General features: G+C 42.5%; 19 protein-coding genes across 21 annotated transcripts; 12 read left to right on the forward strand and 7 right to left on the reverse strand.

The window, feature by feature from the left end:
- Positions 1 to 26,453: 26,453 nt before the first annotated feature.
- On the forward strand, positions 26,454 to 59,455 carry LOC132257601 (uncharacterized). Its single transcript, XM_059754576.1, has 7 exons — positions 26,454 to 27,169; positions 38,779 to 39,236; positions 54,578 to 54,669; positions 54,739 to 54,849; positions 57,798 to 58,094; positions 58,362 to 58,513; positions 58,576 to 59,455. The coding sequence occupies exons 2-7, from the start codon at positions 39,146 to 39,148 to the stop codon at positions 58,799 to 58,801; spliced, it is 969 nt and encodes a 322-aa protein (XP_059610559.1). The 5' UTR covers positions 26,454 to 27,169; positions 38,779 to 39,145; the 3' UTR covers positions 58,802 to 59,455.
- Positions 50,947 to 52,316, forward strand: LOC132257626 (uncharacterized). Its single transcript, XM_059754614.1, has 2 exons — positions 50,947 to 51,228; positions 51,807 to 52,316. Exons 1-2 carry the CDS (start codon positions 51,208 to 51,210, stop codon positions 52,197 to 52,199), a joined length of 414 nt encoding a protein of 137 aa, XP_059610597.1. The 5' UTR covers positions 50,947 to 51,207; the 3' UTR covers positions 52,200 to 52,316.
- An 11,219-nt stretch (positions 59,456 to 70,674) lies between the features above and the next one.
- LOC132257356 (uncharacterized) lies at positions 70,675 to 71,907 on the forward strand. Its single transcript, XM_059754217.1, has 3 exons — positions 70,675 to 70,892; positions 70,967 to 71,256; positions 71,324 to 71,907. The coding sequence occupies exons 1-3, from the start codon at positions 70,704 to 70,706 to the stop codon at positions 71,817 to 71,819; spliced, it is 975 nt and encodes a 324-aa protein (XP_059610200.1). The 5' UTR covers positions 70,675 to 70,703; the 3' UTR covers positions 71,820 to 71,907.
- A 17,110-nt stretch (positions 71,908 to 89,017) lies between these two features.
- Positions 89,018 to 103,019, forward strand: LOC132258025 (cytoplasmic dynein 2 heavy chain 1). Its single transcript, XM_059755118.1, has 6 exons — positions 89,018 to 89,051; positions 89,113 to 94,220; positions 94,279 to 94,416; positions 94,469 to 100,873; positions 100,935 to 101,045; positions 102,351 to 103,019. Exons 1-6 carry the CDS (start codon positions 89,018 to 89,020, stop codon positions 103,017 to 103,019), a joined length of 12,465 nt encoding a protein of 4,154 aa, XP_059611101.1.
- On the reverse strand, positions 101,726 to 111,582 carry LOC132257304 (discs overgrown protein kinase). Of its 2 annotated transcripts, none has more exons than XM_059754160.1 (7): positions 111,258 to 111,582; positions 110,992 to 111,098; positions 110,762 to 110,872; positions 106,332 to 106,440; positions 105,575 to 106,164; positions 104,234 to 104,655; positions 101,726 to 104,165 (listed from the first exon to the last, which is right to left on the reverse strand). In XM_059754160.1, exons 2-6 carry the CDS (start codon positions 111,065 to 111,067, stop codon positions 104,462 to 104,464), a joined length of 1,080 nt encoding a protein of 359 aa, XP_059610143.1. In that variant the 5' UTR covers positions 111,068 to 111,098; positions 111,258 to 111,582; the 3' UTR covers positions 101,726 to 104,165; positions 104,234 to 104,461. The 2 variants fall into 2 exon arrangements, with proteins under 2 accessions (XP_059610143.1, XP_059610142.1); XM_059754159.1 differs by having other exon boundaries at positions 110,992 to 111,101; positions 111,258 to 111,581.
- A 269-nt stretch (positions 111,583 to 111,851) lies between these two features.
- LOC132257317 (polyribonucleotide nucleotidyltransferase 1, mitochondrial) lies at positions 111,852 to 114,285 on the reverse strand. Its single transcript, XM_059754174.1, has 2 exons — positions 114,113 to 114,285; positions 111,852 to 114,047 (listed from the first exon to the last, which is right to left on the reverse strand). The coding sequence occupies exons 1-2, from the start codon at positions 114,271 to 114,273 to the stop codon at positions 111,890 to 111,892; spliced, it is 2,319 nt and encodes a 772-aa protein (XP_059610157.1). The 5' UTR covers positions 114,274 to 114,285; the 3' UTR covers positions 111,852 to 111,889.
- Positions 114,286 to 114,586: 301 nt separating this feature from the next.
- Positions 114,587 to 124,368, forward strand: LOC132257884 (eIF-2-alpha kinase GCN2). Its single transcript, XM_059754929.1, has 7 exons — positions 114,587 to 114,751; positions 114,812 to 114,975; positions 115,060 to 117,205; positions 117,487 to 117,903; positions 117,963 to 118,080; positions 118,149 to 119,664; positions 123,969 to 124,368. Exons 1-7 carry the CDS (start codon positions 114,695 to 114,697, stop codon positions 124,099 to 124,101), a joined length of 4,551 nt encoding a protein of 1,516 aa, XP_059610912.1. The 5' UTR covers positions 114,587 to 114,694; the 3' UTR covers positions 124,102 to 124,368.
- Positions 121,406 to 123,680, reverse strand: LOC132257885 (uncharacterized). The gene is made up of 2 exons (XM_059754930.1): positions 123,473 to 123,680; positions 121,406 to 123,387 (listed from the first exon to the last, which is right to left on the reverse strand). The coding sequence occupies exons 1-2, from the start codon at positions 123,532 to 123,534 to the stop codon at positions 122,115 to 122,117; spliced, it is 1,335 nt and encodes a 444-aa protein (XP_059610913.1). The 5' UTR covers positions 123,535 to 123,680; the 3' UTR covers positions 121,406 to 122,114.
- Positions 124,369 to 125,226: 858 nt separating the features above from the next.
- Positions 125,227 to 153,005, forward strand: LOC132258053 (neuropeptide SIFamide receptor). Its single transcript, XM_059755154.1, has 6 exons — positions 125,227 to 125,499; positions 139,022 to 139,121; positions 151,335 to 151,704; positions 151,781 to 152,046; positions 152,105 to 152,769; positions 152,813 to 153,005. Exons 1-6 carry the CDS (start codon positions 125,301 to 125,303, stop codon positions 152,998 to 153,000), a joined length of 1,788 nt encoding a protein of 595 aa, XP_059611137.1. The 5' UTR covers positions 125,227 to 125,300; the 3' UTR covers positions 153,001 to 153,005.
- LOC132258054 (neuropeptide-like 3) lies at positions 146,307 to 147,010 on the forward strand. The gene is made up of 3 exons (XM_059755156.1): positions 146,307 to 146,382; positions 146,445 to 146,575; positions 146,631 to 147,010. Exons 1-3 carry the CDS (start codon positions 146,371 to 146,373, stop codon positions 146,833 to 146,835), a joined length of 348 nt encoding a protein of 115 aa, XP_059611139.1. The 5' UTR covers positions 146,307 to 146,370; the 3' UTR covers positions 146,836 to 147,010.
- Positions 153,006 to 158,219: 5,214 nt separating the features above from the next.
- On the forward strand, positions 158,220 to 165,455 carry LOC132257437 (serine/threonine-protein kinase ATR-like). The gene is made up of 4 exons (XM_059754326.1): positions 158,220 to 160,231; positions 160,290 to 160,382; positions 160,448 to 165,253; positions 165,313 to 165,455. The coding sequence occupies exons 1-4, from the start codon at positions 158,252 to 158,254 to the stop codon at positions 165,439 to 165,441; spliced, it is 7,008 nt and encodes a 2,335-aa protein (XP_059610309.1). The 5' UTR covers positions 158,220 to 158,251; the 3' UTR covers positions 165,442 to 165,455.
- LOC132257438 (pyruvate dehydrogenase E1 component subunit beta, mitochondrial) lies at positions 165,450 to 168,092 on the reverse strand. The gene is made up of 4 exons (XM_059754328.1): positions 167,859 to 168,092; positions 167,582 to 167,788; positions 166,889 to 167,459; positions 165,450 to 166,412 (listed from the first exon to the last, which is right to left on the reverse strand). The coding sequence occupies exons 2-4, from the start codon at positions 167,759 to 167,761 to the stop codon at positions 166,099 to 166,101; spliced, it is 1,065 nt and encodes a 354-aa protein (XP_059610311.1). The 5' UTR covers positions 167,762 to 167,788; positions 167,859 to 168,092; the 3' UTR covers positions 165,450 to 166,098.
- A 238-nt stretch (positions 168,093 to 168,330) lies between these two features.
- Positions 168,331 to 170,160, forward strand: LOC132257417 (centrobin). Its single transcript, XM_059754303.1, has 2 exons — positions 168,331 to 168,672; positions 168,735 to 170,160. The coding sequence occupies exons 1-2, from the start codon at positions 168,514 to 168,516 to the stop codon at positions 170,148 to 170,150; spliced, it is 1,575 nt and encodes a 524-aa protein (XP_059610286.1). The 5' UTR covers positions 168,331 to 168,513; the 3' UTR covers positions 170,151 to 170,160.
- Positions 170,161 to 170,182: 22 nt separating this feature from the next.
- On the reverse strand, positions 170,183 to 171,420 carry LOC132257420 (AP-2 complex subunit sigma). The gene is made up of 3 exons (XM_059754307.1): positions 171,299 to 171,420; positions 171,081 to 171,230; positions 170,183 to 170,981 (listed from the first exon to the last, which is right to left on the reverse strand). Exons 1-3 carry the CDS (start codon positions 171,299 to 171,301, stop codon positions 170,706 to 170,708), a joined length of 429 nt encoding a protein of 142 aa, XP_059610290.1. The 5' UTR covers positions 171,302 to 171,420; the 3' UTR covers positions 170,183 to 170,705.
- A 36-nt stretch (positions 171,421 to 171,456) lies between these two features.
- LOC132257416 (DNA polymerase alpha subunit B) lies at positions 171,457 to 178,728 on the forward strand. 2 transcript variants are annotated; one of them, XM_059754302.1, is made up of 6 exons: positions 171,457 to 171,625; positions 171,690 to 171,976; positions 177,080 to 177,144; positions 177,207 to 178,052; positions 178,112 to 178,315; positions 178,374 to 178,728. In XM_059754302.1, the coding sequence occupies exons 1-6, from the start codon at positions 171,550 to 171,552 to the stop codon at positions 178,696 to 178,698; spliced, it is 1,803 nt and encodes a 600-aa protein (XP_059610285.1). In that variant the 5' UTR covers positions 171,457 to 171,549; the 3' UTR covers positions 178,699 to 178,728. The 2 variants fall into 2 exon arrangements, with proteins under 2 accessions (XP_059610285.1, XP_059610284.1); XM_059754301.1 differs by having other exon boundaries at positions 171,459 to 171,976.
- Positions 178,729 to 178,750: 22 nt separating this feature from the next.
- Positions 178,751 to 179,519, reverse strand: LOC132257419 (uncharacterized). Its single transcript, XM_059754306.1, has 2 exons — positions 179,132 to 179,519; positions 178,751 to 179,071 (listed from the first exon to the last, which is right to left on the reverse strand). The coding sequence occupies exons 1-2, from the start codon at positions 179,273 to 179,275 to the stop codon at positions 178,751 to 178,753; spliced, it is 465 nt and encodes a 154-aa protein (XP_059610289.1). The 5' UTR covers positions 179,276 to 179,519.
- Positions 179,520 to 179,720: 201 nt separating this feature from the next.
- On the forward strand, positions 179,721 to 181,210 carry LOC132257418 (retinol dehydrogenase 12-like). Its single transcript, XM_059754304.1, has 4 exons — positions 179,721 to 179,742; positions 179,960 to 180,065; positions 180,129 to 180,247; positions 180,302 to 181,210. Exons 2-4 carry the CDS (start codon positions 180,010 to 180,012, stop codon positions 181,099 to 181,101), a joined length of 975 nt encoding a protein of 324 aa, XP_059610287.1. The 5' UTR covers positions 179,721 to 179,742; positions 179,960 to 180,009; the 3' UTR covers positions 181,102 to 181,210.
- Positions 181,211 to 181,463: 253 nt separating this feature from the next.
- LOC132258026 (uncharacterized) lies at positions 181,464 to 181,940 on the forward strand. Its single transcript, XM_059755120.1, has one exon. It carries the CDS (start codon positions 181,464 to 181,466, stop codon positions 181,938 to 181,940), a length of 477 nt encoding a protein of 158 aa, XP_059611103.1.
- A 7,262-nt stretch (positions 181,941 to 189,202) lies between these two features.
- On the reverse strand, positions 189,203 to 189,854 carry LOC132257739 (uncharacterized). Its single transcript, XM_059754768.1, has one exon. The coding sequence runs from the start codon at positions 189,807 to 189,809 to the stop codon at positions 189,300 to 189,302; it is 510 nt and encodes a 169-aa protein (XP_059610751.1). The 5' UTR covers positions 189,810 to 189,854; the 3' UTR covers positions 189,203 to 189,299.
- Positions 189,855 to 207,609: the final 17,755 nt, after the last annotated feature.

Raw genomic sequence — 207,609 nt, forward strand, 5'->3', positions numbered from 1 at the left:
TCTCATTACATGCAAGCTCCGTGTACGAAAAAAATGCCAATTGGAATTCGGGCGGCGGGTTGGGCGATCAGAGGGGGTGGCATGGCATCAACACGGAGAGAAAGTCAATTATTTACTTCATTCCGATGAGTCTGAGACGAGAGTCGTGAAATTAATGGTGTCTCCTTACGTAATTGACGACGAGATTGGATTTCAGGCTACAAAAGATTAAATCAACTGATCAATGTCTCTTTGCTCCGCGTTCAATCACCATCCGCCCGCAAAAAATCGATGGACTTGGCTAAAATTTCATTAAACATAATTCCAGTGATACTGTGTACTTCCCTTCGAGTGCGTGTTCATCAATCAAGGGCCGCGGGGCTCTTGGGGTGAATTAAAATGGAATTTTGCACTGAATCACAGCCCATTCCTACCTGATAAGCCCGCTTGCAAGGGAAAATCATCTCTTGAGTCCCAAATGGGGTTCATTTCATTGATTTTGCCCATCAAATTTGTGCGATTGTGTTTAGATGCTAAACTGCCACAAAAGGTACTCAAGAAGACAAGTATACTTTGAGTGCAATTGTCATCAATGCAGAATCTTGTCCTCAGCAATTTTAACTGTCCCTTTGAGGATTTCATGTCCTTCCTCTTGCAAATTGAGATGTTACAAGTGTTTCATGTTGGCACTATATAATGCCCACAATATTCATTTACACACATGTGAATAGTCATAAAAGGCGAAATACAGGGAGAGTGTGATATAATCTTGATAAATTATGTGGCAAGAGCGGGTCTATGCGGTGCTCATTGGGTCGGAAGGACGAGGAATGCCCTGGACAACATATGTTTCAACGCAAATGCAATAAAGAACAAATATACTGGACACATTAATCGCCGCAATTCTGATTTGATTAGATTTCTGGAGACGAGCACACCCTTTCTTCAGTCAGTCCTTTGAGGGTACAATTGATAGTTTCACCCCATTAAATGGCTGACCTAAGCAGAAATCACAATTTCACATTCTCCACACGGGATGCCATTCTTGAGGCGCTCTCTCGGCAACAATGAGCAGTGAAATTAACTTGTCTACATCCTAATTAATTCCCTCACATCAACCTCACTCCCATTGATTCCCTCTAAATTCTTCTGCCCACCCATATTTTCGGTTCCACTAGCAAGGCCTCGACTTCCAGTCATGAAGTCATCAGAGAAAATTGGGTTCTTCAGTGTGGCGTTTGTGGGAAAAATATGATACAAAACAGTATCCTAAATTCTGGACGTCCAGCACCAACCCTATTATGTATCAATTTAGTGTGGAAAACAGGAAAGCAAAGTGTAATAAATTTATGAATTCGCTTACAACATGTGTCACAAAAATATTTCATTCGTTCAACCATACCTAAATATCTCATAAACAAAACGATCCGCTTTGACACAAATGCGAAAAGTTTCGAGTTGCGGCGGGAGGATTCTTGAGTTTCTCCTGTTGTTGAGTGGACTTGAAGCGTGAGTTGGCACTTTCTCGCAAGGGGAAGGCCAGTAAACTCAACTCCCAAGGGTTCTTCTGCATTTTCTTCGATCATTAGGTGAGATTTCTCTACAATGGCAGGGCTATTTTAGCCCCTTAATGAGAACTACACCTATAGCACAATATGTGGAATTTCATTGCATTTAATCTAGGTGCGTAATGAGCTACGACACTGGAGAAATGTACTTGCTAGCCCCTTAAGAATTTCCTTCCGTCGCGTCGAGAGACACACCACCACTGCCAAAGAGTGTGAGGATGGCCAATGGGAAAAAATTCCAACCGATGAAATGAATGACGAGATAAATTTTGGCATTATTTCATGGGATATTTTCCCCAGTCGCCGCGGAATGGGAAATACCATGAGAGTCATTGTGCATAAAATCTCGTCTCATCCCTGCGCGACAGAGTCTCGGCAGCGTCAAGACGCTGAAAATCGTATCATTGATGGGTGGGGCGTTTAGAAATGCAAATTTTACCACTTTAAAGTTTCAAAACGAACTCTTGTGGCGCGCCGGCTTTATTGAAAATGTTCCTCAGAATTTAAATTTCCCATCCGAAAGTCATGGTGAAAAGTTGCCTCATTTTGTGGGTCGTCAGCAGAGATGAGATGCTGAGCGGTGGACAGAGTATTTGTGGATTGCGTCAAGTCATTTGTGACAACACACTTGCTTCTGACTTCCTCACAAACATCCCCGTGCAGGTGATGGCCTTCCAACTGAATTGCAATTCCATTGCAATTTCACCACTTTGATCTCATCAATGCAAGTGGTGGAAATTTCTCAATTAAGAATGCATTAGAAAATACTTTTCTCACACTCCTCGTTCATTTATATTTTAAACTTTCAACCAGGATAATTTCATGCCAGAGCATAAAGCTGCGCTCAAAGCCAGAGCGCGCCTTTGAGCGCAAAAGCGACTCTCAGCTGGACAAGTGGCAGTGGAAAAAAGTCGTTATCCTTGGAAAAATATACATATTCAGAGATGAGCCAGAAAATTAAAATTCTTCTCTAATTTTGCCACCATCTCGAACCAGTTCCACTTTATCACCGCATCTCTAAATTTCGGTATGATTCTCCATAAGCAAAACACCCTCTCAATATCTCTCTGGAGACATCATCATTATGTTGTTTGTGACTTCGTGTGTGAATGTGCTCGGCAGGGCGTGCAACTCCTTCGGTAAAATGGCGACAGATTTCACGGATAGACGAGGGACTCTCTTCTCCACATAAAATGACTTACTCTTCGTTTTTTGCCTCTCTGTCCTCCGTCTTTTTCAGACTTTGATGCTTCTTCGCCCGATATTTACACTCATAAAAATAAATCTCGCGCAGGATGGGAAAAGTTTTTTCCTTGAGCCATGAGCACTCCAAATGGTGAATTTATGCTACGGTCTGAATGCAGAAGCATCTGTTACATCATGGTGATATTTTCATGCGGATTCGACTGATTCTTCAATAGGGAGAAATCAATAAATTGGTTAGATAGTGCTGATGAGATCTCTGTCTGAGAATCTATAGAATAAGAACGAAAATAGTGTATTTACCATCAAAGCAAAAAAAAAAATACACACTTTCTTTTGGCAACTTTTGCATCCTGTCGTCAAGTATTTTGATATTTGATATTTAATTCGGCAGTAGGACAAGTTGTCCTCTCGGATACAGGTTAATTATAAAAAAGAACAAAGAGGTTCAAGCGCAATCCAATATGCGAGGAGCTGTGACGGTACTTTGGAGTATCAGCTCCCTCTTCCACTCACGCGGCAACTTATTCCAAAGTACAATTCCCTCAACGAAGAGGGAATTGTGGAGAATGCGACTCCTCGATCTCGGCACACTGAGAGAGGAAGACCTGACAGACGATCCGGCAGCCAAGAGCTCCACAAGGTATCCAGGCCGGCCCATAAAAAGTAGCCGCGAAATGAAATCGACGGCTCTACCTTCAATAAAGCTCAAGACTGGCGTGCCCAGTATCGTGCTCTCATAAGGAGATACATGATCATATCTCCGCAAATCATGGACATATCTCAGACAGGAATTAAATGCCTTTTTCAAGCGAAGTATGTAAATTCTCCATCCCTGAGTGCATTTCCAATGGAAACCTTTGCATTCTGAGGATTGCACACCACACAAGTCTCTACTGTGAAGTGTTTTTGCATACGATTCTAATGCTCTCTCGTGAATAATTCACCCGTAAATCGCATGAGCAAACTTTCGCTGCACAGATCAACTTTTCCGCAGCAAATGATGTTCAATGAATTATTGAAAGTCATCATAGTCAGAACACTTGACACAGGATTGTGAGATATAATCTCGAATGCCATGGTGAGTGTGTTTTCACTTGATTTCCCATCACGGGAAGTCTAATTATTGAATTTGCTGTGGAATTTTGACAGAAAAGGTGATAAGGAGATACACATAAGGTATATCGCTTTATGGATGAAGATTGAAAAGTGAGGAGAAATAAAACCAATCATCCGTTGAAGCTTTCGCTGAGGAGTGTAAGAAGATTATCGTGTTCTCTTCATCCAAATCGAATTTCTTTGTATGGCGCAAAGGAAGATCAACATTTCACTGATACGGATAACGCAGAATACTCCACTCGCAATGTATCCGACCATGTTCGAGGGATTCATGAGTGAAAAAGTACGCTCCACAGCGTCTCGAGAGCTCGGATGAAGGAGAGTGTGGGTGTTTGTAATGCTCCCAGTCTGCAATCCCTTCTCATGGGTATGTATTTCAATTACTCCCCATTAATACTCGGCTTTGGGGTGAGGAAACACTTGTGAGCACTAAAGAATACCCAGTTTGTTCCATCGTACTGGGTGCAATTATCAAAATTTCCATCTGGGCAATCAATCAATAATCCATTTGGCCTCAATTCCCGAGTGGATTCTCCTGTTGCAGGTGATTGAGACATTCACCGAGCTCTGGATCTCGTTCTCACATGACTGAGGTGAGGCGTGATATTTCAGAAATCGCCCTCAATGGCCATCCAAGTGCTTGATTAATGACTTTTGTTGGAAGACCACTTGCAAACTACACTCTCTTCTAGACACTAGATTGTGATCAATATCTCGAAATGTGCTAACACCATAACAAAGGTAACTTGGCAGACTTTAAGCTGACGAGAGCTTTTCAGCAATGACTGAATTGAAAATGTTGATGTCTAAAAAAGCACACTTCGATTGGCAGTGAACGGACATTTTTGCTGCATAATGTTTGCAAAATGTTCTCACTTTAATGAACATGTTAAAAATGCAGGCCAAGAATGTATATTTTACAATTTGTTGCTTACATCAGCATTTGCGCTAACTACAAATATTTTCAGCAGATATAAAATAATGGGAATTATAACGTTTCCGAGCGTTTTGTGACTAATACTTTTCTCTCTTAAAAATCATCGATATTCTTAATGCTGATATATTCAACAATTTTTCGATCCATAGAAATAATCCTGCATAATGCTTTCTGTGGATATTTTCCAATTCACAATTTACCCAGACTGAGAAGGAAAAGAAGAGAGAGAGAGTTTGACGATGGATTTTTTGCGCTATTCATCGAACAATGAACAACATGTCAGTGAATTTGTCAATAATTTCCCCAATGCTGGCATTCATCCCGTACTTTGTGTGTGCACGCCATTAGTAGAAATATGGCACAATAAATATCTTTAGAGCTTCCGCTGAGCTCAAGGCAGCAATTGTTGAGGTCTTGCCGCAGAAAATTCATGGCATTTAATTTTTCCACCCTGTCACTTGATTCCTGACATTTCCATTTCCGCCCGCTCACACTCTGTCGCGCCCCAATGAGCAAATCAATTCCTGATGGCCATTAATAATTTACTTAATTCCCCTATTTACATAACAATGGTTTCTGCCTCCTGTGAAAGTGGGCTCTTGAAAAAATAAATAAATAAATTCAAATTAATACCGTGATTCATTGAATGGGCTGTAATTGGCGGAGGAAAAGCCTCTTTAGGGCGCCATCATCGTGGATCAATATTTCAATTTAAATATTTATTAAATTTGCCAAATTGCTATCGCTGGCGCGGCCACTCGTATATCTTGTAACCAGAAATTAAAAACAATGCCCAAATCCATGGTGGGGTTGTGGAGAGGGGGGCAGAGCCGGAAAGTTGTGTGCTTCTCGTAACTTTTATATTAAATTTAAAATGCAATTTCAGCTTTTGTGGCAACGGCGAACACAGAGGGTAAAAACTACAAGCTAGAAAGTTTGCCATCTCCACGTGAAGCGCCGTCGACGTTCACATAAAAGCTAGGCTGATGAGAGAGGAAGGAAGGGGAATCTTAGCTCCTCAGATGTCCACTGCGATAAAAGAGAGCGTCATGGTAGGTGTTAGCAAGATAGTTACTTAGAAAAACTTTCGCAGAGCTTTAAAGCTGCGGCATGGGGAAACTTTAAGGCTTCTTCCACTCGGCTTGACTCTGATTCCTCATTTCTTCCTGATTTTCTTCTCTGCCCGCCCATCTTAGCCCGACCGCCAGCAGAAAAGTTGCAATTATAAGCCCCAGAAGTCACTTTCTTATTTAATTTAGTCAGTAGCATGGAACAAGAGAATTTTCACTTGAGGTCTTTTCATTGTTGTAAGCGGTAACTTCTTTTCATTTGAGCAGTCTTTTTTATATCCCTAACTCGCTATGACGGTGAAACGATGGAAAGATGGGCCAGAGGTGAAATTAAAAATAAAGAACAAATGAGGAAGCGGAATATTTATGGGACTTTTAACTTTCTGATTTGATATACTCAGAAGTCAAAGGGAGAGAAAGAGAGAGAATTTTGCGGGAGTACCGCACATTTGAAATGAGCAATTTATGCATTTTTACTCCTTGGGCGATTAATTTCTGTGTGTCCGTGTTAGCAACACTTGAGTCAACACGGAATTTAAAGAGCGCCTTAGTTTTCAATTTAGTGCAAGAACTCAGGAGAGAGATAAAACTCGCAGCGAGGAAAGTGTTGAAATCCCATTGAGTATCGCTTCACAGCGTGCATCCTTGGCGCAAGGAGGAAGAGGACTGACAGCGGAAGGATGCAACCGGAAGTTGAAATGGGCTCGAATCCAATATAGGAGAAGTGTGTGCGCCTCTGCAGTCGAGGTTCCATCCATGCGAGACACCATAAAGGAAGATTAAGTTATACTTAAATCTCATCCAAATTGAAATTTATTGCAAGGCGAACGTGTTTGGAATATTGCGTTTGTTTGCAAACGATTCGCCTCCACGTGTCCCCAAACAGTGCGCGAGTGGGCGCCCAACATCAACCATATATTTACCTTCTCTCGCCATCCAAATGTATTACCATATAAGTTTTATTCTAACATAAATAAATTTGTGTCCTACATCGTGTTTAGCTCAGTGACATTGTTATTCAATTTCCTCGGTGTCTCGGGCGTGTTTTTTTCTCTGCTCCTCTCACCATGAATTTCAGTAAATCTATCAAATCCACCCCGAGACAGACGTCTTCTGTCCACTCACGCCTGAATTGATTACAACTGACCGGCGCTGGCAAAAAAGGTGAGTATGCGGAGTAGGCGAGAAACGGGGAAGCGTGTAATGAAGGCAATACGGATGACGATTCTCACATGTCCCCCGGAAAAGGGCGAATCCCTTTCTCGAAATCCTCAAGTTTATGTAAATCACATCCTTCGGAGTGGAGAAATCCAACCCCAGAAAGAAATGTAAATAACTTCCAAGAGATTAAACAAGTAAGTGGCGCAAGAGGAGCTCAAAACTCTCTCCCAAAGTCATGTCACCCTCAAAAAATCATAGAGAATCACTGAATTGTCAGGGCGTTGAGGAAAAATGTTTAAAACAATATCTCCCATCTTACTTGGCGCAAAAAAATCCCTCCAAAGTCCTCAAATCTCCATTTCTCTCCTTAGTATTTCATCTGCTTCCGCTTCTTTGTCTCTCCTTTTGGGCATGCGGCAAACTTTAGTCCATTCGCCGAGTCGAAAGAAATGTATGAGCCATCAAAGGTCTTGCTGAGGAAATAAATTATGCAAATTTTGATTTAATACTCTTTTTCTGGTCTCTGGCCGCGAGAAGATACATTAATTGCGCGCCGCGAGAAAAAAAGACTACAAAAGTGTCCTTCTGATTCTATTTGGAGAAACGATGATGGCCACCCGAAATAGCCTGAGATTGTCCTGAGCAATTGAAAATAAGATAAATTAGAAATTCATGAACCCTTTTCCTCATTTGAATTTTAATACTCACCTCCTCGATGGAGGGAGAAAAGAATTGCCGATGAAGAAATTCGGCACCGCTTTTCGCCCCCGTGAATCAGCCTCAAACCCGAGACTTTCGCACGGAAAAAGAATCGATCGATTTATCTCAAACGTCCAGACATTTTTCCTTCGGAAAATTGGTGTGGTGAAAAAATATTTAGGAAATATCCCAGAAGAGTTGATATTGCGAATTTTCATAGACTTCACCATGTCTAACATTCTGATTAAACTGATTAAACTGATGAGATTGAGAGGGTAAAGCTGAAAAATTACAGGAAACTCCAGAAAGTTCCAAGATATTATTTTATTTCACAGATAAACCTTATCTCCTGCCTCACAAGCACTCCAACTCTGTTCTCAGCCCAATCTTTCGATGGTTCTTGGGTGGAAAAATGGAAATTGTACCATTGTGCCTATTGAGGGATGTTTTATATCAGCATTAATATAATTTATAGAAACGATCCTGAATTAATTTCTTCTCAAATGATGTGCACTCAAGCGCTTTTCTCCTGCAGTAATAATAAATCTATCTCGTGGGCCACCTCTTGTGTGTGTATTCTGGGAAAAAGCCCTGATAAATTCTTCCTCTTCATGGAAAAAAAGGTGTGTGTAATACATTGAACGAGCTGAAATATGTACTACCTGAGTGTTCTCGACTTGTTTTGTGATTTAAGTGGTTTCTCCTCATGGAGACACTGGCGAAGCTCTTAGCTTTCGTCCATCGTGAGCTTTTGGCGCCAGAGAGGAAGCACATTTCGTTGCGAAGGATGACCCAGTGTTATCTTGTCAATTGACTCAAAATTGAATATTCTCCAATGATTTTATTCACTCGACAAAAATAGCCATTGAGTCCGGCAAATGGTCAAAAGTTTTCCCTCCTAAATGGCAGCAATTCAGTGAAATGTTGTGCAAAACAGTATTGGGCACTTTGGCATGAGGTTGAGCGGAAAAAGTGTGTGTATAAATGCTCAAAGAAACTGTGCAAACAGTCTCACACTTGAATTATTAGCAGAAGGGAGAATGGTGAAAAAGTTCTCAATTGTTTCAAAGAGCTGAAGAGTGAGAGAGAGAGGGGGAAAAATACAATTTTCAGTGGTTGAAGTGCTCCACTATTGCTTGGGCACTTTTACCTTTTCTCCGCACTTGCTTCAGTGTGCTAAAGTGGGCGGAAAAAATATCAACAACCACCCTCGTCTTTTTCCGGACACCGGATGAAACACTCCCATTTAATCCCTCATGCAAATTGAATCAATTCTATTAAGTCACTTTTCCCATGTTCTTCCACTGGAACATGTGGGGAGTTGCCATTCCCAGCACAGCGCTCGGAAAACTCTTTCTCCCTCTAAATAGTCCAAATAGTTTTGTACGCTGTAAAGTTCCATCGCCACACGGCAAAAGTGTGTTGCGGAGAATTCAAACTATGGGTGTGCCGAGCATGAAAAGTTCCTTATTGGTCACGTGCATGGCATTGTCGAAAAATTTTTCACCAATATTCCCCACTTTGAACTCTTCTGGAAATTAAAATGATTCGCGTATGGATTTCAATATTCAGTTCTCATGCAACTTTCACGATGAATAAATTTCGACCCACACATTGGAAATTGATTGCATTTGCAAATTGACAAACTCACAAAATTCATTTCGCACACCCCTTCAAAATTCGATGATATATTATCCTTTTGCTCGGGAATAAATTTGCCAAATGAGATTGCTAATATGACTGCCCGCGTGCCTCGTGAAAATGCAATTATACGCCGAATTGGCACAATTCACCGGCAAGAGCTTTGGCGCAATTTTGCATTTACCGTGCCACAATATTGACCAATTTCTGGGGCATTCTGTGAGATCATTTCCGATGCACGGTGATTGGCCGGAAAAATCCACACACTCAGAGTCTCGTGACTTTCCATCCCGTGGCTTTATTGTTTTATTTCACCTCCATCCGCAAAAAGCACGCGAAAGCTCCCTCTGGTGGCATAAGTAATAGGATTTCAGTGTTTTGAATACGGAATAAGTTCCATCTAAGCTTTTTCCTCTCGCTGTTCTCGCCCGTGGTATGTCACACCATAAAAGGATTTTGGAATGCAGCGCGACGCTGGGTCACAGTAGGATTAGGCGTGCCTCCTTCGCCCGTCCATCCTGAGTGCCTGCAGCCCATTTGAATAATTGCACGAGACGGGAAAGCTTTCTTGTGCCACCACGGGTGCAATCAGTTGATGGATTACAAGCCATGCTACAGAAGCTAAGATGGATTTGTTTTCACCAGTGATTTTCACAAAATCGCTCCTGACATTCATTACCAGTAGAAACTCTTGATGGCAACTATGTGAGCCCACAAAACGACGTTTTTGAGAAGGTTATTCTGCCAGTGAAATCCACTTCATTGCCCTGAGGCTGTTTATATGCAGTGAAGGCAATATATCATGAACACTGATGAGGTTGTTCAGCTTCCTCTCTGCCTATGCTATAGTAATGCGCAGGAAAATCCGAAGAAATATCACTCTTTGCAACGATATACACTTTCCGAATTCAAAAAATAATATTTACATCTTGTAAAATTCAAAATGCCATAAACGATGCTTAACGCCTGATTGAACGACTGCGATGGGAATATTTGAATGGATTTCTGAAAAAGCTGAATATCTGCCTGGAAGCTCCCCAAATTGCACTTCCGTCGAAGAATGCCCTCAAAGGCAACTCGGAAGAGCACGAAGGTTTACATCAAAGCGGACAGAAATGCTTATTAGAGGGACATTGGTTGTGCATTTCACTTTGATGATCCGAGAGAGCTTTCAATCTCTCGCAGGGAATTGCATTTTTCCCTGCAGGCAAGTGGCTCACAAGTGGGTGCAATGCGTGCCTCTGCAACTCTGGACATGTTGATGGTCCTCGTGAAATCGGCGATAGAGACGGCCACTGTGCTGTCAGATGATTACTGTCCACTAGACATGTGAGACGTGCTTGCAATTTTCACACTGACAGATTTATCTCGTGAGACTCACTAAACTGGGATTTACTAGCGCTGAGTTTGTACGAGAAATCTAGCTGGATACTTCTGTGTTCAGCATGTAATTAATTCTTTTCCTGATACCGTGAATTTTCTTCATTCGGCGTCAGGGTGGAGAACCCACCATAATTCATCCCATTGTGACTGTCCCAGAGAGCGGGAACTTTTCGGAGTGCATTTCGTGGAACTTTGCGACATTCTTGAGCTTCTTTCCACCCTCCGATTTTTTTTGCCGCCTCTTTGCTACATGGTAACAAATGATTTACTTATCTCTATTTACTTCAATTACGTGTTGGAATTCTTTTTCCACCCTCCGTGTGTCTGCGAGCAACTGAATGAAATAAATCGCTTGTGGGTTGCTGCACATGGAAAAAGCTGAGCCATTCACACTCATTTTTCATGGTATACTGAAGTTTTTGCCCACCGCAACTTCATGTACCCAATAAATTCACGATGCGCCCCTCAAAACACCCTCCACTTGAGGCCTCGTATTTGCATTTAGCACTTTTGGCAGTAAATCCACCGAGGAGTCTCAATATTCTCCCCTTGCCAGTAGGTGATTTCTCAGGTCATTATTCGCCGCAGCGCAGCAGGAATATTTTGTGATATACTCCCGAAAAGCTCATGATAAATTTCAGTGAATCCATGTGAAATATTTCACGACACTAATCCAGAGATTACGAGGAAAAAAAGCCCCCGAGAGCACTTGAAATTGTGCGAACTTTTCATATTAATACTTTTGCACTTTAATCCACTTGAGCGGGGAGACAGTGGGCGTGAAAGCTACAATATTTCACGAAAAATTCCTGTGAGAACTGAGACATTCTCAAAAATTATCATTTATAGTATTGAAATTTATCAAAATTCTGTATTTTATTACACTAAACAGGCAATGAATCAGAAAATTTCATAATAAACCGAATTTGCATGTGAGCATCACAAAATTTATATTGAAAAATTGAAGGAAAACTTTCAGTGAATTGTTTTCGACTAGATGTGCTCGACCTACAAAAATTGCACAGTGGTAAATGAAAATTCTTGTGAGTTTGCAATTAAACTTTCACGAGAGCTTTTGGCGAGTTGTGATTTTAAGTGCGGTCCAAACTCACCCCACCTGAGCTATTCTCATCTGCTGAGTTGATTGCCCACAAGAGTGTGGGGCGATGCGGGAAGAAACGTGAAATGGAAGTTCGATAACAAAGTCCATTAGTCACTGTGTGAGCAACTATGACATGCAGAACACAGTGCATCGCCTAGGAACATGGCGAAACATGAGGGCGGCAAACAAAGCTCCCTTCACCATAAACGAATCAACTTTATTAACTAATATTGAAACTCGCAATACCTCAATAAATTTCAATTTTGTGTACAAAGTTTGCGGGCACAATCGCTCTTTGGTTGCCGCACGACGCCTCTAATATGTTCGCCTGCAGCACTGCACTGAGACAGACACACACCGGTGTTGTTCTGCCCATTTGTTACTGCGGCCACCCACTGGGTGGCTCCGGCACTGCATTCAGCAACTTTTGTTAATTATTTTAAGTGACTTTTCTCCATTATGCACTCGATAGTGGTGCTGTATCGCATCCTTTTCGCATCCCGCCCGCCACTTGGCCTCCCTTTCAACGGCAAATCCAACAACGTGAGGATTGAAAAAGATGTCTCTCGGGTGGGAGGCAGACAACTTGTGTTTGTATGCATATTGTGGAGGAAGCACTATGTTGAACTTTTGCCACATCCAGTGGGAAGATGTTGACAGAGTTGAGAAGGAGGATTACAGAAGATTTCACCACGATTTTACATGAAGCTCCACTCACAGGACACTGCTTTTCGATTTGGCAAGGGTGTGACCCACACAAGAAGGATCTTAGGAGGAAATTGACCAGAAAGAATTACATCTACTGCAATGGGCGGAACACGCCTCTCTCAAATTGAATTAGACATTCAGACCTAAAACCCCAAATAGACGATCTTTGAACTATACGAAGTGTCCACTCTATAGTAGATTGTTTGGAACAATTCCGTATTGTGCGCATTATCAATAAATGTTGCCAAATGATAATAATGAGCATTCTGTGCATTTGCCGTATGTACTCTGCATGAAAATGGCTGATGCACGCGGGTTTTTGGAATGATTTTCCACGATGATTGCACATTCTGGGGCACCAGCATTTGTGCTAATTTATTCGCAAAGCGCGGCCTGAGATACATAGATACCGGCCCTTAGATAGTTGGGCACGAAAGTGGTGAGAAGGGCGTAAATATAGAAATGAGAAACATCCGCAATTATAAATATAACACTTTAGAGCAAAAGTTGTTGAATTATCACACTGGCACAGCGGGAGTTTATTGCCACTGTTTGGCGCTTTTTTGCCCGAGACGTGCAAGCTTTCCCCTACACAAGCGGAAAAGCTCCAGCAGCAACAGTGCATGACACTCTCCAGCAATCATGCCAAGCGAATTATTGTTCCATTCGCCATTGAGAATGTGAAAGTGGGAAAAAGTGCAGACACCATTTTTCGAGATTCGGACCAAATATTCCTTCCTTGTCGGCAATTTTTCCCGATTTTTTTGGCACTTTTACTGTCCTCACACAGTTGATGCAATAGTTTTGCCAGAACTTCCTTGGCCTTAGTTCTCTGCTATGATATTTCCAAAAAGAACGTGAAATCATCTGGCTCGACTGCATCCATACAATTCGATCGATTTCCGCCCACTTCAGATAATTCTCGCGGAAAAATTCACGTCTGAAATTCGATGGAATACTTTTCTCCCAAGTGTTCACTAAAATTTCTTCTAGACGCGCGAGAGTAGTTGAAATTCGCATTTCCACAAGAGTTTGGAAGGTGTGAGTACTTCTATTGAATGATGTGGTGAAATCTGCGAGTACTCTGCGGGAGTCATGAGTTTCTTGCATAATATTTATAGTATCAGTAAAGTTGTGATGGGTTTGTATGTGAAGCAATTACCAGCGAAAGAGCGATAGATTGACTATGCAAATATGTAGAGGCGGAAATTACGCGTCGTATTTCAATTATTGTATGTCATTGCTTTTCAACCCCTTCATAATTTATTCCACGTGATTACATCAATTATGTGACGCGTTCCACAAGAACTGCGCGTCTGAAGAGCTTTCATAGGTAAGAGGAGCTCAGTCGTGCAATCGATTAATTCATTGGTAAAATTGCAAATGAGATTTCTTCAGGGGTGACGGGAAATTGCACGTGATCGATCGGGTTTTGGTGGGTGGAAAAACAGGAAATTATACCTAGACTGAGGCGCATTTTCGGCGTGAAATCAGCGCAAACAATTTCATATTTATAAAACTTTTGACAGGACTCAGTGAGGTGCCCTAATATTTCAATCACCTCCACACCATTATTCCCTGAAAAGCTCCACGGAGAGTCTTTTTTCTATACCTCATCGCTAAAGACTCCGCCTCGGGCTTCCTTGCTGAGGGATCACCCTCACCATTGCCTTTTGTTTCTCCATCAACACGGAAACTGAAACTCATTAGTGCGGTGAAAATAATTTCCCGCCAAAACGGGAGGGTGAGGGGTGTGCTGAGAAAAATTTTTATCTCTTAATTGACATTCAACTTTCATTTGCATTTAGATCAAATAATTACTCGCGCGCAAACCGTCATCAGCACTTCCGTCTCGACTGTCGCTGGCTCACAGATGTGTCTATACAGTCTGTATTATTTATAATACTCTAATGAATATTAAGGGTTGAAAAAGACTGGCAGATCTCTTATCGCATCGACGGTAGTTTCATCTCTGCCATGAGATATACAAGGCATGGCAATTTTATAAATTGCCAACTTTCATCTTGTCTTATCTCTCTAAATTGATACAGCACAGTTCTTTTTGGTCTTTTGCCATTCATGCCCACTTTTAATTTCTCTTCGGCCAAAAGCTGGGGCTCCTAAAAAATTTATTCAACTAATTTCCTGACAAGCATATAAGATTAACAATTCCAGATTAATAAGACTTTTTTACAGCCACACGCGCAATTTCAGAAAAATTCACTCTGAGTCTTATAAATTGAATTTTGGCTCCGCAGAAACTCGTACAAATGAAAGGACATGATAAGCAAACGCCAAAGCTAGTTACTTATGATCATATGTGATCATGTATTCTGTATAATTCCGCGAGTGTCCTGCAGACCGTTTTAGGTAGATGCCGTCAAGAAAAAGCGTACGTGAGCCGGGCTTCGCCCAGCTCAATTTTTTCACACTCCAGAACACAAATAGCATTCGGAGCGCAAAAATCCCTAATGTGACATCTTAATTAATCCCGAATCTCCCCTTCATGGGCGACAGTGGAGATATTAGGAAGTTTCCGGGTGGCAGAAGTGCATGCACGAATCCAACATGGAGCTTAGCATTATTAAAAGCATATATATCGCTGAAAGTGGGTGTGAGTGCAAAAGTTGAAAGTTCAGAATGAGCAAATAAATTTGAAAAGTTGCAACAACTAAATAAAACCCGAAAAGCACGTCTTCAACATTTTAAGAAATTTATATGTTGAAATGAATTTATGAAAATGTTGTTTTTGAACTTTTCTCCGACAGGTTTCCACTTTTTTCGCGCTCCTTCTCATCCCTTTCACGCGCGGCTTTTCAGAACTTTTCCTCGGGAAGCTCGATAGTGTGTCCCACAGTGCAGCAGAGAATTGAATGCAAGATAAAGGTATGGAGAACTCTTGATGCATTTCAGTAGATATTCCTTGGCAACTTCTACCCCTATTGGAAACTGAAGTCCCCCAATGTATTGTTTGGTGATTGGGAATGAGGGCTTGTTGTAGTATTATGATTTTCTAGCTTGGCGCCCGAATTGAGCTGCCGAGAGCACTCGATGCAGTATCAGATCCGATTAATATTCAATATGGACGCATGAATACAAATCATTAATTATCCTCAAAGTAGTGCTCATTATTATTAAATATTATTGGCCGGTTTGAGAGGCGAGATGTTGTCTATTTTATGCACTCGAGTGGGTTAATGCGTTGCTAAAATTCCAGGAAGGCAATATCCACCCATTTTACGCCATGCCTAATATAGAATCAATAATTCGTGCCGCCAATACCGAAAGCTCTGCCACACAGGGAATGTTTGATTGTTTGCCACCACTGTTGCCCATTCACTCGGAGAAGAGGCATCCGTTTGTGATTTACGAGGTGCTAATATTGGCGAAAATTGAATGAAACCTGTGCGGAATTTCTGATTATTCCCCTACAAGTCCATTCAATCGTTTCGCTGTTGTCTGCCCAACACGTCAGTGCAGTTGTTCCACCACTCAAATTATCCCAGCAAGCTTTCTTATTTCAAATGATGATTTACTATAAAATACAGAGAAAAATTGTTGGATTAGCAAGTTGATTGGCATTGCAATGCCACGCATCACACTGAGATGGCAATGCAAATTAATGTTGAATTAAAGTTAGAGGCACAAAAAGCTCCTGTGGCGAAAGCTCAGTGTGTTGAAGGGAAGCTGCAAACTGTATTTGAATTGAAATGTAATTGGAAAGTGCCATCAAGTCCGATTGGTCTGCGCCATAAGCTGCTTTCACCACAGGTGGTGCCTTTCTTCGGCAAACTCTCTCTCTCTCTCTCCCTCTCTCGTTCTCCTGTCGACTTGATAGTCCATTTGCACAAACACCCCCATGCAGATTCACCTTCGATCCGGGTACAAGGTAGTCCAGACAGGATTTGGGAGTGTGAGAAAGAAAATCCCAACCATTCAGACAATGTGGAGTCGCGCGGAGACGTGAAATATCTCTTTCGGAACTGTCGCCTTTGTGCATCCACCACGTTTTTCCACCCACAGGAGGAAACCATTGGCACAAACATAAACATAGCTGAGGGTGGGTCATATCAAGGGGCGGAAGAATGCACTTTATTGGTAGAAAAAATTTCAAATAATACCACTAATAAACATTCCAGGGCGAATAGTCGATTTCACGGCAGATAGTTGTTAATTTAAACTCAGAAAAAGTCATTTTGAGACTTGATGAAGATCTCTGTTCCGTATTAAATATCAAAGTGAAGAACTTTCTCAAGAAAAATATGTAATAAGATCATTTAAAGTGATCAGTTTCTTGTGCTTTTGACCCCTTGATAGAGGACAAAAGTATAAATCCGAGTTAAACTTTTGTCCAAATTGAAAAATAGAAGAGTATATCTCTTACACATCTACCAAGTAATTTATCCAATCCTCGCCCTCCACTCTAGCACAAACATATAAATATATCGAAACCGTGTACAGAATTTATATCACTTCCCATTTATTCATTTTATTTGCTCTTGAATACTAAATAGTATTAACAGTGCCGGGTGGAAGTGAAAAGGGAGAAAAATAAAATTAGTCTTAATTTTATTCATTCGCCAGATATACTGGGTGGCGCACGGGATAGTTTGGGGCTCTCTGGCAGCCACCCTTCTCGCCTTGGCTATATATTGTCTTCATGGCAGCGAATACAGCAGACGCACACCACGTCAGTGGCCTTAAGTCCATTTGAATGACAGACAAGGCTTCTGCCGTAATAAATTGTTGCGAAAGCGTCATTTTATATATATTTCATCTCGGATGAAACACACCCCATCGTAAATTGGAATTAATATCATTTATAGATGGAATAATTTAATTCAACTTGCGTGACGATGATTGATGAAATATTCAATGTGATTATTTTGATTGTCCCCGTGGCCAATTATCAACTTCCCCGAAGAGTACAAGACGCTTCTTTGCGCAATTTTATTCAATATTTCACAACTGCCAGAAGAAATTCTCGCAAGGGAACCTTGAGAAAGACAACTTCTCAGAATTAATTAACAGTCTCAATAATTGTAGAGTTCGATGAGAGAAATACTTTTGAGTGAATTTACCATGGTGAAAAGCTCACATTTCTCAACTTTCTCAAAATGTGACCTGGATTTGAAAAAGTAAAATTAGAAGGATACCGAAGCACCTTCACTTCAAATTACTTCGTGCGGGAATATCAATCAGAAGTTCCTCAGGCGCCCAAGAAAACAAACCAGAGATGCTCTGGAGGAAATTAATTTTCCAGCAGGAGATTCAAGTGGTTTCTCCTTACCTTTGGTAGAAATATGGTGTGAATTTATAGTGCAAATGAGGTGGAAAGATACACATTTCTCTCCCATCTTAATATTAAAACACCCCGCTCGTACACAACTCAATATCAATTTCATTGAGCAAATTCAATCAATTCGGAATGAAATTGATTCCGTGTCCTTGTGAAAGTGTGTACTCAAGAGTGGTCACACGCTTTCGGGCTATATTTTCGAACGGCTGCTTGAAGGAATGAATGGAGAGGGTGGGAACCAAATATCTGGTCACTTCCCATCGCCCAATATTTGCACAATCTTCCTCTGGCACACTCAACTCGCTCCTGCCATTCAGCTACTAATATACATAGCTATCGCCACCCCTAAACTTCATATCAATTTTCATGAGATGTGTTTCCTTGGCCATCTGAATCACAACACTTGACCATCGCAATTGCAGAGAAGATCATGTTCACCGAGCAGCAAAAGCTCATGATTCCACTGAGAGCTTTTTCACAATCCAAACCACCCCAGATTAACTTCCACACACGACACATGTTTCAATGGGAATGGAGTTGTTTCACGTTCGGAATTGAAGAGAATTCTCCCTTGTCACTCAATTGCGTGTATCGATTTCATTATACTGCCACACAGTTGAGTAATAAAATCAATCTCCATCTCCCTTTCGCCACCCCTTCCTCCACCAGAGCCGCCCACTCCTGAAAAAGCCATTGAGCAACTAATCACCCCATTTACTCACCAGGTTCCCTCACTCATCCACACGATTCCGCCCCTCGGGGATTGATGGGGCACAGAGATGATGAGAGCAGAGAGGAAAGATTCAAGATTGAGTTCACTTCTTCAAGACTCTTTTCCCTCTCTCTCTCTCCCTCTCGAAAGTGCCCTCCATGCAGAGGCAGACTCCGTATCACGCACGTATTAAATTATATATTGGTTGCCCCCAAAAAATCAGCCAGATATTCAGACTGACTAAACTTCTGCCCTCCGTTTGTGGACTGTCAGGTTCAGCGGACGAGTGTCGTCATCGAAGATCTCATGTGAAGTGGGGTCTGGGTGAAGTGGATCACCCCAAGAGGGGGTGGAGGGACGAATTTTACACCCAAGTGGCATCCCTTCAGCCAGACAATGTGTGCTCCTTCGTTTAATCTTGGCACAAACTCAATTATGTTGGTGATTATGGCCCAGAAAAGGATTGACTTAATCAAATTTGGGTGCTTTCATCAACTTCCCATTCACTCTCTGTCTTCACAGCATTAAACATGGTCCGCCCCAATAACATATGGATCCCCAGTCCCCACGGCGCTTCGCAATTGCGTGTGTTTTTGCACCCCAACAGAGTTCTTGGATGATATTCTGCCCTCTCTGCCAGATTATTATATTGTATAATAATATAATTGGACTCGAGGGGCTCCGGAGTCACTGAAGCATATTTTGATCCACTATTAATTGGCCCATTACATTGTGACTGAATATGCAAATTTGCCTCCCCATCATTCGCAGTGTTTAGGAAATTGTTTGATTTAGCCAAACCACAACTATTTATGCTGAACAATCTAAATATATATATACAATTCACTGGAATTTATTTAACCTTTTACCAATCACTAAATTGATCAATTCCATTCGCATAATTTTGCGGAGAATTAAACTGCTCAATCTGCCTATTGCGCTTTTTCATTCATAACCCAATTCTCATTAAATAGCAAAGCACGCTAGGACAACACAGATAATACGAAAATTCACAGTGTGAAATATATCAAATAAGCCATGAAAACTCAATATGGCAATTAATCATGACTGAGTTTGGTATTTATAGGGAAAATCAGATTTCTTTTTCGTGGAAAATGACGTGAAAAATTAATTTATTTCATTTGTAATTAGATTACTTTACGTGTTGGAAAAAGAAAATGAAGAAAAGTTAAGAAACTTACTAAGTGCCTATTAAAATTCACGGAATATAAAGCATGTCAATTAAACAATCACTTTACTGTATGTAATTCATGTGAAGCTGATTATTTGACTGAACTGAATTTCTAAGGCAACATGAATAACAATAAAATCGACATTATTGACGAGTTTGCATACATTTTGACTATCGATTTTAATTGTAACTGCGAAAATAAAAATTCGGAACAAAAATTCTCTGAGATTCTTTCCATGAAAACTTCCTTATTGTGAGATTGTATAACCTTTATAAAGAAAAGACTCTGTTTTCTCTGATAAAGACACAATTACCTCCATATTCTCAAACACTTTGTGATGATTTCTACACACCTGCAATTGAGAAGGAATTAGTCAATCCGGAACGAATTTCTCGGAAATGTGTTGCGTGGTCGTCTTTGCTAAATTCACTTCCAAGAACCATGGCCGCGACACTTGATCGTCATCATCATCATCATGGCCCGTGAGCCGAAGTAGAAGGCGACGGCTCAATTTCACACTTATCTTTGCCTTCGGAACATCGATTTTCCAGCACGACCACGGAAGATTGTTATACTTTAAAAGAACATTTATTATTTATTATGCAAGCGACACCAAAGTGAATATAAAGGCGATAAAACATTGAAGTTTACTATCAGTTCAGTGAAGACGCCATGGAGGAATACATTGAGTGCTATCCGGAATTTCTCAGTTTTGACGCTGGAATCAGACGAGGCCTTAAAATACTGACGTTGTCTCTATTTAAAAGAGAATCACTTAATGGGATGGGAAAAGTCATTATTCCCATATTTGGTGTCTATACATTTGTTTGCACTGTGAGTGCAGCCACAAATTCTGACGCAACTCTTGTGAAGATAGTCGTGATTCTAATGTTCAGTACAGGAATAATTCATATTGGGATGAAGTCATTGTGCACGCTTTTCAATACTGAAGAACTATGTGAATTGTTGAATTGGTTTGGACAACTTCATAGAGTGCAAAAGATTGACATCGTCTCGAATTCAGCCAGAAATCATCTCAAGAAAGGCCTTCTCATCACAAAGATCCTGAAACCGTATTTAATTTAGTGTCATAAGATCTTGTTCGTACTTACTATGCTATCTTTCATTACAGGCTCATTATTCCGATGTACTTCGGAACAGTCTATCCGAGCATGGTTTATTTCATGGCTATTAATGAACCGCTTCACGCAATTCCTGGAATTTCTGGAAATTCTACAGAATTCGTCATCCTGCTGAATACTAACCAGGCAATTACAATCACAATAGTTATGCTCGAATTAACATTCATTGACTACGTCTTGATATCCTTCGGATTTTACTTTGTGCAATCCATGAGCATCTTGAGAGACATGATAAAATGCCTGGACGATTCTCAGTTTCTCAAGAATCATCCTTACTTTATAAGATCGGTTTACGAATTCCACTGCGAAATTGTTCAGAAATTCGGTATATTTACTCGAGTTTACTATTTTGGCTTCACTGGTCAGTTTGGATGCGATGTTATTCTGATATTGTTCAACTTTTTCCTAATCGGAGAAATTGGCGACGCGAAGCAATTTATTTTCTATCCTCTCTGCGGCATCGCTTTCTTTCATCTCGGCACTCTTTGCATATTTGGAGAGTTCATTTTTGCGAAGACCGAAAAGTTTGCTGACGATATGTATTTGACAAAGTGGTACGAAATGAAAGCTAAGGATCAGAAGCTTCTTCTGCTTATGATGTACGCAACAAATAAGCCTTTCGGATTGAGGGCGGCTGACATGTATGATCTCAACATTGTCATGCTGTTTCAGGTGATCAAAATGTCGTTTTCTTACTGTGCAATTCTTTATACGCTTACTTAAATTCATAGTTCATTTCACAATGGCTTTTATTACTCAATTCTTGCACAATTTAAACGAGTATATACTATACATAGAATTAAAGTCGAAAAATATTTAGTTCTAACATTGAAACTGATGTTGTTCAGTGATATAACGAATTAAATTTGTTTGTGAAATCTTCATGGAATTTTCCTTAAGCAATTCGCCCCCTGTTTGCGTCTCTATTGTCGTGCTTGTTGACATGGAACACGCCATAAATTTTACAAAGTGTAGATATTTCAATTGAAAATGCAAATTGCATCATATTTTCAATTTTTCCTCTTCTGCAATTCCTCTCACTCTCCTGACCGCTGCTTTCGCCATTCTGGCCGGACTGCATATGAAAAGGGACTTTTTGGGAGTCTCCGACAGAGGATGTAAATGAAATTCGGCATTGAATTTTTCCATCTTCCGGCCAACCCTTTGGCGGGCGCGCCAACGCGAGTGTGAGTCGCGGTGGTGCAATTGCTCAGTCGGTGGCCAAAGTGTCTGGTGGTGGAATTGAATGGGTGTGAATGGGTCTGGGTGGGATGAAACTGAACCTTCATATGCACAAATGTGAAGCAAATAAATATTTTTAGTCACATAAATTGTCGAGAGGAAAATCTCTCAGTGAAATTCAACTCCTTCCTCGGGGCGGTGCGGAGCCTCCCCGGAGCACCGCACATAAGACGACAGCGGGGCCACACATCCAGAGCACACAGACTGGGTGAGTAAATGGGGAGAAGTATTTTGAAAATAAACGACACCATTTGTGTCATGAACGGAAAATTTATAAACTGGGAATTCAATTTTCTTGTGTTGATGGCAAAGAATTTTCAATACATGACGAAATCGCGCGCGCCATGGGGGGAAATTTGTCGGGAAAAATGTTTTCCTGCTAGGTCGTTAGTTATTTTATTGTGTGTGCATTTCTCAGCACTGCCGATGATGGTGTGAAAACCACCCCCAAAAGCCGCCCATTGCGTAAAATATTCTCACTTCGCGCATTATCAAATTCACATTTCGCCAGCAGAAATTATTTGCGTGGAATTCCTATGAGAGATATTTCGGCAGGATATCCCCATGATAATCACTCGTGAGGAGAGGCTTATTTATCGCGGGAAGTGAAGAGGCAAATATTGGAGAAATATGAAGTATTAGGGATAATTTATTGCTGCCCCTCTAAATCATCCGCATGGCGGAGGATGGAAAAATTGGCCAAACTCCTTCGAGAATTCTCGCTAGAGTATCGACAGGAAAACACCAATTATGGGCGCTCTGACGAGAGAAACGCCCAAAATTCCACCCGAAGAATTCACTTGCGTGGCATTAATTGATGAGGAAATGCAATATTCCTCAAAGCGTCAAAAAGATGGACTCTGAAAAACAGCTCACACCATCGCATGTCCCCATTTTTCGTACCGCTTTCATGACAAAACACCAAAATCTCAGCACTAATGAAGCCTGGGTGACTTTTGAGACAATTGGCTTAATTGAATAAAAATCAATCAGGTGCGGTGTGTTTATCGGGAAGTCATCACCGTGTGATTGCAATTAATCAAGCGCTGGACGAAAGCTCTTCCGAGTGGCTAAACTTTTTCTCGGCTTTTGGCAAGACATCGCTTCATTTGTCATTTCCACTTTAATTGATTTCCCGTCTCGAGGGGTCGCTAAGTGGGCAATTTTCCTTGCCATTGGCTAATTTTTTCATATGCAACAACTATTGTTGCATATTAGAATCAACTCTATTGTAATTTATCTGTCTTTTTTTCTTTACTTTATAGTATATCATGTCTCTTAGCGTATTTATCCGCCTCTTATTAGAACTTTTAAGTGAAATCAACTTGTTTTTTAGTTTCTCCTCTCGGAGAGTTACTTGAAATCTTGAGCTAAAGATTCACATATACAATTCAATGTGTGCAGAGACAGTTATATAGATGTCTCAACGCGAAATTGCAACTAATTAGAAACCAAGATGTTTGTCAATTTGAAAGCTATACAACAGAATTTGCTTAAGCTCATTTCTCTTCACTGCTCTATTGTTTACAACATTCTGATCCGAAATACCATGGGGAAGACAGTTTATAATATCACCCCACCCAAATATTGTCATGTGTCTTCCCAGTTTTGGAAAGTTTAGAGTTGTACATCAGAGAGAATTTATGGGAAAGCGCCGTGTTTTGTTGCAACTTTGCCAACATGATGGAAGATCGCTTAGGAATTAAATATCACAGGATAAACGCCAAGTGTCAATGTATTAAAAAAGTACTCACCAACTCCAGAACGATGAAATTTCATCTAAAAGACGGCTCATGGTGTATATACGATGGTGGTGAAACCTTAAAGTTGTGCATAGTTTCGCTCAAATATTCCATTCCATTAATGCACATTTGCGTTAGAATCCACTGTAATTAATAGAATTTAAATTAAACTTAGAAACACAGCATTTGAATGATGTTTTGTGTTTGAATGGCAAATCAAAGCCAAGAGAGGGGAGAAATAGTGAAGGATTTCTTGATGCCAGAGGGTGGTTTGGCATTCCATGTGAGCTCTGTCCATTATTGTACACCAGAATCATTCCACCTTATGTCTTATATACAGATACACATATATACATACGCAGAACATGTAATGAATTTGTTATTTCTGCTACGAAATCCCATCTGTTATGTGTAAACCCTTCAGATCATGCATTAATAGATTTTTAATCATTCATATAATCAGGAATATAGTTAATCCTATACAATGTGAACACTGTAGGTTTTCCGAAATGTTAGAGAGCGCAATGACATTGTAGAGCTTTAAACTCACGTATAAATGAAATTGAAATTGCTAAGCCGAAAATTGAGTTGGTCGATCAAACCAGTTTGATGAAATCGTATTAATTTGATGGTTCACATTGATATTGAGAGAACAATATCCGAATCAAATCACAACTTTCGATGAAAAAGCCATAATACAGTTTCTCAAATGCCAAACGTAAAATGAAATGCATGTTTGAAAGTTATTAAAGTATTTAAAAAAAAATCCTTGAATTTTGTTTCAAAGAATTCTGATGAAAAGCCACAGATTCTCAAGTGAATTCTGTGAATTCTCATACAATCCCAAACCACACACTCTGTATCCATGTGTATATATATCTGTGAAAACACTTTAATATTGAAATTTGTTTACTCATCGATCCCCTTTGCACTGAGACAGACGTTTTCCCTGACCACGTTCCATCCCAACTCTCACAGAGTGTTTAATGTTGTGCCCAGAGAAATATCCTTTTCTGACCACATTTCGCTTCGTGCCTGGCAAAAACCACCCTCATTTCCTCCTCTTCCGATACCGCAACGCCCAAAGTCAAAGAGAAGTCAATTCGGAGAACGCAATGCGTCCTCGGAAAATGATGAATGGTGCGTGAGGAGGAAAAAAAACCAATAAAGTCCACAAGGAAAGCGCACATTGCAGTGATGGATTTTTTGCCGAGGCCACTTCCTCGTGCGCCTGGTGACGTGTGGACGAGGTCCTCGATGGGGAATCAACTCTTGGCCGGGTGTTTTGGCTGGCCAAGAGCTGGCCAGAGTGTTGTTTCCTCCCCACACCCTCGCCAGCGGATTTATTTGGCCGGCAGAGCGCCGTACAGAGACTGGCGCACATCTAGCCACAATTGTTGTTTTGCAAATGTTTGCTGATTCTTCTGCTAATTCAATATTATTGGCCTGGCTCTCTCTCTCTCTCGCTCACTCTGTGGCACCCTTCCTCCCTCAAGGGAAATGCCATTACCCTGGGCGAATGTTTGGGAACGAGAGTGCGCCCTCCGCAGTGGCGCAGTTTTTCTGGGCCATAAACTTTTATAGTGCTTTATGTGATAGTTATAGATGGAGTTTGTTAAACACATTTCATAATGTGATAAAATTGGATACAGACTTTCAATCTCATGCCATTCTCCCTCACGGTCGTTCCCTTGGCAATTTCCTAAATTTTACTGCTTGCTGCACAATTGTATGTGATTCCCAGAAATTAGCATACACAAAAAAAAGTTGATGAGTCTGATGTTCAGGCAGAAAATCTTCTCAATTTTTCCCCGGATATTCTCTAGGCACGCCGAAATAACAATAAGAAATCATACTGGTGAAGAATTAATTCAACGACGCATGACAATTTATTGGAATGGCCATCGAGCCGAAAAGCCTGGACGAGATTCCTTTACACTTTTTCACTGCTGGCTGACGCCAAGTTTAATGTCTCAATTTTCACGGTTCAACTGGCCACAATGGAATGTGCCCGAGGGTGCGGAAGGACCATTAGAGCTTCAGTCACATGCAAAATGTCGTGCAACCGCACACGCGGGTGAGATTCGATCGAAATTGCCAAATAAAACGTGAAATGGCCTGTAAATTGGCAGATGATAATCGTAAATGGGCGAATTTTGGAGCAATAAGAGCCACAATTTACACACCATCTGCTATGAATTTTTATCCAGTGCGAGGGTGGATTTTTGTCAATTTTGGCCGTTGGACGATTGATGGCGGCTCGAGATGAGAAATCCCGTGGTCGCCAGATGCAGGAGATTTGCATGAGTTGCGGTTTGTTCCTGATCCGCGCCGAGAACGCTGGAATGTGGCTCTTCTGCCGCCCCTCCACTCACGTCTGCGCCCGAGGGCTTTCCCAGCCGGGAAAGTGGGTGTGCATGAGGGGAAAGGCCTGAAGACAGACCCTCCACGTGCCGAGGGAAATCCGCGAGAGAGCCGCCGAGAGGGGAAACACATCTCAAGCGGGTACTTTTGGTACATCTCAGTGTGAATCCACTCTGGACTTTTAGTACTAAAGCGGACGCGTAAGAGGATTGCTCATTGAGGAGCACACTTTGCTCTCGGGAGTCGCCATACGTCAATAAATCCGGAAACTGATTGAGTAATTTGTGTTGCAGACTCCAGAAATTAGTCTGCATCACATTTGCCACTCATTTTTGCTGAAAAGAGGAAGAGGGAGAGAGAGAAAAAGTTGTAGTATAAAACGTGATGTTTTGTGCAGAGACTGGAGATTGTGTGACACGGAAACACGAGCGAGTTTACAAATTCCATTTGCGAGTTTGTGTTCATTGAAAGAGCCATGGATAATTTTCAATAAACTGAAAATTCAATTAACAACTCTGTAATCAAGTCCCCCAAATTAATTTAATTGCATACACTTTTTATGCACAACACGCTCAACTGTCCATCTCACACCCGAAAGCAAGCCTATTTGGTAAATGAATGAGTGTATACAAAAAAAATAGTGTGGATTGCGTGAAACGCGGAAAATATATCACAATTTTGCGCCAGAGTGTGGCTCATGTTCTTTGAAGAGTGTCCCTCGGGTGGAATTCATTATAGTGCAAAAGAGTGACCGAAAATTGCCATCAGTGAAAATTGTATTGGTTTGTGCAATACAGATCAATTAATTTGTATTCACGTGGTAAACATTGGGCGGAACAAGTGCACCCAATTAGGTCTACAATTTTATTATTTGGAGAGCCTGCGAGACGCGGAAATATCCAGAGGTAAGCTATATACATACACCGTGTAGATAAGAATTCTGTGACTGCAAGAAAGTCGCTCCGTCATGACAAAAAGTTGCACAAATGTCTTGCATTAACTTTCCTCATCCAATGAGTGTGTAATGGGACAGACAGGGAGAAAGAACTTGGGATTAGCGAGTGTTCTTTTGACAAAAGCACAGCGCCATAGAGACACACGAGCGTGAGTTAATTGGATAAATTAACATCGTTTACAGAAATCATCAGAGTAAGTAAATGGGAAAAGTTGGAGAGGAAACTTTTCGACCGAATGACAATTAAATTAAAACTAATTAAATGCACCAATTTGAATGGAGAGTTGCGCACTTCCTTTTGCATCTTCCGCCACAATTTCCATTTCTTTGCTCACATCTTGTATCTTCGCTCTCGCGAGAGAAAGACAAAAAGGGGTTACAATTCCTCCTCCGCATTCTCACTCACTTCGGGAGAATGGAAAATACGATAATCTATCCCCATTCACAGCAACAATTCTATCATTGTCATCCAAATAAGAGGATATATAGGTGATTATGTACATATTTCCATTTGAAGAGGATTTCCCGTCAAGTGGCATTCTTCCAATGGGATCTATGCGCAAGAGAGTGTATTTTTATTCAACAAAATTTGATTTACTGCCGCTCCATTCCACAAAAATCTCTCGAAAATCTTCCCCCTACACACATACACATTGTCATCCACCCTTCAGACTTTGAGGAAAAGTGAGAGAAATGCCGTACATTGGCATTTCATTCCAACCATAAGCTTCTCGCGTTGTCTCAAAATACGCTCCAGTGAGCACCGGGAAAATAACATATTATATACACTTTGCCGTGCACTCAAACACATTTTGCCAACTGAGTTGCAATTGGGAAAAGTGTGTCGAAATTAAAGTTGCATTTTCTTACAATCTGCTTCACTCTCAATACGCTAAAGTGCACCTTATATTCAGCATAATACTCAATTACTTGAAAAAATACTTGAATAGAAATAATCCTGTCTGAATTGGATGATTGTTGCAGTGCGAGTAATTCAAGATGATGCATAATGTATTCTTCATTATACAAATTGAAGATGTTCAAAGCTGTTGAATTATTTCACTTGCTCAAAGAAAACTGAGAATACTGAAAATATTTGCACTTCTCATGCAATTTCACAGATTCTCATGCAAGTTTCAATTAGAAATACAACAGCTGAAGGACGAATATGCACTTTGTACATCCTTTATTATGCGATTGTGCTAGTTGTGTTGGATGATCTGGAAGATTTTCTTTGGTACAGAGAAAAACTTCGTAACCATTTCATTGAAATTGTGTGTAATATTATACTTTCCGCTCTCTTTTTCTCTTCTGGGAAATCTCACGACGTATTTTCAAGTTTTTGTGTCTTTCTACAAAATGGAAAAATGTCAAAGAACAAAATGTAATTACCGTCGATTGCTTATATGTAACTAGCAAATATTATTTTGGTCTGATAAACTTTATTCAGTCCTAGCATATTTTCAAATATTATCTGTTTCTTAAGAGAAAGTTATATACTGTGCATATTCATTTATTTTATTAGTTCAATAAATCAATGCAATTTACTTTATTTTCCCACTTATTATGCTCACGAAACAATTTCCAATATGTGGATTTAATTAAAACATTCCAACATAACGAGTATTTCGCCAATTGGCTAAAATGTGTCATGATTATTCGTGAATAATGAACTTGATTATCTCCACAGACAACTTCAATGGAAATAAACATAAAAAACTTTTTCATTATGTAAATGTCCACATATTTTATCGTCAGTGTGTCTTTAAAAAAAATTATGTAGAATTCTATATTGATTTTCAGTTAAATTTCTGCAGAAGCAAAACAGTGATAAAATTTTCCTCGATGTAAGCTATTACCATAAAACAAGACTCACTCCTTCCACATCTTCACAGCGTCCCTGACCTTTGTTGAATCGATCTCGCTGACTGTTGTTCTTGGCTTTTCCTTTGAGCGAATCTTTTGGAAAACTTTGCAGATTTTACAGTAAATTCAATTGACCACAAACTTCAGCCTCTCGGTCCTGTCCAAATACCACTCACGCTGAGTGGAGAATTGTACCACAGTGCCGCTTATAAATATTGCAACACTCCGTGTGCTCGAAATTATTTCGATTCATGCGAAGGAGGTTGTTTATTAAATTTCTGGGGAGTTGGCGCTTTTGGAATTAAATGAAATTCTGTGCGTTGAAGGCCTGGGAAGCTCAGAGCTTTCACCACCACGATTTGGATGAACAGAGTGTGACCAAGTTCGCCAACAATTTTCAGCCACAGTGTCGTTTCAGGCCACGAAAATTTATTCACACACCCCACAAAGAACCACTGATTTTCATGTTGGTGTGCTCAAGGGAAATTCATATTACGCCACATCCTGACATTTGATGCATCTTTCTGCGCGATTTTCGATTGTGACTATTGGATATTTGGCATTCCGCTGACACGCGAGCGGGCTTCTGCGGTTCAGAGGTGCGCGTACTCACTGTGCAGAATTTAACTTTGAGCTTTCACGGTAACTTGCACGTGTGGCAAACAGTACAGGACGCAATAAATTCAGTACACGCAGTTTCCGCAGATGGCATCAACTCAATTCGCCAATTAATTTTCACCCGGTCACACACGATCACCCTTAATTTTGCACCCAGCAAAATGCCCGCAGTGCCCAGTTGAATTCCTCATCGCATTTCCACAAGAGGGGCGAGTTTATATTAATTCGCGCCCTCGTGCAGCCCGTAAATCTGCCACCCAATGTCCAATTTTATTTGCTCCCCAATCCCCAAAATGATGTTTGTGTTTGTCCACGGTTGTCAATACAGCGCCGCGGCCTGAACTGAATTTTTGACCACCCTCGACGTGATTCGGGTCGTTGGATGTTTTATTTATCAAAAACACGCCCGCGAATTATATTGCAATTTGCCTCCGGCGCAATTTTGAGAGAGTGAAAACTTTTCTGCAAAACAAGAGTGGATGAGAAAGTGGCCGAAATTGCCTTTATGTCCTGGTTTTTGTGGCACTATCTGATTCATTCTTGTATTTCTTGGTCCAAATTGCCATGCGAATAGCGTGATTGCAGCAAAACAAGGTGAGTTTTATCCCTCAGCGTGATATCACATTATGAGCAACATTTTTGTTGTGTCAAATACTTGTACAGCCATAAATGCAACAAATCCATTGACCCACATAAAGCTTGCGGCTGTGAGAAGTCTAATAAGCTTTCGGTGCGTGTTTGCTTTTAATTAATACGACCACGCGGTGTACATGGTCGCAATTATCATTACATAAAACGCATAATTATCGCAATGAATGCAATTTGTCGAAAATACTCTGTTGACTATATTCAACTTGCACCCCACAATTTTTAGCCCATTGCCACATTATTTAATCCCCACTCAGGCGCGCTGTTGCATTTATAATCATATGGCAAATTCACTCCTTCACTTCACCATAATTAATTCACTAATACACAAGTCAGACGGACAAAAAACCCCATTCGCTTGACCAGTAAATTTAATACAGTTTGAAAGCATTGTCTACAAATCGCTGAGCTTATTTATTTGACATTATGCAAAACGCCATGGGGATTGAAATTCCACTCAGTTACATTGGTTTCCATTTTGACACAACACAATTTCATCCATGGGCAAAACTATGATGACAATTCGATGCTGTTCAATCTGAAATGCACTTGATGAGGATTAAATTCGTGATGCTGCTTGCCATGAATGGACACCAACAGGTCAAAGTTCGGCATTGGAGAGTGATTTTTGGGCTGCGCTGTTGTGGGACGTATTAGTTAAATGGGAGTGTTATCAGACTGTGACACACGCTAAAACCCACAGGGCAACTTTCTAATCATCTCCCATTCGGGATTGAATTTTCAGCTCATCCCAGAGGCAATGCGGTTATTGACTTTTCGGGAAAAGTTTGCAGAAATTCAACATAAATTCCCGACTAGAAAAAGTGCTTATTTCGTTATGCATGCAAATATCTACACTGACTAGAATCCCAAATGACTCTCCGCAGGGCGTTTTGCATTTCCAAATGCCACGCTTTTCCACGATAAGTTAAAACTTTGATTGCAGATACCAACATAGTTTGGTTACTGACTAATTAACTAACGAAATTTAAGCCGTTAAATTCTGTTACGCTAAATCATTGCCTAACGATTTCCAAAAAAAAATACTTGTAAGTCTTCGCTGAAGCGTCTCCATCTCATTATTTCTCAAAAACGTGCTCTCTGTTATCAAAACACCTCAATCCGGAGCTTTTGTCAGATATATCCTTCAATTCGAGGAGAAGCCGAGTGTTCTAAGGCCCCAAATTACATTTGTGAGTTGTTTTTGTGTGAATATTTTGATGACTGACAAAGTCTTGATTAAACCACCGAAGAGAAATGGGAAATGATGAGAAAAACAAGTCGAGTTGAGGTGAAAAAATTGGCCCCAAAGTCTCTCTCTCTCTGCGCGTGGAGGAGGAAGTTGCACAACAAATATAAGAATAATCTTCTTTTTCTCCACTGTGCTTTGTTTGAAATTTTCTAATCGACTTATTTTTGTTTGCTGCCATGCGAAGCTCGAAAATGTGCGACAGTCTCGAAGGTGAATAAAAATTTCAGGTCTCTGGTGTGGGTGAAAGGTGCCCAAGAGCGCGCTGGCAATAAATAGGACACGAAGGAGAGAAAAAGGAAGAGAATCGCTAAGTTGAGTAAACGGAATATTAAGACAATCCCATGAGCTTTTCATACCCAATCATATTTCAAATGCGTCCTCTCGCTGTGCTTATTGCTCTCAGTGAAATACGATTAGACCTGCCGGATGGCGGAGGATGAAAGGCAAATAGAAAAAATATTTTAACATCTCAAATACGGAGAGCTTAACTCCCATGAGTGGTTTACTTGTGGATCTCCCGCTCAATGCTCTCGGCGGTGGATTTTCCCAGCGAAAAGATACGAGAGTGAGGAAGGAATTCTTTGGAAGGCCCCGAAAGAATTGATATGGAGAAGAGATTCCCATAAATTTGCAACCCTGTGGAATCGACTTCGCCCATGATTGGTCTCCAGGATCAGAGTGAACTCTCTCTCTCTCTCGATGTCCTGGGAGAATTCCTTGGAGCGATTAATGGTTTCACATATTATGCCGTGCCACCCAAAAATGTCTCAGAGTGGATCAATTTTTTCCTACTCCGCCAGCGCATCTTGTAGTCCGAGGCGAATGAAATGAAAAGAAAAGCCATAGTGAGGAAATGTGTTGAGATGAACTGACATATGATGAAGGCATGTGAATATTGTAATATGATGAAAAGTCATAAATTTTCACCGCCTCAAATATCGAACATTTCGCCCAGACAGCGTGTGTGTTCGTGTCTGGGGCGGAAGAAAGGGCATTTTCCTTCACGTCTCAGGGCCAAAATTCACGCATCATCCTTCTCTATAATCGCTTCTTCAATAAATTTAATATCGCCTGTCGGATGTTCACAAACGCATCGTTTATATTTATTGCGATTTCGGATTCCCCCTCGTGCCAAACACCACTTTACGAAACAGAGTATCATCAAGAGAGTGAATTTTTTAGCATATGGAATAAATTCATATTATCGGAATTACCCACATTGAATCCTTGCGTCAATGCCTTGAGTAAATCTCTTGAAGAAATCATTTGTTTATTCACAGTACTTTTCCAATAAAGGGTGCATAAATTCGCGCCCTCGCGGTGGATTTTTGGTGCTACGAAAATTGAAATATCGCGAAAGAAAATATTGGTGGTTTTGATCTAGAAAAAAAAACAAAATTGAGTAAATAGAATCTTGTGATAAGAAACAATGATTTAATGGAGCTGAGAATTGACGGAATGACAGCTGTTATGTCAGAGAATTAAAATTTTAATTTGTATTTTAATAAGAACAATAAATTTGATGAGAAACTAAGCTCTTACAGCTAAAACAAAGATAAACTCACATCTCAAATAAATCATCAACGAGTAAAGGTATGAAAATTGAGAAGATATCAAAAATAAATCCTGCTGAGCTTGAAGTATTTCAATTTTTCATAAATTCAGACTGTCTCGAGATTTCAGTGGAAATCCTTGCTTTATCTAGAGTGGGTCACGCGACATTTCTCACATTCTCTCACTCTCTTAAACTTATCAATTTTCAGGCTGTGAAAGTCACTATAAAATATGTCTTTTTGACTCCTTTCGGAAATTCCCACGAGTGCAAAATACACAAAAGATGGTGTTTCTCGACACACGAAGTTGCATTTTATGAAGTGTCTGAGACTTGCATGTTGCCGAGAAGAGATTTCACCTTATATCTCAATGGAAGGCGGGAAAGAGCACAAAATACTCAGCAAATCCGGATATTTTTCACCATCTCTGCCGCACATGAAGAAGTTCTCAAGTCACCGATGTCTCCTCATATATCATAAATAAATTTGCTGTGAGAATACAGCGGGAAATCTTTAGGGGTGGCGACTTGAGTGTGTGTGTGTGGGTGTGTGTTGGGAAAAAATGGGAGAAATCCTTCAATTTCATCGACAAGAAAATATGTGAAAGATTACCAGTCTTCTCCACCTCTTTTGTCAATGGAATAAAACTGTCAAAAAGTGAAAGATTGACAACGCGTGCTTTTCCCACAAATTTCTCCCTAGGGAGTCAGATTGGGGATGGCCTGAAAAATTCCTCTGCAAACACGACACATTTTAAAACTATGGAAAAACATATATCAGGGTGGAAAATCAATAGAATTCATCACTCTCTGTGAGATGATGGAGGAGGAAAGCCAGCGAAGGAACTGTGTTCAGGCACTTTTTGCCAGCCACATTGCAAAGAGCACAAGAATCTCCACCCTCCAGTGGTAAATTCTTTTTGCGAGAAAATGAATGAATTTGTGTTTCTTTCACCCTCCTTTTGGATGGTCCTCAAAGCATTTTTCTTTCACGAGCCACACGAGGTGGTTTTTTGTTTCAAATAGAAACAAGTCACGATAAACGTGAAGAAGATGAAGACTCAGAGTGTGTGTGAGAAGAGGACAGCGGAGGAATTGAAGATAGATAAGACATCCCGTTGCACATTCTTCATAATTAAGTGCCACTTAGCTTTCTCTTTAGCCACAGCGTACAGCCAGCAAATCTCATTTCAGGTTGATACAAAATTATTCCTCGAATCTGGCGCTGGGTTTTGCCGGGTCGTGGACCGTCAAAAGCTGTAATTCACAGTGAAAGCGCTCCCACAGACGAGATAAGCATTTTGGGGGGTGATATACAGCGAATCTCCCTTATAAATAATACTTCTCGCTCGCGAAACAAAGAAAACGGGTGGGATTCCAGTGTGAGATACGGGAAAAGGGTGGTCGGAGCTTTCACTGTGGGGTCAGTGGGCCATGTTTATGGGCGAGGAGACCACGATTTGTCGCCTCTTGTCTCACCCGACCATCTGCCCTCGGCTCTGCCACCCATAAAAAGCCCATAAGCAGCTCATTGAAGTGCCATTCACATTCCTCGAGGGTTTTATCAATTGCATGCATTTTGTATGCCCGTCAAATACGCAGCCGAAATTCATTTTTGGCAAATGAGAAGCATGGGATTAGTTTCATATGCGCTGTCAAATAAATATTCAAATTGATTTAGAGGGCTTATAATTCGATACGGGTTCATTCTATAGTGTTTTAATATAATCATTTCGCTGGAGCGCGTACTGTTGCATAAATCAATATTTGGGATTATAGGCAGCATTTGGATAGATTAAAAGCTCACACAAACACAAGCGCGATATTTGATTACCATTTTAGAGCACTGCACTCCCAAAAATAAAACTAATTTGACTGTCATTTGACTGCTCTACACACCTGAGAAATGTCACGGATGAGCACAATTGCGACATTCAGCGGAATATCGCACAAAGTTATCTAATTAAGCAGTAGTGGAAGCTGTCGAAAATTAATTTGTGTTGGAACTTTTCAATTTTCCCCCAACTTTGTGCATCATTAAAGTTGATGAATGCACTTCAAACCCACCCACAACGTATCAAAGTTGAGGATCATCGAGCATATCGATCTCATTGGGTGTGATAATGAACTTGGAGAGGGTGTATCGCTAGATTTATGGGGGAATTTTGGATTAGGCGCGCGTGGGGTGAGTCTGCAGGATGACGCGGAGTGTGAATGAGCGACAATGTCACAACGATGCAAAATGCCATGACGGCACACTCGAGATTTAATCACAAATTCCAGGGAGAAATTTTAATGGGAAACTGTGAAGTTCCACGCACGCCAGCATAAGTGATAAGAAACATTGTCTGATGATACGACTGAAGAAGGAGATGGTTAGTCAACCGCCAAAATTTGCTGGAAAAATCTAGAAGGTCGTCGAACCCATTGAATGGAGATTGGCGGGATTGGAGTTAGTTGTGGATGCAAAATCTCAATTTGATTGCTCAAACTGAATTTGTTTTCAATTTACCTAAATTTCCTCATCCATTCCTAGACCTTTTCTTGGCTCCAAGAGGGCTCTTGGCACAGTTTTCCAGCGCATTTTCTCCGGACAAGTGCATCAATTTCGCAGAGATGGGCAGATATTGTGGAACAAGAAGCTGCTGGAAAGGATGAGCTGAGCAGACAAAAGCCCGAGGGCGTGCGGCGGGTGGTGAATTGATGGGATGTGGAGTATGTCGCTCTAATTGGCGCATTATGTAACTGACCGTGCACTTAGTCAATTGTCGGAGTCATTTAAATATTGTTCGACACTGATAACAAGCACCCATTAGCCACATATTGTGTGCCCAGTTTCACAAATTAAAGTGCACACTCCAGCCAGTGATACAAACCGTGCAATTGAGCATGTCAAGTGCGGCCTCTGAACGTAATGCGAATACAAGGTATTGCATAAATACATCAACTCATGGGATTTATGCATAAGCTAATATCCTAAAATACTGAATTAATTTACAACCCAACCTGTTCGTATTATTAATTATCGATACTGTTATCATCTCGGCTTGAATACGACAAATGGCATTATACGATAGGTTATAGGATGAATAGTTTATTGTCCTGCTAATGCAAACACTGTTACCAACAATGGTGTCGGTAGTGGGATCACTGAATCTTGATTTCTTTCTTTCTGCAAGATAAAATATCTTAGAATCATAAGATTGGCCAAATTTACGGCGTAAATGTGCTCACGGGGGAAGTTTAGAGAGATTTTCACTGGAAATCTCGGCATTTGTTCAAGAAATTCAAAGGAAACCCCATTTCTGGCACCATTGTCATTCATGAGAATCCATAATTCCCATGTGAAGCTGCAAAGGCGAGACCCTCCATTGAATACCTGCCAATCAGGGACCCATTTGGAGCATTTCATTATCCGGCATTCACACGCGATGGGATTCAATTTTCCGCCCCATTCTCACATCCGGACAAAAGTTGACCACCCCTCGAGTTCACATGTAAATCCTGTGCGTGGATGGAGGATTTTTCGCTCGCACAGCGTTCAAGTGAGTCCTTGCTAAATTATTTAGAATCAATCAGCATCTTTTGCATATTTTACAGCTTTCCTGCGTGATAAGCTTTCAATTTTCCTGGAAAGCCCAGAGAGAAAAAGTTGCGCGTGGGAAAAGCGGAGAGCTTCGGTGTGTATGGAGGGTAAAAATCTCCTTTACTAAAATTCAATTGGTCTGCCAAATAAAACTTATTGTTGAATGCGAAGAGAGAAGTGTAGAGTCAGAACCGTGAAACTTTTCCCCTGAAATAAGCTCAAATATCGAGGGTATTTCTTCTGATCCCACTTCCGCAGTGTTTTACCTTTTCCAAATCCCATGCGAATGGTGCGAAAAAAAGCTGGTAAAGTTTTCAAAGAGAACAAAACTAATTACAGAAAGAACACTCAGACATAATGAAAAGCTCAAAAGCTCTAAAAATCATTAGCATTTATGAAAACAACAATACACAATACATATGTATGTACACACTAAACCACATTCAATTTTGCCATGAATCATTGTGTTCAATTGAATCTCTTCCCAATGGAAAATTCCATTCAAATTAATTTACAAAAAAAATCATCGAACAATAGAGAGTGGAAAAATTTCCAAATATTGATAACGCAGGGCAGGTTTTTACCATTCTCCGAAAGCAGGTATTCGTCTCGTGGAAATAAATATAACGAGGTTTCCAATTCAATTAAGCTTTCTACCTTTCACTGGCATTTTCCCACTCACTCCAGTGATTTGCAAAGCATGAATTTTCAATGAACAACCACACGAGGTTGTATAATCGAAAAGCACTCAAAAGCTTCAACAACCATTGAACCTATAAAAGTCAGACAGGATTTGTTTCAATGAGAAATAAATACATGAAAAAATGTATACAACAAACTTCTGTGCAGAAGAGAAAGTTACGTTTTTTGACCTGCGAAATTTTGTCAATGAATAAATAAAATATTGCCATACACAAATATGGGAAATTTAATTACGCGCTCGTCAAGAGCTCTACATGGAGTTTTCACTGCACATTTGAATCATAGCTATGTTCTGATTTTTCTTTTCCGCATACAGTTTTGGATCCCAACATAAACACTCAAGAAATTCATTCCGCATATTTTTTCGGTGGATGTTTCTGCAAAAATATCCTGATAAAGACAATTTCTGTGTTATTCTTTCAGGGCAATATTTTTATATGCACACACCGTGAAGAATCTCATAATGTGCATCTTTTTCCCATGTTTTCCCATCCACTTCACTCATGCGAGCACATCTTTTTTTGGCCTGGCTGCTGTAAAAAAAAATCCACCCCCGCATTTTATGTGTTCTCTCAAAACATGTATATGGTTCACATTTCCGCGAAGGATTGCGGCTTCGAGGGAAAAAATGTTGCCTTTTCCTGGAGAAGAGGACTTCACCCTCTCAGCTTGGAGCGAGTCACACGTGACTCGACTTGCAGATTAAAACGTGAAAAATGCGTGCTTCAGTGATTTTGGCCAAGCTTACACTTTTAATAATTCATTTAAAAGTCCTCTCGTGCGGAAAAGAGAAAAGACAGCAACACCAAATTACATTACCCGAGACGCCTTCTCAACATTTCACTCTTCGACAGTTTACAGAAGAGTTTTCCTGGGGCCTAATTAATCAAATTTCGCAACACACCGCACGACAGAAGAAATAAGACTCATAATATATGTACATGGCCATGAGAACGAAGGGTTGTCTTTCTATTTAACCAGAGAAATTACCTCTTAGACATTTTAGGCATCAGACAAGCATCTGAGCAAATACTCATGTTGTGTAAATTGCAAGCATTTGAAATTTGTCCAGAATACAGTGGATAAATTACAAAAGCTCCGCATGGTAACTGAAATATATGGGCAGAAAAATCTGGCACAGAAACCTGTGTCCATGGATAAATTCTGTCAAGTGTAAACCTTGTCCCGAGAGTGGCCAAAGAGTGCAGAAGAAGCTGTGCGTCTAAATAAGAAAATTACATTGAACATTTTCCAATGGTGCACTCATTGGATTACCCCTAACAAATCGCACACAATTTGCAGCAATTTCGCTCACAGCATTTACTTCTCTTGCAGGCGCCATCTCGGCAAACATCCCAGATTGACCCTGAGGCAGACCTATGGAGTTGGGGTGAATCGTGAAAATGTCTGTGATTTGCTGGTGATTTTGAGTGAGTGCGAAATATATATCGAGAGTGGACACTTGATGACTGCCGAGAAATGTGTCTTGATTTCGTGCTGAGGATCAGGCACAGAGTTGAGCTCACGGTCATAATCCGGGTTATTTATGGGTCACACTAGAGTTGGACAATTGTGTCGATACAAAAGTGTGTGAGGCGCCTAATAAATTATACCCCAACAGAGCTCGGCAATTGAGAGAGACACAATCAGAGCGGTGCATTTCGGCAGACGACAATTCAGCGACACAATTGCCAAATTTATCATGATGGAGTGGATAATCTCAGCGAGACTGTGGCCCAAGACGTTCTTCTGGTTCGCCACACTCTTGCTCCTTCTCCGGGACATTAGCAGAGGTAATACATTGTGAATGGCTTGCCATGAAATTCTGATTTATGTCCACACCCACCCTGCGGGATGGGGACAGTAGCCGAGGCACTATTTCATTTATTAAATTGTTGTCAGAGTCGCGCAGAGAGGCTTCCTGGCATTTTGTGAAATAATTAATTGCATTTTATCCAAATGATTTCGCATCGTCCGCGCGCACGAAATTTACAAATTGTGCAAAATTCATTCCAAATTGAACTCAATTAATCACAATTTGTGTAATTATAGAATTTATTTTCTACAAAATTTTGACACACAATGCCATAGGAACAATTTAGAGGAGTGAATATGGCGGAAAAACACCCACATTGTGGCGTAATGGATTTTCGAGAGATTGTGTGGAGTTGAAAAACAAGTGGAGGTGAAATAAAATATATTGCCACGTAATCAATGGGTGTTCAATTGAATTTCATTATTGACAGACGAGAAATTAAAATATATGTATGTGTGGATACATTGAGTAACAATTATAGCTCCACACACTCTGTTTCAATTTTCTCCTGATGTGAGAAATGTTTGGCAAACAAGAAAAGGATCAGATGTTTTGTATGCCAATTTCTCTATTTCTCCCGTCTTTCATCTGAACGCCATTTGAGGAGTAAAACCAAAAATGTCAATTTTATTCAAAGCTACAAAGGACAATAATTTGATTTAAAACAGAATAGATTTGAATTGAAATTCGTATAATGAAATTGTGCATTCAAAGTTTCCCAAATATAGTTGGGATTCCTTAGATAGAACTCAATTTCCAGGAAAATTTAAATTTCATATATCCTTCGTTATTTCTCATATCACTCTTGACTGCATTCATCAGTGAAGTTTAGAAAGCTCATCGCAATCCCTCGGAAATGTTGAAACAAATATTGTGAAAATGCATTCAGAAGTCCCTCGTGAGAAGAGATGCCCAGCAAAAAATACGTTTCACAAGTCGTTATAATATTTGTTTTCATATTTTCAACATATGGCTTTTAAAGAGGTGCAACGCAACATTAAAGTCCACGAGTTGAAGGGCTTCCCAGAAACAAACACGCCAGAGCTTTTTTCCAGAGCGTGTGTTCAGTTAAAAAACACACCGAGGCAAAGGAATGAAAAGTTGAAAAGTATTTTCAGTATTATTTTCCCGCTCATGTTGTGTAGCAAAGATGAATGACAGAGATGCAGAGTGAGAGGAGAGTTGTACATTTCAATCTAGTCTTCTTCGCACTGAACCATATCGAGAAATCTTTTTCATCCCCTCTTTGTTTGTTGTATACATTTTTTACTGCAGCATACTTGGTCTTTTGCTCTTCTTCCACTCACACTTGCATATTTTAGCCATTTACCCTTTCTTCCCCGGAAAAAAATGGAAACTTACGCAACCCCAAAATCACTCTTACACACCAGTAAAGCAAAAGCACAACCAGGAAAAATTTCACATTACCATTCTTCACTCTCGGGTGCGGAAAAATTACACATTACACTCCAAGTGACACCAAGTTAGTGGACTCTCGGAGTTTCATTATTTGCCCTTTCAGCAAAAGTCACCACAGTAAATCACCGCGCTTGCATTAAAGCTCAACCGCGCCTGTTTGCTGCAATAAAAGTAACAATCCTTTGTCACACCTCGTTTTCCCCAAAGGCCAGCAACAAATAATGTTCACGCTGGAGTACATTTTATAATCCATATAATTAAATTTTTCCACACAGAATTCCCTCTGTCTCTTCATCTCAACACCCATCAGGAAAAAAAGCGACTGAAGCCGAAAAAAAGGACGGGAAAAAGAGTCTTTTGCCCAGGCCCAAAAAATGGCACAATAACACAAAGTGACACAACAGTTTCCCATTAAAATTTCTGACAGTGAAAATATTGCGACAAATGATATATGCGTAGTGTTGAATATGGAAAAAGAGGCACATCTAATAAATTTTCGTTACAGCTCTTTTTTGACAATGTTGCGTCAGAAGATATAAATTCAATACACACGACCCGTTTTTGCCTGGCCTGTCGCCCTGGCGATTAAGTCACCTTCCCCTCGCGCGGCAGCTTTTAAAGCTCCCCGGGTCTGTTAAAGCTTCCACCACTTCTTGTCGTCCAATTCCAATATTTCAGGTGGAATTTCACCGTTTCCTTCGTTCTGACTTTCAAGGGAATTTAATGATTTTCCGTGCTTCTTCATTTCACTTTTCGTCTTTGGCATCTTCAGCGAGAAGAGAAAGGAATCTTAAGGGACGAATTACAATACTTCAGTGTCAGAGAGTTTCTTTTGCCAACGCTTTATATAAAATTGGCCTCTCTCCGTCAATTGTATGGATTTCACAGAGTTCCAGCAGATTCGTACTGCATTTTTCAAGCATTCACCCAAAAATAGCAACATACATCCAAGAGTTTCCCAATTTCTCAGCCCATAGCAATGAAATTTGCTATAGGCGCGCTGAAAACTTGCTGGCAAACTTATTAAGGCCGCACAGCAAGTCCTTGTTCTCCGCCCAAGACAGTGTGTATAGGAGTTGTGGGAGCAATTTACAAATACGGATTACAAATTCAATAATGTTTGTTCCCGCGGAAAGCGTCAGCAGGAAAGGAGAGCTGAAGAATGGTTGGAACTTTTTCAAGAGCCTCTGTGTTTTCGGAGGTTTCGGCTGCTGAAGGGAGCGCAGAAATTCAAGCGGATGGATGTTGTTGGTTCATGTAATGAAATTATGAGAAAAGTTTCTCGTCAATTTGATGGTTTAATTTTTAATAAACACATCATCGTGGGTGGGCAAGAAAAGAACCCCAGCAGCTATTTGGACCATCGCGGGGAAGAAAAAAGTGACGAGAAAGTTTATAAATCATGGAGATTGCTGATTTTTGGGCTGAACTTCATAACACCCCTTCCTTTCCCGAACTCAATACCCGAGCACGTTCACCCAGTTTCCAAGGGTAGCCCAGTTGAGAGGCAGGGATTGAGATGGAGAGTGTGAGTTTGAAATATGAAATTCTGTGGTTAATATTTCCCTCTCCTGTAAATAATGCAATTGTAATACAATGGAAAATTCCATAAATTTTCCCATCTTCCCGAGTGGCTGAAAGTAAGACACTGTGATTAAATTAGAATATTCAAACCGCACTTCTTGCATGTCAAGATGCATGAAGACAATGCGCAAACTATGAATATCTTGTGGCCATACCAGGACATTTGCAGTTCAAGTATTCCTTGGGAATGCGAGGCATGCAATGAGCTTTCACACATTAGAAAAGCAGAATCTAAAGTATAGAATAGTGAGTTTCAATTACATTGTGAAAATTATGAGTCTTTGGAACACCTCAAAATACTCTGAGATGAATTTTTAAGCAGCCAAAGTGACCGCAAAAAACCTCTTTCCACTATTTCAAAGCCCATAAATTTCCCACCATACAACATTCGAGCGTTCGAACTGGATATTTGAGATCATCGATTCGGAGTGGAAAAAAGTTCAGGAGAATCGCATTAAAATTTATATGCAACATATTTCAAGATGAGCGAAATGCAGGGTAATTTTAAAGTATGAATCAAAGTACTTAAGAGGATGTGGTGAATTTTATGGTGAGTCTGCCGGAAATTACTTTTTGCTGACTTACAACATCGGAGATTTACATTTTCAATTCCTGATTCTGCACTCTGGCTGATAGTGCAGTTCTACACCTATGAACAGTTTGGGAGATATATGGCAATATTAAAGCTAATTTTATACTTCTTCATTCAGGGTTCGTACTGAAACGAAGGATTATTTAAGCGCAGAGAGCATTCTCTCTTTTCCTACTCGGAAAAACCGTGTGAAATCTCATGATGATTTATTTAAAAAGTTGTTATGTACACGCGATCCTCAGAGAGCTTTTTTTCTGCAATAAGGCACGAAACGACTGATTTTCAGTTGATTTTATCGGCACTTTCGTGAGAGGATGAACTTGGCAGCAGCCATAAAATCTCTACAAATTCTCACCTTCGGCAATCTTATTTGCCCCATGCAAATTTCAAATCAGTTTAACTGAATACACATTCCCAAAACCCCAAGAAATACCCTTCACTTCTGTATGGGCGCATCAAGTTCTTCACCGCAAAAAATACGACACTCATTATGGCACCTTTTCCTCGGGAGGACCAAAGCCATATAAGCGATTTCACCGGTGAAATGTCTGCCGAGAGGCTTTGAATGTCGCACACACTTTCATAAATATGTCAAAAAGATCCTCTCGTGGGGGCGGAAAGCTCACATTGTTCCACACACACGCACACGCAAACATTTTCCAACAATGAGTGAAAAACTCAATTTGGTTTAACAAGCACCCCGAGGTTTTATAGGCCGGCGAGAGTATTTGTTCAGCGATAGAGCGGCTCTTTAGTGAAATTTCAAATTGTGGTGAATTCCGAGGTCCTTTCATCAACCCACAAACACCCAAAAAGATTGCCTTTTTCGCAAAGAAAATTGCCTCAAGATCTACATGATTGCGGAAATGTTCTACATTTGAAGACTGGCAACAAATGCTGAAATATTCAAAATCTAATTATTGCTGCACAGTATTTGGGAAAAGAATGCAAATGTTTGCTTTAAAAACGTATAATTCCCGAATTCATCAGCATTTTGAGAAGCAATTTATTGGGGAGTCAGAGGAGAAATCAATTTGGGTGATTGTTGAGTAAATAGAATCTCAAATATACGGATGTGAAAATCAAACCGTTTGACTTGAAGCAATAAATTGAGGAAATATGAATGCTCACAGCATCCAATTCCATCTCAAAATTTATTATTTAATAGAGTGAATTTGAGAAAATCATAAATTCACGGATATATTTGCGTACGAGCCCTTCTCGCATTGCGGAAAATGTTCTCTCCATGTTCACCTTCAGTGAAAAGGTGATTTTTATGACGACAAAATACAGGGCGAATTTGGGACTTTCCCTCTATTTTGATTTTTATGACTATAGAGGATTTTTCCACCCCTCCATTTGCCTTTCAACCCTGGTATCATTGGAAATTGTGGGTGAGACGAGATAAGGGTGAATAGTGAGTGAGAAATGATTCAATACACATTCGATTATATATTGAGGAAATTCGGCTTAAATTGCGAGACTTCTCACCTCAAATTTCACGTGAAATTTTCAAATTTTATTTCATCAATTTCATTAAATAATTCTATTTGGAATGTGACTAACTGTGGCTAAGACTGCAGCTTTATTTTGTGATTCTTTAGCTTAATTTCCATGCAAAAATACTTCTAAAAATTTTAATTATGTTGTGATACACACTTCCCACATTAAATACCACCTGAATTTTAATGACAACTTTACTTGTCTTCAGACGGTGTGGGAAAAGTTGGAACTGTCTCTGTTTGTTTGTGCTTTGCATTGAGTCAATGCACTTTCACTGTGTCCCCAATGTTGACCACAAAACACTTTCCTCACTTGGGTGGTCTGCACTTGACTTGGCCAGCATATTCAAATGCTGCGGCAATATTTGGCATGAGGCGATGGAAAGTGTTAATGCTCGAGCTTTTCCAGCACAAAGTTGTCATCGGGAGTGTTTGTGTTTTGTGTGAACTTTTCCCACTGAAAACTTTCTCAGGCGATGACGCATTAAGCTCTCCTATTAAATTATCCCTCGCCCCATTGTGTGGCGTCCGGGTGGTGTATTAATATTCAAGTGGGTGGAAAACACTTCCTCATTGAGAGCTCCAACCACCACTTCCGGGTAGCAATACTGTGATATTGGGGATCTGGAGTGACGCTTGGGAATTCTCCAACACGTTCAAATGCGACTTTAATATTCAGTCGAATGAGAGAGAAGTCAATTCTCTTCCACAAAATTCCCAACTCTACTTTAATTCCCCATCTCAGCGCATTGGCCGCCTCCTGATTAGTCATCCCCCATGGCGGTGATAGTGCGAAGAGTGAATTTATGGTTGATGGTGATGAAGCCAGACAACGTATAAAATCTGCATGCAATCGCAGGAAAATGCTTTCCCACGCGTCCCATCTGCACTTCATGGCACTTTCCGTCCTCAGGTCCGCGGCATCAGCAGCATTCGTGCCACGAGACGCCCGCCTGCATCTGATGACTGTCTTGTGAACCTCCTGATGATGATGAAGATAAACGGCTGCACACGTCAGGCGTCCGCATGTGCAATATTATTATTCGGTGTGGAAAAGCCAGAAGCCACACTCTACTCGGGTGTGAACATATCTCTTTCGGATGGCGCTCAGATTCAAAATTACCCAACATTAGGGTCAGGGATTGCCCTATAAATATTCAACAGGGCTTTGCCACATTCTACGCTCCAACCAATGCACTTCCTAATACCATTTACTGCACAACTTCTCCATCTCGGCATCAAGAAACTGTTCATTTAGCAATTCAGCGTATTTAGCCGTACAAATAATAGCGCGAGGCAATTAATACCAAATCAATCAGTATAAATCAGCTTTTAGAGAGGAATTGTTGGAGATCCTCTTAAGATATTAACTGAATGCATTTAAACGAGGATTATATTGCCTGGATTTCCTACCCAATACTGAGAAATAAGCTCCAGATTTTACTAAATACTATATGAACGGCTAGTGATAATTAGAGATTGTGTGTCAAGCTTCACCGAACTCAGGAATTATTTCAAGCAAAAAAGCTCTCTAACTTCACAATCATTCCATGCTCACGGAGAATTCGTACAATTTTATTGCCTCCACTCCCTTTTCGGCATGAAATTCGCACACAATCATTTCCCTCATCAAAGCCACGAAAGCTCTGCCTGAATGATGGGCGAAATTTTATGTGCCAACTTTCGCTCCTGGAAAAGCAATGGTACAATGGCAAAAAGAGCAAATTGTAGATTATTCGATTAATTCTATTTAGTTTACACAATGCCATTACCATTTAACACTATTTGGTTGGCAAAATTTCTCCGTCTGGAGTCATGTTTTCGCAGTGTATTTGCATGGGGCGAGAAAATGGCAGTAAAATTCACGAGCACCCCTATCGCGATGATATAAATTCAGCTCGTAAAATTATATAATAAATTATCCATGTATCTAGCGAGATGGTTTTAAACTAATCCGTCTCAGATTACATTCCACTCATGTCATCCACCAGCGCACACGAGGAAATTCTCCCAAATTCATTTTCCGCACACAATTTCCACGGGAGAAGCCAGAGCTTTGGGAAGAAACTTTTTGGAGGACGATGCGCATAATGCCTGCGAGCTTTGACTTTGTCTCAAAGTACACACAGAACACGTGTATCACTTTCATTTGTACATGATTTAATTGCATGCCTGAGAAACTTCACACCGAAATTATTCCCTGCGCCGCAGAAAATTGCCATGGAGGAGTATTTTTGTCGGCACGGGAAAAGGACACAAAAAAAGCTCTGTCAAAGTTTTAGCCCACAATGAGCGGAAGGTGCTGCCCAAAAATAGGAAAATCATTAATCTCTTGAGAAATTTTCAGCACTTCGGCTGCACAATGGAGACTTATTGGGTGTGATCGCTTGGTTAAAGTTTTGACAGCACGTCAGTCACTCTGCTCGCTTCTTTCGCCCGCCCTCAGTGACTTTAATCACTCCGGAGAGCCACGGTCGCTGTGGTGAAAAATTGAGATGATGTCCTGCAGATAAATTCCCCAGGAGATGTCCGATGGATTTATTGAATTGGCCCAGCGAGGGGCGCCCAGGAAGAGGCGAGGAAGATGAACATGGGAGAGCAACAATGTGCGCCGAAAGCAATTAACCAGTATTACACTAATTACCGACCACATAGAGAGGATTTTCCGTCATGCCTTGCCTCTGGCCCTCATCCGCGCTGTCATGAGGAGGATAAATACCAGTGAAAATGTGAAATAATACGGCTCCAATTTCCATGCCCCAAATCCACCCCGATAGACATTACAAGAAAGCTGGCGATGGAAAAAGAAAGTCTAAGAGGGAAAAAGTTAGAGCACGGAAAGGAAAGGAAAACTGACGGGAAATTTCATGAAAACGCGTGAGATAAATTGAATTCAATTTACATTTTAGCATCAAAAAGTTGATCCGCGAGCTTCACTGGAAATTATTAAGTTAATTATTTTGAAATTAACTCTTCATCTCATCAGAATAGAGATTCTCAGAGATTCTTCAATATACGAAAGCTGAATTTAATATGTGCCAAAATACGAAGAAAAGGCAGAATTGCTATTGATTTACTTTAGAACTAACGAGCACAAACCTTACCAATCCACTCGTATTTATGCCTTTTATATCGAACTTCGAGACATCGAACCGTGCAAAAGCTTCTCACAATGTCACTTGCAGTGAGAAATTCTATGATAAATCTTTCTCTGGGCTTCTCAGAGAAAGTGGAGGACAAAAGGCACGAGTCCTGGCCATTGGAGTGTTCGAGAGTGGCCGCAAAAAAAACTCTCAAAGTGTCCTGAGATGGATTTTTCTTGGCAAAATCAATGGGGTTTGGTGTGAAAGGGGGCGTAAAAAGCTCATGAGCATCTGCATGAATATTTGATGAAGGAGCTAAATGCTTTTTATACCCAATGATTGCGTGTTTTTATGTCCAACATGGGCAGTGTTGGCCTTTTTTCCATGCCTCCCAGCGAATATTTCAACGAGAGTGGAATGCTGAATGGTGCGCGATAGCATTGGAAGAGGCGAAATTTACTGCTGTGCTCGGGTCAGGGAGTTAATTACACCTAAATTAAATATTAGCCACAGTGGAGATGCTCCCGGAAGACAGTGCCAATGGGTGTTCCATGAGATGCCAAGAGGCCGGGGAGATCCTGATCGATAATGTGCTTTTTCGGGAACCGACAAAACATCATCATCTCAGGCTGTGAATGCTCAAAAAGACATGCCACCTCGTAACTTCGAGGTCGGAATTGATGCTAAAAGCTTCTCACTGATGCGTAATTCTATACTCGAGATAATTACGACAAGATATACATTAAATAGCGGATATTCCAGCGGACCATGTAAAGTCCAGCACGGAATTCCGAGCAGTTTTTGGGGCGAAAAGATATTTTATGGAGTGTGTCTTTGTCATGTGCCAAATTGATTTTCTCACCTACCGAAGAATGCATTGAAATTAATTTGTATTCCATCCCCATTAATTTTTCGCATGCACTCCAGTGGGTGAACACGGTAAATCGCCACTGAGTATACACATGGCATTTATCCTCATCTGATAATGTGTTCGCATATAAAATTTATTAATTGATCTGGCGCTATAAATTTCATGTATGCAAATCCTGATGCAAATTGAATTTATATTGATTATCTGTCGTCCAAATGGGCGGAGGGCGCGCAGATTATTAATGAAAACTCTATTTGATATTCAGAACAATTTTTCCCACGTACAGTCGCTATGATTTACAACTCATTTCGAAGTCTTTTTTTTTGTTCCTGTTCAAAATGCTCAACAGAGTTGCAAAGTAGTGATGGAAATCCAGATAAAACTGTGCAAAAAACATATCCTCGATGACGGCGATTCCATTTAGAGACAGTCTCTCGTCATAATTAACGTGCGCAAGAACAAACGGAGTGCTTCCTATTGAGATAAGGCAGTTAATAACAGCACATGAAAAATGAATCAGTTTCTTCGTGAAAATTAATTAATTATAAAACAAGAGGGAATTAAGTGCCTCTCACACGGGTGGGGAGCAAATTTATTCTGACGTTTGTACATTCTCGAGTGTGTGTTAGAAGAAGAGTGTGTATTTTGGCCCATGGCGCTCTTCTTCTTTTTACACCCAACATCTCTCGCCCCTCAGCATCGTGCGCCATACAATTCAGTGAACCGTTGACCCGTGCAAAATCCATTAATAATTGCCTCATTGTCCAGGCGAACAAAGTGCCCGTGACACATTCTTGAGAACATAAATCCTCCGCACATGAAATTCAACGAAACAAACAATCCCACTTCTTGGAGGATCCTCGAGTCACATGTGAGGGCGAAATGGTTATGCGATTATAATTCTAGGGTGGAGAGATACTTCGGCATACACTATATACCTTCCCCGAGCCACTGGCTTGCGTAATTACTTTCCATTCTGCCTCTGTGGCTTTGCACATGTCTCGCAGTTTCTAAGACACCGCCCCGCCTCGCCCCGTTCCCGTCCTGAGGGCTCTAATGAAAATTTCCTTTGACACATGAAAGAAAAGATTCGTCTTGTTTTGTGCACACGCATACACGCACGCTGATTCACTCTTTTTCTCTACCTTTGACGCAAATCTTACCATTAATATGGATGTGACATCATTAAATCTATTTGTTTCATTTCGTGCCTCGTGGGAAGTGGCTTTGATGGGAAATGAAACGGATATTATTACAATATTGATTGAAAATATAATTACTAAAAATGTCTTTGATGAGCAGTTTTAATCAGAATTTACTCACATTTTAAATTTATATATTGCATTTCTGCATATACTTGATATCTTTATGGCCAGTGGACAAAGTTACAGACTGTAAATTTCTGACGAATTCGCTGTTTGCTTGAATGATATCCACTGGCTGAGAGTTCCACGCTGAAAATCCGTGAACGAAGAAGTCACCGTGAAATCTCAAAACACTCCCAAGGCAAATATACTATCTTAAGAGCCCAGCCAGTGTGGCATAGAACAAATAGAGTTTGCAGAGAATCGACTCGCCGCCACTTGAGGCCACTTCGCAATTATGTAGATTGCGAGAGAATGGATTACCAAACTGAAGCAATGTGCGCGAGGTTCTTTGCAAAGCACGCCTTGGCGGAGGAGTAAAAAATTAATTGTTCATTTTTGCTAAAAGTTAATCTTGTTTCTTCTGCTTGGCCTCACTTCATTGCTCATCTGCAGAGCCTCTCAATGCGGCGCAGACTGTAAAAATTGATAGCCGCCGTGATTTCGGTGTGTGAACGCCAGCAATCAATCCCTCCTCTGGAATGGCGCGAGAAGACGAGACGATCGTAAAAAGCCCGCGTTTTTCGATGTGAGAGTGTCATGTCGCGGCATCTCCCAATAAATCAGGCGAGAATATGTGCATCGACGCGATGTCATGTGGAGGGAATGTCTCTTGTGCATTTCGAGGATCTGCGCGGGTGAGATAAACTCGAGATTGTGCGATGATGTCAACATTATTTATTCATATTTGCGAGTCTGCCGAACATCAGATATTCCCCTCACCATGTGATACCGCGCGATTATATTATTTATTCATCACAATCGATACTTGTCGACAAATCTCAACGCGAGAGACACGAAGGGTGTGTGACTCACACCAAGCGTGATCGAGTGGCTCATCTTCGCAGAAGCTCAGGTGTTTTGCATGACGTCCCGGGTCAAGAGATGCAAGGTCGGTGTCGATGTTTTGCTCACCGGCGCGCTTGCACGCTCATTAAACACATCATCGATGAGTTCACAACTCAACACGTCTTCAACACTGTCCGCAAAGGGGCAGAAGCAGTCACAATCGTCCATGCTGGATGACAAATCTGCGGTTAATCTAGTGTTAAAACAGCAGTGTTGTTCGTCAGGCGGCTAAAACTTTAATAGTTCCTCGCATATTTCATGAAACATTGAAACCTCCAGTCGGAAAGCTCGTGAGACTGTACGCGTGATTTTTTGCCGGACTCGCGCTCTGTTCCGAGCCGCTGTGTTTACGAGCAATTCACCGAGGTGAGGATGACGGTAAAAAGTGCTGAGAATTTTTCATTGTGCGCCAATGGAAAGGGAGGGAGAGTCAGTGTCTACAGAGATGATGCTGATGGCGAAAAAAGCCGCCAATTGATTAAATTGATTCGTACTCAGCGAAAAGTGAGCAGTCTTGTCGTGAGTGCAGAGCTTGGTGGACCTCCAATTAATTGCCGTGAGGAGGAGAGTAAATAAGTGAATGTCACCAGTGAGTTTGTCCAAGATATCGTTTGCAGTGGTCTGACTTGAGAGGTGTTTCGCCCTCGTGGAATATTTATCACTTTGTGGTGCTCCCAAAGCAAAATGCAGACTCTCGGAAAAGTGGTAAAAAGCTGGAACTCGCAACTTCCCATGTGCACTAAAAATAATTTATGGAAATTGAATTTTTCACTGCATACATTTCACAAGAATGCACATCCAGAGTTGGAGAAACACTAGAAGTGACCGTGAAAGCTTCTCAAAAACTTGTGAAATGCCATTTCGCAAATATTTGAGTATGAGATAATAATGCAGGAGATTTTCAAAGAAATTCCCAATCGTGCGACTGATTGCAAAGCAAATTAGTTGAGTAAATTGTTTGTTTACGAAATACTCGGCTAATTTAGGCAGAGGTTAATAAATTTGTGGTAATCACACAAATTTTGCGGAATAAAAAACACCAAATTATATGCAAAACACTGACCTTAGCGCAGTTTAGAGTTGTGTTAAGTGAATAATTCTTGATAAAGTGCCTAAAAAGTCTTGATTGTTCACAATCATGAGCCTTGAATTGAGATTATAGAGTAGATATTTAACCTTCCCGTGTTTTTGTCCCTCAGTTGAGAAGCTTTCATCGCAAACATCAAGCTATCTCTAATCTCTGTTCTAACGTCTCGTCAACTCCGCAACTCCCATGTTCACAGATAGTGCCTCTCGTGCTCTTTGTCTTCATCCGGGAAAACATTGCCGCCCCCACGCCAGGAGTGGAATCGGACTCTCCACTGCAGGTAATCACCATCCTGTCTCCTGAGTCAGCCAGAGATGTCACGCACAGGACTGACCGCAAATTCCGGGAAGAGGATCTTCCGCCGGAGAAGGACTCTTCGGAGATCGTTGTGATTCAACCTCTGGCGTCTGGATATCATCCCCAAGATCGTCACCTCCGGATGCTGGGTGTCTCGCCGCGCGTTCCCGTGCACTTCGCTCCCGGTGCTTATCCCATTTTCTACACCCTCGCGCGGGCCAATGGCGCCTTCACCGGCAGGAACATCCGCGCCCTGCCAAAGGACGAGATCGACAACTACCTCCACTCGTAGTGGACCCACCCACCATTTATTTATTTCACCGACTTCCTGGCCAGAGAGTTGTGGCAACGTGGAGAGCAACTCAAAGTGAAACCAATGAAGCAATAAACGAGAATTTCGATTAGATAATCCACTATATTCCTTTCAATCTTCATCTTTCACTGATGTTTCCACTTTGGTGGCTGTGTGACGCCCTCCCTGCCATCAATTGCGCTATACTACCCTCACTAGTTGATTATATATTCAGCATCAACTGTATTGTCCCATTTCCCTCGATTCCATTTATCTCAATTCGCCCTCATCCCCGTGATATAACCGCGCATTCAGCGCTCTTATTCTAACAAGGAAATTCTGTGAAAGAATCGAAATATTTCCCCACAGTTTATACCTCATTCAATGTGACTTTTTCAAATGTGTTCCAATCGCCACAAAAAAATTCATACGGATTTTTGACATTTTCTGTTGCGTATTTGTTAAGAAACACGTGTGAGAATTTCTATTAACTAGAAAATGCATTGAATGCACATAGTTTTTCCCTATCATACGCGCATTCGATTCAATTGATTGAATACAAACAATCAGCAGATGTAATAATATCCACAATATGATATATAATACTTAATAAATTGAATATGTTAATTATAATCAGGTTTTATTGCTTGCCTACGGGAAAATATGAAAATATAAAATTCCAGGAATTTGCGTTCGGTGAATTTTCCAATTGAATGAAATATTTGAAATTTCACTCAAAATTTCAGCACTTCTTCAAAGCCTCGATAGAAACTAATGCTCTACGGAGATGAAACGAAAATATGTATAAGTATTCCAATGTCACAATGCAAGTTGTCTGGGACTGGTTGAGCGAACGGAAGAACGACGATGGATGTATTTTCATTTTGGGGTATTGTTAAAGTTTTTTTATGGCAAGAAATGCTGATTCTTTGTCGGTGAATGTCACTCAAAGCTCTCCACCTACCATTGAGGAAATACCAAGAAAGACTTGTAAGTAGGAGAGATAGGAGAGAACGCCCCATTATACAATTTCACTTTATGAAACAGTCTGTTGTCTCGTCACTGGTGGATGGAGCATAAAAATAAAATGATTTATTTTATTAATGGGCATCAGAGAAAAACTCCCCCATTATTTTTCCTCATCGCTCTGTCGAGAGTGGCAGAGTCTTTTCGAAGAGTGCGCAGAGATTCCTCTGCTGTGAGTCATGGAATATTGAGGAATTCTTTGATTCATCTTTGGTTGATTTAATTGGGAGATACATGCCCATATAACGAAACGAAGAGTATTTGCGCACATCAGCAAAATGCGTGGAGATGAAAGTGGATCCATGGCATATTCAATGGCACAGTGAATTATTTATTCATGGAAATCATTCTGGGAAAAGTATAAAGTTTCCCGGAAAGGATATCACATATCCTTCAGCGTGTGCTGTCGCCTCCTGCACAATTTATTATTCATTCGATCCACGACGAATTGGGAGAGTTTGTCTTTGTGGAGAAAGAGTTGAGAGAAATGCGATATTCTCCAGAGGCATCAGCTTAATTGAAAAATCCCCGAGAGAGTGTTTTCACGTTCTTGCTCGCCCGGGGAAGAAACATCGCGCGGTGCCGGAAAATGGTTAATATTCATATCCAGTGACCCCGAATGTCTGTGTTTTAGTGGCTTGATATTTGATTTTCACTATCGATTTCACTTAAACATGACATAAATCAACTCCTTTTCCTCCACACAAATTCACCAGCGATTTCGTTTTTGCTCTCTGGATGAACGAGTGGTTGGAGGAGGAAAACAAGAATTTCATCCGCATGAACTTTTTCATGCCACGATACCCATCCATTTTATTTTCCGATGGGCTTCACGCCGAAGCCCCCCCCCCCCCCAAAAACCCCACCGAAAGCCCCGCACTGTATCGACTATTAGTGCGAGAAAGTGTGTGGCAAAGTTTCCTCACCCACTGTAAACTTTATCGATATATTTTCTTCATGGACTCTGCCTTGAATTGCGAAGGGCATCCTCAGGACGGGGCGAACAAGCATTGCAATTTGCTCAGGAGCACAACATAAAATATGTGAGGGGCGGCGGTGAGAAATGGGGCACCAGGCGCCCTCATGCCCAGTGACAAATTCCACCTCATTGAGATGTGAAATGTGTGAAAGTGTATTACTCATTTGGAGGATAAATTGCCGTGTGATTGCCAAGGAGTGGATTTCTTTTCTCCCGCACCGCAATGATTTACGGCATGACGAGGAAATTTCATGGGCCTTCCGCGCGTCCACTTGGGGTGGATTTCGCACTATTCGTCATGTTTCGAATTAACTCAAAAGGACGAACTTTACATCCCTTCCCACAATAACATTGAATTTCTCCTTCATTGCAGCTGTCTGCCTCAAGAACGTGAAGATCACCGTTCCCGAAGCCGTTGCAGTGGGTGACACCGTGACCTTGTCGTGCCACTACGACCTCGAGGCCGTGAGTAGAGTCGCGTGAAAGCACGCCAGATGCCGGAAAGTTCCTTAATCCAATAAACTGTCTCCGCAGGATGCACTCTACTTAATTCGATGGTATCTTGACTCCGAGGAGTTCTACCGCTACGTCCCGAAAGAAGAGCCCCCGGCGCGTGTCTTCGAGATTTCCGGCATCTCCGTGAATGTGAGTAGGGTGAAATGAGTAGAACATGAGCATAAATTCACGCACAAGCTGTGGAGAATGTTCACACACTCTCTCTCGAGAGGGTGGAATATTCATGGGGTGCGCGCTGTATGGAAACATGGGCCATCCAGAGGCTCAAGAGCGGCTCTTGCACACCGAGAGATGATTAAATGGATTCTGGCGTGGTGAAAAGAAATATTTGCAATTTAGAAACAAAACAGTATATACATGTGAATCTCCTCAGTCAAATTACTCACTCGAGATGCTCGTAAAAATGCACGCAAACTCGAGATTACGAGCCGAAGAATTTTTCACGGAACTTTCCATCACACTTTCAGCGCTATAATTCGCCATGGCGCTGAGTTCAAAACGCGCCCCGGCGGCTGCCATGTCTGAAAATCCGTAGCTGGGGACACGCAGCGGATAAATCCACCCTATGCCATGATGAGGTTCTCATTTATGAGCTTTTTGGGGGATTTTAGCGCTGAATTTTCCCAAGTCTCTCGTGGCGTGAGGAGAGAATTTTACGCAAGGCGTCTGCCATGCTCGTGCGTTTTATATTTTCATAAATTTGGACAAAAGAGCCAGAATCGAGAGATGAGACGCGCAAATAAAAGTGTTTATGGTGAAGACTCTCCACCAGAATGAATGCAGTGTCTATAATTCCGTTCATTCGATTAAATCTTTGCCAGTTTTTTTCACATAGCCGCAAAGACACATTTCTGGTGTGAGATCTCTGCATTCACAGCGAAATCCGGACACTCTTCATGCGTCTCTCTCCACAATTTTCATACCCATAAAAATGCAAATGAGCGTCAAACAGAATTTTCCATTCTCACACTTTCCCGCCCAAAAAACGCCGGGCTTTTGGGGCGAAGGGAGTGACTGATGCAATTCTGGACACTGAGCTTTTGCCGCTTGGCTGCATCTTTTGGCACACAAACACTTGAGAACTCATCCGCGGAAAGCAATTTATTACCCAAAGAGAGTCATTGGGACATAATTTTGAGACATCTTCTTTCCCACTGCAGTTTCAAATGAATTTTTACATCAATCCTCGAGAATGATGAACTGCTCCATGTTGAAATGCATGGCGCAGAGAATTTATTGAGACTGATAAAATAGTCACAAAAGAAGAGTGTTGCCAGTCTAGTTTAAGTCTTTCTAAAGTTGCATTGTGACTTAACGACGCATTAATCAAAAAGTCCAATTTCATCTGCTCACTATTCGATTTCGATTATCTTTTATGCAAATGAAAGATTTTGTTATCTTCACAAAATCCTCTGCACATTCAAAGTTTGTCCGATGAATGAAAAAGTATTTAGCGTTTTCCAAATTCATGCACTATGGCTTTTCATAGACAGTGACAAAGTGTCGCTCTGCAGTAACACAGTTTCTGTATTCGGTCTGCAATCGTACTTATCACCACATGAGATTGCAGAGAATGGGGGAATTACAAAATGCAGAAATTAATAAATGCTGTTGCATTCTAAATGACCAGAGAGAGCTCTTCCGCCGAGGGGTCACACAACTCCATTAAAGGCCGTGGCGGGAGTGCGGCAGACACTCAACTTTGAGTGGATGATGTTGAAAAAGTTTTAGCAGCTTTGCATTCTGTGTGCAATGGTGTGGTCGCAATGTTGGTCACTGTGCTGAGGAGTGGAAATACAGAAAGCTCTCTGCACATGCAATTCATTTCAATGAATATTCATATTTACAGCTTTTCTAGGGTGAGATGGGAAAAATTGCAGAGTAAATGCGAGGAAATTCACCTATGCACTACATTAAATTAAATTTACAGTCATCCTAGGTCATTTTTTCCTCCTGCCCAATAACACACAATCAATGTTGCCATTTTGTGCATCAGCTTTTAGTTTTAACTACTCTGAACAGTGTGGAAGAGTGAGAGAAAGAGAGATGAAAGCCAAAATTGTGTTTATGCCATAGAATTCAAGTAGATAAAGAGAAGGGTAAAATTCAATTCAATGCCGGGTCAAAAGTCAAAGTGTGAATATGCATTTACACTTCCACAGTATAATGATTTTTTTCCCCAACAGAGAGAACTCGAGTTCCACATTTTCCACGATCTTATGCAAAAGTCACATTATATTCAATTGCAAAAGCTCTTAAGGGAATTGCGCGCGCTCTTGTAAAACCTTGAGCATTCCTCCACAATTCGTCCCATTAATCACATCTCTCAAGCCCCTTCTTTGTCACTCTTTCTCTCCCTTTAGCCAAAACACCCCACGAGGAATGCTAATGTCTCAATTGCACCAGTTTTTCACCCCTTGCAGCTAAAATCCCCCACTGTGACGGAATGAAAAAGCGCTCTCGCCTGTGCGTCATACGTATTCAAAATTAAAATAATAATTTTTATTGTGACAATTCCTCCAGAGGAATTGTTCCAAACACGAACGACAGCAGAATGTTTCCTAAGCGAAAAACTCCATTTTAATTATGCAAATTAGGCACCAAAAATTACTCCAGAATTTATCGCCATCCATTTGGGGAGCAGCATTTTTTTGGGTCTCCCCAGCATCTTTAAGTTTGCGAAATTAATGTTGAGATATTGAGATGGAATTCGAGCGACAAATTGGAAGGAAGCAATTGCCTTTTTCCACACCCTCGCATTTCTGCTGAAAGGATAGATTGTGGAGGGTTTTGCAAGTGTTTCCAGGCGTCACTGATTAATTACCAAACTTCCCACTCGAATGACATTTAAAAGTGGAAAGCTCCGGATGTCATTGAGCTTTTCACATTGCACTGAAGGATCAGCACATTGACTCAGACGCTGCAAAATTTGTCTTATTAATTGATTGTGTGGAGAGAATTCAAGGAGCTTTGCCAATCAATAGATAGAAGCTCTTTGAAGTTGACTCATATTACTTAACCGCCACTCTTCCGGCCACAAAACTCACATGAGCCACTCATTCTCACTTCGTCCGCAGATTAACAAGTCCAATGCCAATCTCGTGACACTGAGGAGCGTGACGAGGAACCAGACGGGCACGTACCAGTGCGAAGTGTCGGCAGATGCGCCCTCCTTTCACACCGAAACTGCCCAGGCCACGATGCTGGTGGCCGTGTTGCCGGAAGCCCAGCCCTCGATGACGGTGAATGGATTGCGTGTGCTCAACAACAAGATCCTGGTGCGGATGGATGAGAGCCTGAAGATGATTTGCACGTCCAGTCCATCATATCCGCCTGTCAATTTCACATGGAGCATCAATGGCATTCCCCATTCGGTGAGACAACATTCTTTTCATCTGTACACAATTCTTCCCAATGATTGACTTCTGTCGACAATCATTGGCGGTTGTGAGAGAGAAATTCCGCAACAGAGTTGCAACAGCAGATTGAAGATTACAGTTTTGCAGACTGTTGCAAGTTTATGCCGGTCTTTGCTAGACTGTTTTGTGGATTTTTGCCACTTTGAGCACTCTTTCCCTCCTCTGCAATTCGCCCGAATCTTATCTGCTAAGCCACTAATATCTCAACTCTGACCTTTTCAGTCCACTCACACGGGCTTCCACAGCGTCAACGGTGGTCAATCGTGGGAGACACGCGAAGCCTGGTCAGAACTAGTCATTCACATCAACTACAACCTCGTGTCGCCCTACACTAGACGCCTAATCGTGCGCTGCGAAACCAACATCTACACACTGTGAGGATTATTTACCGCCCCCCAAGTTTCCACTCATGCAAATTTTCCACCCCCTTTTGCAGATATCGCGGTGCAGCTGTCGTGGAGCTGGACTTGATGGAGGATAATCCGTGGTCTTTCGGCGAGAAAGTTAGTCCCACGATGGATCAACGGAGCGGAAGTGGCAAGGGCGGTGATCCGGACAACTCGGCACTCACCGGAAGTGCCATCCTCCTAGGTGGCTGTTACAAGTGTTTTATATTCAGGACAGTTGTTTGTTTTCTGGTGGTTGTGTTAATGTTTTCATAAATCTTCACCCCCCAAAAAACCCACCAAGTCCTTCTCATCCACATCCTGCAGCATTTTGGCGGAAATTTCATTTTTCACCATACACATATACAGAATGGAAGCTCTCCCAGATGAGTCTTCTCGTATATGGCTGAGTGAAAAAAATACCAGGGAATAATTTATTTTACATTTTAGAAATAGAGGGCAGAAAGAGAAAATTTTACAGGGCGCACCCACAAAATGTCGCATTCACGATATATTATTGAGAAAAGATGTGAAAGAGTGTTTAAAGTGTGCGACTCACTTTACATCCCAGATCTGTAGGGAAACACAGAGTGCTGAAGTTGAGAAAAAAAGCTCTCAGAGATAGGAAAATTCGTTATGCAAAACCTAATGAGATTGTAAAACAATTAAGCCGCTTTAAGAGAGGTTATTTAGTGAGGAAAAGATATTCAATGATAACACAGAGAAGAAAATGTACAGTAGTGACACACATAAGAGGCATAAAACAATTAACAAAACTCCGATATTGACATTCCCCATGTAAATAGGACAGTATACATAAAGTATAAGCAAATGATAAAAGACTTAAGTGTGTATGTATAGGCGAAGGGTGGATGGATATTATGAAGAAATGTAGAGGAAAATCGTGACACAATAAATTTTGAAAAATTACACGCAAATTTTGGACCTTGTGCCGGGAAAATTGTATTGGTCTCACAACCATAGGAAAAAGGCATGCGCTGGTCCCGCGCGCTTCTCATCAGCATCTCATCATAAAAGCTCATCCAGCGCATAAACGCATTGCCTGTCTATAATGATGTATATGAGTGAGATGAAAATGTGTGCATCTCATTTACGAGAGTGCTTCATTTGATGATTCACTGCGCCTCTCCCTTGTGTACACTTTTCCTAATGGGGCCAGGATTATGTATTTTTCAGCGTCTTTTGCCGCCAAGATGACACACGAGAAGCCCTTAGTTGCGCACCTGCAGCGCCAAAGAGGCACATTATTGCGAGTTAACAAAGTGAAAATGCTCATTACGCTTTTCAAGCCAGCATGAAAATTCATACGGGCTTTTTTTCAACATCCACACCCCTTGTTAAGCTTCTTCCCTAGCACAAATATTATTTGAGCTTTTTCTCTTCCCTACATCGTGATTTGGACTTTTTTCCACACGTGCCTCGTCTCATCAATTGAATGTCTTTCACGAGAGCATGACTGGATGTGTTTCTTGCTGTTCATGTCGCATCTGACAATGAGAGCTAAAAATACACACCTTTGAGAAATTGGTGACATTCTTACCGTTTAGAGCTGAAGAATTTTGCGAATTTGTTGCCGACAGAATGTGTAATAATAAGTGTGGCAAAACATGTATGTTGTGTGGCATATTGAAAAAAAATCATATTTGCAGTATTTTCAAGTGAAAAGATAAATTCAAGTCTTATCTACACTCTAAATTGCATAAATGAAATGCTCCTTTAAATCTGAGATCAACAATTAACATACCGAGTGAGAATCTCAGCAATGAATTTCCCAAAAGAGCTTTTCACAGCGCCACGAATTATTCATGGCGAAACAGTTGCGAGCTGAAATTGTCTTGTGAGTCACAAAAGTCAATGGGAAAGTTGGCATGAGGATGTGCAATTGTCAATAGAGACGGCAAAGAAGTGGGTGAATCAAACCGTTTGAAAAGTGAGCTTCCGTTTGGAGTCTTTTTAGAAAATCACTTCCTCTCAGCTTTTGCTGCACAGCTCTCTTCGCCACCCATACATTCATAACGAACCCAGCGAGACGGGGCGAAAGTTCAAAAATGCTGCCAATTGCTCGTCTTTTGTTTACTTGCCACCGTTGTTGCGGTGATTGCGCAATAATTTGAACGTCAGAGCGGAACCGGAAGTGACAGTGAGGCAGAAGGAAGAGCAAACAACTCGTTCAACATCCTTTCGGATCAACAATTCTTCTGGCGCAATGGGAAACAGGAACTCTTTGTATCATCTTCCATGATGGGTCATCTCACTCCTCACGATTGGGTGGAATATATCTCTCGCCGACAGGAGGAATGCCCCAAGAATGGCTGCGCGGTGAGTGGCGATCGTGTAATGAGGCAATGAATTAATATTTATGGGGAAAGGAACTGGCGAAAGGAATAATCAATGGATGAGAAAGAATTATGGTGGAAAATTGCGCTGGTTTTTGTTACAAATCCTTAACTACACACTTTCGCAGCTCTACGTTAGAGATTACGCTGAAAACCTTCCATGTTGAATGCGTTGACTCCACCTGGAGTATTTGTATTGGCATAAAATAGGAAGAGATATTCGGTGTACATTCGCAAATTCCCTGGCATTTCCGCCCTGTCAATGATATTTCACGTGAGTGTGCGTGGTGAAATTCTGCAGACTTGCAATTCAGCTGGGGATTTTCCTCCGGCCAGGATGCACAGAAACATCCGATGCGGCAGTGGACAAAAAAGCCAGAGGAAATAATCAATTGATGGCAAAAAATATGCCCCTCTTTCGCCATGCCAAACGAGATGGTGGCCATTCATTGAGATTTATGGAATCAAAGGAAAGGCGAGAGCCGAAGGGATGCAATTTTCGGACACGCCGGCTGATGATGCGCTCGACAATTCTCTCGCGTACAATGTGTAAGCGGATTGTGTCTTCCGCTGCAGGCAAATAACCTGAAAAACGGACGCACACGGCGAAAAAGCTTCTCCAGAAGTGTATCGCAGGCTGACGGATTTTACACGGGAAGGGAAAGAGAAAACCGAGAAAACAGTGGACGAGCGATGCAAGGGAATTTGCTGTGTGTGCATCCATTCAAATGGCATCGAGGAGAATCGAATTCATTGATGTGATTTGATGAGAAAGACGGATGGAAAAAGCCCCCGCATTGCCAAAGATACACAAAAGCAATTTCGGCACTCGAGACATGATGCAGACAATTCTGTGGTAAAGGACAAATTAAATTCCCTATTGAATTTCAGATGAAAGAACATTTTTCAGCAGGTAAAATCAATTATATTGCGAGACAATGCGCGCCATTCCTCCCCGTGAAAATGCTCTTGCAAGCATATTTTTGTGGATTTTATGAGAAAAGCAAAAGAAGCTTTCAAAGCTCCAAAGAATAACAAGCCCTCATGGGAGGTGGGACACTCGAAAAGACGGTCAGGATACGATTTTTTAAAATGTTTTTTAATGGTGTCACGGGACTTTTATTGCCTCTGTGGTTACACAAATAAAATCTTCGGCAAAGTGGTTTTCACATTTTTACGGTCAATATAAGGATGATCGTTCACTTTGCTCTATCATTCACTCCAAAGGGATATTCAGCGGGGAAAATCGCATGCCTTGGCGCACTCTTTCTATGCCAAATCAACCAATCTAAGACTTCGTCTGTATATAAACTTACTACCCTCTTTTGATCTCAGAGAAATTTGAGAGTCCCAGCGCGTGAATTTCATCCGAATTGTTTGAAAACACCGCACACTCGAGGAGGGAAATAAAAGAGGAAAATCAATACGTGACGGCAACATCTGTCATCATACAGTAAGTTAGTCACCCAATTTCACCCTCTGAATAAATTCTCTGGGAAAGATTTTGGGTGTAAAACACACACAGACTTTTCCTTCTCATGGTCGAATTTAATTCACTTTTCCGTGGACTTTTGTCGTTTTCCCCACGGGCCAAACATAAAAAGGGGCACCGAAAGATGTGAAATGGGAGAGAGAAACCTCATATTTCGCTGAAGGATGTCAGTTTGATATGTGGCCACACTTGTGCGATTGCCCAGAATTCAATTTCTTCCATTTCAGAAACAGAAAAAACTCCTCGAAAGCAAATTCCAGGTGAATCTGCAGCGACTGACATTCACTCCTTACTCAACATGTGCAAAATGTGTCACCAACTTGAGAGAAAATGGGTGTAAATTTATGCGATTGTTTTACAGAAAAGTGCCAAGCACTTTTCACACACCATGACAATTCTTTCTTCCGCTTGTCACTTCAAGTCGTGCAATCTTTATTATAAATAAGATTTTTCACAAACACTTCCGCGTATTAAATCATCAACATTTGCACGGTAGAGGCGGTAAAAATATTTAGAAATCAATGGATTATTGTTTATCAACACGTATTCAAAGTTTGCCATCAGGAACCAAACATTTCTGCTTCCATCCAGATAAATATCCATGCCAAATTGAAGATCACTAAACAGAGTGGGAACATTATCTTCTATTAAATGCGTGTTTGTATTCCAGCACGAGATCTTGTTGGTCAGCAAATGGGTGAAGATGAGAACCTCAGTATCAGCGTCATAAACCATATTGATCTCACTATCTGGCCCTAAGTATCCAATGTAAGCAAAATTTGGTTGTGTCTGATTTCTCAAAACCTCTGTCGATGTCTTGAAGAGCCCAAGACTCGATCCAGGAGCATAAAACACATCCCTGAAAATGCCATTAGTATTTTCCCCAAGTGTGATACCCAGAATGCCCAAATTGAAAGGATCTGCAGTTGAAATATCATTATATAGGTAAGTTTTTCCTGCGTTAGGCTTAAATGTATCGTGCTCGAAGTAATAAAATTTTCTTTTCACATTATCAAAAACGATAAGCCTATTATCCCTACTGTTCACGATGTATACATTGAACTGATTACAGCTTCCTACAGCATCTATCACACAATCGTAGAGTCCGGTAGCGTCGTTAACAATATTGTCCGGAATTGTGACTTTAAGCACCGGAGGTCTGTCTAAATCTTCATAATCACAACCTCTAATATCAAAGGCCCAAAGAACAGGGCGTCGGATAACGACATTTCCTTCTGGATACTCCAATAAACCCGTATCAATTGTAAAAAGCCGAGAGCACTTGGTAAATAAGTGACTGGTGTACATCGAAACGAAGTGGTAACTCTTCCTGGACTCTCCTTTCCTTCCACTGTGATCACTTTTCCCTCTATAAACAGGTGGATAAAGGTTGTTCTCGTAATCGTCTTCTTGGAGATCATCAACGCCGAACCAGCCCTGAATAGAAAATATTAAATCACAAAACGAACATCAAGTGCGAATATTTCTAATAGATTACCGGAAGGAAGTTGTCTTTGTAAGACGGAAATGCTTTGAGATAGGGAGAATATTGAAAACGATTGTCCTTTCGATTCACGAATGCAATTGTAGCTGGAACCCCAGGTGCTCTTCTTGGAATGGCGAAGAACAGACACCCACTTGGATCATGATGGGAAACAGCTGTTACAACAATACTGCTTCCATTGTAGTACTTATACCCTCCGATATTCGTATTTCCTACAGAATATTTATTACAATAATTTAGAAATATTATTGAGTGTGCGCAAATCACACTTTGTGACCTTTTGTCAATTACAGATCTGGAAATATCGACAAGACGAGAATTCTGAATACAGCACTTACGCAAGGGACGTGGCATTAGAGTAGGCGGAGCATCATAAACTAGTTATTCAACAGAGTTAAAGGAAAAATGTTCTTTCATTGCAGAACTTTATGGTGAAAACACAGCATTTGTAATTTGTAATTTGTCCACGATCATCTCTTTCTTCCCCACGCGTATCGTGTATTTTCCTTCCTACTCGCACAGTGGCTGTCTCGACATGTCAGAGTCAGACGCTGACAGAGTAGGAAGGAAAATACACGAAACGCGAGGGGAAGAAAGAGATGATCGTGGACAAATTACAAATTACAAATGCTGTGTTTTCACCATTACTATTCGATTTGAATTTGTATGATTTGCATCAAAAAGCCACAAAGTCATGAGTTGTAATTTTTCGATAAACTCACCATTGTATGGAAGGTTTTCAAATTTAAAAGAGGTCCAAGCATAAATTTGCTCCACTCCTTCAGTGACTCTAAAGTGCAGAAGTAGTGTTATTAAAAGAAATGAAATCATGCTTAATTCACTGACTGAATTGAAAGACAACCACTTGCAGCTCTGCTTGTTCTCAGACTGAGACACGAGCTCGTGCTGATTTTGGCATGAGGAGATTCTGAGACAGAAAATGGGTTTATTGACCACATCAGAGCGTGTCTTATCAGAATATTTTAGGCAAATACAACCAGTTCTGCTGACCCCAAGTTAATAATCGTTAATCAAGTAATGTGACACTAAGTTAGAACATCACTTAACTGTCTAACTAACGTCAATAATAGAGAAGACAATTCTCAGCTAATTAATGCCGTATTCAAATGAGAAATGAGCAGCACCACCTCCAAGTCTCAATAAATAACACACGAACATGCTCGGGACCTATAAATTTGCTGTGTGGGTGGAGAGCATCTGCATGAATTTCTGCACAGCACCAGAAGATGACACTAATGATTGCAATTTGTATGTGATGAGATTGTAATCGTAGAGTCCATTAGCATAGGAGTAATTTGCTAATTAAGACAAATCATAAAAGCTCCGGCAATATGCCAATTGAGTGTGACATGGCGCGGGGCTCGCGCTTTATCACGATGAAATGTGTGCTGTTTTTATGACTTGAAAATGCACACCACACACCCCAAACTGGATGCCTCTTGAATTCGGCGGCCAAGACGCGGGGAAAAGCCATCCATTTCATTTTATGAGATAATAAACTTAAGCAGAGAGCATACATGAGAGTAAATAGACGGTTGTGCTGAAGAACTGTCGGAAATTGTGTTGAAAGTCTGGGAAAAACGCGTCACTGCTCACAACAATGTTTCAGCGCGCCTTATCTCGTTGGAAAAATGCCACTCTGTCTGTGTAACTTTCTAATGGAATTCTGCATGGATCAACTGTCTTAACAAAGAATATGACTCGGCACTGCAAAAAGTCCCGCCAAAAAATTATAGTTCATAAGGATAAAGAGGGAGAGTGCGGCGCGCATTATAATTAATTAAGCAATATTCTGTCCCATTGGTGGTTAAACTTTTTTTCTCCCTTACCCTTATCAAGATGCTAATTTCCCTTTGAATATTAATTTTTGCTAATTCCACATTTCTTCTTGCGCATCCTTCCATCGAAAGCGCGCGGGGAAGGTTGAATGTGCACGCAGAAAAAAGTTTCGCGAGAATGGAATAATTTGGCCGAAGAATACAACTGGAGATAATATTAGCGAATCCTAATTAAATTTTGGGCTTTGCTAATTTGTTAATGATTCGCTTGAGAGAAAAGTTTTTAAGAGTGTGGGCAGACATTGAGATTCATTAGGGCGGATAGGCTGTTCCACGCGGATGAATCATCGCCCGAGAGTGCGGTTTTTTGTCCCAAGGAAACTCTCTCCCCAATAAATATGACATGCGAAGTGGCTGGGCAGATTCCCGAGTGTTCTGGGAGTTGGTTTTTTGCACTCACATTCGCACATAATCCCCTCAAGAAAAAACAGTTGGCAAATATTTGCAGCGCATATATAAGAACATGTTGTGGTGGCCCGTCCCGAATTTTTCGATAAAATAAATTGTATTCGGCGTGCGGGGGTGGATAATTCGCCACGAGAAGGCTCCGAGCAGTGCGAGCAAATTTTTATCGACATGCCCAAAGTCACTCTGACATATATTTTATGCTGTCACGTGGAGTGGGTGGACGAGGAAGGAAAAACAGCACACACACACACTTTTCAAATATCCTCGATATTCACTGAATAAACAAGAAAATCATATCACACGAAATTCCGGCGTGTCTCACTTTTCCCAACTCACCGCCCATCCCGTGCTTCTCACCCTCCTTCTCGCCCTCACTGAAATTCGAGTGCCCCAGGAGAGATCCTTCGTGGCACCATTGACAACTGTCTTGAGTGGAAATCAATGGTAAAAATTGATATTTGAGCAGTTCATGCCAACGCACAGCCCGCAAAAATACCGACAAAGAGAGATTCACACCCCAGATCACTTTACAGCAGAGCTTTAGTGGTGAGCTTTGAGCTTTGAATTTCCCGGGTGCATAGTATTATATGTATAATACAGGGAGATTGCAGAGGATCAATTATGTTGTTAAAGTTGAATGCATTTCTCGGCACCGTGCAAAAGGAGCACGATGATGTTGGAGGAAAAAGCGAGCGCAATTCCGGGGTTTAGCGCCAAGCGTGCATGCATCGAAGGGGTGATTCGAGGGGGTGATTGGCGGTGCGACATGTCTGAGCCCCAAAGCTTCGTTTGCATTAAAATTCGATTCAGGTCATTTAGCATAAAGTGCCCGTGGCGAACAGTTGCAATTCTTAAATTTCGCCTGGCAAGTGTCCAAGCAGAAATTACTCACACTCAAAACTAGGCCCGCACTCATGTGAGACTTTTCACAATGCCACCCCTTTCTTGGTAACGTACAGCGACTTCTCTGCTCTGCTCAATTACAATGCGAAAAAAGAAGTCTGAATTGAGTCGTGAGTACACTCCTCCTCCACGCTCCACCTTAGGGACGAAGGAAATTTATTTTCAGGAGGAGTTACATCAAGAAACGTGCACAAGAGTGATGAAAAATTGTTACAGAAATGATTTTTAGTGACTTGAGATCCCTCCACGAATATAATCAACGGTGTCAAAGAGTTATCAGGGTGTAGAGGTGCACAAATCATAAGAAATAGATCATAAAGTACATTGTTTGCACCAACAATATTTGTAGGTATTGTAACCTAGATGTTATGTGAAGGGTGATTGCGTCACATGTTTACCCCTTAAAAATACTCATTGAGGACATTTTGAAGTTCAAAATTTAAGGGTGCAAATATAGCTTCTTTCCTAAGTTCACTTCTTTTTTAAAAAAAAGTTCACTCCTTTTTTGAAAAGCTCACTGCTATTTTAAAAAGTTCATACCTGTATTAGAAAGTTCACTTCTGATTAAAAAATTTCACTCCTGTTTTTGAAAAGTTCACTTCTGATTGAGGAAGTTGCTGAATGGCGACGGAGTCAGACGATCGTGCCCGAGTATAATTCAGCTCAAGTGAAGTCGATGAATTGCGCAAATTTTAAGAAATAAGAGAGGCTCTCTTATGGCTTCTTAAGTGGCGCGAACACATTGTCAAAAGTCGACGTTTCGTAATTCACAGCGCAGCACTTCTTCTTCATATAATCATTTCGGACATTAGTAACAGCACATAGTACAAAAAACCAAGTTTCAGCGTCGAAATGCTCAACTTCGCGTCAAATCACTCGATGTCTAACAAGGTTACAACCGTCATTAGATTCATAAAAATGGTTCTATTTCATTTGATCAACGACAATTTTGAGAATATTGAGCCCACAATATTTCAATCAACTGTGCGTCAATGGTTATTTATTCGTTCCCTGCTGCAGAGATGCCGAAACGAGAGAGATACAAATGCAGCGCCTTCTGACACCTCATCCGAGTTAGACATCCAGTCTTCATCGCTAACACACGTACTAGAGCTGAGCGAAAAGATCAGATAATATGAGAAATTTTTACTCAGAATACCAGATAAAAAAAGAGCAGACTGTCTATTCTGTGGAAATTTTCTTGATAAAACATCACCGGTTGAAATGAAAATGAATGAAGTCAAAATGGAAAGTCTGGGCAGGATAAGTGAAAGCCCCGTGAAGCTTTTAACATAAACGAAATGAGAAATTCTCTTCATTGCATCGCCAAAGCCAGTCGACGGTCTGGAAACGGGGTGAGACGGAGAAATGAGTGTGGGAGAGAAAAGTATTGAGGAAAGCCAACTCACACTGCAACCTTGTAAGTCTCTGGTCCACGCCAAATGCGCGTTGCATGGGAGAGTCAGAAACCAACAAACCACACGAATCTCGCTCCCTTTCCGTTAATTCACCGGTCATTTACTTCCGCCTATGGCTCACTCCCGCCCTGAAATGTGTGTTCATGTGGTCCGATCCGAAGCCACAGAGCCGCCACTTGAGCGATTCTCTGTGGCCTCGTCCCTCACCTCGAATTCACTCTTCCGTCGTGCCAACAGAACACCTGCAAGCAAGCACGCAAGATACCAGATGGGCTGGCCAGGAGGCGGTGTCTCAACAAGAGCCGACAGATGTATAAATTCACGCTACTAAGAACATATTTAATTCAGCAATTATTTTATCTAAATCAATATACGATCCAAGACTATCGAGGAACATTTCCATGATAATGAATATTCACTATGCGGCGCGAGAGCTTTTAGAAAGCACACAAGAGCGATGCACACCACAGAGACTGAGGCACCAAATAATTAAAAACGAACTCCAATTAACGGAATGTTATTCGAAAATACCATTAAAACTCCATTTTCCGCTTCTTGTCGGAGCATCGCAGCCCGACCAATTCGCACGCCGCACGTTCACGGACAAGGGAGCTTTAAGCAAATATAAGCTCTGGGTGTTCATTTGTACGGGATGGTCGTGTTCTTTTGCCCACCATTCACCCACCCTCACGGCACCAGGGACGGCTATATAGTATGTACATTTGATGGTAAAAGGGACAAATTCGCAGACATGCTCTCGCTGTGTCTCGTGCTGGATCCCCATGACGACTTTCGATTGAAAATGGTACTATTGTTTGCATTTAAATGTCCAGTAATTGCTTCGGGGCATTTCATTCTAATTGAAATTGTTTTTTGCTTACATTGCTATGTAACACACATCCTGCCAGCTACACATTCACAGATATATAGAGTCACAAATAAGGATTTCCATCATTCAATCGTTCACATTCTCCGCACAAAGGCTTCGATGCGCCAAAGAACTTTGCCCCGCAATTGACTGTTCCCCTCATATGCTGCAGCAAAAAGGCCACGAGCAACTTTTCCTTCACAATACCGCCATCAGAAAACTCACCATACACTAAACACATACATCATATATCGCGTTAAGAAAAGTCAGAAGAGAAGGAATTTTCATCTCTTCAGGGGCACAAGAAAACCCACCATAAAACAACACCATCTCTAAAGTCAATTAAATGATGTTAAATAATTCCCGACAAGCGGCACTCTAACACCCATTTGAATGTCCAGGAAGCGCTAAAGCATTTAGCATCCGCCCTGAATCAATTGGAGGAGTCACACCTCGGAAAGGACGAGTGAAACTTCCCATAAAATACGCAGTCATTGAAAACAATTAATTTAATAGCTTTGACTAACTACGGCACTCTCCTGAGCCATTAATTTATTTCCAACGCTCTCTCTCTCTCTTTCTCTTTCACAATGAGATTCCCTTGCCGCACAACCTGACTTTTTCGGGGCCACATCAAGGGGTTCAAACATCACCTCGCCGCCCCTCGATAATTGAAATTTTACTCCAAGATAATGGCTTTTAGTCAAATTGCTCGCAATTAAAAACATTCACCCCTGGATGAAAATTAAATAGAGAAGCAGGTGTGAAAGTTCCTTCACGCCAAATCGTTCACTTCAATTGATGCTGAATGAAATACGCATAAAAAAAGGTGGGAACATTATTCTTTCAGTTACGAAGATTGAAGGATAAAGCATATTTTCTAGGAAATGTGTCATCAAGAAGTTTCAAGTACATTCACACGCCAATAAATAATAGCACTGCTGTTCCTCATAATGCATCTTATTGATTAATTGATCTGTTTACAAGACTGCTCTGTGTTAGCACATTTTATTACCCCAATTAGAGAAAGTAATAAATTCCCACTGTATCAATAAGTACAGCATTGTATAATTCTAATGCCTCGCAAATAGAAAACGAGATTGTTTGAAGAAAATCCCCTTTCTTCCCTCGTTAAGCTGCCTTACAGCCCGGAAATTTCTCCGAAACACTCTTGCCATAAATCACACAGGAGAATTATGAATGGACTACATTGATCTTATCAGTGCAATTATGCACTATCACCACGTGTTAGATGCAGTCAGATTATATTTGATGTCTGCATTTCCTCTCAGATAAGATTAGAACTTTACAAGTCTGTCACTAGGTATAAAAGAGGCTGATGCAGTTTAGAGAGTCAGTTTCAGCTGAAATGTCGCCGAAAACAGCCATTCTCCTGTTGACCGCCTTCGTCTTGGCAACTCTTGTTGTCAGTGAAGAACATGAAGAAGTTGTTCCCGGAGTTCCCGTCCTGAGAAGATTCGCAAGGGCTAATCCACCTGCGTCTGGCACCTGTGGAAATACTTTCGGACCAAAATGCGGAGATTGCCGCACATTATTGGTAAGCGATTTCCGTGACACTTCACCGACTTGTGCACACTCACCAGATAAATAACACTAACATCTCTCATTCAGAGCTGTCTCGGATCTGATCCACCAGCCAATAAGGAGAATTGTGCCGAGAAGAATCCCAAGACTCCTTATTGTGTTGGCAGTGTGTGCTCAGCAACACCGGACAAGAATGATCAAACTTGCCAGGAGCCTGCAGCTAAATTCAGATGCACTGCAGAGGGATACTTTCCCAATCCCAACTCGTGCTCGAGCTACTTCATCTGTCCAGATAAAGGAGCCACTGCCGTGGCCTATATTTGTCCCCCAAATTTCATTTATAAATCCAAACTACGAGGATGTGGAGTGAAAAGCAAGTAAGTGTAAAGATATGTTAGTCGATATCTTAAACGTAATTGCTAAACAACTTTTTCGCATAATTAGCGCCATGGATTGCGTTACTGTCGACTGCTCGAAGACTCCTAATCAATTTGGCGTGTACAAATCCGACCCCGCTTATTACTATTTCTGCCTATCCAATAAAAATGAGAAGGAAACTGTATTAATGAGATGCACGGATGAAGTCAACGGTCAGTACGATGAGAAAGTGGGCAAATGCACTTTCCAATGCACCAAGGAGGGCAACTTTGTGGATGTCACAGATTGCACCAGTTACTATACTTGCTACAAAGTCGGTGGTGTCTTCCAAGTGGCTAAAGTCAAGTGTCCTGCTGGCTACGCTTTCGATGCGGGCAAACAAATGTGCGTGAAGAAGAGTTGCACTCCTCTAGTCACCACTCAAGCACCTGCAACTACAACTGTGCCTGCATCAACAACTGTGCCGGCCTCATCAACCGCCCCTACAGGCCCGCCTACAAATACGCCAACATCTTCGCCTACGCCTCCAAGTTCTTCAACCACTTCAACGGATACAGATTGAAAGTTCTTTTGGAACGAAAAACGCTTGGAAAATTGACTTGGCAATAATGTAAAATATCTAATAAATACGCATTTAAAAAAGCAGCAAAGTGTTGCGAATGTCATTAAGAAGATGTATGGGGAAAATCAGAGCCGTAGAATGAAAATCTTCCAAGACCTCATTTTTATGTAGGACGAACTTGCGCTGGGAATTTTAAGTATTTCCTCAAAAGTTTCCATCGACAAGTTTCACCCTATCCGTCCGTCCCATTTTTCGCTTATAATTGCAATATAAATGCAAAAAGTTCTCGCCAAAGTGTGCGGTTTTCCATGCAAACAATGTTCATGGAAAAGCTTGTCGAGTTCATGTTCACTGGAACATCCCGTATTTTCCATATCTCAACAATTCCTCTCAAAGTTTCTCTGCAACTAGAACTGAAAAGCTTCACTGTTACGATATTGAAGAGTGAACATCCATTGCCAATTATTTATTAACATGCACAATGAAGTGCAGGAATATTTTTCTATAACTTCACAACATTGATTAAAGTGTAAAACTATATGCAAAAATATGCGACATTTCACAACAATATCATCAAAGTTTCCAATTAGAATTTCACATATGTTGTCGAATAATTGGGAAAGTCCTTTCCTCCTTTTTTGTGGCTCAGCTTGCAGCAAGACAGCATAAAAAGTCTTGTTAGCAAACTAATTGGACTCCAGTGAAGTGCATTCAAAAATCCTTCTCTGTATTCACTCGACATGAGCTGCTAAAGTGCCAAGAACGGGTATGAGAATTTATCTCAGCCACTGTTTATATCTGTCACGGTGGGTGAGATAGAGGCGGCGCAATTAAATGCAATATCGCAGCGAAAGATATCCTCCTGTCACATATGCACCCTGCCCGAATGGTGTCTCATAAGTTGCTAGAGAACGACTTGAATTATTATTATTGTACGTGTAATACACGGTGTGCGGCTTACGTAAGCCTTTCGGGATCAAAGGAGCCCCCTAGCATGGACGGAGGAGGAGCTCTTCGCTTGTTCCCGGAGACAATGGCGGACTCAATGGGGTGGGATGACATAAATTGGCGCGCTTTTGCCCCTAAGAGGTGCACTGTGTGTGTGCCACCATTCACGTACTTCTGCATCTATTCATTTCTGCACTTTTTTCCACCTGTAATTTCGCTACGGGACATCCTTGTGGATGCAATTGTGCAAAAATTGAAATATAAGGCACCTTTGGTGATGATCTCACGGGGTTTAGGTGGAATTTACAATCAGGAGAACCTGTACAAGCGGTAATTTGAATTAAATTCTGGTCAATAACAGGAATTCAATTCAACAACTCTTCAGATTCTTAGTTGTGCTTCACAACTCAATCCGTTTCCTCTCTTTAAATAGAAGCTAAGAGGCAAATTTGGGATGAGAGAAAATTACAAATGCAATCAATAGTTGAGAGTTGTCCCGGAGGTTTACCATCAATATCCATTTTCCGCAAGTCTGGCCAAAGAAATGGCAAAGAGACTCAATTTTCATAGTGCGACCAAATCCAAATAAGCAAGAGAATCGCACAAAGGCTCCTATTCACTGGATGAGCTTACTGAATTTTCCGCTATGTTGAGTCCTTCGACACCATTTCTTACAGTTTCCACCCTCGAAGGTATTCCGCCAACCCCATGCGAGTCCCCAGTGTTATCGTCATCAGAAACATCATCTTCATTTGCAGAGACTTCTGCGTCTCTCACCTCAGGGCACGTGCTGTGAAACTTTTCGGTGAAACATGTGCAAATTGTCGAGCAAGTTTGGAGAAATTTTCGCACTGCTTTTTGCAAAAACCCCAGTGGCATTCAGAGTTCAAAGTATCGCACACAAAGGGGCGAAAATCATAATATTAGTGCATGCGAGTCTTGAAATTAGCACAAGAAAGAGCATAATCGGATGAAGGAGTTTAAAAACTTCATAGCAACATTGAGGTTATGTTGTTCTACAACTGTTTCGCCACATTTGTGAAATTAATAAAACTTCACATGGCAATTTTAAATTGCGAAATAAATACTTAAAAGTTTTTCTAGACGAGAGAAAAGTCGGGGGAGGTTTTTAGAATTTGAGAGCAAATAAATTTCAACAATCTCCCGTAAAATTCAACTCAACACCTTCAAAGGACTAGAAGACATGGGTGAAAATTGGGAAACTCTCGCAGAGCCATATCGCCTTCGCTACTGGAGGTGAAACTCATTTATCCAAAAGTCTCTATTTATTTGAAATGTGTGTGCTATACTGTCGACGAAAGGAAAGATTAGGCAGCACTTAAAGGTCGATAAATTCTCGTGCCGAAATCCAAACTATGTGTCTGGCGGTGTGGGCGGAAAGTTTCCCCGTTCGGAGGGTGAAAGACAAAAGGGCTGAGAATTGGATGGAACTACTCCAATTAAAATTAAACCGGTTTCAACCCCCAACGTAAATGTTTCACTGAGTGGGTGGGAATCGTGAAAGATGAGTTCACTCAATGAATACACATCTGGGCCGGGGAGAATGAGTGGCAGAGTGAAGAGTTTGCAATTGAAATTGAAAGATGATGTGCTTGATTGGTTGGGTGGTGGATGGCTCATTGTTGAACTTTCGCTCAAGTGGGATACATCTCGGCGGAATAGACGGGGAAGGCAAATATTCTGTGCTTCTGGGTGAATGTGTATGATAACAGATTTGCCCCAATTAAACCATACTGCATCTCCCAGTTTCTTCGAAAACTTTTCATAGAAGAATGAAGGAAAAAAAACGCAAAGAACACAGGATGAATTCCGCATTGGGGTGAAAAATGTATCGATTTAACTATATATTCCGATATTTATTTCCTCTTCTTTCCAAACTTGGGATGATTGAACTTCCCTGCTTGTATACTATTTCATCCCAGTCTCTTTCCACACACACACACATACACACACACACACACAAGCCCACATACTGAATGGAGTCATAAAAACAAATTAAAATCCAATATTTTTCACAGAAACTTTTATTAGTAAACTTACGGAGCAATTCACCATCAGAACAGCGCGCATTACCAATACAGTATTCTTCACCATCACGAAATCCGGAAAGAAGAAGCGGAAGTTTCTTCCCAACACTTCCCAATCATCAATTTTTGCATCTTTCCTCCGAGATAACTGAGAGAAACAATGAAAATTTTATATTTATCTCCGCCACAAGTGTTTATTTATTCCAAAAACCCACCAGACGTTAATGAGTTGTGAAGTTCTCAGCACGATATTTATCCAACCACCCACTCAATAACGGAAAGATTCACGTGATCAACGTACTTTCCCATTCAGCATTGTACGCTTTTTCATTAGAGTCCATAAACTTTCTCACTATTCGCATTGTGAAGGTGATAAATTGCATTCATCCTCCAGTGTTTCGTGCATTTATTGCCATTTACGACACTTTGGATTTTGGGGTGAAATTTCACAATTGACGAGATGAATGATAATGCTGCATGTTTGCATTTTCTCCTATTGTTATAGCGAATGTAACAACCAAATAGAGTCGTGGAATATGATAATTTTTCGATAGTTATTCCAAAAACGTGTTATCCAAGTCATAAATAAACCATGTCCTTAACTAAACCATCACGTCTCTTAAAACGATGCCTTAAAATTCATAATAAGTACATATATAGCGAAACTTGCACAGTTTTCCTCTTTCGCTGAAATTGTGAATTTTATTCCGTCATCCAGCTAGACAAATTCCGTGTGGAGAGTCAATAAAATCAGTCGAGGGACTGCTGGCATTGGGATTTTGGGGAGTGTTAAGCTGCACAAGTGTCGAGCGTGGTTTGAGTAAGTTTGAGATTCACCACAATACTCGGCACAATTTTATCTCTTTGCCGTAAAAATGATCAATTTGCGCGATAATTTCCCGCCCACACTTCGAGTGAGGGTGAAATTCACACATTAAAATGCCAGAACAAACAACCGAGTTTACCATTTAAGCAAGTGGCGAAGAGCCAGAGTGCAAATGTTCGCTTGTAGTTTTGTCCCCTGTGTGTGCTTCGCCATGGGAGCAATATTGGCTTAATTTATTTTTTATTGTGAAAGTTATATCAATGTTTTATAACTACGCCGTTTCCATAAAATTGATAAGGTACAATAAAGAGTGACTCTTTTATGGTAAAGCTGTCTGTGGGTCCGGTTGTTTCGTGTGCACAAACATGACTCCAATAAGTCACTTTCTCATACTTGCCCACGGACGACTGCAAAAATATTCAATGGAAAAAGAACACATTCAATCAAACTTTATTGGTTTTGTCACATTTTATGGGGAAATCGTGTGGCGTCAACCCCTAAAAGCGCCAAAGCTGCATCCCAACCGCCTCTGCCTCGGGCGATAGCCGAGAAAATTACGCTGAAAATGTGACTTGCGTAATTACGCGAGACAATACGAGGGACGAAGGGAGGAATGAATGGAAATAGAGCACCAAAGTAGAACTTATTAGTCATAATTCGCTTCATAAATCGTTTAGTGAAACCATAAACCATGCCGGAAAAAGGACCGCTGGAAGCTTACATAGTGAAGGAAGAAAGCTCAGCGAGATAAAAAAGGACACGATAGAGCATTGCGAAGTTCTTTGAGAGGCATAGAGCAAAAAGAGAAGCCAGAGAATGAGATCAACTTCCTGAAAATACGATTTTGGATGCCACTTTTCATGTGATTCTTACATGACACAGGCTCACGGCTCGGCAGGAGATTTTGCCGGAATATTTCATACATGAACGCGCCCCGAGCGTCGTCGACTTCCAGAAATCCACTGCCCCACGCCACCCGGAAAATGAAAAACACACATAGAGAGAATGAAAATGCACTATACAGCACTTCGCCCATCTCCCAAAAATCCCGACCGTGGCGTCTGATTTGGTGTTGCTCCTTTTTTGTCGCACGACTCTATGCTACACATATAGTGATTGGATTGGAAGCTTTCCAGGGCCACCAGCGAAACAAGCCCCAGCGAAAATATTTTTCAACCACTTCCCGCGAAATGCAAGACTGCGGTAATCCAGCTTACGGCTTAGCGCCATGAGCAGAAGGGTGCGCTTGACGATTTGAGACGGTGAAAAATTAATTTAAACCTTATTTATTGGCGGCATGCATGGAAATTCACTAATAGACCCCTTTTTGACCCAAATTATTCCTTCGGGCACCCCGAACGTCCCTGAGAGACGATGAAAAATTTTATTTATCTCGCGTAATCTGCCCAGAGTTGATGAAACGGTTCAGATACATACTTTATAGATGATATATAAAGATAATCAAGCACAGCAATGTGAAATTTCACAGCCATCCTCGATAGTTATTTATATTCATTGCTAAGAATAAAGAAGGAAAGTTCAGAAACTTTGATCAAGGACATATTTAGTGTTTATTAAAATTTAACTAAATATAAATTTATTATTCATCACGTTATCGGAATAAGCATAAAATCAATAAAGCACGGAATTTCTCCGCAGTTCAGTTAAGCAGACATGGAGGAACACATTGATTTTTATCCTGAGTATCTCAGCTTTGAAATTGGAATCAGGCGAGGCCTTAAAGTAATGACATTGTCTCTATTTAAGAAGAATTCTTTTAACGGGATGGGAAAAGTAATTCTACCCATAATTGGTGTCTATACAGTGGCTTGTGTTGTAAATTCAATTCAAAATTCGGATCTAACTCTCATGGTCATGAGTATGATGTCCAGTTTGGCGATTGCTCACATCGTGGTGAAGACAGTGTGCACATTGTTTAATAGTGAAGAATTGGAGAAACTCCTAATTTGGTTTGGACAACTTCATCAAGTACAAGACATTGACGTCGTTTTGGAATCAGTCAAAAAGCATCTCAAGAAAGGTCTTGTCATCACGAAGATTATGAAACCGTATGTGATTTCCTATTATAAGAATCGTGATAATTTTATTGAAAAATCAATACTTCTTTTGTACAGACTCATTTCATCGATGTACTTCGGAGCGATTATTCCAAGTATAATGTACTTCATGCTTATTAATCAACCACTTCTTGTAGTTCCCGGAATTTCTGCCAAGTCTTCAGAATTCATTCTTTTACTTAACATAAATCAGACAGTAACACTCACAATAATCATGTTCGAAGTTGTCTTCATAGATTACATCATAGCTTCTTTTGGGTGCTACTTTGTGCAGTCCATGAACATTTTGAGAGACATGATAAAATGCCTTGATGATTCTCAGTTTCTTGAGAATCATCCTCACTTTATAAGATCGGTTTACAAATTCCACTGCAAAATTGTCAAAAAATTTAGAATATTCACACGAGCTTATGATTATGGATTCACTGCTCAATTCGGGTGTGATGTTGGCCTAATTTTACTTATATTTTTTATCATTGGGAAGACTAAACACTTTCTTTTTTACCCTCTCTTTGTTATTACTTTCTTTCAATTGGCAATACTTTGCATATTCGGTGAGTTTATCTTCGCAAAGACAGAAGAATTCGCCGTTGATTTGTACTTGACAAAGTGGTACGAAATGAAAGCTGTGGATCAGAAGCTTCTTCTGCTTATGATGTACGCAACAAATAAGCCTTTCGGATTGAGGGCGGCTGATATGTATGATCTCAACATTGTGATGCTGTTTCAGGTGATCAAAATGTCGTTTTCCTACTGTACAATTCTTTATTCGCTCGCTTAAAATTGATGTTATAGTAGAAATAAATAATAATTTCTGTTTCAACACTTTACTATGATTATATATTTTGTCGTTTTTGTATCAATAAAACTTGCTATTAAATTCCGTACTTTTCATTAAATTGTCATGGGATCGTTTTCAAGAACTCCACCTCGAAATTAATAAGTTTGTTCTGGAAAGGTGTCATCTTCGATCTATGAGCCTGTCAACTCTGAGGCGAGGGTAAATTGCAATGAATACAATATAGAGTCCCTTATTAAATTTTCAGCAAGCTCCGTGCCAAGGGACTGGATGATAGATATACGACGCTCGAGAGTCGCGGAAATCCTCCCGAAACTCATTTTTGCTCATGGTGCATGGAATTTGCATTTCTTATGTGTCTCATGAGCGACACCATGAAAGGATTTTTATCTCATCTTTCTCCCTCAGTCCACAACCGCCTCTCGCCAGCAGCACCATCAAGATTGATTGCCGACGAATGTGATATCTCTACCACTTTGCCTTGGCAAGAGCGCGGAATTATCCTGCGCTGTGCCTTTTGTGCGCGCCTCCCAAATGAATGCCAATATAATCGAAGAAATGTCCCAGTTGAGAAGAGAAATGCCCCCGCGCCCGATTGTTTTGCCGCTCGAGAGACTTCTTTCTCGGCAAAATCATGCCGGAGGCCATCAAATTACTTGAGCAAATATAGAGAAAAGTCTTTTATACAAATTCCACCCGTATTTGCTGTTGGCTGCCTCTTTTTTTTCGTAGCTTCGCACCGCTTTCCCACCCGTGATTCACGCTGTGGATGCTCTCAATTTGATGCCACCTTATCAAGTCCCACCGGTGATCCTCCGGAGGCGAACACCGCAATAATTCCTTTGTCTCCCGCGCTCGATATATGAAAATTGCACTGACGCTTCATGACAGAATCGCGCCTAGGAAATCACTTCCCGCATTGCAAGAGCACTCGAGAGGCGTGATGTGTGATACCTGCTGCACGTAATTCATGAAAATTTGCAGTGTGAAAAATACCATTGAGACGTGATTGAACGATTCACTGATTTTTGGAGTTTCCCGCACTGCCATGAATCATGCAGAAGACTTCTGATCAAGCTGAGAAATGAATTTGCTCAAACGCTGTGCAGGTGAAATGAGGAAAAGGATTTGTTAGGCTTTTTTCTCACATTTCTCCTCACAGACATGATAGATATTCACTTTGCTTCAAACAGAAATTCCTTGATACGTGAGATGTAGCATCAACACTGAATCTACACAAATGTCGAAATAATTTGCACGTGAAACACTCCAGCCTTATTAGAAAGACAAACTTTCAATTTTCAGTAGGTGAAGTGTTGAAATAACGTGAATTTAGTCTGAAATTTCACCCTCCTAAAAACACCCAGGCACTCGCGATGCGGATTAGAGACATTTGAGAGGCTCAGCGTGCTTATCACGTTAAATATGTGATATTAATATACAATATATGGCGTATTTATCTTTGATTATGTTGATGAAATTCGCAATTAAGCTCATCAAATACGTGAGCCCCGGTGTCTAGTACTTTGTGTGTTGACAAACAATTAAGTGTGTGAGTTTTGTGTTAAGGAATATTGTTTAGTTTTGAATTTTCCTTCGCTCAGACACTCTAATTGCTAAATCTTATCATGCCCCGTGTGCTGTCTATACACTTCAAAAGAGTTGTTGCAAACTTTCTCTGACACACGAAATTTTATGAATGGAGACGAATTTAATTGCAAAATTCAATCCAATATAATGTGCAAAGAGAAAAGGTGAAATTGTGATTTTTTCCCCTTTGGCAAACATGTAAACAGATAAGTTTGTCTACCCACAATCGACAACCACCATCTGGGAATTTCTGTCAACGCTCAGATGAAGAAGGGCGGTTGATTGTGGGTGGAAAGAAAAAAATACCGACAGAGAGAGGAAGAGAGAGAGAGAGTGGGAAAGAGTGAGACTGAAGGTTTATCTATTTGAATAGGATACACTCCAGGAAAAGAGGAGGAATCTCTGGCAAAATTACCCGTATCAATCCCCATAAAGCCACCCTTTTTTCGAGCCCCAGATAAGCCGCCTTTATTGCGTTTGATTGACCGATTTTCAATCTCACTCACTCATACCCTTTCTTTCTCAGCCCACGCGCAATTGACTGACTTTATCGCCAGAATAAATGAAAATAAATCACTCAATAAAATAATATACTTCATCACCCATTTTCTCAGAACATCTCAAATTTGCTCACTTCGACGGCAATCGCATAGCATCGCGAGTGTTTTCCCGTCAAAGTCACCTTCAAATCTAAATTGACATTAATGATAAATCCAAAATCTCGACAAACTAATCCACTCAGGAGCAACTTGGCTCTGGAGGCGCCTTATCAGCAGCAATCAATCGATCACGGAAGAGTGATTTCGACTCCCCCCACCATTGCATTATGCTAAAAATCCAAATAAATAATTTCAAGGTACATTGGCCAACACTGATGAGCGAAATCGCGCGCGATTCTCGAGAGTGTGGAGGAATAAAAAATGCCTAGTGATGGATTATTTCTTAACAATATGCTCCAATTCCTCCGTCGATCGTCAAGATGAAGAATTGGGGGAATTGATTATCCCTTGTGAAAATATTGGCTGGAAAAATTTCCTCGGAAAACATGGCAATTAGAAACAATATTGAGAGTGTATACTTTGTGAGTGTGGAACATCTGGGAGAATGGAAAACGCGTCTTATGTGAAGGCCTTGCGATTTCTTTTCTGCTCCGATGAGCCCACACCATGAATTTTCACGTGGGGGTGGAATTTTCCCTTGTGTACTGAAATTGCGGAACAATCAAGAAGCCCAATTAAATAACGAGGCTATGATAAGTAATGCAAATTTATTCTTCAACCCTCCCTCGAGAAAACAATCCGCCGTCTATTTTCGATGAGGGGCGGACAAATAAGCTCTAGTGTGAGCATAGAAGCTCCATACTTCATGTTAATGCCTTAGAAAATAAACTACCATCTTTTCTTGCATAGAAATAATAGATAACATCTCAAAATATCCCTTTGAAAGTTTGTACAAATTAGTGATTAAAACTTTTGTCAACAACAGCAATTCAAAGTGTTAAACTTTCATTCCACAATGTGCCATTTCCGCGATGAAACCTTAGTTTACAACCCTTTTTGATTTCAAATTCGCATCTCATTCTTTGATCAATCCGAAGACACACTTTTTAAGGGATGCTCTCGAGACTGTGACCCCACACTCTTCCCCACCCTTTTGGCTCATGTTACCGAAATACAGAGCTCGTGAATGCGACACCCACCGAGCGCTTTTCCATTTTCAATTATTAATTTATCCCTCGTTTGTCACGTATCGCCGTGTCATCGAGCTCGCGCGGCTGCCGTGCAAAATCTTCCACCCTCAACTTGTGCTATTTACATTCGTGAAATGAGATACACTCACATATGCCATGAGAAGTCATCCAATTTAGTGGTTCTCCGCACCACTCTCAATTTATATTTACACCGAAAGCCTTTCCAGATGGATCGATTTTTCACGATCGCCCCCCTCAATTTCAGGGAGTCGCTATAAATTTTTAGGCGAATCTCTGTGCATCTCAGATTCGTGACCTTCTGCGCCATGTAATTCAACCTCCCGCACCCGAAAACACCCCCCATATCAAATATCCGCCCAACCATTAGGACTCCACTCTGGATTGCCACCGCGATGCTACCTGCTCTATAACATATACGTCGCTAAATGCTCAAAGTGGGTGGTGAGCTTTTATTGTGGCACACAGAAAAAGCTCTCGTTCACTTAAATGTGTTTTTGAATTTTTTACTCCCCACCCCACAAACCAATAACCGTGCTTCGCAGCCGAGAGTGAACTTTTCCACCTTGGCACACAATTCCTCACACCGCGCGCACACTTTCACATTATGGTGAACGAACTGAAGAAAAATCACTGCTTAAATGTGAATAAAATTCATTAATTTCAAGTTGAATTTCCTCTGCACGCACCCAAAATGGTTTCGCTTCTGTGGCTCAAATTGTCGTGATCGTGAGTGTTTACCGTCAAAATGAGGTAATTCTATTGATGGCAAGAGGTGCCAATGGTAATATAATTTGAGTGAGGCAACAATACTCGCTGTCACGCTGCAGCAGCACTGCCAGTTATCAACCCCTCGCTCACTCGTGAGATAATACCAATGGATGGATATCCCTGTCGAAGGTGAAACATTCAAAGAATCTCAGCAATTGAATGATCGCTCCTTCTCCGCAAAAGCACCCCTCTGGAAATATATGAGGAGCACGCTAGTTTCATTTACCTCAGCCCATCGCCATAAAGAAATCCTTTGCGGTGGATTTGGCAAAGGCGCGCCCATCCCACATCCGCCCATTGTGGCATCCTTTCGCGGTTTTCGCCACAGATACCATGCATATATTTGTATAAATTGATTATACGATTTTTTCAGCTCACTCCTTGTGGTTCACAGGCATTGAGACACCATCATTATAGTATATGTGGCGTGCCGGAGCGCCGTAACGTGGCCCCTTAAATGTCGTTCTCGTATAACATTACACACCATCTCCGTCGTGTACATTTACCAAATCCCATCCAGCCCACTCTGAAATCCACCCCGGGACGGCGACCCGGGCGGGGGTTTTCGGGGACGAATAGCATTGCTGAATTTAAATAAGTCGTTAAAATTTTCCCGCTTCTTTGACTTCAACCGTAGCACGACGATAAAATTGAATTCCACGCCGTGTACTTCTTTTTTTTGCGCTCCTCTCAACTCGTGGGCTCTCTTTTTGAAATATAGAGAGACACTGACTGCCAGGGTGTATTTTTCTTTACACAACACCGCCGATGTTTTATAGGTGAAATGAAAGGTACGGCGATTATGTTGAAAATGCCATAGACCACAATTTACAATGTCGAGAGTTCGCACACACACAGTGTGAGAGGGTGGATAAAATATAGACAGACAGAGAAAAAAGAGACTTTGCTCAGGGGGTGAAAAATGAGCGAAAACACATCATGAAATAATGGAGATTGCTTCACGAGAGGCAATAATTGCTGCTATTTTGGCGAATATGCACAGGTATTTCGCTTTTATTATGGACTTGAAGAATTTTTCAGCACTGTAATTAATCCTAAATGTGAGTAAAAATGCAGTAAAATGCCAACACCATGAAATGTTCCTATAGAGTTGAGTTGAATGTCCTCTTTTATGTGCGGAAAAAGCTTAAAAACTTGAGATATAACAAAATAATAGCCCTTTATTCTTGTACCTAAATTCTGATAAAGAGTTTCAAGTTTCATTATATTAAAGATTTATCAATATTTAATTCAATTCCTTAATTATCCTTCTAGAAAATTGAGGAAATTGGATTATTGTGAACTGTGCCACCAAATTATTGACCATTGCAGAGAATGTCCAGAAAAAAACACTATCATTTATCTCAGCGAATCAAGCGAGAAACCCACGAAAAAGCTATTTGCACTCCCCTAACGCCACAGAATCCCATGAGGTTGCTGGGGACGCCAAAAAAGACCCCTGAAAGGGATAATTAAAAACGAAGATGAAAGTCGACTACCATTTCTTTGTTATCTAACACCGAAAGAGTCAAATTCTCACAGCCAACATTCAATCGTGCTCCGGCGAGCAGTTAATTCTCACAGGTGAATGCAGATAGATTATTTTATGTGGATATTCGTCCGATTTTCTCCCTCAATGTTCCACCCATTCGGGGCTGTTTCCCACCCACTAACGGCCATTGAGAATTGGAGGAGAGATACGACTACATTTGCAAGTTGGAGCTTTATCGCACTTTTCCAATAGTAAAATTTTATCTCTTTGTCAATTTTCCCACCTCTTCCGCGCGACCCAGCATTGAAAATCCCTTCAATGGGGGCTTTTCATTCTGCCTCTGCTCAGACAATTTAATCCACTTTTGGCTGAACACAGGCAAAAACAACAGTTAAACTGAATTACTTGTGTTCCACCTTTGACAGTGGCAGCAAAATTTCACGTCAAAGACTTGTCAATTTCCAAAAATTCAAATTACAACGTCATCACGTCGGTGCATGTCGAACTTCTCATCTTACCAAAGTAAAATTATGCTTTCTTCTCCGCACTGTTAATTGAGTTGCTTTGCCGGGGTTTCCATTATTAAGTGAAATAATTAAATTTCTTGCAACGCTGGCAATTTCATTTTGCACAATTATAACCGTTTGTGGGAGGTTTCTCTCCCATCATTAGAGACTCTTCCTGTGCTTTGATGTGGTTTCCCTTTCTTTGTCATCGCCGCACAATTTTAAAAGGCTTGCAAGAGAAGAAATTGCAAAATAATAAAAGTCACTGAGCGAATGAGATTTCCATCAACAGGTCTTTCGCTTCTCTAATTCAGGTCACTCTATATAGTTTCCCCGTGTAATTTTCCCACCGTCGACTGTGCGACATAGAAAAAAAGGTCAATTTGCAGCAACAGAAAGCAAAAAAGATGCGCAGTATGAGAGATAAATTGTTGAAATTCATTTCACTTTTCAGGTTCAGAGACAAATAATCAAAATATTGCGAGGGAAGCGAACAGCGAGAGTAAAAATGGTCGGTCAGCAAGATAAATGGAAATACTCGACAATGTCGAACAATGACCACCGAATGACATTCATGGCATTCAATTTGTTATTTCATAATATCTCGAATATCCAGCAAAAACTGCAGCATCTCGAATGTCATCCTCGAAATCATCACCAATTTTCCACCTTCACAGCTTCAATAACTATTATATTTTATGTCTGAAAGTGGAAACTTTTTGGCTCTCCCATAAAATAACTATATATGCTTTACGACCATCTGCAAATGATGTTCGCCGTTACCTGATATGCTTTAATATGAATTTCCTCAATTGAAAGCTCAAAATGTCCATATTTGTAAAATATTGCACTAATTTACGTTTTCGCTAATAAAAGCACTGCGTAAATTGAACTGCGACTGATTTTCATACAAAAATAAATAAATTTCAATAAATCATTCAATGTTTCACATAAATAATATTCTGCCGAGGTAGTAATTAAAATATTAATAAAGTTTGCACACAAGAGAGTAAATGGATGATATTTTCAAATTATCATTGCATTTTTTACTAACATTAATTACATATGAAATGCAATTGATTTTCATACATTGAAAAGAAAGAAACATTTTCAAATGATACATTTTATATTATTTTCTTCACACAATTTTCAAAAATATGCTGCTCAAAACATTAAAAAATGCAATTCATAACATAATAATTGCCTTCACCAAAATTGGTATTCAGTTTCACATCATTTCATTATGAGCATTAAAAAACTCGCCGCAAAAATTTTGGCATCACCAAAATTATTATACTTAATTGAATTTTTAGCAATAAAAATGTGGTCAATTATCACATTAATAAGCAATATTCCATATTGAGCTATCAAATATAATTGAATATGTATCAGAAGCCAATAAAATTACCTGCATAATCATCAAAATTGAAAGTGTACTTCGATGAAACCACAAAGCGAGTCGTTTATTTAAGCTCTTATATAAAAATTGCACATAGAATAACGACTCCACGTGATTCAAAGATAGCCAAATGCCCACCAAAAAATTCGATATGCAAGAGAAACGACCGAGAAAAGTCACGGAGGACTTTTCCAATGTCACACGGGGTTTATTTAATGGAAATCTGATTAGAGTCCATCGAGGAGCGAACGCCACAAGTGCTATTGAGAGTGCAGCTTCCAAATCTGCCTCCTCGACCAACCATTGGACGCTTGAATTGTTGTGCAGGCGCATAAAGGTGAGAAAACAGCCACCAATATGCACTCCGATATAATGACTTTACTGCCAAATCGAACATTTTTCGCTCCATTCAATTCACATTCTCACCCTAAATCCGGCCTTTCTCCCGTTTTCAACCATGGAATATCGGACAATCAAGTATGGAATGACCAAAATTCATGGCACACAGAGAGATGTGAATAGAGAAAGTGATGTAAATTAGTAATACTAATTTCCTATGACAACTACATTGAGGAATCATAGCCCGAGACTTCCTTAAAGTTAAGACTTAGAAGAAGAAAATAACTCACCACAGCGTTGTCTTGCTGAATTCCCAACAACTCAGCCCAACTCGATGGCGCTGTGAATTGTAGCAATGCTACAAAACCTGTTTCACCTTCCCTTATCTTCAATGGCCACATTTGGTCACTGGAAGTTGTCTCTCTATTGCCTCACACCGATCGTTTCTCGAGCTTACGGTCAAAATGCAGGGTGGCGCAACCAAAATGGGTGGATCCGGGATGCCGCAGTGAATAAATTTCGCTAACCATCCAGATGCATCTAGAAAGGAAGCGAGACACTCGGTGAAAGAGGTCAATTTGTGATTATTTCTTCATCAAATGACATCGCTTACAATAATGGATTAAGAAACACATAACTAATCACATGCATATGCCAACGCTACACCCTATATCATATTGAACATTTCCCTGCAGCTTCTGTTGCTCCAACTTTGAGGTAAATACCAATGATTTTCCAATTGGTGCACCGCATGGCAAACCTGGGGAGTTTTCAGGTGAGCCAACAGGAGATTGTCCAGAGATACAAGGCTACAATTCTATCGTTAGCACGGATGCAAAGTACACAATCAGGCAAATGGCATCTCCGCCTGAGGAAGCAAAGGTGAGCCAACTGCCGAAAATATGACGATGCAGTGGGAAATCGATTTTGGATAGAAAAACAACGATGCGGAAGACTAGCAAAATCAATTGATACCATTTTATTGGTGTTTGTGTTTGCGATTTTGAGATGTTCTCATCGTTCGAGTATGAATCAAATATTGCCTTTGATTTTCAACGCTTCTCCCTCTCTTTTTCCTCCTCCGCAACTTATCACAATCCCCTTTTCATCTAATTGGATTGAGAGACTCTTGCCATTTTCCATGTTGATCTTTCTCAGCTCTCAACTTTCCGACTCGTTGGTGGAAAATGTTGCTCCAACATTCACTTTGGTAGCATCTGCAGAGTATTTTTATGTCCCTTTCCCACTATTTAACGGTGCACTTTTCATCATGGGTTCGGAAACTGCATAGAATCACCCGGCGACTCCATCGACATGCGCAAAACCCGTCAAATGTTTGCCATGCCACAAATATTCTACGTGTAAAAAAGTATTTTGCGACTGAAAAGAGAAATCGCGCATAAATCAGGAAATTGAGAGCGGATTGTAAATCTGTCGCATTGGGCGGTAAACAAAGGTGGCAATTTCTTTAAAAGAACATCATGTTGCTTTTGGAAAAGGAATGGCACTTCGATAGATTTATCATGGCAAGTGAAATTGCAACATTTCGTTAACCAGCCTCAAGAAGATGCAAAAAATTACGGAAACATTGTCTTTACTTAATTTTGACATTTATTTCTAAATGATTTTTGAGATATTTGAATTAATTTCATAAACAATAATTAAGACACCAATGAAATAAAAATTGCACATTAAACTTACTTATTAATTATAATTTGCATTATTAGACAATTTAAAAAAAATCATTTTTATCTAATTACACTGACATTTGAGTATATTGGTTAAAAAAAATCCAAGTTATCAGTGCTGCGCGGCTCATAATTTGTGTCCATAATGTTTAGTGCACATTCAAGCGCAAAATTGAAATCTTTCCTTCCTCACATTTCTTCGCAAAATAACAAGAGAAACGGCCGAGAGGATGTTGAATTAAATTTACATGATGTACAATTTCTTCCTGACTGTTTTGCAGTGCTTTTCCGGCGGAAGTTGCGAAAGAGCCAGCGGGAAATCGACATTTTCCCCTTTTGCACCAGCAATAAATTTGTCCAAATCTATTTAAGGAAAATATTGACTGTGCAAGGATGGAAATTGCCGAGACACTGTGACGTGTAGCAACTCCCACGGAAATGTATTGTAAATCACCGGCATTCCTACAGAATCTCCGCATGAAGACTGCCAGCAAGAGTGGGTGGAAAAAGCCACGAGAGTAATTTCTTCTAATGTGATTTCACAGACGTAAAGTAAAAAAAACCCACTCACTTCATCGTTAATTTCCACGAATTTTCCTTGGCGCATTCGATTGTGGTGCAAATGAAAAATTCGATCCAATTCCTTGGGAATCCCACATGGAAAAGATAGATGAATTGCATTGTCACCAGTTGGCAATAAAGTTAGCGGGAGTTTGAGAGCAAACAAATTGCGAAGATATTGAATTCCTTGAGGGCTATTGTACTCTCTTTTGCAATCTTTGCTGGTAAGAAAATGAAGACAAATTTATTATAATAATAGCAGAGGAGCAACACGCTTGTTATTGTACAAAATTGATTTTTTCGAGAGGGAGAAAAAAACTATGGGAAATTAGACAGCTGAGCGAACAGCTGGAGGGATGCATTCCGTCCTGCGAACCGTGACCATGGAAACTCTGAGTGACACAACAAACAAACCCTTTTGTGGAGTGAATAAAACGCCGTAAAGATGGAGAGAATCCGTTTCATCCTTAGCACTTCAGGTAAATCTTTCTATCTATCCACAAAAAGACACTTCTCAGATGCTCATCTCTTGCTCCACAGCTGACTTCTTCAGCGCTTCTCAAGCCACCGATGAGTCTACTGTAAGAGCCTTCTTTGAGAGCGAGGAAATCACTCTGCTTGCTGCCACTGCTCATGAGAAGAAGATTATATTTCATCATAGGATTCCTCAGGATTGTGACAATTGCCTTCTCTACTACAAAATCCCAAAGCTGAGCAAGAGTGTCCAAGAAGACTCCGGAAGCGCCTCAATTGGTCTTCTATCGCTTGAGGGCGGAATGGTGAAGTCAATGTACAATTCTGTGGCCAGGATCTTCTCCCCAAATGTGTCTCAACGATCAATTTACACTCCTGAAGTGGCCAACATCCTTGACACTCTTCAAATTACTCTTGGCTCATCTCTGGGTTTCCCTGAGTCTGGGATTATATCTCTCCATGATGAAGTTAACTATTGGCAGCAGAAATCTACTCAATCCTCAACGAAATCCGACAGAGACAAAGCCAAATCCTTCGCCAATCTTCTCGAGAAGCTCGACAGCGAGATCAGAAGGGAAGATATACGCATTCTGAGCAATCTTGAGGAGTTCCTAGACAATGCGCATACCACACTCGACGAAGTGTGGCGCCTTCCAGGACACTTTCCACAAAACCGCATGGCAGACGTGATGGATGTGATTTGTCTCAATATCCTGGAGATCTGCATTGATAATCTCACAGGAGAAGATGTGTGGAGTTTGGACAATATTCACGTGAGCACTGCTTTTGCCCACATCGGAGAACTTGCTGGTAATTGGATCCAGATCTGTGACTCCCTGACGAGGCTCTTCTGGCCAAATTACGCCCAACATCCTTGGCTGGGAGAGTCACACGTCCCCCGTCAAGCAAAGGCCTTCACTGCCCGCCTTGAGGAGGTGAAGAACATCAAGAATCTCTACCGACAGATCGTGACTCTCTTCACTGACAACACACACTTGATAGACTCTGTTAATAGGATGTTCCAACCATTTAGGAATCTCAATATTCTGGATATTCAACCCCTCGGAGAGAAGCGCTGGCGTTCAGCCTTGATGCACTTTGAGAAGATTCTCGAGCCAATTGATGAAAAGATCGCCAACGTGCTGAAAGGAAAGCTTCATCGTCATCTGGACAATCCACGCCAAGTGGTTCATATCTTCTCAAAGTTCGACATCATCTCGACGCGCCCGATGGTATTGGAACTGCTCACGGCGGAAAGAGAGCACTTCTTGCAATCCCTCCAATTCCTCATCAAGGACCTGCAAGTGGCTCTGGCGCAGAGTGGAGATTCTGTGCATGAGAACAGCCACATCTCGCCGATTTGCTGGGAATGTCGCTGGCTTCGAGTGGTTGAGCACCAAATAGATGAGATAAGCAAAATTTCCCATGTTGTCGCGAATCAGGAAAATCATGCGAATGTCTTCAAGCAATTGACCGATTTAAGAGCAGAAACCCAGAATCTTTTGAAAGTGAACTTCGATTCCTGGTGCGAACAATCCCTGGCGGCTGTGAAGAGTGGCGAATTGACGATCAGAGACGACAGATCAGTTGTGGAATTCGAAAAGACAGGCCGACAGCTCATGAGAGTCACATTCAATGCAAAACTGATTTCTTTCTGTTACGATGTCAAGGAGTTTGAAAGGCAGGGATATAAAATTCCTCTAGAACTCAGAGATTCCGCATCACATGCTGTTAAGTTCATCTCATATGCTAGACTCTTGCAGCAAGTAGCGACTTTCCACAATACGATAGGCGATAGAATGATTCCTTGCCAGCGACCGATAATGCTGAAGAACGCCGTCGAGTTATCCAATCTCGTTCGCAGTGAATCCGTGGCGTGGAACGACGAGGAATCCGTCAAAAGATACATTGGAGTCCTGCAAGGAGCTGTGCAAAAGCTATCTAAAGACAACGCAATCCTAGCAGGATATCATGAACAGGCCAAGAGAATCATCGTGAAGCTCATGTCGACGGATTTGCAGCGACAGGCGCAAATCTGGAAGGATGAAATGCGTCACTTGAGAGATCTGGTTGCTCAGATTGAGAGTCAAGGTTACACAAATCTCGACGCATTCAAACTTCACCTCGATCATCAGCTGTACAAAGTCCTGGAGTATCAGTACGTCTCTGGTGTGCTCAATCTCAACAATAAACTGCCTGACATTTACGTGGACATCGTATTCAGACAGCAACAACTACAATTCCGACCGCCTCTGGAGGAAATCCGGGCGAAGTACTTCCTTCAACTGAGGAGATTCATCGAGCGTCCGCTGAACTTCCGTGGCCTCTCAGAGCGCAGCGGCGATCTCTTCAAAGTCATGGTGGAACGCAACAGACACTACTTCGGCTCGGTCTATCACAAGGCTGAAGATCTGTTCAGGAATCTGAAGCGCCACAAGGATTCCTGGTTCTCCTGGGTCGCGCTTGGCTGTGTGGATCTCGAAGAGCTCTGCAAGATCCACCTCTCCACATGGCAGGATTGGGACAGGAACTTCCGCTCTTGCAAGCACTTCAGTCAGCAAGTGGCGAAGATCCAGAACTCTGAGGAGAGAATTGACTGCATTGTCATCAATCTCTCACCACTGAGATCGGACATTGAGTTCATCAGCCGAAGATACTGGGAAGCATTGACTAACAGCTTGAGATCATCCATTCTGGAGGACATCTCGGTTCTTGAGGATTTCCTTCACACCTCTTTGCAAGTCCTACAGAATATTCCTCTGGATGAGAACGGAATCTCTGAAGCTGGCGCGAAGTATGAAAAAATCACCAGTGAACTGCCCAAAATGACGGAATTGATTAAATCCGTGCAGGGAAAGGACACTTGCTTGGCAGGATGGTGCAAAGAGCGAGTCACATCGTTGGCAAATCTCCTTGTCGGCTGGGATCAGTTGCAACCCTTGATAGACAATCATCACACAGTGCTGCAGAGGCAGATCGACATCATGAAGGATCATCTCACGGGACAGATTGAGAATCTCACCGAGGAAGCTGAGAAATTCCTCATCCGTTGGGAAGCCACTCTCGCCGAAATGGAGGCGAACGAGAAAGCGGATCTGAGCATTTTCCGGGAGCGCCAGCAACAATGGGAGGCTTTGAAGGAGAAGAAGGAACACCTTCAGGCCAACTGTGAGAAATTTAATGTCCCCCTTCCAGAGAAAGTCGAGGAATCCTTTAAGAAAGTCCAAAATGATGTCACGGAGTTGGGAAAACAGTGGGAGCACTTTGAGAGATTCATGAAAGAGTTTGATGAGATTGGCGCTGAAGAGTGGACAGTGTACAGACGAAGACCTTACATCCTCACAGACTTCCTCGGCAAGTGGAAGAACGATCAGTCGATTCCCGTCACATCGGCCACCACGAGGATTCACCAGATGATAGAAATGTGCCAGAATCTCGTGCCGGTGCTGCAGAATCTTCAATCCGACGCCCTGACTGAGAAACATTGGGCCAGAATCTTTCATCTGCTGGGAAAATCACCTAAACCGACACATGATATCCTCCTGAAGGACATTCTCAGCTCTGGCGAGACACTCTCACAGCAAACGCCTGAGATTCAGGGTATTGTTCGGCAGGCGTCGTCTGAACAGATTGTGCGCCAAGCCCTCACCGAGCTGGAACAATGGGGAGTCACTGCATCCTTGAAATTGACTTCCCACAAGGATTCCAAAGGAGAAGGCGTGTCCCTGATCCGAGATTTCCAAGAGATCCTCAACAAAATCGGTGATAATCAGTGTCTTTTGCAGTCCGCCAAGAACTCTGCCGCCTTTGAGGCATTCTCTGACCAAGCTGAGATTTGGGAGAGTCGTCTGGCCACACTCGATCGTATCCTGAGCAGCTTGAGTCAAATCCAGAGGAAATGGATCTACCTCGAGCCCATCTTTAGCGGCGGTACTCTGAGAAGTGAAGAAGTGATCTTCTTGAGAATAGACAAGGATTTCCGCTACATCATGCGTGAAATTGTTCAGGATCCTCGAGCTCTCAGCGTCGTGAAGATCTCCAACATAGCAAATGTAATTGAGTCCCTGGAGAATCAGCTGTCTCGCTGCCAAAACACCTTGACAGCCTACATCACCAGCAAGAGAAATGCATTTCCGAGATTTTATTTCCTCGGCGACGATGATCTTCTGGAAATCCTCGGCCAGGCATCTAAGGAAATTATTCTGCAGAAGCACATCAAGAAATTATTTCCAGGAGTTCATCACTTGGGCATCAGTCCAAAGGACGGAGAGCTCTTCATCGACGGCATCCATAGTGCAGAAGAAGATGCAGTTTCGCTCAGGAATGTCATTCACATCAGCGGTCCAGTTGAAGATTGGCTCAATCAGCTGGTGATGGAAATCAAATTCACACTCCGAGAATTGGTAAGAAGATGCGTGGAAATCAAGGACTTCTCTGAAGAACACATCGCTGGATTTCCCATACAAGTTCTCACTCTGGCCAGAGCCATCAACTTCACTCGCGCCACGGAGAAAGCTATCACATCCATGAGCATTGGAAATCTTCTCAAGTCCACAAGAGCAGACATTGAACGATTTACTCTGTTGGCCGGCAAGACGCAATCATCTCTAACTCAACTCAAGATTCGCTCGCTGCTTGTTGATCTCGTTCATCACGCCACAATCCTCGAAGATCTGCAACGAAACAACGTCACGAACATCCAAGATTGGATGTGGCTGCAACAACTCAAGTTCTACATCGACCGCAATTCAGCAACAGTGACATCGAGGATGGTTTACACGGAGTTTGAATATTCTTACGAGTTCCTGGGAAATCCCAGTAAACTCGTTAACACCTCTCTGACCCACAGATGCTATTTAACGCTCACGCAGTCAATGCATCTGGGGTTGGGTGGGAATCCCTTCGGGCCAGCGGGAACAGGCAAGACAGAGTGCGTGAAGGCACTGGGAGCGATGCTAGGAAGACTAGTTCTTGTCTTCAACTGCAATGAAAATGTCGATAGTGCTGCTATTGGCTTAATTCTATCAGGACTGGCCAGATGTGGAGCTTTCGGATGCTTTGACGAATTCAATCGTCTGCAGGAAGCCACTCTATCAGCCATTTCAATGCAGATTCAACCTCTCCAGCAAGCACTAAAAGAGAAACGCGACACAGTCACGATTCTTGACGAACCCGTGAGTTAATTTTCTAAACCTCTTATTAGAAGCCAAGTTATCAACACTTACTTTGCAGATCCCTTTGAATCCACATTGTGGAATCTTCGTAACACTGAATCCAGCTGGAGAAGAATATGGTGGTCGTCAGAAGCTTCCGGCTAATATTCAGAGTCTCTTCAGGCCAATTGTGATGCAGGAACCAAAACCGAAAGAAGTAAGTTTAAAGGCATACCTTGGATTCTGTTCATGCTGCTCATTTCTTGCAGATCGCACGAGTTCTACTCTTCGTCGAAGGCTTCGAGAATGCGGATGAGATCGGAGAACGCATGGTGGAACTCTTCACGTTGGCGAGGAAAATCCTATCTCCTCAGCGTCACTACGATTGGGGCTTGAGAGAACTGAAGACAGTGCTAACAGCTTGTGGAAAATCCCTAAGAGAAAGGAGATCAACAAGTCTTTCAGTCCAGGAAGAAATGGAGATTGCTGTGCATGCAGTTAGATCGAATACCATGTCAAAACTCACCTTGGCAGACTGCAAACTCTTCGATGCTCTCATAGAGGACGTGTTTCCAAATATCGGAGTGACAGATTTTAGAGAAAAAGACCTACAAAATGCTCTTCAAGAGAGCTTCAAGAGTGTTGGATTGATAGCAAATGAGAGACAAGTGGAAAAGTGCATGGAATTGCAAGAGCAGTTGTCCAAGAGAATGGGAGTTGTTGTGGTTGGACCACCGGCTTCGGGGAAAACGACTCTGATCACAATCCTGAAGCAAGCTCTGATGAGTCTGGGTCGAGTGATTAGAACCTACACGATTGCTCCCAAAAGTATGAGCAGAAAACTCCTTCTAGGTCACCTGGATCCCGACACAAGACAGTGGAATGACGGAGTTCTCACCACAACAGCTGTGGCTGTAAACTCTGAGGACTCTTCCATCCAATCTTGGATCATTTGCGATGGCGATGTTGATCCTGAGTGGATTGAAGCGCTCAATTCAGTGCTGGATGACAACAAACTCCTTACTTTGCCGTCTGGATGGCGAATTCAGTTCGGGAACAATGTGAACTTTATCTTTGAGACCCATGATCTCAGTCACGCATCTCCAGCAACAATATCGCGCATGGGCATAATCAATCTGAGTGCCAGAGATCTTCCTGGTGATTTACTCCTGCAAGCCTGGCTTCTTAAGCAGACAAACGAAGAGATCTTGAAGCGTTTTCTGGATCAATACCTCCGGAGAGGAATAACATGGATTGATAAGAATGTCTCTAGACCTGTTGCAACTGCATCCAACAACATGATTCTCTGTGCTCTTCAGGCTGTTACAGACACAGCGAGCAAGGATGAGTTCTGCGTTCAATTGGTGCAAGGCTTGGGAGCGTCTTTAACAGTTGAAGCCAGAAGAAAGTTTTCTCAGCAGATCTTCGAATGGGCAGACATTTATCTGGCCAACAGATCGGACGCCGAGCTTGTAAGTTACAATAACTTTCGCGACACTATTGAAGTTCATGAACTTGAAGGCACCGCAGGATCTACAAGTCTTATTAAGACTCCAATCGCTAAGGCGAACATAGATGTCCTGCGGCACTTCTTGAAGGGAGATTCCAGGGCTCCTTTCCTGGTCGTAGGTCCAGCAGGATGCGGCAAAACTCTTCTGCTGGAAACCACAGTTGCTGAATTTGCGGGTTATCAACTCGTCACGATCAATTGCAGTGCTCAACTGACCGTGAGTTATGTTCTTTACGTTCTCAAGCAACATTTTCTCGTGATCTCTGGCATTCGTGGGCGGGAATATAAGCCCAAATTCAACAGAATAGTCGTCTACCTTCGCAATATTCACTTGTGCCCAGTGGATGAGTGGGGAACATCTGAAGTGGTTGAGCTGCTTCTGCAATTGATTCAACGAAGTGGTTTCTATGCTGACACTTTGGAATGGATAAGCGTGACTGGACTGCAAGTTTGTGGATCATTCTCCAGCACTTTCAAGTCTTCACTCTCGCCAAGATTCTTATCAGTCACGCGTTTCCTCGTGATGGATTATCCTAGCGAAAAGGACATGAATGTTATTGTGGAGAATCAATTTTCACCCATCTTTTCGCGCTTCAAAACATCCAAGGTTCGGATGGAGAAGATCGCTGAAGCCATCATTGCAATATACCAAGAAATTAAGACCTCCTTCACAATTGATCAGCGAAGTCACTACGTTTTCACGCCAAAGATGATCACGAGATTGCTTTCAAACTTATCATGCTATCCTGCTGAGAATCTCCCAGAAGCGCTTCACCATGAAGCTTGTCGAATGCTTAGAGATCGACTGACTTCTGATGAAGAAATCGTTCAATTCGATGAGATTTTTTCCTCTGCAACCAGACAATTTTATTCCCCGCCCAGCAAGAGCGTTTTCTTCGTTCCATCTTCGGTCAAAACCACCCAACTTCAGAGTGCCCTTGCTGAGGAATTTCTTGATAGAGTCCAGAGATCAATTGGAATCTGCAACTCCGAACACATTGCGATCGATTCTCCAATCACAGATCAACTCTTGACAACAGTTGCAGCGATTTGTCGCGTGATTTGTCGTCCGGAAACTCACATGGTGATCGCGGGGTTATCAGGATCAGGACGAAGAGAGTGTTTGTACATTGCTGGAGTTCTTCTTCAAACGAAAATCCACACTTTGCAGGCCAGTTCGAATTACTCCATTGGAGACTTCTTTAGTGATCTCAAGATTGCCATGCAATCCGCTGCTCTGGAGGATCAGAACACAGTTCTTCTCATCGATCACACCTGGATAGAGTTCCTGCCGACGATCCTGGAGCCAATTGAGGCACTCTTGGAGGGGAGTGAAGTGCCAGACATCTTTGGTGATGATCTTGAAACCATAGCAAATCCGCTCAGGAGCGCAGCTCAACTAGAAGGATATCAGGAATCCTTGGCTTCATATTTTCTGAAACGTGTTGGTCAGAATCTCCATTTGATCATCAGTCTTGAGAGTTCATCTCCCAACATAGATGAACTGTTCACGAAGTATCCTTCGCTGTACAGAAATGCTGAGATCTTTTTCCTTCATCCACTCTCTTCAGAGGATCTCGAGAAGTATTCGAAGAATTATCCAGAATCTGTGGAGAACTTTAAGGAATTCCCAGTTCCTAAGTACTTCTCGGAAGTGCTTACAACAAGTGGAAAGTGGAATCAATCTCCACAGAGGATGAAACAATTGATCATTGGATACAAGAAGATCTCATTCTCATGGTCAAAGAGAATCTCATCCCGGATGGAGAACTTGAAGGCCGGTGTAGAGAAGCTCTCGTCAGCTTATAGCGTTGTGGCATCTCTGAAGAATGAAGCGACACAGCAAGAAGAGGCAGTTACTGAGAAAAGACGCCTCGCGGCTGAATCTTTAGAAATGATCTCCGCAACAATGCGATCAGCTACCGATCAGAGAACAGATTTGCTGGAGTTGAAGCAAAAAACTGAGGAAAGTAGTCGCGCTTTGGTGGAGAGAAAGAAGGCGATTGAACTGGAACTTAAAGAAGTCGAACCGTTGCTTAAAGAAGCGATCGCAGCTGTTGGACAGATCAAAACTGAAGCTCTGTCTGAGATTCGTTCCTTAAGAGCGCCTCCAGAGACTATAAGGGACATTCTCGAGGGCGTTCTTAGATTGATGGGAATCAGAGACACTTCTTGGAACAGCATGAAAACATTCCTGGCCAAAAGAGGCGTCAAAGAAGACATAAGATCTCTCGATCCTGCGAGAATCGCTCCAGAAAATTATCAAGCGGTCGAGAAACTTCTTATCGCGAAGGCGGAATCTTTCGAAATAAAGAATGCCAAGAGAGCATCAGCAGCTGCAGCTCCTCTGGCCTCTTGGGTCATCGCTAATGTCCAGTATGCCAAAGTGGTGCAGAGTGTCAAGCCTCTAGAGAGAGAGCAGAATGAACTGAAGCGAAATCTCGACGAGGCAGAGACACAGATGAAATCCCTCATGTCAGGACTCGATGATGTGGATTCCAGAGTGAAGGAGCTCTCCAATCAACTCAATATGTACACCCAGGAAGCTGCAGTGCTGGAGATCAAGCTCAATGATGTCCGGAGCACTCTGGCATCGGCGGAGACTCTGGTGGACAAGTTGAGTTCTGAGTATCGCAGTTGGAGTGAGCAAATGCAAGAGTTGCAGGAAGAATTGGACTCTCTATCGATAAAGGCCTTCTTGGTCAGTCTCTCCATCAATTTTTTGAGTCATTTATATCTGGAAGAGCGCTCTCAGGTGCTTAGCACAGTCATACAAACTACAGAATTGCCTCCATTCGATCTTACGCAGAATCTAGTGACTGAACAGGAGAAAATCATGTGGGAAAGTATGGGACTCACTCCAGACGCTCAATCCCTCCAGAATGCTGGTCTCCTGACCAAGATTCTCTCCCTTCCTCTTCGGGATTCTCCAATTCCTCTCCTCTTGGATCCTTCAGGAAATAGCTTGCAGTGGTTTATTGCCTTCCTCCGCACCCACGAAAAGTCCTTCGAAGTCTCATCGCAGAGCGCCGAGAGATTTGCATACACTCTCGAACTTGCCATTCGGTTCGGGAAGATTCTCATTGTCCGGGATGTGGAGATCTTCCTTCCATCTCTCCTCTCAGTCATCATCTCGAAAATCCACGTGCGCTTCAATAAGAAACTCCTTCAGGTTGGCAACAAATTGATCGACTTGCACGACGATTTCCACTTGATTCTCACTACAAGTCTGGATAAATTCCATCTCAGTGCAGATATTGAAGCTCTGGTCAGTCCAATTCCCTTCACCACAACCATCAGTGGACTAACGGACCAACTGATGAGCAAGAGTATCCTTTTGAAGAGGCCAGATCTCGAGGAGAAGCGCATAAAACTCTTACAAAGCGAAGGAAGCATGCTGAAGGAGAGAGAAAAGCTTCAAGAGCGTCTTTTGCAGGAACTTTCCACAGCCCAAGGAGATATTCTGAAGAATGAGAAACTTATCTCTAGTCTGAACGCTGTGAAGGAGAGCAGTGAGTCGATTGATGCATCTTTGAGGGAATCCACAGCCGTCCGGAAGAAACTTATGGAGGATTACAGCAAATATCAGAGCCTCTGTGCGAAATCTGCACACTTTTTCATGGGAATCGCCGGCATTTATCCACTCTCCGTCAATCTCTTCTCAGATCTCTTCACTGAAACTCTCGGCAAGGAGGCTGAGTATGATGAGGAGAGGATCTTCTCCCAACTCATTCATCGAGTGTACATGAATCTCTCCAGAAGTGTATCCAAGCAGAATTATCTCGAGTTAGCGCTTCACATTTGCAAGAACGCCTATCCGGACAAAGTGCCTGAGAAGGAGTGGGAGTTGTTCATAACCAACTTCATCTCCACTGAAGACTCTTCTGGATACCACTTTCCCGAGTGGCTCAAGCGGGAACTCATCCCGAAGTTGACCACTCTGAGATCGTCTCACGTGAAGCTCTATGAAGTGCTGCAACTTGAGAATCGCGATCTCTGGAGTAATTTCATGGGAGGAGGAAAAGCCGAGCTTCCGGTCAGAGTCAGTGACTTTCAGAGGATTCTCATCACCCAGATTTTGAGGCCAGATCTCATGATGCAGGCTATTCGAGAGTCCGTGACCCGAATTCTGGGCTTCAACACAATGTCAGTCGTTCAGCCTTCGATTGGCCAACTCGCTCAGGAAGCGAAGAGTGATAAACCCATCCTGATAATCAGCTCTACAGGCACTGATCCGTCCAAGGATCTCCGTGGCTTTGTCACTGAGAAGATGCAACCTGAAAAGTTCGTGGAAATCTCCGTGGGAAAAGGTCAGGAGCAGCACAGCATTCTGGCTCTTAGACGAGCTGCAGAATCTGGCACTTGGATCTGCCTCAAGAACATCCATCTCCTGCCCAAGTGGATAAAGACCCTGGAGACAGAACTCGCCTCTCTGTCACCCCACAAAGACTTCAGATTGTGGCTGATCTGTGAATCAACTCAAGACTTCTCGGAAGCTTTCGTGTCCAAATGCCTAAAGCTGCTCTTTGAACTCCCGAATGGAGTGAAATTTAAAGTGCAGCGCCTTCTGAAGCAGTGGGAGACTCTCATGACATCCAAGCGAGACCCCAGACTCGTCAAGCTCTTCTTTACGCTACTCCTGTTGAATGCGGTGCTTCAGGAGCGCCGAAATTACATTCCTCAGGGCTTCACGAAGTGGTATGACTTCAGTGAGTCAGATTTGAGGGCCGGAATTGACTGTGTCAAGTGGATGGAGACTACTTTTGCCGTAAAGATGGAATGGCCAATTCTCCACGGACTCCTGGACTGCATTGCGTTTGGCGGACGCATCGACAACGTCCAGGATCATCAGGTTCTTCTGTATCACCTGCGAGACTTCTTCGGCGATGCACTCTTAACTAGTCGCTGGATTCCACCCAATTTCACAAAGCCCGCTCCTCAGAGCACCAGCATTCAGGACTACTACAACTTCATCCATGGGCTCACTGACGCTGACGATCCTGAACTCTTTGGCCTCGCCGCAACCACCAACGTTTCGCGGGATCTCCTCTACTGTCGCAATCTGCTGAAGCACCTCCGAAGCACTTACTACAAAATAGACGATCAGGAGAACCTAGAGAAGCGAATACGACCAATCCTGGCCACTTGGAAGAAGCTCGTGTCGGTGAGAATCGCCAATTTTTTCTCCTGAAAAGAAAATATTTATTAGTATTTTGGCTTTTCAGGGATCAACTCTCATGGAAACATGCCAGAACATCCCAGAAGATGATCACAATTCAGATCCTTGGATCACGTTTATCCTCTCTGAAATACGTCTCGCCGGTAATCTATTCTCTGTAAGTAATTATTGAAGCATTTCCTACACTGTTCCATCTCCTCATTTAGCAATTTATCAATTGAATTTCTCTTTTTCCAACTATCAAGCATCAAGATAATTGAGAAATATGAGAGTAAAAGTCACTTTCATTCTTAATAAAAATGTTTCAATTTATTATACTATTATCATTATCGGTCTTGAAACATATTTTCATCATCTTTTTTGTTGTAATTATTTTAAGAAATAGTAAAAGTAAAAAAAAAAAACATGAAATAGCATTGGTTAAATGCTCTAACTCAGCATAACTCCGCCATTGACAATCTTAAAGATCCACCATCGCGAAAGACATAATCATAAGTGTAAAAAGGGTCAACATAATTAGAAAATTAATTAAAAATTGTGTTTCAAGTTTGAAGTCGTGCACAAAGTCGCGTCCATTTTTAGTTACTTGTTGTTTTTTCCTTCATTTTTTGTTTATATCCTTATCAATTGTCACCTTATTTAATTTAATATATACACAGTTATGACAAATATATATTATGTTTATGTAGTTTTATATATTCATTTATTAGGTATAGACTAAATTGTGTTTTAACCAAGAATTTTTCACTTGTATCAGTTTTTTGTTTCCTCTCACACTTCATATCGCGTTCTCACAAATATCATGCCATCAATAGCACTGTTCTTCGTTTCCTCTAATTTTTCATCTCGTAAAATAAAATCATTAACCATAGTTTTTTTTCTTTCATCTCTCTATCCTGTTGTATTTGCACAGTAAACACATCGCAACTTTTCTCAAAGTTTTTCCCAATCATAAATCATCATAAGATCCTAATTTAAATCCGAAACGTATGTTCTAGGACAAATTATATTCTTAAACGTAAATCGACAATTGCAATTTCTGGTCAAATTGCATGAACAATTTAGAATATAGGCTTTCCTGATAGACGAAATCCAAAGGGATCTCCTCACAAATTCCCCCTATTACCCTATCCGTGGTAGTCTAACCAAAAAGAATTACTAAACCTCAACGTTTCTACCAGTCAGCGTCTCCTTCTTCACAGTAAATCAATGATTTGTGTGTCACACTTGAGAATTAGGAGTTTCTTTTCCATTATAATAACGTTTACACGCGATGTTCGAGTGGGAATTTCGACACTGTACGGAGAATTGGGGTAATCTTTTCGAATGTCGTTGTCTAGCCCGAAGAGTTGATCACTAGAATGGCGAATGGATCTCCTCAGAGTCAATATTCCCACCCAATCGCTGGTCTGAGAGGGAAAATCGAGCGAATGTGAACTCTAACTTTGTGTTCCTTTGACAGACGATTCACGGAATGCTGACAAATCTGCATAACTCCATCAGAGAGTCGGGCACCGAAATGTCTCCGTCCGAGAGAGCAGCTCTGCAGATCCTCTGCGAGAATCAAGTGCCGCTGCAGTGGCGCAAGCTTTGGTTAGGACCTCGTCTGGCCACTGAGTACATGAAAGCCGTGTCCGTGCGTGCTCACGAGGCCGAGAGGCGCATGCAAGCACGCGGCGCCGCATCCGGTTGGCCAGAAGCGATTGACTTCGCGACGGTGTTCAGCTTGGAGAGCTTCCTGGCCAGTTTGAAGCTCGCCACAGCACGCAAGCGCTCCACGTCCACGTGTCACCTCACCTTCCACGCGACCTTCGATGTAGGCGAGACTCTGGAGGAGCCCAGCGTCTCCGTGGCACCCCTGCTAATCGATGGCGCCGCCCTGCGAGGTGGCCGCCTGGCGTTCGCGTCTAGACGCACCGACGACACTCGCACGCCACACTTTCGCATCACGTACACGAGCGAGGCGGCAACAGGTGGTGCTTCAGCCGGAATCCCCATTCCACTGTACGCCAACTCCAACCGGGAGCGCGCTCTCGGCAGGATTGCAGTCGCCACGGCGGACGCAGAAGCTCCCGACGCGCTGGCCACATACGCTGGCGTCGCACTCGTGGTGCCAGACGCTCCCCTCTAAAGCACATTCGCACCGATTTTCCCCCCAATTTCGCCAGAGGTTCACACAAAACTCAGGCTCTTCTGCGAAACGTCAATTCACAGTGCTCCACCTCTCGATGGGCGTGGCTTGTGAGTAGGCGGAGCCTTGCAAATTGCCCTCCCACTGCAAAAGTGCCTAAATTCATCCCCACGCGCTCATTGTTTCCACTATATTACGCCTATATATCAAATATGAGTAAAGTATGAAATATTACAAGACTTTCATTTACCACTTTTTTCTCTTCTCCATAATATAGTTACAATGTCACTATGAAACAACATGAAATTCAGTGGATTATTCAATAAATTCTTGATTATTTCCAGTTGTATTTTGTTATCCCGTTTTACAAACTCTTTGTCACAAATATGCATCAATGTTACAAGAAATGGAAAAACAAGAAATATATAAGTTTTGACGACAAAAACAAGAGTTTCATGTCAGTGTACAATATTATTATACATCCTCTTGCTTTCTGCTCCATCACTATTATATCCATAATTTACTTCTTTTACACGCTAAAATGCAGCTTTTTATATTCGTTTTTAATCATGAATCTTCTGTATTTGTTTTCAAAAAGACAGCTATTTCTAAAAATGTTATGATTTGCCTCTTCATCATGTTTTTGTTTCAGTTAAATTGATTTATAGTAATTTCATCTTTAGAAAGACGCGTGGCTGGATTATTGGATGTTTTATTACCTCTTCTCATTTCACACATTTACCAAAGATTTCTTTTTACCTAATTCTCGTATTTTTCTCCATTATTAAATTCCATTTTACATTTATCAATTAATCACTTCCTAAATAATTTCATTATAGGTTTAATTTTTAATTTTAACGTGATTTATCAAATATACACTTAAAAATGTTTCACTTTATGATATTTTTAATCCCTTACCATTCATTTTAAAGTATTTAGAGGGTTTTTCTCTTCTTCTCCTTCATTCTCCCGAGAGCTTAGCAGTTTGCTTCGCACTTTAGCGATTATCTTTTGTTAATGAATAATTTATTTCTTTTGAAAATAACACTCGCACGTTGCTGTCCTTCCTAATTCACCAAATTCTCTCTTCAATTACAGTTAATTATAAGGTATTTTTAAGTCTTAGGGCCGAGGGACTAAACGGACCTGCAAAAGGCAAAAAACAAATTATGAGATTTTGACGAAAAAAAAACACTATTCACATCAAAACTCACCCTCATACTAAAAAATCTTTGCCCAGCTCTCATGTTGTCGCTCACATCATCATTTATCAGAATATTGATTTAATAATAGTAGTTAATATGGATAATAATTGTTATTCCATATCTTCTCTCTCATCCTCCTTAAATGTGTAATTTTTCCTTATCATCCCTCGCGTTTAGTAATTATGCATCCTCTCTGATTTTTCCCTCAGTGCCTTCCTTTTGTATTCCTTACGAAAACTATTTCACATTCCGCATGTCATTCACGACACTCTGCCCACGAATACGTATCGACGATCTCCGTTCGGGCGTGTCATATGGTCGCGAGGAATTTGTCGGCTCCTCCATTGTGTTGGTGGTCATTTGGGTGCGTTTCGCTCCGCCGCCGCCGCCCTCGATCTCCTCATTGGGCCCGGCCGTGCTGCGTGAGCCGCCTTTGCAAGTAAACTCAGCATTAGACAAGGATCAAGGCTCACTTAAGAGCTCTCACCACCACAGAGAAAGACGCACAGCAACACCAAATGATTCATTTGAGCGTCCAAAGTGCAACAGATACAAGCAATGACAGAAATAATGAACTAATGATTGTGCTAAATTCAATATAAAGTCTAAATTAAAATAAGGAACAATAAGCAATCAATATCAAAGGCTCTATATAATTGCAACTTGGAATGTAGAATAGGTGTAACAGTTGCAAATTAATGATTTTGGTCTAAAAATACGACAATAGAAATATAAATTAAAACAATCACACAGAATACTTTGCGTCAGTAAATCAACAGTAGGAAGAATTTACAATGTTTAGGAAAGTGATTGAATTATTTGAAAGCTCTTTAACGCGCTCACGATAACTATTATTTTAGTTTTTTGATAGATCTTGATTATGCAGTGAACGAAAATATATTTTTGGGGAACATTTCTTTGTCTTGATGTGAAATGAAGTGAATAAATAGAAAATGTCACGCATATTTTACATAATTTACTATTTTCTATCGTGCCAATTCCCAAATCTAAAGTCATAATAGTCAGTCACTTAAATAGCATATTGTTCGACACTAATTTTGGAATAGAATCTCATCTTCTGGTATATTGTGCGATAGGCAGGACACACAGCGTTTTGTTCCACTTCTTTCACGCCTCTTAAGCATTACATTTTGCAACTAAACAAACGCTTGTCTACACAAATAAAACGTGCAGATATGAAGCAGACACCTGTGCTAGAGACGCACAGTGGCTTTATCAAAACAATCAATATTTAAGGTGAATGTAGAAATGAATGCATCCATTTCACACATCGCCAAATCACACACAGCAAAAAACAAAAACAAGAAATTAATTATCATTTCAACTCACCAAACTTCAGCATGTTCCAATCGAAGACGTAATCATAGGTGAATCCTTGCCTATGGAATAGTGTCCTAAAGAGTTTCCGCAGATAGCAATAGTCGGGCCTCTGTTCAAAGTGCAATTGTCGGCAGTATGTGAGATAGGTGGGAAATTCAGCAGGGAATCCCTTGCACAATTCCTCAATTGGCGTCGAGAGCTTCTTCTCCGAAATCCTCTCGTACTTCTGTCGCTTGTTGGCCGCCTTCAGTCCCTGCCACGGCAATGTACCCAAGTTGAAGTACATGAGAACATATCCCAGCGACTCCAGATCATCGCGCCTCGACTGCTCGATGCCCAAATGCGTATTTATCGACGCATAGCGGGCAGTTCCAGTCAAATTCTTGTTCTCTCTGTACGGTATATGTCGCTGTGTACGTGTGTCACGGTACTTCTTTGCCAAGCCAAAATCGATGATATACACTAAGTTACCCTTCTTGCCCAGGCCCATGAGGAAGTTGTCCGGCTTGATGTCACGATGAATGAAGTCCCTCGAGTGGATGTAATCAATGCGCGATATCATTTGATCAGCGAGCAACAGAACCGTCTTCAGAGTGAATCTGTGGAGCAAAATGAAAATATTTTGTCACACTTATAAATCAAATTAGTCAGCCAAGAAGAGCGCTCTCTTATCAATACTCCTCTATCGATAAGATTGTCTATCATTTTGTTGTATTGCAATTGTCACAAAAACAAACAAACAAACAAACACAAGTTTTTCTCTCACCTCCGCGAGCAGAAATTGAAGAGATCCTCAAGCGATGGTCCCAAAAGTTCCATCACCATCACGTTGTAATCGCCCTCGGAGCCACACCATTTAATCCGCGGTATGCCAACTGCAAGAGGCAAAAGGAAAACAAGAGTGAGACACACATTTCTGAGATGCATAAATATACACACAACATTTTATGGATTATGCAACACAGTCTCGGATTAACAATGCTATATAATTTTCAATTTATACACTTGTGTCTATGTTGAGGTTTTTGTATCGTTCTTTTTTTCGTTTCGCCGCTCTTGTCTATTTTTCGCCTTCTTCTCCACCTTCTCTCTGTCTCTCTCTTTATGAATTTTCAACCATACACAAAAGAGGAAAATCTCGCGCTAGATCACATATTTTTTGCAATGAAAAAAAAAAAAGTTTTGAAAACAAAGCCTTTCATGTTGTGTACATAAGTGAAAAGATGGCAGAAAAATATGTGCATTTCCCCAGAGCATCGACGATGCAAATTAAATCAAGAACTCCTCTTCTTGACCAGCGTGTAAAAAACACACGGATGTAAGTTTGCCTGTCCAATTGATTTAATTACATGCCATTTACAATCAAATAAAGCATCGATACTCGCGCGAGATCCAATAAATATCGACTTAATAATGCAAAACATTGAGACTTGTATCTCTCCATGCCTGATTTACATGAATGAACACACAGTGATAGCAAGAAACGATTGATGTATGCGTTCATATGTAATTGCAAAGCAAGAATTTTCATTGTACACGGTAAATTGTGTCGTGATACTCTGAGAACACTCCAAAATACATTTTTTATCATGTTGTTGAACTAATTTTAGCAAATTCCGTGATGTAAAAATAAAGTCTCTCACTTTTTTTTTCTTTTGTGGTGACACACAAAAGTTACGTAGATACAATAATAGACATTTTATTCGTTGTCTTTAATTAATATCTCTAAATGCTTTGTTTACGTCTCGTCGAAACAAAAAGCAGAGAAAATGTTAAACAACAAGTAGCTGGAAACGAAAGCACTTGCCAAGAAGTTATATGAATTCATCAAAAGAATAAGTAAAATAAAATGTATACAATATCAGCAAGAAACTTTAACCCTTTAACGACGACTGTCAAATAGTTTGGCAGACATAAGAAGCTTCCGGAATTGTAATTCTACTTTTAGAGTTCAAGGAAAAACACTTGACCACGTTTTATTGTTATTCTAAGAATAATTCACACTTCAGAAGATATCAAAAATTCCTCAGAAGCGGAAAGTCCAAAAACCACGAATTCTTATACATAAAAATTTAATTAATCAAGAAAGTAGAGTAATCATAAATTCTTGACGAGCATGAATGTCTTTTAAGCACTTATTCAGCCTCCTCGTTTGAATTTCTTGTAGGATTGCTTTAGTGTCGAAAGCTTGATCGAAACAAATTCTCAAATGCAGTAATTAGTAACTATTGAAAAATCTATACTTTAGTCAATATTTCAATTGTTTTATGTACTTTCACATTCAAATTGTAGTATTTTCATTTTTTTGCAAAAGTTAAATATGATTTAACACTTTTTGTGACCGAGAAAGAATTATTAAATACTTAATATCGCAAGTCTTTATCACAGTGAAATCTTTATGTTTTCTTAATTGCCCTTCAAAAGAGCCCCACTGTGCCCTAACTGTGAAAATCAATCACTTCTTCGCCTCTTGCAATGGAATGTGCTCTGTTTATCTGTGACATCTCGCAGCCTAATGATTTTCTTTGACAAAACCTAGGCAACACTCGCATTGTTTACAATTTGCCAACAAACCCGACAAGGATTTGTCCATGGGAGAAGACAGCATTTGGCCCCCGTTTTCCACCTCTTTCATTGACTCGTTCTTGCACGAGGTGACACGCAATCAAATTGAAGAGAGCCCCGAAAAGAGGTAAGAAAAAAGAGCCAGCAAAACAGGCGCGAGAGCGAGAAAAAAGACTATCTCTCTGGTGATGAAGAAGTAAGGTCTTCTCGTGAAGGAAGAACACGGCGCCAGAGCAACAATTTTTTCCCATTGCCTCACTCTTCGCTGATCCACAAATACGCAAAACACTCAAATTCAAATGAGTAAGAGACACATTTCTATGCAAATTCCTCGCAGTTATTCTGCCAATCAACCATCCTAGCACAGCACAGTTCAATTCCATTCATGAATGATCCTCGCGCGAGCAGTGAAAAGAGGAAAAAAAAGGGTTGAAGAAGCATTCCAAGTGTACTGCTAACAGGTTGAACTTAATCTCTTTCTCTCTCTCCTTCTCGCTTTTATTGTCATTCACAAGAGCCTCATTCTTTTATCGCCTTCCATCAATGACACCTCTTTCGGCCACTCTCTTGTTACTCTGTGTGCCTTTCCGGATTGAGACAATCGACAGAGAGAGAGGCAGAGGTCATCCGGCAGTTCTGCAGCCTTCAGATCCACCCTCAGCAGCGCATTCACGATGCCCTCATCACACCCACAGAACATACAACCTGACCATCTCTGCACTCACAATGGAAATTGCAAGCTGAGTGTGGAAAATGAAGGTAAAAACTATGACGACTATTGCGCCCACACCCTTTCCCAGCCACACTTTTGCATCACACAAACTCCAGAGCGTGAGCGAGACAGAGAGCAGTGTCTCTCACTCTCCAGGTGCATTCACGTAATCGCGCCATACACAAGAGTGTGTATATTTTGTGTGACAACAGCCCAAAGGCAGTGTGCAGGAAAAGCGACGGAAAAGCGAACAGACGGAACACAAAAGGAAAATCAAGTGACACTCCAGGGAATAATGAAAAAATATAACTCACGCTGCTTGAGCGCAAAAACCCTAGCAAAATACCAACAAATTGGGTCATCTCTCCTCACATTTGATTAATGATTGTGATAAGAGTTGAGAGAAAAAGTGGCAAAATTTTCACTCGATAATCCACAAACCGCACAAAAATATGTTTTTTTTTTCTTCTTTCTTCTTCTTTATCAATCGGAAAAACGCGCAACTCAAGATGAGATACGGGGAAAAAAGAGAGAAGAGAGAAATGATGTGAAAACAAATAATATTAAAGAGCAGCGCAGAATTTTTAATTAAGAAAAAAGCTTCTAAAACTCTCCCTCACTTGAACTTAATTATAAACTTGGCAACTCCTTGCCATACTTCGCTCCCAATTGTCAGATAATTTCAGGAGGAATATAATGTATTACGGCTTTTGCAAAGAGTTTTTCAACAAAAGACTTCTTAGGTTTTCCTCTTCTCCACTCGAGAGATATTCAAGTGCTAATAAATATGTAAACAGGGATAGAGGAGTAAAAGTGAGAAAATCCTCATAGTTTCAACAAGTAAACATTAAGTGATTGAGAAATATTGGTCAAAGCTTTTGCTAACCCACTTATCAAATCTTCATATGTGAATAGCAAACTTAAAATATGTCTTGAAAGCCATAGAATGTTCTAAAAGTGATAATTGCCTCAATTTTAAAATTACTTTGAAAAATAGAGCTTTTCCAGCAATCTTACATTAGTTTCCTCGCAAATATCTTATGGTGTGTCTATACTATATAATTTACGATAGCTAAAGCCAATTGCCAAGTATCAATAATGAATAAGGCACAAAATGAACTTCACAATATTACGATACAATAATAAATGCTTCTGTCTCTAAAAAGTATCAGCTCTAAAAGAGAAATTGACCTTTGACTAGTAAAAAGTGTTGATTCCTACTGATTTGTTCACTCTTTTCCTTCAGACTTATTCGAAGCATGCTAAAAGATCAACGATTTGGCAAAAATGTGCAAGTTCTAAAAAATTGAACAAAGATTCATTACAAATACAATTTTACAGTTTTTATTTTTGTCTTTCTATGAATATTATGCAATAAAATGCTATTTACCGCCTCTCAAAGTCATATGCAACCGTAAGCATTCAAAATGTCACTTTACTCAACTGAACCAAATAAACTTATTGTTATCAGAAATCAGTTATACGCTCTTAGTCCGTTTGTCCCATTTCGAGTTCTAATAAGAAAATTGAAAGAGTAAAATGTCACCATTCTGTACCAATTGCAATCAGTGTGCTGATAAATTTCTTTTGTGGGCCACAATGTCACTCACTTTCTAGATAAACACTTTGCTGATTGCATTCATAACTGAAGCCCCTCTTTCAGAGTCTACAATTAGGCACTGAAAGTGGCCTAATCACTGTAAAACAGGTATTTGGTCTCGAAATTCTCATTTGACCTCTTATCGCCATCAGAGGATCAGCAGTTTTGCGCTGGACGCTTTGCGATGCTCCTCAATCTGGGAGCATCGCCAGAGGTCACCTGATGAGGGTGGCTTCCGCGTGTCTCGTGTCAGACACGTGCTAGAAATCACTCTGGCCATAAGCACAAAGGAGTGTACGATCTGGGAAAGCTGTCTTACCTCCGCCTTGCATGATTCTGTAGAATTTGCTCTCTATGTGCAGTTGCGGGTGCTTCGTGCGGATGCATTCTAGCTTGATGGCCACTTCCTCGCCCGTTGAGATCGTCGTGCCTGCAAAGGGATGCCAAGAGTGGCACTTTAGCGAGCGTTTCCCGGACAAGGGCATGAGACTTCGCGGAGGAAAACACAAAGAGAACAGGCCAAAGAGGATAAAAACACCTAAATCTCACCTAAATAGATGTCCCCAAAGGATCCCGAGCCGATCTTCCGTCCCAGGCGATACTTGTTGCCCACTCTGAGCTCCATTTCCGCGAGAAACTGCGATGCTGGACAAGTCCTTCTGGCAACCACGATGAGGAAGAAACACCCAAAAAATACGGAAATTAACCACTTCAGCACCACTTTACGCACAAAATCCTGCCTCTACCACAACACCCCGACAATGGGGCGCTGGAAAAGGCCCAGAAAGTGGCCGTGGACTGTGAAAAAGGCTCACCTCTTTTGTTGTGTGGATTTTCCAAGATGTCAGGTTGGTTTTTTGGTTTGGGCAGTCGAACAATGCCTCTCAAACAATCTGCTCAGCGCACAGCCCCGAGAAAATGCACAAATTCCGCTCAAGCATGGGCATATATCGCATGGCCAACTATCATAACGTGATTAACATACTCCACTTGGTTGTTTTATGCACTTTTCCGCTATTTCAGATGTCTTCTACTGTGCAAAAATCCAGCCAAAAGTCCACTTGTCAATTTCACAATTGCTCATCCACCATTTTCGAGAAACACACACGCACGCACACACGCGCAACGCCTGTCAGCCAGTCGGTGAGGAATCGATTAATTCATCGCGCACCTCCGCAGCGCCAACAGCAAGCAAGAGAGGAAGCTCAACCAGGAAATGTTTTTCACTTTTCATCCAGAAAATCTGTAAAATCAAACACTTTCCCACATTTCATTACAGGAAATAGACTAATCCAAACTGTTGGCAAATGAATCTCAAGCAATTCAATGTGAAATTTCAATTTTGATCGCGATTGATCTCTTCGCCGCTACAGCGCTGCTCTGCACGCGCCAAAACCACTAAATTGAGGTTAAACATGCTTCCTGCCTTTATTCTCTGCTTTTCACACTATACATCCGACTGCTCACTCCTGTCCAGATTCCTCACAGTCGTACTGGGTCCTTGGAGCACCTTTCGTGACAACCTCATGTATCCCGACACGGGATCTCGCCCGAAGTACTTCACTTGAATCTCCTGGCCAACTTCCAAGCCCAAAACTGATGGATGAGCAATCTTTCGCTGGTCCAGCTGTGAGTTGTGAAGCAGTGCAGGTGGCATTGAGGGATACAGAGTCACCATCACCCCAATATCCTTAACATCCACAATTTTGGCAGTGTAAATTCCGCCAAACTCCAAATCTGGCACTTTATCCGCTTTCAGAAATTCTTCAATAACTTCCCGAGCCTCATCCATCGCTGCCAGTGAAGGTGCGAATAGGGTGAAACTTGTCTCTGTCTCTGCCGAGAGTTGGGCTCCAGTTTGCAAGTAAATCTTCCGGATGTTCACGCCTCCAGGGCCGATAAGTTTGCTTCTCTGATGAGGCTCAATAGTGATCTTGTCGCTTACAGGCCAGCTGTCCTTCTTCACACGTCTCGCCTCAGAAAGTGTCAGCTTCATGATGTCCAGGATCTTCCCTTTGGCATCTGTCGCTTTCTGCAGCGCCTCCATCATGACTTTCAGTGGCAATCCAGGAATCTTAAGATCCACCTGAACTGCAGTTACGCCTTTTCTCGTTCCCGCCACTTTCATATCCATGTCTCCCATATAATCCTCGATGCCCAGCAGATCTGTCAGCAGTCTGTAGTCCTCCAGGTGCTTCGTGTCATCCTGCTGATATTTCGTGACCAGGCCAATAGCCACTCCTGCCGCTGGAGCACTCACCGGAACACCGGCATCCATCAGAGCCAGAGATCCTCCGCACACGCTCGCCATCGAACTGGATCCGTTACTCTCCAACACTTCGGACGTGAGACGAACCGTGAACGGGAAGTCACTGGGCAACGTTGGCAACAGACCTTTCTCCGCCAGTGCTCCATGGCCCATTTCTCTGCGCCCAATCGGCCCTAAGCGTCCAATCTCGCCAGTGGCGTAAGGCGGGAATTCATAGTGCAGGAAGAAGTTCTTCGCCTTAGAGCCGGAATCCAGAGCTGCAAGCGTATCCAGTTTCATCGCACTCTCCTGTGAATCCAGAGCCACTGTGCAGAATACCTGCGTCTGGCCGCGCTGAAAGAGCGCAGATCCGTGAAGAGGCTTATGAAGATCAATCTTGCAACTGATGTTCCTCAAATCATCCAATCCTCGTCCATCGCAACGTAGATTCCTCTCAAAAATCAGCTCCCTGAACACTTCGCGACAGTACTTTGAAAACGTACCCTCAATCTGATGGACATCAGCGTCCGGAAAGTCACTCCTGACGCTCTCCAAGACATTCTCTCGCAGCACATTCACTGCTGTGTCCCTACTAATCTTGTCATGCGTCTCATCCCTGAAGATCTCCCTCAATTTGATCTCACACGCTAGCCGGATGGCCTGAACAATATCATCAGACACTTCTGGAGGCGAGTCCAGCGTTCGCTTCGGTCTTCCGTGAGTCTTTTGAAGCTTTTCAATGCAGTTTATCACGTGCTGCGCTTCCCTCGTGCCCTGCTTAATTGCCTTCTGGATGTCATTGAGTAGGACGATGTCTCCCTTTCCCTCCAACATAACCACGAGGTTCTGTTTAGTTGCTGACACCACCAAATCCAGGGAAGATGCCTGCAATTCCCGCCTTGTGGGATTCACAATGATCTCATTGTCGCACAATCCCATCCGCACGGCCGCCACTGGGCCGTTCCACGGGATATCACTCACACTGAGCGCCGCTGAAGCGGCATTCACCGCACACACGTCCGGAAGATTGACATGATCGACTGCTAGGAGATTGCAGACAATTTGCGTTTCATAGCGAAAGTTTGGCGAAAATAATGGCCTGACCGAGCGATCTATCAGCCTGGCAGAAAGGATCTCCTTCTCCGATGGTCCCATCTCGCGTCTCAGGAAGTTCGTGGGAATGCGTCCGGCAGCGGCTGACTTCTGCCTGTAGTCCACAATGAGAGGCACAAAGCCTCCACTCGAGGGCTTCTGCTTCGCCACCGCAGTCACCATCACAGCTGTGTCCCCCATCTCAGCCAGAACGCTACCATTGGCGAACCTGGCATACTTCCCTGTGGTCAGGCTCAGCGTTCGACTGCAAAACAATAATAATAACAGGAAATTGCCTAGCCGGCACAACATAACCCGACTTCCACTCACTTGTTGGAGAAAACCGCCTCGACAGTCACTTCCTCGGCTTTTGTGTTGAAGCACCGCCGCGAGTGCTTGCATTTTCGCACTTTTCTGTGAAACAAGTTGCCAATGAGGCAGGATTTCCAGGGATTCACGGAGGAGCGGGTGCGCTGCCCGAGTTTCAGCATCGTGACACTTCGCCGTACTTCGCCGCCATTCCTATTGCGAATTCATACAGGATGGAATTGAAGCAAGAAATGTCCATTGAATTCTCCTTCTTTCACTCTAAATTTAAATAAAATCAGCTTCTAGACTTCTTCACTCTTTATACATACATTTAGATATTGCACGAATAATGAATAACATTTTAATCCTGCTTCTCTATGCTTTCTTATTTTATGCGAATTTGCGAATTCAAGTGTGAATCTGTTCCCAATGTGGGATTATCTGACGCCAGTCTAATAGAAAATCCAATAAGATTCTCAGTCGGGTTGTTACCGTGTTGCTGGTGGTTTGGAGTGGAAAATGTAGAGCCGGAGAGGCACATTTTCCGGCCTTTTGCGCACTTTTCTCTCTATTTTTCCCTCCAGCAGTGTGTTTTGGAATGCCATGGCATCGAAGCAGAGCAATCGCGACAGACAAGACAGTGAATTCGAGGTGATTCAGGTGAGAAAGTCTCATGCAATCCTCCAGGAGGTTTTCTCACTCTTCCGGAACTTGTTTCAGTCGATCTTCGGCCAGGACGTTGAGGATTTGCGCGAGAAGGGACAAGGATGGAAGCCGCTGGACTTGAAGCTGACACTCACGCCCCTGATGGGATCCTCAGGAGCCACAGAAGCTCACGTCCGGACAACCCTTCACATCATATGCACAGCCAAGTACCCCAAAATGTGAGCCTGTGTGGGCGCAAATCGATCCCACTAATGGTGTTTTCGTGTTCTCGATAAGCTAAGATAATCTCTGTGTCTCGACAGATCGCCCAAATTGGCTCTAGAAGATAGCAAAGGCCTCTCGGATGTGCTCATTGAGGATCTGCTGAAGAGCCTGCAGAAGCAGGCAGTGGAGCTGAAGGGCGAGGTGATGGTGTTCGAGCTGGCCGAGACAGTGCGTGCCTTTCTGCACCAGCACAACAAACCGCCTCCGGGAAGCTTTTACGACGAAATGCTGATGCAGAAGCTGAAGCGCGACCAAGAGCGGCTTAATTGCCAGCGCATGAAGGAGGATCAGGAGCAGCAGGCGCTGAAGGATGAGGTGAATAAGCGCAAAGAGATGCTGAAGCACGAGTCGCGCATGCGGAAGGACACCAGGAGGAGTATTAGTGAGTCCAGCCCGACTCACCATGGAACGCCCACCTCGTCGGACGTGTCGGAGTCCTCTTGGCCACACTTCCGCAGCTACATGTATCCCAACGAGTGCACTGACCACCGCAAGTCAGAGATCATCTACTTCCGGGGCGCCGGAAGGCAGATACAGAAGGGCTGTTGTCTGGGACACTCGCAGAAGGGCTGCGTCGCGTACTCCGGCATCGATCTGGAGACTGGACAGCTGCTCTACATCACGGAGTGGAACATCAAGTACAGTCGGTTCGAAGCTAAGGGCGCCGATGGCAAGGCCGATGAGATAATAGGGAATATCGAGAAACTGGTGGCGAATCTCTCGCAGCTGCGGCACAAGAATCTGATTAGCTACGAGTGCGTGCTGTGCATGAAGAAGAAGGAGGGCATTCTCGTGTACTTGGTGCAGGATTTCGTCCTCGGTACGAGTATCTGCACGATCTCTGGCACACTGGGATGGTGCGCCGAGGGCGCCAGTATGGTGGCTAAGGGCGTGCTGGACGCAATCATATTCCTGCACAACAATTCCGTCTTCCACAATCATCTGCTGGACACGACAGTTTTCATGGACAACACTGGAACTATCAGAGTAACGGATTTCGCACTCGTGCCGTACTTGCAGGAACTTATCGGCTGCTCAAGTCCCACAAAGAGCGATCTTCCCGCTATGGGCGCTCTGCTGGAGGCTCTTTTGCCCACGCACACGTCAAACATGCGAGACTACATCGAGAGATGTAAATCGGATAGGACTCTAAGTGCAGTTGAACTCCTGCCGCACCCTTTTCTGCAACCGGTGCTCTTCAGCGATGCCGGTGGAGTGGAAAATACTGTGGCTGCAATTGTTGCGCCGCCAAGAGAGCGTCAGGAACTTCATTCCACAATCTCCACTGTCCAGTCGCGGCTGCAGAATGAGTTTGAGTTCCTGCAGTTCCTGGGCAAGGGCGCCTATGGCGATGTACTGAAGGTGCGCAACATTCTGGACAACAGGCAGTACGCCATCAAGAGAATCCCGCTGACGGCGCGGAACAAGCAGCTGTACAAGAAGATCCGGCGAGAAGTGGAGCTCCTCTCGAGGCTTAATCACGAGAATGTCGTGCGATACTACAACAGCTGGATAGAAATTGGCCTGCCGAGTGATGACTTTGGCCAGGACAAGCTCGCCGGCGGAGATTTCAGCATCAGCATCCCCGAGAGCAAGAAACAGGCGCAACTGGAGTCCTCCTCAGAGTCCTCGAGCGACTCCAGTGACTGGATCAACTACATGCCCAACGCCACAGCGGATCTCAGCGATGGCATTGAGTTCGTCAACTCGGACGGTGAGTGCGTGGAAGTGGAGGACTTCGGGGATGAGAGTGTCTCGAGGGCACGGCCGGAATCACGCAAGTCGCCGCACTTTGAGAATCAATTCATGTACATTCAGATGGAGTTCTGCGAGAAGAGCACACTTCGCACGGCGATTGACGCTGGCCTGGGCAGTGACACGGATCGCCTCTGGCGCCTCTTCCGCGAGATCGCCGAGGGACTGTCACATATCCACCAACAGGGCATGATTCATAGAGATCTGAAGCCTGTTAATATCTTCTTGGACTCGCGCGATCAGGTGAAGATTGGGGACTTTGGCTTGGCCACGACGAGCTTCCTGGCGCTGCAGAGCCAGGAGCAGAATGCCTCGAACACACTTACGCAGTCGGACATGGGAGACACGCTGACGGGACGCGTCGGAACAGCGCTGTATGTGGCGCCAGAGCTCATGGGAAATGCCTCAAAGTCCACTTACAATCTCAAGGTGAGTGAATTTTAACAATTTTCCGCTAAAAGCTTTCTCATTGAATTTGAGAAAGCTTCCATTGGAGTTGTAGGAGAACATAGATAAGATATGAATGAATCTAGAAATTGGGTTGATGTAACAACAATCATGTTATTCAATGCTCTTTTATGCTAAATTGTGGATTTTAGATGAAAGTTGGACAAAAGAAAGAATCATAGCAACTATGAAGAAATTCTCTGATTTAAACATATTTGATCGAATTCGACTTTAGACATTCTTTCTTGCCTTTTGTCTTCTAGGTTGATCTCTATTCGCTCGGAATCATTCTCTTCGAGATGAGCATCCCAGCTTTTGACACAGCCATGGAACGCGTGAAGACCATCGCAGCGCTGAGATCTCCTGCAATTGTCTTTCCAGACTTCATGACCAAGGATAAGAAGTACTCTCAACACATTCAAGTGGTTCAGTGGCTTCTGAATCACGACCCGGCAAAACGACCGTCATCTGAGGAGCTCCTGACGTCAGATCTTGTGCCGCCTGCGCGACTGGAGGCGACAGAACTGCAGGAGATGCTGCGGAATGTCCTGGCCAATCCGCAGAGTCGCACGTACAAACATCTGGTGTCGCGGTGCCTCTCTCAGCAGAGCGACACAGTGCTGGAGCTCACATATCACTTGGGTTTGGTTCCCATTTCCACCACGATGGAGTTCGTCAAGGTGAAATTGTGATTTATCTAAAAATCTGTGCGGTTCGATCAACTCTGATGCGCTTTCAGGGAAAAATTCTAAATGTTTTCAAGAGGCACGGAGGAATAGAGGTGATTACGCCACTGCTGACGCCACTGGGGAAGGGCCACCCACACACAAACTCTGTAAAATTGATGACACATTCCGGTGAGTGGAAATTCCTGCAATTCACTGGGGCAAAAGCACTCTCTAGACTTCTGTTGTGCTCTTTGCAGGAAGTGTTGTTTACCTGCCTTATGATTTTCGGCGGCCTTTCGCGAGTCATGTAGCAGTGAATGGGATCACATCAATCAGGCGCTACTCAATTGGTCGGGTGTATCGCGAGAAGAAAGTGTTCAACTTCCATCCCAAGCAACTCTATGAGTGTGCTTTTGACATTATATCGCAGAATACGGGAAACTTCCTGCTGGACGCCGAAATAATCTCGGTGGCTTATGAGATTTCAATGGAATTGACGGTGCTGCGGGAGAAGAATGTCTTCTTCCGGCTGAATCACACGAGTCTCTTGCGCGCCATTCTCCTTCACTGCAACGTGCCGAAAGACAAGCAGCACACACTCTTCGTGGCCATTCAGGACTTCATGGAGTCCAAACTAGCCAAATTCCAGCTCACGTCAACGATTAACAGTATCTTCGCCAGCGCAAAGCACAATGCGAATATGCTGATTGATTTGCTGGTCACAGAATCACCGCTTGGCGGTCCGCGTGGCAGCATCAATGGCAGTGCGCTGAGGTCTCTGGTCAAGGGGCGCGGAGAGGCGGCTGCGCTGGCGAAGGGAGCAATTCGCGAGCTGGAATCTGTGGTGCAGTTGGTACAGGGAATGGGTGTGTCGTGTCCGATGATCCTGCAGCCGGGATTGTCGATAGGCTTCGACAGAGCGCGCTCGGGTGGAATTGTGTGGCAAATGGTGGCGGAACTGAAGAAGTCGCGCAAGCGAGGACCGGACGTTCTGGCCGTTGGCGGGCGATACGACGATCTCCTGGCGGACTTCCAGAAATCGGGCTCTGGCTGTGGAATTATCATGCCACCCAAGAATATCTGTGGCGTTGGATTCTCTTTTGCAATTGACAAACTCGTGAATTGCCTGAGCTCCAATCCCACCAGCGAGTATCGCTCCATCGACGTGGTGCTGTGCGTGACTGGCTATCGTCCACCGATTCAGGATGTCACGCAAATCCTGCGCTGTCTGTGGACGATGGACATCAAGAGTGGCATCGTGGAGGCCTGCAATCAGGAGGAGGCCGAACAGTCAGCCAAAGATCTGGGCGCCGCGCATGTAATCCTGCTGGGCGAGGGTGGAACGTTTAGGGTGAGCTCGTGGGACAACAGGATCTTCAAGGATCAGCAAGTGAGTCGAGCTGAGCTGATGGATTATCTGCAAAAGATACGAAATCCACCTGAAAACAACCTCAGCGACAGCTTCAATTCCTCCCAGATGAACATGAGTGCGGGCAACGCGAGCGTGAAGGGTAACAATTCGTCGTGCTTCACGAATATTGAGGTGTTTTTCATGACAATCGAGAAGATGGCCAGTCACGCGAAGAAGCGCATCGAGAATCAGCTGCTGCAACTCATGGCCAGCACGCTGAAGCTCTTCGCGAAGAAGGAGAGAATCCGCGTGTACGCCGTCGATCTGCCGATGAGTGCCTTAGGACTCTTCGTGGGAACTCTGGATCCACGAGATTTTGCCACACGTCCGACAGATGATGAGATTCCCAGGATCATCGAGAGGTGAGTCAATCTTTCTTTACTATTGTGAACTTCGCTTCTTATAATCGGGCAAGGAAAATGAATGACTTTAAATAGCGTGAAGAACGATATTTATTCAAGAAAAAGAAAAACCATAAATTCATAAGTAATACAAAAGGTGATAAGATATTGGAAATGAAGTTTTCAAGTAACCTTCTTATTATTCAGTAGATTTGGGGTGGAACATAAAGTTGTGAAAATTAACGAAAATTCATACGAGTACTTCATATTAAGTGTTAAAGAGAACAAGATAATCTTTATCGTGATGAAAGATTGAATTATTTGTGAAGTTTCTTCTTAATAATTGTATAACGCACGAATCCTTGGGCATCCGGAAGCATTTCCTGCAATGTGATGTTCTTGTGTTTGGCGGCCACAAGTTTTGCCCATTGCATGTCGAAGTCGCCTTGAATCGCGTAAAATTCCCTCCTTTTGTCCTTGGAGCACAAGAAAGTATTCAGCACATGATCAAATGTTGCTTCAAAGATCTCCTGGCTTTTGCGAAATTCAGTAGAATCAACCAATCCGGGCGTAATTTTCGATCTAATACCCTCCAGCAAGGATTTGTCCAGGGCCTTAAAGTTGATTACCACATCATAGATCTCGTTGAGCATCTTGGTCTCCTGCTTGACCTCTGGAACTTCGCCCAAATACATACGAGCCACATCAAGATAATCTGTAGCATCCCTGTAACACTCTCGCAAACGCCAGGCTCGGCAGGCATGAAGACAGATTTTTCCCTTGAGAATATTTTCAGCAGGAACTCCAGTGTCCGTCAACTTTGCAGTGTAGGTCAGGAGCGCCGCGGCCGGTTCGTGAAGCCCAATCTTGACCAAAGTCATGCCGCAATTGAGACCCATCTTCACAAGAAGTTGCATTCGCTGATCATTTTCTTCTTTGGTCGTGGCCATGACATTCATCAGCAGAAGCAGAGAACTGATGTATTCGAAGGCAGCAGCACGATAGAATCCAGCGGAAAACGCTTCTTTTCCCTTCTCACGAAACTCCTGAACAGCAATGAGAGCCTGACTGAAGTGGCTGCGCATTCGAATTTCCTCCTTCTTCGTTATTGGCGTGGCCACAGACATGATCTCAATCTCCACGAGAACATTCTTGAAATTATCGGGATGATAGGCATTCCCTTCTTCCGCGTACAGACGCGGGATGATGAAGCGCGCCTTCTCTTGATTGCGCATTGTGCGCACGGCCTTCTCAAATCCCGGCAAGACTCCCATATTCCTGCCCAGGACGAACACAAATGGCTCCTGGGTGAGATACGATGTATCGGTTAATCCCGAATCTCCCTCAGTGAACGTTGAAAAATGGACGCCAACCATCTTTTCATTCTGCAACACTTCTCCAAATCCTTCAGACAGAGTTTTCTTGAACATTCCATTTCCCAAGTCCGTCATCTCGAGGCGCAGCTCATTGAAGTTCTTATTTGTCACAAATTCGCGCTTTAACTTCTCTATATAGAATTTAGTAACGAAAGTAACTTTCACGGCACTTGGCTTCATCTTGATCATTCGACTCTCAAGAAGGGGCTTCCCCGTATATACTCTGCAAAGAAACGCATAAAATTACCATTTTATTGTCAAGTTATCGTTCAATTCGTCTTTAAAAGGTTTACTTACGGCACCATCCAATTCATTGCCAGTGTCTCAAGAAAGCTCTTCATTTCTCCGGAGAAATTCATTTTCGCAGTTTCAAGAAACTTAAGAGAAAACCAATGCGATTACGCAAGTTCGCAATCGACTACACACTGCAATGGACTCCTTTTTCACTTTGCAGTGTCTTTCGACGTGCGTTGAATTTTCACACGAAGATTTTGGCAACACTTTTTGACCCGACTTTTAAAAAGCAACGATCTGCAGCAAAATTTCCACTCACTTTTTGATGCCCGTTTTCCAACTATTTCTGCTCGATTGTCCATCGACAGCCAGAGTCGATCTACTCGATATGATTTTGGCTGAATCAACAGAATATTGAATCGCTATTTCGAATTCCATCTTCTTGGCCGCAATTTGTTTATTTATTATTATTATTATTAGTTTTGTTTACGAGTTGTTTATCACGTTCGTCACATTCATCACAGAAGGGCTCGAAGAGTTCATCAAGACTTGAATTGAATTTCACAGAATAGTGCTGAAAATTCTATCAAAAAATGAGTCACAGCGTTTACAATCTTTACTTATAGGATAAGAATAAGAAGCTCACAAGAAAATGTGAATAATCAACTTCCAGTGAAAGTGAAGTGAATGAATCATTTTTGGAAAAAAAAGATAAAGAATTGATTGATGAGGAACAGTGATTTATTCAAGAAAAATAGCGCCAATTCATAAAAACACATTTCATGATTGATAATATGAAGTTATAGCAATTAATGAAAGCAATGAACGTGATAAGAAATTTGTCCATTGTTCGAAGTCCAGTTACTTCTTCGTGACAACATATCGCACATAATTCAGCTCCTCATTTAGATGCACTTTGAGTTTGATCCTCTTGTACTTGGTGGCCACGTCTTTTGCCCATTCAATGTCGAAGTTGCCGTGAACCGCAAAAAATTCCCTCTTGTTGTCCTTGGAACGCATGAAATCCTTCAGCATGGGGTCAAAAAGATCCTCAAAGAACTTTTGACTCTTGCTCAATGCAATAGGCGCCTCACTTCTGGGATACTTCGACTTGAACATATCGGAAATGGGTTTGTCGAGGGCAATAAGAGTCATGTATGTGTTGTAGAACTTGCGGAGTTCTTCGTGTTCTGCCTTGATTTCCGGAATGTCGCCCAAATAGTTGCGAGCTCTATAGAAATACTCCGTGGCTTCCTTGTTTTCGCGCTGCCAGCTCAATCGGAAAGCCCGGCAAGCATGAAGGCAGATCTTTCCCTTGAGGGTGTCTTCAGCTGGAACTCCATTGTCCGTTAAGGCATAAGCAAGATGCAGCACTGCTGAAGAAGGATCGTAAATGCCAATCTTGTTGAATGCTATGCCACAGTTGAGACACATTTGTACAAGAAGCTGCAGCCGTTGGTCGTTCTCTGAATGATTCTGAGCGATACTGTTCATAAGCAGGAGCAAAATACTGATGTATTCGAAGGCAGCAGCACGATAGAATCCAGCGGAAAACGCAGCTTTTCCCTTCCGACGAAGCTCTCGAATAGCGTCTAAAGCCATATTAAAGTTCGTCAAAAGACGGATTTTCTCATTCTCTGGTATATGCGTCGCCACTCTGACAATTTCAATCTCCACGAATTCATCCTTGAGATTATCGGGATCTTCAGCAATCGCTCCTTGGCTGTACATGCGCGGAATGATGAAGTGCGCCTTCTCTTGATTACGCATTGTGCGCACGGCCTTCTCAAATCCCGGCAACAAGTCCTTTTCCTTACCCAGGACGAAGATAACTGGTTCCTGGGCGAGATACGATGAATTGCTGAGTGTTGCATTGCCTTCTTTGTAGCTGGAGAAATGCAATGTGACCATTTTGTTGTTCTGCAGTACATCTCCGAATCCTTCAGTCAGAGTTTTCTTGAACAGTCCATTTCCCAAGTCCGTCATCTCGCGGCGCAGCTCATTGAAGCTCTTCTCCGGTATGAACTCACGCTCGAGGTTGTCCAAAAAGAAGGCTGTTATCACTTTCGGCTTTGGCGTTTGCGAAGACATCCTATGCAGCCGGCCTTCAACAAAAGGCTTCCCCATATATCCACTGTGTTATTGAAAATATTGCGGATATATTGGAATTTTCATCAGTGTTTCAACCGTTTCAACGCATTTTCCACAGGTTTACTTACGGCACATCCCAGGTGTTAGAAAAACTCTCCAAAATATCATTCAATTCCTTGAATAAGTCCATTTTTACTGCTGCGAGAATGTCAAGAAATTCAAGGGAAAAAACACCAGACAACTCCACAAATGGACAAATGGACGCAATGGATTCTCCACCAATCTGCAGTGTCTTTCGCTGTGCGCTAGTTTTTTCGTCACAGTTGGCAACACTTTTCGACCAGATTCAAAAAGTAACAATTTTGAATAGATTTTCACTCTTAACTCTTCGACGTCGATTTTTCATCAAAGCTGTAAATGAAACTCCGCTCGATATTTTTTCAGTGCATAATTTGATGTCTATCACAATTCACAATCGGTGGTGAAATTTTTATTGGTTACATTTAGCAGAAAAATAGAGAATATGTATACATATTTTTGCCAATTTTTGATAGTGTTTATAAATATTTAACTACCCATTGTTTACCAAGACATTTTTTATGCTTTTCCGCATGTTGCTGATAGGTTTCCCCGCCTCAAGAAGTACATCACGTCTCTCTATGACGAGGTGATGGATGAGCTTGCCGAGCCACGGAGAACCTACTCCATCATTGGAATCTACAGCATCCCAGATTTGGGCTATAGATTTATAGTGTGATTGCGAGAGAAGCAATGAGGCGATAACCAAGGGGTCGATCAAAGAATTCGAATATTTTACTACTTGCTTTATCACTAGAATTGTAATAAAAATCACTGAATTTATTATTTTTATTAGAGCTTCCTTTGAGGACATGCCAAAAGTGGAGTTTGGAGTTGTGAACCCATTGAGAGAAGGTTTAACAATGAATTGAGATTTGTAGATTAATGTGAGAGACAGTTGAAATGTACAAAAGCGTGATAAGATGAAGAGAAGTGGAAATAAAAGGGCGAAAGCTCGAGAGAGAGAGTCCATCTGTTGTGAGGTAGAGCTTTGGGTGTGCGCGCGCACCGAAAGCTCCCCGTCATATGGAAGGTATTTGAACCCTCAGCGGGAGTTATGGACCATCCTCTGGTTTTCGGTTAAATGCAGACTTTTGTGCCACAACTCAGCTCAGTATCAAGTTCAGCATGGAGCGACAAGCACCTCAGCGGACGCTTCAGACGCCACTTGAGAGTGGTCATCTCTAAGTTGCATTTCTACCTGAAGAGACCAGTTGAGGAGAGAGCAAAGGTTTTGCGGATTTGAGACGGAGAAAAGGGAGAACAATAGTTGATAAAATTCAGCGCTTTTTTAACACTCACAATAAGAGAAAATCTCGTTAAAAAATCTATTTTTAAAAACACATTAAAAAAAATTGGAAAGTGTGCTTTAGGAGAGGGCAAAAGAAAGGACGATATTTTGAAAGTTGTTTAGTGTGTGTGTGCAATTTGCTGATATCCTGAGACTCTTGAATACAATAAAATCAGTGACTTTTCATGCTGACCCTTTTCCATAATATTAGTATAACTCTAGTGTGTATACTGTAAATTTACACTTGTAATATTTTTACTGGGGAAAGAGGCAAAGATGGAAATCGGTAGTGAGATGTTTTCCATGGCTCTGGCGCTCAAGCTGCAGAAGAGCACTCCACCAACTCCGGATGTGGCTTCGCTGAGGCTGGCCGAGCCCATGATCAGGGGATCCTACAACACGGACTGGGACACATCGTCAGATGTAAGTTTTTAGCACTGCCTTTCAGCATCCTGACACATCCTTTCACACCCTTCCTGATGCAATGCTTGCAGAATCTGAACGACTACCAAGCAGGGAGTGGATACAATTCCACCGTGAGCTCGGAATCGCAGGAGAACGAGCTCTTCTACCGACAGTCCTTCACCATGACTGCCGTCTACTGTGTGGCGTACGCCATTGTCTTCTCCGTGGGCCTGATCGGGAACAGCTTTGTCATCGCTGTGGTCCTGCGGGCGCCGCGGATGCGAACTGTGACTAACTACTTCATCGTGAATCTCGCCCTGGCTGACATCCTCGTCATCGTGTTCTGCCTGCCCGCCACCCTCATGAGCAACATCTTCGTCCGTGAGTACCTTGTTACACGTCCTGATAGTTTTCCCGTGGCCAAATTCAATTATCCGATGGTGGAAATTTGCCCCGCGAGTCTCATAAATTCCCCAAGCATTGCCGTGGGAATTTCCTCCCCGAAACGGGAAGCTCTCTGCATGACTCTCACGGGAGTCCATCAATTGGAAGGTGTGTTGAAAAAATGGGAAAGGGAAATAATTCATGCATTGCATCCACTCAATCCGACGGTTTGTGGCTCACTCTCGATAGCGTTGCGAGTGGAGAGTTTTCCAACCCCGCAATCGACGGTAGGTCATCGGCACACAAGAGCGACCTACTTTTCCCCAACGAAATTGTACCTGTGTGCGCGCTCTATATAGCGTGCCGAGCGCAGACACGAAATACATAACATGAGACACTCCATGCACAGCTTTATGCTCTCCCTCTCCTCGTGAGTCACACAGCGCGGGCAGTGGGAGAAGCACAACAATTTTCCCACCCATCCTCCCATCTGTCCAATATTTGTCTGTCTCTCGCTAATGATGAGGAATACCGTCCAAGAGAGACATGATTTAGTGGGTGAGATTCAGCAGGACTTTTCCCTGAAGCTCACCAGCGTTTCCCTTTGATTCTCTCTCGCTGGCTCTCGTCAATCACGCTGCTCTCATCTTTTATTCACGGACGGAACAGTACAAACAGAATACATACATGAATAGGTAATATGGCTTTTATTCCGGGAAACCAGCCTGAAAGGCATCCCTTTGACGGAAATTCTTGGCGCACTGAGGAATTTCTGAGGTGAGCCAGTTTTCCCAGCCAGGGAAAAGTTTACTTCTCGCCAAAGTGGATATCATCACCATAAACGCTCAAGTATGAATCCCATTGGAATAACGAGCAGAGATTTCAGTGATCGGGACGGAAGAGTCAATGTTGTGGAAATGAGAAGTGAGAATAATCGAATTCATGGCATTGAGACTTTACTTTGACTTGAGATTCTCACTTTCCAAAATCAAAGGAAATTCAATTACAATCATCTTTGAAACACCGTCAGACATTTTTGGAGTTCCTTCAATCGCCGATAAAGGCGCTAAGAAGTAAAATTGAGTTAGAGATTAGAATGATGTTCGAATCTACCCCGCCTTCCTGTACGACAACAAAAGTTTCTTTCTCTGTAATTGTAAATTTCCCTAAATGTTGCTGAGCTTTGAGCTTTCTGCTCTTGTGCTGAAAATAGTTTTGTGTATAACAAAACCTTCCACTTTGGTATCTCATGAATCTTCTTGGCATTGTCAGTGTGGGCAAAAATCGCGTCAATCGGAGAGAGAAGTTCCATTAATTTGATCGTATTTTGTGTCCTGTCGCTTCACATCCGCCAGCGCAGCTGGAAGCCGGACGGAAGGCGAGAGTGGAGGAAAAAGATGTTGAGGAAAAGCTAATTTACACATTTCCATCTTGTGGCGAGTGTGTCTGAATTAATTGAAACCAGAGATTAATTGCAAATTGCATCGAGGTTGGGAGAGGCGAGCGTGTAAATGAATTTCTTGTACACTTCACACTGTAAATCTCTGGGCAACTTAATTCCCATGGGAGCGAATATTGCTCCACTGGCTATTGATTGATATGTCTCCCTTTCCCGGAATGCTGCCCACTCCAGGAGATTTATTCCACTCCGGTGGGCGTACGATGCCATTTAAACAATATATTGTGTGTAAAACTAAAATTTACTACTCTCCACCTTGTGCCAATCGCTCCATGGGTCACTCGGAGGGCGGAAAGCTCGCACAGCGAGAGAGCCACCCTTTGGCACAGGTAAATAATATAGAAAGGCTTCATCGATAGGTCATCGGCATAAATGCGACCCAGTTTTTCTCTGATATTTCCCACCACCCTCGAGCAGTGGGTGGCCTTTCTTGGGGTGTGTTTGCGACTTTCACCTCATCGCATTGTCAAATTCAACCTCGAAAGTCGGAAAAGCCACCCGACGGAAGAGGAGCCGAAGGAGAAGTGACACGGAGTGAATGAAGGGAAACCTAAATGGTGATTTAATATCACCTCTAAATCTCACTCTGACCTACTCTTCGCCCGTGCGGCGTATTTTTTCCAGATGTGCGCCGTGAAAGGTCGCGAGAGTCACGTGCCCGCGCGGGCATCAGTCATCTCCAGCGGAAGATGTGTCCTTCTGTCGCACTGCACGCACATGTGGCATCAATTGGGGTGCACAGGGCGCACTGCACCTCCCCGCAGATCGATCAGGGCTGCGCCTCATAAATACCATCCAGAACGCTTTCCCGCTTTAGCCTCCTTCTCGGCATTTCCACACCGCAGCCTTGGATGTTTCCTACCCCATCGCCGGAGCGCACAAACACGGAAAATCGGAAGGGGTGGGGGCTTTAGAATCTCTGTGGCAATAGAGTAAATACAAATAGAAAATGTACGATTGGAATTGATTGGTGTGTGTGCGCCATGGAAAGCACTCTCCTCGACAGTTTTCATGAGTGCGTCCTTCCCAAATGGAAATGCTCGCTCGCTCTCTCTCTCTCTCTCTCTCTCTCTCTCTCTCTCTGGTGAAATATTATTCAGAGGAACACGTATTAATTGGGCAACTTTCGCACTCAGGAAAATTCTAACTATTGTGGAGTTTATATTTGCTGATGTGCAAAACTTCCTGCTGGACTATTTTGCAGAAAATATACTTCCCACTCTCTCAAAATCGATATGTTGTTAAACTTTTAAATCACACTGAAGGGATGAGTTTTCCCCCGGGCGTATTTTGCCATCGATTTTACCCATTGCAACTGTGTGGCGCTGTAATTGCTCAACTATAGAAATCTTGAATGCTGCCTCGCTGTTCAGAAATATCAAGTTTGATAGAACTTTCCAGAAATATGAAAAACTGGAGAAAAAATCTGAAGATTTTGTTCCAACAATTGCTTCACACTTTTCTGCAAAAACCCATCTATAAGTGAGAACTCTGAAAGAATGAAATGTATTCATATAATTACTGCAATTAATAACTGAGAAAGAAACATGTTTTTTTTGTTTATTTGCATTTTTGCTATTACTATTTAATTTATAGCACACATAAGGATAATTCTGCAATATTGACTCTTTTTATTAGCCATTTTTTTTAATGAATTTTACAGAATAAAATAGATTTATAACTCGCTTATATTAATTTTGTGCTCTTCCTTTTCACTTTTAGCTTTCAAAAGAGCCCTGAATTTCCCTTTTGCCATATAAAAAATTGTTTTCTTGAAATATCTATCCAATTTCGGGCTACTTTTGCATTTCTTCAAAGGAAACGAGAAATATCTCAGCTTCTTCAGACAAGAGCGAAGAATCTTTAACAAAAAAAACTTCGCATACAAAAGTAGCAGTAAAAATGAAAAAAAAATTATTCCCTCTCAAAAAGACCATCGAAGCGCGCTTCACTTCCTTTTGCTTACAGTTTTTTTTTTCTCTCTCTCCTGCATCGTCTGAGTGAAAAAGGAGAATGCTGGGAATTTTCGTAATAAAAGAATGCTTCTCTTCGGTTGCGAGAAGTGGAAATTCCTGGGTAAGAGAGGAAACTTGACCGCAGAAAAAGACACTGGGCGCGTGTGGTGGAATCTGAGGCTTCGTGGGTGGAATTGAAGGACACAAAGAGGGTGGACTGGGCGCAAAAGGCGAATTCTCCATTTAAATGTGCGGCCCTGACCACTCGAGGCACTATCATAATTGCTTATATATCGCCCAGGTGGTCGGAGTTCATCGACCATTTGACCTGGTTTCCAATTGGCAAGAGGAGTCGTCTCGCTTTTCTCCACTCGCGGGCGTTCGGCGGAAAGCTCGCACTTTCTGCAAGTCTGCCCGGCAGTTGCAATATTGACTCGAGACACTTTCCACTGGGGATTTACTCCAGGTGGCAAAGAAGGCGGCAGTCTGGCTGCTTTCGCATTGATTTAATGCATTATTTCCAATTTGGCGGAGTTAATTTTCACCACCGACGCGGCGCGCGAGGAAAACATCCGCAAAGGAAACACATTTTTCCCTCTGCAGCGAATTTATGGCTTTTCGCAGAATCCCTCCTTTTCATCCAGGGCGATTCGTCGTAAAAGCATATAGCGTAAACAGGGTGTGAGAATGCGGGAAAAGTGCTCTCTCTCTCTGGGAATCGATGCGTGAGCGAGGAAAATTGAAAACAATCGCGGAGAGATCTGGGAAAATGCGCGGGAAGGCGACGACAGCTGCCAAATCGCAGGAGGATTGACAAATGGATGTGAAATGTCACAAAAAAGCCGTTGATGCGTAGTTCCGTAATTCATTGAGATAAATTGAAGGATAATTCTGCAAATTAAATGCTCAGATGGGTGTTAGCTGGGTATTTATAGACTCTCCCGCGCCCATGTCTTAATCCAGCGAATCCGGCAAGATTTCCCGTGGCTGACGGAAAAACCCTTGAGCTTTTTATCATGTCACAGCATCCCTGAAGTGAATCATAAAGGGGGCAAAATCCCCTTTTAATTATCGCTACACTTTATTGCTGATTTTGATGTATTCGAGTGGGTGGGCCGTCATGAGCCAAGGCAAAGTTACACAAGAAGTCCAAACGTGACCCAGTTGCCGAAGCCCTTTTTTCCCTTCGTCGCACACTCGCTGTATCTCATTGACTATATCAAAATGATTGTTAAGCGATAGTGCTCAAGAAAAATGTAGCTGACGACATAATTGACAATGTAATCGCCGCAAGGAAAAGTGGCCCCTTGAGAGAAAGTGCAAGAGGAAGAAATTGACGAGACATGGCGAAAGTTTTGATCTTCCCCACATCAATGCTTAATCAACAAGCCTCTTCTCCTCCTTCTTCCAATACTTTCCACCCAGGGAGAAAAGCCATTGCCAGTACTTTAACATTGAATCACTGTCGAATGTGCATTGCACTGGTTTTATGTAGTTAAGGACGTTGGGTGGGAAATAAATAGGTCAAAGCACGGGTTTTGGGGCTTCTGCAGCCCCACCAGTCGTCTCGCTCGCTCGCTCTCTCGCCCCCAGTGAAGCTCCAGCAGGAAAGCTCTGTGGCCTGATTATGACTTGTTTATATTTCCATCCTCTTCCATCGATTGTTCCACTGTCTCGCTCCCTGGATGTACATAAGGACTCGTATTTGCTCGTCTCCCCGGCATTCCCGCATTTCTGCGGGCACATAAGGCAGTGCCGAGGAGCTTTTTCGCGCTCTGGGTGGGTGTTCTTCTCGAGAGCTTTCCACTCCTCTTCGCATTCTTGTGCGCTCTTTTGCCACTCTCGCAAATTCCACGCCACAATGTCTGGCAGCTCGAGAGGAAGTCCTCCACAGGAAGTGGATAAAATATTGCAAACGACCTCACCAGCTACATAACTCTGTCCAAAGTGCCACAAATACCAATACCGAGTGACTCAAGGAGTGTAGAACGACGAGAACAGCAGCAGAACTTGCGAATAAGTCGTCAAATCGCTCCCAAAAATTAAAATCATCATTTTAATACTCAAGCATAATTTTTCTTCTACAGTCTGTCATGTGTTTCCATTTAGTTATGACATGAAGGTCAAATAATTCTTTACAATGGTAGCAAAGTACCTTTTTTTCGAAATGTTGAACATTTTGGAAAGCTACTATAATTCTCTAAAACTCACTAGAACACATCAAGTGGCGCCAATGTGGCATTTTCCAAAGGCTTACAAGTTGTAATGAGTTCTTGGCATAGTTTTACCTTCATCCGCTTGCGTTTTTCAGTCCAGGCACTGTTCTCCTACATCAGAACAAGTGCAAGAAAAGGAGATATTTGTAAGATATCTGTTTCACTTGCACGATGATTGTGTGCTTTTCCGTGGAAGTACATAAGTGGGTTTTGTACACAATTTATCGTGCGCCACCCTTTTTGAGTCGTTCAGTCGGGAAACACCTGATGAAAAGTGGCACAAATTCTCGAAAGCTGTGGAGCAAGTGGGAAAGAGAAATATAGAGCAGGCAAAAGCTCACGTACGCGACGGATAGAGTGATATAAATTAATGCTATATGGAGTGTAGTTGGAATTATTGTTTATATACTTCTCTCTGTGCCACATGGTAGGAAAAGCTCTCCGAAACATATGCTGATGGGAAGAAAAGCTCCCATGGATTTTCACGTGGACGAGGTGCAAAACTGCTCTCCTCGATGGCATTGAACACAAGCGCGAGAGGATTTATTTGAGGCACACTTTTGCATTTCAATTTGCCTCTTCAACTGCTTCTGACACAATTTATTACAATGTAATTACAAATGCGCAAGAATGGAAATTTTTCCCAAGACTCTTTCTGTGGGCGGGATTTTCCTCACCTGATTGCTGGAATGCTGGGCAAAATCTCCTGTCTATTCGCACCCTATTCATCATAATTTTACTGCCTTCCTCTGGTGCCTAACCTGTGGAGCTTTAGAGGGAAAATTAATTGGCACTATATGGAAAATAGGCTCTTCGACGACGGAGAAAACTCCTGAGAGAGATCCCACTTTAATCCCGCTCCTTTTTCACCACCTCACATCCCTTCGCTGGCATGCTAATGGGGTGTGGGGGCGCGGAAAAAAGTCCAAAATAAGCCCCTCGAGCAATCGACCCAATTTTGAGATTTTCTCAAAATTTCTCGCATTGTAATTGACCTACTTCTAAACTGCCTGCCAAAAATACAAGCACGCCGAGAGAGAATGAGGAAAATATTACAACAAATAAAAAATATGATAACGAATTAATAAATTTTCCCCATTCTCCCTGAAAATGCGAAAGAGGGAGAAAGAGAGAATGTGTGAAAAATACTCCACCTTTTCCGTGCGATGTTCGGTGAGGTGAAAAGGCCTTCCCGAAAAAACAACATGCTCGGTCTTGCCAATGGAATCATAGTTGTGGAGCAATAAATGTTAAGACTCGATATTAAGTACGACACAAGGTTAAAATTGATCTGCATATTTGAGTCGTCATGTAAATTCTCCCAGGGAATATTTCTTGCTCACTTCCTGTGCGCCCTCAGCCACCCCACAAAATGGTAATTTGCGGTTGCGAAGGAGGCACAATAACCATCTCAATGTCCTACTATTTTTCCGTCCGGCACCACTTGAGCATTTTAATTCACACAGATACTTTCAAACAACAACCGACCTTCCGCACAGTTTTCTTGTTCGACCCGCATTCACAAAAACCCGCCGCGCAAGGGGACAAAAGGGCGACCCAGGATTTTTGGCCAAGTGGCACATATATTCAGCCTAGAGAAAATTAATTAATATCGAATGAAAAGTGATAATGTTTTTGCGGGGGAAGTCACTGTATTTCCGTGACAGTGAATTGCGAATGAAAAGTCGTTAGGCGTTTTTATACTCGTGCGGACAAAAATCCTTTACTCCTTTTCAATGTAGAAACTGTTAACCCTCGACTGGTCTTTAAGTGAAATTCAATATATTCACTCAAGACTAACCTAACTTTTAAACACTCTATACAAATTAATTATTTATCATGATAATCCCGAAGTAAAGTCAAAAGGAATGTTCAAAATATACTACAATGTGCTTCTTATCGCAAACTCAGTTGAGGGTTAAGCGTTTTTATTCTCGTGAGAACAACAATCCTTTCCTGCTCCTTTTCATCGTGGAAATTCTATTAATTAATCCTGACCTCATTCACTGTCTCAACTTTGCACTGTAGGCCTTGAAAATTTCAGCATTTTGCATACAATGCATAAGAAAATTTTCTAATCACACTCAAGGTTTCCCTCTGAAGAGTATGTGAAGGAATTTATGGGGGCGAATGCTTATCGGCTTTAAATTCATGAGTCAACAGAATTGATTATATCATCTCATGAAAGTTTCACATAGTGATTTGGTAATTTTGAAACTTTTCCATCGCCTGAGCAAATCCACTTGGCTCTGGAGAGACAATGCCACGGAGTTTTCCCTTTCAGTGCCGAGGATGTGGCGTATAATAAACTTTTGATTTCATTTCAACTTCCCATCCTTTTCGTGCGTGGGATGAAGAATGGCTAAAGTGTGTCTCATGACGGCTAAATTCCCTCGTCATTGCTTACAGAATCCCGGGCAAATGTATGATTTCGGGCACGTATCTAATTCCAATTGGCCATGTGGTCATGTTCATGAAGGGAATTTCTTTTATTTTCAAATAACACCAAAATCACTGAACTGCGATTGGCATTGTCTGAGCGCCAAAATCACCGGTCACTGACTCGCCGCTGTGCCGGGAAATGGCAATTTTATCCTCCTCCGGAGAGAGGCCAGGAATCGAATTAGGAGAGAGATAGAAGTTGATTGTCAGCCTATTAAGCGCTGAGGAACTCTTCGCTGGCATCAGCACATTTCATCGTGGATTGACGTGATCCATGAAGAATATTTTTCTCCATATCGCTCTCGTCGTGGCAGAAGAACAACTTGCCAAAAGGAGTGCGTGTTTTTCCCATTCGCAGAAGAAGGGGGCGAAAAAATTGAAGACCAAAATAGACATTGTCTCACCCCAGAGATCATTGGAATTTATGAAAATGGTGTCTCCACATTGGCTGTCTTTTTGCTCCATTGAAATCCACTGTGTTGTTCGCCATCCTCAATATCCATCCATTACGCACAGGATTGGATCAATGGGATTCAAAGAGAGCTGGTGGCCAATTTAACATGAGGGTGGGTGTCGTTGACCTTCAAAATATTTCCCTCCGCACTAGCAGTTTCCGCCACCAGAAGCCCCATCCTCGTCAGAGACATCAGCATCACTTTTTGCCACGCTCGAGGAATTTATAATTTGGCCCACACCCGCACGCGCGTCCTGAGGAGTGAGGAAAAGGCATTTATTATGTGAAAATTGCCAATTTCCAGCTTATTTCACCCACATTCCCGTCATTCCTCTGCTCTGGGACTGTGTTTTGGTGGCAGCACACCAAAACTTCCTTTTCCAACCCGGCATTCCATCCTCGAAGATGTGTGTCAATGCAATGACCAACAATTTTCCCATCAATTTTCCATGAGCCCTGCGATCAAGGCGAGCAATCGTCTATGAATACTCCCCAGCGACTCTGACCTTTCCCTCGGACTGCCTCAATCTCGAGCAGGCCACATGGGCAGGGACAGTGGCGAGGTGGGTGAAAAATGACGTTCTGATTGATGGACTGTGTCCTTTTTTGTGTGTCAATTGACTGGGTCGATTGTCCCAATTATGTACATGCCCTCCATGAATGGAATAGCACTTCTTTTGGGCTCTTCTTGTTGGAACTTTTCCAGCGAGAGACTTTGTGCCACACAAAAAATCCCCATAGAATCAAGAGTGTGTAGTCAGCACTTTGCGAAGGCAGTCTTTCACGTCCCCTTCAAGGTATAAAGTACACTATACACTCAAGATTTCGTCCAGAAGATTCTGCTGCTCTCGGTCTTTACGAATTTCCCTCTCACACGCGAAAATGCTCAAAAACTAAATTCTAATGATGTGTGACAGAACTATTCATGTGATGAATGTTCCTCGAACAATTTGTCCACATTAGTTCCTTCGGAAGTGCCTCGCTGTTCATTTGTAACATTGCTCTCAGTGGGAAATTTCCTTGCCGGAGCATTTTTCTTCATTACTCAAAACGAGCGATTCTGGGCCAGTCTTGGCAATACTCCAGGGAGAGAGAGAGAGAGTTCGTCTGCGATGACAGAGTGAGGAGCTTGAGAGAAATTCCACGACCTCCCCCCATGTCAAGTTTAATTGCACATCAAATCACGTGCACTCTCTGCAACCCCCGCCTGAGGTTGTACATGAGCATGGCAGCCCAATTCTCATCATTATTATTAATGCTTTCCGCCACACGACTTACAATCGCCAAGAACTTTCTGAGCCCACCCTCGCGTACTTGCGCCTCAAGGGTACACTTTTGGGGTTTGTAGTTTGTACAATATAGTGGGGACTCTGTCACTTCCTCCCGCGCGAAAGCGACATGGAAGTTCCGCGAAAGCTCACAGGAGCATTTATGGGTGTGCTTTTTATTTCTTCTCACTCCGCATGGCGTTTAATGAAAATGTATGTGGCGTATGTGTGTTCTTTTCGGCTTTGCCCATAATTATGTGTACATAACTCATGGGTATCGCATTCAACATATCGATAGAGACGAGTATGCCTCCGGACTGAAACTGTGTGAGTCGCGCATTCGCGGGCTTCTCGAATTCAGGGCAAGGTTGTCGACTACCTGTGGCTATGTGTTTTGTGACCTGGGTCGATTCAGTGTCTGTGCAGTGAAAACTATAGAGAGAGCGAGAGCATTTTGCCCCAAAAACACGCCTCCAATCTACATACAAAACACCTTTTTTTCCCGCCACACGCGCCTCGGATGTTGGCACGCTTTTCACACGCCTCTATATGGAAAATCACATTGTCTGCTTTTCCGAGATTTTCAAGCCAAATTCCTCACATTGCTCACACATGGATTTATTGCAAATTCATTTACCAATTGTCCCGGAACTTCGTCTAGACTGAATATTCGAGAGACTGTGACCTCTACCATAGAAAGGATGTCGAGCATTATTATCCAAAATGCAAATTATGTCAGTAATAATACTTTCAGGAATTCACCAAATGAATTTACAATGTATTTTGTAACGCATTTTATGACAACACGAGGAGAATTTACACTTCCTTATCGTGAATTATTAAATTTACATTCCTCAAACCATTAAAGCTGTTTCATTTCTGGCCCAAAATGGGGAATTTTTTAACCCAATCCTTCTTGAACTCCCCAACATCACCTTAACATGGTTTTCTCGTTGGTAATTGTGAAAAATTCAGTCTCAATTTTCCCTGGCAATTTCCCTAATTACTCGCCCGATTGCCGGGCAAATGAGGCTCGTGGGCGGAGGAGGAAATCAGTGGGTAAATTGGATAGAAACGACGGCACGGGAGTGAATATTGCACACAGCATATCCATCAAGAGAGCAGTCGATATGGAGTGTTTTTCTACCGTCGAGCCGACCATGACCTGTTGGGTTTGCCTCTTGTCGGGCTCGGCGGAATTTAGGTCACACAGACATCGGGAGAATCCGGAAGCGGGAATCTCAGCCAGAGAGACGTATTGTCGTTTCTCTCGCTCAACAGGAAGAGGTCAACATGGTGAGGCCGCCCTCACGAAATGCCCCAATAAATTCCGTGCTCCTGCGCTGACCTTCATTCCTGCCGGTGGTTTTGTGCACAAATGGGACACACATTCTCCAGTCCCGGGGAATCAGGTCATAATCATATCCATTCCGATGGGGAGAATGTCGGTCGACAGGTTAGGGCCTCGAGCTGAAATTGCCTCACGGTGGGCGGGGGTGTAAAATCCCAAAATGCCATCAATGCCAGCAGATGGATGAGAATTTTTCACCCCTCGCGGCTGGCTTTCCTCACCGTCGCGACGTATGACTGGCAAGATTGCAGAGGCGCGAGAGAATAATTCATTTTAATTTCTACTGAAAGTTTTATCTCATGCAGCCAAGAATATGTCCTCATCCTCACGCTTCTCTCACGCGAAACTTTGTGGGGGCGCCGGAAAAATTCACAGTGTGTGTGATATCTTTGACATTTTCCCACCATTAATCAACAGATAAATTACCAAGGGGTTGCTCAGTAATAAATATCAGCGGCACTTTGTGGTGGAAATTAATTGCTCAGACGCTATACAAGTTTTGGGGGAATTTCTCTCTGTGAAATTTCATAAAACTCCACCCGCACACCACAAAACGTGGGAAGATTCTCATGTGCTCTGGCTTGAATGATGCCTTAAGATAGCAGAAATTCTTTTTGCACATACTTTCCAATTCATTAGCGATACTCCCTCGCAAAACTATCCACCGTGAAAATCATACAAAGCGACACACGCATTTGAGTGATGGTCTAACAAGGGCGTTTAGGCTAAAAGATGCCTGAATAAATTCCTCTGTGGTGATGCTCCCTTAAGAGTTATTGATGTCCCTGTTGTGAGCTTTTGAGGAAGCAAAATTCCATGAATCACATCAATAAATCTTTTACAGAGTCATTTAGCTGGGGCTATTAATTGTGTGAAACTTTCAAATACATCGCCCCAAGTGAGGAAGTCCATTGAGTGGGTGAAAAAGATTCATATCCCAGAGCAAAACTGATCTCTCTCTCCATTCCCCTCGGCGGAGTAATAAAGTTTAATTTCCCTAAAAGCTTCCAACAGCTTAAATTATGTCTCTTGCTCGTCCTCGAGGCGGTTTTTCGCGCGCTGTCCAAAGAAATCATCTCCATAACTTCTTGCGCTGATCTGATGGGCAATGTGACAAGAACCAGTTGATGGGCTCAAAACCAGACGCGTTAATTGTGACTTCGAAAGGGCTACTAATTAAAATTAGTGACACTTCAAGTACATTCAATTCACGCTTTTATTGAATTTCGGCCTTGCAAACTGTGACTGACGGATGCATGTTTTTATAATCACCATCGGCAGAGACACCCAGAATCCCATGAGATGTGGCCTGAATCCGGCCATGCAAATATTCGGACACCCCGAATTGTTATTATGAAATTACACTCAGTTTATTAATTCCTCTTAAACCGACAAATGGAAAAACGAGACTGCTTTCAGCACATAAAAATCTCCTGCACTCGTTTTACTCACTCTTAATAGTTTGCCCTACATTTTGTACAAGTTTCAAGGCTCGCGATTATTCAATGACCAATGTCAAGTTACAACATTCCTCCAATACTCCTGCTTCTGCTATGCAATTTTCTGCATTCGATACATTTCATTTGAGGAATACACTCTGTGTGGTATTTTTTATTTGCCATTCCTCACATTCTCAGCGTGCTTTTGGCACTCATTCGTGGTCAATGTTTTGGCCTGGGGCTACTCATTGGGAAAATGTGGGGTTCAACAGCCGACAAATTAATTGAATTTGTCGCAGTCTCTTCGCCATGCCAAGGAAGTGGAACATTGGCGAGAGATGCCGGATTATTCGCTCATTAGTTACATTTTCCACCGAATTAGCAGTATTTTGACGACAATTGTGTCGAACCTCATGCCCAATAAAAAGACTTTGCATATTTCTCCTCATATTCATAAACATCATAAGCTTCTTCAGAAGTATTTAATGCCTTGCTCATAAGAAGTAAATGAAACGAAACGCATTTGCGAGCAACAAACAAGACAATTGCTTTCATAAATTCATGTTTTAATTCATTAAGCATAATGTCCAGATACTTAAAATTCATATTATAATACGTCTTTTCCCCGTATCATAAATCTATGGTGAATTTTTTGGCAGTCCTCAACATTTGGCGAGTTCAAGTAATTTCTGGCAATTGTTCTTTGTCACAAATTCAATTATCCAGTATTTAATTTCTTCTGCGAGTCTCGCACTCCAATTCCACCACCCACGGCTTTCTGTGGAGGTGGAAAAAGTGCCGCTCTCTAAATGGATTACTGCAAATTTGTTGGCCGTGACAAGTTCAGGCTGTTCGGGCAGATCTCTTGGCCATTTGTCAGCCCGCCAGAGTGGAGTGAAGGGCAGGATTTCACTCGGATTCTCTCTCTCTTGCAGCCTGGATGTTGGGATGGCTGATGTGCAAAACCGTGCCCTACGTGCAAGGCGTCTCCGTGGCGGCGTCCGTATACAGCTTAATCGCCGTGTCACTGGACAGGTGAGTCACATGACTTAATCAAACTTTTCCCACAGAGAACTTCTCAGGTGGAAAACAATTTACCAGTCTTTTCCAACATTCATCAATTTATCGATGCTTTTAGATAAACTTTCTTTTCAATGGCGCACACATTGATGTGTTGACCTAGGAAAATTGGTGGGAAAAGCAAGATTTATTGCAGAAATAATTCACAATTTGTCTCACGAGCTTTCGAGCTTTTCTCCCCTCACAATATCAAATTCATTTTGAGCCCGTTTCTTTGGCCAAAAAAAGAAAAGAATTGCATTCTTGTGGTTTCCTATTTGCCCGCGGCAAGCTTTATATGGTGAACCCTCAAGAAATGCTGTAAAAATCTGGTGAAATCCCATAACAAAGTTATGCGATGCAGAACGTACGGAGCGCTCCTTGCCATGACGTTCATGATGGAATGCCCAAAGCTGTGCTTCTCTCGAAAATTACAAGGGACATGCTGGGAATTTTCTCTCTATACAGTGATTGTGGGTGGATTTTCGAGAGCGAGGGTGTAATAAATTTATCGGAATAATATGACAGTCGTTGACCCTGCAGTGTCTGCGCGAATTTTCGAGGAAATAGAGAAGCATTTCCCAGCACTGTGGAAGGGATTCTTTTTTCCACTCTCTCTCTTTCTCTCTATCTAGACCCTCAGATGTTGCTTGGGGTAATATTTTAAAATTTTCCGAAACACGCTCTGGCCGGGATGGAAGCGTGTTCTTGTCATGCTGGTAGTGAGACGTCCCGAAATAAATTATGAGAGAAAAATTGACCAGAGTGGAAATTAGTTATGGGAGGGAAAAAGCACGAGTTGGGCGAATATGAATGTTTCATGTGCGAAAAAGTGACTTAATGTGACTGGAGGAAAATTTAATGTCAATGTAATAGCCAGTTTTTTTTATTCACGAACTCGTAACACTCCAATGTACAACATACACTCTTTCGCCCATGAATTGGGTCAACCGATGGTGAGAAATCCATTTCAGAAAATACAAATGCGATCATGCAAATCGCATTTTGATTTACTTTAATTCCCACTCTTTCTGACCTTCTCGCGGCTCTTGATGGCTCTTTTCGGCGGACGTTTATCCAGTGAAACTATACAATTGCTTGTATTCTCGTTCCCATGTCAAATTAACATTAATCACGACAAAGTTGCCGCGAAGATTGCACCACGTCCAATTATTGATCACATGCGCTCTTTATATATATATATATCGTCAGAAAGGGAGAGTCGAAGAAAAATGCATCGAATGTGGATTGAATGGAAAACTGTTGAGGGTTTTTCGCAATAAATCCCGCGACAACACTGTCAATTCCATCATCATTTACTGCACACACCAAACCGCATATGGATCATGCAGAAGAATTCTCACTGCTGCCATCAATTATTGAGATTTCTCCGGAGGATCCTCAGTAATGGTTTTTGCAACGATTTATCATTCGAATGGATTAAGTACACACAAAATACAGTTCAATGTCACAAGCTTTTTCCATGTGTATCTTACAAATTTTAGTACAAATAGTCTATAAGGAAGCGTGACAAATCTTCTTTTCAGTTTCACAACTTCTCAATCGCAATAATATTAGCTGATCGCCCCTGATTCAGCGTGTTTTGGATCGAAAATCTCCGCGCAAAAGTGGCCAAAGTCAAGCAGATGTTATGCAGATGAAGAATGTGTTGCATGGCATGAATTGCCACCGGACGGCCAAGAGCAACATGATGCTGATGATGACGAAAACACACCTCACGTGAGTGTGTTTGCCTCTGCGAGGAAGATCAATGGGTTGTGTCACATGGAAAGACAAGAAATCTCTCTCTTGCTCGATACCCTCAATGTAGGGCCATCGATTGTGAAAAGATGGCACTTTGGCATTTTTGGCGACAAGTGTTTTTCAACAATATCTCATCGCACGATGCCCAATAAACTGCCCATTTATTATGTCGCGCATGAGAATCACGCGACGCTTGCAGAGGTGATTTATGTGCGATTGAAAACTTAATAACCTTACTGGGCCTCAGGAGGTCGTCGAGATCCATCGGAAATTTTGGCGTAATTATGCTGAATGGCAGTCCTCGTGTTTTCCACAGAGGACGGAGGAATTAATTGGACACTCTTGGGCGAATCTCTGTCAGAAGCATAAGTGCTCACGGTGGCGATTTATCGGCATGGAAAAGGAGCAAATTGTGCACAATAAATTTCATGCTCCTTGCCTGCCGAAGAAGTATAATCTCACCTTGTGCCTGACATCGCTGAAATACAGTTGAGGAATCGTAAATCAGACAATTCAAGAGTCTTCAGATTTACTTTTGTCGTCAGGGATTTCTTGACGAATTTTGCCATAAGGCATCCACAATATCTTCATATTGGCTTTCGTGTGAAAAATTGCTGCCGCAATATTGATTAATTGCTGTGATTTTCAATCATATGCAAAGTTATTCATCAATGAATATTATAAATATTACTCAAAGTCCACCAATTAGGCACGTTAAAGAGTATTGAGAGACACGATTAATCGGAAGGCTTCTGGAAAAGGCATAAATTTCAAGAAATACTGAAACACTCAACATTCAATATTCAAATGATATGCCAATCTTGCACCCTCTCCTTCTTGCTTCTGATTTAATATCGTGCGGAATTGATCCGAATCACCGGAAGTTGAGCTTTTTCTTTCCCTATAAAAACATTTCGGTCATAGAGACGATAGGGGCAATTCCGAACATTATTTCCATCAAGGTTAGACCCTGAATCACGCCAATTTTCCATCCTAAAGCACTCCAGTCTTCGCTATGGCTCACATTTTCGTTCATGATGAGCGGGAGATGGAAATTTTACGAGGCGAAAAAAGCACGAGGTAGACAAATTTTGTTATGCCTCAAGAAGTTTCTCTCGATAGTTTGTGATGTGTGCAATATTGTGGGGCGACACATATAAAAAGTATATTGATGGATTCGTCAGTGGGTGCCCTTGAAGACGATATCTCTGCGGCGGCTGTTTGAGGAAGTGGGTGACATACTGTTGGGCAGTAACTCAAGGTGCTGCATTAAGATCTCACCCGAGATATTGGGTATCGCTGTGGTTTTCACTCCACTTTTTGCTACATCGCTCTTCACGCCGAGAGCATATCGTTGGCTTTAAAATATCAACAAGTTACACCGCATCTAATGAAAACTAATCTTCCAGTTCATTGAATATCAAAAGCATCATCGATGGAATTCAATCTGCACTCAGTATAAAACCCTACTGCATCTCATGTTAATTTTCCTCCCCAGCTTTTTTTGCTGGCCTCTCGAGAAAGCTCATTTTGTCGTCTGCGGCTGGGACCATTATCATCTCATTTGTAGCCTTGTGCAGAAAGCTCAATATGAGTTGGAGATGGCTTCGCATGAAAGCACACCGAGTCAATTGCTTCTGTAGGAATTCTTGACGATGGCAATTGAGACGCAAACAAACTATAAAGCTTTTTCAAAGTTTCAGTCCTGAATGGCATTCTCTTGAGCATTGAAATTTAAATAATGCCCAAAAGAAGAACTATTCGCCATTCTGTGTGTCTTCATATTTTTGTACAAGCTCTCCCACACTTTATCGCTATTGTATGAAAGTTCGGACGCAATTAGTCAGACTCTCGAATCAAAGAGAGGCCCAAAATTGTGGCTTCCCGCCTCTTTGCGGTGATCTCTGGAGAATGGCAATTAATTACGAGCGATTGGGAAAGCAATTGAGGCATTTAATTGCACCCTTCTAGCAATCAAAAATGCTAATTTCTCAATTCAACTCGAGAGCGGGAAGCTTTCGCTTAGAAGTCATACGTGCAATAATTGAGAAATTATACGCGTCAACCTCATGCATTAATTGTTCCATTATCGCTCTTGTTGTGACAGTGAATGGTATTATCTCGCTTTTTTCCCGTCAATGCTTCCGAAGGAACAAGAAGAAAATTCCCTCCACGCCTCGGCCATTCCTATTAATGGCAGTTTTTCTTCGCTTTTCCACCCACATGCTGAAGATCCCAGCAAAAACCGAGAGCTTTTGGCCCCGAAATTGTCTGCAAAATAGTGTGTGAATGCTCAGAAAAAGTTTGCTCTCCCCCAAAAACAACTCAGTATTGTAGCAAGAGCATATTGTGACGCTTCATTGACTTGTTTTTATGTGATTGCTCCTTCTCTCTCTTGTTGGACTCTCTGAGAAGCTTAAAGCTCCAGAAAGATTTTCAATCACATGTGCGAAAGTTTCCGCAAAGATGCCCCAGTGGGTGGGAAGATTAGCAGCAAGTCCACAGAATCAGATAGAGAGATAATAAAGCAATCAAAGTGATATCATTTTATTGATATTATCACTGAAGAAGAAGAAACTGCTTTGTTACTTCACATTACCATATGTCTAATTCCTCTTCTCCATGGCGTTCTTTTATATGAAGAATAAGGAAAAAAAAATCGAATCGTCTTTCAGTTTCTATACCGGATTTCAAATAATTCCTGGCCAATTAATTGCGATGTGGAGGAAGAAAAAACACATAAGATGACATAATACACATTAAAACTCGCCTGTAAAAAGCTCGTAATCAAGCATTTTTTGTACTGCCAAAGTCTCCTCTAGCACACCTCTAAGCTAGAGCTCTTGATCTTTCCTGAAATCAAATGAATCTATCAAAGTGAGCATAGAAACGAGTTTCTTATCTCACTGCCAAACCATGGACTAATGTTGTGAAAAAAACGTGCACGCAGCTTTCATTCTTGACATTGAGTCGCGCCGTGCGAAATTTATGTGAGACGATCTCACGTGGATTAATGAGATCAACGATGTGATTTTAATGTCAATGGAGAGCATAAACAGAGGATATTTATTGGAAAATTGGAGGTCTCTTTGTCCACTCGATGATGTGTTTTTTATTCCCCGCCACTCGCAGTAAGTCACAAATGCACAATTTACATGCCATCAAGTATGAATTGAGTTGTACAATCTTTTTCTCGTGCTCACTGTGAAGGTTCAGCGAGTGGAAGTGCAAGGCTCACTCCTCAGCAAGAGCTGCTGCTTATCCTGCACCCATCTTTCAGTGAAAGTCACATCTTCTGAAGGAAATTCAACACAATGGATGGCTAATTACGCACAAGAGGGGAATGTTCTTGAGTGATAATGGGTATTTTCTTCCTGAAAATGTACCGCAAAGGTGGTAAATTGAGGAAATTGAGTATGAAAGCTCCCGTTAATCATAATTAAGCGTTTGAGTTGAAATTGCCAATAAAGTATTGACAACGCATGTAAACAATTTCGAAACACCTTCTCGTGCATAATTTGCATATAAACCATTCATTTTGTTCGTTGGCAAACGTGCCTGATTTATATGCACTCTAAATGAGACAATCCAATTGGATTAAGCGACAAAACGCGTCACTTAAACATCTCAGATCTGCCGCATAAATTGTGATAAATGCCTTATTAATTTAAGCGAAGAAATCATGTCTCTCTCTCTCTGTGTCCCGTGAAGGTGAAAATTTGCCACTGACGCGAGAGATTGTCGTCAAAGAACACGCGCGGAGGAGATTCTAAGTTTGGAGAATAGTTTGGCGGTTTTTTTACACTCGATTGGGGCGGATTTGCTAAGAGGAAGATTCAATTTAGAGGTCGTTCATCCACGAAAAAGCGAGATTTTTCTATAGTCGCCTTCATATTCATTTTATTGCATCATTCTTTATCATATGTTGTACAGATCTTTTTTATGCTTTTCGGGTTTTTGCCTCTCTTCGCCTATTCCGAAAAAACGAGTATATTTATGCTGAGATGAAGCGAGGCGGATAAACACGGGCTAAATTTCAGCTCACGAGTTTCCTAACCAGAGGAATTTACACACAAAAAGCCTGCCATAAATATAAACTTGAACTGCTTTAAGATTCCTTTTGGCTTACTTGACAGCGTCAGCGAGCTTAAATTGTCGTTCTTATGGCTTGAGCCAGAATGATTTGTCAGGCCCGATCTGAAGAGAGTCTCTCCCCTTGGGTGATAAATCATCAATGAAATTTAACAATCAATTCTTCAGGCCACAATAAAAGACGCATAATAAACTTTTTGCCCGCCGAACCTTCAGGTGTGCTTTTGTGGGAGAAACACCACCCAAACAAGATGAATGTCTCGGGCAAGTCTGATGGAAAAGTGTCGGAAAAAAATTTCGTGGTCAATCTTTTTTGCCTCCGGGCATGCAAATGCCGATGGACCAGTGCGTCAAGTGTCGGCTGACCTCTAATCCATCTCTTTGGCGCCTCGCAGTGCGTGTCTTTGTTGGCTTGTTGAGGGAGAGACAAAAAGCCTAATTGGTGAGCTTTTAAGTCAGGCTGGAAAATCTAATAATAGTTTCCTCGCTCCATGGCAATTCCTCGTTGGCTTGACGGAAAATATAATATAATCTCCGCGCGCCGAGAGGTATTTACTTTAAGAGTTAATGACATGATTGATCACCTGCGTTTCAGAGCCGATGAATTGTGGTACTGACACAATTTCGTAATGGTGACATTTAATGACTCCACTTTATGTATGATCTGTAAACACAATGGAATTGGTTGGGGGATTAAGTGACACTTGCTTTCTGCCTAGATCGAAGAAACTCTCCTTCCATGTCCAAAACCTTCTTCAAGATTAATTCAATAACCAGCCCTAAATGGCCAACATCACGAGGCTCGACGTTTTCGTGGCAATTATAATTTATTATGGATTGAGACAAGTTTTCGGCCAATTAAGCGGTCACGCTGAGGTCCTCGATGGACATATATCACATCCAATATTTGTCACTCGATGAGATTTTTTTGAAGTGTTTATCGCCTGAGTGCACTGTGTCAATAAAGTGAAGCGTAACGCCGTATTTGTCTCACAGTGATTACCATACCAGCACAAGATCATTTTCAAGATCACTTTTTCTTTCATTTGTGAGTGATTAATCGTGTCATAATCGATCCCACCGCCAAAGTGAGACGCGAGATAAATCATGGAAACACCTCGGGATTCACGTGTGGTGGACACAACACACTTGCAGCCGCACATTTATGTAATCATCTCAAGACGATGCTTTATCCCCCCCGCGCGCGCGGAGGATCGAGTCCGATAATCACCCAATTGACTCGCACTGCAACACGATCGCGGCTGAGGTGTGATATAAAAGGTACGCTGGATGCTGGAGTCAGCATCAGTTACCAGTGAGATTTTGCTGTGTTCACAAGTTTGCAAAAACCAAAAACCCAACCGACAAAATGTTCAAGCTCGTACGTATTTAGCGAGTTCTTGAGTGTCTCGAGTGGTTGCTAATCTGTCGTTATCGTTCAAGTTTGTCCTCGCCACCGTCCTGGCTCTGGCTGCCGCTGCCCCAGCTCCCGGTGTTGTCGTGTCCAGCCCAGTGGTGCACACCCCTGTGGTCGCCCACGCCGTCCACCCCGTGGCCGTGAGCCACTCCTCCAGGTAAGCCCGACCCACGCTCTAGCCTAGAGAAGACTCTCACGCTGTCTCTCCGCAGCCACGTCGTGCACCACCCCGCCGTCCCAGTGGTGAAGACCGTGCACGCTCCTCTGGTTCACGCCCCAGTCGTCCACGCCGCCCACGTGCCCGTGGTTAAGACCGTCGTCCACCCAGCCCCAGTTGTCGCCCACCACGCCGTCGCTCACCACGCCGTCGTCTCCCCCGTCGTCCACCATGCCCACCCCGTTCTCGTGCACCACTAAGTGACGCCGCAGACGGAGAAGCGCATCTCAAACACCCCATGCAACAGACACCCCCCGTGGAGAACTGTGCAAAGTCGCTAAATTAAGTTACACAAAGATCTTGAATTTCTCTGAATGGACATACAAAACCTCTGAAAATTCTTAGAAAAAAATAAATCCACCTCTATCAACGTTACACGGCAATCTTTTACTGCATCTAATTTTGTAATAATCGTATTTCAGGAGTGAAGCCAAATTTAACGGAGAATTGAAAGAAAAACTCAGGCAATATACCAAGTGAAGAGTTCTTCACAAAAACAGTCGCTTGAATTGTTTTTCTCGCTACACCAAAGTGTTGAAATTTGATGGAGAGCGCCTTTGAGGCACTAAGTGAGAGACAATTTCAGGAAATTGAAAGAATTTAATTATCCCCAGATGTTCCCATTTCCACCCTCATTTTGCCACCCTGTAATTAAAAGCTTTCTTTATCTCCAGACCCGCGCAAAATGGTTTTGATTAATTGGACAGGCGACTCCAATTTCTTTTCGCTTGTTCTTTTCCTCGTTTGATGATCTCCTCGAACGGGTCGCGCGTACACGAGGAATTGTCATGAGACATTTGACACACATTCCCTTGTCTATTTGCGTGAAAAATTCTCCAATGGCAAATTTTAAGTGTATTTTGAGGAGAAAACGTTGCGCATTTTACGCTCTATTTCTCGGCATGAGAATCATAGTTTGAAAATGTGCGATGTTGGGTGGAAAATTTTCCTCAATTCCATCTGCAGACGTGACCACAATTTCCCGGGCGTCATCACTCAAATCTCTTTCACGCGACATGGCCAAAGTAAATTGCACAAGTCCCAAATCAAACATAGAGAGAAGCAATAATGCCATCAAACTTATCAATTAATGCTTTCAGACACTGTTTGTCCTTTGATATTTTGTCTCTCGCATAAGAAAACACAGATAAAAGGCGCCGAACCTTTCAAGAACCATCCCCATATCTCAACAAATATCTTTATTAAATATTCTTATGGCATACGAAGAAGTTGTGCTACATTGAAAAGAAATTTTCTCGGTGATGAATGTTTTTATGGGCGGAGAGCCTAGAAATGAACGAGACGCATGCAAAATTTCCAGGATATTAGATATTGGTCTGGGCGTTTTTCATCTTTCACAGAATTTCTTTTCCACTCTCACTTCCTCACCCACATTCTCTACCTTCAAAGGCGAAGAGATGGTGGGTGACTTTGCAGAGTGCTTATATTCGCTCAATCTTCAGCCACAATCCATTTTCCGGAGCGAGAATGGCACTACCCACGGAATAAACCATTGGAATAGGTGTTCTAGATGTCACAGCTATCTTGTACTTGCTGAGCAGTGTTGCCAGTCCAATGCGCATCTGCATCATGCCGAATCTGATGCCAATGCAATTTCTGGGACCCTCGCCGAATGGCAGCCAAGAGTACGGATGCCGATTCTTGATATTCTCTTCCGTAAATCGATCTGGATCGAACTTATCTGGATCTGGATATATTTCAGGGTCACGATGAATGCCAAAGATGGGAACATTGAACGAAGTGCCCTTCTTGAAGACCACTTCGCGATCCGGAATCTTGTAATCTTGCGTCAAATTTCTCGCCAATGTTGGTATAATCGGATGCATTCTTAGTGTTTCCTTGATGACTTGATCGACATACTTAAGTTCCATGCAAGCCTCATAAGTGTACTCTTGGTTGTACTTCTCAAGAACACTGTGCACTTCTGCTCTTGCGCGATCTTGAATCTCCTTATCTCTCGCCAACTCGTACAGCGCAAAAGTCATAGTGGAGGAAGATGTTTCGAAGCCAGCAATGAAGAACAGGAATGTTTGAGCTGCCAACTCATCAAATGTTATCGTTCCCAAATCCACTCCATCATCATCCAATTTTCCAGTGTTCTTGATTTGAATCATGAGCGACAGGAAATCATTCCTCTTCACGTTGTTCTTCTCTCTGTAGTCAATAGTCTCTCTCAAGACGCCCGTGAAGAACTTCGACACATCATCTTTAGTGGTCTTCATGCGCAAAGCTCGACCAAGATTGGGAAACATTCCCAAGAAGCAGAATCTCAGGAATTCCAAGTCCGTGAACTGGAAGGCTTTCTTGCCCATCTTTCGAAATTCTGTGTCTGGATCCTTGAGACTATTGCACTCAATTCCGAAAGCACAACTTCCGATGACGTCCGTTGTGAACCTGGCCAGAATATCTCTCACTTCGATTTCTGCCTTCTTATCCGCGAAGCTCTCGAAGTACTTCTGGAACTCAAGTGCCACAGCTACAATTGTCCAGTGCATCATCTTCATCTTTCCCGTGGTGAAAGTTGGCGTGAGTTTGTTTCTCAGGCGTTTCGATTTGTGTCCAGGAAGAAAGAAGATGTGTCCAGACAGAGGATCATCCTTCTCATTAACGTAAATTCCGCGATCTTGAAAGTACTGAAAGTCCTTAACCAGCATATTTCTCAGCATATCCAAGTTCGTGGTTATAACGACGGGTTTTGTAAAGTAGAAAATGCCAGCGAACATTTCTTTTTCCGTGAGCTTCTTGAACCTCGAGTACACTTCACCAATATATATGCCATAGTGCACTTTAGTGCCGACTCCCCATAAATTTCCGAGGGGAAATTTCGGCAGCACATAAGGAATGCCCTTTTCCTCGAAGAATCTGTACTGCTTTCTCACCCACAAATATCCAACCACAACAAATGTCACAACACTCAGAACAGCTAAAGTCCAATCCATTTTCCAAAAAAGAACTGATTCAGTCAATTTCTTCTGTTAAACTGATGATTTCCAAAAATTGTGTCAATATAAATTCAGCGATTTCCAAAAAATTTAACTATTCTCTAGAGGGTCTTCCAGATTTTTAGCAGTTGGCAGTGACATTGTGAAGGGCGAATACAAAAGTGAGCAAATATGGAAATGAGTGAATTGCTATATTGCCCTTTTTGTCGACATGTCCTTGTGGGTTTGATTTCCACACTAAATCTCATTATGTAAATTTCCTCGTCGCATTTTTCACAAATTTTATAATACTTTATTTCATTATTAATATGCAATTGGCGTTTGAAGAAAAGGTGCGCTTGTTCTCTCAATCTCTAAATTCAATTTGCTTTCCGCCGCGTGATCTTGAATATGAGTTTAATGCGGAATTCTACACCTTGTGCCATGATGTTCCCTGTGTTGAAAGGTTGTCTTTTGACAATGGTTTTGTGAACAGAGTTAAGCATTTCCAATATATTTAATGAAATATTCATTAGTCGAATGAAGTAATCTCAAGAGAGCAGTTCTTCCCATAATGTCCAAATAGAAAAACAATTTCTGCAAATAATCACTGTCTCGCTCGTTAGCACTCCACGTGGTCTTTTGGCTCTTAATCTCACTGTCAAGTGGCTAATCTTGCAGCCTCTCAACTCTGCTTGACAAGGAATTGGGTGAAAAAGTGCCTGCGGAACGACTCAACAGAATCTCTCGAGCATTTTGCAATTAATCGATGGAATTGACATGGCGTGTGTGTGTGTGGGATTATACATTCACTTTTATTCGCCACCCAATCAATGGAAATTGTCCAACACATTAGACACACGGCTCACCGTCATTTTTCCCATTGTTCAGCACAAAACTCTTTGTTAAGCGGCAGTTCAAGGTGTTCCATCCCAGCCTTTCATCGCAATCATTTCCTTATCTCTCAACTCCGCACGTGAAGGATTAATCACATGGAAAACATGCGTCACTCTTGCGATATCATCGCCCTCGTGTCCCGAGAAGCTCTCCCGTGCTGAGGAGAAAAGTGAAAATCTGTCTCTGCGGGATGAAGAAAATTGAAATGCCAGACTGTCTCTTGTCTGCTAATTTATTCGTCCAGCTTGTGTTCTTTCATTGACGAGTTATGTGCAAGTCGCGGATTGATGATGGAATTAATCTCGAGACGAAATGAAAGTTACAAGGCTAAGGATGGATGAGAATAGTGATGGACTTGGCCAAAATCCACTTATCTCAATCATTTAATCTTCCACAGCCACAACTTCTCGTCTGCCTCTTCCTTCCTCAAAAGCAACTCATCATATCAAATGTTTCAAACGCCCAAAGCGTCCATATCGAGAGCTTTGAGACGTGTAAATACAAAACTTTTTCTCCGCCTCTATAGTGAAATTGTTCTGATACAGAAAAGAACATCACCATCAAAATCGATATAAAAAATCATTAAGATCATAAAAGTGACGCTCTTGAAAAGACAAAATATAAAATATTCCACATTCCCGCGATATAATCAATGTAATGTTCGATAATGGCTTTTCAGAGGCGCATTTATTACTTATAGCAATATAATTCTTTGAAAATGTTTTGCTGAGACATATTTTACCGATAGTTCTCGTGTCTTTTCCGCCTCTATTGCCTCCAATCAATTAAGATGCAAGAGAACTGCTCTCTTACATCATACTTCAGCCTCGAAAAACTAACTGGATGTCCGTCACTTACAGATTCCTTGCCATTTGGTGGCCTCTCAAGCTTCAGATCACGAAGAAGAGAGCGCGCCTCATGATTCTGTGCATCTGGATCATTGCACTGACGGCCACGATTCCTTGGGCGCTCTTTTTCGAGCTAGTGCCCTTTGGCACGGCGCCAAACGCTTCTATAGAAGCGAAAGATATCCAGCTGTGCCTGGAAGTGTGGCCACCAGGCACAGATGGGGCGCTATATTTCCTTCTGGCCAACCTCATCTCGTGCTACATTCTGCCAATGCTCCTCATCTCGCTGTGCTACATCCTGATCTGGGTGAAGGTGTGGCGCAGGAGTATTCCAGGTGACTCCAAGGATGCCCAAATGGATCGCATGCAGCAGAAATCTAAGGTAAGAAAGTCGAGTATCGCGATGGACTCATATTAGCTTAGAGGTGAGTGAATTTCCTAACCCCCATCGATTTCAGGTGAAAGTGGTCAAGATGCTGGTGGCCGTGGTGATTCTCTTCGTCTTGTCTTGGCTTCCGCTCTATGTAATATTTGCGCGGATAAAGTTTGGCGGGAACATGAGTCCCAAGGAGGAGGAGATCTACCAAGTGGCCACGCCAATCGCTCAGTGGCTGGGCGCCTCCAACTCCTGCATCAATCCCATCCTATATGCATTCTTCAACAAGAAGTACCGCCGTGGTTTCGCCGCCATCATCAAATCGCGCTCCTGCTGTGGCCGCCTAAGGTATCATCTTGTGCCCGAGGGCCTCCACTCTTTGACAATTAAGTGCGGCATCTTGCAGGTACTACGAAAGTGTGGCCATTCCATCGTCCTCCACGAGCACTCGCAAGTCGTCGCACTACCACAACAATCAGAGCTCCACGAGGAAACCACCGTACAGCCCAACGATCAAGAGCGACGCCGTGTCGTACATCTGCGAGCACAATGGTAAGAAACACATCGCGAAGCAGGACAGCAACTTGTCGCGGCAGATGCTGCTCAAGCAGGACAGCAATGTGTCCAGACAGTCGCTGTTGAAGCAGGACAGCATCGGATCGAGGCAGAGCCTCACAAAGCAGGACACGTGCAGCACTGTGTCGCGCCAAGACAGCAACAATTCGCGGCAGATGCTGCTTAAGCAGGAGAGCAACGGGTCCAGGCACATGCTCTCGAAGCAGGATTCGCAAATCTCGTACATTGACGCGAAAAAGGGACAGCTGATGAGGCAGGACTCGGATCTGGCCAGACGGGGTCTGTTTAAACAGGACAGCACCATCTCCTACATTGAGCCGCGGAAGGGCGTTCTGTGCAAGCAGGACACGCAGATCTCCTATCTCGAGAGCAAGAAGAACTCCTTGAGCAGCCAGGACAGCGTTGTGAGTTTTATAGAGCACAAGCGACACCAGCTAGTGAAGCAGGATTCCATCATGTCGTACGCGGACAAGCCAGGTAATGTGATTCATGAGTGTGATGAGGATGCGGATGAGGCTGACTCTTGTGTGAATTGCAGTGCTTGTGAAACAGGACTCAGTCATATCGTTCGCCGATCAGAGGCGTGGATATCTCACGAAGCAGGACTCTGTGATAGCCTATCCTGCCACCAGACACGGTGAGGGTCATCACGTGTCCATCCTCAAGAAGACAGACTCACAGGGTAGCTCGCCGAGTCGCAAGACAATTGAGTTTATCTCACAGTAGGACGACTTCATCCCTTCTGCGTCCCTTGAACCTCGCCAACCCACTTCTCTCCACCACATTCGCGAGGGTCCGTGGACGCTCACTCCCCAAACCCGCCCCTTAGGCCTCCCTCGAGGTCCAGGTGTGACTGGCAGAGTTGGAAGTAGTGCGTAGGAAAATTCCTCCAGACCGAGATCGGGATGAAATTTCCACCTTTTGGTGCTAATCCGAACAGAACGTTGACTTGAGTTGAACTCCCCGAGAGGCATTGATAAAATATGAGGTCCTTTTAACATTTCGTTAGCAAAGAAAGATTAATTCAGGATCAAATGTTTTCCACATCTAGAAGATGTGGAAAATATTTGGTCACAGACAGATTTAACCAGAATTCTCTAGACCAAATGAGACCATCTTTGCTTTCGAGGAGTTAATTTTTCCTTTTCTGTAGAGTTAAACATTCGTGCCTTCTTATCTCACAATTGAGGCATTTTTAAAAGAAATTTTTCCAATACTTCAATAGTTATTTCAATATGATTTTCCAACATGTGAACGGAAATTTCATCCCTTATCCTCAATCTGGAATCATTCCAACTCTGGTGATTGGTTTAATTGAATTGGTATTTGATGAATTGAAGCAATTACTTTGTTAAGAGTAGATAGAGAGTGATTTTCCGAGAGTTGTCTCTAATTTAGAGTGTCTGACTAGTTTCTAATACAGACGCAGGTCGTCTTCATGTAGCAAATATAAATTTTTATTCACCAAAGAGATTAATATGTAATTGTAAAACCTACTGCCCGAGCTAAACTGCCCAATATATTTTCACCAAACTCTCCCGCCAATTTGGAGCGCTGACAAAATGAGAATTATATCCATACAGTTGAAGATGAAACAATATTTAAAGAATATAACAATAATTAGCCTAAATGTTAAGTGCATGATAAAATAACTGTATAAATGTACAATATAGAGAAAAACTTATACGAGAACATTTCTTCAACATACTTGTATAAATGTGTATGAAAATTTAGTGTTAATCGCTTAAGAAATTAGTCTCTCTGTAGTGAAGAAAAGAATAATTAATTGACACTTTTAGGAGAACGAGCAGCTTAAAGTGTTTCAGAACTCTTTAAGTAGAAGCCAGAAGAGATGATGACAGAATTTGAAAGATAGATGGATTTTGTTAGGTGTAGAAAGTCAAACTAGCATTAAATTTGCAAAAGTGTTTAGGTCAAATTACAATAAATGACATTTTAGAAGCTTTATTTTCGACTAACAAGAAAGGGCATTCTTTTCGGTTGTTTAACTCCTAATAATAGAGAAATTCGTCATAATATATAGAACTACATAGTTGGAAAGTCAACCAAGACTTGTGGAAAGATTTTAGGAATCACTACAATTCATATATAAAAATAGTGGATATTGAGAAAAAAAAATATATGTACGATGTACGCACACTTTAGCACAAAAATGTTCCCAGACGCGACGAAGGCAGGCAATTCAGGGCTGGAAGTGTAGAAACGAAGGCATAGTTCTTGAGAATAAATGTAAAATCGTGTAAAACACCCAAAGGAACTTTACCAATAAAATATTTGTAATCATATTGAGAATGAAACACCAAAAAATGTACCATAATGCTGAAATTGTTGAAAGTATAACTATCTATTAAAAATTATACTTACCAAGTTAGAAAAGGAAGATTTAAAAAAAATTGTCAGTATTGATGAGAAATCTATATTTTTGTATCTTTGAAGAAAAAAAAAAACAAGAGGCGTAAAGACGTGATATTTCGTCACGTGTGATAAAGAGAAGGATTTATCGAGAGGAATATCCATTCAGACAATTACAAATTTCACGGATAGAGCAGAGAATGGTTGAATCTTAGGAGATTAATAGAAGAAGAGACATATTTTTACACTAAAAAGAAATGACAATTTACATGAAAAAGAATGGCAAAAAGGTATATTAAATACTACAATGACATTTCCTATGTATTCTATGTACATAAATGTTAATAATTTTATTCTCCTCATTTTCCCCCTCAATTCATACCATATTTGTAAGGAAGATTTAGCAGAGATTAAGATGGGATCCTCGAGTGATCGTGCGTGAGAAGTGTGAAAGAGTGAATGGAGAAAATTGTTGACAGGCAAATTTGCATCTTCTTGTGAATTTTCAACATTCTGTTTCTATCTGGCGATCTGTAATCTGTCTCCCAATCTTTTCCCCATCCCCCAAAAAATTCGGAACATCTTGTACAAAAGAGAATTTTTGAATTTTGCAAACCCGCTCTTCTAAATTTTCAAACCCCGTCTTTTAGCGAAATTAGGGGTGCTATTCTGGATAAGCGATTTATCAGTTATTATTCTGTTTACCCTATCCTGAAACTCCCATCAACCAAGTGTTTATATTGTCTCCAAATATTCCATTTTATTCAATGTGTTTTGGTTTACATTTTGGCAAAATATCAAACTATTTACGCTTTGTTTTAAAATTATGTTGTTGCACCTGCACTTTGAGTTCTTTTTTTCTTTGTCTAAATCACTTTAAGTTCCTTTCCGCAATGGCACCGTAGAATTGGCGACAAGCGTTCTATTGCAAAGCACGAAATGGAATTGAGTATGTGAAGTGATTGTGAATGAGCAATTTTGTTAGAGAATCTGAGATTGTGAGAGATTTGGGATAATTTAGTCAAAGGTCAGGAGAGTTAGAAGGAAAATCTAATAAAATAAATGAATTTGGATAATTTTAGTGAATAAACATGGAGAGGAAAAACCTTGTGTAAAACTCCTCTAGACAGAGATATTTGAAATACAAATTTATAAAAACAAGAAACTACGGAAAAAAACGAGGAAAAGGGTACGTGCCTATTGAAATAAGAATTGAACAACCAAATATTCCATTGCATTTTCTACTAATTCATATTGCAAATAAGTGAACATGGGAGAATCTTTGAATACTGCTAACATGCGAGGTGTGTTATTTGAATTTTACCCTAAATAGATGACAAATGTGAACAATCCAGAAACTTCATTCCAACAATACTTTTTTGATGCGTACCCAAAAGAAAGCAAAGTAATATTATCCAGAACAAAATGCAAAGAGAGGCGAAACGCTTCCAAATTTAGTATTGGAAGACAGATGACAAATAAGGTATTTTAGAGATTATATAAAAAAAAATTACAATGTTCAACATGAATTGTAATCGTAACGAATTTTATCAGCATGAGAAATTACTCATTTTGCCATTTTTTGCGTGAAACTAATGAGAATTTACGTGGTGAAAGTGGAATACAATCAATTTTTTGACTTTTTGAACATGAAAAAATTAACTCTGAATACTCCTAATATAGAAATAAAAGTCTTATTTGGACATTTTGCACTCTCTCTGCGTATGATAAAAGTAATTGGCATGTTGTAGAGATTGAATGTGACATTGACAAAATATTTTAATGGAAAATTGGCGAATCTACAGCAGAAATCTGGATCAAAAACTCCATATTAAACTCTAATGTGAAGAATATAAAACATTACATAATGAAAAAAATGCACCACTAACAAGTAAATGCCTGTTTAGAAGTCACAAGGAAACGTCTATTAATGTATTGATTTACCTGAAGATATCACAAATGAGTACAAGATGGTATTTATTCAGTTCTATGAGGTGTGAGAAAAATTCTGAATTCTCAATGATGGCAATAAAGTGTCGAGGAGAGTTATTTTGATAAAATCCGCCCAACGATGTTTGCGTATCAGAATTTTTCACAAATCACCTTTTTGAGCCACTAATGTGTAATTACAAAGTAGCACTGTATGTTTCAACGAGTAAATAGATGGATTTTGAGAAAATGGTACATATCGACATATTCAATATGAGAAATAAACAACTTATTGACTGAAATCATATCATAAAATTCTACTTGATTTTCCTCCCTTCAGCGATAGAGAGTTGAGATTAAGATTTTCAAGGAAAAAAAGAGTGTATAATGAGAGCAATTAAGTACTCCCCCAAAATATAACCATCAATAGAGCATTTTCCCTAAAATAACATAATCTGAGAGATCTTAACTCATCAAATTGCTTTGACCTACAAACTAATAATTAAGCAAAGATGATGACTACAAATAAAAAAACCATGAACAGCGCTTCTCCGTAAGAATAAAAAAAAATGAAGAAAAAAATACAGTAAGAGAAACAGCATAAAGAAATAAAAATAACCATAAAATATACTAAATATAGGAAATATGTAAACGAAAGAGAAAATTAAATTGCTTTCCAGAGAATAATATTTGAGCATAAACTGATGAAGATTAGAACATTATAGGCGTAAAAAGAGAATTTGAAATGAGAGAAATTCCTAGTGAAGTAAGGAGAAATGAGGTGAAAGTAGGAGTTTTATTTAAGGTATGACGAATCATTTAATTTTCTATACAAATGCGCTGCAATCAGCACAAAATACATGTTAATTTAACCAAATCAAACAAGTACTTAATAAATATTACTGGTAAAATTACCGCAGTCTTTTAAAATAAGATCATCACCATTATTCTAGCAGACTGTTGGAGTTCAAATTCAACCGTTTCGCCGCACATCGCCACGAAGTGTCAAGGTCATGGTACCTCATAGTGGAGCCAAAAGTTGTGATTGTTGACTGATTGTTTCTCAATGTTCAGACGTGTTTTGTTGCGGAATCATGAGCCTCCAGACGCCTCAATCCGCAGATACTTTCCTCGCCCTGTGGCAAAGTTTGTATGGAGTGCTGAAGAAGGAGGAAGAGCGTTCTTTACAGGAGTTATTCGGCATGATCCGCTCTTCGCTCATCTTCGAATCACCGGGCATATTTCCGGACAAAATGCTATGTCCTGCTGACCAGAATCGCACGGAAGCATGCACTTTCTGGCTCACGCAAAGGCTCTTTCACGTTCTCACTCAAGAGCGATTCACTAGGTGGGTTGCTTCTATTAAAATCTCCCGGTCGGTAATCTAACCTCAATGCTTGTTTTGATTCCGGTCAGGATTCAGGATGATGTGCTGGCATTGCTGAAAGATGTCCTCGCCGGGTGTCTGATGAAGCAGAGATGGTTGTTCAGTAAATTCGTGAACAGATATTTGAAGCTGTTTCGAGATGTCATTGCTTTGAAAGCACATGAAGAACTAGAAATCAATCATTTTATATCGACTAAGTTCGATTTAAGAGAAATTGACGCCACAATGAGCTTCGATTCCGTGAGAATCTCCGCCGGAGCACCTGCTAGGAAGTTTCTTGACGTCCTGATGCAGATTCTGACAAGTGTGCTGTATGAAATTCACCCAATCTGTGCTCGAGAAGTGGAGGAAGCTTCGATGTTGGCTTTGGAAGTTCTGAACAATGGGTATCTTTCCTCGAAGTTATACGCCTTGGAGTACTTCAAGAAAGTCTTCAGCAATGCCGTGTCTGAACTCACTCCCACGCAGAAGACTTATCAACTCCGTGTGTTGCTGGCCATTGACAATATGCTGAAGAAATTGCCTTTCTGGCTGAGTATGGAGAAGAACAGAGAGATTATTGTACACAGATTTAAAAATACTGTCATGGACATCTTCGAAGTCTACAGGACGCTAATCAGCGGTTCCCACAAAAAAGACTGCAAAATGTTCCTCGTGGCTTTACTGCAGATAATAAGCACTTTCCAATCTGTAAACGAGCGACTGAGTGAAAAATGGAAAGACTGCGATAAGATGTTCATCTATGGAGAAGAGTTGATTTCTCATTCTTCTTTGGACCTTGAAGAAGAGCAGATTAGAGAAATCCTGGGTCTTATGCTGAAGAACTATCAAGTGATAAAACTACTGGAATTGACCGTAATTAAGGAGGCCAAACATGAAGTGGGATTTTACGATGTCTTCAATGCGAGTCCAACTTGGAAAGAAATCACACAATTTTTATCAACAAGGGCACACGAGCTTCCGGATTATCAGCTCTACTTTCGCGAGATAATGCGAATAAGCGTAAATGTCGCCCAGAAGAGTCAGAAGAAGTGCTTTGGAAGCACTATCAACGCTATGATAGATCTTTTCAAGCAATTCACACTCACCGCAAAGTCTCCAGATACCCGTCTCTTCATTCTCATTGCACAGGACTTTGTCTCCCTGCCGGATTTCCGCGAATCCGATCAGGGCAGACAGCGTTTTGTCATGGAAGTGATTATCTCACCACTAGCACTGTTCCTGAAGCGACAATCGAGCATTCTGCCTGCAGATTTCGCAAATTTAATGCTGAAGAAGCAATCAGTGTCGAACGACCAGATGAAAATGGAATTTGTGAGTCTCAGAACGCTGTTTGGCATTAGAGAGAATGCAATTTCCCACAATCTCTTTGTGGAGGTGCGTGAAATCCTGAAGACTGTTCTATTGTCCTACCAAAATCTCAGTTTTGACCTGCATTTGTGTGTTATCCCACTCATTAACAATGCCATTCTGGGCAAACTGCTGAACTTGCAAGAGATCCATGAGATTTTCATTTCCAAAGTCTTGCAAGAGGAGAAATACCACGTGTTCATCGCACAGTGTCTCAAACAGCTCATCTGCATCCAGGCGGGACACATTACGCTAGAGTGTAGCACTGTTAAACATTGCAGCAACACTGGAGGACCAATTGTGGAGTGTAATCCAGATTTCCTGGATCCCTACTTAAAGCTCTTCGCATCGAAGAACGACGAAGTGCTTTTTAACATGATTGAATGCTTGGAGTCACTGGCCATTCACTTCCCAAAGAAATCACTCGATATCGCTTTGTGGACGCCTCTTCTGGAGCACGAGCATTACAGCATTCGGGAGAAATTTGCATACGCGCTGCCGCAACTTGTGGAGAATGTCTACACACATGTGGACAATGAGAACAGGCGAGAAGAAATGATGCGAGCGTACCAACAGATCTTATTGGGAGTGATCCAGAAGACCGTCTGGAAGAAGAAGACCAAGTACAAAGACAACCATGCAACTCTTTTGCTGTTGGACAAGTTCACAGAAGTTCAGCGATATCCGGAGCAGACATTTTTGCACTTCTTCAAGATGATCTTCATATTTATCATCAACACGGACTCTCAGGTGACTTGCGATGCGGCGATTCTGGGGCGTGATATGTGCATCAGGAGAGGAATAGCACCCAGAGACATGCTGAACTGGTACAGAGAGGATGTACTGAAGATAACAGTGAGGCTGAGCGTGGAAGTCTTCAAGAGGAAAAACGTTGAAATGCGCCATGCTCTAAATCAGGTACTTAAGATAAAACTTCCCAACAACAAAGTGTCTAATGCAAATCATTCTGTTCCAGGTGTCGACAATGATGGGATATTTGAGTACGAAAGATTTCATTCGGCAACACTTCAAATTGATCATTGCAATGCTGCTTCCGTATTGCATTCGGGCAAGTCAAAAGAGCCAGATAATTACCTGATTTGCAGGGCTAATTTTGCAATTTTCTTCTTCCAGAATATGAAGTGCGAGAAACTCTTAGAAGATGTGTGTAAGCAGATGAAGATGGAGCTCAATGAGATGCTAACTGTGGCTTTCGTGACAATCTACACATATTTGTACCACACTCAATCGACAGAGGTCAACAACAAGTGCATAGATTTTGTGATTCAGCACACGGGTCAGTCACTTTATCATCTAATGCACACGGACATCAAGAGTACAATCCCAGAAGTGCTGGTGTACTATCACAAGAATCCCAATTTCGTTATGCACGCCTTCAAGAGTCTACTGTCGAAGAACGAGGTGACGCTGAGCGGCATGGCTGATTACATCTCTACGCGATTCCTCGGCGTTCTGGTGACTTTTGAGAGTATAATCGTGAGTCCGGAGACAGAGAAGGCGCTGAAGAAGGAGACGTTGCAAAGTCTGGGCGATATTGTGAGATTTATGGGATCAGAACACGTCACGCCGTACAGATTCAAGATCCTGACACTCTTGAAAACCGCCCTGATGATCGAGGATGACGGCGTGAAGACGATTACAGCAAGTGTGTGGACGATATTTCTGCGAACTGTGGATGTTCAGTGTCTTGGACCACTCCTGAGCACGATCATTGTCTCTCTTGAGCCCCTGCTCGAGCATCAGCAACAGCAGGTGGGCGAGATCTTCAGGTATCTCATTATAGAGAATCGGAGTCTCTTGAGTGCTCATTTTGGGGAGCTCTTCTTCATTGAGGACACTTGCCTGGAGGACACTGTGAAGGCCGTCGTTAGCTCTCAGAGGCGCACGTTAAAGCAGAGCTTCGCTGAGGAGTTTGATATGTTCCGAAAACACGTCAACCATGAGAATTTGGAAGTGAGAACGCATGGATTCAATCATCTCTCAGAGTTGTTTGCTGAGAATCGCACAGACTTGAATAGGATGGTATTCGATCAGCTGGGCATTGATTCCATCCTCGTGGGCTGCATTGACACGATGATGCAGGGATGTCGACACATCGATGAGAATCTCCAGCTGGCTTCTGGCGTGTGCTTGGGAGAAATGGGAGCTCTCGAGCCGAGTCACTTGCCGCCAAATTATGCACCGCAGAAGCAGCTGGCACTTAGCGTTCACTCGGATGAGTTTGCCATCATGGCTCTGGCAGAATTGTGCAGAGCTTATCAGTTCCAGAAGGATTCACACCACGTGGACAGTTTTTCACTGGCTATTCAGGAGATTCTGCAGGCGCGCGGAGTTTGTCCGAAGCAGAGCAAGAAGCTGGCCGTGTGGCAAGCCATTCCTGAGCGCATGCGACAACTTATGGAGCCTTTACTCACATCGTGCTACAAAGGGACTATTGTGAACAACAGCGCTGAGATTCATCCGGTGTTCGGCAGTTCAAAGTGTCATAGTCTCAAACACTGGATCTTCATCTGGGCATCGAATATGGTGTTTGGCATTGAGGATAAATTCACAAAACATCTTCTCAACTCCTTCCTGCCCAGCATCAAACATGATATGCAGACAATGGCTATGTTTCTGCCGTATATAATTCTGCAAGGCCTGCTGCACTCCACTGAGGAGAATCGCGGTAAGATTGCCGAGGAGTTTAAGAAGGTCTTTGCCGCTGCAGCAATGATTGGGGACACTGACGACATATCGCAGATTGATTCGCACTGTCGAGGAGTCCGATCGCTCGGATTTGTGGCCACACACACAACTGTTACGCGCGAATCGAAGGACGAATTGGTGATCAAGTGTGCAAAGATGGCGTCCAATCAACTGGACTTCCTGGAAACGTGGCTGCAGCAGAGCTCAAACACTCGCGAGAGCACAGTGAAGCAGTCCGAAATGACGCTCGTGCGAGAATTCATTGATCAGTTCGATGGCAAACTTCTGGCACTGGCAAACTTCAAGTCAGGCGAAAATGCACGCTCTCTGCAATTCCTGGAGCAATACATCTCGCAGAATCCCACCAAATTGCAAGAGGAGCTGCCGCTGCTCATGAAGATCTATGCTGAATTGATGGATCCGGATAATGTGGAGGGGGCGATTGGGTTGATGAGGACGAAATTGCCTCTGCCAGAGCAAATCGCCATGAACACAGTGACGGGAAGAGTGTCTGAGTCGTCTGTGTGCTTTGAGAAGCTGATCCAAATGGGCGAGATCACACCATCGCTGATGAACAGCCTTGTACAATATTATGTGGCGCTGGATCATCCAGAAACTGCTCTGCTCGTGTCTGAGAGTCTGCTGAATAAGTTCCAGGACTTCAATGTGGACAAGCTGACCCTGGAATTGAGGGCAGAACCTCTGTGGCAAATGGGAAGATTTGAAGAGCTGGATGACATGATCACCAGGACGGAAGTGGACGAGAGCGATGGATGGGGAATTCGCTGTGGCGCTCTTTTGCTGGCATATCGCCAGGATAATGAGGATTCTTTCACGTCTGAACTGAGGAAAGCAAGATTGAGCATCATGAAGTCGCTAAAGTGTGCAGAGATTGAGCAGAATGCTTATCAGAAGAGCTACTCTGATGTCCAGAAGCTGCACATGATCACAGAGATTGAGAAGGCGTTCACGATAATGAAGAAGTTGTCTGGGAATGTGTCTGAGGAGCAGGGAAAACATCTCATGGAGGTGTTCTTCAAGGATTGGGACGCTAGAATCCAGCTTCTGCGGCCGTCGACGAGGATTGTGGAGCCTGTCTTGCGACTGAGAAGGATTCTCCTCACCCAGGGAAGAGAGGTCTTCATGCAGAATTCTAATCGACCACTGATCAAGAGCCTGGTCACCAGTACAATTGACAATGAGATGGCAAAACTGTGGCACAAGAGCGCAGAACTGGCGCGCAAAGAAGGACTTTACCAGCAGGCGCAGCTCTATCTCCTGAATCTGGAGGAGTATCGCAGGAAAGATTCCTTTCTGGAGCGTGCAAAGCTTCTCTGGTCGCAAGGAGATCAACCAAATACTTTCCAGCTACTCGAGCAGGGACTCAAGAATTTCCTAGAGGACGAAGGCGCCAGAAGTTTTAAGAATCTTTCGCGCCAGGCGAAGATAATCTATGCCGAGGGAAAGTTCCTAATTGCCGACTACAATGCAGAATCCATGAACATTGAGACTGAGCTGAATATCGGTTACTTCCGTGAAGCTGTTGAGGCATTTCCGGAGAGTGAGAAGACCCTGGTGCACTATGCGCAGTTTCTGGACAAGATCTTCAACTCGCTGCCAGAGGAGCAGCAAATCGCCATGAAGGGAACGGATTTACTTAGGAACATTATGACATTGTATGGAAAATCCCTGCAGTTCGGCTGCAATTATCTCTTCCAATCCATGCCACGATTGCTCAGTATCTGGTTGGATTATACAGCACTGCCGGTGGGATGCGACAAGCGGGTGAGTAAGCAATTGACAGAGCTTGCGCTGAAATTCTCCGACACCCTGCCATCGTACATGTTCTTCACTGCCTTTTCTCAACTCGTGAGTCGCATATGCCATCCGTCGACGGATGTGTATCAAGTGCTGCGCACGATCCTCATCAAGCTCATCCATGATTATCCACAGCAGTCGCTGTGGATGATCCTCAGCGTCCTGAAGAGTTCCTACCCGAGTCGCAGCAGGAGATGCATTGAGCTGCTGAACGATCAGAGGCTCAGGGAGCAGCCAATGCAGCGTCTGATATGCGACTTCAACAAATTGGCTGAGAAGTTGATTGAGCTGACCAACAAAGCCATTCCCAGTCACATGAAGGATCCCAAAGTGTCCAATTTAGTGCCTCAACTGGCACAAATGTTCAATGAACCCAACTTCTCCAGAATTGTCATCCCGGCACAGAAGTTTATGCAGCCCGAACTGCCCAGTACGAGTGAGAGAGACGCCGCCTCGGCTAATCACAACGCCTTCCCGCGAAGGATGTACTACATCCAGAGCATGAGGAACAGCATGGTCGTCCTGAGATCGATGCAGAAGCCACGGAAGGTTGTTTTGCTGGCAGATGATGGGCTGGAGTACAGCGTGCTGATGAAGCCGAAAGACGATCTCCGGAAGGACTTCCGTCTGATGGAATTCAATGCCGTGGTGAAACAGTATCTGAAGCAAGATCCGGAGGCGCGGCAGCGTCGGCTGGGCATTCGCACGTACGCCGTGCTGCCGCTGAATGAGGAGTGCGGCATCATCGAGTGGGTGTCCAATCTCACGACCCTGCGAAGCATTCTGTTGGACATCTACAAATGTAAGAACTTGACCACTGACCAGTCGGACCTCAAGAGGATCGAAGCGAAGAAGGATCGCGAGACAAAATCCGGGAAGACAGACATCTTCGTCAATATTCTCTGCAAGCGACATCCGCCCGTGTTCGCCGAGTGGTTCAAGAGCACCTTCACCACTCCCTTCAACTGGTATCAGGCGCGTAGCTCCTTCATCCGCACCACCGCCGTGATGTCTATCGTCGGCTACATCCTGGGCCTGGGCGACCGCCACGGCGAGAACATCCTTTTGGACCACACGAACGGCGACACGGTGCACGTGGACTTCAACTGTCTGTTCAACAAGGGAGAGTCACTGGGCGTGCCAGAAGTCGTGCCCTTCCGCCTAACGCACAACATGGTGCATGCCATGGGACCTTTGGGCACAGAGGGGCTCTTCAGGAAGTGCTGCGAAGTGACGCTGCGCGTGCTGCAGATGCAGACTTCGACACTGATGTCCGTACTGCGACCGTTTGTCTACGATCCTCTCGTGTCGTGGAACAAGAACAGCAAGGACAGATCGGATGGCACGCGCGAGCGGACAGATCCTCAGGCCCTCACCAATCTCAACCACATTGAGGAGCGTCTCAAGGGATTCGTGAGTCTATTGGCGTTGCATCTCTCATGACTAGCCCTTAATTTCTTCCCGCTTTGCAGGTGAAAATCAACGGGCGGCTCGCCAAGATGCCTCTGTCGACGGAGGGTCAGGTGAACTTTGTGATAAAAGAGGCCACGAATGTGGACAATCTGGGCGCAATGTACATCGGTTGGGGCGCCTACTTGTAAAGCTGCCATTCCAAATAGAGATTTCGTTTTATTTTATAGTCCTCGACACGTTTTACTCTAGTTTCTAGGTAAATTTCTATGTTTGTGTCTTAACGCTAAACAAAAAAAGAATAACAATTTTAATGTATAAAATAATGAAAAATAAATCCAATCACTCGAATTTTCAAATCAAATTTTTCATCTTTTCCGTGATAAAAGTCTGTTTGTTGATGCGTTTGCACATTGGGACTTGATTCAAATGAATCCTAGATTGATTCGTGTGTGGTTTGGTCAAGGTCTGTGATATTGAGTCCTGAGTTGGGGATGACATAGCTTATGTTCCTTCTTGATTTTCTGTCTTTTGCCCACTTAAGTAATAAACTTTATTTACAGGCCTCGCTCTTCGTTAAATCGTCACTCTACAAACACTCTCTTGTGCAAATACCCTCTCTCTGAATCGATCAATAGTTAAGTCTCTCTCCTCGTTTTCCAGTGCTATTCACACATGTTTCTTCCAGGGATGGATCAAGATGACGAAGCGCGGAGAATATCTCGAAATTATTGCTTATCGGCTAACTCTAGGCGTATGTGCGGGTGAGGAGGAACCAAAGGGGAGCGGCCACACATTGGCAATATCAATTGGTGTTCACTTGCCTCGCCGACGCGCCGGGAAAGGGATCACTTGCTCTTCCCGCCCAGCACTGTCCTCACAGCCGCCACGATGTCATGCGGCTGCGGCAGCGCGGCCACTTCCAGCGACTTGGTGTACGGCATGGGCACGTCCACGCCCGTCACGCGCCACACGGGCGCGTCCAGGTGGAAGAAGGTCTCGTGCTCCATCACGCGCGCACAGATCTCCGAACCTACGCCGCTCTGCGGCCAGCCCTGCTCCACCGTGACCAGATGGTGTGTCTTCTGCACCGACTGGAATATCGTGTCCACGTCCAGAGGACGGATGCTCCGCAGATTGATCACTTCGCACTCCACGCCGCCTGCGAATGGAAACAACACTTCATTAAGCTGAATTGCTTTTCACGGTCAGATTGTCGAGTCTCGCAAGAAGTCCCAAAATAGAGGCCCTCATGGAGCCACAAATCTCGAATGATTATTGAATGTTCAATTGAGAAAAAGACCTCAAAACACAGAGTGAAGCGATTTAGCATAAAATAAATCAGATGTTTTTAAAGCAATCTCTTATCTTCAGAACATCGACTCACTTCGCTTGCCTTACGCTGTGCCTCCATTCGCAATAATGCCTGGAATCATGTGAATCAATACCCAATTCAGGCATAATTTCCCTATTACACTAATCACGCGAGATTGCCTCCCTCCCTTCAGCTCTTGGAGGGCAAGCTTGAGTGTTTACACGACAATTGCGCTTGCCATTGATCTCTCGAGCTGCGCGATAACACGCATCAATAAAAATCACAAACGTCCGATAAGATTGCATAATACGGACAATGCGTACCTTTGGCGAGCTCGGCGGCGGCCTGGAGCGCTAGCTCCACTGCCCTGGAGTGCGCCACGAGCGTGCAGTGGCTGCCCGGACGCATGATCTTGGCCTTGCCGATGGGCAGTGTGAAGTTCTTGTCCAGCACCTGGTCCGTAACCGGGTACAGCTGTCCGTAGAGGATCTCGTTCTCCAGGAAGACGACTGGGTCGGGGTCGCGGATGGCGGCCTTGAGCAGGCCACGGCAGTCCTCGGCGTCATAGGGCGAGATGACTTTCAGGCCCGGACAGTGGGAGTACCACGCGGCGAAGCACTGGGAATGCTGAGCGGCCACGCCGGCCGCCGCGCCGTTGGGCCCCCGGAACACAATCGGTACGTTCACAACGCCCGCGGACATGTAGAACGTCTTGGCGGCGGAGTTGATGATCTGGTCGATGGCTTGCATGGCGAAATTGAAGGTCATGAACTCGCAAATTGGCCGCAGTCCGGCCATCGCGGCTCCCACGGCCATTCCGGCGAAGCCCATCTCCGTGATGGGGGTGTCAATGACGCGCTTGTCGCCGTACTTCTTCCACAGGCCACGCGACACCTGTCGAGAGCCACGGAGTGGCCAGAAAATCGCACATTAGATAACTTCGTTCGCAAATAAAGTGTTTACGTAACACATCACAGCGCGTCACGCTGTGGAGTCGCGAGGGTGCCCTTCCATACCTTATAGGCTCCGTCGTACTGGGCCACCTCCTCGCCCAGGATGAACACCTTCTCGTCCCGCTCCATCTCCTCGTCCATGGCACTGTTGAGGGCATCGCGCACGGTCATCTGCTGCGCCGCCCCCAAGGATTTGGCGGTGGAGAAGGTCCGCCTCGTGAGCACACGCACAGCCGCCAGCATTTTTCCACTCTTCACTTATCAGTCAACCTAAAATGACGAGAGAACGTCAGTGTTTTCATGCACTTTTCGCGAAAATTGAGATAAAAGGAAAACGCACACACTCGTTCGGTCGCCTCTGACAACCAGCGCGGAAGGTCACCCACTCTATAAAGCGTCTTCGTCGGAATTCTATGGGACATTGGCAAACAAAATCTGCACGAAATTCAAACAGTGTACACACAGAGAGATTCAGTTATTATAATCTCCCTGCAAAATCTCAATTAAGATACTATTAATTACATACTGTTCAGAGATACGTGAAATAACTACAGAAATATGAGAATAATGGATATTAACGGGATAATTGCAATGAATATTCAATAGACACATTTGACAATTCTGCCGAAAGTCTCATTTCGATTGTTTGTTTGGGAATTTCGCTTGCATGCCAGTATTCCAACGACTTTTTTATGAATCAATCCGAGATACAAACCGCCTGTCGGCCACTCACCTCAGTGTTGGCAGCACTGTTTGTTTGCATTTTTTGGTTTGTTTACGTCCAGTAAACGAGGAATCTCGAGAAACACCCCTAAAACCCAGGAAATTGACTTTTTATTGCAATTTTCCATCTAAAAACACTTTCTTGCCCCTCGAGGAGTCTGTCAGTGGTGAAAATTCCCAGTACATATTGAAAATATAGTGGAAAATTGACTTAGGGAAGCTTCTCTGCATCTCATGGAAATGCATGGAATTTCCGGTTTGTGCTGCAAGAAATGAGGTCAGATGACACGGAAGTGCTCCTTCTGATACCCCCTGACTTCTTCATTGTACAAGAAACTGGCAATCTCTGCAGCTCAGAGTGCCTGGAAGCCCAGGAAACTTTCCGGACATCTGTGAACATTGAAGGCAGGATGGACGCGTCATTTCTGAAGGTAACATAACATACATGATAAATGAGCGTAGAAGAAACCTTCTAATGAGTATTTTGCCGCAGGAAATCGACTCTTTTCTCCAGGAGAAGACAGAGAAATCCGTCATCAATCTCAGTGACATCTCGCTGAGAGATCTTCAGCCTCTCTCGTGCGGTGGAGACATTCACGAGAAGGCTCAGAGTGCTCTTCAGCGTCACTCGGAGTCGATGACGAGGCAGAAAACGCTTCCGTCCGCTTGCAGGAGCATCGATTTCTCCGCTCAACCACCGGAAGTGCCACTGATCAGCCTCAGTGAGTTATGGTCGTCCAAAGGAGGCGGAACAGAGTCTGCTAGTCTGCAAGAGGAGCGCCTGAGGAGAGAGCACTGCGAGAAGAGTATCCATTTGCTGCAGGCGCGTATCCTAGAATACCAACAAAAGCTCGTGGTGGCGATGGAAGTGGACAGAACCAAAGACGACACAATTGCGAAGCTACAGGAGAATCTGAAGCGCCTGGAGTCACAGAATCTCCATCTTAATGTGGAATTGAGGGAGAGAAATGGCGAGGTTGAGCGGAGATGCGCTGTCCTGGAGACGGAATTGAGGAAATCCGTGGAAATGGCGAGAGATCTCCAGGACAGAAATGAAGTGTTTCACTCGAAAGTCATCCATTTGACCAAAGCCAATGAGGACGTGAAGGAGATCACGAGGAAGCAGATGGAAGATTTGCAAGTGAGGCTCTCGAACAGCCTGAAAGTGGAGCAATTGCTGAATGATGACCTCGTGAAGGCGAAGACAGCCACGGAAGAGGAAAAATTAAAGCTGAAAGACATGGAGAGAGAGATTCAGGAAGCACGAGCGAAGACTGAAATGGTTCTGAGAGAGAAATCCTCCCTGCAGACAGCCTTCGATCTGCTGAACGAGAAGCTCAAGTCCACATCTGAAGACACTCAGGCTCAGCAGTCTTATCTCAAGTCATACTATCAGAGCCAACTGAACAGCGTCGTGGGTGAAAAAGTTAAGGAGTTCCAGCAACAACTGGACGCTGCTGAGGCGGAGGCGCACAATCTGGGACGTCTCTGTGAGAAGCACGAGCAGGAAATCTCACTGCTGACAGAGAAACACTCGGAGGAGCTTTCGCTAAGCCATTTCCAACTCGCTGTGGCGACAAAGACCATCGAAGAGTTGCGCGAGAAGCTGAGTTTCTACGAGAATCGCCGTCAGGACATTGCACAGAAACTGCACAGCGTAATGGAAGATCAGTGGCAGAAGGCGCTGAAGATTCTGGGCAGTCCTGCCATCGAGGAGCCTTCCAGACAGCCGGCGTTCTTCCAGGCACCTCGAGAAGACCCTCTGCAGGATCAAATGCAGGCCTATATGAAGATTTTGCTGAAGAAGTCCTTGTCAGAAATTGCCCAAGGCGACCCGACGAGGGAGAATCCAGAGCAGAGGAACGACAAGACTCCGTCTAAGAGAAACAAGCAGCGACCTTGGCGCTAAAAAGCTTCTTCATTACGTGTGTTTATTTTCTCTTTTAACAAGACTTTTCCATTTACTGAGATGAGGGATGAAGAAATATCAAAGACAATCGCTAGATTTAAACCTAAATCGCGGAAATCGAGGCGCAAATTATATTTATATACACATAGAAAAAGCCTAAGAGTAAATTATATATTTCTAAACATAATTCGCTTTGTTTTCTTGATTTCATCAACACTTAAATTAATTTTAGGGGAAAGCCAGAGATGATCAGAAGCACTTGTGCTGACCAGAAAGTATCCAGGAAAAGATTATCTGTTCCTGAAAGTTTCTCAGTTCGAAAACAGTTCATTTTCCGCCCTTTTGCCTTTCCCCCAAGCTAAATTCATATAATAATTGATCTAATTAATGAAACTGGAATCGAAAGTTATTAATGAGCTGAAAAAGTATAGTGGATTTTCATGGGAACTTAAACTACCGGAATAGATTGCAATCTTGCCATCTTACGTATTCCTTAGCAGAAGAACAAAATGATCCAATGGTTTGTCAACAGCATATTTGTCCCCTGCGCGGGAATTATTCTAGTGAGTTGAGTGTCAGCAGTTGCTTCAGGACCTTCGTCTGCGACGTCTCCCTAATCTCACCGGCCAGGAACATCTCGTCCACCACCGTGTAGACTTTGTAGAAGTTGAACACGAGGTCCAGCTCGCAGACGTTGTGGAAGTACTCATTGAGGACCTCCACGAAGTTGTGAATGGCCTCCAAGTAGCACAAGTTGTTATCATTCACGTCCACACAGATGCAAAAGTACAGCCCGGCGTAGCGCCTGTACACAATCTTGAAGTTTCTGAACTGCGTGTCCGGAAGTTGTGCGTCAGAGAGACATGAAATCGAGAGATAAACACAGCAAAATTAGCCTCTGTGTGCCTCCATCTCGTGCCCCCTTCCTACCTCCACGAAGTTCGTGTGCTTGGCATCCCGGACAGTGACCACGGCGTGCACTTCCTCGATCAACTTCTGCTTCTCGTCATCGTCGAAGTTCATATACCACTTGGCGAGGCGAGTCTTCCCAGCGCGGTTTTGTATCAAGATAAACCGTATCTGAAAGAAGGTATTCCACATCACCCATTAGAAAATACAACACCAACGTCTAACGCTTCTCTGCTCACCATGATTTCTGCTAGATGTGTCCAGGAAGTGGTGCAAAAGCAGCTAACAAAACCAACTTCCTCTCAACCTTCTTTGACAGCACCACTTTTCTGACGAAAAAAGGGGAGGTTTCGCACTGCTGCCAACCTTCGCGAAAGAAATTCCGACGCCCGGCGAACGGCGAGACGTCAATCTTCATGGTGATTCCCGCGCGGCTGTGTGCTCTCGTCCTTTTCCGTGCTTTTCCCAGTGAAAATCCCACAGTTTCAGCATGATTTCTGTGGAGGACCTCTCCCGGGAGTTCGATGAGTTGGGAATTGAGCCGAACACAGAAGTTCTGTCCAAGTGTAAGTAGATACAGAAGTGCTGTGCCGAAAGAGAGGTTATGTTCACTGAGAATCCTATTCTCAGGCATAGAAATCGCCGGGGAACATAATCTTCAGGATGCGGTGGAATTTGTGGAGATGTGGATGGCCTTCAGTATCTCGTGCCTTGGCGGCGCGGAGCCCACAGTGGCCACATTGATGGAATTCGAGCGGAAGGAAATAGTGAGCAAGAAAGTACTTCAAAAAGGATCTTCCCGGAATCAGAGCGACTCCACGACGCGTCCGGGTGGTGATTTGTTGAAGATCTACAGTGGTTCGACAGAGAAGCCCACAGAGAAGATTCTGGACGCGTACTCATGCTACAGTCCTCAGGTAAATTCCCTCGAAGTTGTGTGTGTGTAAGTTCTTTGTTGGTGGCTTCTTATCCACCTGGCGAGGCAGAGGAGCGCTCTTTGTGTATCACCAACACACAGAAGGGTCCCCCTCCTCGAAGGCGAAGAGGCAGAAATTGAGAAGACCGCAAGGAAAGGTCATTAAGGCACAAAAGCGTACACCGCGATCGTCTCGAGAGTGCGTCTGTATTGCGATCGGGGGATTTGTAACCGGCTGAAAAGGTAGCAAAGACTAACAAAAAATCCATCTTCAGCACCCAGAATGGTGGTGTGATGGAGATAGCAGGAAAACACCCGAATCCCAGCCTCTCTCTCTCTTGCTCGTCCATGTCGAAAAGTTGTAGGAAATCTCCTCAGTTTGATGGGAGAAGCAGTAAAAGTGGAGAAAAAAAGAGACGAATCATCTCGTCGGCGGCATTGTTCTCAGAAATTTGCTTCACATTCGTCTCTGAGAACACACACAATTGCCTGGGATTCCATAATTTCCTGGAAATGATTCTCCACATCTCACGATTGGGGATTAATTGAGGGGTTGCACGTACGATCCGGTGCGTTCCTCCTGATAGACACGCGGGATGATGCCTTCCGACGTGATCTGTGGCGATGCTGGAAAAAGAGACGAATTGCCTTCAATCTCTCGGTGCCCTCTTGAAATTCGTGTCTCTCGCCCAGCGCATGTGTGAGTGACTCCGTTGCGAGGGCGCACAACTCAAAGAGAAATGTACGAATAGCGTCTCAGTATCGCTTCGCGCACTTTACATTACATTTAGAACGGGAATATTATGTAAAATAAGTGGGCGGTGCTTGAAAGGGGGCGTGATCAGTGAAGATTTCGTCAGAGATAGAAGAAAAGTGAAAGAAGTCACTTTCTAGCAAAACTTTAAATCACACACAAAACGAGAGATTTTTTCCAATTTCTTTTTATGCTGTTTAGTCTAATCTTTTACTGAAATTGAGATGAAATACCGATGGATGGTAGAGCTCCCAAGCGGGCGGTGCTTCAGAATATTCGTTTCACACAAGAACATAAGACTTCTTCCGTGATATCAAGTCAAGAGACTCACAGAGTACAATCCACTACGAGTTGCGCACTCTTGTACTGGAGGTGAAGCCAGCGAAAACTGAAAAGTTCCAACAAAATCTCAAGGACAAACAGTTTAAAAACTTTTTTGGTGTGATTGGACGCAAGAGATCGCCAATAGGCTTCAATCCGTGCGGTTGTTCGATCGCTAAGAGCGTGAGTGTCACTCTATAGTGAAGCACGGTGGGATGGAAAAGTTACATGATAAGCGGTGTGATTGTGAGACAAAGCCGGACGCGCATGTGCAGTGGCAATTTTCCTCCTGATACCGGACAATTTAATGCTGACGCCGCGATCTTGGGAACATCGGCAGTTTGGACTCTCGGGCTTTTTTTCTGTTGTATGTGCGCCTTTTTGCCCTCACCGGCCGAGAGACAAGTTCAATTTTTGCCGAGCTCTCCTAAATATAATTTGACACTTGTTGACGCGCTCTTCCATGCCTCGTCTCTGTCCAGCACGTCTGAGAGCTCCAAAATGCCGAACGGGAAGCAGGAGTGCCGTCTCTTTCGCGTGCACTGTTCTGGGTGGAATTGTGTGGCGAGCAGTTGGGCGACGGTGTAGTTGTGCGAAGCCCTCAGTTAGAGAGAGAAGTGATCTCGTGCCTTTTTGCGCCTGCTTCAGTGTGATTTGTTTGGGTGAGGAGTTCGGTGTGCCTTCACGAGAGCCTCGCGATGTTCTTCCGTGAAAAACTCTTCCAGTGTGTGGCGGGAAAAAGTTTCACAGGTAGAAAAATCCACAGCCTCTCCTGTGTGACTCAACAATTTCTGTATAGGATGATTTCGCCCCTCGGCGGCGCTCAAATTCTCCGGCCGTTTGTGGCTTCGCACCCGCTCGCGGTGTGCACAAGAGTTGCTCGAGTGTGAGTGCTTTGCGGATCTTGTTGCGAGTTGGAGAGAATCCGGGAAATTCGTTACACAAGCTCTTTTTTTTGTTCGGGTTCACTGAGATTTTTCGGCACTTTCATTGACTCTTGGTGATCCCACTTCTGATCTGTAGCGCGCTCTTTTGATTGAGAAGCGCGCCGTGAAGAAATGGTGGGAGATTGAGAAGAATACCTTCCTTGTTTGTGGCGAGAAAGAAAAACAGCATGTAAAGCGGGGACTTGAAGACAAAATAGAGGTTAAAGTACTCTTCTTCTCTAGTTGGGTCTTGAGAAGCGCGCACAGAGCAAAAGGGAGTGAAGAGAGTGAAGAAATTAACGCGTTTTACGGTTGCTTGACAGGGAAAAATAATAAAGGCTGCGAGAGAATTGTGGAAATCTGGGAATTTTGTACTTGTATTTGGAATGATGATGATGATGTTGAAAAAAAAAGTCATATAAATTCAAGTGAGACGCGGTGAAGCGATTAATGCTAAAACGGAGTGAAGCTCTACATCTCTTTTGTTTCCCGAAAGCAATAAGCCAAGGAGGAAGAGAGGTGAGAAGAGCAGAGGGTGCTGGAAAAGATCATGACGATGCGCGCGCGCGAAGGCAAATATGGAGATGTGAAATGTTATGTGAAAGAATGCCCTTTTCTCTTGTGTGGAATATGCATTGGAGAAAAAGGGGGAGAAAAACATGAAGAGATCTCGAGATCCAGAGCGAATGCGCGCGCGGCTTTTGGTGAAAGTGATCCGAATTCGAATGGATATTTCTTGATCCACAATGAGTGTTGTTGCGAAAAGCCAAATGGAAAGAGGTTGCAAGACGCCAAAGTAAAAGTGCTCCAGTGCGTGGAAAAACAATGAAGATGAGGATGATGGAGCACGCAGTGATGAAACTTGTTTTGATTTCCTGTGAGAATTGGAAATGGCATTTATCTGAAAGGCAAATCGCGGAGAGTCGAGTTGCTGAAGAGCGGCAATTCAACCCTTCTATCTCGATGCAGCGATCAAGTGTCAGGGATGTGGGGATTTCTTTATGGCCTCCGTGAGGCATCGAGAGACAGAGAGGGAGAGAGAGAGAGAGTGTGTGTGAGTCAACTGGAGGAGAATCAATCCCAATCGAGTGCGCGCGCCTTGGGCCAGTGCGGGAAAAGAGAAAGATGGAGGAAGAAGAAAATATCTCATGTACACAAAACCAATCGGATTTGGTTGAATGAACTCGCGATTGAGGATGCTGTTGGATGTTGCCTGGGCTGTTGGTACACAAAAACATACCCAAAGTTGTGTGAGAGAGTGAAAAAGAGCGGGAGACGAACGTGGAAATTATCTCCAATATGTGCACTCACAAACAATGAGCGCACGATCATGTCGATTTTCTCCCTTCCACACATCATCTTCCTCTGCCTCTATATTCTACTTTAGAAGGCGTTCTCTACACTCGCAATCGCCGTTCTAAATTGTATCCACTCTCTTCTTTGTTCAGAGAGGAGGATACAAAAGTGGCATCCTTTAGAATATGACCAGAAACAGTGTCTATCGATGTAATCTAATTAACTGTATTTTCAGTGTTGATAAGGGAGAGTGGGGTAGTTTCGAACAGCGATCTGGCTTTGAATTTGCCTTGATTTCCAGCACTATGAATCGGTTATTTATTAGAGTAATAATGATTGGTTTTATTGTGTTTGAACAGCTGTTAAAGAGGCAGAAGTGAGTGCATTTACTTTAGAATTGTGTGATAATTTTTGTGTCTTCAATTTGATCTTTACAGCATAAAATTAATAAATTGATTGCAGTGTACGCAATTGCTCCACTCTCTCCTAAACTGTTGTTGGCCAAAGAAAACCTAAAATACATGCACTTTTGTATAATTATTTATCATCATGCATTTAACTGAAGAACTGAGCATTCTGAGTCTCCTGATCTGAGTGTTTGTGGTGAAACAAGATGCAGAGTTACGCATAATGTATAATCATGCCACCATCTTCGGAGCCATGAGAAGAGCGAACTGTGTTTTGGTGATCTTCTGCGCTGGGAAGAGTGCTGACGAGCAGTCGAGGAGGGCGGCAAAATCACAATCAATTGACCAGCATCATTTGGTGTTGTGCGTGTGTCGTTAATTTGTGTGGCTCGGCGGAGAATGGAAGGAGGAAAAGAGCGGGAAAATGCGGGAAGATGATTGTCTCTTCTAGTGAGTGGGGTTTAGTGTCACAGTTTTCGTGTATTTTGTGACTAGATCCACACTCATTAACAGCGACAGTTTCTGCTGACTTTTCTCCCGCAGCCTGTGGAAGGAAGGAAGTGTGTGCAGAGAGAGAGAGAGAGCACTTTATGTTGTCGCCGAGCATGGATCTGGTGCGCGGTTTTATAGGCTCGTGACTAGATTACATGCTCGTCTACGAAGTAAAGTCAGCACAAGAGGAGTTTACAACCATGGGAATATTATTGTTTACGTCTCTTTCCCATTTCTCTGTTTTTGTCTGCACTCGGTGCTGAATCTCGTGTGGCGGTTTTTTTGCCAACCGCGCGAGAGATGTGCACCATAACAAAGAGATTGAACCAGAAACACACAACTCTGCGCCAATTGCACATGCAGAGAGTACACGAGCAGAGTGGGAATGAAGTGAGAAGGGCGAAGCCTTATGTTGAGATTGTCACTGATCCTCTCGCAAAGAGGTGTTTTCTCTAGGAGCTTCAATAGGCACTCGAAGGCACGATCGTTGGGCTGAGATATTCTCGAGAAGAGCTCGAGTTGCGCGTGCATAGAGCTGGTCTGTTCCAACGCTCGCGGAGATGGCTTTTGACTGGAAGAAGAGTGCGAGGAGAGGGAAAGAAAACACTACTCAATAGAATTCATTTTAATTGTCTCTATAATGCAACGTGAAGATGAGAAAGACGAAGGTATCCATCAAGAGTAATTGTAAAATAATTGACTGAGAGATTCTTTGTTGTGGCGAGAGAAGAGTCGTTTTTAGAAAGTTCAGGAGGAGAAAGAGAGGTGAAGCACTAAATTCGTAAACACTCGAGAGCGATTGCCGAGAAGTGAGACGGAAGAAGAGAAGCATTAGCATTGGACTGATGATCTTGTGAGACACGGAATAGGGAGAATTATGAGACTGTGTTTTCTCTTGTCCATTTCAGGTGGAGGCAAAAACACGCCCTGGAGGAGTTGAGGTCAACTTCAGTCCGGCCAGTTACTCACCTCTGTAAGTCTTGATCATCCGAGATTTTTCGATGGGAATAACACCGACTTCCTCTTGTCTTTCAGCACCTCGTCTAAGGAAAAAAGCAGCGATGAGAAGTCAGGGAAGATTGTATACACTTTCGGATCGGCTCAGCTCCTTCAGTCGCTTGTGTGGGAATCCCAAGCGACTGGTGAAAAGATCCTCGTCCAGCAGATTCCGTTGAACATTCAGGACCAGCTGCTAGAGCCTACAGAGCGATACATGTACGATGGCATAACGGAGAAGAGCTTAATTGCAGGAGAGCGACTTGACGACATCGCTTCTGGGATCTGCAATCGCGCTTTCACGGAGGACGCGGAAGAACCGGTGGCAACAGGGGACACTCCGTATGAGGGCGAGGAGTATGAGAAACTCTCTCAAGTGAATTATCACAGTCAGGCTGTTGTGCGATGTGTTGGAAGAGTGTCTCACGACAACACTGCCAGTCGCTTGTCTGCCACATCCAGCATCCTCATCGGCAACGCCAAGGACAAGATGAGCTCTGTGACCCTCAATTTCAATCGCATTCCCTCAGTGTCACTCTTCCCCGGTCAAATAGTCCTGGCCAAAGGGATGAATCCCACGGGAAAGACACTTTTCCTGCAGCAGTTGTTCTCAGAGCGCTATTGGGATCCACCGCGCGCGCCCAGTCACCTCAAGACACCCCTGAAACTCCTCATAGCTGCTGGACCGTTTGCGGAGAACAACGATCTTGTGTGTGAGCCTCTTCAGGACCTCATGACGCAGTGCAAGCAGCTGAAGCCCGACATCTTAATCCTCATTGGGCCGTTTGTCGATGTGAAGAATTCCTGCATTGCTGATGGACTTCTGGCGGAGTCTTTTGACTCCTTCTTCCAGAAACTGATCAACGGCGTGGTTTCTTCAATTGGGTAAGAGAGAATGCGAAGAAAATTGTGACTTGGGATAGTTAATTTCTGCTTCTTCACAGAGATCACGTGGAAATCTTAGTTGTGGCGTCTCAAAGAGACGCGCACAGTTCAATGGTTTATCCAACGCATCCGTACAGCATTCCCGGAAAACCAAAGAATGTAACCTTCCTGCCTGATCCCTGTTTCGTGGAGATTTCCGGGGTGAAGTTCGGCATCACAGCGACGGATATTGTCAATCATATTGCAGAGGAAGAGTTCACTAAGTGAGATGCTGAACACTTTTCGTGTCTAGAGAAATCTCTGACTGAATTTTTCTTCCAGGAACGCTGCTATGGATAAAGTGAAGAGAATTGTCGGGTATTTGATTAACCAGAAGTCCTTCTATCCGCTCGATCCGCCTGCTCATGGAGTGAATATGGACTCCAGGCTCGCCCACAGATTCGCCAGGATCCGGAGTGTGCCCCACGTCTTCATTCTGCCCAGCGAGATGAAGTGCTTCGTGCGAGACGTCGGCGGATGCCTGGCAATCAACCCTGGCCGAGTCGTCGAGACCACGAGAGGAACCTTCGCTCGCCTGGTTGTGAGTCCGCCATCGGACGGAGCGACTCCCAAGGATTTCATGGCATGTCGCATCATGAGAGTTTAGCCAAAGTGTTCACTTTATTCACGAGAAATAGATGTTTCACCCAAAGAAAGTCTTATGTCATGACTTCGTCGAGTTCTGCATCGGATTCTGACTCTTCTGACCACTCGGAAGGCGTTTCCACAGCCGCTGAAGTGACGCCCGGAGTTGTGTTTTCCGCAGAACTCGACCCAGCACCCGAGGCTTCTGCGGCTGGCTGGGAAGGCTCCGCGTCCGGGGTCTGGTTGTCCATTTGTGCTCGCCTCTGCGGGTGTTCTCGGCCGAACTTCAGGATTTGCTTGTTCAGCAGAATTTTCTTTATGAAGCGATGCGTGCTCTCCACTTGACGCACACAATTCAGACACACAGTCTTTGGCAGCTGGTCATTCGGCTTAATCTGGAAGGACAAAGAGACCATCCTGAGTCACTGGGTGGTGAAAAGAGTCGGGAAACTCACGTTTATGTTGAGGAAATTGTTTATTTTTGCTACAAGGCAGAGTTTCAGTCCTACGTCTCCGTAGAGGAGAATCACAACTCTGCTCACTTCTGAGCACAGCCGGCAAATGTATCCACTCACGCGCGCTTCCTGCATGTGCCCCATTCCTATTTTAATGCCCTAAGAGCAGATTCTGGCCACAATAATTGAGAAAACCTCGAAATTCTGCTGTTCTTTCACGTGAATTTTTTTCTCCCATTCGTCAAACTGTCAATAAAGTATACAATAGCAAAATGCCTCGGAAATGTCTATTGGATTGTCTGCAGACTTCGATGAATAATCCGGATTCACTTGTGGTTCTTGCTGCTGAATTTAAGAAATCCATAAATATCGGAAAATGCTACACGACAATTAATAGATAGTCAAGCATGAAACCGTGAAATCCGTGAAAATGTTGATAAAAATGCGTGAAATAAGAACTCATGCCGATCCATTAATGATCCCATTTTCTGCAGACGAAATTTTACTGGGCAGATGTTTTGTTGACACTCCAGCCGAAGAAAAAGAACGTGAAAACTCCCCGATTTCTCAAGGAAAATCCCATTCAATCACCCCCAAAGTGTCCAGGAAAGGTAATTTAGTGTCCCATCATTGCTTTCCCACCTCACTCACAATCCTCTGTAATTTATTTTTCTCAAAAACCACAAAATAACTGATTCTCTCCGGTCTTTTTCTGTTCTCTTTCGGTTCTCTTCCCCTCTATATTGTACATAATAATTTTGTAAATAAGCCGAAAAGTGTGTAAAACATTGATAAAATAAGCAAATATTGCATTTATATGGTAATTAGAGTATCGTGACGTTGAGTAATCCGCTCTTTGAAGTAGTCTGTGTCGCGAGATGTTGAAAAAACTCTGCTGCTTTGTCTTTCTTGGCTCCTTTGCATATCTCATTCGGTAAAAGGGCAGTTTTTTGCTGTAGCCGATCGATCACCTGAACGATATCTTTGATTTTCACAGATACCATTTCCTGGGGAGGAAGTGTCGCTGCAAGAGGAACTTGAGTGGAAGACTTGTGATCGTCACCGGAGCAAGTTCAGGAATTGGACGTGCGTTAGCAGAAGAATTGGCCAGGAAAGGTAGGAAAGATTCTTTAAAACAGCTTCAGGATTTACTAAGATATCTTCTTTCAGGTGCCAATTTGATCCTCGCGTGTCGAGACGTAAAGAAAGCTGAAATTGTGCGTGAGAAAATCTCTGTGACGACTGGAAATTCCAACATTCGTGTTTCTGAGCTCGATTTGGCGTCATTGGAGTCTGTAGAGCGCTTCTCGCAGGACATTCTTAATACTGTGGAGTCTATTTATGCCCTGGTAAACAACGCAGGAATCTTCTACTCATCACCGAGGAATACAGAAGACGGATTTGAGGAGACTTTTCAAGTGAATTACTTGAGTGTCTTCCTCCTTACGCTCTTACTTCTGCCCGCGATCCGGCGACACTGCGATCCAGCACGCATTGTGAACGTAGGATCTGAGGGTCACCTCCACGCCTGGCCATTCCCACAGCCGGAATACCACAGAGTCTTCGACGATTCGCGGGAAGATCGTTTCCGCGCGTATTTCTACAGCAAATTCTGCTTGACGCTCTTCAGCTGGAGACTAGCCAGTCTCAGTGAGAATTCCAACATCTCCGTGCACTGCGTGGACCCTGGAAGCGCGGAAACCTCCATTTTCCGCAACTTCCCGCCTCTCGTGAACAAACTCTCCAAGTGGGTGCAGAAGCCAGTGAGGATTTTCGTGGTGAAGACACCTCACGAAGGCGCTCAGAGCGTTTTACACGCCATTCTGTCACCTGAAAAGCCTCCATTCTACATCAGGAACCTCAAGGAGGAGGAAGAGATCCACTGCCGATTGTCTGACCCTCTCTTGGGCATCACATTATGGCGGATGAGCAGGAAGATGTGCGGACACCGTCTGCCTTCGGCAAGTTAGTGCCCAAGATCTGGTGTGACTCCGCCAAAGGGCTTCAGAAGATCTTACTTGACTTCCACTTCGTGTCCATCGTGAAAGCCTCCGAAATCTCGCGATGCTGCATAAATGTGAGTGCCATTGAGGATCTGGAGGGACGCGAGAGTGCTATTCTGGGCAGTGGAGATCGCCAAGAAGTGTGGATTGATTTGGGCAGTGCGAAAACCCCCATCGACTGTTACATTGAGATCTTCCTCAGAGAAATGTTGACTGGAGAGCGAAGTCGATGCTCCATTACAACTAAATCCGGCCAGAGTCTTTCCTTCACCATTAAACTCATCCGCATAGATTTTAAAGGATATCTTTTTGAGCTTCCAGCGCGGGAAATGGTCAATCTGGCCCAGAAATACCGGGAAAATGGCGTGGAGATGTTCAAAAAATACCCAATATTCGCGCAAGATTACTTCAATCGAGCTGCGAAGTGTGTCCTATCGCTAGGACCTCTTCAATCTGAGAGTCAAGAGCCGCCGCTGGAAGATGTTTCGCCTGAAGAGCTCCAGAAACTGCTGGAAAGTGTCTATAACAACATCTCTGCGTGTTTGCTGAAGCAGGAGAGATTCGAAGAGGTGCTGTATCTTATGGAGTTCACTAAGAGGGAGGATGACGTGCCCGAGAAGGCGATCTACAGGAAAGCTCTCGCTCACAATGGTCTCAGACAGCATGCAGAAGCGAAAACGGAACTGGAGAGACTTAATTACAAGGAGAACAAGGAAATCTTGGCTCTGTGGAATAAGAATCAAGCCGAGTGGCAAGTGGAGGAGAACAAGTATGCTCAGATGGTGCAGAAAATGTTTGCAAAGTAGTGTTTTCGGGTTAGAAATAAAGAGATTGAAATTTAATTTGCTGATATCCCGCTTTTTTCCACTGGAAGTCCGCATTTTGCCTACATTGCGGCTGTGAATTTGAATAATCAACGAATGAAACTCCGCAAAAGGAGAGAAATCAAGAGTTTTCAGCGAAAAATCGCAATATGTTCAGCTTATTCGTGTGCGATGAGAAGCGTAAGAACTAATGGGCAAATTAGAGCGAAGCAATAGGCAGAAATCAATTAATTGGCAGTGGAGAAAATGGGAATTTCTACCTTTCCCATCAGAATTCCTCAGAGGTGCTGATCAATCACTGCAGAAAGCCTCCAAATTCACAATCTCTCATTCAAATCGGATGAAATTAGAATAGAATTTCACGTACGATGTCAGCGAATTGACAAACAGCCAGAGCCAAATTCACTTAGAGATCTTTGTGACAATTTATCTCTCTCACAAATCCAAAATCCTGCTGGCCGAATTGCCAAAAGAATCTCTAAGACGTGATAATTTGCATTTTCTGTCCGCCGATGATTAGGTGACGATGGAAAACGAGAAAAGGTGGACCGTTTGGCTGAACGGGAATCCATTGGGCGCGCAGAGAGAAGATCATTTTTCTCCGGGATTAGTGGACTCGTATTAACCCAATTCGAGACTCGACCGCCACTTTAGCACGAATCTATTTAGCATAAATTATACTGCGAACCTCATAAGCCTCCGCAGCGGCCACTAAATGCTATCTAAAGTGCTTTGATGACACTCAATAAAGGGACATCACAGTTTCTCGAAGATGCACAGAGAAGATAGCGATTTTGCGTGTGGCAGATAAAATGTGCGTTGTAAAATTGACATGGCGAAGTATTGCAGAATCAATCAAGCAGTATAGAAATTCAATTTTCATTTTCATTCAGCGACGACGTGAGAGTGCGACCCTTCTCACGTTATCACTCTTACAAAGTCGCAGCAATTAATTTAATCATCTCAGATCAACAGATAAAAAAATCAATCCCCGACTGAAGACTGGAAGAAATTCTCACCTCTTCTGCGCCACGCAAATCAGTCCCCATCCGCGTGAACACGTCTCTTTCCCATGTGGAAAAGTGTGTGAGTCTCTCTGACTAATCTGTACAGATTGAGGCGAAACACGCAAAAACGTGTGCAATTTTCCCTCTTCTGCCCAGACACAGTCTTACCATTTCTTTTGCTGTGACTCTCTGGCATTTGCCATCTTTATCACTGAGGATTTTCACTGCCATTGTCTCCGACTTCGCAATAGCAGAAGCTGATCACGATGGCGCGTGCACTTTCCCGCCAAAACCTCTTGACCAACTTGTGGGATGCAAACGCATATTCATTTCTCGCTCTCTTCCAGGCTGCGCTAATGAAAAACTTGAAGGCAAGACAAACGGGTTGGTAATTAGGCATGTTCTGCATTTGCACTCGGAGGCCTACAGAGGCTCATTCCAGGTTAATATCTCAGGAAGGGAATCATAGAGAGGATTTCTGGATCTGGACTATTGAGGGGTTTCTTAGTTACACCATCGACATGTTAAACTGTAGGATGGATTGTTGATGTTCCCCTTGTAACTAACTTCTAAATGTTAAAAGAATCTTGAAATTTCTCATGAATTGATCAGTTCTTTTATAGCTTCTGGCTGAAGAAATCTTAAAGGCCACACCCATGCAAACGCTCCGCCCACAAATGTGTGTTCTTTGTGGATTATTATCTGAAATTGTCCCCTTTCTTCTCTAAATTCACTATAAATCATTTTCTACTGATTAGGAATGCTATTTTTCACACTCCGAAAGGTCACTTCGAGAACTCTCAACACACTGAAGTTCGTGAGAGCTTTCATGTTGTCCCGAATGCCTGAGAAACCCCTGATTTTTGCATGTTCTGCGGCAATTGGCGCGCAATGACCACCTCTTTAGCTGTGTAATTGATGATGTTTCCCGAAGCAGTATTGAGCAAATTTATCTTTCCACTGGAACATTAAAATAAACCAAACATTCTCTCTCGGCACAAGCATGGAATTTCACGTGAGATATTGGAGCCAAGATTGCGACTATGCAACATTATGCAGATGTAATTTTGTGGACACAAAGTCAACTCATTAGTTTTTCGCGAAAAAAAACCTTCGCAACTCTGCGTGTAATTCAACATGTGCGAGAGGCCCATTGAAGTTACACACAGTCTGCCACTGATCAAATAGAGAATCTGCAATTGTGATGATGAGAATGAGCCTCAGAAAAAGCTCAGCGCTGCAGTTATTATTTATTTGAGAACATTGAGTGTTGCTTCAGCGTTGCGCTGTTCTTCTTTTGCGCGCCGAGAAGACTTAAATAGAAAGTCTGTGTGTTGGCAAAACAAATCAATGCATTTGTGAGCACGTCAAATGGCCACATAATTCATTCATCATTGCCCGTGGAAGTGTTTTCCATGCGAATATCTTGGCAACGGCAAACTCTCTGGATGACCCTCGAGGCGAGATTCGGATGCGAAATTCCGCGCGTAGGATCATCTTAAATCTCAAATCCGCTTATAAGGGCATTCTGCTGCATCGTCTGCCAGCTAATTGATTATCTAGCCTTTTGAAGATGATGAAGTTTCTATTATTTCATTTCTCTCAGCGTCATACAATGTTGGGTGGAATTTCTTGATATCCCGTGGAAACTTCACTGATGCGAAATGTGTGTGTACAATTCAAATCTCTCCCAACTTATTTTCCCACTCAAATCATTCATTGAGCACCTGTTATTGATGGCCTTCTTCCCATGGTAGACGATAGAGAGGAGAAAAGACCAATTTTCGGGAGTCAAATTGATTGTTGGGAAGCAAAAAGTCCCCAAGAAGGCGTGAAATTGCCTATATTTTCTCCTTTGATCATTCCAGTCTCCCATCGAGAGTTCTTTCTTGTGCTTTTTTCCACCATCATCCCATCTCAAATTGATGGACAAGCGAGCGCAGTGATTGAGGAAAATAGCTCAGAGTGATTTCAATTCCAATGATAGCAATATTGATTCAATGTCTTCGTCTTGGGCTTCATTTAGAGCCATCCTCCAGCCTCAGACGCAATTAAAAGTCACTCTATATTGCATTATAGTGTGTTTATTCTTGCCAATTGGCAGAATTGCGTCTTCCTTGTGGAGTAGATTAATTAAATTGTGGCATTTTATTGCATTCTTCCCGGCATTATTGATTGCAGATGGAGCAGGAAAGGCATTTAATGCGATTTCTATTGAAAAATATTTTCCATCACAATTCATAGTAGCTTTGAAAAAACAGTTTCCCACTGAAAATCATTATATGTGAAGCTTGTTAGGAATAAGTGGAGTTTTTTTTAGGAATCTTTTATGTGCTAAGAGAATAAATGGCAAAGTGTTATAAGTCTGGACCAGTAACGATCAACCCTTTCTTCAACTTCTTGAGAGAATATCGACCATCGCATTGTGGCCTAACTATCATTGAGATTGCAGTTTCCGGAGCGAAGGCCTGGAATTCAATGTCTAGCGAGAAAAAGGAGTCATTCAGGCGATTGGTGAGCTTTCTGAAGGAATTTTGCCACTGTCTTTTCTAAACTTTTCTAACTAAAAATCTCTCTTTTGAAAGGCAAAAAATGCCACACCGTACAAGAAGCGCAAGACATCTCAGAGTCTCCGCTTCAAATTGAATAAATTTGAAAAGTCCTCCGGAAGAGTGATGAAAAAGTCCAAAGGCATTGCAAGAAGGCGCAAACATGTTTCATGGGCAGAGCCAATTGCCTCAACATCTTCTGATCTTTCTTCCACCCCAAAACTGCGTTCGCCGAAGAAAGAACAAGTCGGAAAATTGGAAGATGTGATCGTTCAGCGAACAAGTGCAAAATCATACAAAATTTGTTACACACTAAATTTGGAGTGAAAATACACGACATTTCTGAAGGAATAAAAGTCTTCTTTTTCTGGTGTGTTTCAATGCGAGGATCGTGGGGCTCATTAAGCGGGTGAATGGATCTTAAATGCATCCCATGTGTGTCCAATCAAGGTGTTTCACGGGGAGATTTTTATGGCAAAATCGTCCACTTTGGCTTTCACCTCGTCTGGCTCTCAAGGGAGGAGTCACACAATCGTAAAATCCAATTGCACACTCAACCTTTATCACCTGAAGAGTCTGAGGAACATTTTCCTGTACCTCCATTCGTGATTGCTACTGAAATTGCAGGGGATTTTATTGTTCCTGCAGGAGACTCTGATGAACATTGTTGCAAAAATTTGTCCTACACCAAGTGATATATATTAACTTTGCTCTCATTCTCAGCCACTCACAGATTCCGTCGATGATCTTCTCGTCTGGTAATTTTCCATCGATTAGCTACGCTTCAATGGAATTTTTTGGCTTCACTGACTCTCATTGCTATTAAGTCAAATGTTGATTAATATTCTCACTCGGAAATGTTCTCGTTCCTTCATTCCCACCGTCCAATCGTGAGATATTTCCTGGCCGGTGACAAGTTCGGGGGCCAATGACACAGCAGCGCCAGTGAATTGCATGCATTTCGATCCTTGAATTGTGTGTAGAATCAATTCCAAGGCGATTTATTGATTCTACGCATTCTAAACTGGCCAAGATGCTTCTCTCGGCAGGAATTTCACCTGAAAAATCCCACCTGATGCCCAGAGTCGGTTTGTGATGTCAATTGCGAAATTTTCCCCATTCCTGCGCAACGTGAGGAAAGATAGAGTTGGTTTTGAATTCCTCACACATTCTCAGAGGGCAACTTTGACGATGACATTCCAAGATGCAGGAATCGACGCGAAGAGGCGAAGTGATCATTAATTTGGGTCTTTTCTCGCGCGTCTCCCATTGATTTAGTAATGAGGACTACAAGTGTGCCCGCGAGATGGGAACTGCTGGCAATTCTCAAATTCAATCGCGCGATCATCTAGCGATCAGGCATGACGCCATGTGAGCACACGACAAAATCACTCAAAGTGTATTAAATATTATTCCTCGCTGAGATTTTATCGCGGCAAAAAGTTGGACGAAGAAAAGAACACATAGAGGAGGAATGAGAAGAGGAACCAAATTAGAAGGAGCAAAAATCCACATATTAGAGATTTGAGGCTACAGATTAGAATTAACTGGTTTCCCATCCGCTCAAACATTGGAGCACACTCTTGTATGATCTCGAGTGGTTTAAATAAGGAAACGTGTTGAAAATTATTGCAAGAGAAGCATTTTATGTGGAAACTACACTTACAGCGCATATTTCAAGCTGAATTAATAAAAGTGGAAGATCATGAAGATCACTTTATGAGCGTTCCTTCCCTCCTTGTTTGCTCACTTCAATTCTTGACACCTCCAGCAATATCTGGCCTATCGTGCAATTTGTCCAACAGCTTGTTCTCCGTCCAATTCCATTAAGTTCACACTTTTGCCCAATTGAACAGACGCGCATCTTCGCCGAGTGTGCACCAGGAATTCATTATTGATGAATATGCTCAATGGTAAATCTATATCGCTTCGCCTCAATGCTCGATATTTATTACAGCCTCAACAGATTTGCATTTATTGCTTTATTTATCGGCCAATAGAAATGTTCTTGCATTGCGCATGCAAAGTTTGTCCTTAAGAATAATTCTACACTAATCAGGGAAAAACGGGAATATTTTAGAGCGTCTTTTTGTAGTTGTAAAAGCGTAGGGGAGTAAATCATAATGTTGGGAAATAATTGGTCAAAAATTCCGCAATGTTACGCAGAATATAAATTAAGCCTTGTCATGAAGAATTTTCTCCAAAGGCCTTGAATCCAATTTGAAATTTTCCACATCATGAGTATTTATTGTTATTTGTGGAATCTCAATCAAAAACTTAAAATTTGATTAACAAACACTTCTTTTATCGCCTTATAATTCGCCAATATCATTTGCAAAACAATTCCCAATCATCTTTTACTGTTTATCTAGCATATAAACATCTCAACTAAAAAAAACATCACCTGTTCTGAATATTCTGACTTACATAGTAAACCGTTTCGAATTTGGCATTAATATTCAATTATGGCCAACATTAGAATATTCTCCAAATGCCTGTGTCGCAAAAGAAGTTATGCAAGATCAACACCATTTCAGAATAGTCAATATCATCCGATAGCGCGCGATGAACTTGAATGCTCGTGCGCTAATTCGTATTATCGCGATCCTCCCCTGATGGCCCACCTTGAGCTCTGGCGAGAAGGTGCTTCCAGGTGAGGAAAAGCACTCCCCCCTCCTCTGTTTGGGGCGCGAGAGTGCGAGAGAAAATGCGAGATCGTGCGGAGAAGCAGCGCTCTTCCATCTCCTCAAATATCAGTCTGTGGCGCGCGCGGCGAGTCTTGTGTGAATCTTCATGTGTGTTTCTCCGCGAAGCACGTCTTGATATCAAAGGCAGGTTGCATTCGCCGTTGAACCAGCGGCCTTGATGGACACCATTAGAGGAGAGAGAGCGAGAATCAGGTGGCAAGAGAGTTCTTCCTCAGCAGTGCGTGATCTTCGTCAATCTTCAGGACTTCGCTCAGAAGATCTCTTGCGATCTTCGTGGAAAATTGTGTGCGAGTGTTTCGTGTAACCGACTGCTCTTCTTCGCTTAATTACATATGACACTAAATCCCACTGAAGTGCAATATGAAAAACCTTTTGTACCTCATCAGCCGCAGTGTGTGTGAAGAAATATAGAACGAGTCGTGTGAATTATAACAATTAAATTACTATATCAAGAGTACAGAGAGAGAGAGAGACATTTGCGCTGCAGGGCAGAAGAAGAGACTTTTTCCCTCTTGAGCTGATGGTGAAGCAAAAAAATTGCCGACGAGTTTATTTAGTCAGAGGGAACGATTCGGAGAAAAAAGAACAGAAAGTGCTCAGAAGTCAGCCAAAGTTCGTTTTTCTCCATTTGGTGTGCGCTCCCAAACAAGTGCTCATGTGACAGGCAATTTGGTAATTGTGGAGGCAAGAAGAGAGTGATGACACGTCTTGGGCAATAAACACTTGGAAAGCGTGTGATTGAACATTTCGCCGTGTGATCTTCCCGATGAGAAGTGAATATTGATTGCGATCGTTTGCTCATTGTTGGCTCCTGTGCCGTGTTACCCAGCCGTGATCTTCGCCACACCTTTACGAGGTGAGTTAATTGTTCTCCATCAATTCTGCTCTCATTTTCACGCAAACACGCTCGGAATTTCATTGGAAATACTATCAGGAATTGATGATCTTTGAAATCTCGCATTGAATCTGGCGATCTTGATGTGTTATCTTTAGCTTCTGCTTCTCTATAATGACAGTGTTTATTCTTGGATAAAATCCTTACAATTCCCCGAAGCTCTCACCGTGCGATTACTTCTATTAGTTCTTAAAGACTCTCAGCAGATTTGTCTCCATTTCTGACGGATTGGTGTTCGGTGGGAGCCTTTCTGCGGGATGACCATTCTTGTCCACGATGAACTTTGTGAAGTTCCACTTGATGAAGTTCACCCCGACGGTAGGCGTCTTCTTCTTCAGCCATTGCCACAGCGGATGAGCTGAGCTGCCGTTCACGTCGATCGGCGCAAAGAAATCGAAAGGACGATCGTCCTTCACCAGCTCCTTCATCTCCTCCACCATGTCCTGCTGGGTCCCGAACTGATCACAGGGAAAGGCGAGGATGCACAGCCCCTTCATTTTGTACTTCTTCACGAGATCCGTGAACTCTTTGAAGTGTCTCTCAGCGTGAATGCACTTTGTGGCCACATTCACGATCACCACAACTTTTTCGCGATATTTGGCCAAACTCACGAGCTTCCCCTCGATATTGTATGCAGAAAAATCATAGAGACTTTCCGCCTTTGATGCGTCGCCAAGCTCGGTATTCCTCATGTTCTCTTCCGCTGTCAGCTGTGCCTTCAGGTCTGTACAAGGGACAAGGTGAGACTGAAGACTCGTCACTTGAACGCCTATTGAGTAATTAAACAATCGTCAACTGGGAATTAATTAGCACGAAATACATTTTAATGAGTCTCCCTTGCAAAACACGTCTGTTCCGCGTAATTTCCATATAGCACTATGTTCAATATTCTAGTAAATACTGTCCACTTTACCCATGACAATCAGCATTACAAATTGAACACATATTTGGCATTAAATATACAATTTACAGCATCAATTATTCTAAAAGCATTCCCAAATTCCACCCTTTGAATCAGTACAATTCGCAAAAACAGTCTCTGATTGACCTGAAGGTCTCAAGTATAATTGGCAGTCACATTTTCCTCCTTCTCTCACCTTATTTGCATGCGGATTGCAGAACAGTTGTACAGGTGATGACAAAAATCGTACTGAACGGCAATCAAGTGAAATTATTTCCTCCTTGGATGAATCCCAATCAGGGCGGAAAGCCATTGAGGATTGCAGGTGTTTCTGCGGCAGCTCAAGCTCCTAAATTGCCGATCATGGCCAGTATTGCTAATCTATTGCAGTCTGATGAGGTGCCATGACGAGAAAACGGAGGGAAGAGATGCGATTTGAAGAGTTTCTTGGAAAAATTGAAATATTCCAATATTGAAGATTTCAGAATCATTCTTTTCTACTTCTTCTTTGCTGAAATGTTAAAGTGCGTCGAAATTTCACTGCAACGCTTGAGCCTAAGAAGGGAATTCCTCAGTGATTTTTCCTATAAAACGTGTGAGTTTGATCTACAATATAATTAATCTTGGACATTGCGCGGTGGTTAAACATGGGTGGAAGATAGCACTGTCCAAGAGACGCGCACACATCCCAGGGAGGAGTGTGTAATCTCAATGGGCAGTGCAAGAGATTTCCTCCCAGCAACTCGCGCTGGTCCATGGGATGCTGCAACACACCGCACACTTCCCATTTGCCCATCGCGAGGATCACTCGGCGGCCGCAAGATTTATTGCAATTGTATTTATAGAAAATCTCTCCCATTCCTCCACCCCAGCTTCTGCGACAATCAGCTCGCGATCTTCCTTGTGGGAAGAAATCTTATCGTGTGACCTGTCTCGCTGAGCAAATGCCTCAAAATTCCCACCTCGAGATGGGCACGGAGATTTCAAATTTGTGGGTTGACGCCGCTGTCCGATGATCACCAATTTATTTTCACATCCAAACATGTTTCCTTTTACATCTCTCTCACCGTTACTGCTCTGCCACGCTCGAAAGCTGGCTCAGGATCTTCGTGTTTAGGTGATATTAGTCATCAAAATCCACATCAAGGGGCAGAGCATTAGATTTATGAGTGACACAGGTTTAGCGCTTCAGGATAGCATTCCTCTGCGTTCACGGACTTGTTTAGAAGACCTTGTAGTGTTAGATAAACGGTTCTTTATGCATACAACATCATCATTTCCCACTATGACAAACCCCCTTGTTTCCAAATCAATTGCGGAAGAGACTTGTAAAAGAAGTTCAGCGACATTTTCACCTTTCCATCTCTGTTTCCTTCCATTATTCATTAAATTTCATTGTATATTTGTGACAAATTTCCACCACAATTTCTCCTTTAGCGAAAGAGCTTTCAAAAATCTCCGATAAAATACAATAATTCACCAATTTTCACCTTCTCAACATAAATCCGCAGTCGAGTTGACTTTCAATTAAATCTCCCGAGACAATCTTCTCGCATAGTCGATCAGTGATTGGAAAAAAGTGAAAATAGCCATTTATCGTGTGAAATTGATAGTGCAAAAACACTGATTTTTTCCCTCCTCAACATTATGCTCTACATGCTGTGGAAAAATACGAAGGTATCCGAGTTTTGCCCGTTGGGAGATTGAGAGTAAATATTGAGATATCGAGAATTTCTGAGAAAATGATCAGGTGTCTTGTGGCAAAATTGCAATTTATTGAGCACCCCAGAGAGTGTTTCATCAATAACAGAGCCGCCAGTTGCTCCAAAGAGTTGCGCACCAAGAGCCAGGACTTTTTGCCTGCATTCCCGCGAAGAAGTGATGATAAAAATCCAGTCGGGAAAAACATGGAAATTCGCAATTAACGGATGATTAATATTACGCAAGAGCTCGCAGATTGTACAACACCTAATAGATTTTCAAGTTTTCTGGAAGAAATATTGCCATCGTTTTAGCGAAAACTATTAAACGGGAATTTATAGATTTGAATAAAGTCATGGTAAACATTTCTTGCACCACCATTTATTCTCAGCCATACAATCTCTGCGGTATACATTTTCATTCTATTATTCACATGTGTAAGGTGTTGGATTTTTCACATATGGAACACGATATTGGTGCGCTTTTCTTTTGGCTCGGGCCGAAAAGGCACCGTTAGCAATTGAGATTCACGTCCATCTTCTTGGGACTCGCCGTGAAGCCCATGAAGATGCCCAATTGATGGTCAGTCGCGCGAGAAATGTGCCACAATTGATGGCGCAGTTCAATTAAAAAGCCAGGGAAAAATCCTTTCACTCAGTGGACAAATTGCGCGCCAATACGTGGGGGAAAATCAAGGGGTCGCTGACACTCTTAGCAGAAACATTTTCCAAGTGGCGACAAAGTGGCGTCCAAATTGAGATGGAGAGAGAGAGTGCATAAAGATTATTTTCATAAATATTCGATTGCTAATTAGCAATTTTCGGCTGTTCTTGTCTAAATTTTGTCGCCGATATCGCAGAAGACAAATGTGATGACTGGAAAAATGCAAAATTATACGACAGACCGCAAGTTCATGCGTGAGAAAGCATGCCATAAACGGATGCGATAATAAACATTAATAGGAAATCTATAACTAAATTAATAATGGTGCTTCTGAAATATGTATCTTAACGGATTGAAAGACAAAATTGCTCCTCTTTTCAACATATGAATTGCAATATTCCACTATCTTTATTAATGCCGTGGCGTTTGCTTGACCCCTCGGTGATGCTCTGAAAACACCTTCACTTGAAATTCTCTCAATATAATAATGATCACGAAATCCCCTGCCAGTGGAATCTTCTGTGTCCGAAATCCACATTTATGATCATTTTATGCCGGAGCAATTTTCAGCGATGTTCCCCGGAACTCCAAATGAGCGAAACACAGTCCGTTGTCATTCTCTGCAATTTGAAGTTGTAATCTTAATTGTGGAGTCTGGACGTCAATAGACCCGTGATTTATGCACTCCGTCCCCCTTTTTGCCCCCGCCAACGAATGGCCAGGCGTACGGTGTGAATAAATAAGGAACAATAAGTCACTGGCGAGGCAACAATGGTGCAAAGTGCATTCGAGATTTATATCTATGCACTGCGGCTCATATTCGAGGGCTTCCTCGCGAACCCACCATTCACACATGCACACAGAGAGCCTATGCAAAAACCGCAGAAAAGGCGAAGACATCAAGTCTTTTGACGAATTAATTGCACAAGCTTCCTTTGTGCTTTTGGGCAAAACCTCAAAACATGCCTAATGAGGTGCATTATTGATGCGAAAATAAGTATCGCGCGGAGGTAAATTATTCACCACTAATTGACGCTTCGGAATGATTGATTGGAACTTCCGCGGGAGCCCTTCGGGACAAATCGTGGACAGTTAGCGGAGTGCATCTTCTCTATGGGAAGAGGGCATTAGTGGTGTGGCCTTTTTTCCCATTCTCACGCGCGCTGTTACGATGAAAAGTATTAATTTCTTTAATGATTCCTTTCTCTTAAGCTGCCAAAAAAGTCCGCCAGCATGGAAGATTCACAGGGAATCTTGATAGATGTACTGTGAGACAAAAGACACAAAAGTGTGGCGACAGAATTACGCCATCATCGCACGATTAAAGTGCTTTTAAGTTTATTAGAATGACTCTAGGGGCATTGATCACCGCGGCAGTAAATGATTGAAATTAGACCAGGGAAAATGCTTGAATCCCGCCAGTGAAAGATTAGATAAATAGGGGAGAGTCAGGCAGTTGTGATCACTTACAGAATTAATACTCTCGTCAAAAGTTTAATTTCTGCCCAGAATAAGAAAATGATATCAGAAGCTGTTAAACAAAGGTAATTTGTTTCAAGAGAAATATGCAATATTTTTCATTTTAAGCCACTCCAAATGTAAAGAATTTCGTTTACAAACAGCAGAAAAAGAAGTTTGGTCGGGTTACGTAGTTTACATATCACTATTCAAAGTTCCAGTAAAAATATCTTAGTGTTCAAAGTTGCCCCGCTTTTCACTAACCCAGTAAATGGATATTTTATTCTGTGGAGAAACCTCACAGTGTTATATAAAATTGTCTAGTGATGTAATCTGAAAGACTTCTGCCCCATCGCGGCGGTGAAATGACGAAATGTGAACTCCCAAAGCAGGTACTTGACCTCATCTTCGTATTCCTGAGTCCTCTTCTCTTCTTTTTAGTCTTCTCACTCGCCCATAATGCAAATCTATTTGGGATCGATTGAGTTGGCTGTTAATTCTTTCGCCTCGTCATCTCAGCTTCTGCTCCAGCGACAATTTAGTGCGTGTTTGAATTGTCGTAGGTCTAGTTTTACCACTTCTTACATTGGCCAAAAAATCATTTTTTGCCGCAGCATTCTCAGACATCTGATATATTCTCTTAATTCACTTCTACTGTTATCCCAGCGGAGAAGCCATTCTTGCGCAGATTTGTTCCGCATCTCAGACATTTTTGTGATATGCAAAATCCTAGACTTTGTAGATAGAGCATTTTCATGTGGGCTCCGCAACAACCTTAATTGCCGTCAATTAATACCCTCCACTCATGATTTTCACCTTACATCGTCTGAGAAGTGCTTGTCGAAGACTGGATTAGCACTTTTGCGAGAGGATCTCCACAGACAAGGAGGGCAATCACGCTTTAACGCGATCACCGATCACCACAGGAATGACAAACTCCTCACAGTGGAAAAAGATGAATTAGCTGGTGTGTAAGATTGTGCATTCGTGATACAATTCCTGCGAGTCAAGTGATCGTGTCAGAGATCTTTTCATATGCGCGAACGTACGTCAAGTTCCCTCGCTTTTCCCTCAATGCATCGCGGAAAATATAGATTAAATGTGTGCCCGTGAGTGCGTTTTGCGAAGAACCTCAACATCTTCGCGTTGAATCTATTGCTCAAGCAATTCCGCATACCAAAGATCGTTTTGCGGGATTTTTATTGCGAAAAAGACGTCTTTTCAGGTTCTTTATCGCATTGACGAGAAAAACGACCAACGCACCCGAAAAAGTTCAAAAGGTAGAAATCTCTTTCGTCCCAATTTGAATTAAAGTTATGATCGTTCTTTTTACTTTGCTTTCGCTTTGCCCGAGGCAATAAAGTGAAAGGGAGACAATCAACCCTTGGAAGCGTTAATCACTAATGAATAAATTCGATAAATTCTCTTAAACATGCTATTTATATTCCAATCAAGCGCAGCGTAGATACAATAAAAAAAGGGTTAATTTGATTATGATCATCAAAAGATCGCAAAACTTGGATGAGAACAAACTGTAGCACTTTTTCTCGATGCTTCGATATACCTGTCAATTTATTTTACGACTCGAGGCCGTTAAAATTCTCAAATTTCATCTCGCTATATTTAATAAGTCGTAAAAGAGCGCGATGGCAGAAAAAATCACGAAGAGAGTCGTTGAAACTTTGTTGATCGCCAAGTGTTACGCGCGAGGATCACCTCTTGGATGGCAGGCTTTTCTGCACTGAAGAGCACAATTGTGCACAAATCAAGAGATCCGAGGTGGTGCAGAAGGAGATTCTTATCAATTTATCCTACATTATTTTATTCTTCCGCCACAATCAGATTGCGACAATAAAACCGAGTAAAATGTGGTGCGCATTCCAATTTCTCTCTCATCTTCACTGGGTTGTTCGCTAAAAACTATTATAAGCAATCTTCTTGGGTTAAGAAAATTCGTGGTTTCTTGCCATTCTTGTGTTCGCTCTGCAAGTGCAGTTGTGAATTAAAATAATGGAATTAATGTGTGTTCTTCTTCCTCTATTTCACAAGTCTCTCTTGTGTTTTGCGCGCGCCTTTTCTTCTATCTGCCTTTTGGGCGGCTCTTCTGTCGCACGATCACGACTGGCCAGTCACAATAGCACCATACGAAATTACGAATAATTCAATATTTAAATTGCACACACGAACTTTTTTCACAATCCCTCATCGCTCGTCCAGAACTTGTGACAATTTACTTTTCTGTGTTAATTGTCTGCTCTACATAGCAATGTTCTGGGGCAAGAAGTCGATTCATGCCTATTTTTTTAGGGCCACGACCATGAACGATGGACAAAATGGGCCACAAAGTCTTTTCGCAATTTTGTCCACTTGATTTCCTCATTGTTCGCGATCTTTTTCCTCTGATCTTGTGCTGATCTACATTTTTGTATTTCCATGATATTGTTGGAAGAAGAGTTGTTGTTCTGTTTGTGTGCACTGAAAATTGAAAAATTGCAGTAATGACAATATAATAACAGAGTGAAAGAGCGTGTACGTGTGCCAAGATCACAAAAGATGATCGTCATGATTGTTTCGATGGAGGAAATGCACAGGTAGAGCCATCCGCCCAGAGGCGCTGCCAGGAAATCTCTTAGCCCATCTCGAGGGTTGATTGAAGTGCGTTGGAGGCACAGAATGACTTCTAAATAATGTTGGTCTCGCGGTCATATGATCATGATCGTACGGTTCAAAATACACAAACTCACTCAATTTGTTTACTCACCTCAAGTGTGTTTGTGTGTTATTATTTATGAAGTCTTGCTCATATATTTATAATTAATATTTTTATAGCTCGGGAGACACGCTTTGGTGATCATTCCTTGTACAATTCATGTGCAGAGATCTTTATATTTTTGTGTGTGCAAACCAACATGAACTCCAGAGGGCAAAAATCATATGCTAGAGGCTAAGAACTATTGCGGGGAACTGTTGGCTTTTCTGGTGATCAGCAAGTGTGAACAAATTATCATAAAACTGAATTATCTTACAAGGCGCACACAGTCTGCCAGAGATTGTACGAATGCGCTCAGGAAACAGACACTATTACGTTCCATCTCGTGGTGATGATGAAGAGCGAGTGTCGGTGAAGATAATTAAAGTATTGTGTGCATGAATTATTTATTGAATTATATCACAAACCAACAAACATCTCTGTGTCAGAGAAAAAGTGCGCTGCTCAAGAACAATAAAAACATTAAGTAGAACACGATGGCTTCTGCTCTCTTTGTAGTTCGCATCTTTACTTTTCCTCCTCTTGAATCATGGCCACACGATCGCGTAATTTTAATAAAGCAGATCGCAAAAGAGATCACGCAACATTGACATTTTCAAGCAAAAAAATTGCGACAAGAAGATCTTATGAATAAACATTATCCTCTTATTTATTCAATTTCGATACAGATTTTGGCCAAAATGACGATCGACCGAGGATCGCATAATGTTATTTTTTCGCAACGCCAGATCGATTCCCTGATAGTTCACGAGCGCGCATCAATTTAATCGAAGAAAAGGGTCTGAAACTTGCTGACACATTCACAAATTCCACGTCAGTGTTTTGATGAGATCTCAATGGAAAAGTGAGAACATTACACCACTTATAATTGTGTAAGCGAAGAAGAATGCTGGGCACCATATGCCTCAAATCTCACGCGCATTTTTCTTTCACTCCACGAGGATTTCCATACCTAACAGCGCGATTGAGTTCAAGCAACTCATTTCTGCATCGACCACCATGAGATATTTGCTCAATATTCTCTTTCTCTCCTCAGAATTCTTCAGCATTAATTTGAGATAAATTGAGAGTTTCAAACCTCAATTCTCTGTTCATAATCATTTCTCAAAAAATGGATACGCCAGGTGCTTTTCGGCGCGCCGTGGAAATTAATTAACAGTAATATGTGATCTCTCGCTGGGGGCTTTTCAATTAAGAACCCCTCCGCATCCAGAGTAATGTCTCTTTTCCATAATTTTATCACCTTTTAAAAACAGTTTATTCTTCTGTTTGCCGAACCTTTCCACTTCCACCCCGTCAAAGTGGGTTTTAATTGAAATCAGTGATTTTATTTCCACGCCAAACCGTTGATCACTGGCCGGGAGATTTGCAAGATTGCGGAAAATGCTGATCGCGGGGGGTTTTCTGGCAGAAACACGACTGAATTTCAGACGCAGTTACGAAAATTTGAATATAGGATCAGGCTTAAATGTTTGATTCGTGTGGATACACAAGAATGCTTTACCCCTATTGATATCCCAAACATTAGTCCTAATTTGTCTATTTTCTCCAACTGCCCACCATCAAAGATCATTGTTCGATCACTGGTGATAAGCCGATTATTTCGGTATTTATTCGTCAGATGGAGAATTGAGCGAAGCAGCATGATTAAAGAGGCTCATAAAAGAGTGTACAAGAACTTTTCTGGTTTCCCCCGAAGATGGTGAGCGCAAAAAAGGGAATGCTGATAAATTTACCAATTCAAGGGTTCAGCAGAGGTGCAGTGAATTTTCTCGAGTGCGCGAATGAAATCATCCACGACGAATCGCCTTGTCCTAGTAGCGGAAAAGCACACCATAATGGGTTATTGGAAATAATTCATAAACACCACGACTCGCGATCCATCTCGCGAGTCGTGCGGTCAGCTTTGAAGTGAGCAAGAGTCCACCCATAAATGCGTGAAGATGCTGTATTATGATAATGCTGGGAATTTGCCGCAGAGAATCAAACCTTGTGTGGATAAAATTTGCACATTTCCCGAACGTTGTGCAATTCGGGGGATCGTGAAAAATTTCTGGCCAAGTTTTTCAGAGAAGTGCCCATCCTGATAATGCACATAATGACGATTTAACGAGCAATTTCGATGCCAAATTGCACTATAATGAATTGTAAGTAGTAATAAAATTCAATATAGAGGCGGGAAAAGTGGGAGGCAAGAGCCCACCTCATTGTTGGGTACCTTTTGTGTGTTTACGAATGTGATCTCCTCCCCGCAAATTACGGTCCATATTTTCACACTAATTTTTCGGTAGTTTTCACCATTGAGCACATCAATTTTATAACCTCACGTAATGGCTTCTCGGCGAGGGGCATTAAAATTCCTCCAATCTCCATCAATGAACTGAGGTGATCGTTTTCCCACCAGCGGAAGCCACCGATTGATCCTCTGGCCGGGGATTCCATTGAGAGCCACCGACAGAGGATGCCTGAATGGCCAGGAAAATTAGATGAAACGCACAGAGGCGATTTGGGTCGATTTATCACGATGGTTAGCAAGTACGCACTGTTGAGAGGTGCTCAATCAAATTGAAATCTCTTTTAAATTGACTCACCAGACTTGCTATACATTTCTCACGAAAATAACCACCACACCGTTTCATGATTTAAAAGGGAATTATGCAATAATTGCCTGGAATATGATCTCCCGCTACGCTTCGGCCAGTTGAGATGCCGAAGAACCTCCAGCTTCGATGATAATCCCGCCAAAATTGAACGCCTTGATAACAATAACTCAGAGCGATTAACCTTTTTCTGACTCTCTAAAGACTCTTTCTCTCTAAATTGAATTATGGTGAGATATTGAACAAAACCCCCCAATCATGCTCTATTCACGGTCAATGGTGATGTCTTTTGTGAGCTTACCATGCACTTTATTGCACACGTCTCGGTTCCCATGTCCATTAAATCATTGCTGCATCTAATGCATTGATGGACAATGCTCTCGATGATTATATGAATGGCTCAGGTGGGAAAAATATCAGATATTTGCATCAATTCGTTGCTGGAATCAGTAATTGTTTTGCTTCTGAGAAAAAAGCGAAATGATTTGAAGGAGAAGTTTATGTATTTTTTTGTGTAATCTTAATGTTAATGCCTTGGTGAGTGTTCTGGAGAAGAGGTGAATCCTCGATGTTTGGGAAGCCGTTATTTTGGATTCTTAATCGAATTAAATTCGATTGGTGATCGAAAATTGAACAAAGAACATTCCTTCCAATTCTTCTTCGATGGCCTCAAGAGGCAATTGTGATGAGGAGTCAATGAATTGAAGAAAAAAGACAGTCAGTTCCGGTAGTGATCGCTCGCGTATTGTGCATTTTCCCATGAATTTGTGTGTTCAATCATCTCTTCAAATACACATGTAAATATTCCAATCAATCTGCCAACTGTATTGAACATAAACTCATAATTTATTGATTCAATCGAAATCAAACGCCACACGTGAACACTATGGCGAAATTTGAATAATTTCTGATTCATCACTCACGCTTCATTTAGGGTTCAGCAGAGAGTTGGAAGAAAAAATCTAATCACACTTAACTGTTGAGCCAGATGCTATATGCTATTGACTTCTTCTCTGCGCAGCTTCTTGTATCCTTTGATGAGCTTCTGATCGCAATTGGTCAAATGTGCGTCTTGATGAAGATGGCAGAGAAGAAAATCAACATTTCATTAAGGCGTACTGTTCAAGTCCCTGTGTGCACTTGTATTCGCCACAAATGTCTCTGTGGATGCCGTTAGAGATTCAATGTGGAATAAATTACATTTCCATTTTTTTCATCATCTTCTCGTTTTGTCTTCTCTCCTGCCCCATTCAGCAAGATGATGCTAGGATAGAAGAGAAAAATACCCGCGAGATCGCAACAGAATTGACACCAAATGCGATCATTCAAGATGATCGCACTCGGCCGACAGGTGCAAATTTCTATGCGACACCGCATAATTCTGGAGAGGGATTTATTGAGGAAAACAATTAGATTGCAATCTCACTTGTAAAACGTATCTCTTCTTCGTGAATTTCACTTGCACTTCACGGCCAGAAGAGAAATTGCGGGAAAATCTGCAACATCAGCTCGCAATGTGGGGAAAATGTGGTTTTGTCCGTTGACGTTCACAGCATGTTTGGCGTCAATGGCAGAAGCGAGAGAAATTGTTTATGTGTCATGGAAGATGAGGCACCAGAGACCCGGTGACTGGACCAAGAATGGACAAGACAGCTGCCCATACCGTTGCAAATTCAAGCCAAACACCGCGTATTCAAATGGCTGTGCGGCATTAAGATTAAAATCTCCTATTTCAAATAAATTATTTCGTTATGCTGACGTCTTCGGCACACAAGGGAGAAAATATATTGACAATCTGTTGGTTTATCTTCTCGCGCTGGAAAAGTGACGAATAAATTTTCATGAGCCACGCTGAGGGACTCGTTGGGCAGCAATCCTCTGCATGAATATTCAGCAGAATAATTTTCAATATTCACCAATCACGCTGTGTTACTGGCGAGATTCCCCTGGAATTTCTTCCATAAATCCATCGGGAAGTTTTACGATAATCAAGAGGTCACTCGGTGGCCTTGCGCTTGCAACATTGCTTTCTGTGTCTTATCATCTTATACTGACCTTTCGTTGCTTCGCAATTTATGGGCAATTTCGGGATATTTTGGCTCTCCCGCTGAACATTTGTGTCCCAAGACATCCAACAAACTATTAAGAATGCGACTTTGTAGCAGAAAGCTTCTCGATGCTGGTTTCTCAACACATTGTGGGTGCGGAAGGAAATGCGATGAACACTGTATTCTTCACTGAAAGCGATATGATAGTTGCATAAATGGGCTTCTCAAATGTTAACAAGTGTGTTGGTTTAGTGTGGTTTCTGCGGTTTCAGCAGATAATAGCAAAATGTATTATTTATTTGCAATTGTCTTAATAGAAAATCTCACCCACAAGATTCCCAATGTGGTTTAAGCAAGAACCTTTGCTCCCACACAAACATTTGATACTTCTATTACTATACATAATCTCTCATCTTTATCCCTTAGTGATTCTGCTCTAGTAACAAACATTTGCAGAGTGATTTGCTTAAAATTTTCCTCCTCTTTCCAGGTAATTATCATCACTGAGAATCAGATCATTTCCCTCCGGATGTGACAAGCTAAAACTTTTGGGCAAATCTCAAAAATGAAAATATAATTTTCACTATACCATAACGGGGAACGTGCCCACTTCACACTAATCCATAAATCACATGCGAAGCCCACGAGGTGAGTGTGTTTTTAAATATAAATTAATTACGCGGAGATTGACTTGCTCATGACCAGGCTCACTTACATTGCAATTAGTCGAGTGAATTAAGGTGAACAGAGACAGTTTGTTGCTTTTTTACTGCTCCGAATGGTCAATTTTATTCCCATTCATAAATTCAGCATCTCATATGCATAATTGCGATGCCGGGAGGAATTTATGATCCGCGCCAGTTGCTCCAGAGATTTGGAAAACTGTTAATTTGTCTCCCATTCCTAACACGGGTCTGCATTTAATTTGGAATATTGATCACGAGGCTCTAATGCCGTTCACGCGCGAGGGCAGAATTATGCAAATGAGGGGAGGCTCGAATATCTATGGATCAATTGAGGAATTGTCAACGGACGAGAGCAAACAATGGCCAAGATGTTGCCACTTCTTTTTGCTATATGCATGCATCTTAAATCTCCACCACTGGAGAGTTGTCTCATTTCACCGCAATGGCCATTCAATATCCGTTTGTCGACAATAAATATCTCGTGAGAGCCAATGGAAATGAATTTATACTCCAACGGGCGCAAATAGGCACTGGAACAGGTTGTCTCTAGTTTTCCCGCCTCTCGAGCCCTCCTCAGAAACTGCCTTTGTCAATTAACATTATTAATTTATAAACGTTTCAACATTAAACTTTAGCAATTCCAGCATCGTGAGCCTTTTTGCCCACTTCGCGCTGCTCTTTTACGATAATTTTTGCATGTCGATCGCATCTCACCCAAGAACCCGATATGTGCGCGCGACATCTCGGGAATCTTGTAGTTAGGAGAAATTAGTTGAAATTGTTCTGAGCGTCGAAAAGACATGCGCGGTCAGGTGTGGGATTCCGGTGGTTGAAATGCTGAAAGATTAATCCCACAATCTTTTGATGGGTATTTCGGTAAATTTCTGTGTAATCTCAAAATTTAATTTGGCACCTGGCAAAAACTCACACAACATCTCTTTAACTGAATTTATTAACTTCAGAGAGCGAAAGAGCGAATTATCAATGTTTATAGAATCTAAATCCCTTTTAGACGTTGCACAGGCAAAAAATCCATCGCTCCTCCGCGCAGTGTTGAATCAACAACATGGGAAGGAAAAAATGCCATGAAACAGCATCAGAGACATGGCAAAAAGAGGCATAATTGAGAGTGATTTAAGACTATGAGGAAATTCAATTAGAAAACATGGACTTTTTCTACTGCGCCCAGTGAATCTCTTCGTGATCTTAAGACTTAATCCGAGTGATGGTGGTTGAGCAAAAAATTCATTATATCGAGGCGATTGCCAAGAAATTCACTGCCATAAGAAACACACCAATCTTCGCCTGACTAGAAGGGCAATGTGTCCTTGCCATTCTGAGACTCTTCTATACCTATTAAAGTGGACAATGGAATGCCTCGGCAGCGATCAATTGTGCGGGAAAAGGAGTGAATATACTTTCTGTGACTCCACAAGCGCTTATCGGCGTGTGTGAAACACACAGAATGGCTTTTTGACTAAATAGACCCATAAAATATGCACGCACAAGTGTTTTATCCTACCATTATATTGCGCACAATGATTAATAGGCGCATAATTCATCGTATCACTTGCAAATAGTTGGCATTAATGTCATCATGAGGCTATAAATCAGGTGCGATTTATCCTTGTTTGAGAGGTGACAATATGCAAAATGCAATTCTCGCCTCCTTTCCTCTGCCTTTCCGCGCACGCATGCAAATTTCTCACCCGCCGCACAAGAGCCATTATTTTCCCACAAATCATCCAGCGAGAGACCCTCATTGCTTTGGCATGTGTAGCCAAGTAGTTGGACAAAATTGACCACAATCTTCCCGCAAGAATCGCGCACAAACACTCGCCATCGATAAATTCAGCCGTATATGAACTTGTTCCATTTGCAATTGTACGGTTTGGATGGCAAGCAAACAAGGAAGATACTGTTTTCAGATTAACTCGACATCCAATCTCTGGCCTCTCTTTCAGCAATATTTACTCTTTATATTTCGAGTTTTTGTTGAGAACAGCGCGCGACAAATGATCTTCCCCAGGTGAATGGGCAGATTAAGTGGCAAAGCCGAAGGAGTGATCACAAAATGCCTCTTTCATTCCTCAGACTTCCCAGATATTTCTCAATTGGCACCGGAAAGATATGAAAAATTGAAATTAATGCCATGAATGTTCTCAATTTCATTTCTCAAGGGAGAAATTCCACCTTAAGCATGGGCGCAGTGACAGAAGAACATTCTTCTATCGTCTAAGGCAACTTCTCACTATTCATTTGCACTTTTCCAAACCATTCCACAAATGACGAAGAATTCAGTGAAACATTCAAAGCTCCCGCGAGTCTGCGGCCAAAGATTCCCATCGGCGTTATTCCAATGTCCGTTTCTTCATTAGATGTCCCCAAGCCATTGAGGACTGTTTCTCCCTTGCGCGGCAAATAGTATGATTGAGAATTTCAGCATAAATGAGAAAATACGGCCGTGTAGGCCATTTCAGGGGTATGATGTTGTGCTAAATGGAATTCCTGATCATTCGGGAGAGATATTTCCGCGATGGCGAGTGTCTTTGAACAATTGCGGCAGATGAAAACGCCTCAACATTAATTTGCCGCGGTGTCATATTCTATTTGGTACACTTGATTGCCATCATAATCGTAAATTGTGGCAAAAATTGTGCCATAATCCATTGATGGGACTACCAATTTGTGGCGAGAAATGCATTTTGACATAGAACATCTCCTCAATTGTGTACTTAAGCACACTTTATGGACATTTTAACACAAATGTTGAGGATTATACGGCCGTGCAGGAAAATTTACGGGATGATTATGTTAAATAGCGAAGAAATACTTTTTTTATTAATCTGTCCCGTGCCTGTATGTATCAAATTGCAAGAGTGATTAGCGAAGAAGTGAAATTTACAGCCTACAATTAATTTAATTAGTCCAACCTGACACAAGATCACGATAGGGAGAGACAAATTAGAGGAAATTAGGTGATCTTACAGAGATTTCGGAGGAAGTGATCTCAATAATTCATTCGATTTTATTGTATTCAAAACTCACAGTCACGTTAATCCATCCCACAGAAATGTCGCGACAAAAAGCCATCATTTATGTGTTTTTATGTCACCATGAAGAGGTCGATTCTGAAGGTAGAATTTCACGATACTGAACTGTGTGATTAAAAATTCAGATGAAGAGCCCAGCATAATTCGTCCAATAAATTTCACTTGGGAATAGAAAGATGTGTGAAATGCGATGGACACATAGAATTTTGTCTATAGAAATGCTATCTATTGAGGCAAATTGCATAAATCACACGGGATTTTCTCAGCAGGCAACTATTTTGATGGCGTCTATTGTGATACAAAAAATTATGCATCAAAGAGTGACGCGTCCGCTGAGATTTTTCAATAAATTCCATCGCGTCGCATTCTTCTTCTACTCCTTTTGTGCGCTTCCGCAGAGGAAGAAAAGAAGATGAAAAGAGTGCTTGCTGGGAAAAAAGTCTTGGACATTTTCTATGCGCGGCAAAAGTGAAGTTGACGGTGGAAAAAGGAAGGTGAATTGCATAGCAATTGCACTAGCTTGAGTGGGGAAAAAAATCTGAAATTGATATCGTACGGTTTTCTCTCAATAATTACGCACAGAAGATGCAATCCCGGGTGGAATTGTTACCTGTACACATTATCATGGATTATCTACACAAATTGCTTAACCTTCACCGCTGCTTCGTATAAATCACCTGCGCGAGTGGCACAACTCGAGCACTTTGTTCTGATAAGGGGCTTCGCAATGCTCATTCCAGCAACTGCACTTAATTATTGGGAATCTGAATCATCAGAATCCCGCTTTTGCGTTGAATCGGTTAAAGTTTTTATTCTTAATATTAATTCTTGACAACAGAATTATTTGTAGCCAAGAAAAGCGGATTTGCTCGCCCTCGCGGAATTCAATGGCATTTCAGCTTTGAGGAATTGGTAATGTTGCGATAGTGGGCAAAAAGAGCGCCTCCTCGACTGAGAAAAACCAACGGCAGCTGATCTACAGCTGTGAGCTTTGGCCAGCATTTTTCCGCTGATCACCAGAGACACACAACAGTTAACATTTTCTCTTGGGACGCGCTCGCCTTTTCCCTTCGCGGGTAGATTAAATAATTATTAGATGGGAGACAGCAAGGAAAAAGTCCGATGCATCGATGGGTGGGGAGGGCACAGCAAGTGAACCGCTTCTGGCTTTCTTGGGACATGGCGAAGACTCACATGGTGAAGACGTCTCGTCCAACGGTGAAGTTGAGTGAAAAATAAATTCCTTTAACAGTAACATTACTTTTCGTTCTGTGAACTTGAAAATCAAGTCAAACAGGATCATAGATTACCTCTTGGCTGTGCGCGAGTCTTCTTGTAGGATTGACGCGAGGCGCTGGGGGAGTGAAGTGGCAGAAAAACCCCAACAAGAGAGAATTATGGAATTTGCCTAGCTTCCAAGAAGCAGCTGCTCTTCAATCTCACGCACCTTCCCGATTCATCTGACTATCCACTAAAATCCCATCAAGATCTTCGTGTTTGTGCCATGCAAATTCCAATCCTTCCCGTTGCATCGATCGCTCGCAAGACATTCCGTTGATTTTTCCACAGATTACCGTCCATTGAAGTTAAATTAAAAATCAGTAATCAATTTCCACCTGAAGCCAGATGTGGAAATTTAATCTGCTCTCTCTTTCCAGGGAGAAAACCATGATAAATATTTAATTATTTGAGCTCGGCAATTAATTGAGTGTGTTGCAAAGTGGTGATTTTACATTGTGACTTTATCTCAATCGCTTATTCATGCGACATCGCGCTCTACGAAAATATGACCATGAAAGATGATAGAGATCCTCAGGCAGTTCTTCAAAGCAAGGTTCAAAAGACCGGTCAGTTGATGAAATGTCGGTAAAAATTCTACATGATTAATAGAAATGACGTCGAAGAACAAGAGAGGAATCATTAGTTATGCCAGGAAGATTCTTAATGAGACACATTTGAGGAAGTTATTGAAAGACTTTTCTTTTTTACCCACATTCACACTGACTGCTAATGCTCAATAAGAGGCTTTAATTATTACATCTTGGCCATGAGAGCCAAAGGAATCATGAAGATCACGGCGCGAATAGATAATTCTGGCCTTTTTCACCACATCAATTGATCCGCTGTTGAAACGTGCAATTTTCTCCAGCACACTTCCCTTCGACGGTCGCGTATCATGTTATTTTCGAAAATACCAATAATCACGGAATTTATTGGGAATAATATAGCAAATATTTAATCTACACACGCTCGCCATTCATAAATTCTCCCGCCAGTAGTTGCAGCTATTCCGCCCTCGGATTTCTTCATTGGCGATCATCTTCAGATCGCTTCCCCGTCTTGATCCCATTCCCGAATGTGTGGCCTGCCATGTTATCCGACAGCGACCCAGGGAGCACCGCGAGGAGGATCTGCAGAATTTACACACTGATTAGTGCATAAATAATGCCCCGAACACACGCCTTGGGCAGCGGTGAAAAACACTGGAAATCTATCGAGTTATTTTCAATTTCCACCTACCCACGTTTGTCATGGTTTATTGCTCTGAAGCAGAGCTGAGATGATATCAATACGGCGATGTTTCCAGATGAAAATTATCTATGATTGCAGCA

Source organism: Phlebotomus argentipes, unplaced genomic scaffold (genome assembly GCF_947086385.1).
Source record: "Phlebotomus argentipes unplaced genomic scaffold, Phlebotomus argentipes genome assembly scaffold_4, whole genome shotgun sequence".
Taxonomy (NCBI): Eukaryota; Metazoa; Arthropoda; class Insecta; order Diptera; family Psychodidae; genus Phlebotomus; species Phlebotomus argentipes.

Coding starts and splice junctions, on each gene's coding strand:
- LOC132257601 (XM_059754576.1), top strand. CDS start 39,146: ATGATGGAGTGGATAATCTCAGCGAGACTGTGGCCCAAGACGTTCTTC. Junction 54,670..54,738: donor GCCACTACGACCTCGAGGCC/GTGAGTAGAGTC, acceptor CTGTCTCCGCAG/GATGCACTCTACTTAATTCG. Junction 58,095..58,361: donor TCAATGGCATTCCCCATTCG/GTGAGACAACAT, acceptor TGACCTTTTCAG/TCCACTCACACGGGCTTCCA.
- LOC132257626 (XM_059754614.1), top strand. CDS start 51,208: ATGCAGACTCTCGGAAAAGTG. Junction 51,229..51,806: donor TGCAGACTCTCGGAAAAGTG/GTAAAAAGCTGG, acceptor CCATGTTCACAG/ATAGTGCCTCTCGTGCTCTT.
- LOC132257356 (XM_059754217.1), top strand. CDS start 70,704: ATGTCGCCGAAAACAGCCATTCTCCTGTTGACCGCCTTCGTCTTGGCA. Junction 70,893..70,966: donor GAGATTGCCGCACATTATTG/GTAAGCGATTTC, acceptor TCTCTCATTCAG/AGCTGTCTCGGATCTGATCC. Junction 71,257..71,323: donor GGATGTGGAGTGAAAAGCAA/GTAAGTGTAAAG, acceptor TCGCATAATTAG/CGCCATGGATTGCGTTACTG.
- LOC132258025 (XM_059755118.1), top strand. CDS start 89,018: ATGGAGAGAATCCGTTTCATCCTTAGCACTTCAG. Junction 89,052..89,112: donor TTTCATCCTTAGCACTTCAG/GTAAATCTTTCT, acceptor CTTGCTCCACAG/CTGACTTCTTCAGCGCTTCT. Junction 94,417..94,468: donor AGGAACCAAAACCGAAAGAA/GTAAGTTTAAAG, acceptor CATTTCTTGCAG/ATCGCACGAGTTCTACTCTT.
- LOC132257304 (XM_059754160.1), bottom strand. CDS start 111,067: ATGGAGCTCAGAGTGGGCAACAAGTATCGCCTGGGACGGAAGATCGGC. Junction 106,165..106,331: donor TTCAATTTCTGCTCGCGGAG/GTGAGAGAAAAA, acceptor TTTGCTCCACAG/ATTCACTCTGAAGACGGTTC. Junction 104,656..105,574: donor TTGGAACATGCTGAAGTTTG/GTGAGTTGAAAT, acceptor TTACTTGCAAAG/GCGGCTCACGCAGCACGGCC.
- LOC132257317 (XM_059754174.1), bottom strand. CDS start 114,273: ATGCTGAAACTCGGGCAGCGCACCCGCTCCTCCGTGAATCCCTGGAAA. Junction 114,048..114,112: donor GAGGCGGTTTTCTCCAACAA/GTGAGTGGAAGT, acceptor ATTGTTTTGCAG/TCGAACGCTGAGCCTGACCA.
- LOC132257884 (XM_059754929.1), top strand. CDS start 114,695: ATGGCATCGAAGCAGAGCAATCGCGACAGACAAGACAGTGAATTCGAG. Junction 114,752..114,811: donor GTGAATTCGAGGTGATTCAG/GTGAGAAAGTCT, acceptor AACTTGTTTCAG/TCGATCTTCGGCCAGGACGT. Junction 119,665..123,968: donor ATTCCCAGGATCATCGAGAG/GTGAGTCAATCT, acceptor TGTTGCTGATAG/GTTTCCCCGCCTCAAGAAGT.
- LOC132257885 (XM_059754930.1), bottom strand. CDS start 123,534: ATGGACTTATTCAAGGAATTGAATGATATTTTGGAGAGTTTTTCTAAC. Junction 123,388..123,472: donor TCTAACACCTGGGATGTGCC/GTAAGTAAACCT, acceptor TCAATAACACAG/TGGATATATGGGGAAGCCTT.
- LOC132258053 (XM_059755154.1), top strand. CDS start 125,301: ATGACTGCCGTCTACTGTGTGGCGTACGCCATTGTCTTCTCCGTGGGC. Junction 151,705..151,780: donor GCATGCAGCAGAAATCTAAG/GTAAGAAAGTCG, acceptor CATCGATTTCAG/GTGAAAGTGGTCAAGATGCT. Junction 152,770..152,812: donor AGGTAATGTGATTCATGAGT/GTGATGAGGATG, acceptor TGTGAATTGCAG/TGCTTGTGAAACAGGACTCA.
- LOC132258054 (XM_059755156.1), top strand. Junction 146,576..146,630: donor GCCGTGAGCCACTCCTCCAG/GTAAGCCCGACC, acceptor GTCTCTCCGCAG/CCACGTCGTGCACCACCCCG.
- LOC132257437 (XM_059754326.1), top strand. CDS start 158,252: ATGCAGATTCTGACAAGTGTGCTGTATGAAATTCACCCAATCTGTGCT. Junction 160,232..160,289: donor TGCGCCATGCTCTAAATCAG/GTACTTAAGATA, acceptor ATTCTGTTCCAG/GTGTCGACAATGATGGGATA. Junction 160,383..160,447: donor TGCTTCCGTATTGCATTCGG/GCAAGTCAAAAG, acceptor TTCTTCTTCCAG/AATATGAAGTGCGAGAAACT.
- LOC132257438 (XM_059754328.1), bottom strand. CDS start 167,761: ATGCTGGCGGCTGTGCGTGTGCTCACGAGGCGGACCTTCTCCACCGCC. Junction 167,460..167,581: donor AGTACGACGGAGCCTATAAG/GTATGGAAGGGC, acceptor GGCTCTCGACAG/GTGTCGCGTGGCCTGTGGAA. Junction 166,413..166,888: donor CGCCGCCGAGCTCGCCAAAG/GTACGCATTGTC, acceptor TTCCATTCGCAG/GCGGCGTGGAGTGCGAAGTG.
- LOC132257417 (XM_059754303.1), top strand. CDS start 168,514: ATGAGGTCAGATGACACGGAAGTGCTCCTTCTGATACCCCCTGACTTC. Junction 168,673..168,734: donor TGGACGCGTCATTTCTGAAG/GTAACATAACAT, acceptor ATTTTGCCGCAG/GAAATCGACTCTTTTCTCCA.
- LOC132257420 (XM_059754307.1), bottom strand. Junction 170,982..171,080: donor AGCACACGAACTTCGTGGAG/GTAGGAAGGGGG, acceptor CCGGACACGCAG/TTCAGAAACTTCAAGATTGT.
- LOC132257416 (XM_059754301.1), top strand. CDS start 171,584: ATGAGTTGGGAATTGAGCCGAACACAGAAGTTCTGTCCAAGTGTAAGT. Junction 178,053..178,111: donor GGCGTGGTTTCTTCAATTGG/GTAAGAGAGAAT, acceptor GCTTCTTCACAG/AGATCACGTGGAAATCTTAG. Junction 178,316..178,373: donor GCAGAGGAAGAGTTCACTAA/GTGAGATGCTGA, acceptor TTTTTCTTCCAG/GAACGCTGCTATGGATAAAG.
- LOC132257419 (XM_059754306.1), bottom strand. CDS start 179,275: ATGGGGCACATGCAGGAAGCGCGCGTGAGTGGATACATTTGCCGGCTG. Junction 179,072..179,131: donor ACAATTTCCTCAACATAAAC/GTGAGTTTCCCG, acceptor TTGTCCTTCCAG/ATTAAGCCGAATGACCAGCT.
- LOC132257418 (XM_059754304.1), top strand. CDS start 180,010: ATGTTGAAAAAACTCTGCTGCTTTGTCTTTCTTGGCTCCTTTGCATAT. Junction 180,066..180,128: donor TCCTTTGCATATCTCATTCG/GTAAAAGGGCAG, acceptor TGATTTTCACAG/ATACCATTTCCTGGGGAGGA. Junction 180,248..180,301: donor AGAAGAATTGGCCAGGAAAG/GTAGGAAAGATT, acceptor ATCTTCTTTCAG/GTGCCAATTTGATCCTCGCG.
- LOC132258026 (XM_059755120.1), top strand. CDS start 181,464: ATGGTCAATCTGGCCCAGAAATACCGGGAAAATGGCGTGGAGATGTTC.
- LOC132257739 (XM_059754768.1), bottom strand. CDS start 189,809: ATGAGGAATACCGAGCTTGGCGACGCATCAAAGGCGGAAAGTCTCTAT.